This window comes from Accipiter gentilis, chromosome 11 (genome assembly GCF_929443795.1).
Source record: "Accipiter gentilis chromosome 11, bAccGen1.1, whole genome shotgun sequence".
Taxonomy (NCBI): Eukaryota; Metazoa; Chordata; class Aves; order Accipitriformes; family Accipitridae; genus Astur; species Astur gentilis.
Genome location: NC_064890.1, coordinates 34,605,302 through 34,893,659, shown reverse-complemented (window position 1 = coordinate 34,893,659; position 288,358 = coordinate 34,605,302). Strand labels below are relative to the sequence as shown.

The 288,358-nt window shown below is 43.9% G+C and overlaps 3 protein-coding genes and 2 long non-coding RNA genes across 9 annotated transcripts; 3 read left to right on the top strand and 2 right to left on the bottom strand.

The window, feature by feature from the left end:
* Positions 1–30,672: 30,672 nt before the first annotated feature.
* On the bottom strand, positions 30,673–42,652 carry LOC126044286 (uncharacterized). Its single transcript, XR_007507627.1, has 3 exons — positions 42,561–42,652; positions 40,525–40,784; positions 30,673–31,822 (listed from the first exon to the last, which is right to left on the bottom strand). It is a non-coding gene; the product is annotated as an uncharacterized LOC126044286 (long non-coding RNA).
* Positions 42,653–52,882: 10,230 nt separating this feature from the next.
* Positions 52,883–74,638, top strand: SLC38A4 (solute carrier family 38 member 4). Its single transcript, XM_049813634.1, has 16 exons — positions 52,883–52,991; positions 57,087–57,317; positions 58,200–58,290; positions 59,575–59,690; positions 62,754–62,827; positions 62,960–63,052; positions 64,686–64,767; positions 64,861–64,943; positions 65,042–65,100; positions 65,490–65,768; positions 65,887–65,966; positions 67,101–67,201; positions 68,185–68,309; positions 70,868–71,012; positions 71,823–71,920; positions 73,326–74,638. Exons 2-16 carry the CDS (start codon positions 57,199–57,201, stop codon positions 73,425–73,427), a joined length of 1,647 nt encoding a protein of 548 aa, XP_049669591.1. The 5' UTR covers positions 52,883–52,991; positions 57,087–57,198; the 3' UTR covers positions 73,428–74,638.
* Positions 74,639–152,855: 78,217 nt separating this feature from the next.
* Positions 152,856–162,052, bottom strand: LOC126044287 (uncharacterized). The gene is made up of 4 exons (XR_007507628.1): positions 161,936–162,052; positions 161,015–161,045; positions 155,993–156,099; positions 152,856–153,229 (listed from the first exon to the last, which is right to left on the bottom strand). It is a non-coding gene; the product is annotated as an uncharacterized LOC126044287 (long non-coding RNA).
* A 23,114-nt stretch (positions 162,053–185,166) lies between these two features.
* SLC38A2 (solute carrier family 38 member 2) lies at positions 185,167–201,930 on the top strand. The gene is made up of 16 exons (XM_049813637.1): positions 185,167–185,468; positions 186,070–186,278; positions 186,556–186,637; positions 186,773–186,888; positions 190,041–190,114; positions 190,212–190,304; positions 190,502–190,583; positions 193,676–193,758; positions 194,782–194,840; positions 194,970–195,119; positions 195,904–195,983; positions 196,086–196,186; positions 196,563–196,687; positions 197,433–197,577; positions 197,696–197,793; positions 198,540–201,930. The coding sequence occupies exons 2-16, from the start codon at positions 186,160–186,162 to the stop codon at positions 198,636–198,638; spliced, it is 1,506 nt and encodes a 501-aa protein (XP_049669594.1). The 5' UTR covers positions 185,167–185,468; positions 186,070–186,159; the 3' UTR covers positions 198,639–201,930.
* A 22,398-nt stretch (positions 201,931–224,328) lies between these two features.
* SLC38A1 (solute carrier family 38 member 1) lies at positions 224,329–266,073 on the top strand. 5 transcript variants are annotated; one of them, XR_007507623.1, is made up of 17 exons: positions 224,329–224,582; positions 233,019–233,231; positions 240,481–240,556; positions 241,133–241,248; positions 246,261–246,334; positions 247,954–248,046; positions 248,324–248,405; positions 249,608–249,690; positions 250,598–250,656; positions 250,789–250,914; positions 253,107–253,186; positions 254,390–254,490; positions 257,705–257,823; positions 258,369–258,510; positions 258,619–258,716; positions 259,715–259,902; positions 263,143–266,073. XR_007507623.1 is itself a non-coding variant. In XM_049813638.1 (16 exons), exons 2-16 carry the CDS (start codon positions 233,113–233,115, stop codon positions 259,814–259,816), a joined length of 1,470 nt encoding a protein of 489 aa, XP_049669595.1. In that variant the 5' UTR covers positions 224,330–224,582; positions 233,019–233,112; the 3' UTR covers positions 259,817–266,073. The 5 variants fall into 5 exon arrangements, 4 of the variants coding, with proteins under 4 accessions (XP_049669595.1, XP_049669597.1, XP_049669598.1 ...); XM_049813638.1 differs by having other exon boundaries at positions 224,330–224,582; positions 259,715–266,073; XM_049813640.1 differs by lacking the exon at positions 224,329–224,582 and adding an exon at positions 226,258–226,364 and having other exon boundaries at positions 259,715–266,073.
* Positions 266,074–288,358: the final 22,285 nt, after the last annotated feature.

The window sequence follows — 288,358 nt, the reverse complement described above, 5'->3', positions numbered from 1 at the left end:
TCTGTGATTTTGTGAAGACAGATGAAGAAAATCACTTTTTGTGTTTGTTTGTTTTGAGCCACACTATTATAAGGCATTGCATGAACCCTATTAAAAATGTCTTGCTGTATTCCACGATTGCATCTTTATATGCCTGCAGGTTTTCTCTGCACTTGTGGCACCCAGGTTAAACATTTCTATAATAAGCCCAAAGCAATGCATGAAAGCAAAGAACCAGAGCTATCAGTCCAGTACATCCAGAAATACAGCTAAGGTGGATCAGACCTTTTTAGTCAAAGGCTTGGGGATAGAAATTGTGGAAACCCATTTTGTAATGGTATTTGCTGTCCAGATACTTCCTGAGGTGAAGATTTTGTTTGACTCTTCTACAAACTTGAGCCAGTTAAACAAGCCTGGAAATTCATGCTTGTTTGGGGCCCTTCTGAGGGCAGGTGACTGGAAGGAGACCTCCAACACAGGTTGGAAGTTATTCCGTAAAATTATCACGCTCTGCACGGTGTGAAAGAAAACTGATACGATACTTAAACAATCGAAATCGTGTTAGAATGGCAAGAATCAGCTCTGGGGAACTGGGAGTAAGTAACTGCAATTGCTTTGTAAGACATTGTTATCTTGCAGAAAGAGGACTAGGTTCTCCGCCTTTCACTTTCTCCTGCCCTTCCTCGGCTCCAATTAGAGCAATGCTTTAAGTAGGTATTACCCAGCAGAAACATCTCCTTCTAATGTGGCTGGCAATTCAGTAAATCTGGATGTGGAGGGCAGAGAAGAAAAGAGACAGGAGTTCTGGGAGCTGCTGGATAATCAGTCTCTGCCACCTCTCAGATGCTGCATAAAGCTCCTGCCCTTTTCCCCTGCCAGAAAGATGAGCCAGGTGTGCGCGGGAAGGAGAAGAAACCTGAACCACGGCAGTCCACGGCCTGAGGTGTGGAAAGGAGCCCACACAGCAGCTCTGTTTTCCCTCCAGGAGCCTTGGAGAGCCCTGGACCTTGGCAGCCCCACGTCCTGGCATGACCCAGCCCAGGGCTCACAGCCATCCCACAGCCTGGTGCCCACCGAGCAAAGCAGGGCAAGCTTAGCACGTTATCTTCCATTTCCCCGCCCGGCTGACCAGACCCAGAGCCAAGCAGACTGGAGGGAACGTGTATCTGTACGTCCTGGCGTGAGCTGGACTGGGGGATGCGAGTCAGGCGTCCCCTTCTCCAGGCTGTGGCAAAGGGGCTCTAAACTCCCACGAGAGAGAAAAAACTTGGCCAACGGGTCAGTAGCTGCGTAAAGCTCCTTTGCCAGACCTGCCAGAGCCATCGGTATTATTTTATAACTAGCTTTCTTGTCTCCAGAAAACATGTTCAGTAGCCAAGGGTTGTGGGTATGTTCCAGCCGTGGCCTCGATCCCAGGTGTCATAGACCTCCTTGAGGTTTCCTTAGGTGAGGCATGACTAAAACTCTGGATGGGACAAACTACCCAGCTACTACAGGGCAAAGGACAGGACGAGGACAAAGGACAGAACAAAGGTCTCTCTGTTTCCTTTGGGCTTCTGGTGCAGAGAAGGTGCAAGGTCAATGTATTTTACCACCTTCCTCTAATATGTACTGAACGTACAAAAGAAAGGCCACAAAGAAAGGTGACTTCTTACAAATAGAGCTTAATGGTCTACATTTTGGTCATGGAGAGATTTTGCGATCGTAATAAATCTTGAAACACATTAATATATCTGCTGTTCAAGATGGAGCACAGTTGTAGAAAAAGGTACAAAATATTTTATTCATAAGTCTAGCAAGACTGGGAACTCAATCCAATTGACTGCACTGACCTACTTTTCCTGAATACCTGATCTCACATAGCCGGGCCGGTTGTCTCAAAACTGATAGTACAACAGGTGAACATGCCTTCCCGGCCACTTGGGAGTAGTGAGCTAAAGGATGATTTTAGCTGCAGTGTTTTCTTCTTTGTGCTTTATTTGAACTGATCGCAGTGATAGAATGATTTTTCCTTTATTTTTAGTATCTGGGTTTGGTCAGGCTTGCTGGCTTAGTACCTGCTGAATGTAGAAAACCTTTAGCATGAGCATTAAAATGATGTTGCTGTCTTTCCTGCAGCCTGGAGTTGTAGCTTGATTAGCATCACTACAAATAATTTACAAAATACATGTGCTTGTTCACTGTATTGTAAAACTGTGTCTTGTCCATGATGCACTCTTTCTGTGGCAGATTTCATCTATTGCAATTCAATATCCTGAAGTGGAAATTTCCAATCAGTCTTTTTAATATTAATTTATGGATACTCTAATTACTGCCACTTATTTGAAACGTCTTACAAAATAGACTTTGATATTCTACAGGCCTTTGTATAAAAGATGAAATGGAATTTGGCATTCCTCTCCATTTTTCTTTTCCTTCTTCTAAGTAATAGGTTTCTTCTGTATGTTTATTCCTCACTGAAACATAGCACTCTCCCTTTTTTTTTTAAGAGCAGCATGCTACGTGTTACTTGCGCTAATGAATTGGCATTTATAAAGCAGAATGTATACCGTATCTAAGACGACTGCTGTGAAAATGCCTGAGTTGCTGCACTCTCTAAATAGAGCACAATTATGGCATACGGTTGGAGTGCTTTTATCTGTACTGCCACTGCTGGAAATTTAACTGTGTATGTGACCTGAATATTTAGAGCTCAATGGAAAATTCCATAAATGTAGTGTAGCTTCAGAGAACCTAACAGCTGTTACAAATATTATACACATTATACAGCATTGCCAAATGATACATATGAAGCCCCTCTCCCATCCTGGGTGTATTCTGTCACTTGTACCGATGCAGTATTTTAAAAGTCCCTTTGAAGATTGCAATGATTCTAGGTGCTAAGTAGCTTGCATAATAATTCAGTGGTAGTTTTCCCTGTCTGTATATTCATACTCCTTCCTGGCTGTGCGCAGTTAATGTTCAAACCTGAAAAGGGAGGAAGAAACTATGTAATACGTAGACCACGCTTACTGTGTGCCTTTTTTTGCCTAGTTTAATATACATGCTAAAAGCCACGACCTAGCTGAGCAAATACAAAAAGAGAGGGAGCAGCTCTTCACGCTTTTAGAAGGTTTCTTATAGTGGGACGAAGCAGAGGTGCAATATATCCATAGATGCTCCCTCTCACTCTAACTTACTACCGGAGTGCACCAACACCCCAGAGCATCATTGTAGTAGGAACTGCAGAAACAACAAATAAGAGAGTTTATAAGACCAAAAGAGAGAGTTTGCAAAGCATTATGTTTTTAAAAAAAAGCACGGTAGTTTAACCAAGATTACACAAGCTGCAGGCTGGCTTCCTAACCAATAATTCTTCCTGTCTCCTACTTATCGTTTGGTTCCTCCTACTTTGATGCTGTGGGAACACGTTAGAAGACTCTTTGCTGGAGAGAGGAGAAAAGTGCTAAAGGTGGTGCACCCGGCTGCCCTCGACAACCTGCCGCTGTGGCACGGCACCGGCCGTGTAAAGGGTCGGGGAAGGAGAGGAGGTGTTGGCTGACATCCACCTGGGTGTTCATGAGTGCCTGTCCCAATCTCAGCAACACAGAGGTGTCAAAGTTCACATAGAAGTAACGGTAGTTTACCTACCTAAAACCAAGCTCTGTGTGGCAAAGTAATTTCTCTGTGGAGAGGACCCGGAAAGGTTACAAATTCCAACCCTTTGCCTACAGCTGAGCAGGACCAACACTGTCCACGTCAGTCCTGGCAGTGCTTGTCTTCCTTGGTTTCATGGTCTTCCATAGGCGCCACCATCTCTCAAGGCCATCCGTTTCAGCACTCCCCATCCTTGTCCTTATAAAGTGGTTTTTTTACTCCTAATGTCTAACTTGAATCTTTCTTGCTGCAGTACCTGCCCACCACCACTCCTTGTCCTAAAGCAGCAGAAACAGAGAACAGATTGTTCTCTTCCTCACTGCGATACTGCCTCTGCGTGTTGCTCCTCAGAGTAACTCCTCGTTAGTAAGAGTCATCTCCTCAATCTATGCAATGGCAAGAAAAGGAGATTTCATGTGAAGCTCTTTCAGGAAAAATGGGAGAAAGAGAGAAGACCTAACCAGCTGTCTAAATCAGGGTAATGGCAACCTGCCCCTGACAAATCAGTTGGCATACTGGGACATGTAGAAGTAGAGCTAAGCTTAATCCTTGTTCCCAGAAAGATGTTGCAAATCATGAGGATTCCCACAAGGAAACAGTCCTTGAGCACTCCTCAGCACCAGGAACACAATTATAGAGACCCTTCTGAAGCTCAGCCTTGAGGAAGGCATTTATGCAGGCCGGATTTGTTACAAGCACTTGAAAGTGAGCACTTTTAGGAAGATAGTTTTCAATCCAGTCCTGTTAAACTAATAGGAGTTTAAGGCAAACTAATGCTTAAAATAGGTGATGAAAATAATTTTATTTATTGGCTCACAGTTTAGTACTGTGGCCACCTCAGATTACAATACAATTGCATTGGGTAATCACACCTTTGAACCCTCCGCTCTATTTTCCCAATCCCTGGCTCCTTTTGAATAATACAAAGGCATCAGAGCAGGTCAACGTCATTGACTATCTCTGGTTTTGCAATACTTTGCATCTTCTCCAGGTGTCCACCAAATTGTCTAACTGACCACAAATGTCACGTCCCATTTCAAGGATCAGAGTCACAGCAAAGGTAGCACTTAGAGAGCACCATGCCCCACAGCCACGTCAAAATAATGCAGTCACATCCAAGTGCCTTGTGGAGAACTGGTAATTCAGCCAAAGATGAATTTGACTGAGTGCTAATTTTCTGAGTGCTAAATGAGAAAAATGTTTGGGGATATGGCAGGCATTGTTTAACCAAAATGATTTTGGAAAAAAAAAATAAATCACTGTTTTTTAATGTAGCAAAGATTCTCTGGCAGTGAAGGCCCAACGTATCCCTAACCCCCTAGGTACAACTTGTAACTGCCCTCATCCTCTCAGTAGCTTGCTCATTTTTGTGAAGTGAATTATTACACGATGTCATTAAAACTACAACAACTCGCGCAACTTGCTGAAGCTGCATGTAATTAAAATGCAATGGAAATGCCTTCATGCAGGAACTTACTTATTGACTTCCCCGCTTCGGGAGAGAACAGTGTGTTTGTGTACTGACAGAGAGAAGCCATCACCTCCTGCACACAGGGAGTGCTGCTGGTGGAGCGGGGACTTGGGAGCAAGGCAAGGATTTTGGTCTTCCCATTACTCACACCACTCCTGGGGTGCCATGGGAAAGGAGCCCCAGCGCACTGGCCATGCACACCCAGAAAAACCTTCTGTTGCATCAGCAAAGCTGGTAACTCTGTGCCCAGCAGCTCACCGGGTACCTACAAACCTCTCAAGGAGGTTGATGGGCAGCTGGAAATCTGTCCAACCCCACCACGGTCTCAGGGGTGTAGAGAGCCTGGGCCAGGTCCCAGCATGGGCCTGGGAAGGAGGCGGTGTGCCAGCCCCAGCTTCGGGTTAATGAAAACCTCAGTGACTTCTGAGAGATTATTTGTACTCACTGGGATTGTAATTTAAAGGCCCAGATCTCGTCCAGTCCAAAACAATTAGCATCATCTGTCACCAACTTATTTCTAATTTACAATAGTAAAGTTACCTCTCACAGGACTTAAGTGAGTTTTCTAGATTTCACTGTTACTACTTCTACAAAATAATAACAATTTTGACGCTGATTGCACTTGTTAATTCATACTCAAAAAAAGTTAAATATTTTCAGTGTTCAGGCATATTATTGTCTTTTTATCACACTAAGTTAATGGCTACGCTCTCCTGAGAAATTGAATACAAGTCCCGCTCTTATAGTGCAAAGCATGTTAGTATTCACAGGCTTCCCTGGGATTAATATCTCAGCTTTGCCTTGCGTTTATGATCTAAACTGTTTTCAACGTTGTACCCTCCTGATACCCTTTCTCCTGAGGGAACCCCACCGACTTCATCCAGAGTCAATGGAAGTTATTGAAGAATCATAGAATCATGGAGTGGTTTGGGTTGGAAGGGACCTTTAAAGATCATCTAATCCCCTGCCATGGGCAGGGACACCTTCCACTAGACCAGGTTGCTCCAAGCCCCATCCAGCCTGGCCTTGAACACTGCCAGGGATGGGGCATCCTGGGAAACCTCTCTGGGCAATCTGTTCCAGTGCCTCACCACCCTCATAGTAAATAATTCCTTCCTCATATGTAATATAAATCTACTCCCTTTTAGTTTAAAACCATTAATAGAATCAAAGCCAGAGACTCCAGAAACCTGACCTCAGCAACGACATCGTTAGTTAGCATTATCCTTCAGGAAGGCTGGAGCACTGTTTTGCCAATTCTGTAAGTTTAATTGCAAATCTCTTAAAAGCCCAGATCTTGGATTCATGGGACTGGGAATGAAGCATTTTACAAGGAAAAAAAAATTACAGGATTATGGGTTGTGGAGAAAAGTTTGGAAAAGGGAAACTACAGTGGACTGAAATACAGCAGCGCAGATAAAAATTATTCAAATGTTATTTTAAAGCCTTTCTGATTTTAAAAGCAACCTGAAAATTTTGCATCTCTCTGACTCGTGATACTTAACACAGGTAACAAATCCTAAAACCGTGAATATTTGTGTGCTTAATTCCAATGCCTGTTAAAAAGAATGCAATTGACAGCTGCCGTAGCTGTCTTTGGATCAGTATGTGTGGTCATTTTGTTTAAGCGAAGGATTTGCTTTCCTTTGAGAGAGGAAACATGTTGTCATGTGCTGCACTAATGAGATAAGTCTAGGATTTCCACAGAAGCTCCCATGCTTATCTTCTCCCTGATGTCTGTTATCATGATGACCTCGTCACAAAGAAAATCTTGTTATCTAAAACTGTTTTATCCCACACAATTGTTTGGGGTGAGGTTAAAAGGGAGGATGACTGGCAAGAGCAGGAAGAGTCCAGGCACCCTGTTTAAAAGGTTCAACCTGTTTAATAACCTATATTATAGGTTATTAAAATAACCAATAACCTACATGAAAGGAGCTGGTGCCTCCCAGCCGTTCCTTCTTACAGGTCCCAGTGACACCGAGTGGTGACACCTGCCCAGGTGACTCAGAGTGATCCCCATGCTTGTGGCCAGGCTGGCAGCCGAAATTCCTTGGACTGGTGCTGCTGGGTCCGACTGGGAGCAGGCAAGGCGGATGAAGACACGGTATTCCTGCAGTGTTGCCAGAACCCCGTCACCCTGCGGTAGCAGCCAGCTCTGCCTGCTGTGGATTAGGAACCAAGCATTTCAGGGACTCCTGTAGAAATGGATAACAGAAAAGTGATCCCTGTACTAAGGAGCTGCCAGGCTAAATACCCACCCTGTACGCAGACAGCTTCATTCCTTAGGCCACCTATCTCAAGCCCTTTTCTCACTGAAAAGCATCAACAGTCATTTAAAATGATAAAAATTCAGTTTCATTTTTGTTGTCAGCTCCTTACTTCATGTCTCTTAATCCCATAGGAATAGTTACTGACCCATGGAGGTTTTACTGTGTCTTGTGATTTCTATTAATGTTTCCTTGCATGAAATAAAACATGGAATTGAGACAGCAAAAAGCACACAGGCAGCAATTCCCTGCCCTGTGTTTCATGTATATGGTAAGAATAAACAGCAGATGTCAGCACTAATCCAGAACTTGAAATGTTCACATGGAATGTAATCAGAGCCCACTTTACTGTCCTCAAAATGCATATGCTCAGACTGTGAAGAAACTCATCAAAATCTCTGCTTGGAAACACAAATATATTTCTATTTAAAGAACCTCAGCAAATTTTAAGTATCACTTCTACATGAGTACTCCTAGCTAGCAAGGGAGCACATCTGTATGGATAGCTTTTTGCCTTATCCTTGCACTGAAAGGTCACGAGATCCCTGCACTTCCCTAAAAATGAAAATTATTTCTTAAAAGTGGCTTCAGAAGAGATAATAGTTTGGAAAAGGGCAAGAGCAAAGGTTCAAGAGAGACCTGATGAGCAACAAATAGGCCTGAAGCTGAAGGACAGAGGAGAACAAGAAGGCTCTTGGTGGAGTTGGCAGGTGGGGGCTGTGACTCAGCTTTGCTTTAGTGTAGAACAGGACGGGGCAAGTGAGTGAATCATAGAATCCTTTAGGTTGGAAAAGACCTTCAAGATCATCGAGGCCAACCATCAACCATGCCCACTAAATGGGTGTAAGAACATGGCTTCTGCAGCCAAGGGTAGAAGTGGCCTCCGTATTCTCTGAACAAGTTCTACAAACCACTGACAATTTTCCTGGAAATAAAGCATAATTTAGCAGTACAAGCACAAACCATGTGCACCTGCATGCTGAACTACATGAAGATGTGGGACTAGGAGAACAGCATCCTCCCTGCCTGGTCACCACCACTTTGAGGTCAATGGATGGTGGAGTCCTTCTGGAGGACGTGCAGCATACATTAAAACGCTGCTTCCCAAGCCCTGGAAACTTTTTCAGCTCTTGACAAAGATTAGGCCAAAAAGAAAATCTTGAAATGTGCCACGGATTGCATGGACATTTCCTGCCAGCACAAAGCACAGTGAAACTCCTCGGGATTTTGACCACTGTCCTGGCTACTAGAGATAAAAGAATGTGGTACCTATGATAGAACCCAACATTGCTCTTTCCAATTTTTGTGGTGGGATCTCTCAAATCCTGCAGCAATCTGATGTCTGCAGCAAATCATCCCTGATAAGACTGCTCCAAACAGGAATCTTTGAGCCAGGCTTTCTCCAAAAATAGGAACATTTTTTATACCAATACATAGGAATACGTGGGTTTATTCTGTTGGGATTTTTATCCCAGTTTTTTGAAGCATTTTCCATCAAAAACAAAAAATGGCAGGCTCAATGGCTTTATTATCTACAACCATAACTTGGTCTCCAAGGATCACATGTTCCTTAACTGACATTGATTCAAAAAGGACAAGAAGCAAGGGTCAATTATAAAAGTAAAAATAGCTTGGCTATTTAAAATCATATTAGTTCTGGTTACAAAACCAAACCGACATCCATTTACATTATGAACTTAAAAGACTCAGATAGTTCCTCCTGAGCTGAGAGCTAAGTCTCAGCCTGAACAAACTGGCAAAATGCCCAGAGCCACCTTCAGTTTTTTTAGCAAACACCACCACCAGACTACATCCAACTGCCTTCCCTGCCATTCCACAACCTTTGCTCCCTGAACGCCTTTCTCTATGCTATTTTTGCAAAAAATAAGTAGGCTGGTCTTATTAACTAGTAAAACAATTTGCTTTGATTCATCTTCTCTGACCAGAAGAACATAAGAGGTCATCAATCTTAACTTCTCTGTCAGCACAGAGATGTCAAACTAGAATTAAATGGTGGAAAAACTGTTGAGGGAGAAAGTGGAAAAAAAAAAGACAAACAGAATGAAAGGAAGTGAATACCCTTTCTCAAAAGAAGGGAAAAGATACTGTTGAGCTGCCTTGCTGCTACTGGCTGATGCTCTGTCAGGTTAGAAACTTCTTTTTCATGCAGAATCAGAGACATTATGATACCTGAGAAGAGCTGCAGGCTTTTCATGAATTCAGAGAAAAAACAGAAAAGTAAACAAGTTCTCCTGTGAATTAAGAGTGCTTTGATCTCCAGCTCTTAAAATAACAATGACAATTGCCCTTTACACCATACACCTGAAATTAGTTACATCATCTTTTCTTTGCAGGATGCACCGGTGCAGGATTACTGTCCTCTCCTGCCTTCACCTGTGAACTGCCCTCCCCAAGGTGTCTTCTCCCATCCTACGTGGTGACTGGCTTTTTTCCAAACAGAAGCACAGAAGACTGAATTTTCTACCCGTTTCAACACTTTCTTCACGCACACCAGATGCTCTTATGCATAACCCTGAGAGATAGGATGAGCTCTATATCACACTCTGAAGATGAGGAAATTCCGATGGCTCCACAAGTAAAGTGAAGTGACACAATCTGTCTACCATAAATATCCCACATCTAGACTTTAGATATAAAAAGTATTAACAAAACACTTAAGCTGTTCCGTATTACGGCTCCAGCAATGACAGAATGAGAGCTGCATTGAAGTATATTGGCTCTATAACCAGTGCAATTCTCTACTCTTCGAAATCTCTGCCAGCCAAAGAAACTTTCAATAGCTGATGAGTGACCTTTCATGTAGCTCAGTGGCAGGCAAGGTTAGCTCCAAACCAAACACAACGTAACCTGACCACACATACACAAAGGTGAGCTTTATGTCACATTGAAACTTTTGTAAATACTAACAGGTGAGTAAAAAAAAAAATATATTAGCCACTGAAGATGTCTAGGAATCTGGGAGCTGTTGAGAACAACAAAATAAATGCATAGAATGTAGAAGGTACCGTCTTGCAGCATATCTTGATATCCAAAGCCATTCCTTTTCCCCGTCCATCAGTATCTTTTCTACCCTATCGGCACCAGACTTCAGCCAGCCCTTTCTCATTGGAGATTTACCTCATTCAGACACCAGGGAACAAATAAACTGTATCATCTCTCAGTTGGGGGGGGGTGGGGGTGGGTGGGCATTAGAAAAAGGGCTGATGCCCCTTCCTCTGAGACCTCCCACGGAGGGGAGGACAGACATTCCTGGGCCACCAGTGGCCACAGGGAGCTTCAAAGGAAGGGACCCCAAAGCCCATCTGACAGGAGACGGCTGCTGACGGTTCTCAAAGGGTGAATAAAAATGAATATACATATGCTAGTGAAAACATTATTCTGATGAAATGTAACAGGGAATCACCTAATTTATTGAATACGAAATTTTGTTAGATCCCAGTTTAGTGCTTGCTTACTGAAATTGGTTTGGGCTACTAGAAAGTACTTACTGGTATACTGTAAATACAGATATACACAAGTGTGCTGGGTAACGTCTAAAGGGAACTTTCAAAAAAGAGAGTTCATGAATGTAGAGCTGTGATTTGTATGCAAACAAGTGAGACTGGTCAAAAATTTTCACTTCTATAAACAAGGTCATTCATGAAACGCTGACTAAATTAGAAGTGGGTGGTTACCTCAGCAATGCTGTCATACCCTTTCTTAAAAGGAGCTTCTGACCATTCAGTAGCTCCTTTGTGTGCCTTTTATTCTTATCTGTGATCCCATCTGTCACAAGACCCTCCACATCCTTAAATATTACCTCTTATCTGACCACTCTAGTCTAAAAGCAGATAAAATATTTATGTGTCACATAAATATATGCCACATGGCAGAGTGAGAGTGAATATGAGAATGCAGGCATGTGCAGTCACATAAAGACATGACTTCATACTGAAAAAGATGCAATCTTCATCCGTTTGTGGGGATACTATAATTTCCTGCTTGTCACTTTACATGAGCAGTTTATCAGAAAAACACATTGACAGGATTGTGCCAGCCAGCCTTTTTGGATATGAACATGGATGCATTTTTGAATTTTCAGGACATTTGTCTGGTTTTAAAAATCAATAGCGGAACATATTCTAACAGAGGAGTCCTTAAGCAGCCCTTTCAGAAAAGCAGAATTTAGCTCATTCATCCATTCGGAGATATGAAGTCCTAAAGAGAATAGTCTTTTCTGTCTAGTAAAGACTTTTATCATATCACACTCTTTGTCTGCAAAGCCATGAGCAGTTCTTTAATGTTTTGTTTTATCCTTCCTAGCTGCGCACTTATTCGGTGCCTTATCTAAAGAGAGATTGATTCATTTCCTCCCAACTACCGCTATGGAAAAATTCAGAATAGTACCTGAGAGCTTCATTCTCATTCAAGAATTTATTTTCACATCCTCGCTGTGAGAAGGCAGCTATTATTGTCCCTATCTTCGTACTTGGAGAATTAAGGCATTGAAGGGCTGAAATCAGATTTACTCTAAATGCCTATTTAGGTGCCTATTTTAAGAAAATGAAGGTGTGAACATTACAGCTCTTGCTCTCAGCGCTGCTTTTGCAATAATCCCAAGTCAAGCACTTGGGATACAGATTCCAGGTCCCTCTTGTGTCACCTCTATTTATTCCTCTCCTCCTGGGCCAGTGAAAAGCCATCGTTTGCTGCCGGATGTCGCTGCTTCAGCAAATTTTATAGAATCATGGACTGATAGAGTCATTTAGGTTGGAAAAGACCTTTAAGATCGATGATCTTGAAGATCTCAAAGATCTTGTTCAGATCCCCTCTGCCCTTCAACTCCTTTTGCAATGATTTATACCCAGTCATCAGAGTAGCCTTTGGGCAGTAGTGGATTGGGTTTGGGACTGATCACAGCTCAGTAGACAGCCAGCTAAGCAGGGATCTGAGCTCAAACTTCTCAGTCCTTGTAAAGTCATTATACCAAAAAAAAGCAATCATCGTGTCTGTCAATACTTGCATTTACTTAATTTTGAAAGAAGCTTGGTTTTGTCAGGCAGGGTAAGTTTGACAAGTTACTTAACAGAGGCTCACTGCATTTCTGGAGCCCAAATGCGCTCAGAAAAGGGGTAGGTGCTAAATTACTCAGCAGAGAAAATTATGGGCATGCCCCGAAAGAGGACTATGGACACCCAGAGATCCAAACCACACAGGAGACTTCTACTGAAGGTGAGTGGCCCTAAGGTTGGGTGAAGACCCTGAACCATGTTCTGCATGTAGACAGAGTCCCACTTTCCTCTCTTACATCCTTGATTCGACTTAATCATATATAGCATGAGGCATATTCACGGTGCTTTTAATCCTGTTGCCCCTAAATTTGGAAATGTTTATTTGTATATTTAAGATATCTGAAAGCATTTAAGGATATCCTTCTTGTCATTCTTTTATGAAGGAATACCTTGAACTTTAATATCATCTTCAATGCAAGTGTCACGTGAATGGAAACTACAGAATCTGTCTCATGGGAAATTCCAGAATTATTTTTGTTCCAAATGAAAATGAGCTGTTGAAGTATTAAAAATGAACATCGGTTCAGTATGGAAACAGAAAAAGTTTTGTTGAATTGACTCAGAAATTAATAATGAAACAAAAAAACCCAACAATCTTGGAAATTATAGTATGAAAACCTCATGTTCTCCTTTCCTGGCCAGTCCATATGTTTTGCGGTTCTCCTACAGCCATGTGATTCCTGCGATGCTCTGTGCAGCTTGGCCAGAGCAGAGCATCTCCTGCTCCTTTTGAAAAGGAGCTGAGCTTCAGATCAGGAGTTTGAGCTGCAGGAGTTTGAGCTGTAGCTGCCACACACCATTAAAAACGGTTGAAGAAAACTCCCAGCACTAGTATAACAACTAGAAATATTATGTCTCGGGTTCAGTGGAAACTCTTTAGGTTACTTTTCTCTTCAGTGAGGAAAAAAAATCAGTGGGAAAAGAACACATGGTTTGCTAAGGAATCATTTTGACAAAAAAAATTTATAGACACTTCTAATTATGAGCATCAGTGAACTCCACACAAGTAAAAAGTTTTGTGATCAGAAAAGACTATTATGGTCATTGTCTTGACCTCTGACAGTGAGAACAAATGTGCTGGTTTTGGCTGGGATAGAGTTAATTTTCTTCATGGTAGCCAGTATGGGGCTATGCTTTGGATTTGTGCTGAAAGCAGTGTCGATAACCCCGGGACGTTTCCGTCACGGCTGAGCAGCGCTCACCCAGAGCCAAGGGCTGTTCTGCTCCTCCCCCCACCCCACCAGCGAGGAGCCTGGGGGGGCACAAGGGGTTGGGGGGGGACACACAGCCGGGACAGCCGACCCCGACCGACCCAAGGGAGATCCCAGACCGTAGGACATCACGCTCCCCATCTCGAGCTGGGGGAAGGAGAAGGACGGGGGGACGTTGGGAGCGATGGCGTTTGTCTTCCCCAGTCCCCGTTGGGCGTGATGGAGCCCTGCTGTCCTGGGGGTGGCTGAGCACCCGCCTGCCCCTGGGGAGCGGGGAAGGGATTCCTCGGTTTGCTTTGCTTTCCCTATTAAGCTGTCTTTATCTCAACTCAGGAGTTTTCTCACTGTTACTCTTCTGATCCTCTCCCCCATCCCACCGGGGGGGAGTGAGCGAGCGGCTGCGTGGGGCTAACTTACTGTTTTCCGATTCTTTGAGATGTGATGGCCACAGAATTGGTCCATAGCCTCAGAAATGCTGTTAGATGTTACAACTTGGCTATCGTGTTACTTCTGATATGACTTCTGAGTCTTCTATCTCATTCTGCTGCAATAGGCAAAACCACCCTCCAGTTACTGCTGCAGCCGCAATCTATCCCATGCCAATAATGTAGCTAGACTTTAGTGCTTAGTTATAGAGGAAATGAAACATTATGAAAAGAAAAAATTATTTTAAGTACTCAGAGAAAACAAGAACGTTTAGCATATCTGCTTCGCAGAAATAACAGCAACATATATCTTTTAAATATAGTCGGGATATAAGCAAAATTTCAAGGGGACACTGTTTCCAGCTGTGCTCATGCTTTGCATGATTGATGATTTTAATGTTTCGATGCTTCTAATTTTTATATCCCTTTCTGTTTGTTTGGGGGCATTCAAGAAGGGGGATTTGTACCCATCTAAAGCACTTTGAAAAGCAAGAATACTGGCCTAGAAATTCTTGGAAAGAGCTCAGCTGTGCCATGTAGAAAGGAACAGCTTTGATGTATTCGAGGAAGTGTTCCTGCTGAGCTGGCATTTTACAGTTTGTTGCTGTCCAAACTGAACTGCTCAAGCTGATTCATTAGCAAAAGAAATATCTGTTCTCTGCCAGACCACACCTGCCTATGCCAAGCTAGTTTAGCCAGGCACCACCAGTTCTTGTATGTGGCATGTGCGTAACCTCTTCAACACGGTCATGAATTAAAACCAGTGGCAAAGAAACACTGGGAATGGTTTTGCCTTTAGAAAAGATGACTTGAATGTATGGAAACATTTGGCAGAGTTGTACCAAATTCCACAGATTTTCAGCAATGAAAACTGCAGTTTGCATGGTAAACACGCCAAAACCTATGTTTGATTAAGCGATGTAAAAGTATCTATTTCTGCATCGAACATGCAATGTGTGTTTTGGTCAGATGCAAAGCTGTATTTGTGCTAAATGAAGACTATTTCTGATGTGAAACTCCTGGCTCCTTTTCCATTGTTTTGTGACACCTCTGACTGCCATACTCCCTCTTCAGCATGTTCGCCAGCAGCACCTGCCTGCTGTTTACAAGAGCTTCTATTCCACTTAAAAGCTTCCATCTCTTCCCCCACCTTTGGGCAAGGGAGGGGATGTCTCTGGTACCATTATAACACAAATGAGATTTTCCTATTTTGTAAAAGGTTATGCTTGTCCTGTAGATCCAAAAAGTGATAAACAGTGTCTCCACCTAGCAACTGTTTCTTAACTTTAAAATTTACCATCAGGCTCCAAATTTCCTGCTAGCTGCCCTGCTGAGTGCATATGACATTTCCTTTATCTGAAACAATAGCTTATTTTCTAATTGTCTTACCACCCCAATAGTTTTAGTATTTTTTAAAAACTGGGATATAAGCATGTCTATAAAGGGAAGGGAACCTATTGTCTCTGAAAACATCACTGGTGGCACAGAAGAATTACAAAAGTCTTTAAAAGATGTGTCTTGCAGGAATTAAAATTGAGAGTAGGATCACCGATCGGCGCGATGGGGAACCTACAGAGAGACGCTGCATCCCGTCGGAGTGAGCCAGAGCCCCAGAGCTGCGCTGGGCAGCGGTCCCGGGGGGGCCGCTGTCCGCGGCGAGGGGCCGCCTTCCCACTGCCATAACCGTTCCCCAATATGAATCTGTCCTCTTTCTTGCCACCTTTGAGCTGTTTAAACTAACGCTTGTTCCCCCACTGTTGGAGTGGGATAACATTTTGGAGGAAAAATATTGAGTGCTGAATATTATCGGATAGTTTAAGCTAGGAAGTGTTGGAACCTCTTTGGTATAAAAACATGGTCGGAACACTGGACATCTGTGTTGACCTACACCATTTACACCAAACTGACTTTTGACTTTTTATATGGTTTACCCAGGAGGCTCTCATTAAATTATCTGAGTTCACTCCATGTCTTTTTAGCACCTCTAGAATCACAACTGTTCCTGCATAAGCAAGCTAGATGAGACTGCAGACGACAGGGCGCAGAAGTCCATGTTCGGTTTCTTCCTAGATCAAGGAAACAAGCCATTGGAATAAAGCAGACACATCTGAAATTAATTTTCTCTCTGATCTCCCAGGACTGAAGAGCTTTTCTTGGTGTAGTGTTTGTTTGCAAAATTATGTTAAATTACCCTCTTAAATGCGTGCATAAGAGAGATGCGTGCTTCACCATCTTGGTGATACAGGACTGCTTGACGTAGGGGCAAGGTGATATTTAGCCAAGCGCTAGAGACAGGTGAGGAGCTGATGCCTGCCTCTAAACCTATGATTTACCACAGCAAACATGGGGGAAAAAGGACACATGACTGTGTAGTTCAGCACTTGGTATGACGGGAACAGACTTTGAATTCCTGTTCTGACTCCCAGCACCATTTCCACATTCTGCATTAAACCGACCTCAGTTAAAATAAAGAAAGAAATCATAGGAAGGGAAGCTTGCGTCAAGGCAGGTCCTCTTTCCCCCAGGGCAGGGAAACTCTCCTGTGTGTCTTTGCTCTCCCCTCTGCTTTCTGGGACGCCTATGAGCCGAACCAGGGATACGGTTCCCTCAAAGAGACAAGTGAGAGACCAAGAAAAGGAGTAGCTGTCAACACTCAGCTGATGGTACCTAAAGGCCAAATAGGGTGACACAGACAGCCTCTACGCTTGATTTCTTTTGCAAATTTACAGATAGCTGAGGTTTTCCAAAAACTGCCATTTGCTTTAAACATTTCTAAGTAGACTTCCAGGCAAAGCAAACACCTTTCAGGACAATCCAGGTGTGACTCCCTCCCTCTCGGCATCTATTTATAGAGACTACAGTATTTCAAGACTGTCTGTACGTGGCAACACAGTACTGTACTATTTGTTGACTTAACTACTTAACACAGAGATAGACTCAAGATAATGTCCTCAGCAATACTTAAGGTCCTCTGGAGGCATACCTCAGTTTGCTCTTTGCGTGTTTTGAGTAAAAGGGAAGTTGTGTGGGTGCATTTAATGGACACATGGCTCAAGCTTGAGAGTTTATTAGCTGAGCCCACGCAGCTCCTGCTGGACTTATGGCATGAGCAGAGCAGGGGAACATCTGCCTGCAGAAGACCGTTTAGACGTATACTCACATTTATTGCTCTGACTGTGAAGAAGTGATTGGCTTCATAACTTACATTAATAGAAATTTGAAAAATGTATCCTCTATATGAACAAAGGAAGTTCTGTAAGTTCATCTGGCCAGAGGGCTAAACGTACTTACTGAATTACTATCTTCTCCATCAGGTTTTATGGTTTTTCTAAAAATAGGTCCGTTGCAAATTCTGGAAGTTTAAGAATTTATTTGAGCCGCAAAAGGTCGTGGATTTAACTAGCTAAAGATATAAGAAGCATAATGAAAGACAGCTTTGCCAAAGAGCAAGTCGCTTTTTAAGGAATACAAACAGAAAATTTGAAATAGCTGATATAATTTAAAACCAGATGGGACATGAAACTTTAAAATCATATTTTAGTCCTTCTACCTCATGACTCCAAGGTGCTGCCAAATTGAATAAGGAGATGGCAGCCAAAGTAATAACGGGCATTTTCACTTGCTGTCTCCTTTTATACGTATATACACAGATACAAACAGAGACAGAAAGAGGGGTGATCCATGAGAATGGAATTTGAATGAAAGAATTGCAGGGCATTTGCTTTTCTATTGTATCCTCTAAGATCCTCAATTCTTCTAAGAAGCAAGTCAGCCCTGTTTTGCTCCTTGACACATCAAGAAATTTTGATTAACCTTGAATTGAATAGAAATTAAGGATGAATGATGGGTTCTAATTGATGATTAAAAACTTACTTAGCTGTGGTTACAAAGCAAGATTTAGATGAAAGGTTAAGTAATTTCAAGTACTTAAGATGCAAACAACACACATAACCCCTCAATGGCAATATGTCTCTCCTTTTGCTAAATCTCCTTCTTTTTCTTGTGGGCATCCCAATGCCCTCACTCCTTACCTCAAGGCACAGGAGTCCAAAAGATAAAAGAAAAGGAAACTAACGCTCATCAATGTATATGTTAGTGAACATGGGGGGAGATTTCAAAACACCACACTTAACATTTCCTCAGCAGAAAATGTTTGGTACCTGGCACTTTCAAACCTGAAAGTATGAATCTATTATACAGGTACTGCAAGAAGTAAATTCCTCTTTTATATAATTTTGAAAAAGTGGCTTTATAACACACACCAACATTTTGCAGCAGTTAAGTCACAGCCATTAGTTCCCTGAGGAACTACGTTACCACGTCTCTATCTTGATTTTCAGGAGGCCTTCATATTTGAATTTTTCTGGCACTTCACAATATTGGGTCTTGAAATGCTGTCTATGCTGCCTTATCTGCTGTGAAGTTGATAGCTTGCATTTTTCTCACTCAGTTTTCTTTCCTTTTGCAACAAGATCAGATGGCTAAAGTTTAAGGTCCTTTAAAGGTGCCTTCCAACCATCCTATGATTCTATGATTTATTTATAGCAACAGGCACATGCAAAAAATTTTGGACATGTTTTAGCGTAAGGAATAAAGAAATAATTTTGTTTCTAGTGAAACAAAAAAAAATTGTTTTATGTGGAAACCCTTTATAAGTTTCCACTCTTTAATCAGTATTAGAAATCTGCTTATACCTAGTTGAAATCTCTCTGAGGTGATTGCAGTTGGTTTTTTTTCTTTGCAATTTCAGATGTCAACAAAAGGCAGGTTTTTGGGATCTTAAAAACAGTGGTGAGAAAATAATTTTTAAACAATAAATATAGTAACTTATAGAAAACTCATAAACTGCAGATAAACTAATTTCACCAAATACATTGCAAACAATAAAGAGTTTGAATAGCTCTACAAAGAAATAAATCAACCTTGGGTAAAATTTTGCACATGTAAAGTCAGGTTTTAGGTAACTTTTCTTTTTCTCGTGCAACTTATAATGTAACACCTTAGTATAATGAGAAATGGAACCTCCTTGAAACACCCTCAGTTTCTTTGATGTCAGCTTGCAATTTCCTTTACAAACAGAGCATATTCTTAATGCTATTTTAATATATTTTTAAAGTTGATGTTATTTGTACTGAACCATGTCCCTGATTCAAGATAGTGGTAATCAAGTATGTGTTTACATGCTTTCCCAAACAGAGAGGTATTTTTGAAATGCAAACAAAAATCTGAACTCCACATATAAATTGAATGCTTAATTTTTTTTTTCAGATTTAGTACCTGAATGGGCTTTTTCAGCTCCAAAATCTTGAAGGTTCCTTTAACTGCAGTAGTTAAGAATAATTATAATTTAACTCTGTTTTAAGTATTTTAATTTCTTCCCACTCTGAATATCATTATTTAAACACCAAGTAAAATGGGTCATCTCATGTTTCATGGTAAAATAAAGCCTGAATAACCATAGTCAAGGTAACTGTTGCTGCTTAATTTAACAGATGTGTCTCTGGATTTTGAAATTCAGTATCAGTCATTAATTGCAACAAAACTTTTATGATCCCTTTGGTCAACAACTCTGAGTTAATGACAACCACAAGGTAGGGCAGGTATTCAAGTTCATGGGGTCATGTCCTTTACTTCTGAACCTGTTTGCATTTTGTTCTTTAGCAAGCCAAGGCAGCCTGACTGCAATGAAGTGTTATACCAGGCTGAACTCAGAGAAAACATAACTAGAAACAGTGTTAAATTATCATTAAATAGGTTCTTTTTTTCCCATCCCTCGGAGATGTGAGACTCTGGCTTGTTAGTACTTTCCGCATATTGGCCCCGTGTAGTCTGTGGCTATTCAGCCAGACTAGATGTTGGAATTGTGTTATATCGTTTCATCCTGAGGTTATTTAACCCTTCCTTGACACTGCTGTAACACTTAGGTCAATTTTGAAACAAATTAATTGTTTCAAAATAAAAAGTTGCAATATTTTGCTTTTGAAATTTTCTAAATAAATACTGCAATATTTTACAAATTGTTAGGGTATTTTTAGGCTCAAAATGTTTGCCAAACTGAACCTCAACTAACGATTAGCTTCAGCGCATCTCATCTGTTTTTTTCTAATCTTGCTGGATCAAATACTGATTTGTCCGTGGGTTCAGAGAAGGACTACAAGCTCCTTAAGAGCTATAGGCTGCTTCCCAGAAGTGAAAATGGCTAAAAAGCCACTCCACTGGTTACACCTCACCTTTCCTTCCCCTGCGCTTTATCCCTTCTGTCATATTTCCAGAGCTGTCCATGGCAGGGAAGAACACGGACGTGCCACGCTGTTTAAAACTGAGTTTTGAAAAGAAAACAATGAAAAGCCTACCAAATGAATTTCTTATCTTCTTTATAGATTGCGTTTCAGGCAAAACTGGTCAGTCTCAGCCCCAACTAGCATCAGGCCATCCAATACTTCCCACTATCGACCCATGATGTAAGTGCCTTAAAACTTCGTCCAGTTTCAATTTGGGATGGATTTTTCCATGATGGATAACAAGCTAAGGCAAACTCTTTATATGCCTATATATAATTTTCGTGCTTCAACTGCTAGTGAGTGATCAACATTAAGCAAAAATATGACTTCTGGTAAATGGCCTCAGGTTTTGAAATAAAATCTTAAGCTTTGGCAGTGGCTGTCTTGAGGTGGAGGAACTACCTTCCAGAGCTGGCTAGACAAAAAACTCCAAAAAAATCCTAGTGGCTACAGCAACAAAGAACAGGGAAAGGTCATTAAAGATTATGCATACTTGTAAAAGGGACATGACCTGAGAATTCGCTGGCACTCTTGATTCTTGCATTTCTATATTCTTTGAGAGCTTGAACTCACAGCCTTGAACTTCTGTTACGGGAGGCCTGTGTGTGTAATTTGGCACACGTATTTCAGTATTAATTAGAAAATCAGCTTTAAAGAGAGATCAAGAATATAAGGCTGCAACGTGAACTCACAAAATACTAACAATAAGTGGGTTATATAAAAGTGGTATGAGCAAAACAAGCAAGGTGGTTCTGCTCATTTAACCACCTCAGTTTCAGAGAGGCTTAATTGTGAAACAGGTTGTGCAAAATAAGATTCTCTCTTCGCTTTGCAACTTTTTCACTAGAAATTAGTATTAAACATATAGAAAATAAAATAGCTTAGTAAAATATGGTACATCAAGTCCTTTCCTGGAAAAGAGCAGCTTATGTTGACTACAGCCATTAATTAGCCCAATAATATGCAAAACATGACAAATAATTTCATTTTTAATCATGAAGTCCCTCAGAGACTCCATTTTACTTCATGAAGAAATGCTTTTAACTTGAAGTGTTTAGTACTGCATTTACCCTAAATGTAACTCCACTCAAATTTAGTTCTTGCTTGGATTTTGAAATACTCTGTTTGAAATAGAGCTAGCTTATTAACAGTTAAAATATGAACTAGAGCAATATTACTATTGGCATTTGAAATTTTAGAATAACATTTTTATATATATATATATATGAAAAAGGATAATACTCTGATAATATTCTGAACTTCCTGCAGTTCATTCTGATTCTGTCTCTAATTGCCTCCAGTTTCTGCCAGCACCAGTATGCTGGTGATAACAGTGAATCTTTATTTAACCTGAAATAGGAATGCTACAGTCTAGATTTTACTTTGCAATTTCTTTCTGAGTTTCTACCTGTTTTCAAAGTTTAATTAGAATATATATACATGTAACAAGGCATTGTAGATGGCAGGATAAGTAGCTGAGGCAGATGAGAAAAGTAGACATATCCTCGTTATGTCTTTGGTACTCAATTCTTGCCAGAACATTTGCAATTTATTTGAAAAGTCTGCATAAATTTTAGGGGGCTGGGGTGATGGCTAACTGGTTGAGTTTGGGGGTTTAGCCATTATAAAATATTGGCCACCAGAATCTGAGATTTTTTTTTTTAGATAACATTGCCTAATTTTCCTCTAATTTATTTCCCATATTCATACAGAAAGTTAGAACTACTCCGTTCTCTTTAGATTAATACTTTCTGGAAGGTCACTATCATTGCCCTCCCTTGATTCGTAACACCAATAACCTTGTCATTTTTGTTATGATCTTCCACCTTCTGGTTCAAGCAAGTATTAGTGATAGAGATTTTAACAGAAACAGAGATTTTAACAGAGGCGGAGTAAACCTGCCCTCCCCACACCAGCAGCAGCACGCTGCTGGCTAGCACATCTCCCGTGAAGATGCCGACGTATTGCAAAGGCCACAAAACTTGCCTTTAAATGGCAAAAAACCTTCTCAAACCTCCAGCTCAGACCACTTTAGGTGCTTGACCCAGTCTTCTGGTAATACATGAGGGGAGTTTGCTGGCTACGGAGCTTTGGCGAGGGCTGCCTGAGACATTCAGGAGTCTGAGTGTTGACACAGGGCGGGGTTTTTGCTATCCTATTAGCATGTCTGTGCTTTAATAGCATTTTATATCACTTCTCAAATGAGTCTCAAGTTCAGGACAGGTCACATCTTGTTTAATACACACTGAAACTAGAATAAATTAACACAGATACTTCTTACTCCGTTCTAGACTAAGATTGAGATCTCCTGCTTTCAAAATACAGTCATCAGTCTTTTGATATGATATTGTTCCAGACCATTTAATCTGTATAGTTCCTTCAGAAAACAATATTTCTGAATGCTTAACAAAACATTCCTGGAACAAGAAGTCATTCCGCATTTCACCCTCCCAGCCTCAGAAATCAACTGTGCTTGTTGCATGTGTGTTTTATTTTGTTTGGCTCATTGTTTCCCTTAGTTTAGAGATCAAAAAGTGAATCCGTACTGTAAAAATAAGCCCTGTGTGTGTCAAAAGGAAGAAAAGGGGAGAGGATGGGGAACATTTCATCATATATGGGATGTATCTAACAGCTTTATTAACAGCACGCTTCAGATTCTTTGCATTAAAACTTAATATAAAGAATGCTGAATGAGTGCCAAAATCAACTGCATTGTTGGATAAATGGTATCACTGCGCCCAAGTTGCGATTTATTCTGGCATAAAATTGCTTGCCTGCAATTAAAGGTTCATTATTCTACCCTAAGACATAAGTAAACACTGATCATAAGAATTTAAATTATCATAATGGTTTGTATAAATTCTATGATCAATTTTTATTCTCCTAGTTTTATGCTTCTAACTGCCATTATATAGTCATATTAATATCGATAATTGCCACAGGCATACATTAAATACTCTTTTTTTGTCTCATCCCCGTATCAGCCTGAACTTACATACAGCGTGACCTCCTTCCACAATCTGTTCCACCATTTTCTTACTGCAGGTTTTTTCTTGTTGTGTCTACCCATCTCTCTTCCTTTGTCCACTAAGTCATGCTACCCTCTCACTAGTCCTGCAGCTAACGTATATTTTTACAGAGAAAACACAAGTGGGCTGAAAGGAAGGACTGAGGAAGGAAAGAAGAGGGAGCTAAGTGACTCCTGAAAAAAAAAGGCACACTGATTTTCCAAGTGCAGGCGTGATGATGTAGGTGCTGGAACACATTGGCTTAGAATACTGCAATGATTTCTCATTCAATTCTGCTGCATTACCACACATCAGCAACCTCGAAAATTTTTCCTTTTTCTAAAAATTTCCATTTGGGCTCCGACAGAAGGTGAAATGTCCTGGGAGGTTTGAGCAAAAGAAAGTGGTAGTTTTTATGCGCACTGAGTGTAAAGAAGCTACGCTTTCCCCAGAATAAATTCATTTTAAAGTGCCAAAAGACTTAAACTCTTCCTGATGACTTATTTCTCTGTGATTTTGTGATTTAAAGACAGAAATAAGTACAAAAGCAAACCTGGAAATACTACTTAATCAACTGAGCAAAGTGTAGTAGATATTTACCCAATTAAGAAATCAAGAGGCAGAAAATGCCAAAGGTTGCAAGCATAACCTTAATTCAATGAATCTTTATTCCAGCCATAGTTATTGCTTATTTGGTCAAAATAAACGACGCTGTTCCCTATCCCGTGTTTACTGAGCTAACCGCGCAGCTCAAGCAGAAGCCACGTGGGACGACTGTTCAGAGACGGTCCCCCCTCGCTGCACTGCCCAGAGCAATAGCCCAGCTTTGTCCATGGGACAGGTTAACATCTTATGTACTAACGTGCCAGGGTCTTGCAGAAGCAACAGAATATAGAACTTTATGGAATTTTATATATTTTTATATATATATATATAAACATTATGGAATTTATTTATATATATATATAAAATATAGAATTGAATATAGAATATAGGACTTACCCACTCTTTGTTAACTGTCAACCCTCACAATGTGATTATTAGGGATCGTCACGACATTCACATGTGCAGGTGCAATCCTTGCTAAAAACATTCTTCAGTGTGGAGACATCGCTCCACAAATCTCAGCATTTGTTTGATGCAGTTTTCTGTACGCAATGTGTATTCATACTGATTAAAACCACTTATCTCCTCTAGATTATAGCCATGAAATAAAAAGCGGTAATTGAGTGTGTATTGCCTGTCTTCCCAAAGTGCATTTCACCCGTGTGAAGGACGTAGTGTTTTAGTTGCCAACTCAAGAGCTAAAAAGTCGGGAAGTGCTGTAATCGGTTTGTCCATGTGTCCTTTAATCTGTTGTTCTGCATATTCTCAGGTATGCAATAGTATGCATTATTTAATTAAATGAGCACACACTCCTTTGTCCTCAGAAAAAGTGCATTTACATTTGCAAGTAATGAATGGAAAATATTTAATTCTTATGCATAATCCAATTAATTTCTGAATGCAATTTGTCTGCACGGTTGCTTTCTTTAAAGTTGGCCTAGTTAATTATGGTAATCCTGTAGTACTACTCTGTCTTCACTCTGATATTAAAAGCAATGAGCTCCTCATGTTAAAAGGAACTTCTTATTTTATTTTTCTCCTTGGCAGTGTATGTGGTTTGTACTAGACCATAACTGGATATTTTTGAGTCTCAAGTTAATTTATCTTGTCGGTGGCCTTGAGGAGAAAAAAGGGATTTGATCAAATGATTTAGCATTATCTAAGCAAGAATTAAGTAACCATGTTCATATTATTCTTATGAGCACTTCAGTTAACCCCAGCGAGACTACTCATCTGAATCAAATGAACAGGATTAAGCTTTCTGATTACTAACCAGTTTGTGTGATGTCAAAATGGATGTCTGCGTAGTCTGAATATTAAAAATTGAGCTAAGGACAGAATTTTGATTCTGAGGATCATTCTCCTAATTTAAATGACTGACAACTCATAAAATGCAAGGGTTGCTTCTGATAATGTAATCTAGCAGTTCATCCAATTCAAAAAGACATTTGTCTGTTAACTACTATGTGAATTTTGGCACTTTGACCCAAGGAATGTCCTTTGATTACACTGGTACAGCACCTAACACACAGGGTTGCAACCTCAAGGCGCTCAGTGGCAGTAGTTTTGCCATTAATCATAGAAAGAGATAATTTGCAATTGAACCAACTGGAGCACTAAGACCTGGGGCAGGGTTACAGCAGAATTCACTAAACCCTGAAAATTCAAAACTAAACTGAGACTTTGTCCTTTATCCATCTGATATCACAAGTTCTTGCAACAGATCTTACATAACCTGCAGCAGATGCTGTAATACATAAACAAATTGTATTGAGCTAAGAGGAAAAAAAAGAGTTGATGTCTTCACTGTCCAAGTCTTTACTTCCGTGCGTTTGGTTTTACTCCTAAAAAAAAATTGCCTTTTTGGTGGTGGCTGGTGGGAAAGCAGAGCTTTACTGGAGTTCAGTGTCACAGATACGTCTTCTACCATGTGCAGATGTTTACCCCTCAGGCAGAAACAAGTGCATATTCAAAGAGCTGTGATTATTAAAATGAAGTCTCAACCACATGTTTGCAGAAGTAGCCTACAAAATTGCATCTAAAAAAAAAAAAAGTGCATCATAGCAGCCAAAGCAAGCACAAGACTTCGTTCTTCTAGAAGAAATTCTGCGTAAAACTCCAGTTTGTTTGGAAGCTATTTTAATCTGCTTTTGTAATTATCTTCCTTTTCTCTTAGTCTACATGTCAGTGCATATCCAGTGGGCCGAATTGCATATAAGACCAAAAACTGGGTTCCACTAAATTTCTGTTTCCTTAAACACAAGGAGACAGTGCAGAGAATCACATTTTGCAGGGGACACGTCAGCAGAAGGCACTGTAAATACCAGCGCACATCGTCCGTGGCTCAGTGTTTCTTCTCCTGCTAAATCTGTCCTGTTAGAAAGTGCAAATAATTGTTCAGCTTTGTTTCTCGATGCTCGTCAGGCTCTCCAGAAGGATTGCTGCAGCACTGGACGATGAGCTCAGTGCTCTCAGAGGGGCTGGTGGCACGTGGGCTCGCAGGGGACAGCCACTGGGAGAGGAGGGCAGTGACAATCCAGGCATCGGCAGCTCACCGTGAACTTTACATCGTCTTTTTCCTGCCTTCTACGCATTTCCCTAAGAACCGACAGAACCGTAGCCAAATATTTCGCCGAGTTTGAATTTGGGATTTTGTGGTCCACCGCCTGAAAGAGCTCCGGGGACAGCAGGCTTTGTTATGCACCATTACCTTTTCTCTATCCTCTTTAATAAATGAGAAATAAACCACAGTGAATTACAGGATTAAGCAGCCAAATGTGGGTTCTGCCAAGGGTGCTGAGACCCACTGCAGCCCCGGAAGGGGCTTTCACATGTGCCTTTGGATACAATCCTGTCTTTGCCTGGCCTCATCCGCGACCATTTTCCGAAGAGAGTATCTCTCACCTACCGAGTGCCCCAGTCCTCCTGGTTGGCAGCAGGAATAATTGCAGCTTCTGCAAAGCGCTAAAGCAGCCCCTTTTTGCATCTTTTTTTGAACTGCTGTCAGGCACTGCGCTCGCTCTGCTCTGCCCACATTTCTCTGCTCTGTGTAAAGAAGGAGGAGCCCTTCTCCCACGGCAGGAGAGCACTAGATCCCCGTGTTTCAGAGCACCTGGGTGCCTGAGCCCCTCAGAGACACCCAGGTCCTGAAGGCAGCGGGGCACCCCACGGTTAAGTCTTCATGCTTTGTCCCAAAAAGGACTGTGTGTCCATCAGACTCTCACCACAAAGATATATTTGCCAACTATGATGTAGAAGCCCGACTTTCCAAAACACAGATTTTGGAAGGTTTTGGAGCTAAGAGCAAAGAACTGGCTAAGTGTTCCCCTTTGACCAGGACCGGGAAAAAATAATTAGGAGCTGCCTTCCCTAGATTTCATCTGATGCCCCGCAAATACAGAAGCAGAAGGGTGAGCGTATACGCCTGACGGCGCAACTGTTTGCAGCGCTGTGGTGGGACCTGGCTCCGAAGAGACGAGCCTGGGGTCGTCCACAAAAATCCGCTTCACCCAACGCACAGGGCAGCCCCAGTACCAACACAAGCACAGAGGTGCAAACAATTAGAAGAGGGCAGAAACACCCGAGCCGGGGAAAAAGGCCATGCAACCACAGCCGCAAGCACCTCACCTCGATTGATTTACAAGCTGAGCTGGAAAAACCAAGGGAAAAGTGAAAGAAGGTTGCGGAAGAACATCAAGCGATGAGATGTCCCACCTCAGCTCTGCTATGAGCATTTGTTTCAAACAGCTGTTTTCTATAAGGCTGACTTGAAAATTGGTATCTTCCTTCTTCTGAGAGAATTTGTTCACTTCATCTTTTTACTGGCAAAAGTACTGTTATTGCTTTTCATTCCTGCCAACCCTGCAGAGCCACCTCAGCACTGGGGAGGTGAACCGGAGTCTATTTTGGCATAAAGCAGAAAGAACACAGCTTGATCTCAGATCCCTGGGTGAATTTTCAGTGCTGGCAGTCAAGGAAGTCATGGTTTTATTTGTAAATTAAAAGAGAGGTCAACAGGAAAGTCATTGGGGAAAAAAAAAAAAAAAAAGAAAAGAAAAAAAACAAATATGGAACCCCACCGTGCCATTTATAGTGTCTTTATAGATGAGAGCACAGTTTCTGTAATGTAATTTCAGTTATAAATAATATTATTATTTGTTTCAGCCAAAAAGTTTAGCTCATTTAATTAAGAGAATGGATGTGTTTGTGTTGTGTTATTCATTACTTTATTGTAAAATATATCTGTAATGATAATCCATGGGAAAGTAATTGTAGTGGCAGGGAAAAGGATAGTAAAAGAACTTACACAAAGTATTACCAGTAAGAAAAACATCTGAGTATTATCTGAGTATTATCAAATAGCTGAAAAAAACCCCAAATTTTAAAGAAAAAGAATTGACAGAAGAAATGAGAATTGACAGATTTGACTTTGGAGAGCAATGTTAAAAAGGGACCATTTGTACCAATAAGTCTGGGAGAGAGGCTTTGTCATTTTTGAAATCTGTTCAGCACTCTGGGGTCCCGTTCCCTTGGCTAGTGTGTGATGCACACTCAGCAGTAAGCCATACAATATTATATCAATCTTTAATGCTCACTTATTTCAAGCACCATTGATGAGGAATTACTATGTGATGTCGAACAGAAATGTCCACCGCAAAAGAGAACGAAACTTTCTTTTTCAAATATTGTAAATGAAAACACCACACAAAAACACAGATATAGCAAAAAATATGTCACGCCGTCCAGAAATCTGAGACAGCAACAGTGGAAGATTTGTGGTACTTCTCTGAGCCACATAAATGCTGACATTTAAATTTTACAAAGCTGACGTGAACTTTTTTTTCTTTTTCCCAGAAAGAAAATAAGAAATGAGGTTTTAAGAAAAAACTATAAACCAATAATTTATAACGTCAGGTTGCCATACGCGGAACAGATCGTTTCCATCAGGAGTAAGGCAGGTGGAGGAAAAGTAAAGAAATACATTCTTGTGAGGCAAGGTTAATGAGGCAAGGGGATGTGATTTGATTTTTAATGAAGGGATCCACCCAGTGAATATCTACAGCAACACGTATAGCAGGATGTCATGAGCTGTTTCCATCGCTCCCTAACGAGGCTGCTGGTTTGTGCGGGGAAGACACAGGGGGTGGGAGACTGACAGGGCTGTCCCCCTCGGATCCAGGGACCAAAGTCCAAGCTCTGGTCTGTACTGGTGCCAAAAGCCATTTTCACTAAATCCAGTTATAAATAGAAACTCGTCTGTTGAAGCCAGGGACTGAAAGGCAGCTGAATGTGATGCTGGCCACATCACACCCCTGGCTGTCGCTAGTTACAGAAAATGGTATGCTTCAGTCGTGCTTGTTTGGAGAGCCACACAGGCAGACCTTTGACTCATTTCGATACAGGCTGTGGAGGGTTTAGTGACCTGGATTCGCATTATCAGGGACAAGCGATGTTACAGATACAGCCCGCTGATAGTTAATCACAAGGTTCTCAAGCTAATATAAGAAAATCACAGCCCAGGTGGCTGGGCTACTTCCATCGCTTAAACTAAAGTAAATGTATAAACCTAGGTCTTGAAAAGTAATCTAGATTGCTATTGGTTTATAATAAGTTTTGTCCATATTATTATTTCAGTCATCCGAGGACCACGACCAGCAATTCCTTGTCTTGGGAGCTGCCAGACTTGTGGTGGGTGTACGTTGGATCAATCAGCCAGGCAAAAACCAAGTCCGACTGGTACCGAAACTGAAAAGAAAACAAAGGGCACCCTCTCCACAAAAAAACCCACGGAACTACAGAGATATCTTTGCTTGGGAAGGAGGGCTAGGGATGTCAGGAAGTCACGGCACATCTCACCTACCCTACAACAAACTGCCGCCACAGTGTCACATCCCTTCTGTCGCCGTGCATCATCCCTTACCCCAAATATAAATAACCCTCCGTGAAAGCAAGGAAATAGAAAACGAGCGGGGAAACGGTGCTGTAATAAAAATAAATTGCATCTGAGGTAGATGCGCTTCATCAGTAGATTTCTACATCAGATTTTTAAACATCTTCAGCGAAGAAACACAGAAGTTTATAAGGAAAAAACCCACTTCTTTCCAATGAAATGGAGACATGCTGATTGACGATGAAGTTTTTCAGCTTATTAAAATACTTCAAGGCTTTAACTGAATCTCTGCCTCTGCTACCAAAAATACTCACAATATATTTGAGGGGTTTGCATTTCTGTACCACAGAGAGAAGACCTCCTTGAACCATCTAATTTTGGAATAGCATGAATTCTCAGGACCAATGCAGGGAGCATGCCAAGTAATAAATCGTTCACTGCTTAGCAAAGAGGAAGGATTTGGGGACGCCAGCATGGCAGCAGAGACTTTATAGAATACAGCAGGAGTTTTAACCTTTTAACTTGACTGGAGTTGGCAATTTCTGAGAGCCCGTGAGAGGTACCCAAGAAAAACAAAAAGCTTTTGTCAGTAGGATCAAATTCAGTGCAGAGAATCCTTACTTATTCAAAATTCATTAGAAGTCTGTAAATACAAAACAGTTGAAAGCTGTTGGTATAATAAACCAGTAATAAATGTGATCAAATAAGGTAAAGCAGAAGAAATAAGACACGTTAATGTAACCCCTAGAAGAAATAGTGCCATTTAAGACAAGTAAAATCAAAGCATAACATAAAGATTACAACAGTAGTAGGGATGGTCAACACATATTTATTTTTATTCTAAAAGTTGCTGATTTTTTCTGCTACAAAATATGCAATACCTCACTTGTCCTGAGTGATGAATGCAAAAATGGTGCATATGATATTGCTCTGGTCTGCGCTAATTCATCTTTTGTACTCAGCATCCCACTACCTTAGATTCCCACAATAATTCTAAACATAAACTTCTGTATTTTGGACAAGTCTTTAGGGTCTATATACACATTTTTAAATCGGTTCATTCAGCAAAATTGCTATGAAAACCTATAAGAACAATACGACAGGCCCCCAGATTGAGCAGTTTAATACTGAAGAAGACCTGTAAGGTATATCATTAATTAAGCAAGTTTAGAGCTTTAGTGAATGAATGTGCTGAACAACGCTGAATATATTCATCTGATCATATGTTTGGCGAGGTATATTGTGTTTATAGTGTAAGAAAACCCTTTGAAAGGTCTATACCCAAATCCTGTCGACTGGAGCCGCTCTAACATTTAAAGGCTGGGAAGGCAGTAGATGTGTCACCTGTGGCCTGAAACAGTGCGGCAGAATCTTTTCATGTCTTCTCTGCTTAGGAAGATCCTGATTTCTTCAAAGCACATCCATATATTTTGAAGATACTACAAAAAAGTAGGTTATACTGCTTACTTGGACTCATGCTAATAATTATTACAGAAGATAGAATTTTTGCATTTTAATGACTGTATTAATTTTTCTGATGTTTCTTTATTTGGGTGTATGCTATTGGAGGTGTTTCTGAGCACTACAATAGCTGCTTGATTTCACATTCTTTTTCTGGCAAAACCACAGGCACTTTCATAATTCTCAGTTGACATTTCAGCATATTAATTTGTTTTCATATAGCTCAGGATTTTTCACTCTTCATACCTGAGACGTATAATATTTCCAACAATAATTCAGAATACTGAATGGAAGGATATCAATCTAGAATACGTTGGATCTTCTAATTTCTCCTGCTCTGCTGGACTTCAGCATTTCAGAAGAATTTTATATATTGAAGATACTGGAATATTTTGCAGTAACATCTTCTTTTCTCTCCTTATTAGTCACAAGAACATGGATTTCATTCATTTATTGTTTTGTTCAGGTGGCTGCATTCTTCATGCAATTTATTCTGCTGAAGTTTTGAAGGCCTGAAATATGATTAAAATGCAAATTAGAGTGCTAGATGAACTCCTACAGTTCCTCTCAGATTAAAAATAATGCTTGTCGTTATTTTAGGGAAAAAGCAATATTAAATTATGTTATTTTAGCATAGTTGTGGACATAGGACTATTGGGCTAGGCCAAGATTCAGTGTCTATTCTCTCATAGAAACAGATGGGTGGTCGAGGATGGCAAAGTCTTCTTAAGGGAAGCACCTCTCTGTTGACCTGACATTGATGTTGCGGGAGAGGTGCAGCTGAGGTATAAAAGAACTACCGAGTGTCGCCCATCTTTTCCGCGAAGTGCAGAGCTTTCTGCTATGAAGTGTAGAAAGTAATTGCTATTGATGATTAAACTGGGAAACACTTCAGAGGTTTAGCAGGCAGCTGATTCTGTGGTGATCACATAATGATATTAAGTTTTGTTATTTTTGTGATATTCTGTATAAGAAATCTGTAGGTGTAAAGCCCCACTGTTTCCATAGACAGTGAGCATCCAGGTGCATTAAGGTTCATCTTAGTATACCAGATGTAGGCAATCAATCACATATGTATGTATCAGTTTGCATCCAGGTGAGCCACTATTTTGAACAACAGCTGGTGTAATCTCTTCCTTTCTTCAAAAAATAGTTGAGATCTTAAAATATCCAGTCCACTGACAAATCGGGTAGTTGCTCAGTCCAAGTAGGCTAAAGTAGACTCGGGAGAAGGAGCAAGAAAAGACAACCATATCCCATATTAGAAATTCTGTAGAACCAGCAGCCTTGTCTCCATCTCTTCCTCCTCCAGGTGGTCCCAATGGAGTAGACATGGAGAGGAGGGAAGTTTGTAGCCCTGGAGCTGTGCACAGTCCCCGAGTTACTCAGGTGATGCTCCTGTGCTCAAGCCACAGCACACAACCAACAGATTAAAGTCTTTGGCATGCATATCCCAAGAAAGTTGGTCAGCAGTGATGAAAGAATCTATGGAGACAACTTTATGTGGCAAAACAGAATGCTGGTTCCCTTCTTTATCAGTCTTCTCAGGTCATGTGAGGAAAAGTGTTCCCCCTCTACAAGTGAGAAGTGGGAAGAGGCAATACAGTCGCTTAATATCACAAAAAGACCAAAGCAGATGTGATCATTTACTTCTCCTTCCAGGAGTAAATTCTGCCATGAATTGTTGGGCAAATTATAAGAAAGGTCCGGCAGCAAAAGCTTGATTGCAGAAGGCATAGCAACCCACTGGATATCATCAGGAACTTGCTTTAGGCACTGCGTAAGTGATTAAAGTTGATGCATACGAACAGGCGACCTGCCAAGGATTTTGGTCAAGTTGGAGTCAATGCTACGTCAACCCAAAAGCTTTTTATTCAGATACAAGTAACACTGGATATAGTATGGATTAAGCCTCCAAAGGAAAAATGCTAAAATTAAATTCAGCACAGAAAATGCTTATATGAATCATAGGAGAAGGACTGAAAGGATGAAAACAAGCAGTAACTTTGTAAATACGATGACATTTTGTTCATGCAAAAGGAGGAAAGCCAGCCTGAATAAAGATAAATTGAGGGGACAGATATTAGCTGATAAAATTCAAGATGAAAACTAAGAGCAGAGGGATAATGAAGAGGAAACAGTCATACACCTAAAAGTGGGCTATAAGACTGTTCAGAAGAAAACCTACTTCCAACCTTAACTGTATTCACATAATTCTACTGAATATCTTATGGTGAACAGTAGTATTTTTGCAAGATCTCAGGCCATCAGCAGCAGGAGGCCCAAAAAGGACAGGTGGGTCTCCTGGATTAGTAGGGAGCGTAAGGATTCAGAGTGACATTTTGGAGGAGCTCAATAATGTGTTTGTCACTCTTTTTGCCATAGTGAGTTGGGAAGTTATCTGAACATACATTTTGAGGCAGTAATCATGAGACAATGAAAATAAAGTCCAGCAATAAATTAATAATTTACATAGCATCAAGTTATGCTGCTTTTTGTTATACTGTATAGCAAAGTCTATTTGAAACACAATTTGGAATTGATAGATGTTTACCTAATATTCATGTGTATTTCTTCAGAAACGTTTGCCGTATCTTAGAAGCAGCATATCTGCAATGTGATGCAGGGGTTGCTATGGTGAGTTCACATCTCTTATTTAATGCTGTACCTGAGTAAATACACATTGTAACAATCTCTGTTAGAGGTGCTATTAGTAAAGTTATGTCAGCATTTCTATCAAAAATACTTGTTTTCCTGTTGCAACTTGGCCAAAAGACAAAGAAAACAATTCCTAGACCAAATCCACAGAAGTCTTTGTGCTCTTCTAGTGTATTTTTTTCACAGCTTCAATCACTTTCTGAAGTCTTCTGTCATCAAAAATCAAATAAAAAATCAGTGGATTTGTTTCTGTTCTTTAGTAGATGGTGATTTTGACAACAGTTATGAGACTTTTCATCTAGAAATATCTTTAGAAAAATTTGGGGGTCAGTTTTCATTTCACTGTTCCAGTCAGTGCCAGTGGGCATTCAGTCAGACATTAATTGCATTACTTGTTTTACAGCCCTTCTGTACTGCCAGAGTGGCATAAAGACACTTTTGTGTACAGGAGAACCAGGTCCTTAGTTCTTGTATTTAATGACTCCATTTTACTAAACGGCACCAGAAATTTAACTTGTAGACTCCAGTGCATTCTTTTTGAGCAATTATTTGAGTCACCCTCCAGGATAACACATAAGAAAGGAGTGCATTGCTGGAAGTAATCGAATTCGTTTATCTTTTTGGCATCTATTTATTTTGCTAATCATTTACTTTGAAAAAGAGTAAGTAACTTTCTGAGACTGTTTTTCTCTATGAGCTCCCCTGTGTATGTCAGGATAACTCTTGCGTTATGCATTTATTTGTAGGTTGACCTGATAAAATGTTTTCATTTTGTGAAGGTTGGGGTTTTTTTAACTAAAATAACTTTTGTAGGAAATGTCTATATTTGGCAAAATCCCTTATACCAGCTAATGATATTTTTGAAATAAAACTGCTACAAAAGTATTTCTAAATACATATATTTTTACTCAAAATTGTGGGTTTTAAGGACCTGGGTGGAGAAGTCAAAATTTATAGTAAAAAAATAAACAACTTTTTTCAACTTGTCCATAAGGTCTGATTATTATACTGGGACTTGCATATGTGCTTGCATGTTGACCTTGTGAAGACTATACTTTTAAGTGGAACAGCTTCTTCTGTGCTTCATGTCAGCCAGTAAGAGTGGATACTCATTACTGAATTGGCTGAACAGTGCGGCTGAACAAACACATCTTTCCCGTAAGTCAGGAAGAACACGGTTGGATGGAGAAACTCAAACAGTTCATAAATGTACATCATTAGCTGGTAATGAGAAGGGAAGGCTATTTTTTGAGAATTTACTCCCATAGTCAGAAAAAGAGAGATGCGATGTGTTTCAGATGTTGCCCTGACATAAACTGTAGAAGCTGGGTTTTTACACATTTACACTTCATGTTAAAAGGAGTCATAGAGATCCTTGAAATAATTTTGACAGTGTTTTGGCAGGCGGCGGGGCTGTGACCCCAATTTTTAAGTGCTACAGTATTTGGATGTTACTGCCTAACTTGTTGCTCTGCAGCACCATATGATAGAATAGGTCTTAAGCTCCACAAAATCAAGTATTCCAGCACTAGAAGATGAGAAATAGATCATGCACTTTCAACCTTCTGCTATAAGGCCTTCCTTCCAAATGCAAGCCAGTATCTGGCATTGCAGTATTAGGGTCAAAAGCTGCAACACCAAAAATCTTAAAAAATACTGTCCAGTAATATAAACAAAGGAATAATAAAACATAATGAATTCTACATGTCTTGTGACACGTACCTATGAGTAGAATATGACTAAAGCACCAGCCTACCCACTTTTCAAAAGAATTATCACCATGAAGCACTAGCAAGTCATCTTTTTTTTTCCCATTAAGATCCTATATTCATATTTTCCATACCAGTTTTCTTCAGCTGTATTCATCAATGTGCAAAGAAATCCTTCTAAGACAGGGAGTCAGTGTATTCTTTCTTTCTCTTTCTGTCTCTTTCCTTCACATGTGCATAAAAAACTGGAGCAAGGAGGACTGGAAGGAGAGGGCTAAGTTCTGCATTTAAGGGTCTTCATTGGAAAACAGTATTCAGACTCCAAGGGTGAATACCCATGTAATATCAGCAAGGTAAAGCAAGGCAGGTCTGTCAGTCTCGTTCACGATAAGACACAAATGAGTTTTTCAAATAAGGGGATGCCAGAAAGTAACATCTGAGCTATCTTGAAAAGAGCAGCAGAAAAAGAGCAGCAGAAAATACTGTGATACACCACAGCAACGTGCTAAGGGCAACCTCCCACCATCCCTTAGGGCGTCAGTGTCTACATGTTGAAATAGTTGGCACTTCTCTGCTTTCCTTATGGACAGCACAAACCAGAATGCATTCAAAGCATAACCTTGAGATGACAAATGTATAGATTAAAAGACCTACAAGAGATGGAAAAAATCTTGGTCCATGCTTAAAAAGTTGTACCAGTGTGATACCATTTACTCTATGTACCGCTTTTGTGAGGCCAAGTGGATTGTTTTGAAGCTACACGTTTTCATTGCTTTAGTTTTGTGATAAATCTAGCAATTCTTAGTGAAACTAACTGGTGGCTAAGACTTCTTGTTGTTACCTACTTTATTCTTACGACAGAAAATTTATCAGGTATATCTGGAAATACAATCTTGTGTGTTACATCTTTACCAAAAGTCTTAAGGACCACCAGTGAGCCACAGATTCCAGATCTTGAAAGTTATGCAACAGACACCCTTGGTACATAATTTGGCATGATTTTGGTCTGTTGCTGTAAACTATTAGCACCAGAAAGCAAAAATTCAGAACCACAGTATGATAATTTTCATCACTAAAACACCCCGATAGTATTATCCAAGTGTGTAAAGTTCAGGGAAGGGGAAGATTCATCATCTTGTCAATATTTTGAATCTCACTTTCAAATCATGGAAGGCACAACCTTGTGTAAAATGTCAGATGCTACATCATATCATAGCTAAAGAGTTCAGAGTATAAAGGATATGGAGAAGGCTGAGGTACTTAACTTTTTTGCCTCAGTCTTCACTAGCAAGTGCTCCAGCCACACCGCCCAACTTGCAGAATGCAAAGGCAGGGACTGGGAGAATGAAGAACCACCCACTGTAGGAGAAGATCAGGTTCGAGAGCATCTAAGGAACCTGAAGGTGCACAGGTCCATGGGACCTGATGAAATACATCCACAGATCCTGAGGGAACTGGCAGATGAAGTGGCTAAGCCACTATCCATCATATTTGAGAAGTTGTGGCAGTCCGGTGAAGTTCCCACTGACTGGAAAAGGGGAAACATAACCCCCATTTCTAAAAGGGGAAAAAAGGAAGACCTGGGGAACTACAGGCCAGTCAGTCTCACCTCTGTACCTGGCAAGATCATGGAGCGGTCCCTCCTGGAAACTATGCTAAGGCACTTGGAAAATAAGGAGGTGATTGGTGACAGCCAACATGGCTTCACTAAGGGCAAATCATGGCTGACAAATTTGGTGGCCTTCCAAGATGGGGTTACTGCATTGGTGGATAAGGGGACAGCAACAGTCACCTACCTAGACTTGTGCACAACATCCTTGTCTCTAAATTGGAGAGACATGGATTTGACAGATGGACCATTTGGTGGATAAGGAATTGGCTGGATGGTCATACTCAAAGAGTTGTGGTCAATGGCTCGATGTCCAAGCGGAGACCAAGGACGAGTGGCATTCCGCAGGGGTCGCTATTGGGACCAGTGCTGTTCAACATCTTTGTTGGCAACATGGACAGTGGGATTGAGTGCACCCTCAGCTGTGTGGTGCAGTTGACACACTGGAGGGAAGGGATGCCATCCAGAGGGACCGTGACAGGCTTGGGAGGTGGGCCTGTGCAAACCTCAAGAAGTTAAACGAAGCCTAGTCCTGCACATGGGTTGGGGCAATCCCAAGTACAGATACAGGCTGGGTGGAGAATGGATTGAGAGCAGCCCGGAGGAGAAGGACTTGGGGCTGTTGGTTGATGAGAAGCATCAAAAGAAGCATGACCAGCAGGTCAAGGGAGGTGATTCTGCCCCTCTACTCTGCTCTGGTGAGACCCCACCTGCAGTTCTGCATCCAGATCTGGGGCCTCCAACATAAGAAGGACATGGACCTGTTGGAGCGAGTCCAGAGCAGGGACACGAAGATGATCAGAGGGCTGGAGCACCTCTCCTATGAGGACAGGCTGAGAGAGTTGGGGTTGTTCAGCCATAGAGAAGAGAAGGTTCCGGGGAGACCTTACAACAGCCTGCCAGTACCTAAAGGAGGCCTGCAGGAAAGATGGGGAGGGATTTTATTATCAGGGAGTGTAGGATAGGGAGGATAGGACAAGGAGTAATGGCTTTAAACTGAAAGAGGGTAGATTTAGATTAGATGTAAGGAAGAAGTTCTTCACTGTGAGGGCGGTGAGGCACTGGAAGAGGTTGCCCAGAGAGGTTGTGGCTGCCCCATCCCTGGCAGTGTTCAAGGCCAGGTTGGATGGGAATTTGAGCAACCTGGTCTAGTGGAAGGTGTCGCTGCCCATGGCAGGGGGGTTGGAACTAGATGATCTTCAAGGTCCCTTCCAATCCAAACCATTCCATGATTCTGTGATTCTATGAAATACATTAAGAATGTTTAAGAATATTACACTAAGGTCAAGCATCCAATTAAAAGATGAGCACTCGTGCAGCAGTTTAGCCAATCAAAACATTCTACAAGCACTAACTGATTTTCACAAAATCATTGTGAAACAGGGAGGAAATTATTATCACATTTTTCTTCTCATCAGAACTGAATATTAGGACTTGAAAAATGTCTCATATGTCACTACCACCGATGAGTTTTGCAAGTAGCAGTAGTCAAGATTACCATCTGGTCTTGATGATTCATTTATGATTTGGATTTCATAACCACTATGGACAGTTTCTCTATACACTATTAAAAATGGTAGAGTTAGCCCATTTTTCTTCAAGGTAAAGTTTGCTTCAAAGTAAAAAGAAAATTTCGTAACACTGCAACAAAAAGTATAACAACTTCCTGTTTTTCTAGAAATTCATTGCCTTAATTACAGAACACTCTTAATTCCTAATATTTCTCCTCTTTTCTTTAATTTATCCAGCAATTAGATCTGAAAAATTTAAAAGTCATATTTCAGAAATTATTGTTAAAGACATTGCAGAGGAAGAGAAAAGACAAGGCAAGTTAACAAGAATCAGAAAATTCCACTATGAAACCAAAGGTTGAAATTTAAGGAACGAATCTTTGCTCTCCATGCCCACCACGAGTGTTATTAGGAAGCATGGGTTTACCCTCCTGCTTTTAAACCAGATTAGTGGGTAATATTCTGATTATTGAAACTGAGAGGAACAAAATTGCTGGATGCTGCAGGAATACGATTTTTTAGTATTTTTCCTTTATACAGTGAAAAAATTAGGGGATGATAAGATTTCTCAGACAGATCTTCCTTTGCCAGTAATAAGAGTTTAGCTTGAATAAGTGTCTTAGGATTCAGTCCATGTTTCTACTTTATGGTTTATTGCCTACAGACACCAATACAAGCGAAGACACGGGGCGAACAAAAGAGTAAGTGGCTGGTGGACATTTTGAGTTTTGTTTGAAATAGTTGTCACAGAACTCTCACACATCTTAAAAGTGTGGCTCATCTTGTACTTTTTTGTTTCTACTTTACTATGGAAAACATCATTTCTGCTTTGAGAAAGTTTGTTTTTGTGGCACTTAGCATACTGTTAAATTACCTCAGCTCTTCCTCCATGCGAGAGTGAAGTTGGTCACATGCATAAACGCTGCCCACAGGAGCAGAAGGGACATTGGATCAAGTCCTTTCTGACCATTTACCTCATTGGCCAATGGTGGAGGAGAAGACACGTGACACCACCTCAGCCATGGTCCGTTGATGACCTGCCTTTTGTCACTCCTGATTCCATGGGTTTTTTGGAGCTAGAATGGTTGCAGAAACAGCTCCACGAGAGAAGGAGCACTTTGAGAAATTTCTTCAGCTAATTAAAGTTAGGTGTTGACAGGCTGAAGGGATTCCCATCCAGACATTGGCAGAAGAAAGGCTAAAAGAGAGCCCAGAAAGGAAGCGTAAAGTGTGACTGGCTCAGGAGGCGCAAACTTTCCCCTCTAGGTCAAAGCATCGAACTTAGCCCGGAACAAGGGTGATTGAAAAATCTGTTATCACTGTTGCTCTTCAGGATGCTGTGTGAAATTTAGTGATAGCTAGTCCAGCTGCACACATCATAAAACTCTTGTTATCATTCTCAGTTGTTTACTGTTTAACATAAAGCAGAACCGGTTCTAAAACAAGTCATATATCTTGAATTGGACTGATATTCTCTATACAGTAATTTTTGTTTCCCTCTTGCTAAAGTGGTGAAGCTAGAGTAGCCAGATCTTTAATATCAAACCAAATATGGACAAGAAGGAGCTCTATACACAAACACTTCTAGAAATAGAAGTATATTCATTTTCAAATAGAAATGTCACTATGTCAGAGCAGTACACACAGACATTGCATCTCTACAGGAATATGGAAGTTTCCTACACTCACATTTAAATAGGACTATAGAAAGTAAATTTCTCACTTACCACATAGCACTACTTGCAATAACAACACAAATTTTATCTTCTGAGTCTCCTTGTTTTGCTGGAATGGAGGTGGGGAGAAATCCAGCTCAGTTCATCAACATGTTTAAATAGTGCCTTTGAGAAAGGATTCAGAAGCAAATATGTACTGTTGCACTGGGCAGCTGCTCTTGCGGATTTCCAGTTAAACAAACATCTATTGCAAGGTATGTCTCGTAATGAGGTTGTTTTCTCTAGACTTTTTCTAGGGTCATGGTCATCACCTGGGAATTGTGGTTTTCAGATTTACAAAATTACTAATCGATATTTGTGCAAAATTACACAATAGTATAATAAACAATAGTGGTGTATGAATGTGCAGCACATAAAAGTAAAACATTAATTTCCTGGGAGAACTGTTGATTTCCAGGTTTTACTTCAAAATGTACTTAGCAGAGTCAAGTAGAGTTAAGTATGTGACAAAACTGGTAACATGTTAAATAATTTTTAACATTTGAGAAGAGAAAAAAAAAAGACATGGAAACTAATGGTGACAAAATATAAATACAAATACACTTCTGTTTTAGCAATGCTTGTATATGTGATCCCTGATGACTTTCAACAGGCAAGAGCAAAGTAAAGAAGCATGAGCCTTTGCAGGAATGGTGACTGCTCATTGCAGTGTACTCACAGTCTTCTCTGGCATGTTCTCTCAGTCTGCTGAGCCAGGAAAGAGCTTTTACTAATAGGATTTGATTAAAAGAAATACTAATTGCCTATTGGAAGTCAAGAACCACTTTTTCTTTAATACTTAAAAAATGTAACAGATTTTTTGCATTAAGCACCATTTTAACCAGCATGGTAAATACATTTGTTTTCAGCTTCAGAAAGACGAAACTCTCCAATCTGGACTTCTTTTCTAAGTGCTTTTACAACTGTATGGAGTTACAACAGGGTGTCAGCTACTGCCAAGACTGTACTCACTTCTGAGTTAGGTGCTCAAACTGCAGTGAAGTGTCTGGCTTCATTTGTCCCTGATTTTTAGCAGCTGTGTTTGAATTGAGAGCTTGATTGACAATTATCTCACCTTGACAGAAGCTTGATTACTTGGGCTATGAAAAGATCCTTTATGCTATTTTGTGATAAACAGTTACTTTTTTATCCTAGTTTTTGACATTAACTCGTACTTGTTCCTGAACAGCCACAGCTACAATTTTTAAAATTAAGCCAAAAACATTAGGCGGTTGCGGCTGGCATGGCGCTTCAGTGTCTAGTAATGTTACTTCTTGGATTTGCCTATGTCGATGAAGTTTTGCATGGATAAAATTCAAAATCAATTTTTCTCCAAGAGTTCTACTGAGCAAGGACTGTGATAAACTTTGTTAATATAGGATTAAAGAGAGAATGAGAAGGCAGCAATAAAGGCCCTTTGATAGCAGTGGGGGATGAGTAATGGAAAATGTTCTTGCTGCGGACTAATCAGAGTGTAATTGCTAAAGGAACCAATCTTTCATTAATTGGAAAGGCAGTAAACTCAATCAGTCACAGTGCCAAAATATTGCAGTTCAGTTGAAGAATTTTATTGAACTAATTGATTTAATTGTTTTAAGTAATGCTGTTTTAAGAGTCTATTAAGAAACATTATTCTCAATATAATTTTCTGAAAGATAAAAACTTTTTATGAGGCAAGTGATTTTCATCTCAAAAAAAAGATGAGACAACAGTTTTGATTTAAAAGAGCAACTTGACTAGGTTATGTTTCGTTAGAAATTATCAGTACTTGATTTTGGATGTCATCACGGATAACGTGAAGCGCTTTGTAACTGAAGGGTACTTTAGCTATGCTTAGACTAGCTTAAACATTTCTGATGGTATTTCCTCGGAGTCAGAAAATTGGTTTCATCTTATCTGCCTAATCTGGATATAATGGGAAGTCTGCCTCCGCTTTTGCACACCCAGCCTCCACTCCTCTTTAGCCCTGAGGGAACGCTGTACAAGTGCCGCAGGTTACTCACTAGCTCCGCAATCAGTTTAAACTGGAATAAGCAGTCCTGGCTTACCTTCCAGTCCTCTGCCTGATTATTGCCATTTGCATCTCTCTCCCTTCTGCCAGATGTTCGTGCAGCCGCATGGTGAGTGGGAACAGGGCAACGCTCTGGGTTAAAACTAGCCTCTTTTTTTTTTTTTTTTTTTTTTTTTTTTTTCCCTCCCATATGTATTTATGGCTATTTGCACTCACTGGGGAAGCAAGGAGAGTGAAAACAGTGATTGGGTCAGTGGGAAGTTGGCACTGCCTCTTTCAGCATCAGCATTTGCTTATGTTGACTTAAGGGAGTTGTAGGACTATAGCGTTAGCATCGCTCCTCCGGGGTTCAAACTCAGCCGGGGTCTGTGGAGCAAGAAGCAGGAGCCCCGATACGTCGGTCACTGGTTCCCTTCCTTTCCCAACAGTGTTTGGGCTGATTGAAAGACCTGTCTCATTGGCACCAGTGCTGACGCAATATCTCTGACATTCAAAAGCGGAGGGGGGGGTGCTGTATGTAACCCTATATGAACCGCAAGCGCAGCGTCCTGGCTACGTCTGTGTAATCTTTCTGGGTCTGTGACAGTGACAATAAATATTGACATCGCTGCAAAGCCAAGCAAGCTGTTTGGGAGGCTTTCATGGCACAATGAACCTTTAGTATGTTTCTAGCGACATCCCATTGGTTATCGAATCACAGACAAACCTGATGGTGCAAGATTTGTAGGGGAAGGTAATGTAATTCATTAGATCCAAAGGTAGAATTCAGGAGGGAACATTCCCCAGGTCCAAAAGGTAGAGCTCGTTAGTCTTTCAGATACGGTCCACAATCAAGGAGACATCAACGGTGACTGGGTTCCCGTAAGGTGACTTTCTTTGATCGCTATTTGTGTTCAGAAAGCTGCTTGGCAGACTTCTTGCCATCAAGCTGTGGAGTCAGTGTGGCTCAGGGGTCCAAAAGGCTCGGTGAAGTGCCTGGAAAGCCTTTTGGCCAAGGTTCTGCACTAATTCATTGCAGCTGCAATATGAAATTACGGTTGTCGTTACCGTTGCTTTATCACTGTTATTTTTAACTATTACATATGTCTCCCGTGGCTTCTCTTGATCAAATGCCATTACACTAACAACCCTACAGGCAGGCAGTACATGACCATTCCTAACTAGCATTTTTTTAGGAAAGAATATTGCTTAAAACTCAGGAAATCTCACGAATCAGGACTGGAATTCATGAAGGCATCTTCCCCACGGAGTGCCTCTCAGGATTAGCTGTGGTGCTGAGATGTGGAGGACAATCTGCTGGGTCAGATACTGGCTACCATCACGTGGGGCTGTTAAACTCGGTGGATCAATGGCTTGATCAGAGAGGGCAAAACCTTGCAGAATTTTCACAGTTTGTTCAGAGCAAAAGTATGTTTTGCACAAGGTAGCAGGAGGGATATAAAAACATGACAGTGTAATAAACATGTTTCAGCTAGTATAATAAACAGAATTTGGAGCCTTCAGAGCCGAGCCAGATTTCTCTTTTAAAAGAGGAAAAATGAACAACCAGGCATTGTCTCATATGACAAATGATAATAATGAGCAACAAAAATAACATGAATCATTGTTATAAGTCATCTGGTGATTTTTTAAAATTTTTTTTAGAAACTAACAAAGCATTACAAAAAGTCACTACCATGGGGTAAAGAACACTATCAAGAGAAGTATGTGGAAGTGACAGAGACAAAGCTTTTCTAGATATGAAAATTCAACAAAAAAAGAAGTGAGAACAAGAATGTTTCACATAGAGTATCTTTTTGATCTTTTTAACCCTTTTTGCATCTTATCTTTTTTTTGTGTGGCTTTTCTATATCGTTCACTCATTAAATAGCTGACAAATGACAGCCAGTTTTCCTTGAGGACCTGCATGCTCCTTTGCTGCTTCGCCTTGAATGTACTTATCGCTGTGATGTCCAAGTGAAATAGGGAGGTACTACATTCCCAGTTTTGCAGATGGAGACCTGGGGAGCAGAGTATGGTTTAGATCCGTTAAGGACATTGAGACATCTTCTTCTGAGCTGCAGTGAATTTGTCTACAAGGTGTGTTTTGGGCAGACATGCACTGACACTGCCCATGCTCAAAGTCGGTCCAACCCATGGAACCCTTAGGAGCTCAGCAGAGGAGAACCGAAGCTTGAGTGGTGCCTCATCCTGATTCCTTCTCAAGAGCTGACTCTGCTCTCAGGGTCGAAGTAATGTTGCTAAGTGCTGCAAAGTATTATACACTGCTCAGACAGCACAAATAACAGTATTGCTCTCCTGCAGAGTCTGCTAATGAAAGGGGAATCTGATTGTTTTCACAGGCTGATTTTAATCGCATCTAGTTTATATGAACACGTTATTATTTCTATAAACAGAAACGTAGTCACGGAACGCTGAGGATTACTGGTGAAACTAAGTTATCACTGGCTTTTTTCACGTTTTATAAAAACTTGTTGACTCCTAATGTAACAATGACTGAAATTCACATCGCCAAATCATGGTTAACTTAAACATGGCCAAGGACAGACTAGAAAAACGCCTGTTAGGAAGAGATTGCCCACTTTTCCCAGCTAGGTCAGTGGTCCGATAAAAGTGGTGCCCTATCCCCTTGCCTGCCTCTTCTCCTTAGCTCACCGTGGGAGCTACAGCTGCATTTGTGGTCTCAGTCAGGAAGGATCCAGGTGTTGCTAACCCTACTGTGGGTCAACTGTGTTCAGTGTGTCCTGGTTTCAGCTGGGATAGAGTTAACTCTCTTCCTAGTAGCTGGTCCAGTGCTGTGTTTTGAGTCCAGCATGCGAAGAATGTTGATAACACTGATGGTTTCAGTTGGTGCTCAGTAGTGTTTAGACTATAGTCAAGGATTTTCCAGCTTCTCATGCCCAGCCAGGGCACAAGAAGTTGGCACAGGACGCAACCAGGGCACCTGACCCAAACTGGCCAACGGTGTATTCCATACCATGGGACGTCCCATCCAGTATAGGAACTGGGAAGTGGGGGCAGGGAATCGCCGCTGGGGGTCTAGCTGGGTGTCGGTCGATGGGTGGTGAGCAATTGCCCTGCGCATCATTTGTACATTCCAATCCTTTTATTATTGCTGTTGTCATTTTATTAGTGTTATCATTATCATTATTAGTTTCTTCTTTTCTGTTCTATTAAACCGTTCTTAACTCAACCCAGGAGTTTTACTTCTTTTTTCCCGATTTTCTCCCCCATCCCACTGGATGGGGGGGAGTGAGTGAGCGGCTGCGTGGTGCTTAGTTGCTGGCCTGGGTTAAACCAGACAAGTGCCTCTCTGCCTCCAAGGAGAGCCTGGCTCTCTCTTCTCCATACCCCATTAGGTGGTTGTAGACAGCAATAGTATCTCTCCTTACCCTTCTTTTCTGCAGGCTGGCCAAGCCCAGCTCCCTCAATGTCTCTTTGTATGCCTTGCACCCCACCAGCGTCTTGCTGTACTCCTTCTTGGGGTGGGGGGAGCAAAACTCAAAAGTGCCTGATGAAGGGGAATAATCTCTTCCCGGCCTTTGACCTGCTGGCTGTACTCTAACTAATGCAATCCAGATAGTTTCATGACAGCTCTTCCAGGCCTTCGCTCTGTGACCCTGAGGTGAAGAGTAGTCATGGCCAGCTCATCCGTCCCAGCACGTCATGCCGGCACATCTGGAGGCATTTGAGAGCTGTACACTACTAAACAAACATAGGCTTCTCTGACATGAGCAAATATGTATGGATGTGTTCCCTATTAAATGATGAATGGTGAGATCTTCCCAGCCTGTGTGACTGGAAGTGTGTTTATCTCATGGTAGCCAACCGTGGACATATGCCATGGCAGACACACGACTGGTCATGCAATGGGACAGGCATTGGGCCCCAGGGAAGAGTGAGCCTCAAGCAGGCTAGTGTAGCGAGTAATAGTGCTGGCAACCTTTCCTCCTGCAATAGAAATTAGCCTCCTCAAGTGAGGATGGAGACCAAAATATCAAACGAGGTTTAACTCCCTTTCACCCAGCAGATCTGGACCTGTGAGTTTTCCAGATCTTAAAAGAAGCAGAGGTCCCAAAGACATGCCTGATGTGCAGCTCTGGCCGCTCCCAGGGCCCCTGAGACTCGGCACCATTCCCTGCCCAAGTCACAGGTGTCAAACCAGTAGCACATTTAAAAACCTGAAATCACTCGCCCACATTTGGGCAGAACATGGCAGCAGCTATGAGAAGTCAGAGGCACTCTGCTAGTCACCTGAAAGGGCAGTTCTCTACATTCAGCAAATGGCACATTGTAAAGAGATTGGATAAATTGCAACATATAGCTCCAAACAATCAGGGATGTTAAGACTTCTTATATATGTCGGTATAGAAGGGGACTAAGCTAAAGTGCTCTAACACAGCAATATTCCTCAGTGAGTTATTCTATTTAAAAACATATAAACCCATGGTATTATATTGCAAGTTATCCAGCAGTGGCTATTCACTACCTAGTGAATTCATCATTCCTCTGCCCTGCAGCTTTGTTTTCTCAGTCTCGTTCCATGTAGAGCATGGACAATATGTTCTTTCTAGCACACGTGGGCACTTTCAGAGCAAACAATAGACACAGGCTTGCACTGAAAAACTCCAGGTAGCCCCTGCCTTCACTCAGGCAAGGCTTGAAGCCAGCAATAATTATCCTGACAGTGCAAGATGTTCCCAAATGTGTTCTGAAAATAATGGAGGGGGGATTGGCACCACTGAAGTAATCTTTTTTATGTGAGGGTGTGGAACAACAGAAAGCCTGGGGTAAAAATCTAGAGAGGATGTTTTTGTCCCTTCCTGACATCATTCAAATAGAAAGAAGGCAAAACAAATTTTGTATTAGCGGTCCTTCTTCTAAATAGTATAAATAACACCTAGACCCTTCCCAACGCCCAGACTCACACCATCAGGCTTTAAGCACCTGACCAAAGTGTATTACAGAAGCTGGCTGGAGACCATCAGCCCCTTCTAGGTGGGCTGAATCACCTTCTGGGATGTTCTTTTCTCCCTCCATTGAGATTATACAGACCCTAAGGCAAATTGTCTCCTTTCTTAGTCATTGCAGTGAAGTGCCTTTTGTTAGGTGTTATGAACCTGAACTTGTCTGTCTTTCCTTTCTTCTTAAAAAATATTGGGCGATAAGAAATACTTACACTCTGCGCTGGCAGGAATCATTACAACAGGGAGATGTGGTAATGTCGCCAAGAAAATATCCTGTGCCATCTGTAGTCATACTTAATGTTATAAGCACACTAAGTCAAAAAGCACAGTAGTTAAGCAATCAATATATTGTGAATTATAGCCCTGATTCTGAAACTTGTGTTTACTATAAGGAATCTTATTTCTTAAAAATAGTCACCTGAGTTTTATTTAATATTCTGTTTTAGCTCTTCCTCAGTTCATTGTAGCCAATTGCAAATGCAGCTTTTCATACTTGCCCTGTGAAGCTTATTATTGCCAGGGAGAGTGGAATAAACTTGGGGATAAGAAGAAATTATGTTTTTGGAAAGGAAAAAGAGGATATTGGAGCCCTTTTTCAGAACATAGCAGTTATTCTGCTACAAAGAATTTAATACATTTACCAAGTATCTTCAGTTTTGTTTTGCAAAATTTGTGAATATGAATATTTTAAAAGAGCACTTTGAGCTCTTTTGTGGGTAGTTATTTATTTACAGTTTATGTGTGAAGACCAAAAGATTTCTTAAGCCAAAACCTGCCGCTTTTTCTCCAGTAAATCTCCTCAACAAATCAACGGACTATTGAATTCCTCACTAAGCCTTTTTTTTAACCTGCCTCTGACACACGGAGTGTTGTTTGCCTAACGTCTGGCCATGTCTCACCTAATCCCATTCCTGCCCTCAGTAGTTTTGAGGGCATCTTTAATATCTTTGTGCTCATGCTCGTGGCACTAAGCAGTTTCACAGACTCCTCAGAACACAGGTTGGAAGGGACCTGTGGAGGACAGCTGGTCCAAAGCGGGGCTGCCACAAACACCAGGTCAGCTCAGACATGGTTTTGCCTTGCAAAGTCTCTAAAACCTCCAAGGACAGTGACTCTGCAGCCTCTGCTCCCGAGCAACGTGTCCCTGAGTTGCACTACGGTTCTCCTAATGTCCAACCCGAATTTCCCACGTGCTGGTACGTGGCTTCTGCCCCGTGCCTGGGCTGTCTGGCAGTACTGAGAAGAGTCTGGCTCTGTTGTCTTTGCAGCTACCCTTCAAGTAGCTATAGCTTGCTTGCATGCCACCCCTTAGCTTCCCCTCTGCCAGCTTAAACGAGCCCTGCTTTCCCAACCTTTTCTATTCTGAAAAACCCAAATGTTTTAATCCAGCTGAACTCACGTGGTACCTTGGATTTGCAGGTTCCGAGTGAGAATTCAGGGTGTTTGAGATGCAGGAGATGACATTACCCCTCTTGGCCTTAGTTTAAAAAACTGTGAAACAAAACCTAATTTTTTTTCTATGTATTTCTAAGGAGGAAGCATAGCAAGAGTCAGCTAATACTGAAATGATCCCTGCAAAAGCATCCTAACCCTTTTGAAGTGTGGATTTGGAGCTGTGTGTAGATGTGTGTGTAGGGTCAGGTGCTTTGAATGCAGCTGGTTTATCATCACCAGGATTCCTTTGACTTCTAATGTACTGGTAAAGAGCTGACAGCCACAACAAAACAGCAAAATACACTTTGCTTTCCTCTGCAGACTGGCTGCCTCAATGACAACGACGAGTACAGAGTGAAAACTAAACTCAGAGCTCCAACAAGATCTCCTGCAATTTCAGAAGATACTATCTGAGCAAGAAGCAAACACACAGACATAAGGCTCTGGTCCCAAGAGGAAGGTAGTATGAGTCAGAGAGCAGCAGTTACTTCAAAACAGGCATATTGCCATTATTTTTTTTAGTTCGTAGGTGAGAGCGGGATTTCCTGTTTGTGGAAAACAGAAAAACATTAAAGAAGCATTTAACACAACCTCGCATTCTAAAAAGGAAGGCCAAAATCCAGAAAAACATGTGCTTAGTATTTCAGTAAAAACATCTCCGGCACCTTCAGTACCAACCTTATTTCACCCTATAAAGCCTTTTCACCAGCCTGGGTTCCAGCCACAGCAAAGTAAGCAGCTACATGGGCAGCAGCGCAGCCCTGACCGGTTTTGCCTAAACCCAAATTCTCGAAGCTGACCACTGCACCCCAAGCGTGTGGGACAGCAGCTGGGGCAGAAGCAGGCAGCAGAACGCGCTGGACTTCCCCCCACCTCTCCCCCAGCGCTCCTCACATTTGGGGGACCTGAGGTACCAAGCTCTGGGCCAGCACCTTCAGTTCACACAGCCAGAGCAGGTCTTGATTGCTCTTTGCCCCAGACAAGGGCTTTGAGCAAGAGCTGGTAGGTTTTACTCCCTAACGAGCACTTAACGGTGTTCCGAAAACGGGTCCTGCCGACGTGGTGAAGGCGGCAGGTTGTGCCTGGACTGCTGAGCCCTTACTAAGGGCACTGCCGCCACCGCTAGCTCCAGTCCCTGCTGAAAACCTCTGCTCTGGAAACACCCTGCTAGCTATGGAAGATTTTTTAGGGAAGGTCTTCTCTGTGTGGGAAACGTGCCCTCAGTCCCGCCACGTCTGGAAATTTCCTCTTTAAACGATGCTGCAACTCATGTTGTCTCTGTGAGATAGTACATAGCCAAAAGGCAGCAGAAGAGGGAAGTATAATATAACATCTACCAAACGTCATAGTTCTAGCTGCAGTTGACCTGGCATCCTCAAAGAAAGGGTAAACACAGGGGTGCAGGAGAAACACTCCCTGGTGAGCTGCAGGGTGCTCCATAGGCACTGAAGTGACTATCAGAGCTTGTAGTATGATCCCACAAATTAAGAGAGAGAGAAGAGATTTATTTAGCAGATTTTGCAGTGGTTGGTTGGTCAAAAGTAGTACACTTGGCCCTTCTTTGAATATCAGAGAAGTTACTCTGGCTGCAGAGTACCTGTGGCAGAGACGCGTCTCACAGGAAGGTAGTGCCAGCTACAAACAGGCACGGGTGTGACGAATATCACGAGGTTGTGCTTTCTTTTGTTCGCTGTTTCCAACATTAGAATCAAGAGTTTAATCCTATTCTTTGCCAGAAAACACGTAACTATATTTTCTTTAAACTCTTGCACGGTCTCAAGTAATCCCAGCAAATACAAAGTTTTCTTTAGAAATGGTGAAATCAAACACAGCCATGCTGTGGACAAGATAGAAAGGGCTCTGCAGTCCTACAGTTACGCTGTGTCTCCCTTCAGTCTGAAGACTGGACACCGACATCTGCTCTGCTGAGAGAAGTCTTTCCCGGTGAAAATTAAGCAGTGCTTTTCTAGTTAGGGATAGGCAGAAAGGACTGGCAGCATCAAGAAAGCCCATGTTAATACAGCTGGCTCCTCCTCTGCAGACAAAATTTCCTACAAGCGTGTGGATGGTTTCTGCCAGCCCCACCTGCCCGCATACTTTATGCTGCCTGGCATCTTTGGGGCATCAGGTGCTGGGTCAGGGGCATTGCTGAGCACCATCCGTCCTGACGACTCCATCCCTCCGGGCACTGAGGAAAGACCCACCCAAGTACCCTGATGCGGCTACGGAGAGATCTGTGCCACGCTGCTTAGGCTCGATGGGTATCGGACATAGGCGTCGATATCTGTGATATCTGTGGCATCTGAAAAGGAAATGAACTCTAATCTTGACTATTATCTTTTTAATCAGGTTCAAAAAATGTATCAGAAGTAATTTTCACAGCTGTTGCTGATTTGTTAGTACATCTGTCCCAGCATCTCCCTGCTGTTTGCTTTATGGTTTACAACCTTATTTTCGTTCGTTTAAAGAAATGTTTTTCTCTCCCCTGTCGTTACATGAGACATCCACATGAACAACAGCACGACGAGGACGCTGCCTGTACCCGCAGCCCTGTCAAGTGTGCAAAGCAAACAGGCACAAGCGGAGCAGGGCTGCCTTCCCCAGCCCCTCCCGCAGCTCTGGTCCTCTCTCCCTAGCAATGACATAGAAGAGTTTGGTGCCGAACCACAGCCGAGAACTGCTTTAATTCATTAAGGACACCTATTCTTTGTCGTGTGCTTTAGGGGGAGAGCCTGTCTCCCTCACGAAACCAGCTGATGCGGTGGAAAAGAGAGGCAGCTTTCAGTCTCAAAGTCCCTTCCACCAGTCTAAGCCCAAAAATTTGTTCATTTTTCCAACCACGTGATAGGTCTAAAGCAAGATAGGACCTCTAGCTCCGAACCTTGCACCTCTTCGTCTTTGGACTGTACTACTTTTGGCATCGTATGGCATGACGGGCCTTACGATCAGTTGCATTTTCACGGGAATGCAGAACCGAGGGAGACAGAGCTTATTTTTGTTGAACTATTTGTCTGAGTCTATATTGGAACTGGGATTTTTTTGGAGGGAGGGAACCGTGAAACGGCACACCACAGCCAGTGCCGGCAGCAAGCAGGCAGAAGCCCTGCTCGCGGCGGAGCCGGGTTGGGTTCCCGCAGGTTTTCACCCAGCCTGAGCTAAAGCAGTCTGAAGTGCTCCGCAGGAAACTCAAAGAATTAAAAATTACATCCCCTCGCTTGCCTTCCTGCCTTCGCAGTCAGGCCTGTCTGAGGGCTTTAATCACAAAGCCTACACGGGAGGGAGGGCTGGAGGGTTGTCTGTTTTTTTTTAATTATGGTGATTATGTCGTTGGATAAAAGGTTGTAAATTCTACAGTATTGCAGGCACATCACAGGTAATGAAACACTTCTCCCCGGGTCTATATTACCGTTAAATGAAAACCATTTGTCATTTGACATATAACTCCACAATTGCAATTACAGTAAATATTTCAACTGGGAAACTAAGGCACAGGTCAACCAGCCTATTTGAAAGCACACGCTTCCGACCAAGTCCCGCCACGCACACCTCTACTGCAGTTGGAAGGTGTAGCTCCGCAGTCGCACAAATAAGAGCAGTGTGGGAGCCCTTATTTATTTCTCCCAGATCCTATTTTCCAGGCTTATTACTACTGTGCTACTGCAAGTCGAATGCACACGCATTGTTCACAAATCAAGACTTATCAAATGAAAGCATGATCGAGCCTGGGTGAAGCGTTCTGCGGATATGCATTTTGTAATAGTGCTAAGCTCAGAGAGCAAATAGCTCTGGTAACTGAGATGTTTGCCCTCAGTGTGCTCCAATAAACTGATTTACCTTTCTTCTTTTTTTTTTGCCCTTTTTTTTAAAAAGAGCTGACGCAAGTTTGTCAAAGGGAGTTGTTGGGGTGTAGCAGCTGTTGATTGGTTCATCTGATACACTCCCATTTGTCTTTAAATCACTGTCCAACTGCTCTAGGTTGCACATGAGCAAACTTTTCATTACAGGTGCAATTCCTAAAAGATATAACCTGCTTAGCAAGCGAGCAACAAAACCTGCTTGACTCAGAGGTAAACCTTAAACTTTTTTTTCTTTACAATGCTTGATCAATGTATTTTAGACACTGGCCACATCTTTTAAAATGTAATTAATCGGTAAATATAAGTGCAATGTGAAGGATGGGCTCCTTAAGATTTACTGACATGGTAATTTATGTTGGCAAATGTCTTTGGTATTTCTTCAGGAATGAAATTTAGTTGTTGGGGTTTTTATATTTGTACAGCAAATCAAACCTTAAGCAAAAAAAGAAAGAGCAAAAGGTGTTTAAAATTGACCAGGCGATTAAGAAATGAATGCCTGCTTTCCTTTGCAGCCCTTGGCTAACTTCTGAGAATTTTTTCCAAGGTTCTTGATTTACTTGGCTAACACTTCTGTAAATAAATGAATTTGTGAAAACAGGCTTTGCATTTTAATTGTTTATTTCACAGTGACAACACTTATTTCTTTTTGAAATAGCTGTGCAGACAGTAATATTATAAACCCACTGTCATGCCGATGAAGAATCTGGCAAAATCTGCTAAACCAGATACCGTGGTGGAGCTTACAAATTTTGATACTGCAAAAGCCATGAAAATGTTAGTCATATCCGTGACTTGGCATTATTTGCCCGATGGTTGTCCATTCTCTTAATGTCCTAACTGCAGACTGAACAGAGATCAATAACGTTGTGAGATCAGATGCCAAAAATTTCATCATTTTCTGAATCATTGCCGAAAACCGTTACTTAATATATGAGGTAGAGCAGTACCCCATACTTGAAGAGAAAAACAGTTTTAGAGGGATAAATACCTTCCCTCTAATAATAGGTGAATCTCTTTTCAACCAGCATGTCCATTTTAATGCCATACTTCAAGAAAAATCTTCTGTTCAGCCAAATGCCACAGGAGGCAGCAAAACCATCACCGTATTGAAGCCACATTTAAGGAACTCTGTAGAGCTAATGGATTTTTCTTGTATGTAAACATAAGGGGAAAAAATTATTTATTTTAAATAAAGGGAAGGAAAAAGAAGTGGAGAGCTTTTTGGTTACTTCCAAACTTACCAAATTCCTCTCTAGGGAAAGGAAGCTGGGCGAGTCACGATGGGTTTGGGTGCTGAAAACAGGGTTTAGGCACACAATTCAGAACTCTGAAGCAGAAAGCATTCAATCCCAGGGAAGCTGAAGCAGATGAACTTTGGTTTTTCTATGTGCTGGCCTTCTAGCAGGGCCCAGGCCTGCCCGACCTTGGTGGCCGTCCTCTGTCACGTCACTGCTGTCCTGGCCATCACCCAGGAGCACGATCGGGGCTGCGACCCAGCGCCCGTCTACCAGCCCTGGCACCGGGCTTGGCCACCGTACGGCGCGCAGCCACAGCCACCATTTTGTTTTAAACAGTGCCAGCCAATGCGTCCCCCCCATTTTTTTGCTGAATAATATCTCGCAGGTGGAGCAGTGACCCAAGAGGTGCAGGGCTACGCCGTTTCTTCCCCAGGTGAAGGGATGGCAGCTCTGCCCCTTCTACGTTACTGGTGGGGAGCAGGCGCAACCGGTACCTCGACATCCCTCCAAACCCATCAGTACCGGCGGTGGTAGGAACCTGAAGATACGGATTTGCCACCAAGGACCAGCTCTGCCAAGTCCTACTGGAGTCCAAAGGCACCGTTGGTTGTAATCACAGTCGTTAGTGTTTGCGGGATTCAAATCTAACACCAAGCCTGTTTCGTGGGGCTCGTCCTGCCCGCATTTATGCCAATGACTTTCAGCTCATGGTTTGCAGACCCCTTGAGCTCTACCAACCGCTCCCCAAAAAAGTGACAACTGCAAGAAACCGGGTTCTCAGCAGATTTAATTTTGCCACCTGAGGCTTTGCACCTTCACCAGAAGACTTTTAGGAATTCACAGATTTAAAAAAAAAAAAAAAAAATTAAAAAAAAATTCGAAAATCACTGCTCTATTCAGGAATTCCACAGCCTCTTGAGATGACGCCCATAAATCAGATTACTTGTGTAAATGTTTGACAGGACAATGCCCAGATGATTCTTATGCTGTAACATGTATTTCCAGCCAATTTTTGCTCCCCTTTCCAAAGTGTGTTTGCTGTGCTGCACAGACTTTCCTCCTCAGCCTAATCTCTGTGTAACCTAACTCCTGGCAACTTTTTTGCTTACTTTTCCTCTGTTTCCCAACTCTTTGAAGATCTGTATTTTTTGGACGGCCACTTCTGGAAAAGACATTTCTCCGGCAAGCAGTTAGGCAGTGCGCACGGGGGAGATTTTACCCTCTACCAGAACAGGGCTAAGCGCAGTCAGATTTGTCTGCCTGACCTTTACACCACAGATTAAAAATAAGCAATAGGAATTGGAAGGACTTTGTTGCTCAGACAGGGCAGCGTCTGCGTTTGAAGACGGTTCTGTGAATGAAACCGCAGTTGGGAGGGCTCCGTTGGGGTTGGGGTTTTTTTATTATTATTTTTTTTTGTCTCCCGGAGTTATTCATAACCCGAGCGGGCAGAACCCCCCGGCCACTGGAATGCGTGTGCCGGCAGCTCTGCCCTGATGCCCGAATCACTCGTCCCCTCACGCACACTCCCTGTGCGGCAGCAGAAAGGAGTAAACCCAGCCGCTTTCTCTGGTAGGAAATCTCCTAATGCACTCTGATATTGTTCTTCCTTTTCAGTTGTCTGGTCTGGGTGAATGTTTTTAGTAAGAAGCGAGGAGGCTGACTTTGATTTCTGGCCCGGAGTCAGTTTTAGCCTCCAGGATTGGTATTTAAAGTTTGCATTTACGTTTTTAACACATGCGCTCTAACCTTTTGCCACTACAAATACATTTGTAGGCGTTCTTAAGAACTGCATGTGATCACTAGCAGAGGATAGTGAAGGTCTGGTCATCGAGCGAAGACCTACACATCCATAAATGCAAAACCAGGAAAAAGGCTATTAGATAATTGCGGGTTTAGTGTTACGAAGAGCCAGACATAGAAATTATTTGTTGCGGTGTTTTCTGATATTGTTATTACGCAGTGCTGGGCTGCATTTAGCGTGTGATATTTATGAAAAATGTAATGGATCCAGCCAGTCTGCCTGATTCCAAGGCAGGAGGAAGACTGCCCGAAGTCTGCAATTCTGGCCCCAGGTGTGCCAGCTGTGTGCTATCCGCTCTGTGCTCGCTCCCTTCACCCATGTGCCCCTTTGTCTCCTCAGCTCTGAAATGGAAATATAAAATGCGTCAAGGAATATCTTTGGGAAGTGAAAAGTCTTGTGAAACCGTAACATTTCTTGCACAGTGTTTTCCTCTTGAATGTGGGAATGAGCAAATGAATGTGTAAATGTGTATCTGCAGATGAGACTGTAACACACAGCTGCTGAAATCCCGCAGGTGAAGTCGTCTTTGTAACTTTGGTTTCTATAGTTTCCTTTGGTCCATATAGAAATGGAGAGCTGAGCATTTATTCAAATGATTTTTAAAAGGCAGGAATTTTTCTAACAAGGGTAAAGATAGTCAGTCTTATATCCATGTAATAATCCCACGTCCGACAGAGCTTCTCGTCAAGGGGCAAGTAAGAATGGAACACAGATATACTGAAACCCACAAACTGCTGTATCAGAATTGCACATCCTAATTATCAAAGAAGTGATCATACAGAGATGCTCACCTCCGTCAGACCCCAGTGAAAGGGAGAAATCTTCAAAACATTTAAATCTGTGACAACATTAATCTTACAACAAATGATTCGAAACACTGAGCATTTCCCTTAAGAGTATGTATGTTTCGAAGCAGTAGTAGGAAAACCCTGATACACTCCCTTCATTTCTAACAGCAAGCACTTCTGCATCACCACCCCTTAGAAATTCAAAGAAATTCTTTTCTGCCGGCTTTGTAATTTTGCCAGCTGCTGGACATCCACTGTGCATCCGTTGGCCCCTGCGCTCTTTACCATTTGACGGGAGACAGCAGGGCCAAGTGCTGGCATATAAAGGGACATTATGCTTGCCCAGAATTTTCCCAGTCTGCAACAGTTTCCCCTCTTAATGCTATTACAAAGAACAAACACAAACCCAACGATTCACACTGGTTTCTCTAATTTGAGGAAAACTCTAATGAGTCCTGTTGTGTTTTGTTTGCAGAACAGAGTGTTCTGGCAGTCCCCGCATGGTAGAGAGGACCCGCAAGCAGCCGGCGCGGTGCTGTTTACGCTGAAGAAACGAGCGTGTGTGCTGGAAAGCGCTGACCACTCTAATGGATCGCATGGAGCTGCAAAAAGTCAACATCGAACTTGATGATCAGAGCAACAGTGGGGAAAGCCTCGAAGACAACTACACGGAGCTGGTTGATTCAGAAAAGGCTGCAATTAGGAGGTAAGCATTTAAATGGGAAGGCTGGTCCGTTAAGGCTAGAAAGCAGTAATCAAAAAACAAGCTTCACTAATGGCATCTGGGACTCAAAACATTTCCGAGGTAATACAATGAAATTCGTGTGGTTGTTTAGCTAGCGTTTTCCCACAGCACCAACCCTCCCTGCTCTGTGCCCTGGAGAACGGTGTTCCCAGTTCAGCAGGTCCAGCCCAGGACCACCACCCCCCCCCCCCCCAAATTGCCGGCCACCCCCTGGAGTCACCTCTGCAGGCTTTCAGCCCCCGCTTGGCAATTTCCAACCCCTCCGGTCCAATAGTACGTGTGTAAATTAATACGTTCTCAGGGCAACGCGGGGGAACGCGTTCCAGGGTGAGGTACGGAGGGCAGCAGGTCGGTGCTCCCGTGGGGACAGCCCACCCTCAGGCATCTCCAGCAGGACCCACCATAGTCCCAGCACCTGGGTGGCCTGAGAAAGACATCTCAAAACCAGCCGTCTGCCTCCGGCTCTCAGCTCGCTGAACAACCCCCCAGCACGTATTTCCAACAGGGCAGTCGCAAAGCGCTTTGTTCCTCGGATGTGAATTACACGCTCGGCTTTAGCACGCTGCCGGCAGTAAGGAATTGCTGCTTTCCAACATCTGCAATCAGATACAATTCGAAGATTGCTGGGTTTAAAACTAAATTCCAAGGCAAAGCAAAGATCTATTAAGCATGCCATCGGACATGAGAATCTTACAGGATAAAAGAGGGTTTTTTTCTGAAGGGTGTTTAATTATTCATTGCAATGCCAAAGGAAAGTTTCCCACTGACGATAAAAGGCACTACCTGAACATAATGTGTGCCATAAGCCTTACCTAATATTTTCTTATTTTTCTTTGTGTTCAGTCCATTTGCTAGCGATGATGCAGAAAGTCAGAAGTTCCTTACAAATGGATATCTGGGTAAAAAGAAATTGGAAGAATTTAATGAAGAATATGTAAGTTTTATTCATTTTTAAGAGTAATTACAAAGCAAATCTTATTGACCCAAATCTTTTTCCAAAAGTCTCAGTAGACAAAGTTACTCTGGAGCTTGATCAGCATAATCTTGGCTGTGGAAGAGTAAACACATTTTTCTAAGAGTTAGCACAGCAAACCCTTTCTGTTGCCTTGCAAGTAAAACTGGGTCTTTCCTTCACAAGTCATCAGAAAAATTCCTCAGATCATAGCTGGACATCAGTAGCACCCATGTTATCTCACCCAAGATATTCAGCCATGGTGGGTCTGCACCCATTTTTCTGACAGCAGATTTGGTCCAGGAGAACTTTGTTGCTCCTATATCAAGGTAGAGCTGGGCCTTAGTGCATGCGTGCTTGTATTGTTTCCAGCATTGGCATAAATAAATCCCCATCCAGCCGCATCTCTTTAAAGAAAGAACATTCATGTGCGGCTTTACAGTGCTGAACATTACATGCTCAGCACACCTCCAACTTTTTAGACAACTCCACGTGCAAATGGAAGCACAGCACCGGTTCCTGGGGTGTGCGTGTTGGTACCTCTGCTCCAGATTTCAGTTTATTCAAAGTTTTCATGAGCTTAGTGCAAAGAAAGGCATTATTTTATTGCTCATGTTACAGGTTTTATTAGGATTGATCCAATACAAACAAAAACATATTATCTGTGGTTGCAAGCTAAAATTAAGAGCCATATTCCCCCCCTTTCTTTTCCACTTGGTGGCAGATGTGACTCCCTCACACACCATCCTCCCCTTTCCCAGATTTTTGTCCTCTTCCACTCTCCTGCCTCCAGCCCGAGCCGCACAACGCTTCATCTTCTTCCCCAGACACACTTTTAATGCTTCAAGGAAAGAAGCACGTCCTGCTCGGAGAAGAATTCAGTGATCGGTTAGATTAATTTTTTAAAATCACCTGATTTTTTTTAAAAAACAATAGTCGGGAAATCTGTTAGATAACAGCATGTATTCCTATAGAGGCTAGCCAGCCCAGCCAGTTGTGGCTATGTCACCTCAGTCGCCCGTAGCCCTCCTCCCCGCCGAGACACGGAGCGAGTGGGAAGAGGCAAACCCCTACCAGCACAGCTGGCTTTGGGGGAAAAAACTCTCTTTATGGCGGCAAGCGTCTGTGGGCTCAGGAACCTTGATGAAGCTCCACCTCTTAAGGATCAAGGGAGCAATACAGGGAAAACCAGCAACTAGGATAATTAGTCTGTTCTGCTCAGTAAAAGGCAAATTAATTGCCATTTTCTGTGCTTGCTCCCAACAGCACCGGGGCAGAGCTTCCTTTGGAATGTCATCGTTCAACCTCAGCAATGCCATTATGGGCAGCGGCATCTTAGGGCTTTCCTATGCCATGGCCAACACGGGAATTATCCTTTTCGTGTAAGTACATAGAAACAAAAGCAAATAGAATATAAGCAGCGAGCTGGAGCTAAAGTTTTTTGTGGTTAGAGAGGTACGGTAAGCTTGTTTTGTTAGCTGAAAAGTTTTGTAAGATCATCTGTAATGAAAACATTTTAGCTGCACCGCAAGGAACCTTCCGCTGCTGACAAACCATTTTATTTTTTTTTATTTTAGCCCTATTTTGTACAAGGAACACAACTGTGAATTGATACTGTACAGTCAAAAACCAGAGGGGAAGAACAGTATACGGGTCCTAAAATAACAACAGCAATCTTGGTGGTTCAGTATGGGAGTTCAACAAGGGAAATAAATCACCCTTAAAGTATATATTTACGTCATCCCAACTATCTAATCACTATGTAGAAATGGAAGAACAATATTCTCTATAAGTCTGAAATAGCAGCATGCTTTGAATGCAAAGGCATTCACAGATTTTTTTCAGATTTAATGTTGCACCCTTAAGTCTATTTGTACTCGATGTGCACAGATGACAGCAATGGTATGTGGCTGACATACAGTATGTATACAAAATGGGTTTTGATAGGCAGTAACAGATAGCCATGTGAGGGTTTTTAATCTATAGCTAACCTTGTAAAATGAGACAGACTGTACAAAAAAAAAAAGAAAAAAAAAAAAGAAAAAAAAGTTGGTTTTCTTTTTTTATTTTTTAATTTTAACTGAAGCCTTACATTTAATCCCTCATGACAGTGGAATAAAACACGACAGTACTGTATGACAATAGGCTGTTGTTTTACATTACTGAAATCTAACAAACCTTTAAATCAGGTTGCATGGCTATCTTTATATGGCTTCTTTCTTCTGGAGATTGTGTAACTACGACAGCAACAGCATTTGAAATGCTACATGTAGCTTCTAGTTGCTAAGAAACACCTCCTGTTTTGCCAGTAGAATTTTTAACTGAAAATTAATTGTAGATGCAAATGCTGTCCTGGATAAGTACTTCCCAGCACCTGCACTCAAATGGTTTAGACATAGTATTTGCAGAAACAGAAATGGAAGCTGGTTTTAAAATTGACTACATTCGAGTCTGAAAAATGTAGGATTTTTTTTTCTCCAACTTTCTCTGTGTACTTGCACTAACTAGTATGGCCATAAATTATCACTGGAAAGGAAATTGTGATACATCAAGCCTCACTTAGGGGGGGGGAAACCACAACCTTTGTAATATCTTTATTTTTAAAGTTCATTCACACAAGTGGCTAAAAAATTCTGATATAAGCCTAATGACATTAGCTCTGTTGGCAGTGCTAAAGCAGGGCATAATGCTAAGGCAACCCTATGGAGACTTAAGCAGCAAAAACAAAGGTTGTCTCCACCCACAGCTCATTTTCTTTTCTGTCCTACTTCCATACTTTCTGCATGAGAACATTCTCCCTTCTGGTAGAGGAAGGAGTTTTATTTAAAAGTATAAAACTGTGTGGGGATATTGTTACCCCCATGGCATGCATCCACTTGCTGGAGGTTCCTCTGTTTTCACAGGTCATGACGTTAGTGTTAGCAGGACAGAAAAATCCCATCTACTAAATGGAAACTGCTGGACATTAATTCTAATTTAGACGATGCTGGCAGCATCGTCTAAATTTTTGTAATTTACTGTTCTCATGTTGCCCAAGTGCTCTCATGCCGGTAGCTGTTCCACAGGGTGAAGGCAAAAGGAGGGTTCTGAAGTTCCCATTACAGCCTCCTCTCCCACGGGGGACGTTTGCAATGGCACGGGAGCATCACTTCTGCTGCCTGCCATGATATCGCAAGTGCAGCCAGGACGGCTTTGGTTTACCATACCTCACGTGTGAGGACACAGAGACCACGTCTCTGAACAGCAGCTGCATGGGTGCCCCTGATCAAGAAGGATGGCATCTTGGCAGGGTACACTGCGACCTCAGACACGATCCCCCCTTACCATACTGCATGAGACCACAGCATGAGAGACGACTCTGCTCTCATGAAGTCTGCAGCCCTGTCTGTCTCTCTTGGAGAAAGAAACGTCGGAGAAAATCGTGACGGCCTGGTGGCCATCACCTGGCCCCAGGACCTGCGTCTCCTCTTAGACCAGAACTCATTTATGAACTTGGCTGTTGGCGTCGCCGGTATCTGTACCAAACCGCGTTTTCAGTGGAGTGGATGGTGTGGGCGCAAGCCACGGAGTGAGGCACATGCCTGTTTCCTAGCTCTGTCATGTTATCATCGTATCCCCTTTGGCACCAACACTTTTGCAGGCTGATGACAAGACAGTTACGGTAATAAGATATGCTGCCCACAGTGTTGTGCCCTGAAAACGTCATACAAAGCTAGATTTTTCACCAGCAGTTCACAAGAGGCAGATAACTGAAATCACATGGGATGCAAATGTCACGTGGAAGCGACATGGCAGTAATCAGAATTAATGAATTCAGGCACCGGTACCTTCAAGCAGACTAGGCTAGAAGAGTATGCTGCAAGTGCTCCAAGAGCAGGTTTTTCCGGTGTCATGCCACGCATTAGCACCATGCAAAATTTCTAATGTACTTTGCAAAGCGTAGATCTCAAGGTAAACTCCACCACTTCACAATAGCATGGCAGAATTCGAAAGCAGTGACTAGCCCAGAGCTGGCAGTGAAGTTGTCGCAATCATGGTTTGGGGTTTGGGTTTTTTTTGATAGCTCTGAGTAAGGAGAGAGATTAAAATGAGAGGTCAGTGAGCAGCTAAGAGACCAAAGACCTGACTCTTGCACAGAAATCCGTTTACTTTATTAGGGTCTTGTTAAGATGTAAGATTCTGTCCTTGTGGAAAAACACAGAACTGGCATTTACACAGATTTAAACAAGCCTTGAGGGGCTTTGGGAGCGTATAAGATGCAACTGCACTCACAAGTAAGCTACAGTTGACACTTATCTCTGCATTTAGCACTGGGAATCCAAAGCACAAACTTGCTGAAAACTATTTACGCATTGAACTTCATGAGAGTGAGGAAGTGTGCGTTTAAATCAGCTGAGTGTCTCTGATGTCCTGCTTAGGATTCTGATTTCTGCTTTGTCTTGCAGAGTTTTGCTGCTCAGCGTAGCAATACTGTCGCTCTACTCAGTCCACCTCTTACTGAAGATATCAAAAGAAGGAGGTATGAGGATCAGGCTGTGACTGACTAATATTCCCTACTGCATGCTTGCATGTATTGTACCTTGGAATGCGATTCATCAAGAGTGTCCAATGTAGTGGCCCGTGTTTCTCTTTTGGTTTGGTTTTTTTTCAGGATCATTAATATATGAAAAGCTGGGAGAAAAGGCATTCGGCTGGCCTGGGAAGTGTGGTGTTTTCATTTCAGTTACAATGCAGAATATCGGAGGTAAGGGGCAAAAGTTTTCCAACTTCTGATGCTTTTCTACAGAACAAAAATGCTTTCTCTCCTCTGTCTGGCTAAATGGCATTAGAGATGAGCCAGGTACAGTATACACTATATTGTAATAAGGAAGGACAGGAGGAATTCATCTTGCCTAGTTTCAGCTACCTGACACTTCAGTGTTTGGTGAGAGCTAGTTGCCTGGGATCTCTCCATGACCAGTGCAGAGCCTTCAGTGATGGCTAAAATGGTTTGGCTGACTGTCCTCAAGGAGTTGGCTGTTTCTCTTCACTGAGTACAGCTCAGACTAGATACCATCTGCTTCAACTTAGAAAAGATTAATCTGACCTAACAGGAACAGCACATAGTTCTGATTTCTCCATAAAAGAATGGCTCTTCAGTAGTTCATTTTCCAGCTGAATCGTCTCCTTGAAACGACAGCTGGGTTGTCATCTCTCTAAGATGTTGAGTGTTGCAGAGTAATTGTTGAAAATATTCATCCACAAAGATACTTCCTGTGAAATATCTATCGAGTAACCTCCATCCCCTCGGAACAGGAGACTGTTTACTTACCGATGTAAGTAGTAAGGGTAGGACTGTGCATTCACGCAGCAAAGCTTATTTCCTTTTACTACCCTGGAAGAAGCCTTTTAGGAGACTGGAGAACACCAGATCTGAAAACTCAGGGGAGTTTGTAATTTTTTCCAGCTTTCTTAAGGAGAGGTAGTTGAAATATAAATTAAATGCATCACTGGTCCATTAAATGTATGTAGATCTTTTTGTGATCTCTCTTTTGGAACTTGGTACACTTTGTAAATCTCCATTGACAGATCGTTACTGCCCTTTTACAGCAACTTTGCTACCCAGACAGAGGTGGTTCACATCTCTCTACTGCAAGAGACTTTTGGATTTTGTTCATAAAAGGTCCTTTTCCATGGTCTTCCATTCCTTACTCAAGCCTGGATATCAAAAGTGGTTGAATTCAGGAAGGAAGCATGCTTCCTTGTTAGAGAAGATTAGCTGTTCCTCTAATCCTCTTGTCTAGGTCGATCCATAGGTCTCCAGAGACCTCTCTGTGGCCAGCGTAAAATAACTGTAAAAAGCGTGCCTTCTGGCAGTACATTTAAATGAGAAGTATAGAAGACCACTCTTCTATCAGGAATCTTGACAACTGGTTTGGTTTTTATATATGGACTTGAGCGTTGGAAGAAAGAAGCTTAAAATAGACAGGATAAGGTAGATGAAGAGATTTAGAAGCAGTAACAACTAAAGCTACTACAAAATGTTGATGGACACTATCCACTGGAAAAACAACATTTACAACCAAAAAGCAAAAGGAAAAGTTAAGAGTGTAAATTTCATCAGAACAGTGATTTGAGCATGTTGTTAATTCAGTAAGAACTGTATTGTATTCTAACACTGAATGCTAGATGTCATTCAGGACTTGCTCATAACAATATCAAGGGAACATACAATCTATTTAGTCACACTGTTATCCAAACAAAACTCATTTCTCTATTTTAGCAAAAACCGGTTTCCCAATACAATGTTTTTCATAAAGCATTAATGTTTTTTAAACCAAATTATTTTTGTTGGAACTACATTGTTTTATCTGAAGGTGTTTGTTTGTTTTTTTCAGCAATGTCAAGCTACCTCTTTATTATTAAATATGAACTTCCTGAAGTGATCAGAGCATTTATGAAACTTGAGGAGAGTTCTGGGTAGGTACCTTTGCCCAGCCCGAACCTCAGATGAAAATATTTCACTTTGATGTCAATGATAATGATTGTTATTTTTTTATTCCTTCTTTTTAGGGAGTGGTATGTAAATGGGAACTACCTCGTAATACTCGTAACAGTTGGGGTAATTCTTCCCCTCTCCCTTCTAAAAAGCTTAGGTAAGCTTAATGCCCCACTTAACCTCATTTCTTTTTTCTATTAGGATTGTGAATTTATATGTAGCTGAACTGTTGTGTTTTTTTTTCTTGCTGCACAGGTTATCTTGGTTATACGAGCGGTTTTTCGCTGACCTGTATGGTTTTCTTTGTCAGTGTGGTAGGTGACTGTTTGGGTATTGTCTCTAAGCAAATACAGAGCCTGTAAACTGCGCAACGCTGTTATATTTCTTACCATGACAATTTAACGTGGATGCTAGAATAACACCTGCAACTGAACCAAATCAAAAAGCCCATTGCCGAATGAAGCCAGAATAAAAAAGGTCACCCTAAAAAACAACACTTGAGAACAAAAAATAGAGCAGGACTAGAGCAGAGTGACAACAAATATTTGCAGGAGAAGCAGAAGTGGTAACACTTGGTTTCTTGCTCCCTCTCCTTCCCCTCTCTCTTCTGTGTGCCTGCTTATATTTCTGTTGCCATACCTGGGATGTAAGTGTAATCTCCTATGGTGGTACTCTTCTGATGACATTGTCTACTCTTTTGTAGGTAATCTTCAAGAAATTCCAAGTACCCTGTCCTCTCCCCGTCATGGACCACGGGGTTGAAAACTGGACCGCCACCAACAACACAGTGCCAATGCACCTGGTCATGTTACCGAACGAGTCTCTCGGTTCTGGTGTGAATTTCATGATGGACAACACAGCTGGGCACTTGCCGGGCCTTGAGGATCCAAGAGACACCTCACCCAAAAGTGGTGTAGAATATGAAGCACACAGTGACAGTAGTGACATGTGTCAGCCAAAATACTTTGTGTTCAACTCACGGGTAAGGGAGATTCTGTAGAATTTGTCTTTAGCCATTCGTACCACAGCTAAACTGCTGCCTGCCAAAAGTCAGAGGTACAGCAGTGACCGTTCTTACTAATGGGAGCTTTATTTTACAGACTGCCTATGCAATACCCATCCTGGCATTTGCATTCGTATGCCACCCTGAGGTGCTACCAATATACAGTGAACTGAAAGAGTAAGGTTCTTAAATTTTGTCCCATACTTCCAGTTAACCATAGCTAGAGATCACTTTCTACATGTTCTGCCTTGATTGCTGGTGTGTAGACTCCCACCTGCTAATGATTTATTGCTTTTCATAATAAGCAGATACTGGCTTTGCTTTGACGTAATAGTCAGGTATTGGTTGACAGAGAACCACTGTTCAGAAAGCCGCATTGATCCATATTCATTTAGGAAAGGAGAAATCTGGACAGTCCTTCAAATGATGTGAAATATACTGGGGAACTTGGTTGCACTGAAACAGATAATTCTGGTTTCTAATAATATCTTAATAAGTTCTGTGTCTGGGTCAGCTGCTGCTTACTCTTAAGGTTTCTTGGGATGCCATTGGTTTGGGTGTCTCACATAGGCTCTTCACCCAGCCCATTTTGCTTATCAAATATCAAAAATCAAATACATTTGCTTAAATCAGCACAGAGTCGACAGTTGGGAAGGGCTAAGAAAATGCGTTTGTTCAACAGCAAGAATTACATTACAGGAGGTTGTGCTGCAAAACTCAAGGAGGCCAAGACCCATCACCTCCTATTTCAGCAGGTTTAACCTCAGAAGAAATAAAAATTCTCAGATGACTTGGGAACTTGCTTCCAGGTCCTATAAGCTGAAGATTTTCTTACACCAAATCTTTAACCAAAGGATTTCTAAAGAAAGGATTTGACCTGCAGGACGTTCTTGAACCTGTAGAACAGCCCTTTTTAGATATAAGGGTGTATTCTAACAGACCTGACTGAAAGCTCTTGTCTATTATTATTACCTGCCCTGTAATTTTAGCCACTCCATTTTTTAGTTAAAATACACCATTTGAGATTGATAGTATATAAATAATGATAAACAAAATAAGATGGCACATGTATATGTTGTCATTAAGTAAGCAGTAGAAATGGAGTTTCGACACACTTTTATAAGTCTGTGGTGTCGGTCTGCACAGAGCTGCAAAGCTTCAAGTGAAGAGCTCTGTATAAGCATTATAGTTGCTCTGAACTTACTAGCCAGTGGGGGGATGTCAGTAGAGTTATGACTCTTCAGAGTACTTCTTGAACAAAAAGAGGCTTTACAAGAATAGCACTGTTACTCTCTTTCTCTCCTACTTCAGTCGCTCCCGAAAGCGGATGCAGAATGTCTCAAATATCTCCATCACTGGCATGCTTATCATGTATCTTCTGGCTGCCCTCTTTGGATACCTTACCTTCTACGGTAGGTCAAAGCCCTGTTCTCCGCAGAATTTTCCCTCTCATTTTAAAGCAGGGAAGGTGGTTCTATCACACTGAGGCACAAGCGCTCATGTATTTTCTGTGGGTCCAAATCCAGATGTAAGCATTACTCTAACATACTACCCAGTGTGTAACCTCCTGAATAAGCGGTGGGACTTATCCAGCTGTCAGGCCACAAGTTCCTCACCCGTGAGAGGCTCAGAGGCACCTACTAGGGGGACCACTTGTGTATCTCTTGGGTTTGTGAACTCGGACAACCAGCTGCTGTCAGCTTGGCTCTTGGCAAAGGCCAAGAGTGACCATGCTAAAAATACTCTGGCGTTCAACAGTTTTACATGACTCTATGAAGTGCTACCCACCCTGGCTCTGATGCCACTAATTCAGCTTCACCTGTGCTGAAAAACAGGTGCAAATCATTCTAGTGTAAAAAAAATATGGATGAGCTAGACTAACCGGTAGGTAAACAGAGCAGCCCCTGTATTAGCACACCGTTTTATGCAAACGCCACCTCTTCTTACCTTGTTAGTTCCTCCGTTACAGCAGAGAAGTGAATGGCACAGCACAATCTGCTCTCTATCCCTGGGGCAAGAGGGCTCTGTCTGAGAGCTGGGACACCTGGGTGGAGGTCGAAGGGACCTGTTCCCAGTTCAGGGAGTTGTTTCCTATTTCGTATCGCAGAAATTATTTTTACCTTAGGTTCCGCATCCACTTAATGACTTTGAGAAAGTCATTTGAAATACTGGAGTACAAAGCATCACCTCAGCTCTGTATTACCCTCATCACCTCTGAATGATGGAGTTGTACCGGTTGTGCTGGGGAAACTCCTCTTTCGTGCCTAGCCCACAACACGTATCTGATGACAGCAGCTGGGCCAAAGCTAATCTTATCTGGCTGCAGTATAAAGATCCTTTTGCATGTGCAGATATTGCCGATGCGACTTAACTCCTTTCTGTTTCTTTTTCGTAGGAGAAGTTGAAGATGAGCTACTTCATACGTACACCAGAGTGTACACCTTCGACACCCTCTTGCTGTCAGTTCGCCTGGCAGTGCTGGTGGCTGTAACCCTGACTGTGCCCCTTGTCCTTTTCCCCGTAAGTAACCCAGCTGCTGAAGCTGAAATCGGGGCTAGCCCGTATACACTGACTGGATGTGCTCAGCACAGACAGACTTTAACATCGAAGAAAAGTAAGCCTGAGTTTTTATTTGGGAGGGTCTGTTTTCTCATACGCAGTTTGACCAGAGCAAGGACCTTAGGCAGTTAGGGTTGCAAACTTTGAAAGACTGAAATAAATCAGTCTTTATAAATAAATCAGAAATAAATCAGGAACAACTGCCCTGTCTCTCTCTGTACTATATTTACCAGAGCAGCAGTGTAAGTATCAAAGACTCGGGGATATACTGAAACCACTTATGAGATTTCCTACTATAGGCACCTGCTATAGCATCCAAACTCAGGACAGACACGTGCAGCTCAGGCCACGTGCGGTGCAGGACGGCCAGACCTGGCTGCCAAGGTGGAGGGGCAGAGGCACATCTTACATGCTCGACTCTACGGACAGGGCACGAAGCTAAGTACCAGAAAACAGAGGCAGTCAGGACTCAGCCACGTCGTGTGAGCAAAGTTTGGAGCTTCTAGGTGCTGTTCACAGGGGAAAAAAAATGCAATATCCACAGTAGCGGGGGCAGAAAGACACGGCTAAACCTCCAGGCTCATGAACGCACAGGGCCGTCCCTCGTGCCTTCCCTGAGCTGCTGCGCAGCAGGGCAGGAAAGAGTTGATCCCGGTCATTAAGTTTGGGGAGGCCGGCATGCCGTTTGTAGGGCACGTGGAAGCCCAGCATCACTCTGCCGGTGGGCTCCCAGCAATCCGCGTCACGCCGTGGTGCTCCCATCCGAGGAGAGCGGTGACCCTGGGGTCCTGTTGCTCCGTTGTCCTGGATGCAAACACGAGCTCTGCGTAGGTACTGTTTCCAGGCTTGCTAACAAATACCTAAGAGAAGCGATCACCATTCAAGGTTGTCTACAAAAAAAAATAAAAGTTCTGGTATAAAGCACCCAGAGTGATCAGTCTGTCTAGCTTAGAGCTCTCCGGTGCTCTGCCTTAAATGTCATGTTTAAACCAGTGACTAAATGCTTAAGTGAGTCTTAGAACTGGTCACTCATCATGGGAAAACAAGCTAAGAGCATTGCAAAAGGCTCTTATCTGTCAGATGTAGCATTTTGCATTTTAACTTTCTGTATCATCATTTTTATATCTGAATAGTGTGCAAAGGCTTAGCAGTTACATACCACAGCGCTAACTGCTCTGTTAAAAGAACTCCTGAGAAAATATCATTTCCGTGTAAGCCAGCATATCAAACAATTTGACACGGCCTATGAGGACAGCCAGCTCAGCAGATCTAATTACTCAAAATTAGCAGCCTATTTGTATCAACTATTTTTTTTATGAACTACCACATATGTATTTTCTTAAAGTAGTTAGACTTTATACTTTTTTTAAAAAAAAAAGAAATCATTGCATTGCTGAAAAAAAAATATTGTATAGATCTATGTACCATTAGTCACTGTAAAACTTCAGTTTGATAGCTTCATTTTAAGGACTATGTCACGGCAGGAATAACGCACAAGATGCTGACAATAAGTGAACAAGAATGCAGGCAGCAGTTCTTTGGTGGAATAAAGCTGTTTTACATCAACTCAGGGGCTGGACAAAATTTTTGCAATCTGCCTCCTCTTCCTAATATTGGCTCACATCAACCTGAAAAGCATAAAATGCAAAAGTCATGCTGTGTTTTCAAATGATGGGCTCCAAGACTGACAGAACCCTAAACATTTATTGAATTGCCAAACTCATCCAGAAACAGTTGTCTGTTGTTTTAAAACAGCCAAACAGAAGTGGGGTTTGAGCTTTTTACAGTGTAAAAACATTTTTGTTCAACTTGTACTTTTCAAATCTTTTAAGTTAATCACGGTACTTCAGAGTAACACTGTCTCCAGCCACCAAAGGGATTTGCTCTTGACCTTTTTCCTACTTACCATCTTTGCTGATGAAAAAGCAAAAAAAACTCTTTCTGTGTTGTGGGCGAAAGTCAGCGGAGCAAAAAGGATCCTCTGCAATAGCTTTTAGGATCATAATTTCCAAGTGGCATTGAAAAATATGCTTTTATTTTGAGATATATATATATTTAATGAAAGTAAAACAACAGCTTGTTCTTTCTCTCACAAAAGTAAATGGCAGAACTCCTGTGGGATTTTTCGGAGAGATCAGGTTCAGGAATACAGCAACTCATATTTCACCAGTGCGTTTTTTGCCCGCTGATTAGTAGTCGTAGTGGGGGTTTCTTTGGGGTTTTTTTTGCTGATATAAGCATCTCTCAGTTGAACAGATTTCACGTCCCTGATTTTACACCCTATTTACTTGACTTTCTTCTACACTGCAAATATTTGAGTTTCTGCATTAAACTGTGAACCCAGTTCTCAAAAACCTACATCAGAGTGAGATTACATTAAGGGAATCAAAGACTGAAAACACATTTCTTCAGTCAGAATTTCTCACAGCAAAAGTAACTAGCATAGATCATTTAAAAAAGTGAAAAGCAAAGAGAAATTAATTGCTGTTTTACTTTCCCTGCTGGTTTTCATCTTACAGATCCGTTCATCTATCAGTGCGTTGCTGTTTCCCAAAAGGCCGTTCAGCTGGATAAGACATTTCCTGATTGCAGCAGTAATTCTTGCTTTTAATAACCTGCTTGTAATTTTTGTCCCGACTATTAAAGACATCTTTGGATTTATTGGTAGGTTTCATAAAGACTTTTTGTTTACTCTGTTAATCTTTCCCACAACATATTTACATTCATGGACTGAATGACAGTGGCAGTTTGGGTCCTACAGCGGAGTAATATAAACACAGATTAAAGTGAAAAGGGACACAAAAAACCCCGAAGAGCTGACAGACAAAGCTAAACGTTACCCAGCTTTGTTGCTACCTTGCATGAGGCACAAGGAATCGAATAATCCCAGTATAAAATCCGGTAAGGAATTCCCATTTTGACAGCAAGGGCATTCAGTGCATGTGGAGGAGAGGGAAATCACCTTTGGTTTTTGAGCACCTATAGCCTAGACAAAACGTATTGACTTCCAAATGGTGATGTTAGAAAATGGAGAAAAGCGATGCATTTCTTTTGACATTCACAGTTCCCCCCCTACCTCCTTCTTTTGGTCAGTTTTGCCCTCTGACCAAAGAGGACCATGAAGACCCTCCATGCTCTGAGCTGCCTGAGGACTCAGGGACGTGGATACCCTTAAGACACCTCCACGGGGGTTCTGCCTTTTTCAGATTTTATACTCCACGCAGGCAGCTGGTTTGCTCCTCCCTGCCTTTCACACCTGGGCCACCACGTTGGGCTCTCGGTAACGAGCGCCTCGGCGGGCCCCGAGCACTCACAGAAGTGTTCGGAGATCCGCACAAATGCTGTCGGCAGAGAAAACCCTTCGTGTATCTGGGCTTGGAAGAGCAGCCGCCTCCCCACACGCTCTCTTTTGTAGGTGCACGGCGTTGCTGATGCGTCAGACGGCACGGTACTCAGCTCTGCTCTCTCTTCCAGGCGCCTCTTCTGCTACGATGCTGATTTTCATCCTCCCCGCTGCCTTCTACCTGCGGCTCGTTGAGAAGGAGCCCCTGAGGTCTCCCCAGAAGATCGGGGTAAGGGAGGCGGCAGCAATTGCAGAAGGAAGGACGGGAGGGTGTGTGCTTTCCGCTGGTCACAAATACTCAGGCCTTTGACTTGCAACAGCCAACAGTTGCTTAGAAATGGTAGTATCTCACGCCAAACACAGGTCAGGCGGTGTAATTCACCTTAGCGTGAAGAGCCAGGCTTCACAAGTCAAAGCCTTTAGTGCCCTACTGCTACTGATACACAGCAGCAAGTGCCTTAGGTTAAAGTGTGTCTTAAATCACTAGCAAAAGGCATTTATTTAATCCAATCTAAGCTCTAGTTAACACCTGCACTTGCAAAACTAATTCCAAGACAGCGTGTAAGGAGCCGTTGGTTCATGCTAGAAGGCCAGCTGTGGATTAAGAGGAAGACGAGAGGTCGAGGTTAAGAAGGAAGTTGTGTTGCAGACATAATTAACTCATAGTGAGTTCCCCACCGAGACAGATCCATACACCTGCAGGAGACTTATATGAAGGTCTATCATCTGTACACAACGTGAATTTATACGTCATGCCAGACTGCCCCAGCAGTACCTTTCATCCTGAACATCAATAGCTATCTGCACATTTAACAATATCACCAAGGAGATGTCCTCTGCAAGTTTAATCAGAAAAGTTACTGAGGAAGGCACTTAATGTAAACAGCTGTACGTATATACATCTATACACAAGTTCACAAAAACCATGGAAGAGGAACTTTAACCGATACATACTGCAAGTATAAAAAAAAAAAAAAAAAAAAAGGTTATCATAAAAGGATTTCTGACGATTACTTTGGAGCTGTGATTATAGAGAGACTGTGAATATTTGTTCATGTCTCTTTGTTCATTCTTCATGTTGCTGTGTGTTAGGCACATCTAGAATTTCACACTCTGCACTGAGATCACATACAATATTCATCTTTGTGTTGCAAGGCAGAATATTGTTAAGTGTGGACAGATTACAGTAAACTAAAGCCCCGCTAAAGCAAAGGGTGACTATATGCATCTGAATCACTTGAATATATACAGAAATGCCTTCAGAGAAGAGAGATGGGCTTACCTCTTTGCCTAATAAGGATGAAAAGGATTAAATGAATCTGTTCTCGATATCAGAGAAAATGATTGCTCGCTGAAAATTGGTCAGATTTTATAGGAAAAAACCTGTTTCTCTGCCATGTTTTGTATTATTTTTCATAGTAACAAAGTGGTTTTTTTTCAGTTCTAGTCTTGTAAAGCCTGGCTTTCTTCAGCTGAAATTCACACAGGACTAACTTTGATTCGTTTAGCTCGTGGAGAATGACCCAAACTCAGGCCCTGGGTGTTAGATAAATGTGGTTCCAGTGGGACAGTCTGTGAACTCCACTCTGCTCAGTCACTTGCTTTATTAACAAAATCTCATTTTCCAATTGCAGGCTCTAATTTTTCTCATACTTGGCATAATCTTCATGATTGTGAGTATGACTCTTATTGTAATGGACTGGATTTACAATCCCCCAAGCTCCAGACATCACTAACCTGTGGAGACAAGCGAGTGCTTTTTATACCATAAACATTTGCATTTTGTGCTCTGAAGGACACCTAAACGGGACTGTTATTCCTAGCTAGTAACTGCAGTATTTTGAAGACAGTTTCTGGTAAGGTCACTAGAACTCAGTGGAGCCTACGTCATCCTTTTCACTAAGGATCATTATTTATCCATTAGGAACCTGAGCTTAGCATTTCTGGCCAGGTGAAATGAAATGTGTGGTGTGGATGCTTTCTATTTTCAAAACCAAAACAACCGTGTACATAGTCCTCAAAAATAGCTTGGCGTCACCCTTTTCAGACTCTCCCATTATACTAATAACCACAGTTCCCAGAGCCCTGGGAAGCTAATGGCCAGAAAACCAGCTAGCACCTTGTTTTCTATCTGAAGCTGATGGGAGTGGCTGCCCAGGTCCAAGAGAAAAGGTACAGTTTCTGTAGGGGATCTGAAAGGTGACTGCTCCCTACCAACCTGCCTCTCATCAGAAAGATGATGGCTTTGACAAGCCAGCGGACAAAGCCGAGCATCAGATTTGGTGCCCAAATTCATCGCCCTTGGCAGGTGACGGCTGTCAGACCGAATAAAGCTCTACTGGCGCAGACCCTGTGCCGGGGCGTGTGCTTGAAGAACAGTTGAGCATTCGCGCTTTGTTGTTAAAGATGCCTGTGCTGGAAACGTCAGGCACTTCTGCTGTGGGTTTTTTTGGTTTTCTTTACTTTTTTAATTCTCGTGTGAGCTTGCATCACTGAACAAGTTATATCCTCCATAGAAACTTGTCTTCCATTCTCATGGGAATTTAAGGAGACAACAAGGTGTGGCAAAGCACCCTGTCCAGTATTGTTCAGTACTTGTGTATTTGATAAATGTTCAGTGCAGGAAACTGTAATTTGCTATATATAAAAATATATGTATTTATGTACATAATTTTTTGTTTTCCTCTAGTTACAAAAATGTTACCCTGTGGTAAATGATTTTTGAAAATTTTTTTATGTGTCACTCTGTTTTCATAGCCACACACTTAATATTGTTTTGAAGAAAACTTACTGGATCGGTGGGTTTGTAAAAGGTTCATTTTTATTCAGCGATGTTTGAAATATACCTGTAGCAAGCCCTAACTGTTACCTGTGTAAAAACACATTCAGATGTTTACTACTTAGGTTACAATAAATTGCAAGATGTTTTCCTCTTGAGAATTTTTAATACATGCCTCAAAGTTCTGTATTACCATTGCACACCACAAATTTGGGTAGAACTTGCTCAATTGCTCTACCTTACCTTGTCTATGCAAATGCTAGCATTCAACATACCTAATTAAGGTATGCAAAGGAAAAAACATTACTGACTATCTCAAGCGTATCATGCTATGCAGCTGTGCAAGACAGAAAAAAAAAAGAAGGTTAAGTTCAGTGTTATATGGATGCTTAATTAACACCCAGTACCCTCCAGCTTGTGATTTTGGCTGTGCTGTGGAGTACCCACTACATATGCTCTCTGTACACACCAAGGAAAAACAGTCAGAGAAGTCACGTTAACTCCAAAGCAGAGGGAATGAGTGGGAAGGTGCAACTGTTGGTTTCAACACGCTTACACAAATCCAGGCTCATGTAATTGGAATCTTCATTTTCCAATTTAGAAATCTGTTGAGCACACGGCTGTGAACTCAGAAAGCCAGAAAGCACAGAAAAGTTGTCTCTGCTCAGTCCTCAGCTTCGCCCAAAATTCTCTGTGTGTGTGTGTGTGGATAAACGTGCGTATACTTACAGGTTAACTGGAAAAGCATATCAAATACATATTCCATGCCAACTGCTATCTTCCTGAGCAGTATTTTATGCTCACTTGAGTACTGTATCCTTAATATACTGGGCCACGCTTCCTCGCAAATGCTAATTCTGGCTTTGTAGTTTTTTAAGAAAAAGGTGCAAATAATCTTTTGCTCTATTTTAAGCAGACTAATACAAATAATGTTGCGTTATTACTGAAGAGGCCTTTAACATCGACTAGAGTTAATAGTAACGTACCCACACACCTCTTTTCCTGTTACCGTTACTGAGAGTTACATGTATGGAAGAACTGAACTGTAACCGCATCTTTGCTTCAGAGCAAAAGCACATATAGAGACTGCAGCTACATGTAGAGACTCAGGAATTCATGTAGCCCACCTAAAATATGGATGACCTCAAGGCAAGTAACAGAAAAACTATGGAACAATGGCATAACTCATTGCCTTTTCACAGCACAAAACTGTTGGTGTCCAAATAGAGGTAGAGAGTCTGTAAAATGTCAGTTTTTCAAGTTAAAATATGTTGGTCACAGCGATATGCAGCTGCTGCGCATACTGGGAGCAGGGGTAGAATTGCACACTAACTTATTGGCACTGCTGGGAATGGTGGATGTTGGAGTTTCTTGTTCGTTTTGTAACGTTGACAATAGGCCTTGTGAGGATTTTTATTACAAAACCATCCATGGATGTATAATAAATGAATTTTTCAAAGACCCTAGATCTTTTTCTCTTCTGTTTTAGGCTAGCAGGAGAAGGAACTTTTTGAAAATCAAGGAGAGTCAAACCAGTAGCCTTAGCGCAAGCATCACTAAAACTGCATTCCCTTTTAAAAGAGAAATTTGTGTATCCCTGTATCCGCAGAAGAGCAACATGGCAGCCCCTTCATATAACAACCCTTTTGCATACCCTGTTTTGTATCTATGCGTGGAGCTGCATAGACATCACCGGGTAGAGAACGGCTGGCGTTAAAAGTGGGGTTGTCTGCGAGATACTGAATGCGTCGTTCTTCGGAGCATGGGATTAGCCGGGATACACAGTACAGCAGCTAAGTATAGTCACTATTAGGAGCGTGTGCCAGATGGTACCGCTCTGTATAAATACTTCCTATCGTTGCAGCTGTAGGTTTTCCTGCTGTTACATATTTGTCTGGTGTATAATCGTAGCCCAAAATATACTGGTCTTCACAGCGCTCCAGCACCGATGAGCTCATGTGAGAACCACGCGCGCAGACCTGGCCAGCCAGCGTTTGCCACCTGCCCGCTAATTAGGGAGACACTGCAGACTGAGACCCTTGCTCAACACGAACATCCTCCCCGATTTTCTCCTTCCCTTCTGGTTAGGTATCCTTAATTCCCTGCAGCATCTCCTTTGCTCTGTCTCGATGGTTCTTGAGCTATAACTTTCTTGTGGCAGAAGCTTGTGTTAATTAAACAATTACAATTGTGGCAAGCGAATGAGGGGAGTTAAAGAAAAGGTATGTGTTCAAGGACAAAAAAAGAAAGCATTGAAAATGTGTTAGAAGTTTTAGCGCTCACAGAGGTGTGCCATTAATTGGATGTGACAAGAATGCCAGAAGTGATATAGAAAAATACAAAAGTAATGAATAAATATTTCAGCCTGGATTTGGAAGGAGGCAGAACAAGCGACACTCATTAGAGGGCAAAGTTCTCTCTAGTCCATAAATAATCAAAGATGATGTTAAACAACATCCATCTGAAAGAAGGGCAGCAGGCCTAGATAAGCCACAAAGCAGCTGGCTCCGGTGTTAATTTTCAGTAAACCCTGGCATGCTTGGCTAGTTCTCAATGGCTGACATAATAGTAATTAGAGCTAGTCAGCAATTACTCACTGAGAGGTCTAGTTGGCGCTATAGGTGGAAAATTTCCATTTATTGGACTTTAAATTTCAATGAAAGTTTTTCTGAAAACGTGCTATCGCAACAAAATTCTGGCAGAGCCCAGATAGACCCGAGTGGAAACCTGCCTGCTTTTCCATTAATGTGCCTGACAAGGTGCTGAGGGCTCCCGGGGGTTACAGCTCCTGGTTTCCACACCCCCCCCAGCAGCTTGGTCCCCAGGGAAGGGACCTGCTATAGGGCTGACACCCAGCCCGGGTATTTTGGCTGGGGGTCCAGGGTGAGCTCAGGGTCACGGTTTCCTCCCATGGAGCTTGGTCTCAGTGCTCTGGTAGCAATCCTGTCAATATTTCCATGGTATATTGTGCTGTGCAATAGCATCCTGAAAAAAAAAAAAAAAAAAAAAAAAAAAACAAAAAAAAAAAACCCACCTGGAGAATGGTTTTAGTTAATTAAATCATCACTGACTGCAAAAGCTTGAAAGCTTGTGCTGAACCTGGGTGATAAAGATGGTTTTCAGGAGAGCATGGGAGATATGAAGCTGGAAGGGATCTCAAGTAACCTCCTGTTCCACACCTGGGTTAGATAACAGTCTTAGGTGAGTGTTTGCAGGCAGCAACATTGACTCCAGCTGCTCATTTCAGACATTTAGTAAAATCCAGGAGAAAAAAAAATAATAAAATAATTTCTGTGCTAACTGCTCTCCCAACCACTAAAGCCTGTGAAGAGCTGCTGTTTCCAGCTACAGAGGAGACACCGCTGATACCTCCGTACTCTCTGGACACGGAGGTGCTGGGGGGAAATTCGCAGTGCTGCAGAGCTGCTGCCTTCATCAGCAAAGCAAAGCTGAAAGGGGTTATGTCATGTGGAGCCTAAATCCCCCTGCCTGCCTCGTGAGCCAAGTTCTAAAACCGATGCATCATCGTGTAACGATAAATAGCTTTGGAAATCAATACGCTGTCCTAATTTTGCTACGTAAAATGAGATGGAGACCTTGTTCCGTTACTAACAATGAAGCAGAAGGTGTTTATCACCCAGCAGAAGCAAAACTAAACATAAAAGGACACTCGCTTGGCCACAGCTCTCCGGGACACTTTGAAGTGGATGTTTCGAGTTCCACATGCTCAAATGGAAAGCGTCCACAGAATTTATTCATCTTTACATACAGCATGCGCCTCTCCTGGCACATTTATCTTAAAGCTTGGGAAAGTTAGACTGTCCTGAGTAACAGATTGACTCCCCATAAATTATTACCTAGCTCTTTATTCCCAAAAGGAGGGTCCATACCTCCTCTCGGGGGAAGCTCGCTGATGGTAGGAAGCGATGGCTGCGTGCCGTCAGCGTCAGCCTCCTTTTCCCTCTCTGATCGGGGTGAAATGTCTGCTTTTCCGACCCTTCCCACTATTTCTTTCCGAGATGACTGGATTCAGCTTTTACACAAGCAGCTCAAGCCATTGACCTAGTTCCCAGATTGCCGCGGTCAAACTAACCCGACAAACAGCTTCACGTGCATGAGTTAATACAAGTGCTCACGCTAAGACCGACATTCCTCCTTTGAATCCCCACCTTTAACTTGGTCCGTCCTGAGCAAACGTAGAGGGCTTAGCACAAAACATTTCTGAACTTCCCCTGGAAGAAGCAGCTGCTGAGGCAGACAGCTTTTCACATACCCCACGTTATTTACTGTTTCCTACAGGTCGCTTGCTGGTCTCCCCTTGGCTTGCAACAACACCTCCTCACCATTCAGAGGCACTTCAGCCTAAAATATCACTAGTGGACAGAGATAGGTGCCCTATTTATGTCCTCAAAGCCTTGTTGCAGGGGTTAGGAGCCACCTGTTTCCCTCCTTCAGCTACAGAGTGATATAAGTTACATATATCTGAAACCTGCAATGAACTGACATAAATCTTCCGATGGGGCCCGGGCTGTCTTAATATACCCCTTTGCTCTTAACAATGCTTTTGCACTCCACGGTTCATTTTATAAACCTGCTGCAAAATGCCATTCAGACCTTTTTTTAAAGAAAACAAACATTTGAACAGACATTTGAATTACCCCTGCTTTTACACCTGTGAGTAACTGGGCAGGTGCAAGCTGAATAGGAAATTATATTCCCCATTGTTTTCTCCAGAAAATCTTACGTCAACCCTTGGCTGTTGCAGGGAATGTGGTTCCTTATATTGCTCATTAAGAGTCTGCAAGACACTGAATACTGCTGCTATACCTCACCCGTAGTGAGCTGTGCAAACATCAGCACAACTTGTAGCTAAAGCAACAGTAGGCAATTAAAGCAACTATGTTCCCAGAAGCTATTGGGAAATCAACAAGATTACCCAGAAAGCAAGTTCCCTGAAATTGCCTCCAATGCCCAAGATCTCATAGTACTACGTGAAATACATCAAACTGCATTCAGTCCAACAGCAGTCATGGTGGGATGAGTCAGGCAACCTAGTCAGGAATAACTCATTTTCTTATGGACTCCTACACACTGCCAGATCCATGAATAGACATTTCGGTTAAATGGGAATATTTTACCTGGCTTCAGGTACAAAAGAAAAACAAGGACAAGCTCAATATTTCTGTAAAAATAGAGAGCACCACCAGCATCCTCCGGATGGGACCAAAACCGTTTCCCTCCCATAGACACCATGCCACCAGCAGCAAAGCGATCACATTCTTAACTTCAGAAGTTGGGACCATGCAATTAATACCAGCTCAATTTGTGCTGCAGCCGCTTTGAAGCCCAACAACTACCATGAGGGCCAGGTTACTCATTCAGCAGAGGGGACGTTTTGTTAAAACACTGGAGTCAACTAAGTGCCAAAGTCCTTAGCTAGCATCTTCCAGATTCAATGCCGAATCAGAGAAAGACCTCACAGCTCTGTGCACGTGTGAAGAAGTTTTTTACAATACTTAGTAAAGCCTGATAGAATATTTTGATTGGTTAACATGGTAAACACCAGGAAGCAAAGCAGTAGAATGAGAGTAAGAAAAGTGTCCTATAGTCAAACTGGATTGTTTCCATGCCGGAGATTTTTTTTTTTATTTTTTTTTCAGTTTCGCTTTCAGTTTTTCTATTCATTATATGCCCCACAATCAGTGAATAATACAAACTAAGCAGTGTGTGGGCACTAGCAATAAAATGTGAATCCCAGGAGAAGTGGGCGGGCAGGGCATGCTGAGCATTGCCTTCTGGCACCATGGAGCCAGACACAGCATTTTCTCTTCTTTAATCAGCAACCAGTGAGACAGGCACCGTTTTTTGCCCTGTTGGACGCAAAAACCAATGAGCAAGCATTTGAAACCAGTAGCAGGTCACCCCGAATGCCCAAGCCCACCCTGCCTGTGCCACGCGCTCCAGCCCCTGCAGCAGCTCCCAGGATCAGCTTTCTCTCTTTGGGAGCTCCAACTAAAAATTGCTCTTTGTAGTCCCAATTCCCTTCCCAAAAGCTAAAAATCGCTTTCCTGCAAACCTGCTTGGGGAGCAAAACAGCAAAGGACAGTGAAATGGAGAGAACTTCTGAGTTTTTCAAGATTATCACTGAGTGACTAGGGAGGAGAGGGAAGACAGGCACTTTTAGCCTCTGCAAGATAACATTCAGCTCATGTGAAGAAGACCTGTGGTGTTGGTGCTCCCCGCTTTCATGTGCTGAGATTTTACCTGTGTGCTAGAAACTATTCCATCATTTTTGATTCTTATATTCTGTCTGTCTTCATCCTTTGATATTTGCTAGTGTCCACACTGGAAGTCTATGCTGGTTGCTACAGCTATCTAAACGTTGTATTTTAGCATCTCTTATAAAAATCACCAGGGACTAGAAAAATCACTAGCTATATAGTCCCCTTAAGGAACAATGAAGGAAAACTTTTTCATTCGCTCTGGTAAATTTACCAGCACACTCACGTTGGTATATAGCCTTGTTGAAGGTGGTGAACAGAAGAGAAGGGAGAAAGGTTCACCAGAATGACAGGTTCCACCATCTGACCCTCACTTCGGATGGGAGATACAAAAACCTCTCTTTCAGCTGGAGTGCAGAAAGTGGGGAACTAGGAAAATACTAACTTTTCTCCAATATCTGCTTAAATATCACCCTTGTGCTTTGCTCTCCTCATTCCTGAACACAAAAATACTTTGCTCATGACGTTTCTCGTGCAAGGAGGTGACCTGGAGAGCACCAATGTGCAAATGAATTCACCAGAGTGAGTGCTGCTGCTTGGAGGAGACACGTAATCTGTGATGAATAATACACAAACACGCATCGCTATAGCAACACTCACACTAATATATGTTTGCACAAAGGTCCAAACCCTGAGGGACTCATTCGAGCCTGTGTGAAAAGTTTCAGCTCACCAATGAGAGAGCAGGCACAATCCCGTGAGATGGAGACAGCCAACGCACCATATATTGCATGAATTACTGGTCACTTGGGGCTGAAACAAGTGATGTGAAACAGTTTGTGAGAAATCCAGCATCTGACTAAAACCATCCAGAACTAACTAAATAACAAGCATATTCATAAAAATCCAGGTCTTCCTATGACAATGCACAGGAATCGGTACATAACTGCTTGCCCTGAAGTGTTAGATCATCTCTGCTAAGGTATGCAGACTTGATACACCGTATATCTAGTACCGGCTGGCATGAAGACACTCCAGTAAAAGCAAGTAGAAAAATTCACATGCATCCAAAGACAAGTGGCAACCAAATCACAAGAAGGAACATATTAAACATGTTCCTGAAAAAATTTCCCTTCTTCTGTTTTAAGGATCTCCATATATTATCTCTCAATGGAAGAAAACCATGCAAGCACTAGTACAGGTTAACTCTAAGCATGTGCTTTATTCCATCACCCTGTATAAAATATCAGTTACAGCATAATCCTCTGGGCTTTTTTCTGGGGCGTCATCATTATCTGGTATTCACTGAAATCAGGAACACAAAACATGACGTGTCAAGCACCTGACACACTGAACAAAACGTGCAATATTTCTAACTCCTGAGTTAAAATCACTTTATATTTACATTTATCCTGCACACAGAGAATTGAGTTGAATGCCAAATGACACATTTGGATTCAGTTTCCACTGACCTACTGATAATGTGTCCTCTGAAAGCATTCTGCTTAGTTAACATCCAAAGTTCAAACAGATTTTAACCTCAGCAAGGTAAAATCCCAATCAGAAACCAAAAATATAAAGAAGAAGAAGTAGTAGTAGTAGCAGCTGAAATTTTGTCCCATCTTCAGAAAGTGTGTTGGGCAGCTGCCCTCTGTCATAGCTGTCCATAGTTATATCCTTATCAAAGGATAGGCAGAAGGAAGGCAGGGCTGCAACCTGACAGCAGAAGGCTTATGTTTCCAGTCCTGAGATTTATGCAGTATAAGGAATTGTATTCTATGTTTTCTTTTTCAGTGTCTCTCATCACACTGATGAGCGTCAGTCTGGAACAATGCCATTTTTAAGACAACCAGCCTATGTGGGTGGCTATTTTAAACGTAGTTGGACAAAGCTACATATCATAGAGGTCACAGGGTTGGAGGAAGCTGTCGTCATGTGCACAGCGTGTTGTTGACACAAGGCAAGATGTCTTTGTTTATTAGGCACCGATTAGGTATTTTTTTGTGTTAAATGCCCTTTCCTAATTGGCACTGCTCACCGGCATGCCTCTGCGCAAACCGTTAGCCCCAGCAACAGAGCCTTTAGCTGAAAGAATCAGAAACAGCCAGACGCTCGCCCCGACCGGTGCCTGCGGACAATCCTGTTGGCACTTCTGCCCGGAAAAAGCATCCAGCCGCATATCTCTCAGAAGAGTTTTCAGCATTAGCAAAAAAAAAAAAAAAAATATAAACCGCTAACCATCAGGCATTAAATCTTTCCACGAGAGGGGAGAGAAGGGAACCTAGCCACAGCAGGCACGGCTGCTTGCCGGCCATCGGGATCACCCACCCCGGCGTTGGACCCAGCGGTGCCCGGCCATCCTTTCCAGAGCTGGCTGGAACCCAGCAGGCTGATTGCGATAAGCGTTCACATCTCCCTTCCAGAGGCTCTGCTGTGGGGACTGCGTTTCCAACAAGGCAGGAACGCTGCAGAGGGCAAGTGATATTTCAAATGCTGAAGCCCTTCCTACGGAGGGTCACTGAAGTCAGCCAGAGCCTGATACCCTTTAACTTTCAGGTTAGGAGTAAAGTCGTTGCTAAACCAAATCAACTGATACCTGTTCTCTGAGCTAATCTATTGTAACCAACAAAACTGCTTCCACTTGCATTCATTTCTACATATGAGCAAAGAAAATATCTCTCCGACATTTCTGGCAATGCCAAACAGCTCTGCGCTCAGTAGCACGTGATGTGCACAAAAGAACGGGAGCGTTTTGGAATCATCTCCACATTGCTTTTTCCTGATTGCTCAGGCCTGTATAAAGAGCGTAACAAGACTTCCACAACACACTAATCCTCACAGCTACCACAAACAAGCTGAGGAGGAATTTCTGCCGTACCCACTCCTGTCCCTTAAAGCATCATCTTCAAACTGATTGAATAAGCGGCTGGTAGGGTGACAGATCATACCCAGTCACTGCTGCTCTATGCCACCTTGCAGAGAGCAGCGGGCGCTGTCTGTCCGTCCCTTTGACTCATGTTTTGAGGAAGACGCCATAAGCTGCTGCATCCTGGATAATTTCACATAATTCCTGAGGCATCAGGCAGTCAGCAAAGGTGGGGTGACAGAAACAAAGCTGACTTTAAAATGACAAATTTCTCACAAGAGATGCTAGAAGGGAAAAAAAGAAAGAGGTTTCCCCAATTATAACTGAAGAAATGACAGACCAGTCCCTAGGCTAACGTACCATTGAACTGGGAGGGAGCAGGTGTGTCTATCTTGACTCTATAGGAAGAAGACAGCTTTTGTCTGACTGTTCTCAAGAAGAAAAAAAAGCCCCCAAAAACTTTAAGTGGGATACATAGGTAGAAAAAAAACCATAGAGAGGACGGTCCATAAGTTCAAAATTTCTATCATTATAGTTTTAATTACTGCTGCTGTGAGTAGCAAGAAAGATAACAGAGCATGAAGCAATCGCGTTCAAGTGCACTAAAATCCTGTCTTTGCCTTCGCTGGGAAAATGGCAGCGCTGAACTGGCTGGAAAAAAAGCATTGCCAACGGCACTGACGTGCTAAAGAGCCGAGGCTGAGCTCATCGCAGTAACCATAATACTGGGAGAAATTATTCAAAACCAAAGCAGGATCATCTCATTTGTCCCACAGGAGAGAGGATTCACCCAGGCGCTGCTGACACCTTCCATGAGCTGCATCCCAGGGTAAGTTTGGAGGGGATAGCCACTAATAGCCACGGGGATGGGGCAGCAGCAGAAGGGATCCCGGAGCGGTTCGCCCCCTGAATGCTCACCCAAGGTGCCAGGCCAGCGCTGCAGCCCATGCCGCTGGGGTTCACACGGGTACCAGCGCCCGAAAAGGTGAAGCCACGGAAGGTGCGGTCACGCTGTGGAGCAGAGCGGCTCTGCGACCAGGCTTACCCTCAGCAGCACCGTCCCTTCAGTCTGCTCTCCGTTACCAGCCAGCAGATGGTCTCCTCTGCAGATAACACTGCCCAGGACAGAAATGCCAAGGCTGGCTCTACTCAGGGCAGCGTGGCTGTGGCTACACTAGCACGGAAAATGCGCCTGAGTAGTACCACGTAGCTCGTGTCCACGTAAACAAACTTGTTTCCACCTCTGAGTGAGATGGCCGTGTCCGTGCTGCCTCCAGCCCGTGTCTCCAAACCGTCCCTGTCCACTTTGGCCTGAAGGAGACTTCATTGGCACAGGGGAAAATCATACCAAGGAGTGTGTCAATGGTAGAGGGCCACTGCCCGAGTATATATTCTGGCCCTGATATTGTTAATATGGCCGAAGTACCCAAATCCGGTTCGTTTGGGTTAGGCACTGCTCTTCTCCCATTGAGCCAGTTGGAAGCGGCATGTCCGCGGCCCCAGAGCACAACACTGGGAGCTGGTAAACCTGAGCTGGCTCCAGACCTCCGCAGCCTGCTCCTTCCTTCTCCCTGCTCCGGGAGCTCAGGACCGATGCTCTGATCCCACCCAAGCTGGCTTCCAGCACCCACACGATAGCACGCGTGAGCTGGGAAGCCCTCCCTGAACCAGTGCGCCTGGCAGCGGGATGCAGAAATGCAAGCTGGCTTTATGCGGAGCTGCCTTGGGAAGCCGTAGTACCTGGATTACTCAGGTCTTCCAGCCCCGCTTTCCCTCGGCTAACAGAAAGCTGACGGGATAAGCTGACGGGATACAACGGCAGTGAGGAAACAAGCAAAAGCTTAGGCTACAGCCTGGCATCCAGGAAAGCACTTACAACGGCACAAACAAATTTTAATTTGCACTTCTAGCTTCCATTGCAGGACTTCTGTTTGGTACGGTTCCTTTGTCCTTCACATGCGTATTAAATGATGTAGGGCCTGATCCTGAAGCTTTTATGCGTTCACTTATTTTGAGCGTCTGCTCCTGCAAGAAGGTGTGGAATACATGTACTAAGGTCTAAGTGACCGTTCCCACCTCCTTGTTTGTATAACATTGATCATCTCTTTGTATTTTTGCCTCATTTCCCTGGCAAAAACCTTTCAAAGCCAAAGGAAATGAAACAATACTTCCCTCTACTGGAAGACCCAGGAATTCTTGAAATTAACGTGAAGTGTTAAATTTTTTCTGAGCTACTTTTGCTAGGTCGAGGAGACAGACCACGGGAGCAGGGGATGAAGAAGACACAGAGGAGTTAGAATTTTTTTTGGTTGGTTCTTAGCCCTGGATTAAAGCATTTGGCAGCTCCTATATAACTCACTCTTTTTACTCCAAGTTTTAGACGGTGTGCCATGTTTATTATTTCAATTATCAATGCACCTCTGAAAACCCTCATGCCACTCAGGCTATATGCTGAGATTTTTAAAGTGTCACTGTGCATGTAATTTTCTGAGTCTGTTGCATGGTCATTAGGTAGATTTTCTCTGGGTGCAATTACATGGCTTTTTTCCAGGACTCCAATGAGAGTCTTGGAAAAAATATCAACCACCACCAATGAACATCTCTGAAACTCCCATTGGGGGTGTGAATCAATGGCTAGCCAGGGGCAGGCTCTAGGGGACATGGAAAATTTCACTGGTGGCTTATAGATCTTGTTGGGAAGGCTGTTCCACAGGACTGGAAAGGGTGATTCCCACCGGAGTCATGGGAGCCCTGAGATTTCCAGCTTTTTTTATAAATCATGATCATGTAAAGCAAGGTTAAGCACCAGCTGTCCCATTCCTGGTTTCCAGGCATCATCTACTGGCAGCTGTCCATAAGCTTTTCTATAGATAGATTTCTACTGGTGGTAGAGGCCACAGGGAAATTTGATAATAGGAGAAATTTATACCGAGTAATTCCCAGATACCTCTGTTCCCAGTTTTGTCTCTGTCAGGTTGTGTCCCAGTCTCTCACGGGGTTCTGCATAATAATTACATTACCTTCCGTACCTTCTGACCGTCCATAACTTACTTCTTTAATCAAATTAGGCCCACAAAAGTTAGTCTGATCAACAGGCTTAATGCCTACAAATATATCTTCATATGAAATCCAAAGTGTCCTGAATTGCCCTTTAGCTGATGAAGTATCATTATCTAACACCTCTTTAACTGATGAGGTAACAGATGAGGTATTTCAGCCATTAGTAAATGTTACCATTTCTGGGCTGAAGCACAGAACTACACAACAACGAAACTACAGGCAGGAAAACAGCCACAAAACAGATTTTGCAACTAAAACCAGAAAGAATTATAGGTAAGATCTCCATGGTCAGATCCTGAGACCATCTTTGGTATGGATCCAGCTCTTACTGAAGGAAAGCTTTTACCGATTCAGTAGTAGCTGCTCAAGGACAGCGGCTCTAATTCAGGGCTCACATTTTTCCAGGACTCTGGAATTAACACCTGCTACTTGGAAAAAAAAAGTGCCATGGCATCCCTCAGGGGCTAAAAGGGGTCAGGCTGCCCTCCGCTGCCTCCTCAGTTCCACTTGAATCACCGGGTTAGCAAGCTGGCTAAAAAAAAACCCAAAAGGTAATAACACAACTTGATTCATGGGTTTGACATGCTCAGCTGAGGACTCTTCCCCGCCTTTTTGTTGAGTTAGTCAGTTCCTCTGTTTCACAAGGGACCTCGGACACCGTGTTTCTTTCCTGCATCCAGGAACATGCTCACCCGAAGTCTGAAAAGGAAGGAAAATGTAGTGTTGCTAAAAATGAACGTATCGTCACTTCAAGGCAGGTCATGAGCTCTTTATGCTAGCAGCTAAGCAGTCATGCTCAGCTAGCTCCATTCAATGAAATCGGGTTGCATGTATGAGTAACTACTTATTCAGCGTCATACAGAATTCAGAATCTGGTCATTTAAAGTCAGAAAATCAGAAATGAGAAGACCATAGCGGATCACGAGGCCTAAGTCACATTGTAGGAAAGGACTTTGTGTTCTTAATTATTCAGAGCAGTGGGACCTCAAGACTTGGCATCTTGCATCGCACAGAAGAAAAAAAAAGCCTTTTTTTGTAGGAAAACAACACACCAACCTCCCAGAAACAACATAGCCGGAAAGAATAGAGCAGGAGAGATTTCCTTTTAGGGCAAATCTCTCAGCCATTCACTGATTTATTATTAACATTTGTACTGCTGCCTTGCTAAAAGGCTCTGGCTAGCTTGGACTCCATGAGGCTGAGTACCACACTGATGACTTTATCTGCAGCTTGAGGCTCAAGTTCAGCCTGTAGCCCAAAGCCCAAGATCACTGATACTTCACCCAGCCTAAATGTGACCCACTGGTCCTTTAAGCCAGGAAACTGAGGCAGAGAAGGAGAGGTACCCAGGAGAGGGCTGTCCCTACAGGTCGCATGGTCACTGCTAGCTCAACACCTTTCGTTCTGAAATTGGGACCAAATTTGAGAAGAATAAGTGAAAGCTTCGGTCTCTGCAGACTTTCACATCCAGTTCTTCAGAGCTGTATGCCTTCTGCTGAATACAGAGGTCCATCATTCCCCATGTAAAAATAGGCATTTGCAGAATGGGGAGAAATTTCAGCCACCTTTATGAGATACTCCTGAGTGCTGCAACAACGGCTTTTAAAAAGCCTGATAACAGCCCACTGTATCTGTGGCATTGGTCTCACACCGGCTTCGCTCATGAAGGGTAATAAAGTTGTAAATTCAACTATTGCAACACGTGTGTTTGGTTTTTTTTATTTGGTGACTGTTGCCCCCATATTGAACTTGTTCAGTCACGCTCCTCAGATGCTTGGACTGACACATCCCCAGTGTGACTGGAAAAAAGTTGTGCATCCTTTCCACAGTACCACCTATGAGTAGCCTGCCTGGTTTGGCCATATTTTACCCCCCAAAAGGCACAATCTGAGGCAATAAAGTCCTGGAGATGACTTTGCTTGGCCACTTGGTCCCTCTGACCGCAGATAACCTGGCAGAGTCCTGAGGCAAAGCAAGTTGTGCTGCACCTTGGCAGCAGCCAGCCTTGCAGAAAGCCACTGCTCCCCACTGCATTTGTATTTTTCTGGGCAGCCGGGGACTATTCTTTCAGGCTGGAGAGCAGTGGAAACCATGGCTTACGGCAGCTGGGAACTGCTAAAATAAGACTTTTGCTGTTTGTGTACTTGAAAGCAAAGATGCAGGGTCCCAGGACTTCAAGGAGAGGCTGCAGCACTTGGGGGCTAGTTAGCAGTATGTGTCAGGGGTGCTGAGCTTCAGCCTCACGGATGCTTCAGGGTAGCACAAAACAGTCACGGAGAGACTAATCCTAGATGGCTTCATTTTGTGGTTCTGCCTCTGGATAGCTACAACTGATGAGTTCACTGTAAGAACAGGATTTTGTGGATATATACAAACAATAAGTATGTTTAAAAAGGGGTCGAAGAAAGCAAAGATCAAATGAGTAGCATGTGGTATACTCATAACATCCATGAAATCATAAATTGAGTGCTTTAAGACCCATTGCCCTTTAGTGCCACCCATTTTTTCTGTTTCCTGGCTCCCAGGCCATGAAAGGTTGGCCACTCCAGAGCAGGCTATTGCTAAACAGTCTTCAAACAGCATGTAATTGCCAAGAGAGCCCCTTTAGATTTTACATGTCCTTGTGAATTATTAGACTTCACTGCACAAAGGAGCCTAAGAAAAGCCTTTGAAGATAATATCCCACGAGTTAGCCGTGGCCTCTGTTTGCCAAGTCTCTAAGGACACCACCTTGGGAGGAACCCCTTGCCAAAGACCCTCCACTTCCTGATGCAGCAATATGGCACGACACTAGGAAAACCATTTTTTCATTTCTTTGTCATGGGCACTAGATGCTACATGCTGCCAGGGGCCACAGGACCTGCCCTGCCTATTCCCACCCAAGGTCTGACACCCAGAACTCCAGAGCAGTTCTCTGGGAGCAAACACAGGGGTCATATCATCCACAGCAGCCGAGCTGTCCTCCTTCAAAGATTTTATTTCAAGGTGGCATGCCCTTCCGAAAGACATGCCCTAGGCAGGCATGTGGCATCAAACATGAAGCAGGTTTTGCAACAAGAAATTCTGAGGCATGTGCTAGCCAAGCTAAATATTCTGCGGAGCTCGTTAAAATGGCCACTCTCCGTGTTACTTTTTTTCTCTCTCAGCTGCCTTAACATTCAACTCAAAGAATCACATCTTCTCCTCAGCCTTTTTCACAGGGGCTGTTTTCTAAACCTTCAGGAGTTTCTCATTTGCCCACCTCTGTTCTCCATCTAATTTGTCTGCATTTTCCATTCCAGATCTTGCTCACATGCTCCAGAGTCACACGTGCAGCTTTTAAAATAGCAGAATAAGCTTTATGCAGCAAGTCCATAGATCAGGAGAACAGGTAAGCAGTCTATCTCAATGCCCAAGTTAGTACACAGCAAGCAGAGAAGAAGGGCAATGCCTCCCCATCCTTCCTACTCTGTCTCTGCACATGGCTGACTGCTGTTTGGCTTGTGCTCCATTATAACCCCCAGATCCCTTTTTTTGCTTTGCTGCTGCATAAATGCTCGCACCTTATTTGTAATTCTGCATTTGATTTTGCCTCAGTAGACACAGAATTTTTTACTTGTCATGAAATCAATCAGATGAAGTTTAAGAATGACATTTCCCCAATTGATTTAATTTGGAATTCTCTTGCTCTCACAGTAATCTCCATCCCTCTTAGATTGCTTAGGCCTTGCATTTCTCCACCACCTCACGATGAAGTTCATCAGCCCCTGTTAAGGCAACTAATTTACCAAAATATTTGCTGTTCTAAACCATGCTCTGAGCCCCTCATGGGTAAAATTGTGTCAGAACCAAAAGTCCACAAAAAAAACCAAACCAACATAACAACTATTTCAGCCTCTTCTTGTCCTTTACAGATTGGTCAAAGGAAAAAATTCAGGTGGTGTTTTGGCACATGGAAAGTATTTCATCCTAGTACAAGGAAAAGTTTTCAGACATGATAAAAAGATTTTAGATTTAGTTTAAAATCAAACCTGGATAATCCGGCCACGTAAGGGTGGATGAACTAGCAACACGGGTATTCTGTTGCATCTGTTACAGTTCACTAGTCTTCTCCACTAAGAAATTAATCTCCACGTTTCTTCCTGTACTTCACATGCGCTTCTAGAATTTTTATGTAATCTCTAAACTGTCGCTCATTTTCTCCTTAGGTTTTCCTTCCCCTCTTATTCCACCCTAACTGATATATTTGAAGGCTAGGGACCACTATCTACCCTCACCTCATGAGTGGCCAGACCAGAAGACTCCCTGAATTCTCATGGAGCAAAAAAAATCACGCCCTGAGGTAAAGATTTCTAATGCTGGAGTATCTGCCACTGCCACAAGCAAGCAATTCCAGTGCCTGCCTTATGGCAGATAAGTAAAAGGTACCTTGACGTGAGTGTCCCACAATCCGACAGCAGGACCAGGAGAAGAGCCCAGCCGCCTCGTGGCCACAGCGTCCACCTCTCTCTTCAATGCCACCACCTCTGGAAATCTAGTCCTTTCCACCGTGCTTCTCTGGCTGTACCTCTACGTTTGAAACTGGATGCAACCTACCAAACACTATTGATCGAAACATTATGTTATTGTATTATTTTCAATAGCACTCTACTCCAAACCAAAATAGCATTTGCCTTTGATCATCTGTACCAGATGTTTTCACTGAGCTATCCACAATGACATCTGATTTCCTGAGTGACTACAAATCATTTCCAACTCAAATTACTCTTTCCACATGCCTACGCCATATTTAATATTTAATATGCTATTGTATCACTGTGTTGGGTGGCTTAGTTTGTGACTAGAGACTCACACAGTATTTTTATTAACCTAGATAAACTGTTATCTGCAAGATTTAAGTCTGATCTTCTTCACTCCCTCTTCTACCAGCTTAAGACAATTTTTTAAAACACCAGTCAAGACAGATCCATGTGTTATCAAGTCAGCTCCTCTTGTTTTCTAACCAGCTACACGATCAGCCTGATCTTTACCCACTCGCTTACTGAATAGCTAATTTGGGGGACTTTTGTCAAAATCCCTATTCAAAGGAAGGCATATGTACTATCACTACATCACCTTGTCTCTTGGAAGAAAGGTGACGCCACACTAGTAGAATAGTGTAGAAACTTCCCATTTCTTCCTGGATATCAAATTGTCATTCATCTCCCTTACAGTACAGAAAAAAAAGAGGTGGTTGGAAGGATAAAATAAGAAAGGATTACTTGGGTTGTCTTACATAACTATTTAGAACACAAACACATAAACTTTTCAGTCTGGAGCGAAAGATCACATCAAATGAAAACTATGGTCCATCAGTACAGTTCATGGGAGGGTGCCTCAACTCAGTGAGAATTGACTATGTACCCCTAGGATGAGGGGTAATGGTTTTAAATGAAAAGAGGGTAGATTTAGATTAGATATTAGGAGGAAATTCTTCACTCTGAGGGTGGTGAGGCACTGGAAGAGGTTGCCCAGAGAGGTTGTGGCTGCCCCATCCCTGGCAGTGTTCAAGGCCAGGTTGGATGGGGCTTTCAGCAACCTGGTCTAGTGGAAGGTGTCCCTGCCCATGGCAGGGGGTTGGAACTAGGTGATCTTTAAGGTCCTTTCCAACCCAAACCATTCTATGATTCTGTGAATTTCTCACGTAGGATCCACTGGAAAGCTTCTCAGAAGCTTTGGTCTCATTTCAAGGCACTCCAGTCCGACGACAAAAGGATTTGGGTACATAAAAGTGGGATCTAGACACTTCAGTCTCATTTCTTCATGTGTCTCTTGAGTTTCCACCTATCCTGCCATACACAAGTGAGAGCAGGCCAGAGAACTGCTGCTCCACAGGCTGGTCCCCTCTGAGATCTGCAGGGACAGCTTTGCTGGCTTGGGGGCAAGGTCGTGTGGGCTGGTAACGAGCAGCAGATGGTGGAGAAGCGTGAGGGCATAGAGACATACTGGAAGTCACAGCCTGCAGTTCCACAAATCATATTATTTTTTATCTATTCTCACTACTCAGAGTGGACTGATAGGGTAAAGATCCTCATGTCAGCCTGGGTTCCCATGGAAATGAAGATCATGCAATTTCTCTCTCTTTCTGTCAGCTCTTCCTGCTGCTTTCTGGACCAATTTTTGGCCCATTTTGGTGCAGTCTGACAGAACCTCGCAGCCCTCAAGAAATTAATGTTTCTAAGAGTTGCGTGAAAATCGGCACCTCTGGAGAGAAGAGATCCAAATCAGAGCCTTCACCAGGGGAAAGCTTGCAAATTGAGCCTTCTGTCCTCTAGCCATAACTCCAGCCAGACACAAAATGCCTTGCCTCTCGCCCAGCCAGCAATTAGGGGAAAGTGCAGGGTGCTATAGACAGGTTTAAGGAACATGGTGGGAAAAAGGAAAGATTGTCAAGAGCTACAAGGAACATTATTTCAACAGACACAGAGGAGCAGCCCAGCTCAGTTAGGACAGAGGCAGCTGCTCCCATCTCTCCTGGGCTTCCATGTCCAGCAGGAACTAGGAGCATGGGAGGCAAAATACTTCCCATCAGGCAAAACCTCCAGCTTTGCCCCAAACTAACCTCCCTGCCTTCCCCCAGTGTGAGCCCTGCCTTTTCCACCCATTCCTTGAGCATGAGTAATGCGGCGGACGCCATCTGAACCAGCTCCAGGCTTTTAGCCACAAGGGCAGAGTTGGGTTTTGCCACGCTGTGTTTGAGAGGTTGGGAAGTGGCTGTTCCTGCCAGGGGAGGAAGAGGAAGGGATGGTGTGGGGCAGAAGAGACAGGCTATCCACTTCTACAGCCCACTGTGACAGGGCGGTGATGGGGTGACTGCTGCCACCGGCAATGGCCAGACGTGAGCTCAGCATCTACCCCACCGCATCCCAAAGCGGCAGAAAGCAGCAAACCTCACTTTCCAGGGCTGTGGCTTGGTCCAAGCAGCGGAGAAGACCAGAGGTGTTTTACCATCCTCGGGATCTGCTGTCCTCAGCCGGTGCCTTCCTCACCTGGGTGTAGAGCCAGGTCTGGGTTTTTCCCAGGAGACGGCAGTTGCTGCTTCCCTTCCAGCTGGATCCCAGGAGCAGCCTTTAACTTCGAAGTCCTTAAGGCTGTTTGCTGAAGTGGCTCCACTTCGCAAGGAAACTTCACTGAGACCGGAGAGGGAGGACGTCCCGGGTGAACTTTGTAGCTTCTCAACACTTAGCAAGGCAGGGGGAAGGTCTGGGCTCCTGTATGACTTCCAAGAACCAGCTCTGCATTTTAGCCAAACAGTTTGGATTGTTAAAGAAAAACAATCTGTTGGAGCTGTTCAAACCCAGTTTGTCTGATGCAAAAAGTTGTGCAAACAGAAGGAGAAATAAAGTCATTTCGCTGTCTCGATTTCTCCCAATGCAGTAGTGATTAAGCCAGCCACCCAGTGTCATCTGAAAAGCCTCAGACATTTTGAAGAGTTTTCCTTGTCCCCTTCAGGGACAGGAAAAGGGGAGAGGGGGGGAGATTTTCTACATCTTTTTCTACATCCGTTTAAGGAAAACTCTAGATAGATAATGCTTGATTTCACATTTGTGGGAGAATGATCACAGCCAAAGGTTTGTTATGTGTTTTTGCAACACAGAAAGATATTCGGGGCGGGGGGGAACACAGCCACTAAAATGATGTGTTTTGGTGTGGATAAACACTCCATTATCTGAGAAGCTGAATCATTATTCCTCAATGGTAGTGTTATGACATACATTTAATTGGGAGCTTATGTTGATAACAACTAAAAGTGCATCATCTTTTCCAGGAAGCTAGCCTAATGCAGGGATCCATTTGATCTTCTGATTTCTCTATTGACTTTGTGCTGCATGCCAAAATAACAAGTCATGCCTTCATGTCACCACTAGAAATGAGCTTAGCCAGAGTTCATCGCCAGACAGAAAACATACCCAGAGTCTGAAGGGATTTGAAATCACTAAATCACAGGTCAGGAAACAGTGTCCAACAGCAGAGTTCGGAAGAATTTGGGAGGATGGGAATAGAAGGGGTGGGGGGAAAGAGCAAGAAATTGCAACAACGTAGAAAAGGAGACCAACGAAACCACTTTAAATGCGGTTTCGTTACGATACTTTAAGTAACCAAAGGCTACTGATTGTGACAACAGTTTGTGCCGATACGCTGAAAACATCAAGGATGAGTGTGCTATTCCCAGCCCTCATGGGGGAGGGATTTTTGGGCTGCTCCGTTGGCGCTAACCTCCTGAGCACCGCTGCTGCTGCTGCTGCTGCTGCGCAATGCACCTGGCTCCCGGCCAGCTGCAGCGATGGAGAGGGCTCTGTCCCACTGTTTTGCCTGAGCTTTTTTATCTTTCACCCAAGCGAAGCTGGGTAAATTTTTACTCTTAAGAAAGTATCTCCGTCATTCGCAGTGGAGGACCCTGAAAAATTGTGGGCGGCTTGCTCACCTGTAAGAATATCCCGAAGTATGGCACTAGCAGCACTCTGCAGAAGCCTCTTTGGCACGTCTAACACCAAAGGTCGAAGCAGACGGCAGTGACGCTACAACTTGGCTAACACGTACAGGTGCTACACGTTATCCCCATGGCTTGGATGACACGTGTAATGGCCTTTCTCCCCCCAAGTTATTTACTCCAAGGTCCCATTCTGCTGGTTGTCCTGAAGCCAGGCAGCAAGGGGTGACCCCCTTCCCCACTGTTGCCCTGCCTGTACTGCAGCTTTGCCACTAGAGGACACTGAATCAACATGAGACCTTGCTGGAAGCTGGACTGGGGGGGTACTGCTGGGGGGAGTGGGCTCTGTGGGCCCACACCACTGCCTTCTCCCACTTAGGAAAAGCCTGGGAAAGCTGGAAACTGGATGGGGCGGGGAGGGGGGGGGGGGGGGGTGTCTTAGCTGCACCAGCAGTGGTTTGCCACTCCAGGCTACGACTCTTATAGACGTTTTCCATCCCTTTGGGATTCTTTCATTTTATATTTGGGGTGCATTTTTGATGCCGCAGGGGAGGAAAAGTGGGAAATCGATGTTATTTTGCATTGTGCAAAACTCGATGTGTTTGTTTATGATGGGCTCTTTACTAGGGAGCCCATTCAAAAGGAATTGTGAAAGAAACCAAACAGGAAAGGGTGGAACAATGATCTCGATAAGAAGCATCACAGGCAATGCTCAAACACAATAGTTAGATTTACAGCCTGGAAGATGTGAGGGCTCTGCCCCAACCCCAGTGAAACTGTTGTTTTTCTAAGGCTGTAGATCCGGAGATCAAAGGGTAAAGACCAAGCCTGCAGAAGGAGCAGGAGAGAAAGGGCTGCAAAAGCTCTTTTAGGCTTCTGAGGCTGACAGAGGCATGAAGTCTGCCCTAGGTAAGTTGTGACCTGGTCCCCAAGAGAACAAAGTCTCATCGACTTGTACAAAGTCTCACCTACTCATGGGCGTGAGGGGAGCGCCGAGTACAGGATGGCAGCGTGTAAATATGTTTCCGCTCTTTTAAATCAATGTCTCAGAAGTCCAAGTACTTCGGACACGTAAGTCATTCTTCATTACAAAGAAGCTCTTTAACTGTAGGCAGCAACCCCAAACTGTCCACGTGTGCTCCCAGGAGGGACTAGCTACCTGACCACGGCTGCTGGACTGTGATGGGCATCAGCCCTCATGAGAGAGGAGCTTGATGCAGGGAACTTCTTCAGGGGTGGGTAGCTGGAAGGGGCTGCAGCAAATGCCAGCACCAGCACTAGGCTGTGTCAGAAGCAGGGCTGGTAGAACATAAGTATAAGCAGAACAGGCAGCGGACCACCTGAGGAGAGACAAATGGACCAGGCTCCCTTGTTACTTGGCCACTCAGAGGATAGCTAGTGTAGTTGGTGATGCCAAGGGAAGGTAAGTCCGGCAGGTGAGTTAGTAGCTATCGCAATAAGCCATGACCCTCTGGCAGGAGAGACCCCCTGCTTTCCCCCACTGCACTTTTCACAAATCCCCTTGCAAGGGGGTTCTGCGGTTTTCCAAGATCCTCTACGTGAAATTGCCACCCTGCCACACCTTTTCGCCTGTACTTGGCACTGGTGAGGCTCCACCTCGAGTCCTGTGTTCAGTTTTGGGCCCCTCACGACAAGACAGAGGGGAGGTGCTGGAGCGCATCCAGAGAAGGGCAACCAAGTTGGTGAGGGGGCTGGAGCACAAGTCTGATGAGGAACGGCTGAGGGAGCTGGGGCTGTTTAGCCTAGAAAAGAGGAGGCTGAGGGGAGACCTGATCACCCTCTACAACTACCTGGAAGGGGGTTGTAGTGAGGTGGGTGCTGGTCTCTTCTGTCAGGTGGCTGGAGATAGGACGAGAGGAAATGGCCTCAAGTTGAGGCAAGGGAGATTTAGGTTTGATATTAGGAAAAAAATTTTTACTGTGAGGGTTGTCAGACAATGGAACAGGCTGCCCAGGGAAGTGGTTGGGTCACCATCCCTGGAGGTATTCAAAAAGCGAGTGGACAGGGTACTTCAGGGCATGGTTTAGTGGGCACGGTTGATGGTTGGACTCGATGATCTTGAAGGTCCTTTCCAACCTAAATGATTCCATGATTCTATGATTCCCAACGCAGGCACAGCCTAGCTCTGGTCTGCAAGGGATGGGTGCCCTCAAGGGTGCCCTGAAGCCAGCCAGCTCCAAGCAAAGCCTTGGCAAAGCACCTGAGGAGGAGCCCGCCGAGATCCATCCCCAAAATTAAATCACCGTGTGAATGACACCAAGACACCACTACCACCTCTGGAAGAGGAGAATAAAAAATTTCACCATCACAAGCATGACGTGGACCCTGTACCAGTGGAGAGGGACAAGTACACGTGCGCGTAGGAGGGGACGGCCACCGCACCACGGTGCAGCTCTGCCGGCGGTGCTACCGATGGCAGGGAGAATCGTCCCCTCGGCACCTTTCACGGCCCAGCGTTTGGAAAGCCACGCTGAGTTTGTGGGATGATTCAGAGCACTGTGGTGGGCACAGAGTGCCTCAGAGCTGATTTTGGAAATAGAAGGTCCTTTATGACACTTCTGTGCCTTTTCCTTTGAACAAATACATTAGGACAGAGCCGATCCCTGTTCTTCACCATTAAGCACAGTACAGCAGTCTTTGCACCAAATATTGCTACTGGTAAACATCTCCAGCTACTAAAACCCACAGTACGGAAGGGAAGGACAGTAGGAGCATGGGAATGGGACTGTTCTTCCCAGCAGTTACCCACAACCTCTCATGATGGGCAGGAGTTGACGTACACTGAGAACAGGAGAACAGAAGAAGAAATTAATTTAATTTTTTTTTTTTTAATTGCTGACAAACGTTAACCTGTATTCAGTTACTGTAGTTTCCATGCCACTAGACAACACGCTGTCTCTGCAGAAGCTGAAAGAGACCTTCGTCCAAATTCCTGATTTTCCGGCAGGCAGGACAAGCTTGTGGAGGGGGAACAGATCCAATTCAGAGGAGGATTGCAAACCACCATCTCAGGAAGCATCCCAGCCAGGAGACTATAGGATGTTTGATGGGAGAGGAAAGAAAAACAGTTGATTCTACCAGTTACCCCTAAGCCCTTGGCTTCTTTTTGAATCTTTCTATGTAGCAGATTTGATTTATTTCTGAAACATCAAACCAAACCATTCAGACAGTTCTGAGTTCTTCCCTGTTCTGTTCATCCGTACTGTTGCCAAGCTTGTCCCCGATCCATAGGTACCCACTGCTAAACTGAAATTGCATTTGCAGAGCACAAACTATTTGATAAGACCAAAAAAAAAAAAAAAAAAAAAAATTAAAAAAAAATCCAGACTGTTTTAATATCCAAATGGATTTTAAGACAAGCAACAGTGATTTATTTTTTCAAACACAGACAAAGAGGCAAACTTCAAGTTTCTGGAAAACTTGCCCATGTCAAAATCCTCACAGCCACCAAGAGGCAAGAATACAGCTCTAAATCACAGCATGAGACAGGAGGGGCTGCACATCCTTGTCACGCACAGCCAAAATCAAGAGCCTGGAAGGAGTCTAGATAAATCCCGTATTGACGTAACTCATACTTTCTTTCACCTCTCCAGCCCCAACCCTCGGGACTGTATCAAGATAGACTCCCGCTAGGTTATCCGAGCTCAGCATTACTCAATTCTACGTGGGCGCACCCCCCCGCCTCACCCACCCCTCACCTCTGCTCTCTGGCCCCGACGTCCAGGGGAGCTCAAGGTGGAGCCTCTCGCATACCTCCAGTCGCACTCCAGCGACGGTAATGACAACATCCAGTGCTTGTTTAACTTCTGGCATTGCCCAAAAGATCTATATTTAGGAGAAAAATGTAAAAAGTTGCCCCTTTGACTTGTGCTCTCAGGAAGTTCCTGGCTCCTGCAAGTCTCCTGTACCAAAGCTGACTATTAAGCTCTTGTTATTGCAGCCCATTTCAGTAACAGCAGTTGCCCAGTAAGCGTTACATTCAAACTGCACAAACCTTCTGGAATTCACATTAACATACAAAGGATATTTTGCTCACATCTTAATTTTCTGCTGTTATTCACCCACCTGATACAGGGGTAATTGGCAGCCAAAAATAAGTTTCACGACTTCTAAAAGGTAACAGTTGTATCAAATATATCAAATATCTTCCTAGAAGCACATGTGTACACATTTTTTAGTATTCATTTCTGGCTTATTTAAAAAAAAAAAAATGAATTGAAATTAGGACACCTGCTGGTATTCACCCTCTACCTAATTTCAATTATTGCAAGCACATAATAGAAAAGCAAATACAGGCAGTTTCAAATAGCACTAGCTTTTGCTATCATATTCCAACTCTTGTTTAAAAGTATGCTAGCTGGAATAGGCTATTTTGATGGAAAAAAAAAGTTAGTTTTATGTTCTGATTTCATTTTTGTTGTAGAAGGTAAAGATGTACAAGACTTCAAAGACCCCCAAATGGAACAGTTTTACAACGCTGCAGCACAATTACGATCTCAGTTACATGCATATTCAGAAGCAACGAGCAGCAGATTTTAAGAGATAGTCAGACGTATACAGTTATGGGATGAGCTTTTGTAATCAAAATCACCATCTTGAAATTATAGGATTATTTGTTCACTACTTGTCTCAGAATTCATGTTAATGAAAAGAGCTGTGAAAATCCCTGTCCCAGCTGATTTATAGTCAAGCTTGCAGACAGAAACATCAGTTGTATTGTTTGGGTATCTGTTAAAGATAGTATAAAAGTCTCAAATAATTAATTTTTGTTTAAATTACTCTTTGTGGAAGTATGTTGTGGACAGTAGACTTGAACGGTGGCTCTGGTTACAAATAAGTAATCCAGTTTTTAACTTCCAAACTCCTTGCAGTGGGCTACCTTTCTAAGTGGCTTGTACCATCAGGAAACACCGGTGGGCTGGAGCGTAACAGACTCCAGCTGAAGTTGCTTGTCATAGCTCCAAAAGCAAAGAACTAGAGAACAGCCTGAAAGAGCTGAGCTTTAGGTGTTTAATAACTTCTCAACTTGCCAAAAGATTTAAATGCACGAAATAAATATCCTGTTGTTTTGGGGTTTTTTTTTTATTCCAAGGGGAACTCGCATGTAGAAATAAAAGCTACCTATGGCTGTGCCATTGTACTACTGGCTGCATGATTAATTCGGCCACCAGCCATGCTTTCCTTCCCCGTTCTCAAATCATTTTGCAAATATTTTCTAGCAGGGATCGATGACTCCAAGGTTACAGCCCTTCTGACGCCCAGGGCAGCCTCGCGCATCTAGAGACGGGCTTAATCCTAGCAGTATCTATTATTAAGGGGGTCCACAGATGTGTACCAGCATAGCTTCGAGAGCACAAGACCGGAGCCCAACTCCCTGTGGAACAGCAGAGGGTGCCTGGTCTGATACCTAAAAATATCTGAGCAGATTATACACCTCCTAACCTTGTGCAAACCGATTTGCTCCAGTATTATGGTATGGACCACGTATATCCAAAATCCTGCCTTTGCACTCTCTGCCATGAGTCTTTTTTCCTTCGGGAAGTTCAGGGATGGCTGCAGAAAGCAGGACCTCCTGGTGCTGACCTTCTGCAGCAGGTCTCCAGCAGGACACAAGCCCACCCTCTGGCACCCAGGTGTAAAACTGGTGGGAGCTGTCTCGGGACACCCTGGACCAAAGGGAGCTGGGTCTGGCTGCAGGAGAGCAGCAGCAGCAAGGATCTGAGCAGGGGAAGGAGAAGGCGGTGGCTCGTTAGCTAACGAGCTAACAACAAATGAGCACAGAGGACAGGCTGGCAGCCTGTGCTGGGGCTGCTCAGCGTGCGGTTTGAACCAAAGGGCTCCGCAGAAAAAAAGCATCCAGAAGCAGAGGCGGATGGCTGGGAAATGATCCTGGCCACGTCCAAACCTAACGCTGTGGCTCACCAGCCTCACTTTTTTTTTTTTTTTTTTAAAAATCTCTTCACGTTGAATGTGGAACTTGATTGGAGGTGTTTCAAATCCATACATATATTTTCTCATTTAGCAGCTATTTTTGTTCCTGTCTGTGGCATGGCTGTTTAAGAGGGCATGTTAAATAAGCACAGCTTTAAGAGACTCTACCTTTAACTTTCTAACAGCACAGGTGTCTCCCGTTCTCAGACTGCAGCAAAATGTTATCTTTCACCAAGTGCTTAATAAAAATGTGCTTTATCTTGATGTCAACATTTGCAGTGTGAGCAAGTCCTCCATCCTGACATTAGTAAGTGACAGTGCAGCTACCAGACACGTCTAAGCTGAAGGATCTCTTCAAGATTTATTGCAGCCCCAGTGAGGTTTTGGGCTTGAAAGGGCTTAAACCCTCTGCAGCAGCCAGAAATCATAATTCAGAGGCAGGTAAAAACACAGCTTTCTAACTGCAGACTGTTTACATTTTCCCTAAACCAGCAAAACTAAGTTTTATAAGATGCAGTGGGAGGGGTCAGCTGCAGATCCACTTTGGAGATTCCAGGGTGAAGGTATGCAGCACCTCTCCAAATAAAACTGTGGGTCAAAGTCCATCTGCAGTGAGACAGGCAGTCTATCAAAAAACTGCCTGGGCCTTAAGCCTAAAAAGACAAGATGGGCAGTGAAATCCCTAGGGCCTTTTAAACTATTTTGGAAAATTACAGATTAAACAGAGGAAAGAATTTTAAGCAGGCTTTTAAACCATTTGCTAAAACAGTATAAACCTTCTGGATATAACTATCATCAAGGCACAGAGGCCTGCATGCAACTTAAAAGGTGATGGGGGAAAGCATTACTGTGGGGTGGGGTTTTTACCAGAAAGAGTAGAAGAAAGAAAAGGAAATAAAAACTCCTACTTAATGTCATAAAAGGTAATGGCAAATACGACCAACTTTCACCACGCTGATAAATCTCCCGCTGAGGATGGAAGGAGGTGAACCCGGAGTACCTCAACTCCTGGCTCACAGGGTCTCCGCTGACCGGAGGATGATCTAGTGAAACATCCCCTGGTCGGGCTCAGCAGCTTGACAGCAGCCAGACAGGACTGCCCTCTGCGTCCCACCTCTGCAGAAGTTTGCTGCTGCTCTTTGCTGGAGGTTCCCATCCCACACTTCACAGGCCGGTCACAACCTGCTGCGTAACTGTCCAGAGGGAAGGACTGCAGGAGACGTGATGGACATCCACGAGCACTAATTTCATGAGAAGTACAGCTGTATTTGGAAGAGGACATCTGCAAAGAAAGATGAGCAGGAGGGACAAACTTGTGTTGGGCACGTGGTAGCCACCAAAGCAAAATATCCAAAGAAGGACATAGGGAAAAATGCACTCAGTGTCTTCACGAGCAATGTTTTTAGCAATCCTTTCAACTTTAAGCATTCACTCCCTGCAGCTGGTAAAGGGGTTCTTGCAGAGCCTTTACAAGCAGTCCTTGGAGCTTGGTATCATTTCAGTGGCTCCTGATGAGGAATTCAGCAACCATCAGGTCACCAGTTAAGACCAGGAATCTAAGAGTGGCAGTATATTTTCGGAGGGCTTTACAAGTCACTGTCAACAGCACGTGGGGAGATCTGACAACATTCAAGAGAGGAGTCAGAGAAGAGACATCCTGCTTCATTACGTACAAAATATAACACCCCTAGCTCATGTCTCATCAGCAGACCTTCCTCCTGGGATGCCTAATCCCATGAGAACAACTGAAACCTTTGGTGAGGCTATCCAGTTTAAAACCACTAGGAAGGTGTTTTAAAATATTCTGCAGTGCCTATAAACCTTGTCACAAGATATGTTTGTCACAGGCTGACTCTCTGGGAGACCATCCAAAGATGACCTTTGTTCCTCACCATGTTACAGGTGTCCCTCCGTTGGTTTTTGGTTTCTTCTTTTCAGTTCCCATGCCAGCTAGCTTGCACCCTTCAGTTTTGTTTCCCCAGCCCTGGAAAGGGCTCAGCGTCCACACAAAGTTCTCGGATGTCTCATCCCTCTGTCTTGGTTAACAACCAAGAACGTGCTGCATTTATTCTCCCCATTTCAAACCGCTACAACAGAAACCCTGATACCACTTGCTTGGGCCAAACGGGTAATTTAAGGAAAGCAGCTTGTCTGGCCGTCTGAGAAAAACGCCACACAAATGCCACGGTTTTGGCAAACACAGGGCCCTTCTCAAAAGGGACATAGACGTTTTCCACGGGCCAAATGCCAGCATTGCGCCTCTTCTTGTTGCCACATGCAACAGGGCGGTTGTGATTTTGAATACAGAAAACACTGAGGAGCTGGCAGACATCCTTCTTTAAAGGAAGCTCTCCCCTTCCGCATGTTCACAAGCCGAAAGCACTTCCAGAAGCACCATGATGGATTTGGGGAAGCCAGGAACACATTCAATGATGTTGGTTACATGCAATTTTGGGATGGGGAGCCATGGGCTGTTCCTCTGCCTTCAGCTGCTCAGTGGGAGAGTCCTGTCAGAGTATCTGACACCCTCGCTGAATCTTGATGAAAAGTCTTGGGGAAAGTCTGGGGATCTTCATCTGCTTTGCCATATTCATAACCCCACATTGGTCTAAATATAGAGTTACCCTTTCTGAAAAAAAATCTGGCAACAGCAACAACCAGATGCTTTTCAATGGGACTGTGCACCCTTTCACCCAACCGAGCTCATGGGACCGGCATCCCTCACATCACATGGGCTTATCAACAGCTGTATAATCATTTACAAAATAGCATCACCCTTGAAACTCCTACCTAGGAGCCTGGAGTACCGCTGGCCTCCCTCAGGTCTGCACACCTCCAGAGCCAGTGCTGAGCAAGGCGACAAGTTCTGCTTAAGGCTTCACATCCTCCTCTGACCTTCATGCCCTCACCTGCGAATCCTGCATCCTCTTTTTCCTTTCCAATACCCGTTAGTGAATAATATTTGCATCACTGCTGTGTGTGCTATGAACTAAACATAGCTACTCTGGTCTCATAGTCTAAAGCACTTTTTCAGCCTTAAATTGTCCACTAGACATGTCACATTTATTCATGTATTCAGAAGCCATCGAGGCTTTTTTACAAAGAGAATCAACATCCATCATACAATAGTTGAGGAAATCGTTTCTATCCTGGGTCACTGGGGCTCAGTTACCTGAACACAGCACACATCACGACAGTAATCGTACACTTACACAGTCTTGGCTCAAAGAGGACTGTCACTGAAAATGCATCTTTTTCAATGCTGCGGTAGTTATACACAGCAGAATAAAAGGCATGTAATTCAGGGCACTGTGGATATTCTCAGTCAGTCAAATAAATTATTCTAAGGGACCCACCCAAAATATTTAATTTGCTAGAGCTGCACATTCCTCCTTATCAGCGCATACTGTCCCCATAGCAGCCTCCAAGCTCATTTCACTGTGGCTACAGTAATGTAGCTGACCTTTCCCTCGTCAAAAAACATCTTAATTTCTTTGCGACATCTCCCATCCTAGCTAGGAAGTCTTCAGGCACTTTTTCATTGGACTCCCACAAAAGCAAACTGATTGATCAGTTGTCACCCATACCATTAGATCACCACATGCAAAAGCTGTTTGTCTGTTCTTCATGAATGTAAATATATAATTCTCCTCACACAGTCTTAATGGCTATCAGCGATCACTCTTCTAAGATCGTGTTTGTTTTGCTCACAACAATTTCAGCTTCCCATTTTTAACCCTTAGGTTTTTAATCACTGCACACTTATTCCACAATTGTTTTTAAATCAGAGGTCTTGCCGCAGAGTTGTTCTACCGCTCTTCTGCATCTTAGAGTATGGGAATTCACTTCCCTTTATGATATTTCCTCTGAGCAGCTTTGACTCCCCAATATAAGCAATGTCTCTGTAGAGTTGCTGGCTTCCTGAAGACAGTTTTCCCAAGAACCACTTATGCAACCTGTATATCATGCAAACATTCCTGAAAGCCTAACCATTTTTAACAGCAGTACTAACACAACGTCTCATTGCCCCATCAGGCATACCAGGCATCTACTTTTTGCTGCAAGACTGGACTCTCCTCTCCTGTTATCTTTCCTTATCCTGATGCTTTGGAAGTGCAAATCGCTTTCTTGCAGGCTCCATCTTCTGAGACCATCCTGTCGTGTCGAACCCTGAAGAAACTGAGCCACCTTGGTTTTTAGGAAAGCAAATGCATTCAGTGTTTCCAGGCTCGATGGGTCCGAGGAGAAGTCACGCTCCCTCAGCCCTGGAAGCGCTGCCTGCGGACTCAGCAGCAGGAGCCCGGGTTTTGGCAGTCGTGGTGACAGCCCTGTGAAGCTGTGTCGAAGCCTTCAGAAGGACTCCTCTCCCTTAATTAAGAAAACAGAGTTGTTCTGGCTCAGTATCAAACATAACCTTCTAGATTTCATGAAGAGCTGAACTCGCACCAAAACATGATAAGATTTGCCTGGGTTTTGGTTTTGTGTTGTTTTTTTTTACCAGAAAGACTCTGCAAGTAATGAAGCCTGGCAAGGCACTGATGAACAGTCAGAATGTATGCTAGTTATTACCTACTATAATTGCAGTAATTATTAATTACCTGCCATTCTGCCATGCCAGAGAATTTCCTTTTTCTGACAGTCTCTTCCCCTTTGAGCTTATTAATGACTCCTGCCAATGAACCTCTCCTGTTTTGTTCCTACTATATATGAGATCCCCTTCATATCAAGTAGTCTTGTAAAATTTTTTAATAAATCCTATCATCACTCTGGAGAAAGGCTTCAGACCATGTAAAAAGCTTTCCAAAAACATGCTTCAATTAATAAACTCACAGTGAGCAGACTCACAGCTACAAAATCCCCGCTGATCCTAACCCAGGGGCTTCCTCCTCTCCCTGTCCCCAGCCCAGAAGGGAAACCTCTGTCTTACGTTGTGTGCGTGCATCAGCTGCACGCCACGGGCACCAAGCTCTAGACCCAGTGGGAAAACAAGGCAAATGGAGCAAGGGGGTCTCTCCATCCCGGTGTTATGCTCCCCGCAGGGTCCATACCCCTCACGCAGGCAGGATCGGGCCCCCCCCATGTCAGCAGGCAGGTCTGCGGGACGCTGCCCCGCTGCACCTCCCGCACCGGGTCCTCCGCTGTCAGGCAGACAGATTTTGGTAGTTGGAAAAATGGAGAAACGTCTAACACAGCCTTGCGGAGCTGCCTTCACCCCAAGCTGCATCTATCTAGAGCACGCACGCACCTATTTTACTCACACTCATGGCATTCACTTCTGAGATAAAGCCAATAATGAAGGGAATAAACCCAGCTTTTTAAAATGCACCGATGCAGTGCACACAAACAAACGAACGCACACTTTCCAAGCACGATTTAAAAAAAAAAAAATAATAATCTCTGTCATGAGATGAAGACATGCTAGGACGTGACTTTTTTTCTATTTTCACCCACTCATACTCAAAAGCTTTGGCTTAACTAACAATAATAATAGCAGTAATGAGCATTACTTCCTAACCACTAAGATTGCTACACTTACCTAAACAAAAACAGACATGTTTTAAAATAAGACTCTATAACTGTATTAAACAAATATGTGCTTAAAGTGAAATTTTACATTCATTTGACAAATGCCAGTGGGAAATCATCCCATCCTCAGTAGATGTATCAACCTGCAGTAGAAACAGGAGTTATTGCTTGGAAAATATCCTGGAAAAAAAAAAAACAACAAAAAAACAGAAAAAGCAGGGTATGTATGTAGAAGTGGGGTCATGAAAGAAGCACATATGTATTTTGCAGCCCATCAACAGTTCTGCCCAGGATACTGTTTGACGTAAATGCAAAAAGGGCAGCATTAATGCCAGCAGCTGTCTCAGTCGAAGCCATTCTGCATCCAGCCACTGCTTCAGTCAAGCTTCACCGTCTGTCCCGGACACGTTTTGAACATCTCGACTTTACCCGAGACACAACTGATTGGAGGCAATGACGCGCTCAGCCCTCCCCACGCACTGCTTCTCATCTATGAACTAAAGAGCCTATTTTAAGGGATTGGGCTTTTAATTTTTAATATTTTGATGGAAAAGAGCATCCGAAGGCCTTCTTACAGAGCCACATGATGGGCCCCCCCAGCACCCCAGGCCAGACCCACTTTCAGGGAATCAGGCCCTGGCCACACAGACTCACCTCAGTATCTGAATTTCAGATTTAAAAATAATTCTTCTGTTGTTGAAATATGCTAAAGTGGAGAAATACAGCCCGTACCACCATTTCTTTCACTGTCAGTATAGTAATCAACACTTTAAAAACACCTTGACACTCTACATACCCGAGCATTTTTTTTTTTTCCATGGCACATTTCTAGTGATTTTTAAGATTTGATGGGTACTGGTGCTGTCCAAAACTTGTCAAGTCAGAGCCAGGTATTCTTTAAGCAAGGTGTTGTTTTCTACTATAGCACAAGCAAGAGCTGCGTTTTTCACAACATCCATATTTACAGCTTCCCTGAAGTCAGGAAGGGCTCTTCAGTTCAGCCCAGTTGAGGCAGATGATAAATTAGCGCATCCCAGGTCAGGTTCAAGGAGTCCGGAGGCAGCACCATTATTCCCGGCCACGTGGCGGGGACAAGCTTTTATCTAGTTTTTGTTTAAAGTCTAAGAGGCTGCTTGGCTTTAACCAGCCTACTTAGTTGAGCCGGGTAGTTTCTTTTTGTAAAGTCTAAAGACTTTGCATCATGTTAAACCCTTTGGCAGACACTTCTGCTCCTTTGCTCCGTAACAGCCCTCTTTTCTTCAGGACACAATAGCAGAGCTCCCTCAAACTTAATTTATTTAATAGATGCATAAAGGGCACCTCTCTCCCTTCCCAAAAGGGTGAAGAAAAACCACCCTTTTCCTTCAGGCTCATGAAACCTTGAAACAACGACACAGCTTGTCACAAGCAGCTGTCCCTGGCTGAGGTTTTATTTGCCGTCAGCGGGATGGACTGTCCCCATGTCCCCCATGGGCACCGACCTCACCGCAGCACAACAGAGCTGTTGCCGGCAAGCCCACGGAGGGACCACGACATCTCCGGTCCCTCCAGCTAAATCCTGCAGGGACCCTGATGCAGGTTCCCATGGCCTCACCGGGATCTCGTGCCAGTGCAGCAGTCGCAGAAAAAGTCCAGGGAAGTAAAGAACAAGCTCACTCGATGAATGTGTTTATCGTATTACTGACTCCCTTTTTTAATTCTTGTAATGAAGCAGAAGCCAACTCTCTGCCATGGGTGAAAGCAGGGGATTTAGACGTGTTTTTCCCGGCTGCACAGCAAAAAGTGCTCTGTACCATGAGAAAGAAGCAGGTCCTATGGGGAAAAAAAAAATTAACTAATTCCCTCTCTGCTGAGAGTGTCATCATTCCTGAGGAATACTAATTTTAGCCCGTTCCCAAACATTACAGTTTGTTTCAGTTCTGTTTTCCCCGAACACTAATATGAGGGGGGAAAAAAAGAAAAAGAAAAGTTGGAGGCTGCTCTCGGTTTCCCCGTTGGGGACTGAAACCAAAAAAAATAATACAAAAAAAAATAGTACCAGGGCCCTGGGGAGAGGCGAAGGACAGGGCGATGTGCTCGGCAATGCCCTGCGTGGGGGCCTGTGTGCCCCCGGCGTATCCCACGTGCCGGCAGCCCCCGCGACGCCAGGGCTGCCACAGCCAGCGTGGGGAGGCAGCTCGCAGGAACACGGCATCTGTTTTCAGTTAGGGCCCTGAAATGCTTAAACTGCAATCTGGCATCTTACTGCAGGCTTTAGAAGTATCCTGGGGTAGCAGGGGGAGAGGGGAGGGATGTGATGAAAAGCATCGTGTTTATTAACATACATCTCCAACGCTCAAACGTGGTTTCAGTCACCCGGTTTGTTGCTTTTCCTCATCTCCACATTGTGTTTTCGTGTCGGTGCACAAGCCGAAGGCGGAGGCTGGGTCCTGGGAAGTGAGATGCCGCTCGCCACCAGCCCTGCCGCTGGCTGATGGAGGTAGACCGCAGCCACCTCCATCTGGGGAGCTCCCTCCCTGGTTCTGGACAGTGTGCCTCACATGGGAGGCAAAGGCCATCATCTGCAACCTACTAAGTAAAAGCATGATAAGGAAAACTTAAGGGTGAATATTATTATCCCGGTAAGATGCGGCTCGAGATATGACACTGCAAGTTACCGCTCTGCCAGCACACCCGAACATGCCAGGGAAGGCTGGGTCCCAGAGCCAAGGGAAGGCTGGGTCGCAGAGCCAAGGGAAGGCTGGGTCCCAGAGCCAAGCACCCCACTGCCTCGGGCGCATCGCCTGCATCCCCAGGCAGCCCCATCGGCAGCACGGCCAGATGCCACCAGCAGCAGGTATTTCACACGGAGACAAGAAACTGGGGAAGTCCAGCCACTGTCAACCACTTTTTCCAGTTCTAGCAGCAGCCAAGGTGATGTCTTTGGAGAAGCGAGCGGCTCGCAAGGTGGAACCCGCACGTGGCAGCAGCTCAGGGAGATGCCATGCATGGCCGGGCACTGCCTCAGGGCTCGGGGGGCTTCACCACGCAGCAGGGTGCCCAGCCCCAGGAGACAGATGCCCCATGGGTGCAGCGCAGGTATTCAGGGTACAGGAGTCATAGAAGCACTGGCCTAAGGAAAAATGCCTAAACCTGGAGCCTTTTAAAAAATCCCATATACATTGCAAGGCAAGAAGGCGTTGCTGTGAAACCTCTCCCGCAGCCAAAACTTCCTCCCTCAAAGGAAGGGGAGCAGGGCCCCACGCCTGTCAGTCCTTGGCAAATTAAAGGATTCACTTGGGATGGGGCAGATCGCTCCTCCTGTTGCAAAGGAGGCAGAGGGGTGCTCCAGCCCCTGCGGCACTCCCTCCTGCTGCCATGCCAAAAGCCCCTAGGTCCTGCAGATGCTGCCAGCACCTCTGGGGCCACGTTCGGCTGCCCATCACGAGCGGCCAGCCAAGGCACTGCCTTTGCGTCCAAAGGACGTGTCAACCACTCCTGCATCCAAACTTCAGGTTTACACATTCCTCCCAGCCTGCCCTGTCCCCCGGAGGCTTGGCTGTGCCACGCCATGCCGTGCCCGCCACGATTTGTCTCTTCCAAGTGCCTCTCCTAACAAACACACCACTGCACCGAGCAGCTCAGGTTTGACTCAGCTACTCAGGCACTTACCTCTCAATTAAAACGCAGGTGGAGGACGGAGCCACGCTCCAACCTTTCACATAATAGCACCGCTATTAGAGCACCGCTCTCCTCAGATGGTGGGAAACTTCTGCCTGAGGCCATGTCTTTCAGCTATAACCATTTTTCTTCAGAGATAAGTGCTGGCTGAGGAGAGGAACGTCACTCCTCCCATCGCTGCTTTTCAGTTTTGCATGAGTTTTGTAAAGGCAGCGGTCTTCTTGTCCACCCATTCTCTCGGGCGCAGTGAAGGATGATGCTTCCTCCTCTTGCTCCTGCCCCCACGGGGTGGTTTATAGCCCGGTGATTTGGGACTCATAGGAAGGAGTTGGCTTGAGGATCCTTTCAGACAGAGAGGAGACCCAAATCCCTGCCTTACACCCCCTGAGCAGGTCTCCAGGCATGGAGCTACTGCATAAGAATGATGGCAAAGAGCCATTTTAATATAAGACAAACCTCTTTCCACAAACACTCAACTCCCTTCCTGGCCTGGGAAGGGAGCCCAGGATGACTAGCCGAGATTTTGGTCACCCCCAGCTGGGAAGATAAGGCTCAGCATTTGACGCTGAACCATGCACAGTCTTGGTTGGGAGAAGGACCTTGCAGCAAGCCACTCAGCCAGCATGGCATCGCCGGCATGCGCTGTGCTGCCACCAAACTTAAAGCATCCCTAGGACATTGCTAGTAAAAACTAGAGCACCTCTAGACCCACGGGTATGGCGGCAGTTTTCAATGAAACATACTGCACAGGTAGGGTTTAGGTATCTTTGTGGCCCTGAGTGTCATTATCTAGAAGTTATAGCCTCAAAGTGCAGAAAGATGCGAGCTGCGTTAGCCTGATGATGTGCTTGAGGTCATAAGCCTTTCTGAGCAGTAGAACATGTCTGCCCCAGCACGGTACCATGCTAAAGCAGCTCCAGCACGAAGCCGGCTTGCAGCCAGTCATCCCGGGGAACGACATGTGTCCCGGCTCCCTGGCTGTTCACCCCTCCACCGGTGACACAGCAGCTACCCCTCACGTTCTCTCCTGTGGCTCTGCAGCTCTACACAACACCCAGGAGCACTCCCCATCCTCTTCGCACCCCGCAGAAACCTGATTCACAGCTTGTTGAAGGGGAACAGACCAGAGCATATGGGCAGACACAGTAATCGGTGTTCTTCTCATTTCAGATCATTCCCCAAGATGTGGCCAAGTCCAGTGTTTGTAACGTGGCTATGCCACCATCAACAAGGACCAGGCATAAGCTGAGGTGAAACGATGCTTTCGTCTGGGGAAGAAAAGCCTCGCTGCAACGCCAGCTACCCCGCGCAGCTACCAGCTCGCAGCAGAGACGCAGTCACTCCCTTCCCTGTCCAAACACAGATGATTTCATTGCATGACAGCACAGGCCACAAACACAAAACTCTCGCTACAATAGGTCACTCTTTCTCACGTACTGTGTCTGCACAGCCCTATCTACCCTGCCATTGCCAGAGGCAACCAGACTGGTACGGGGGGGCTCTACAGCAGTGAAAACAAGCCAAAACATCAAGGAGCAGATGAATGGCTACCGCCTACCACTGCTCAGGCTCCCATTTTCATTGGCTTGGCAATCTCTCTAATGTCATGTAAAGCTGAGTTAACTGAGGCATGAGGCTGCTGATACTATTCTGGCTGCTTTTGTAACGGTATGAGCCAAGAAAGCAACCTTCCCGGGGAAGAGCAGCAGGGTTGTCATGCTAGGAAACAAACTGATGCTTCTGAACCACAAAACCGCTTGGTTCCCACTTCATTTCTCCAGAAGGTCAATGAGCTAAAATAGTTGGCAGTGAAATCAACCGCTTGACTGCCGAAACCACTGTGACCCAGCCACTGGGCAGCAGCACTTAAGCCTGCTGTATTAGATACCCTAGGTATCTGTGGTTTGTAAGCAGCAAGCTTTTTCGCTTTAGCTCTGAGCGTTTGCTGAACGGCACACCTAGCTGATGCGGAGCTGGACCACCCTTCTGACTGCCAGTTCAAACGCAGGTCTCGCCCTCAGCCTCGGTCCCTCCACGCCACTCACCCTCATCGCCCTGCGTCTGATGGACCCAAATGGGGTCGGCTGCGCCTGGGTGCCGGCACGTGCTCCCAGCCGCTACAGCCAAAGGTCGGGGCAGCAAAGCTTTGCCAGGTGGCTATTTAAAAAAAAAACCCTGCTGCACACGCCTGTGTAAAAGCTTCATCGTAAATGGAGCCGTACCGATACGAGCAAGCCGTAGCATCCGGCTGCAGCAGGAGGGTTACGCTGCTCTGATTATGCTGACACAGTCAGAGCAACAAACTCCTCCGTGCACCAAGGGCTTATCTAGAAAAGGTGCTTACAGGGATTAGGACTTCATTCCTGTTGTTAAAGGCAGACAAGCTCTGCCCTTGACTTCAGGGGCTTGGGAGGTCACGCCGGGCCAAAGACAGGCTGGGAGGGTTTGGACCGTGACCCTCGATACAAAATCAATGGTGCTTACGTGGTTAGGGCCACTGTGTAAATCAGTGGCTTGTGAAACACAGAGACAGGTCTTCTAAAATTAAAAGACGTCATAACAAGAGATATAGACTCTGCCTTCCAGCATACCTTAAGTAATTCTGAAAAGCTAATCTGTTTTAAAAGAGGCACGGAATTTGTAGATTTGTAAGTACCTGTTAAAAGTGCACTAAGAATCATATATAAATACATTGATAGAAATATGACTGAGTCAAACGTGTCAAGGCGTGCAAAGATTTTCACTCCTGCTGCTGCTGCTACATTTGTAGTTGGCAACTGTTTTGGTTTTAGTAGCTGACAACCTTCCAGAGGAGCTGAATCAGGAAGGTAGCTTCACTACACGATTTTTGGGGAGAACTTGTGCAAGGAGCTGACTAAAAGGGCAACCAGAAAATATAGTCAGTGACAGACACAGATGAATTACCTGAAAGTATTTTTCACTCTGATGAGTGGCTATCAGATCTGACAGCAGCTATTTTTAATAGGTATGGGGCCATCAAAGACTCACGATGCCTTCACTTACCAATACTTTATATTCCCTGTATCAAATTCTGGGGTGAGGTAAACTTCTACAATTTGTGGAGACAAGCATCGTATGTAGACAACTCCTACAAGTTGGCTCTTTCACCAAAGCCAGAGGTCCCGGTTAATGTGTTTTGTGTAAAACTGGGAAGCAGCTGGTTTGGGTTTCATAAAGGTTACCACAACAAAGTTGCAATGGAAGGGGCAAGCAGAGACACACATCCAAGCTGCGAATCCTTTATCCGGATCACGGCACACACTGTTCCCAGGACAGGCCTGTCCAGAAACCAACTTTGGCAGCTGCTGTGTCAAGTGTCAAGGAAGGGATTGTGCACACGATGTAACCTAATCGGAGGCTTAAATAAGCTACATAACATTGAAGAACTCACATATGTTGCTGTTAATCTACCTGAAGCACAAAAATGAACTTGCAAAATTGCCAGCTAGATTTACATCAGCCTTTCCTGCCCCTTCTCGTCAATAAGGGGTTCGCATGTTCCTGGAGTCATGCAGCTGTGACTGCAATGGGGAGCTGGCCCAAGGCTGGCTGGAGGGCCATCCGCCTTCAAAGTCTTCCTCAGGCCAATGGCCAAGAAATTGTGCAGAATCGAGATGCCAAATTCTCCCTTTCTCCCTTTTCAGCTAGTTAGCAGTGCTGGTGGAGTGGAATTCCCTTTCCACGCCAACTGGGAATGTCATTATTGCAGCACAAGTGACCTGTCTGCAGGGACATACATCAGTGCCTTCTGTACCACCCTCCCTCCGAGCTTTGGGTGCCACAAGCTGGACAGGAGCCAAAGGGATGGAAGAAGATGTGGTCACATCACAGCAGTTTTTAACTGGTGTCCACATTGTCTAGACACTGCAAGTAAGGGGAGTATGCAGGGTGCTGTGTTATACTGAGTTATAAGCAGCTCTCCAAATATCTGTCAGCAAACAGACCTTGCCTACAGAAAAGAACTTGACCCCCCATGTGCATAAAAATGTGCATGGACTTGCAGAAGATGCGATTAGATTACAACCTTAAGTAACACAAATATTAGTCAAGGAGTCTTTCAGAGATAAAAAAGCCCATGAAGTTGCTACATCTAATTATGCATGTTGTCAGAAGTGGGGTACATCCAGAACAGACCTGGGTACAAGTACCACTAAAGAACCGGGAGTGCAAACTCTACTGGTTGGTCATCTCTGCAACTTGAACAACTGCTGGTTTTTCTGCTTAACCTTAAAAAGTCTCACTCTCATTGCCTAGAATTTCAGGTGGTTTTCTTGGATTACAGATGGAGGAATTGCCCTCATGGTGTTAGCTCATAGGCAATCTTTTGTCTGGAGAGCTCACCAGAAGGGATTATTTACACTAATCCCGCAGTGGAATGTTTGAATTGTTCTGTGTGGAAAAGAAAATGAGTATCTGTACTCTGTGGAGTGGAGAACAGACATGCAACCTTAAACGGTAGAAGTCTTCATAACTTAGCTAATTGCAAGGTAAGATTGAGCCCCCAGTTATTTGGAGAGGTGCCTCAGCCTCCCCTGTCTGTTTTAGGGGAGACCCAAGGAGCACACTGTCAGGTCTCCCACCCATTCAGCTTACATTTGATAAAAAAGTATTTCATCAGGCTGGGGCATGGCTCTCCGCTCTCAGGAGGGCTCCACACTCATTCCCAGCCACACTTAGGGGCACCACTGCAGCAGGGCCCTTCTTGGAAGAGCACAGCTGAGGTTCAAAATGTCCCCCCAAAAAATCCTGAATGCACTGATTGTTAGCACTCCAGACCTGATTCAAATCCGGCCAGAAAAAAAAAAAAATAGAAGAAAAAAAAAAAAAAAAAAAGACATAGTTCCATCTAAACAGACGTCCATGAGCAGGCAAAGCAGGCAGCAGGGAACGGTGCCTTGGAGAGGGCTGTGAGGAAGATTCAGGTTTTGGAGATCCCTGGACTTGTGCTTCCCTGGGCTGCCAGCGGGCAGGCTCACTCTCTGGGGTGACGGTATGGAGGATACAGACAGCCCATACTAAAGCGTTAGCGTGGTAATGGCTTTTGAAAACAGTGATTAGGCAAAATGACTTTTTTCCCTCCCTTTTTGACAGAAAATGGGATACTGGTGTTACAGCTTTCACAGCTGCTTTTCTTCCCCACAGTAGCAGTTCATCCTTAGAAAAATCCAAAAAATAAACATTCGGTAGCTTTGACCACAGAAAAAATTGTCAGTTGACAGAAGAAGGACAAAAAAATCCAAGTTTTTTCTTAACACGGCTTCCCTCCCCCTCTTCCCCACCACCTCTCCCACCGACAATGGAAACTACTGGCTAAGATTTGAACAGCTTATGAAAATCACACAGTCTGCGGCAACAAACACATCCTGAGGTTTGCATGGCTGCCTGCGCGAGGCCGGCACGGCTGAATCAGCTTTCCAGGGGATGGGGCCGCAGCCAGCCCCTGCGTGCACCCTTGGAAGAAGCGCAGCCCCAGCCTGGCTCCCCTCGCCTCTTCCCCGGGGCCAGTTGATGACAGCTCCCAACCTCCTCCAGCATATCCAGGAGTCTCCCAAGGGGTCCTTTCAGGCACAGGAATCCAAGCATGATTTAATTCAGTTATATGTTGGGAGAGTTAATTCCAGAGCTGGTCCCTGCACCCCTGTGATGCTACAGGTGCTTTTTTCTGGCTGAGGAGCCAGATTGTCCGTGCAGCTCCAGCTCCAACTTGGTCCTCTCCTCTCACCTGCAGAGTAAGCAGAAAACAGGAGTTTTTCAGAACAGAGGAACAGGACTTGACAAAAAAAAAAAGCCAAACCAAAAACCAAGGAAATGCAGGCCTACCCGCCTCCAAAGAGAAATAACATTAATGACTTGCTTAAACATTCTTCATGTCATAGTTTTGTTACTCTAACTTAGAACTAGCAAAATGAGAAAGCTAATGATTAATATAAAGCTTTGGCTTGCAAATCTATCATTTACCCATGCGATGGCTCTCTCCAAACTTCAGGATGCAGGAAAGCAGTTCAGCTTTTAAAGACGTACTGATATTATGCTGCAATGACACACATTAATTAAGGTGCCTTCCCCTCACTTGGCACAAATCAGTGAAATAATCTCTAAGACACATGAAAAATGTAATTACGCGCCTCTGTTTTTATCCTGATGTGCAAACACCCCTGTCTGGGAAGCCCCTGTGCCGGCTCCACCAGCGTTGGTTATTACCCGGGCATCTCCAAAGTCCTCTCAAGGCGCACGTGGCCGGCAGAGCATCCAAGCGCTGACAGTACCAAGAGCAAAGGACAAGGTGAAAGGACAAGACGGGCACTAACTGTTCCTGCCACAGAGGGCTTTTCACTCCAGCCACTTCACAGCCAGGCTTTTTAATCCACGATTTCAACAGAGTCTGAGCAAATGATCTTTTGCTCTTCGAGCAAGGCACTAAGCTTTGTATCAGCTGTTGAGGGAGGGCTTGGATCAGGGAGACCCAGCCTCGTCTAAGCTGGAGAAGAGGGAAGGGCTACGACAACCACAACCACATTACCTGGCACAGCAGGATACATCGCACCAGTCCACCCTCATGGGAGAGCAAATTCCCCACTAAATCCACACCTGTTCATAATATCCTTCCACACAAACCACGTCACGGCAGGAGACCCAGCCTCCGAAAGCCCCTACCCCAATCCGGGACACAAACCGTGTGAGCGGCAAGAGGCAACGTGGCTCACGGTTTCTTGTAGATGGTCCCTGCAAAGCACTTTTTTGGGGTCTCTCGTTACAAAACGAGTTGGCAGTAACCGTGTCTGACTTCCCTGAATCCGTCCGGTCAGCTGGGCTTCTCCTTGCGCAAGACACTGGATGTCAGAGACATCACCGACCGGTCGAGAGCATGAATTACATTTGCAGGGTAATGGCAAAAGGGGAGTTATGGGAAAAGCAAATTGGCGTAAGTATAAACACACCACTGGGAGAGTTTCCCCAGGGTCATAGATACATATTGCAATGGTTTGGGACATGTAATTTCCTTGCAACATAATATTTAATTGTAGCACATTAACATTCCTGTGCTGTAGTAAAATGTGCTATTGTAGCATGTTTTGACATGAGCTCTAGGTTTTGGCCAAGAGCCGGTTTTCACTGTTAGTGCCATGGTGTGGCTGCTTGCAGTAACTACATTTCATATACTCTGCTCGGGAAGAGGAATTCAACCCCTTTTGTCTTGAAATGAAAAGCTTCTGAAGCGCAGACTGCAGCCTGGGACCCAGAAAATCCACCTTCCCGACGGTATGAGGGAGCCCAAATTTTTCCCCTCCCTACCCCTACTGTCTACGGGGTTAAAGTGTTAAAATCTGAGCTAGCGAGGATGGTGGTGGCAGGAGGAAGGAGGGGGCCCAGGGCAGTGCCAGACCTGGGAAATCTTTCTGATGAACTACACAGCTGTTGCATTGATGCTGATTTTTCTTTTGTTGGGTTTTTTTTTTTTCCCCTGCTAGTTAAAACATCTCTTAAGAAAGTCATTGATGTAAAAACAAAAGAAATGAGAGTGCTAAGCGAAATGGCTGAGGCAGTGCTGCAGATTACTCCGCTTACACAGTCAGCTGGCTTCACAGGGCAGACCCGAGGGTCTTGGGGGGTTCTGGATGCTCTTGTAGAAGAGCAGCAGCAAGAAGAGCGGCCCATCTCTTAAGCGCATGGTGGAAGAGGGATCAGCTGGAGCAGGGAGTGCAGGTACATCCGCCCCTTCGCTCTCCTTGGCTTTAGGGCCATCTATCTACTCCTCGTCGGCCACCGCTACGATCTCATTTCTTTAGTTCAAGCTGTGCAATGCAGAGATCTGCCAGCCCCAGCCTGGCCAACCGTTCTAACAAAGGCCACGCCTGGAAGTGCTTTCCTTCAGCTTTGCAAGGCGCTGCTCTCCTTCAGGTATTCCTTACAAGGCACCGCTCTGAAACGCAGCAAGAACGGTGAAAGCGTGACCGGGCTCTGCTTTACCAGCATGTCCCTGCCGCGCTGCCTCTTGCATCCAGTCCCCAAAGCCTGGCAAACGCTGGGGAGCTCAGCCCGCAGAGGATGCTGGAGAAAGGAATCCCTGGCCCACTGCAAAGAAGGGGCAACCGAGCCACAGGAGCGAACTCCCCTCTGGCCACCCGTGGCTCATCTACGGTTGGAAACTTGCTGAGACGCCGTTCCACGCAGAACACGGGGCGGAAGTAGAAGAGCTCAAGCCCAAAATCTGGGCAGCGTCCAAGTTGAGGCGAGGACAAATGTCGATGACCTTTACAGTATTCCAAGAACTAAAATCCCTTGGCTCCCTTCCGCTCGCTGGAGAAATGGCTCAAAACCTGTTCTCTTTCCAGTCTCACCCCAGGGGAACAAGAGCATCAGTCTCTATGCAAGTGTATTTGTTCTGCGTGTTCCTTATTTTATATTTTATGAACCGATGCCAACTTTCAGTCATTGAATCCAGACACTCGTGTTAACAATGGATGATTACATTTACCATCCAAATGCTTTCCCACAAGCGCAAGGATTAAGTCAAAGTACTCTTTTTACAAGTCATAGTGTTGTAACATATAGTAAGATAACATAACTGGTGCAGATGAAACTGCTTCGCTGGAACCAACAGAGCCGCACCAGTTTACACCACCAGTGGCTTTGGTCCACAGCTGTCTCCCCACTCCTGGGCAGTCAGGATGCTGTGTTTGGGCCAATAGGATTTATGACCATTTTAAATAGAAGCAACTTTATCATGCGCATCGGTAAACTGCTGTGCTATTGGACTGCAGGCAGCTGAGTACTTTTCCACTCTTTTTAGCTATTGCTATCAGAAATCATGGGTTAGTCGATAACCACATTCCTCTGAGATGAGTTTGCCAGCGCACTGAAGGAGATCTGTTCACACTGGGAGGCATTGTTTCCCAGGCTATTCCAAACAATACAGAAAACACTGTGTTCTCATTTGAGTACTATGAAGAAAGAGCTCAGTGGATGGGGTTTTAAAGAACTAGCATATGCAATTCTATAAACTATATTCTTTAAATAAAGAAAACCCTCTATGTCATGCAGAACTAAATCATGATTCGCTCATGGACTGCATCCAGCACCAGAAATATGGATGAGCTTTGGCTGGGCTTTCTAAGCAACAGAAAGAAATACTTCATTCCCAGCAGAAAAGATAAAAAAAAAAAAAAAAAAAAAAAAAAAAAAAAAAAAAAAAGCAGAGATTACACTAGCATTTGAGGCCACTTCATTCTCATTAGCAGAATGTAGTGACAAATTCCTTGAAATTGAGCAGGATCAAGACATTTGGGATAAGATCTTGCCCTGAGTTAACTCTTGCCTCAGAGACTTTGCCCCTGAGTCAACACAGAGCAAGGCGATGTTAATCCGTCCATACTGCACCGGATCGGTTTTGCCAAGCAGGTCAGAGGTATTATGCCAGACACTAACTTGGTATTGATGCTTTAAATAGCAGCAGCGTGTATATGCCCCTACATAGTGCTTGCTGTGAGGAGCAACACAAATACACATTGGTTTTGAGGTGGCCCTGCAAACCAGGAGCATCCTGGTGGAAAGTGAGGCGGGCAGGCTCACCTGTTTGTCATTCCGAGCCAGACAGTAAGAAGTGGGCAGACTCCTCATTGCCCAAATTAGAAATGAATGGGCTACATTTTCGTGCTTTTTGCCCTCAATTATCACTGCTCTGACAAGGGACCTCAGTCTTTGGATCTCTTTCCTGTCATTCAGGGTGACTCAGAGCACACACTTGGTTTTGCATCGCTTGTTCTTACCTCCGCACTTACCTACTGAATCTAACAGGTTTCTTTTAGCTTTAAAGGCAGCTGGATCAGGCCAGAAAACAAAAAGCAGTAATTTTCCCACTAAAAGTTCAGCACAGTCCAACAATGAAACAAGCTTTTAATGAGGCACAGCCGAAAGAACATGTGAAACAGATAATCATTTTCCATAGTGGAAGCTTGAACTATTTCACCTACATGACTTAAATCCTTCAGCAACACGAGGATTTAAAACCACAGCTACATTTCTGTCCTCTGATCCCCTTCCCTCCCCCTTACATGCGAGCAGCCCCAGAGAAGTCCATAGGAGGTGAACGGACAGATTGTCTTCACTGGAGTGCAGTGGGCTTCGCTGCCTGGCATAAATTAGTTTATCACGTTCCTGTTATTCTTGCGGGAATCTGTGTCCGAAAGAGCAATTCCAAACTGAGATCTCTGCGTCATAGTCACTGCCAAGGAAAGTCTCCAGGCTGGATCGCAGCCAAACTTAATGCTGCAGCTTTAAAGGGGCAATTTTAGTTCAGGGGGGGGTTGTTTTGCTTTGTTTTTAAATCTAGTATATTCTGTATTGCACAGCTATATGAACCCACATTCATGCCACACTAAGAGGACGACGGAGAGGAGAGCAGCGGAGAAGAAAAAGAAATCTAGCAGTAAAATTGCGGGTCTGGTTTAACAGAGCTAAAAGTCCCTTGAACGTTCCTCCTTACATGTTTTTTGCAACAGAACCAGGTCTGACAACAGACTGTAGCTTTAATATCAACCAGCATGATAGCCGTTGGGGCCCAAATCACGAGCGGACACAGGCAGGAGCAAATACAGAGCGACAGTTACAGCACCGGCACTTTTCTTCCCAGACTCACAGTGCTGCGCCAGAGCTCAAGTGGGCAAAATGGCCTCGTGCAGTGTCATTCACAAGTGACAAAAGAAACAGCGAGGGAGACTGTATGTCATAAGGAAAGAAAAAAATGAGATACAGCAGTTACCCAGAGTAAGGATCATTCTAAGTTTTCATACAGAAGTTATTGCTCTAAACCCACCAAAGACTTCAATGGGCCTTTGGTTGGGCCCTATGCCAGGAATAAGCAGAAATACTCAATAAATTCCTACAACACGTCAGTCTAGGTTTTATGTAAAGCGTTGTGAGTATTCTTTAAAAGAAACACAGAAGAGCAGAAGAACGAGAAATATCCTGCCTAAAAAAAAAAAGATTTACATTTTTCCGTGAGGCTCATTCAAGGTGGAAAGACTAGAAACATGTTGGAAAAAGTTCAGAGAGATACTAGATTGATCAAAGCGCTCGGCTAGGATAAGAAAATAAAAGTTATTACTGCTTGGAGAAGAAGTGGCTGCTGGGGAGGAGATAGAATAGGCAAAAAAAAAAAAAAAGAAAAAAAAGGAGAAAGATCATTCTTGCATTGTGAGCCTGAAAGGGACGTGGTGCATCGTTTACAATCCATTCACATTACACTGCTGGGCAAAAACATTATACCTGATGAAACACAGCAGTTAACCACCTCTCCTCAAAGCCAGTGCAGGGTCCTTCCAACAGCGTTGGAGCTGCCATCAGGCAGCTGCCAGCAGCAAGGCTGGTGCTTTCAGCCCAGGCCACTCTCCCCAGCGCTCCACGCAGAGTCCCTGACCGCCGTTACGCAGGATGGGTTTTGGGAGATGAGCTCTCGCCAATCCGGCCGTGAGGCCGAGAGATGTTTCCCTCCAGCCCTCTGCTCCAACCCTGTTGCTGCAGGCTGTTGCCCAGGGGCAGAGCGGATCGGGTGCTGCAGCCGTGCCAGCCCAAAAAGCGGTGTCCTGACCCCAGCTGCAAAGGAGCTGATGTGTGCCTGAGGGAGAAGCATACTTTAACTCTTTTTAGCTGCTTGACAAGCAAACATGAGTCAGATCCCTAACATACCAACAGATATTAAATGGCAGCCAGAGACTCCTAGAGACTGGATTTCTGCTTCTCATCAGGCAAGCCAAGTAGAGCCGAGAGGTTGCCAAAAGTGAAAGCCCCTGTCCTACCTCTTACCCTGGCTCAGTTACTCATACAGCTTACAAATATGGGAGAGCTAAACCCTAAGAAAATTGAAATCGCTTAGGTTTTGTTGTTGTGGTTCTGCTAGTTTTCTGAGCATTCAGCTCCCTGAAGATGTCCAAATGAGCGAGGGAAGCAGTGGGAGCACGCAGCCAGGAGAAAAGCCTCCCGCTCACTGCAGTCTCATGATGGGTTTTCTGTCGGTTGGTTACCTAACTCTGCAAAAGGAAGGTTTGCCAATATAGCTGGCCACACAAGCACTAATGCCGGTACAGGGGAGACTGGGAAAGCTGCGAGTGGGAGCAGGGAACAGAACCACAGCCTTTGGGGAAAAATAGCACTTACACCAGAGCGGGAGGCTGCAGCCACATAGCCATCCCTAAGGTGACCTCGGTCAGTAGCTCAGGAGGTGAGGAAATCCAGGCATCTCCAGAAAGGCAGAAAACAAAACAAAAAACATGTTTACTCCTGCTTACACTGGGGAATTATTCCCTACAATACTTCCCTTAGGAACCCAGGAGCGGCCAGCACCTCCAACAACGCAGCTCTCCACGTGTCAGTGGCCACTGAAATGACAGAGGTGAACCAAGGCAAGGAAACACAAGGTTGAGCTGGGAGCCCCGCGGCCGAGCTCAAGGTGACGGCCATGCCCGTGGTCTGCACAGGGGCCAGGGGAGCACAACCCCACCAGGCACTCACGCACGCCAGTGCAGGTGGCACGCAAGCTTTGCAGCACGCAAGAGCAGGGTAAAATCACTGCAGCTCATTTTCACACAATCTCACGATAGCCTTGGAAGAGCAACACTGCGGCAGATAAAAAAAAAAGCTTTGAAATTTTTCATATTGAAGGTCATAGCAAAAGCTAATCTGAATCAACATCTTTAGGTGGCAAGGGACTCTGTTCAGAGGATCAAAGTCTCTTCATTTCCTCTTTGCACCGCTGACAGATTCAGCTGGTACTTTGCAGTCATGCAGGTGGCTTGACAACGATGAAGTGTTCATCCCAAGCTGACATACAGCTGGAATAAGAAAAATATACTGGCAATCACTGCACAATCTAGACTTATTTATAATGCAAACAAAGATCCTGTTTTCCTTCTTAATCTATACTAAAACTGTAGCTGAGACTAAGGAAGTCTAGCAACTAATGAATCTAAACCACAGGGGAGGGAAAAAGACTTTAAACAGAATTTGTATTTTGAAGTCCAACAGATATGATATGATATCTCTAAAACACAAACAGCTTCTTCTTTTCTTTTTTTTTTTTTTTTTTAAATTCTGCTTTGCTTTATGTCCAGCCAAACATATTAGGCCCAAGTTTTGGGCCTGGAGAACTTACAGGAGTCTGAACCAAGAAGCTGGAGCACCTCACCAATAGAGGAGCAGCTGAATTGCCCAGGCAGGTCTTGACAGCACCAGTCAAAGTGGAGGGGGGCAGGACATCCTTTATTAGCAACCTTGGAGGATGCTAACCGCATTAACCATCAGCATTGCACCAACTGAACCGCAAATGCACATTCCCTGCACACCCACGCGGGCTCTCAGAACTAGCACATGGCTGGGAGCTGGATTGCCATGAAACGCAGGCTGGACAGGTATGGCAGCGGGAGAGAAACCTTCCACCAAAGCACTGCCGCCCTCCAATAGACGTGGCTTCCCTCCAAATTTAAAAAGCAGTCTTTAAGTTCTCACAACTTATCAGGAAAAAGACCCCTTAAGGGCAAGGTAGGTGTTAATTTTAGCCAGAAAGCTTCCCCTTAATCTTGGCTGACATACACAGGGCCACGGTGGTGACTGGCACCTGCAGGGAACTTCTGCCCGGGAAGAAGGGAAAAGGTTGTTTTCATGGAGTAAATCCCACATCCCAGACTGATCTTGTCATTTAACTCATGGAACGGCTCGAGGGAGTCAGCTAGATTTTGGAACCAATTTTTTAAAGTGTAAATGTTTGACTGTTATTAAAGAAGAAGAGTTAAATATTTTCAACCACCTGTAATGGTTTGGTACCTCTCCAGGAACTTCCCCCTCATTCCTAGATTGAAAATAAAAAACAGACCCCAAAGCTAGCTTTTGCTGCAGTTGAGTATGTTGAGCTGAGTATGTTGAGCGCTTACTTTCCTAGCCCACATTAACCCCAGCCCAGGAGGGTGTTTTCTGATCCTCCCCTATATAAGGACTCAAAAAAAAGTCTCACGCATAGAGAAGAAGAAAGGCATTCTGGGCTCCCCAAACTATTGCACTATTTGCTATTTGAATGGTAGAAAGTACCCCTGGAGAGACTGGCACAAGGAAAAAAAATGTTTCTTACCGAGTTGACTGCAATCTTTTTGTATTAAATTAAAGTCGTCTCACTCATCAACTTTCAACTTGACCGAAAGCACAGTTTGGTTTTCAGTTTCTCCCTGCATCTTGCATCATCACGCCTCTGGTTACTCATACTGAATCCGCTCTTGCATGCAAGTAGGTTTGGGGTGTTGTTTTTGGTTTTGTTTTTTTTATTGATAGTTTGATATGCTGCATCGTGTGGGGCTGGAAGTGCCAAGCCAGCCTTCATACCTCCAGAGAAGACAGAGATGGAAAGGACTTACTGAGCCCCTGATTTTGGTCCTTTCTGCTTTGCAACTAACCACAGCACATGGATACAGACTGGGCCTTGGCAACTCTCCATTCGTTATTAACAAATTAACAGCTTCATAAGTCCCCTTTTTCTTTCGTTCTGTGTGCACAGACACTCTCACACGCATGCGCGCCTGGCAACTTGGTCTTTTTTCATCTTGACAAAATCCTTCCTCCTGCTCGCCCCAGTTTTCAACAGCACAACGGGGGGTCAACCAGGAAAGCTTTGCAAGGCCCTATCAAACAGATCTGTTTAACTCATTTCCAGTTCAGTCCGGGTCTTTGTGAGGAAATACAAAACAGCCGTGGAAAACAACATCTTTCTTCCTCAAGACCGCTATTGTCAAGCGAAAACGTGCCCAAAACGCCGGCATTTACAAGCACACGTGCGCAGCTGCTTTCCGGAAAGATCTCCGCACCGAAGTTGCGGCCATTTTCCCCCTTGCAGAACCGTCACCGAGCGCCCCGATACGCGGGATAAGACCCGGCCGGGCTCATCCCGGCCGCCCAGCGCCGTGCCGGCCGGTAATGCTGGCCCAGCTTTTCCTGCCGCTCGCCGGGCTGGCGCTGCTTCAGAGGCCGCCCGCCGCCATTGTGTGGTGCAGACGGAGCCCCAGCGAGAGTCCCCCTTGCAAGGCCGTCTGAGGGAAGGGATTGTTTTATTTATGAGGCGGGAGGAAAAAATAAAGCTCCCGTGTTGTTTTCTTTTCGCTCGGGATGAAGGGCAGGAAGAGGGTTCTCTCGTTTTCGGTGGCTAATGGGCGTTCGCCGCACGTCGCTTTCAAAGGGAGGAAAGGAAGCGTGGAGGCTGGGCGTCAGGTGCACCCAAATTTCAGGCAGGGCCCTCTCCCGGCGGTGGGCAAACCTCATCCAAAACAGCCCAGTGAAAGGCGGCAGCCGGAGCAGGGGGTCCCGCATCCCCCAGAGTCCCGTAACCTGCTGGGGCCGTCGGGTGAAGGAGGCAGGGTGGCGGGGTAGGCCCCGCGTCCTCCATCTTGTGAATCTGCCCGTCCTTCCTGTGAGGCCTCGTGCAATTCAATGAGGCGCTTTGTTTCAGGGGTACAACGAAATGTTTGCTTGACCCGCCACGAACTTCCAAGGTTTTAAATTCGCCAATAAGCCATGACAAAAAATGTTTTTTTGAGTTGATGCCTCCAATTTATTTTCACATTTATGTGTTGACAGCCAAACAAAAAAAATAAGGATTTGCACAATGAAGTTCTGTCTTCCACTTGTTTTTCACATGAATGAGATTACATATTTCTAGTTGCTGGTCCCGGGAAACTTTTCTACATTTTATTTTAAAATTAAATAGAAATGCATTGGAGAGAATTGGGAGAAGAGAAGAGTTAAGATTATACTAAGCGTGCATAAGTTTTACTTAGCAACTCTCTCCCTTGGAGAAGGCTTAATACTATTTATTTTATTTATCTGCTCCATTTAGCTGGACAGATTCCATATTCCATTACAGTTCAGAAGTGATATATTTCATCCTGTAATAATAATTCCCAGTTAATTACTACAATCAAACGTGTTTGTTTAAAGCCAAGCACATACATACCAAAAATCATGATGTAGAGCTCATTTCCTTAAGAATCAATGTCATTTTATTCCGAATTTCCATAAGAGAAAATACTATTCTAAAATGCAAACTTGTAGATACAATGGAAAATGAATTCCATTCAGATGATGCAATTAACCCCCAGTATAAATAATCTGTGGTGTATATTGTAATATGATAATGTGAAAGTCCAAAAGAACTCATTCCCAGACCACATCAGAAAATCTACTGAGTCAACAACTGCAGCAGACAATAACAGCATGTGTTAAAGGAGCAGAGCTTTAAAGCAGGTTAGTTCAAACTGTACGGCATTTAAAATGTCACTGACAAGATTAAATATGACCATTCACACTCAGGCGACATGTGAATTCACTCAGAAAATGTTTGGTACGTAAGATCTGCGTGTGAAGCGACAACTAGTTCAACTTGCTATGTCAAATTACTGCACGCGGAAGACTGTTCCTGCCTCTGTTTTGCATTATCACCACCGGGTTTTTTAAATCATTTGAAAGGAAAATGATTTGCTTAATCCTTTTGCTTAAAAATTGTTTAAATTACATTAAGCAAACACATCTGAAGCTTACTTTCTTGCCTAAAGATTCTCTGTGCACATAGGATGTGGCTACGGAACAGATGTAAGGAACTGAAATGAAAAAAGGGCATTATTATAGCAATAAACATGTTGTTTCAACTGTTCTCTCAGATCAAAAAAAACAGCATTTCAGTGGGATATAAGTGACTTAACTATATATGTAGAAACAGTGCAAGAACCATATGGTAATAATTACTAGAAGTGCATAGTTCACTTTTTCTTGACAAGAGCCACATGGCTTTTTTTAATCTATTGTATCACATATATGATGTAACAGTATATCAATGCAAATCAAACAAACGCAAAGCAGCTTTCCAGCTGAGGCTCCAGACACACAGAAGTCGGGCAGCTCCAACTTCTGGGTCCTATTCCCAGCTCAGCCCTCGACACTCGCATTTTCTCTTTCTAGCCGTGATGTTAAAAATGCATGGTTTAAATCACCAGAGAAAGGAGAGAAACCGCCACCACATTTATTATGAATTCCAACACCATAGCAAAACTGAACACAGGAAAAAACGATCTCCCTGCAGAAGCCGCCCAGGGTGATCATCTCGGGAAGGAGTCACTTATCGGACCTTAGCAAATGCAGGGACACCCCTCTTCCACAGCGACAACTTCACCATGCCGCCTATTTTAACACTAACCTGCCATGTGGCCCACAGCTTAAGGCCACAGCAGGGAAACAAAATGAAATTCAGCAGAAGTCCCAGCTACTAAGCAAGGGTATGTGGCACTACATGGAAAAAGCAGCCAAGATGAAGTGGTCAGTCCTGCTAATAATTTCCCAGGTGCTGTGCACTTAAAATGCAGTATCTTAATGTTTTAGAAACTCTTTACTTCAAAATTCTTGATTTCTTTTTGAGACATGTGATATCTAAAGGCTGTAAGAAAAGTGTGGCGGCCCCATGATGCAACACGGTCATCTGGTGTGAGTTCAGAGCGCTCGATCAAAACCACTCCAGAGAGGATCCTGGTGGGTTAACGATGTGCCACAAGTCAGGCTGGACCGCTGAGAAGGGTGCTGAGGGGATGATCCAAAACTTTGTACTGCGGCATTCCAAAGAGGAACGCGGCATCTGGGATACCCCGGTGACGATTGCCCTTTGCCCAAGGCCAGCGGTGGGTGGAAGGCCCTGCTCTGCTCCCACGACGATCTCAGCATCAGGCAATCAAGGAAAAATGCCCTCTTTGCAGACCATTTGCTACTTGTGGCATTCTCTGGTTTTGTTTTTCCTTCTGATATCTTATTTTCTGGGCACACAGCTGAACGCTGGGCCTGTGTCCAGCCCAACCACTCCCTGCTCCGCCGTCATTCTGCAACCCAAAACACGAGGTTTGTCCCATCTTGACAACTTGGACTACCAGGAGGCTTCACGCCACTCCTCGCAGCAGGAACCTGCCTCACCAGCCACCACCCCTGGCCCTGCCGCCTCCGCGCCCATCAGCTCCCGCTCCGCACCCGCCGCACGCTGCCGTACGTCGTCCGCCGCCAAGAGCAGAGCCCCCCTGCAGTGCTGAGCACCTCGGTATAACCACGCAGCCACCGACACGGGTGCGATTTAGAGCAGATTGAGGCCCTTGCTGGGCTCCTCAGGATGGAAGTGAAAAAGAGCCGGGCAAGATGTCTACTCTGAGACAGTTGGGAATACCTTCCAGAGGCTGTTGCACTGGGCCACAGCTGGCTCTGTAAGGAAGGGAACTACCAAAAAAACACCTCCATAGTGCAGTACTGCTCGTATCCCATGGTATCCAGGGCATGACGCAGCTGCCTTGGTGCCATGCAAGCCAGGAGACTTTGTGGCTCGCACCAGCCAGCGATGGCTGTCACATTAGCTTGCTGTCTTGGCAGTGGCCGTTCAAAATGCAGTTGCAGACTACACCTGCCTGACTCAAGCCTGTGCCACCAGTTCTATTGCATTGCACAGAACCTATTTTAATAATCCCAATTAATCCTAATTAATAGGGGAAGCTGTGGCAGCATCATAAAAAGTAAAAGGTATTCTTCAGATTTGAGGTTTGGATGTCACAGAATTCACAGATCTTAATTTTATAACTATACATTAAAGTCAAACCAGCAAAGGGATTACGTTAATCTAGCTTCTACTTCAGTGAACAGAAAAAAGGCTCCCAACATCGTCCCATCAAATCACTTGATTTTATAAATCACATGTAAGTAAGATGAACATTTATAGATCCAGAAAAATTAATCCAGCCTTTCTCATTCTGTTAAGCCTACAAAGTTTAGATGTGGCAGGAAAGTGAGCTAATTTAAAATTATCGTTTGGGTCAGCGTATCTATTTACAGTGTTCAATTACATGATCATATCATTTTGCACAGCCTTCTTTATATTGGCAAGCTATAAAAGAGCTTCTTCGAATGGAACTATTGTTCTGCTGCATGCTCTAAGAATAGCATAGACTATATATAAGGCCTCAGCTCCAGGGCTGTGCAGAGAACCTGCCTTGATAAATTCAGAAGTTTCCTATTGCATCAAAGTTCCTTCCTCCTTTCTCTTCCCAGACGCCCTTGCCCAAATATACCAGACTGTATTTGGGCCAAGCAGCTCCCCCTCCCCCTGCTCCCACATGGATTTGGTACTGATCTTCTGTCTTTGCTTTCCCAGGACAGACAACCGTATTTTATTATTTTCAAATTTGAAAGGCTGCTCCTTTTTTTAACCATATTTGGCTGAGCCTGTCACACAATAACATAACTAGGTGTTATTTACAGGTCAGTATTTTCACTTGCTTGCTAAGAGATGCTGAGAGAAACCTCCCTGGGGGCCCTACCCAGCTCTGGACCTCTCTTCTGTTTGTCACCGAGTGATGGTTTATCCATAACACAGCAGTGGCACTCCAGTCCTGAGTCTATCATCATAAAATCATTGGGCAGTCTACTAGAAAACTCAATTTACGATACTTTGTACTTTCTCACAGAAGTAAAAATATTGTGGTCAATAGTATAAAGGTCTTTAAAGCAGCTGCAAAGTTTCGTTTCTCTTTTAGCTGGTCAGAGGAGAGAAGAAAAAAAAAGAGGAACAGCTGCTTATTTTCCGGCTGGTTGAAGAAACTGTAAGAACATCAGTGTTGGTCATGTTTGGTAATGCAAATATAGAGGGTGGGTAACAAGAAATAGAACATGAACTGGCAGAAAAAAAGTCCTAGGTTTAAACCAAGGAGATAACAGAGGAAACAAAAAGCTATGAGAGGAGCAGCAGCTCCTTTTTACTCCTGTCAGAGATTTTCAGTATCCTCCCAAATCAGGGTTTCAGTGAAGGAAAAGGGAAAAGCATAGCTTATCCAGCTCAGGCAGGCTCCCAGGGACTCCCGGGGACACTCTGGCCTCCAGAGACAGGAGATGCTTTAGCAACTCTGCTTTGCTCTCTGCCTGCAAAGGCCTGTGCTTAAACCCTGAGCAAAGCAACTGTGGGATAAAAACTACTTGTGCAAAGCTTTTGGTATCTGTAAGGGATTGCTTGTGCTTCTCAAAAGCCTCCTACAGACATGCAATTTAAGAGGGAGGGCAGTGCAATTCCCAAATATTGCTGGAGGCAGCATCAGATAGGAACTTATCCCCACGGTCCAGAAGTGCCTGACAGACACCTTGGAAATCAATGCAGGGAGTCACCGAAAGGCTAGACTTCATCACAGTGAGTGACCAAAAGTTATGTGAGAGTATTTTTTCAGATTTGTAGATGCTTTCAAAACTATGCAGACTGTTTCCATGCAATTTCTTCTAATCTAACTCACTCTGCATCCCAAACACGCAGACCGGGAATGCAGCAGTCTGGTACGAGCTGCTCATGAGAGGGAAGAAGACCCAGCTGCTATTTATACATGTTTTACACTACTATCCACTTTCTCTTAGCAAGTGACTTCAGACTTTGGCATGGACAAATATTTGAGGGACAGACCCTCATTTTATTTCAGTTTTAGAAATCCCATCAGCATGCTCACTGAAGAAACAGCTCCTAGAAAAGCTGCGTGTAAGCTTATAGAGCTAGATTTTAAAACCGTGTTAGTTTTGGCCTCTCTCTGGTCCCTCTGGAGTTATTTCGGCCAGCACTCTCAGTTTCTGAGAATCTCACAGATAGTATTACAACAGGGAGATTTCTTCAAGCACACACTTTGATGCACTGTGGGGACATTTCTGGCATCTTTAAAGAACCTGACTTCTCTGGAACTGGAGAGACCATGAAAGTTATAGCAAAATTACAGGCAGTGTAGCCATATTTCAAAAGATCCCCCTTCAAATCCCACCAGGTTGTGTGAAAACTTTCCATTGGATCAAAGAGGATCTTCCGAATAAATAAATGGAGCAAACTTGGCTGATAGAGAAGAGACCATTTAAAACTATAAAGTAACACAAAATGCTTTCTCTAATAGTTAGAGTGCTTTTCACTTTATCTGGGCATTCCCCTTTCATATACTTGAAAATTCTACATTGATGAATAATATCAGAGCATTATTTAAACAAACATGCTGTCTCTGTCCTCAAGCAGTGCCAGTCTTCCGTGCAGCAGACAGTGGTAAGAAACAAGCTCCAAGAACATCTAAGAAAGCGGAAAGGAAAAGGGAAAAGAAAAGAGCACTCAAGATACTGCTTCAGCTGAGGTCTCTGAAGCAAGTGATGAAATGCCTAGAAAATGTAAAGAAGCAAAATCTGGCCTTCAGAAAGGAGGTCACCCTGGGTTTAGACTGCACTGAAGGAGTTGGGTTACTTCTCCGAAAAGTGTATTTTGGCTTTACTATTAGCAGCACCCCTGGATCATTTGGCCTTTCCATTGACTTCTGCCAGGATTTAATTAGAGTTGCTGTACTAGGCTGCATGCAAAATATAACATGCAGGCATGTTACCTGGCAAAGCTGAAGCATAGGTGAGTAGCATCTGTTCCACTTGGGTGAAAGAGTCACTGAGCAGAAGGAAGAAACAATTTGCTGAGATCTGCAAGCCAAATCTGTGGCAGAGCCAAGCTTAGAAGCCAGGCATTCATCATTTCTAAGGAAAAAAGCTTTGGGATAGTGGCTACCTGCTGAATTTGGGGAAAGAAGAGAGGGGCGAGAAAATCCTTTCCATTGCAACTAAGGGCAATGTGTGATTTGATTATCCAACTACAAAAGCATCACCAACGCAAAATGCATCAAGCAGCTTGGCACACTGAAAGGTAACGAGCAATAAACGGTGACGCGAGACATGATTACGCTAAGTCATCTGGATAATGTGATAGATCCCATAATTCATTATCATCCCCCAAATAAACTGCAGAGCTGACTTCATTACTTACACCTGTAATTCCATCAGTCTGTAAGTACTCCGCTGCTGGTAGAGGGCAGTGACCACTCACTATGAGCAAGGCAGCACAAGCCATCCTCCAGATACCCGTACCCTGAAACGGCCCCACTCTGCTCCAGTGAGCACCCTATAGAAATCCAGGAGGGATCCATTCGTATTCTTGACGTTTCTGACCAGTTTACCGCAGCTTAAGTAAATCTTTAACATGGATGGCTGAACAGTATAGTATCTGCATTTTCTTCACAATAAGAACCTATTTTATACCCTCACACAGAGGAGATAATTTTTTTTGATAGAACACTTTATGAAAATGGCTTATCATTTTATAGACATAAACAAGAAGTGAAATGACATTTAAAAAAATCACAATACTAAGAACAAGGCTGAATTTAAGAAAAAATAGGGGAAGAGACAAAAATAAATTTGAAGGATAAAGCCTTTACATGAAAGGCTAAAAAAAATACAGCATATAAATCATAAAAAAATGTCCAGAAGAGGCCTGAGAACTCAGGTAGTACATCCTTGTGCTTTAAGGACTGACTGCACATCATTTCTGACAGATGCTTCTCAAACTTGTTTTTAAAAGCTTCAGCATCAATCTTCACCATCTTCAGGCAACCGCTTTCCTCATTTCACCATCCTTTCCCTGAGAAAGTATTTCCTAATACCTTTTTCCGCTGAAACTTCTTGCCTAAACTTTTTTTTTTTTAACTGTAAACCCATTAATTCTTGTCCTAACAACAGCAGAGCAGATGTATAGCAATACCACATTGCCTTTGGTTCCGTAGTAACCTTTCGTTTGAACGTTATCACCACGTTTTCCTTCACTCCTCGGAGAAAAGCGAACAGCTTGCTTTCTGCCTCTTTCTTTCCTCATATTTTAAGTATACCTCTGATCATTCCTGTGGCCTAGGAAACAGTGATCTCCAGCTGATCTCTGCATGGCTTTATTTCAAGCGTTTAACATCGCACGCACTGCTCCAGCAGAGAGTTCAAGGGAAGGATCATCTCACCTCTGACATAGACCCCTCCTTGGCCCTGCTCCCCTTTCAATGCTGCTTTCCCCCCAGCAGCTGGGCACAGAGCTTTCAACTCATCCAATGGGAGAACCTTCCCAATGAAAAACACCGCCTCCCCCCGCTGCCCATTGCCGCTTCCAAGAAGGGATTAATGGTCGTGGCCATCCTGCGCTACAGCAGAAGCGGAGAGATTTGAAGGCTTTACCAGTGCAGTAGCTCCTTCGCCAAACCACTAACTCCCCACGCGCTACCGGTGTAGGAGACAGATTTTAAGCTTTGATCGGGGAATTTGCATGTGCCAGAGTTAGCGGGGATATCAACACAGTCAGAACTGGCTGATGGTCTTCTGCTTAAAAACGCTACGGGTGCAGCCTTTGCCTTGGAGCATGGGGCATTCTAGCTGAACTGCTCCATACTGCACATACGGAGCCCATGCTGAGCTGCCGGCAGTGCTGTGCAGCCCACGTTGCTCAGCCCTGCCCCACGAGTACATCTCCCACTTCTCCGGGTTTTGTCCGTGCGGTTCTCCCTTTTCTGCATCCTTCGTGGCTGCCCAGTTAACCAAGGGAAAGTATCGCTAACATGCACGCACGGTGTAAGGAGCATCTGTGTCACTGAAATTAAGTGACCGTCCACACACACGCACACAAAAAAATTGCGGCGGCGGGGGGGGGAAGGGAAAGGAAAAAAGGTCTTTCATAATCAAGGCAGATTGAGAAACTCTCCCTGAAGTTGTGGAGGAACAGCTTATCAGCACTTGGTGTATCACCTAGGTGCGGAGAGCTGATTCTCCTACGCACATTGAAGGTTTCCATTTAAAAAGTGGTTAATGACTCTTGACTACATCTCTCTACAAGTAGTTGAATTGTGTTTCTGCTTCTGTTAGAAGCAAAGGGACCAGTTCAGAAATACTTTCCGTATTAGATCTCTAGTGAAACCAGAAGAAAGAACCGCTCCTACTATTGTGCAAATTGGTAAACCTTGTCAGTCTTCAGACATGCAAAGCCTCCAAGGAGCCATCCTGCAGAGCTGGTTAAGGTCTGGGTCTCTGCTGCACCCATTATCTCAGCCACGGCAAGAAGGTAACCTCACCACCTAACACTTGAGAACCAAAAGCAAATATATTTCACTGACAGTATTCCCCCATCCTTTCGTCTAACAATCACTGTTAAAACGCTTAGCCACCGTCACGGAGTTTTTATTTCCAGAGCCCTTTACAGATATTAGCAGTGGTGGTGAAGACTGCGGTGAGGAAGAAACACAAAGCAGATCTGCAGAAGTGAGGAGAGCTCCCTCTCAGAAGCCTTTCATCTATCATATGATACTTTCTGGTTAAGTGATCACCTTTGATTTGTTGAATCAGAGTCTTAATCATGTACTTGGCATCAAGCAAAGGAACTACCAGCAATATTAACAGGGTTATCCAGGATTGGGGGTGGAAGTCCCTGTTGTTTAAAGTGAGAGTTAGACAGTATTACCACATGATCCCCTCACTCGGACTCTTTCAATTGTTATGAAAACATTTTTAAAGCAATATTTGCCACAGGGTAGTCACTCATGTTATATCTGCCTTACCCCTCCTCTTTTCATCTGTGAGCACCTCATTACCAGTGGATAATACTGATGCTGTAATACGACTTTCCCTTGGGAACAAAATAATAATCATCTGTGTCATTTGAGAAGGATCCTGCTTGGGCCTTTATGTGCAGGAATGCATAGCTATAAAGCATGCCTGACAAAAACATTTGATTTTGTTCTGTTCTCAGTTCAAGAAATACAGGTACAATATGTGTTCATTTGTTTCTAGTAGGGCATTTTGAATACTCTCTTGTTTGCACAAAGAGCAAATGCATCTGCCCATTAAGACAGAAATAAACTAAAGATGCCAGTAAATGCAACAGTGCTGTTGCTGTTAATGTATATCTATTTGTCTCTAGACTATGATAAGTATTTCTTTCATTAGATTCATGATTCGGCTCTGTATTTTCTTCTCCCTAGAACATAACTTACTAGGGCTCACAGTGTTATAGGTTTTATCAGAAAATGACCTGTTCAGCCCAGCTCAAGAAGTCAAGGACAGAGTGAAAAAGAGCACAGGAGGAAAGACTACAAGTGCCAGCAAATGTGCCGGAATCTTGGGTACTCAACATACTTGTCCGTATTTTAGGGGAATTTCTCAAAGAAATATTTCAGATTTGGGCTTGGCAGATGATACCATTGGTGGAAAGGAGGAGATAAAACATAGCTAAGATTTGCAGAGGTAAATTATGAGCCCCAATCCTGTTTAGGGAACTTTGATTCTGTTTCCTTTGCCTGAAACACAACTGTCCCTCAAACCCCCTAAAGCAGAAACACAACTGTCCCTCAAACCCCCTAAAGCAGACCCTTGTGTATCGCACTTTTCAACCGTGGGAGATTTAAGTTAAATTCTCCCCACTCTCCCAAGTTATTATCAAAACCTCCATCGAGAATACTCAGACAAAAGAATAATGCCTTTGCAGAAGCCCAGCCGCAGGGCTTCTTGCAGGTTGCAGGCTTCACAGCCACGCGGCAAGTTCCCCATCAGCAGGCCAAAAGCATCACTCAGCCCCAACTGCAACACTTCCATTGCTCCACTCCAAATCTTAAAATTGCTCTCGTTTTATTTTGCTTTGCTTTCGAGATCAGTGAACCTCCAAATACTAACACAGCCTAAGCTTATATTCAAAATGGGGGTGCTCTCCCACAAGAAAATGGGACGTTTTACGCTGTCCCCTGTCCTGGTTCCATTTCCCAAAACGCGCGCCAAACAGCCTCCAAAGGACAGTGTCCAGCACATCCAAGCCCTGCCTCCAGACAAAAGAGTGAAGGTCACCCCCCTGAGCCAGCTGAAGGATAATGGCAGAGTGGAACAATCTGAACCGAAGGTATTTTTAAACTTTATCATCAGGGGAGTTAAAACACTAATGTTAGCTGTTGTCAAGATTAACTGTAGTATCGTGGGAAAAAAGGGCTAAAAGTCACATAATAATTACATGCACTTTGATGTTTATTAAGAACAGCTACTCTTGTAAAATTATAATGCTGCATTCACAGATTAGAGCTTAAGTTCCGTCAGCACTTTTGTCATAATATTTAGTGAGATTAGTCATTTTGTTAATGAAACATACAATGGATTATGCTTTTTTAAAATGCTCTATGTACAGGCCTTTTAACTTACAAATATATGACTGAGTTGATGTTGCACGTAAGCGTTAAATCTATCCACAACGATGACCCTCACTCTTGTGTACAGAGGTGCATGTATACACGCATTTTAGCTTTCGACAGATAAGTGTACTTCTACTTTTGCGTAAGAGTCTATGTTTGCAGGAGGTGAAAACCCTACTTACTTGGAAATGACAGCAAGTATCAAAAAAGAATTTCGTCTACCATGGCTGGACTGGGCAAATGTGCAGAGAGTGGCTTATACTGTGCACATATGAGAGAGAAAACCAAGAGGGAGATGCATGAAGAAAAAGCATCCTTCCATAAATTCTCATCAATACAAAGATACATCTAGAGAAGGGGGCAGAAATAACTATTCCTTCAGTTTGCTTCTCCTGGATCAGAAGCTGCAGTGACTAGGTAACTTAGTTGTGCTCCACACATACTAACCCTGCTGTCATCACAGATGGGTGTTTTCCAAGCCTTTGAATATTCATTACACAACATCCTGGAGAGGCAGCAATTGTTTTTATTATTCTTTTCTGGATGGAGACTGAAGCAGAGCAAAAGAAAAGGCCTAATCTGAATGAATAAATAAATAAATAGGCACTTAGAGCAATTTAGGAGAAATTTGGGTATGCAAGTTCGAGCAAGTGATCCATAAGATCTCCACCCAGCTGCCTAAGCTGTGGGGTGTCCAAGTTCTCATCAGTCAAATGAGGTTCAGGCTCTTGCGCATTTTCTAAGTGCCTCCAAACTCTGCCTGCGTACTGGGTTAAGCCTAGCCCAAAACACAGCAATTGTGGGCCCAGAACGGGACACCAAGTTCAACCACCTTCCCCATTCTTGCCAGGTACAGACCCAGCCCTCTCACCTATCACCTCCTGCCTTCAAAATTGCACTACTGGGGAGAGAAAGCCGGAGATGAATTCTCACTCTAGAGTTCAGCTGGCATATGGAAAGGAGGAATACAACATTCAGAGCAAGCGTAAGGCCAAAGAAGAGAACTGCAGTCTGGTACTGAGTCCTGGGTTCACGCTTCTGCATCCTGTTCTGGTTAATACAAGATGTATAAATGATAAATTTAAGAAGTTGTATCTGAGATGAACAGGTAGCTACACTGCTCTGGTCTGTTCTCCAGAGCTGGCTTTTTTAAGCCGAGTGCAGGTATCTACACCAACTTCTGCTTGCGGCACAGCCATAACGTTTAGGAAAGGAACGATTAGGAGTGCGTGGCTAAGGGTGGCTCTGATGAAGCAGACGGAAGAAAACAGAAGGGTGGTTAACTTCGACACAATTCCCAGTCTGAAGTTCACAGCTGTTGAGAAAATCGTATTCTGCAAGGTAGCCAGAGATGCAGGGTAGTGCAGGATTACAAATAATTGTACTGTTTTGCAGACAATGCTGACAAGGAAAAGCAAATGTTTTCTAATCATTGCAGGCAAAACTTTTGAATCTTCTAAAAAATAGTACTAGAAACTGACAAAAAGGGGACTTTAGTTTTGGCTTTCACACTTGCTCGCTATGATAAATGGCATCTTTATTGGTCCCTTTAGTGGAGCAGGAACTCAGGCATCAAATCTGATTACATATCCAGCCTGGAAATAATTCCTTTGCAAGTCACAACAGACAGACCAAAGGGGCAACACAAAGCAAATTGTGTGTCATACCTCACCCATCACAGTGGAAATTTTATTGTTTAGAGCTGCCAGTTTGTAAGCACCACATTCAGGATACATCTTCATTTTAAAAAAATCCCAGTCCCAAAGGCCATCCAGCTGCAACAGCTATACTGACAGATGAGCACTGTTTACATTCCTCCAGCAGAATGAGATAATACAAGAATGTCAAAAATTCAGCCAAATCTGCTGAAGAAAATTCTCTCCTTTACAAAACATCTGAATTCTGAGCAATGGGATTTTCCACAACTGTAGAGTGTCATTTTCCAATTTCTGCACTTTCAAGTGATCTATTGGCAGATATTGCACAACTGTAAACACAGCGGTACGTTTTTTAAATGGCATCCTTTTAGCCGGATATTTTGTTAATCTTCTATTCAGTTTCCTGGGCAGCAACTCTGAAGAATAATAGTTGAGTTGGAAAAGCACTTTGTTTTGACATGAAAGACTTGTGAATCTTTTCCAGCTGAATGAAGAGAGTGAGTACAGTAGTTTTCTCACAATATAGTACCCTGCTTTAAAAAAAAAACCACACACACACACACACACCATTTTCCCCTTTACCCTCATCTCTTCAGCTTGTACGTCAAAAGAAAGTTCATATTATTATACAATGTGGTGATATTCTGGTTTAAATCATAAATGTTTGGGAACAAAGAGTCCCAGCGAGAATGATACTCCAAAAGGCAACACTTGATTTCAATTTGTGATACAGCTTCAATACAAGCATTTCTGTATGATGTATTTCTTTGTCTGTCTGTCTTTTTTGGGGTTTTTTTATGAGATAATATTAAAAGCTGGCAAAACAGAACAAGAATGAAAAATTATTTCTTTAGATTTATAAAATCTTACTTAAGAGGCAAATCCTGCCCTTGCTGCTTTGACTTCAATGGAAGTCAGAGCTAGCATTTGATGTACATCCTATGCTCTGAGCACAAGAGTGCAAAAATTGAAATACCCAATCCAAAACAATATTAAGGACTGCCTATCCCACATCACAGATGAGTATCTACCAGCCTACACAAGAACAATTAAATCAAAATTCCTAAATGGAGATCAGATGGCACAGGAGATTACAAACATAATATGGGTCATTTCATCTCTAGTTTACTGTTTTACATACAGTCCAAGTGATCATAGAACAAAAAAGTCATTAGCAGCAGACATCTGCTGGTAGACAAATGAGCTGATCTCAATCCAGCTTTTTCTGGACACACAGATAAATTGGGACAGAGGAGAGGTGAGGAAGAGAAGTGGCAGGGGAAGCACCAGAAAATATATAGAGCTAGAAACCTTCCAGCTTCTCTGAGAGAAGCCTAGCATTGCCCCATCTCTTGATCCTTAGTGGCCCCACCAGAAGTTGACAGGCAAAACACCACAGGAATGACAGCAGCACTTTACTGGGAATTCAGTCTCCCATGCTTTAAGTGTTTTTTACAGCAAATCTATCTTTAGAAAAGGATTTGAAAGTTACATAATAAATAGCTTTCCTATATTAGAAGGAAGCCAGAAATTATTCTATTTACGTGCACATGTTGTTTCACAAGAAGACAGGCTTTCAGACACTTCATCAGGACTGTCATCACATATCATGGCACTGATTTACATTTAAAGGGGGAAAGGAAGATTTTGCTCTCTAAATCTAGGCTCTACCATAAATAGGCACGACTTAGGTGAGAGCCAGGTTTCAACTTTCATTGCTAGGCCAGCGAGCTACAAGCAAGAACAAAACACAAGTGACATGCTGGGGAAGACAGATACTCCTCGAGCAAGTCAGAATTAATAAGTGCTTCTTAAGAGAGCCGCTTTCCTGGGAATGTGGACGAACACTTTCAGGCTTCCCTGACAATGAAGCAACGCACCCACATATATGAGGATATGGCGATACACAGCTAAAAGCAACGGATCTCACTGAGACCTAATGCCATGAATCCTACAAATGAGAAAAGTCTATGGAGGAATGAGATGCTCCATATTATAATCTCCTTTTCCTTTTTTCCACTTACATTTTTTTAAACATTCCTAAAAAGATCACTAGGTTGCTAGATTATCTTTAAATCTCAGAGATTAGGCAAAGAACACAATCTAATAATAGCATCCAGGTAATCGAAGCCAGACAGCATGCCTCTAAAGTCCAGGCAGCCCCAAACTTAGGAACAGCAAGAATAGTAAATAGTTAACACCAGCCAAGAGCAAGCCATTGTTTCCATTTTAGGAATGATTATTTGAACTTAATATTCAGGCGATTTCTGAAATGTGAAAAAGTCTGTTCAAGAACCTCAGTATAAATTAAGTCATCCCAATATATACAAGGAATGAATAAAATTACTCCGCAAATAAGCCAAATACTCTTTATTGGTTACAAATATTTAGTCAGTTCCATTCCAGTTCTTAAACAAGGAAAACGGATCCAGAGCTTGGAGGAGAAGTTACAAATATGTTTCAGGTTCCTTAAAATATTGCTGTTAAAGAGAGGATGCAGGAACAATATGACCAAAAAGTTGGAGTTTATTGTTCAGTTTTAATTAGAATTTAAGTTGAAGAAATGCATACAGTTAAGTAACATGTAAACTAAATGAGATAATCAGAAGTCACACACAACAGATTTTTATTGCTATATTCTTCATCCCTCCAGTTTAATGAACTGTTCCACAGAGGTATGGAGGTTCTTCAGGGACACAGCACAGAACACTGACACTTCTTATTAATAATGCCATCAGCTTCTGGGGATATTTTTGAAGTAATAAAAAACCACCATTATTTTTATACCTGGAACAAGTTAGAAGAATGAACTATTCCTCCATTCCAGCCCATTAGGAAAAGCATTAGACGTAATACATGTTGTGGTGGGTACTGTTACATTTTGTTACAAGCTAAATCAAGTTTAAAACCACTGTTCAAACAATAGCTCAGTTGTCTTAGTATTAATCAGGCTTTTTCCTTTTAAAACAGATCTTATTCCATTTTCTGTTTGTTTGTTCCTTTGCTATGATAGTAAACACATGAGTCTCAGTTCAGAGCGCTCCTCTTAGTAGTGTTATGAACTATAAACAAAGTTGATGTTATACAAAATTTGTCAGATAGGAAGACTCGGTTGTTACAACAGGCTTTGCCTACCTTATGTTTTGCTTGTTTGCATCAAAAGGAATCAGTTCTTTTTGGTTATTTTCTTTTTGCTGAACTGCAACATTCCTTAACACTTAGCATTGCAAGATTTTAAAGGGTGAAATAGCACAACATAGGGATTGATGGGAAGACTGGCTGTCCAATTCAAGTCCAATTTTCATTTCTTTCTCTAATCATCCACAGCTGAAATGCACCAGTCACTATTTTCAGCTGGTTTGGGCTGTCCTGTCAGCAGCTAATCTAGCAGAGAAAGAGCAGAAATGAGGAGCGTGAGGAGACCGGACCCGCCGCCTGCTCCGCAGGAAAGCACTTGCAAAGCCATTTCTGGATTTTAACCTTTATCCTGCCTTCTGAACAGCAGCTTTTTTCTGTGCAGACTATTGGTACGTTCCCTTTCTTGAAGACATCTGCAAGATATAGCCAGAAGGAGGGTTAGAGGGGCTGGGACACTGCCACCCCTGAAGGAGCAGTTTTGGGAGCAGCAGGAGTGAGTTTGGGGACACCCTTCCCCGTGCCTTTCTCCTGCCGTTCTCCCCGCTGCCTGCGTGGACCCATAAGCTCCCTTTTTGCCAGCACCAGTACCCGTGGTGGGCCAGACCTGGCCCGACAGAAGGAAAACCCAAGAGCCATAACTCTGGTCGGCACAGAAAGGCTGAAAACGAAGAGCGAGGGGGGAATGCGGGACCACGGCTCTCAGCGAGCACAGCCTTGATTCTGCCTTAAAACCTCATCCTCGGGTGGAAGAGCCCAAGAATGCGTCTGGGACATAACCACAAGCAGGAGAGAGCACAGCCTTGGCCGGGACGCAGCAGTCATTTTGCTGCGTGCCTCCGTAAGCGGGTTGCAGAGACCACGCCGGCTCCAGCTGCCAGACCATCGGCCCAGCCGGGTCCAGGGTGGGGAAAGTGGCCGGGCAATGGCCAGCAAGCCAGATACGCTGCCCGCATTCCCAGCTAAAAGCAGGCAGTCGATCTGACTAGAGTTTAAGTAAGTTATTTATACCAACAAAGAGTTCGTCTCATCGACGCTACGTTTTATAACCAGCTATGCCGCTTCTGTTGGCCAGTAACGTCTCGCACGGCGCTGGACCGGCGCTGCTCCCAGATGACTCCGGTTTCACATTCCTCGCCTCCGCGTTCGCGCTGCCCAGCAGTTTACTTTACAGATTCCCTGGCCTCAAGAGGCTGCTATCCTGTCCCTCCACCCCGGCCGCAGCCCTGCCTCCCCGTCCCCTCTTAATAGAGCTTTTGTCGGCTGCCGCGTGGGGGTCAGCGGTGGCACCGGCGAGCAGCTCTTGCCTGCGGACCCCCCTGCCTGCCTCCCCGGGGTCCTCCTCCGAGAGCCGTCAGCCCCGATCCGCTCCACACAGGGCCCTTGGCGATAGGAAAAGCAAAACGCGAGACGTCACGCAAGGCCAGCGAAGCAAAGCCCCGTCTCCTTTCTTCACCTACGGTGTGGTTTTGCTGCGGTCTTGCCCGTTCCCAGAAGGAAATTAATCCTCCAGAACAACGTGGCTCGTTCCTTCAGGCCGGTCCGGCTGGAGCAGAATTCCTGTTCTTCATTTTAATCCTAGACCATCTGTCCACTCCTGCTAAAAAAATATACCATTTCAGCTAATCTCACGAAACTGCAAATCCAAGATTACACCGAATTGATCCCATAAAACGGTTTTCCGCGATCAAACTACCATGACAGGCACAACGTGAAAGTGACAGTTATTTCTTAAGACCTCTCCCAGTTGTATCTTAATTACAGGGCAGGTAAATGAGAAAGGCAGCTCTGCCAACAGGCTGTTCCAGAAGATGACACTTTCTATCCAGCAATTACTGTAACGAGGCCCTAATCCTCCATTATCATTACCACCGGCTCCCGGGATGCGACTCAATAAGAAGAGCCCCGGGTTGATCCAGGGCTGAATTCTGAGCTGCCCCCAAAGCTGGAGACAATACCTGGGATTTTGCCAGCGCGGTGCGCACAACTTGCCATTGCCGCTCATTCAAAACGCCCGGTTGAGGGTGCACGGCCACCCGGTTCACTAATTACTGCTTGCGAATGCAGGTCACATGTCAGCACACAAATCTCTGGAGGAGTGAAAGCAACAGCCGAGTACAATAGGGTTGAACCCATCGTGAATAGAGACCTAATAGGTAAATATTTGTGTACCTGTACCTTTCTTAAAGGCTGTATTCAGCTCGCTCTTCAAAGAGCAGGTTGAAAGAGCACTGCCTACCCTCTATTTATTCCCGTTAGAGACTACCATTACCCCTTTGGGCCAGAGTCTTTAGCTAATGTTCAGATTGTTTTTGTTGAGGAAACTGAAGATTGAGTTGTGTATAAACAGGGCAGCAACCCTGTTTATTTACTGAAAATGGGCATTAAATTGTATTTCTCTTAATACAATCATCAAACAGTAAGAAGGAATTTCTTTGCTCTTTATTCCAAGCCTTTTATTCACCAGCCAGCACTTCACCCAAAAAGCATGACCTTTTTCTTGGGTTTTTTTTTTTTTTTCCCCTCTCAGGGCCCCATTACTGAAGCTCATTTGACCATTCTTGGCTTTCTCCAGTGGTCTCTGCCTGCTTTTGTGGTAACCCGGCTGCACTGCCTACACACTGTTTTATCCAGCCCACACCCAGACATACCCTATTCCTCACTTTCTATCCCCTTCTAAAACCCCTGCAGTGATACAGCTCGTGTCCCAGATGACCTTCCGTGTGTTGCGTGATGGCCATCGGCCTCTACCATTTCAGGTTTTTTACATTTGTTCTAAGGCAAAGGTGGCTTTTACAATCATCAGCTTCCAAGAGACTTCAGACAGGTTCCACCCCCATGATATGCTCATTTCTGCAAGGACTCTGGAGTACTCTGGACACCCCAGCTCACTGCAACAGTCCGACCGAGTCAGTCTGCCCGCACAGTGCAACTGGTAAGCCCCGTAGTCCCATACGGAAAACATCCGTTTCCACCATTTTTACTCTAAAGCCCAATTCCCAGGGGTGTAAATAAGGCACAGAAGGAGCAAAGGAAAAAGCTGTGCGGTTGCCCATTCCCTTCTGCCAGGCATCGCATCGCAGAGAGAAGCTCCCACCTAGTGCCCGCACGCGCTGCGTGACAGTCACACAGTACGAGTGGTGGCTGTGGCCAGCTGGAGCCGGGGACAGACAGTACGACTCCTCGTTTCTGTGCGTTTTCATCTTCCCTCCTGCTATGAGGGGAAAAGAGAAGCCGCAGAACTTGCGGAGCGTGCTGCTGCCCCTGCAGCACTGTGGAGGAAGGGGACTCATGGGTGCTTCGGTCCCTTGGCTTCCCAAAGGCCCCATGGCTGGAATGGCCTCTCCATGGCATCGTCAGCCAGCTACTGATATTAGACAACATCGATATCTTACTTTAAGACTGCTCCAAGGCTGCAAAGACTACATTATCAAGAAAATAAGGGATAAGAAACCAAATTCCTTTTAGAACAGCTAGACCGTGCTTTGAGGGGCTTTAATCAAACCCATATGGCATGCAGTTTAGTCGTAGATCTTTACTGCCGGTAAGAAAGCCTGAGAGGTGAGAGTTAATGCTGGTTTTCTTGCATCCTGAAGAGAGATATTCATTCAACTTCACCCCTCAGAAACTACAGCAATAAACTATGCTTCTTATGAAGCCTGCACAAAACCCTCCTCTCAGCAGAATCAAGCTGACACATTTTTGTAGATGCAAAGGAAAAGACAATGAAAAGAAAACACTGGATTTGTCAATACACAACCAGATCTCTACTCCAGCTAGTTCGTTATCCCCAAGTAGTACCACCAATAAATACGTTAAGGAAAAAAGATACACAAGACTGATGTAAAGATTCTGCTTCCCACTGAAGTTATTCTAACCATTAAGAACTGTAGGTTACTGCACAGTCTGAGAGGGTTTTAGCACTCGTTGCTACCATTTCTGAGGATACCGCTATATGGCAGCTGCCTACCTGAACTTTCACGTGAATTGTTGGATCTTGCCAGCCATTATTTTCTAAAGCACACAGTGGCAATGAGCTCCACTCTTTAATCACATATTGTAAGAAAAAGTTGCTGCTTGACTATCCATCCTGAATTCAGCTGCCTGGAAACTATATACTCACGATTAAAGGAAGGAAGGTATTCCTGCTCACCCTTGCTCGACATATTGCTTCTTTTAGGGCAACATACAGGCAGAATTCCATCAATTAAAGCTGTTCATTACAGATATATTTCACTGCTGTATTTCTTTCATTTTACACTTTGGTTGCTACTTTCTCAGGCTGTAACGTATCTGTTCAGACCCCGAAGCGTGCAGTGTGGAAAGTATATCTAATGAAGGCAGAATTTCAGGCATGTTCCTGAGAAACTGTGAAACAAAGCACAGTACCTTGATAGCTTCTGTTATTGTTTGGACTTGATCTGAAAATGAAGTTGGTAATCTTTTGATCATATACACTGTAGAACATTATTGTACAGCCATAAATACTATTTCCTGCCTTAAGAAAAATCACAGGCTATTTTCCAGATGCATTGTAGCACAATGGGCATGGCATCAAAAGACAAGATCAATGAGTACAGAAAAAACATATATTTCTTTTTTTTTTTTTTTTTTTTTTGATAAGTTAAATCACTTGACAAATTTAAATGGGAATCCTAGCACTTCTAAGGTAAGATTTTAATACAGAAGGACACACTGCACAGGAATTTGCCGCTTTAACAGATGCACTATCAAATATGTCAAATATCCCAATTTTGTCAGAAAAGAATGGGCTAAATCCTCATCTCAGTTACTGACTGGCTTCAGTTCCCATGGGATGGAATTCGGTGCGGTGAATTTAACAGGAAACAATAGACCAAACAATCTCATCGCCTGTAAAAATTAAGCACTGTATTTTCATAACTTGGGAGTTATGTAAGGAATATCTCAGAGGCACACAGTTATAAGAGCTCCACACTCAGCAAGCACACTTTGAAGGATAAGGCCAAATGATAATTGCCTCCAGAACTTGGGAAGTATAGAGATCTCAAATAATTATAATCCCCAGAGCACGTTAGTCAGTTTGGAAGCTGTTTAATGCACTTTTGGAGAGAAGATGGCGGGGGGGGGGGGGGGGGAAGGACCAGGGGAGGGAGGAGGCCTTTGCGCAGCCAAGTTTAATCATTCTTGCTTTATGTGCACATGCTTGTCCTTAACTAGCTAAGCACCTTGTTCCCCTGAAAGTCCTGAAGCATGTATGTAGGCAACATATACCCATACCACTCCCATGCACAAGGTTAAATACACCCCAGTGTTTTCAGGAGCAGAAACTGAGTCCCAACCACCTTCGACATCACTAGATTGGCTGCTTTTCCATCAGTAAAAATATGTACACTTTGGTCATGCAGGACAGTGGGAATCGCATACACACCCTTCTGTGTGTATATTGGCTAACAGAGACCTCAGCCCAGAATGCTGTATGCTATTTTTAAACTAACTCCTTTTAAATTTAATAAAATACACATATTTGAAACAAATTATGAAAACATCCATCCAGCTGAGAGAGCAGTCCTCATGGCTGGTGAGAACCGGGAACGGGAGATAGACAGGAAAATTCTTAAGAACCCAACCTTCATCTTTGTCTTGCTCGTTAATTCTTCCCAGACAACGCAGACACGAGGCCTGTGGCTTTTTGGCCACCCTGCGGTCTGCTTCATGTTTCCCCTACGTTCAGAGCTAGCCTGCTTATGACTGGAAAGTGATAGTGGAAGAAAACTGTAAAGAAGTTGGATTTTGAAGAAAGATTTGGAGAACGCAAGGAGCGAACTGGAATGACTGGAAGGGAGCTGCAGAAAGTGGGAAGAGAGACAACGGTGGGAAGATGTCTGCCTGCAAGCCCCGTGTCCCAACAGAGGCGGGTTTGTAGAGCGAAAGCGTCGCTGCTTGAGGACCCAGAGACCACACCACGTGCTCTTCAAGGTTTACTTTGGACGAGCTCTAGCCTGACCTCGTGTCCCATTAGGTGTGCTCCTGGAGAACATCGACAGGATTAACTTCACACAAAAGGAATTTAGTCAAGCTGTTTACTCCAAGACTTGCAGCTCAATTCAAAGCACAGCAAGCGGTGATGAGGGGAAGGTTTTCTTCAGAAAGCATTCCTGCTCCAAGCTGGGTGGACACACCTTGGGAGATGTGACATTACCGAGGCAGGGTAACCGAGCAAAAAGAGCTCTGCTGGAATTTTGAACAGGGAAGAGGGCTTTGAACTCCAAATGGGTATAAACGTGGAACTCGTGCAGACCATGCAATCAATTCAGAACAAATAGCAGTTTATTCTAAACAACCATGCTACACACCTGAGACCAGGGGAAGGGCAGGTTTCCATCCTCTCCTACCAACCAGCTGCAAAAGAACAACCCTGCCAGGCCATGTCCCACCATTAGGTATGCAGCCCATCCTCACTGTTCCTATACCCTCAGACTCTCTTGACATGAGGGAACTTCTGAAGGTTACCACGGCTCCATACATATGTTTTTGCTTTGGTCTCACAGACCTTCTATCACAGCTCTTTAGGTGCTCTTACAACCCAAATAAAGGTGCAAGTCTTCAGTGCAGGGACTACATAAGCTTCTAGGACTGAGTCTTAGCACCGAACAGCTTTTCTGTATGCTCACGAAATGCATTGGATACAGGCTCTGACCCAACTTGGGAGACATGTAGTTGTCACGTTTCCCCAGAAATACCCATTCAGGCAGGAGAAAAATCACTGAGCTGATTCTGTGTCTTGTCAGTTAAACTAATGCAAGAAGACACTTGAAATATTACCCAGAGAAGTAGTCCATCTTCTTATGCTGCTCTCTGCAGGGCTGGCACCGCAGTAAAATCAAGTTTCGCTGGAATGTTTCACCCATCTTTTGAAACATGGACTTTCTGTCCCCAGCCTTGGAGGCAGAAGCTTGCTGTTTCCAAGGCTTGCTCTGCTGTGGCCCTTTGTCACACACTGGGGAGAAGGAGTCGGGGTCCATCTCAGTGGCAGAACACCACTGCTGGATTTCTGCAAGATCAAGGGCAAGTGGGAATATCAGACAGTAAGGAGGGAGCTGCAAAATGGAAGATACGCCATCTGCTTCCTCCCTGCGTTCATTCTGTAATCAATGTGGGAAGTAGGACTGGCGAATATAGGTTGTCTTTGGAGGCCTTCATCAATGCCACCCTCATGGCCCACGTGAAGAGCGAAGCCCCAGCTCAGGAGCAGCCCGAGAGTGCCTGCTGGGGCTTGCAGGACCCCACGTGTCTGCCAGGCTCAAAGAGTCAGGCACAGGCAAATGCTCAAGAGAGACCAGAATGGCAGCAACTTATGTCCTCAAGGCCACTTCTGAAGAGCAACGTAGATAACTATGTAATATCTAATTAATATAATTAAGCTTTAAGAGTAAATTACTACATAATAATTCATTTCCTGAAAGGGATGTAGCCTCCGTTCCCCTTTCGCACTTAATTCGTCTATCTGCTTTTCTGCCTGCGCTTAGTGACAGTAGGTTAATACTCGACTCCACTATATCAATGGGTATTTCCCATTGGCTTTCATGGTACTTGTGATCTCCCTGTCTTTCTCAGTGGAAAGAAAGCATAAATTTTTAAGTAACGGGTAAAGATATGAATTAGTCATAAAGCCACACTATTTACTAATGTAAATAATTTGTTGTGCTGCAGATACAAATCCTTCCAGAATTATTCAGAGACGGCTTCTGAGAAACCCCACTCCATCAATGCCAATGGGCAGAGGTGCAGAAATTCAGTTCGTATTTGTGATCGCAAGCTCGAAACAAAAATAACACAAGCTGCAACACGCAAACAGGCATGTCCCACTCAAAGTATTGCATTACAGTGCTCGTCCCACATACACGGCAAAGTGACAGTCAGTTATCACCCTGCAGTGTCAACCCATGAAGCGTCTGAGGTGTGGCTCTTCCTGAACAAACACGAACAAAGTAGGGACCATATATAGTGGCAGGATCCTCCTTGGCTACCAAACACCGTTCTGTTCCAAAGCAGGTAATTTTTTTATAATTTTTTTTCCCCCCAACCTGCAGGCTCATTCATCACCGTATTATTCGAGTTTCGTGCTGTTATAATGCTGTTAACACCGGGTCCATAGAAACTCTGATTGCCTGCTGATGCTGAAAGAAAGCACACATCTTTCCAGTAACATAAAACCGAGTTTTGTTCTGTAGTTTCTTTCAAAACAAGCTGTTCCACTGCATTCAAGTGCATGAGAGCTCTGTAAATTAAGGGCCACTTGGCAGCACAGTTCTAGAAAAGTTAAATAAAATACATTATTAAAAGTCAAAACTTGCCTACATAGAGCAGCTTTTTTTTCTTTCATCCCTTCCTTCTACATTATTTAACTCCTGAGTTTTTGACAGATCTGTATTTGTTGTACGCTTCTTTTGCAACCACCGTAACAGGGAGAGAAAAAAACCCAAACCCCGGAACAACAACAACAAAAAAAAGTCAACGTCTTTATTAGACTATTTGTTTAACATTTTAATCCAGGATACCCTCCTACCACACTCAAGAAGAATACACAGTAATACCCATCAATTTTAAAATCGATTAAAAAGAGTTGTCTTGTGGGCTTGCATTTAGCCATTTCAGCTGAAAGCAACCAACCAATAGCTAAAAACAGCTGAATCCAGTAGAATGTAAATAAGAGATCATTGCCAAATCTTTCCTGGTTACCAAACACTCTACCAAGTTTAAAGATCCCATTGCGATACCTTTGTACTTTATTTATAAGGCTTTGAGTAAGCCACTCCCTTTCCATATTTGTTTGAATTTATGCCCGTATTCCCATGATTATTGCAGAACAAATCCAGGTGAAAGGTTGTTCTTGTTTCACACCAACATTCATCGGAATTTCTCCCCCTTTCCTGATGATATATTTTTAAACCATCAACTGAAATCTTAGAAGAATTCAACCAAAATATTTGAAGTTCAGTTGAAGGGGTTGTTGGGGTCTTTTTTCTTCAGAAACAAGGCACCTTTCACAAAGCACTTTAACAGCACAGTGGGTCTCAAAGACCTTGTTCTAAAGAGCTTTTGTGAAGTTTCCAAAGGAGGAAAAACTTTTCCTCCTTTTCTCCTTTCTCCAGTGGACTGAGAACTCTTTGAATCAGAGTAAAGAGACCAACTATTTGGCTATCTTTTCACTTCATCAGTGATATCTGTGCAGTACTGGACGCGCTCCCAAAGTCCTGCCTGAACATATTCCAGGCTGAGCTGTGCAGGACTTAGGAGGGGTTCTCTGAACACCGTCTCTCCTCTGCACCTCCGCTGGGAAAGCATAAACGCGTTCCCAGGGCGTTACACAACTTTGCCGCAGGTAAAGCACGAGATACCGAGTGGGAACGGTAATTAGAAAAAATTCGAAACTGAGTGACCTTCCCTCAGTGCTAACATGCCACATAGTACTAGCTTTGTCCTGACATGTGAGGCACTTCTCTTCTGTATCTAATCCAGGAATCACTTTACATTTCATGAATCTACACGCAACGTGAGTCAGATATAAACAGAGTTGCCCAACCCTTTAAAAAATTCCATTACACTTACTCTTCCTGCCAGTTCAAGTGAAAGTTTTAGGCAGATCAGGCGGTCCACAACTGGGTAACTTTTTTCCTCTGGCGTGAGAGGCTGGGATAAGACGGTGGGTGACGGCGTGGATCGCTATCTGCACGCAGACAGCACCAGACACCTTTTCTCAGCTCAGTCCTGCCGAGAGCTCTTTTCAGGTCTCTGGCACACTCCAGTCTCTGGTCAGCACGGTCCTTCCCAGGTGTGGGTCTCACCAAGGATGTTTTTCAGGTGTCACGCTGTGCATTGCGCTCACGGCACAGGGCTGAGCAGACAGCTCCAGAGCTCAGGAGCTTCCCTTGGTGGATTACACTTCTCCAACAAATACCCATGCCAGAGCCGTGCGGCTTACAAAATAATAGGAATTCCCTATAATCATCAAGTCTTCTTTCTTTTTTCCTTCTCTCTTGCCCCCCCCCCCTCGAGTTTCATGATATTTCCTGCCTGCCTCAGAGCTCCACTGAAATGGAATTAAGTTATTGATAGGCATCTCCTCTTTTACTACAAAATAAAAGGAGCTTGGGGGGGGATCTACAGATACAGCCTTGCAGGTGCCTCTCAGGTACAGAAAGCTGAGAGAAAACAAGAATGTTTTGTTTGCAAAAACAGGGGAGAAAATGCATTTTTTCAAGCGCTTGGTACTGAACAGTAGAAGTTGCTTATATTCACTTACCCTTTACTGCACAAAGAGTTAGCACAAAGGGTAACCATGAGTTTCTCCCCAGAACTTGGGAGAAGGCTGGCTGATATATATATCAGAGACTTAAAATTAAGTAAGTTCAGAAAAACTAAGCAAAAAAAGTTTAAATGCATTTAGAAAAATAGGCTGAGGGGGCTAGAAAAATACATCTTTGCCCTCCATCTAGTTCCTTCCTGAAACGCTTGCTGGCTGATTACTGCCCTCTTCTCCCAATATAAAACAAAATAAGAAATCTTTGTCTCCAACCTCACTTCAGTGACTCACACCAAAAACATACCCTTTTACTTCCCTGAACTTCTGAGGAATTTAGAAGTGCAATCCTCAAAGCCCCAAGGGAAGTTTGGCATTTCATAATAGCCCAGGAGCCCCACCTGAGGTATGAAGAATGCTTTGAAACATGCCTGTGATTAATTAATTAACATATTGGCACCTAACTAGCTTTTTAACACTCCGCCTAATGTTTTAGTTTAGAGCTGCCTGTGCCTGTCACCGAGACTGTGTGGACTGATGCCATTATCTTGTAAAGAATAATGCATTTTACATCTAAGTAAACATAACAATGTAACATAGATACAGCAACTTGAATTAAGGATTAATTACAATGATTCCTAGCGCTTAAAGAGCAGACAGTTTACAAAGGGAGGAAGCAATTACTTTTAAAGACAGGGGGTTTTTGCTTCAACATTTTTCAGCAGTTGCATCATTCTTACTCCTGACAACAAAGTCAAACTCTGCCCTTACATCTGCTCTCCCCTCTCCCCGCGTGAGGCTGGAGCCCTCCACGTCTGGGTGTGTGCCCTAACCTCCACCCAGGGCGAAGTCCCCAGTGGGCACCGACACGGCGAGGAGGTGATGGATAATTAACCCAGCAGCCCCACGCTCCACGCTTCCATGTGGTTCAGGCAGTCCTGAGATTTAGGCCCTGCGTTCTCTTTCCTATCAGCTGAGGACCTCAACTGGGTCATTTAATTTGTAGAAAAAGACATTTGCTCAAAAAGGTTAAGTTATATTAAACCTTCATTGAAGTGTTAACTAAATTACTTGGTTAACCAGGGTATTTGGGAATATTTTTGGCTGTTTAGGTAAGCATGAAACCCACACGACCATAATAACAAAGTACAACCAAAATACTTAAACAAACACAAATCCTCTCTCCCCTTCCAGCTACTAGAATAAATAACTTGTTTATTGCATAGGAGAGAGTCTTAGGCAAGGACTAAATCAAAGGAAGGCGTTTTGCTTTTAGCCCTGAGAGTAAGGAGGTTCACGGCCATCCGTGCGTCTTGCACCGCGCGGCTGTAACTCCGGGGAGAGCTGTCTCCCGTGCTCGTGGCTTCCCCGTGCCGGTTAACAGCTTTCTTCTTGCAGGGAGACTGGCAGCAGAGGAGTGCTTCATCGAAGGCAGTGCTGGCACAACTGCTAGCACGTATCCCAGATTTTGGGGCTGGTTTCCATCAGTTTGGAAGGGCAGGGTCAGTCTGGAGGTGGTGGCTCCGACTGCTAGCGGGGTCTGCCAACTCCGGCTCCTCAAAGAGGAGCCCGAGCAGAGTTGAGAGCGGTTGTCCCTTTTCTTTCTTTTCTAAGTTGTGTACTGGCCTTTGCTTTGGTTGGACCGCAGGCAGCAAACCTCCTGAAAGCCCAGGAAGCACTACGAAGTTGTATACCGAATTTGGAGGTGGTCTGTGAATGTCCCATGGATCAGTGGAAAGCTCATTTGTTTCCTAATGCATGGAAGAAAGTAGTAAGCAGCACAGGATTTCTCTTTGGAAAAGGTGCGAAGTCTAGATCTTGCAATCATGTTCATCAAAGGCAGCTGCTTTTCTAGTGAGACGCAAGATAAACATCAAAACTGGATCAGCGTTCACAGATAAAACCATGAGATAAAAAATTCTGATGGGAAACAAGTGAGAGTCAGTTTAGAAAAAAATGCATATAGGAAATAATAAGCTTAAAGCCTTTGGGAAAGAGCAGCCTTACTAGAAAAGACCGAGTTGATACCAAATGTCAAAATGTTTATACGCCTAAAAATTTATAATTCAGTACTGTTGGTACAGAACGAGGATATGCTGATCTTTCTTGTATGACTCTATATACAGATCTGGATACCTCAATACCGGAATGACAGCCACAAATTGGAAGGAATTCAGCAAAGAGCAACAGTGGAGATAAAAGCTACAGAGACTAACGTAGGTTGAGAGAGTAAAGAGGTTAGCGCATAGCCTGAGGGTAAAAGAAAAAAAATGGTAACTCTTACAAAATATTTGAAAAGTGTGAACAGCGAGGAATTAAACTGTTTAGATTGCTACACTAAGAAGTAAGAATAGTGGAAGTAAGAATGGTAACTTATCCTACCCATCGTATTACTAAAGAAATATAAACATCATGTACTGAGTAGTCTCATTTGGAGGTGGAAATTAGGAAATGAATTTGCTTCAAATCTGTTGTTGCTATGTTTGTTTTCCATTTTTTTTACACACCAGTGTAATTTTTTTCTCCAGAATAACGTCACCATAGTGTACTGAATTGCTTCCACAAAAAATTTTGCTCTCTCTCTGTAAATGTACATATAGGGTAGCCAAGAAACAAGAGTGGAATTTTTTTTACTGCTGATCGAGCATCTGTCATTTCCACTTTCCCCACGCTTCCAAACCGTGCGTTCTAGAAGTGACCGTGTTTCCTCTCAGCAACAAAAGCATTACAACCACAGCCAACGTCGTGGTGCTTAAGACACAGGCAAGTCCTGCCGAGATGAGCCTTGACCCAGCATTTCACCGTGGACCATGCCAACAACCCTACGCCATTGCAGGTGGCCAAGGTTTGCTGGGGATTACCTGGCTGTTGCTAGACTTGAAGGCACATTTGTAACCAGAGCCCCATTGCCTTGACAGGCTCATAATTCACAGGCTACTCAAAAATAGCCGATGACAGCATTTGTTGTTCAAGGGAAGGAAATAGCCTTTGAAGAGCATTCCCACCCATCAGATTTCATTATGCAACGCTGAAATACATCTTTCGGAGCATCTGGAGATTTCACATCCTGCACGTTTGTAAAGCACAAACTTCAGTCTTTCCCGGTGGGATGATGGGTGAGAAAAAGCTATCAGGTGCGAATTCCAGAACCTGCTTTTCTCCTCCTCCCTTAAAATTTTCACAGTCAATTGTACAGCCTGAGTCAACAAGACTCAGCTGGCTCAAGCTGTCCAGTATGATCATATTTTTATTAGACACTCTTCAGAACTTTTATTCTCACTACATGGTACAAACCACTGCATTTTCAACAAAAAAAAAATCACCTGCGTAAAATGTTACACGCATCATTTAGGATTCTCAGTTAGTTCTGAAAATGTTAGGGGGGAAATCTGATGAAAAATTATAATCACAGTTATGTGAAATCTATCGTATTCAAACCATGCCAATCACAAGCTGTGTATACCGATTATGTATTTGTACACAAATCTAGTCATAAAGGATCTTTGAAGCACAAATTCACACTGTATGCTACCAGTTTCCTCCTTAGAAAAAATTACTTACTTATCTAAAGAGCAATTTGTATTTTTGTCAAATTTTTGGATAACAAAAGCAGTGAGAAATTCCAAGCTCAATTACTCTTCTTCCCTTGACAAAAGTTAATCGAATACTATTGCACTACCTGTTAACTATAGTTTAAATCCTGCGTAAGCTTGGCTTTATAACCAGATTTTGTAGTTCTTAGCTGAAAAAAAAATTACTTTTGAAACCAAGAGGAACATTGACAAATCAGAACTGCAAACCGCAGTCCTGCACAGTTATAAGGTGTGCAGTTGTTTGTTTGTATATGAAAACAGCAGTATAAATTAGTTCAAAATCTAAATTAAGAGCACTGATTTACAAAGAAAATGTGTCCCAAAAGAGTCAAAGACTCAAAGACTTGCTCATTATTTTTAACCTCTCGGATTCTTCTCTAAATTCAGCTGTGGGTGACAACAGAGAAAAGCCGCTGCATTTTCTCAGGCGTTCGCTGGCTGTAGGTGATGCCGGTTGGTGGGCTCTGCTCGACAGCCGGCCACAACCAGAAACTGCCCCTGCACCTGGCAGCGATTTCTGCACTTCTTCAGGGACAGGGGGCATCTACAAAGTGACTTTGTTCTCCCCCAAGGCCTGGGTACACACCAGCGACCCTCCCGCTGCCTCTCCCGAGGCTCGGCTTCTCCCACAGCAAAACCTCAAGGGCATGAGCCAGAATTCCTGGAGGCTACGGCAAGGCTGGCACTGATTTCATACCCTGTGACTATGTCACGCCCTGGCTTCAGACACTAGAATTATCAACCCGATGTTTTCCGTCATATCATCAGCAATTAAAAAGGGAAGCAGGAGACTGAAAAAACCCCGAAGTGCCGTATGGAACAAAACGCCAGGCGGGGCGTGATCCTCCGTGCAACGCATCCTCCTCGGCATCCCATCCCTCCAGTGTTACGGGGAGACCCGGCACTTTGCACCTGAGAATATTTTGGCGGTATAAAAAGCCAGATTTGTACACAGCCAACTCTGATGGGATTGACCCGTCGAGTTGTCCATGTCTTACCAGTGGAAGTAGTAATCGCTTACCGGGAGGTGTTAAGCCCACAGCAAAGAAACACGGCTACGCCGTTACTCTATGCGCACCAAGGCAGGTAATACATTGCGCGAGACTGGATTCTGTTCCGTCCAATAATCTGACCTTCGTAAAAAAGAAAGAGCCCATTAGGAATTAATGTCCTGCACGTAGAAATGTCTGCTTGCATTCCTCTTTCGCAGACATGTGTTTGGCGCCTGGGGTATTAACTTTCAGACTTTGTTTCTTTTTACTGCATATTCGTCTGCAGTACTGTTGCCTGCAAATGGGGTGCAGTAGAAAAACAAGCTGTGTTGCCTTTGCCCTTTCCCAGTTCTCTCAGATGAAAAGGTAGTTCATTCATAAGATCATAAGTGATCTTAATTTCTTATACGAGACACCGTAATCTAATGAGAGTTTATTTTCAACTTTGGTCAGAACTGTAACCCACATTAAGTTTCTATTTATAAGTAACTGGGGGGGGGGGGGGGGGGGGGAAGGAGGTTAATGCTCCAGTAGCAAAAAAATAAACAGCATTGTAATGAAGTGTCTCTGGAAAACAAGATGAAAATAAGAAATGCTTAGACACAAAACTAAAGGCAAATCATTGTTGTTTAATAAACATACAATTGCTTCCAAAAATATTACATCCTTATCTGGTTCAGAGCTACATTATACACTATTTTGATTAGGCTTCTTGCATAAATAAAAAACAACTCTTATTTTGCAGACGCAAGAATGAAAAATATATTCAGCAGGATGTTACTCACAAACCATGCCAAAGATAGTTTTGACCATAATGCAAAGAAATCGATCTGACCAATGAACTGTACAATTTATGTTCTGAAAACTCTGTTCTATAAAACAGAATTTGCCACATTTCTTCAGAACTGTATTTCTCACTTCATATACAAGCATACCATTAAGTTCAATCCAGTAAAAAAAATTTTTTAATATAGCTGAGAATATGTTTTGATTATATATCTTTCCTTACGTTCCAATGCATTTTTGGTAGTTCTACTCCTTTACCCTTATTTTGCAAGAATAACCATGCAGGTTTCTATTTTGACACTATCAGGTTACAATGCTCAAGGCAGACATCAAGATTTATATAACTTGATAAGCCCCTATTCATTTTTTACTGTTTCTAAAACAGTAGCTAACAACAAGCATTAGTACCTATGTATAATGCATACTATATTCATGTGTATAATGGGTATTATATTCATTCAATATTAAGCAAAAAAATAATTTCAATAGCAGGATGTAACTGCTTATACATTACCAAATAAACAAAGCTGGAAAGAACATTTTATGTGAATACACTCCAGAAAAGAGTAAATGGCAGGAGAATAGTTGGGGCAGAAGTCATTTCACCTTCTTCTAACATGACAGCAACCGTGTGTTCACACATGCACAGCTACTCAGCTCCTAAAAGCTCCTGTGCATGAATACATGTGGACAACGATGTTAACACTAGTCACTCAAAAGGGGATAAAGAGGCAACGGGTCAAAAATAAAGGAAGTGATTTTTCTTAGCAGCATTACGCTCATGGATTCACTAGCACCAGAGCTTTTAAGGCTTTGAGAGCAGAATTCCTTATTCTGTATGCATGGCCAAAAAAAGGCTCGCACAGACCATAATAAACAAGAACTTTCACACAGTGAAGTGGTTACAGTATTTACCTTCCTGAAATGGATGTTACTGGAAATGAAGTGTCTTTGAAAAAACACTTATTTTCCCCTACATGAAATACAAACAGCTCTTTATTATTATCTTTTTTTGCTCATTGTTTAAAGCTATTTCTAGGTATCTCTGGATTTCTAGCTTAAGATCCCCTGTGGGGAATCCATTCTAGATGGAATTTCATAGTGATATTTCAAAAAAAGAAAATCTTTCCTTGGCATTTTCACAGCTTTATCTGGTGCTATAACCTATCGGTAGCCATTGATCAACTGGTTGCCACGAACCAGAGTAGCACCTGCTATTCTGCTCATAGAAAGGTATATTGATCTGGATGTTATGCAGTTAATTTAGCAATGCTTTTATTTCATTTCTCAACATCGGTTCTACTCATTTCAAACAGCTATACAGAACCGGGTGTTGTTATTGTACAGGGAATAGTGCAAGGTTGCAGAAGAGTCTTTCTTCATTTATAAAGAAAATCTCATCCGAACACTCTTGTTTACAACTCATTATGTTTCCAGACTGAAATAGGCAAATGCAGAGACAAACTCTCAGGCTCGCCCCTTCTTGGTTTACCCCAGTGAGAAATGAGCCCCTTCTTTTCTGTCTTGCCGGGACTTTTAGCCCCTATTCCTTTGCTTACACAGACGGGAGAGCTCCCATGTGGGATTATACGCCTTGAACTGTCCCCGTGCGGTCACCATTGCCACTCTCGCTCCTGATCCCAACTGGGCAGAGAAGTGACACACCAGTGAAGGGACACAGTATCCTTCCACACGTCCCGGAGCCTCCTCGGAGAAATTAGCAACATTACATTAATGTAATGCACTTGATTACGCAGAGCTAGAGATGGGTCCCATTCGAAATGGGCCCGTTGGATGGGTCCTTTGACAGCCACCACGTGGGACCTCAGTGGGCGAGGGGACCAAGACCCATGCAGCTCCAGCCTCTGGCTTGACCCTCCCAGCCAGGAGTCAAAGTGACTTGCTCTGGCTGGGACAGCTCTGGATCATGAAGCCATTTAATCATTAATCACATTAAACCATTACATCTCCGCTTCTGAAAAAGATGAAGGTGAATTCTCTCTCCGTCCCTTCCTTGCTTTTACCCACAACAGGTGAGCAAAGCCTCAGACCAAGAAAACCTGACACATCCTTTCACTAACATCACTTCAGTATGCTGTCTTACCCTAATTAGCTCATAGTTACAGTACTGATACTTGTCCAGAAACTCGTCTTGCCTCACTAGATAACAATGAGTAGAAATTTCATAACAAACACACAGCCGAATCTTCTGTTAGCTGTGGGTGTAAATCCCAACCTCAGTGCTCTGTTAATACATCTCTAAACTGGATATCTCTATTCCACTTAATTTCCAATTTTAATGATCTAGATTTTAAAGCAGCTGTGTCCAAGTAAGGATGTGAAAGCTGACTTACTTCCTCTTCAAATGAAAACCAGACTACCCTTTCTGGTCACAGAGAAATAACAAGTGACCCACTATTTTGTAAAACTACTCTATGGAAAGCAGGAAGATTTGGAGATGCTTAAAAGGAAAGAAAAGTCACTGAAAGAAAGATTATTCTCACTAGCTCCATGAACCATCAATACCTTCCTCTGGGTTCCCTAAAATGGATTTGTTTTGGTTTTTTTCTCAGGAGGCAAGTAGAAAGCATAAGAACAGGGATCACAACTTTTCCAAAAGATTTGAATAATGAAAAGAAAAAAAAAAAAGCTTTGGTGGCAAGTTATGATACTGGGATGCTAGACAACAGATGTCACTTCTGGGGTCTGTCAAAGACTTTGAGTGACCTTGGCTTAGATAAGCCAAAACCCCTCCGGGCCCCAAGTCCATACGTTACGCAGGGATAACAGTAACACCGCCTTTGTGAACCTGTAGAGATAGTTCCTTAGTGTAATAGCTGTCTCCTAGTAAGTCCACATCAGGCACCTAGGACATTATTGACCTCTTATCCAGGCTGACACTGCTGTATGATGTAGGCAACTATGATGATGCAATAGCTGCTCAACAACTTTCTGCGCGATATCATAACACCTGATGCAGATCCAGTTAGCCTTGTGCACTTATTCAGTCCCAAATAAAATAGTGTCTAGGCGCATCTAACCTGCCTGTGTTCATGTACCCACTTCAGGTGGGCAACTGCTTCTGGAAGAAAGAATACTGATGTATGAGGAGGCTAAGAAATAGTTTCTCATGAGATCTTAGGCATCTAAGTTAGATGTAAATGTTACTAAACACCTAAGCCCAAACTGCAAGTCTTGAAACACCATTAGTGGTGTCCCTGAGGGGTCTGTATTGGGACCAGTACTGTTTAAGATCTTCGTCAATGACAGACAGTGGGATCGAGTGCATCAGCAGCAAGTTCACAGATGACACCAAGTTGAGTGGTGCGGTTGACACACCTGAGGGACAAGACGCCATCCAGAGGGACCTGGACAAGCTCGAGAAGTGGGCCCATGTGAACCTCATGAGGTTCAACAAGGCCAAGTGCAAGGTCCTGCACCTGGATCGGGGCAACCCCTGCTATCAATACAGGCTGGGGGATGAAGGGATGGAGAAGAGCCCTGTGGAGGAGGACTTGGGGGTACTGGTGGATGAAAAGCTGGACACGAGATGACAATGTGCGCTCGCAGCCCAGAAGGCCACTGTATCCTGGGCTGCATCAAAAGCAGAGTGACCAGCAGATCGAGGGAGGGGATTCTGCTCCTCTGATCTGGTGAGACACCCCCCCCGCAGTACTGCGTTCAGCTCTGGGGTCCTCAGCACAGGGAAGACCTGGACCTGTTGGAGCGGGTCCAGAGGAGGCCACAAAAATGGTCAGAGGGCTGGAGCACCTCTCCCGTGAGGACAGGCTGCGAGAGTTGGGGTTGTTCAGCCTGGAGGAGAGAAGGCTCCGGGGAGACCTTATTGCAGCCTTTCAATACTTAGAGGGGATTTATAGGAAAGATGGGGATAGGCTTTTCAGTAGGGCCTGTTGCAATAGGACAAGGGGTAATGGTTTTAAACTGAAAGAGAGTAGATTCAGGTTAGATACAAGGAGAAATTTTTTACAATGAGGGTGGTGAAACACTGCCCGGAGAGCCTGTAGATGCCCCATCCCTGGAAACATCCAAGGTCAGGCTGGACGGGCTCTGAGCAACCTGATCGAGTTGAAGAAGTCCCTGCTCATTGCAGGGGGGTTGGATGAGATGACTGTCGTGATTTAAGCCTGACCAGCAACAAAGCACCACACAGCCACTCACTCACTCCTCCCCAGTAGCAGGATGAGGAGGAGAAAATATAACGAAAGGCTCATCTGTCGAGACAAGGACAGGGAGGGATCACTCACCACTTACGGTCACAGGAAAAACAGACTCAACCTGGGGAAAAACCAAAATCAATTTAATTTGTTACCAATCAAATCAAAACAGGATAATAAGAAATAAAACCAAATCTTAAAACACCTTCCCCCTACCCCTCCCTCCTTCCCAGGCTTAACTTTACTCTTGATTTTCTCTACCTTCTCCCCCTCAGCAGCGCAGAGTGATGGGGAATGGGGTTTGGGGTCAGCTGCCCACACGTCTCTGCCACTCCTTCTTCCTCAGGGGGAGGACTCCTCACTCCTCCTCTGCTCCAGCGTGGGGTCCCTCCCATGGGAGACAGTCCTCCACAAACTTCTCCAAGGCAAGTCCTTCCCACAGGCTGCAGTTCTTCACAAACTGCTCCAGTGTGGGTACTTTCCATAGGCTGCAGTCCTTCAGGCACAGACTGCTCCAACATGCGCTTTCCCATGGAGTCCCAGCTATCTTAGGGGGCATCCCCCTGCTCCAGGGTGGGCTCTTCTCTCCCCGGGCTGCAGCTGGGCATCTGCTCCCCCGCTCCCCTCCATGGGCTGGGGGGGACAGCCTGCCATCTCACCGCAGGCTGCAGGAGCATCCCCTCCTTCCTCACTGACCTCAGTATCTGCACAGGGGCTCCTCTCCCATTCCAATCTCCTCCCCTGCTGCAGGTTTCCCCTCTTAAATCTGTTCTCCCCCAGGTGTTACCACCATCACTGATGGGCTCGGCCTGGGCCAGCGGCGGGTCTGACTCGGAGCCGGGGGAGCTTCTCGCAGCTTCCCGCAGGAGCCGGCCCTGCGGCCCCTGTCCCACTACCAAAACCCTGCCACATAAACCCAACATGATGACCTCTAAATGTCCCTTCCAACCCAAACTATTCTGTGATGCTATGATTCTGTCCTTCCTGTTGCCTAATCCCATATGCACCTACGTCTTTGTCGGCAGAGTTCTTCAGGACACTCTGGTGTCTGCACATGACCCAGCGTCACCAGCAGCTGCTGTGTGCCCCATGCCCTCTGGTATCTCGGGTGCCACTGTGCATGCTTCCTAGTGCTGCGTGGCACATGAACGCACTCCTACACCTCTAGGAGCAAGTACTGGAGGAAGTATTGCAGCAGCTGTTGTTTTACTTAGAGGAGGAAGAGAAAAGTCCGGTTACACAATAGCTTGGCGATTACAGAAGATGAGGAAAACCTGCCCCTTGATCCCAGGTGAGTGCAAAGCCACCTCCGCCACCTCTCAGAGATGGCCTGAAGCGGGATCTGAGGCCACACCGTAGTAAGGGTGTCCCTGAAGCAGTCACACTGCACGTGGCATAAGTGATGATGCTATAATTTGAGTGCGAGAAAGACCCTGTGTGACTCTCCGGTCGAGGGGTCACATACTGGCCAGGAAGGCAGAACACCCGAGTTCCCAAACCTGCTCCAGGTACAATAACACATAAACAGCTTTGTGTCATCCGTGGTAGAAGAGCAGCTGAAGCAAATCTCAAGTACTCACACATATGTATGTATATAAATGTGTCCTAAGAGCAATGAGTCACTACACATCATTTTTTAGACTAATAGTGAAGGTATCTAAGGAAGACTCCTGACTGGAGGAAGGCTCCACCTACAACGTAGAGCTAGCTCCAAAGCTGAGTAAAGAAATGGGGCTCAGAACATACTTCATAATAAAGAAAAACTGGGAAAGAGCAAGGACAGATGGTCAGAGGTCTGCAATGTCTTCCATGTCAGGAGATGATCAAATAATTCAGGACACAATCAAATAATTCAGGACTGTACAGTCTGGGAAACAGATGACTGAGGGATGTGGCAGAAGCGTGTAAAATCCTAAGCATCGTGGAGAGGGTAGTCTGGCACCAATTTTGTACTGCAGCTACCAATTCAAGAGTGAGGGATATCAAATAAAGCTCCAAATAAGAATTCAAACTGAACTAAAAGGTGTAGTTCTCATGAAATGGGTGGAATTCCTCGCAAGGAACATCAGTCAATCAGATCACCTTTTCCTATGTTCTTCCCTAGGCATCTGCTTAAGTTTACTGGTAGTGTGGAGGCAGGAATATGTTTTAATTCAGGAAAAGGAAAAAAAAAACCAGTCTCCCACATCACAAACTTTACAGTCAAGTTCCCTGGATCTGGGGAAATTGCCTGAGTCAGCCTACCTGGCGTGCTAGTTATGAGGCTCGCTCTTGAAAACCACGTTCATGATCAGAACGCCTGCCTGTCAGATACGTCTCCTAGACAGCTGCTGGGCTGGCTGAATCCTTGTCCTGACCCAGCACAGCCATTCTTAGGTTCACCCAGCCCCACGGTATCTCTGTTGATTATCAGAATCTACTGACTGACTATTAGTATTAACTTGTTTCAGTATCTAACTCTGCGCGCACCCTTGCTTTGGCATCCCCTCGGTAGGTATTACTTACCTTGAAGATACATTGGCATTGCAGCTTTGAGTGGTGCGAGCCTTTGCTCCTATTTGGAGCTAACACTTAAAGCCAGCTTCACGTTGCTTAAAAGGCACTCCAACATCTGAAAAACGGACCCTGTTAGTCTGTCGAGATGGTAAGCTGGGAGCTTAGACATCATACAGAGTGGGGAATGGCGTTCCTGAGGAACAAGCTAAAAACCCCTGCGGAGTGGGGAGTTACCTAGAGGCAGCCAATAGGAAATATTTTCTTGTAAGGAATACACTAAAGGCCACCCTCTCTGGGGTCCAGACAAACTAAATACTTGCAACGGGTCAAGATGCAGATCTTAAAAGGTGAATGAGCCTATCTGGAACAAGGCATAGGTGCTGAAAAAAATCTTCATCATCATACTCAACTGCCTATGGTTTTGTAGATTTGGAAGTCACACAGGTTTTATAACCTAACCTCTCTCCTTACCTAACTTCTGTCTAGATTGCACGGGAAGTGTCAGCAGGGTATTTTGGATCTTGCCCTTAATACAAACATGTCTTGAGAGGAGAATCAGTTAGCTACATAGAAAGAGTCTGATGAAAACTTAATTAAAGTAGATGGAAGTAACTCCATTGTACATCCTACTCTGGGAATATATGAACCTTATGGAGTTTGAGTTTTTGTGAACCTAAGGGATTTTTAAACTCTCCGAGGGCTTGCAAAATGAATTTAGTCTCTTTTTACTCTGTCATTTAAACTCACAGTTTGTTTTATTTCATATAAGGATAATTCAATTTTTTAAAACCACAAAAAATGTTTTTCTAGCTACAGACAATCATGTGCAATGTATTAAGGACAGAACAGCCTCCAAGTCCAAGGTTTGGCACAGTCTCAGTCCTAAAGAGACATACTTACAAAAATTGGGATTTTTTTTTTTCCTTCTCTTTTCTCTGCTGCTTTCCCAGGGTGTCTCTTTCTTTTTTGCACAGTGCATGCTCTGCTTCTTTTCTCACCCTGTTTTTCACCATCTATACTTCTGTCTTCTCCCTTTCTCATAGTCACCCTTAAAGGGATAAGTAAGATGTGCTCCCAGTAACACTGGAGTCAACATCAAAATTTTTAATGAATAATATTTCAGCAGGTTTGAAATCTGTCAGAATGTTTTAGCCCACGTCTAATAAGAACAGGATGTCCATGGATTATTTCCAGCGCTCTCTCTTGTGAGTTTATCGCTTCTGATTCAGAAGCATGGCATTTTGAATTGCACCAGGCCAAACCTTCAAAAAGTATTCACTCACATTAAAATTTGAATTTGTTTGGGAGACTTCATGCTCCTTTTTGCACAGACTCATTATGATTATGTCAATACGTGAAATGATGACAGAACTGATCAGAGTAAGAAGTTAATTTTAACTAAACACATAAAAAATTCAACAGTTGGGAAGGACCCAGAGATCAGAAAGTTTTTTAACAGATTTTAATATCACTGTAAACAGTTAATGGAGATTTCTTTAAGAAAAAAAAAAAAATCTAAACATTTACACAGGTATGTATCAGTAAAATACTCAGCACAAATATTGAGCATTCTCTTTATCAGAGACAGAGTTGAATTAATGATTCAGTCAGCTACTTCAAAGCAACAGCCCAGTCTCCAGGGCCACCAACCACCGGCACCAGAAGGAACTTTAAAACTAAACCCAGCTTCTATTATTGTGGCACGTCATCATGCACATTATCAGTAGTGGCACACACCTCAAACCTTACCCGTCCTCCCGCAAAAGCATCTTAAAGTCTAGGAGGTTTATTTGATTTTATTCATCCTGGGACACTGGAGTAACATCGTAATATTTGTGGGAAGGATGGAGCAAGAGCCACTGGCTTCTAACCGGCTTCCTTCCTCGGATAATTCAAAAAGTCCAACAGCACCTTCCACGCTGAAGAAAGACAACTGGAACGTTTATAAAGCTTCCGAAGACTGGTAAATAATGTGCTATCAGAGGCACAAGTCACATTTTTTACGCAAAGGGTAAACAGAAGGTGCATTCTCATACCACCAACTGCTGTTGCTCCTGAGCCTGGTTTGCACAGAGGATGCAGTTTATTGGTTCTTTCTTGTGTCACAAAACGTGGAGTAGTTCACAGGCTACAGTGATTCAAATTTCCATATTTTGAAAGACTGCAACTGGTTCTCCAGTCTGTGAAATAAAATCCTTTTCTTGTGACCCAGTGCAGAGCCCTCATGCCTACCTGACGAGCAGAAGGTCAGAAGGGATGCAGTGCTGGTCGCTCTGCACTGGCTTAAATATCCAGGTAAAAAGGAGGTGTGCTTTGATTTGGGGCATTATTTCACACATGTATACGGTTAGAAACATCTGTTGCATCCAAGCTACTGTCAGAAACCAAGTAAGCAGATTTTGGATCCGAATTTATCTTTTTGTTGCATTTTTAAGGAAAAGTCCAACAACACAGGTCAATCTATTCTCAACTTACAGTCTTTTAAAGCACAGTGATAAACTCCCTATGACTGACAGCAGCGTTAGCATTAGCATTTGCTTATTACTGTGTTGCCTGAAAGTCCTTGGCAGAAATCATGATTCTGCCTGTCTAGATGCTGCAAACGGGAGGGACTTTGTGAAGAAGGTCAATATTAACTGTGATCATTAGAGTTAGCTGTAACCAGAACCACTGCTCAAAGGAAAATTTTGGAAAATCTTGGACGCACATTCAAACTAGCTGCTCTGGCCACTTCTGTGGTAATTGCTTAGTCTGCATTCTTGAAACCCTTAGTTGCTAACTCTGACTGGCTTTAAACCGGAGCCCCTTTTCCTGTCAAAATCCCAAGACACAGAATCAACAGAAACAATGAAGGAGAAGAGGATGTTATTCTACTTCACAAAGTATTAACTGAACACAGAATAAGGACAGAGCCTGCACCGAAATGTAAGGAAACTGCAGTTTTATATATTGCAGGCAGTAAACTGCCTACATCTGAAAGGTCCTTTCTTTTTCTCTAGAAGCAGAGGAGGCTGTAAGTGCAAACAAATGATAAAACTAGTATGAACAATACAGGAAGATCTAAAAAAAAAAGACATCATGGAGTTGTTAGACTCTGTCTCTTAAATAGTTAATGACCATCTTGCATTGGTGTACTTGCATAATCTCAAAACACTTTATTATTGAGAAATAACACAGATTATTTCCTCTACAAATATGACAGCCAGAGTACTTCTGTATTACTTCATACGAGGTTCCTTTCCTTTACAAAATGCCACAACTCCAGTCAGCAAACAATACCGTTTTATTAACTAGTTACCCAACCTCACATGCAAAGTAATAAACCTTGTGATACATTGCTCTTGCTCCATCAATTCTCCCACAAATAAATGTCTTTTGATGACAAAGAAGCAGTATCTCCCATCCCCCTTGAATGAATATGTGTTAGTTCTGCAGCATTTCTGTGCTACAATGAATCTACAGAAAAGACTTGAGGTGATGGCACAGATTTCACAAAATATATTAGAAGCTGCTTACATTGTAAATTCCTCTGTACCCACAGTTAAAAGGGACATGTAGCAGCTTGCAGCTTTGCTGTAGGAGAACCTGCAACACATATGCAAAATAATGAAAGAAAACAAACATTTTTAAGGACCTGATCTTGCAAGTTGTTGAGTCACCACCAATGATTTCCATGGGAATGTTTGTGCTTAAAGTTAAGAACGTGCTTAAGAGCTTTGCTGAGTCAAAGCCAGAGAACTGAACTTCCCGCAGCATTTGTATTTCTCCTCATTTGAAACTACGAAGATGATCCTGACACTTTCCTCAGCGGTTTTTATTAGTTGATGTATTCTAGGTGTAAGCAAGTTAGAACAACATGCTTTCCTTTTCACTTAAAACTGTGCAATTTTTCCTGTGTGACAAAATACTTTTAAGAAAACTCCTCCTCCCCCTAACCTGAAGAGAACTCATTGACACATTATTATATTTCATAACTAATTAAAGTGTATGTGATTTACCATGTGCTTTATCTGATTGCACTTGTTCTGCCTGACCTTTTAATCAAAAGGGGAAATAGATTTATCTGTGGTGAAAACATGACACAATTACCAACTCTGCCTAACTTTCTGGAATCTAGAAGAACTTTCTGTACTTAGGTTTTACAACTGTATTGTGAGTCATCTTCCTAGCACAGAGATGTCATCATGTTTATGACACCATGTTTTCTTTTTCTTTCCCCAGTTTCTTTTCTGGCTTTAACTGAATAGTTTAACCTTAGGCTTTCCCCATTGCTTCCTGTGTTAAATCTGTGCTGCTGAGAACTCTTTGCTAATCTATTAACCTCTTGCATTCATGTTTACTATGTATTGCATAGCCATTATTAAAATCAGTAGCATTTTCCTGGAAACATTTTTAAGGCCGTTGAAGTATTTTGGACTGTTGCCTGTTAGTAATCTCCCTACAAAGGTTACTATAAACCAATGTTCGGCCAGTTGAACTATGATTGTTGCTCATGTTATCGGTGTTCTCAGATGTTGTCATTCTCAAATGACTGGGATTCTGTTGCAACACAAGCTTCACAAATACAGGAAGAAACAGTACAAAAGAACTCACTGTTGCCCAGATGATACAGGTTTTAAAACTCTTGAACCAAAATGACACGTGACTTTCATCAACGAGCAAGGTCGTAATAGTTCTCACACTCTTGGCCAGGGTCAAAACAGCTGGTTTTTAAGAGCAGGTTTTTTACAGAAGCGAAAATGTTAAGTCAATGCTTTAGTCCTTATGCTTATAAGTAGAAAATTTCAAATGCAAGTGGCTACAATAATTAGATTCAATACAGCATAGTGCAAGGTGCTCTGGACCTTAAAGCCAAAGGCAAAATTTGGATGCTCTTCTTTTGTCCTGGTAAAAAGCCTAATAAATAGACATATTTTCAGACTCTTTGTCCTAAAAAGGTTGAACGTAAAGGCCTATCTGTGCCCAGTCACCTGCATAGTCTTCCAAATAATTTGTAGGACATTTTAACATATTTATCCTAGAATAATTTGAGAAATTATTGTCTCAGTGGTTGCTTCACATGTCACTGGCTTCAGCAGCAAAACCCGTTGAAGAAGCCTGGGCTTCTCCTCTCTCACCACACCAGTTTGCTGCCTCCCCAGCAATTCTCACGGAGCTGCTGGTGGGGCTCTACGAGAAGGTGGATTGCCGAAAGGATCTAGGTTACAAGCAACCCTGGAGAGGCTGATACATTGTGGGGTAGGGGTAGGAATGAGAGACCAGCAGAAGAGGCACGTGCGAGGAGGCAGGACTCCTTGAACTGACATTATCTTTGTAACACAGACTGACATCCTGAGAAATACCCTCCTGCGGCCGGGGAGCAGCTATGGGGAGGTGTGAAGAACTCTGCTGCAAGTTCCTAACACCTTCAGCGAAGGGGAGGAGGCACCGAGTCTTTAGCAGCAGCTGTGACTTCCAAAGGCGAGTTATTCACAGGCATTAAAGAGGTTACAAACTCATCCCCTTACCCCAAAGTCTACAAACGACAGCTAAAAAATTCCTCCCTTTCTTGGGATTGCTTGTTCCTTCAGATGCTGTGATGTTGCGACTTCACTGCCGCTGCCGTCACCTTACGCATTTTTCTTAACTGAAAAATGCACTGAAGGTGAGGCTAGGTTTAAAGAAAGCCCAGCCAGAAAAACTTCTCTGGTTGTGGCAGATCCAGTGTCAGTGGTTACCCACGCAGACTTCCCCAAGCTGCTTATTCAGGCCTCACCACCCATCCTGGGCGAGATGGATGCACCTTCCCATCTGCTGGCGTCACTGCGTGCACAGTCTCCTCTAACCCAGTTCTGTCAAAATTGATCCAGTTTTTTTGGTTTTTTTCTTAAATCCCTCACTATGAGGTACTTAAACTCACTCAAATCATTCTGACAGAATAATGTTAATGAGTAACCAGACATTCGATTCTGCTGGAGGCTGAGGGTAGGGAGGGGGACAAAAATTTCCAGCTGGAAAAAAGTGGCAGGCGGGTGACAACAGCCTGCGTAAGTCAGCCCCTTCACCCCGTTGGCAGCCGCCATACGCAAGCTAGTCTCATACTGACTAACAAAGCCAGACCTAGCCCTTCAGTTACTCCTAACTCTCTGATGCTTTTCAGTCAGTCGGCAGCATCTGTTAGTCAAGAACAAGCAGACAAGACAACTCAAGAGTGCCCCAGCCCAGACAGCATCTGGATTTGGGGGAAAAAGATGAAAAAGTAATAATAAATCCCCCCCCCAATTTAAAAAATACGAAGTTTGAGCTTTTGTTTACATATCATAAAGTATAAAAAATTGAAAATATCCATTTAAGTTTCAGCTTTTCATTTCAAGTAACAATACTCCTTTAAATGCAAAATACCAGCTTTGAATGAGAGTTGCAAAATTATGGGGCAAGTTAGTCTCTTAGGATGCGCGTTTCCAAACTTTAATAAACCATGGAGAGACTACTGCCTTATCTTATTGTCTTGGATTTCTCAAGTTCCTTTTTCCACCAAATATGTCTCAGTTGTGGTCATGTGTCATTAATTTGGTAACTACATTTGCTCTCTTTCAGACTAATCTCGTATTGAGCAAACCTTGAGTTAAATCCGGGTCAGCTCATTCAAAATTTGGTGGTGCCAGAACCGGACTTTTTCAATGGCAAAAATCACTTATCAATTATTCTAATATTTGAGATACTATGGATGTGATTCTGTTTTTATTATCATGAAACAATGCAGTGTCACCCAGTCGAGAGCAATACAAAGCAATATAGAGCAAAACATTGCTTTATATCAGGCTGTATTGTTGTTCACTGAGTAACACAGCAGCAAGAAGCAGCCTCTCTGAATCATTTATGTCTTAAGGGAAAATTACCTGTCTGACACACCATTCTTCAATGCAATTTTTGCATGTCTTACTCCTTTCAAAGGAAAAGCAGGGCTATACTTTAGAAACCATGTAATGCATAGCAGGTGTGGTATTCAGTAACTTTACTTGCATTAAATAAGCAAGTACTCCTGAAGAACCCTTACAAAAATGTACATTTTTTAAGTCAGAGCACTACAACAGCTCTAGCTGCTCAATGTTTGTTCCCTTCCAACAATACTTCTAGTTCCTGCTCATGTTCCTAACTCTTTCTTTCTCCCCCTACTTAAGAATGCCCTTTTTTTAGAGAAACTAGGCTAAACTCAATTTAATTTTTCACAACACAGTTTAAATTATGAAAATATTAAAACAAGGTTCTAGTACAATTATGTAGGGCTGATATTTACATCCACAAAAAACAAAGAATACCATAGAGGACCATAGCAAATCTAACTCCCCTGGTTGTGTGGAAGAGGCACTAGTGCTTCAGGCTATTGTCTTTTCAGCTTGAGACCTCATGAGGACCCTCATCAGCACTAAAGACGCTCAGCGCTTCCCAGGCCTGGACAGTTTGACGCAACTTTGCTTCAACTCTCTCAAGTCATGGCATGCCAGTAGAATAATTCTCTCTTCGCACCATGCCTGTCCTGTGAGCTTCGGTAATGAAGAGTCACTGACAAGGACATTGCATACCCATTACATTGTACAACAGTTATCCCAGATCTGACGCTTTTCAGTATTTTCATTAACGATTTGCACAATGAAATCAATAGCACTCGTATCAGCTGTGCAAAGGATGCAATCCTTGGAAAAGCTGTAAGCCCTATACAGACAGCAGGATTTGAATTCAGAAGGATGAACGGAGGAAATAGAGAGGATGCATTACCAAAATAAGATGCATGAGGTCATTAAACAAATGGAACACGTTTCACTAAGGACAAATCCAAAGCAGAGCACTTGGGAATAATCGACTGAACAAATATAAGATGGGGATGATCGGGCAGCAGGGCCACAAATGGGATCAGAGGTCGCAGCGGGTCACAGACTGAACATGCGTCAGCAATGGCACAAGGTCGCAAGAAAAGCAAATATCCTGGAAAAGCGTCAATAGGAAGGCTTCGTTCAGATGGAGTATTATCTTTGGTCTGAAGCGTCATTTCCAGGAATGCCAGGAATCAAAGTAGAGGGGAAAGTAGAGAGGAAAGCAGGTAGAGCCCTCTGAGCCCGGGAAACCTTGAAAGGACCAGGCTTTTCATCATCTACGAATGAGAAGACTGTGGGGAGACATGATAATGGTCTTCAGACTTATAAAAGGCTACTGCAGAGAGACCAGACGGTAGTGGACTTAATTCGCAACAAGGGAGAACTGGACAAATCTCTACCAAGAATGATGTAGGCATCCTTAGGTATGCCTTGAGAACAGAGGATGGACTAGCTGACTTTCAAGGGCTACTTTCTGCATCTGTTTTCTGTGACTTCTTCAATGCAACATTCAATAAAACCTTTGAATCTCTCCAAAAGCAAAATACAAACATATCAGCAGCTTTGGAGATTTCTTTTTCAGTGTATGTTTAAGTTAACGTAGTACTCCCCAACTAAAAATTACTACTTCTAAATTTAAGAAGAAGTCAAAGACCAACATCTCTACATCAACTGTGAGAAAAGGTACAAAGTAGAAAAATGGCTTCTTGGGAATGAATAGAAGTCTTTTCCAAAAAAGAAAACACAGCAACAAGAGGATTGCTGAAAACATTCATGACTGCTAGTGCCCAACGACTGTATATGAACGCTGAGGACTTTTATAAGAACTTGCTTCATGACAATATGAATCAACAAGCTTTAGCAAAATTACTATTTCTTGTGTAGACACAACATTTTAGAATAAAGTATTCACCTCATTCTTCAAAGTAATTTTTTTTCTTGGAATGGTTTTTCCCACAGGAGAATTTTAGCTACAGAGTTAGAACAGATTAATTATTGTAACCATTTTACCACCACCCACAAAAGGAAGGAGACTGGCTCCTTAGGCTTCCAATTAACCAGAACCTGCTCTTTGGACTCCAGGGTGGGCTCAGTGTTCTCTTTTCTTTTCTTTTTTTTTTTTTTTTTTTTTTAATCTAGATAAATTCTAACTGGGGTTTTAATTGAATTATCCCTTTGCTTGGAAACATATTTCCTGGTATCGTCTAAGTTGGCAGGAGAAAAGAAGGTAATGCTTTGTGTCAAATACTTCTCCTGTACGGAAAGGAGCATGTCTCTGTCATTGATTTTGTTCACAAGTGCATGTGCACAGAAAAGCATAACCTGGATTTTTAAATTTAGAGGGAGTATTGCACAGATAGTCTGGAATAAATTCTCTGATCAGCTACAGGCAATAATATTATATTAGCAGAGAATCTGCCTCAATATAGACTCTGCCTTGCACTGCTTGTACGGTAGTATTTGATGTTAGTCAACACCTGCACCTCTTTTATATGATTGTTATCTTACACCTACAAGAGTACAATACCAACAGAGTAATTTCATGCTCTACAGCTGCGAGAGGATATATTTTACAATATCATTTTGCTAAACATTCAAGTGTAGCTAACTTTGTGCCAAAGGAAGATCGCTGGGAATTGAAACAAAAGTCTGTAAGACATACAGTGAAGAATATTACATTTGAGAGACAGGCAGAATGACATAAAGATGTAAAGGAAGGAAGGAAGAAGGAAGGAAGGAAGGAAGGAAGGAAGGAAGGAAGGAAGGAAAGAAGGAAGGAAGAATGAACGAACAACCAAACCAGAGTTACCAATTAGAATTTCAGATTTTTCTTATACAGCAACCAAAAGTGAATATACAACTAATTGGTTGAACGAGCCTCTGTGCAATTTTAGGCATGTAAATAAATTTAAAATTTCACAGTAAGTATTTATTCCATCCAAAATATGGAATATCTTCCTCAATAATATATTACCATAAAGATCAGAAGCAGCACGGGAAGACCAAAGTTTAGTTATTTTGTGTTTCATTTCCATTGGAAATGAGACATTTATAAAAATAGAAAGGTGAGAATATCACTTACTACTCACATGATTTTTTATTTATAGACCTGGAGAATGGTGAAATACTAAAGAATACACATGTCATTATGACACTCTGTGTCAGCTCATCTCAGGAAATTTTGAGATTGTTTTGCCTGTATATTTAGGCATGATATTAAAGATATCTGGTTGCAGAAATGAATGAAAATGAGAAGTATAAACAAACATTTTTAAGTTTGATAGTTGTTTTCCTGTACCTCTTTAACTTATCTAGCATAAGCAGCACTTGTTCAAATATCAGAAGAAAGCTAAGAGGTTTATTAGCCTTCACTCTCTTGCAGTTTCACTAGTTTTAAAGGAGGTAAATTTGTATTTGAGTTTTTAAAGAGAAAGAAAAGTTTTAAATGTTCTACCCAGCGCTGGGCATGAGAGACTACAAACTTGGGTCCCAACCCTAATGCCTGCGTGCCTGAGGGACCTGCTGACTCCACTGACTTCCAGGACGTACATGCCTCGCCGAGTGAAGTAAAACCATTAACAGAAGTAGAGCAGATCACACCACCCTGTGTCTCTTCTCCTCTTCCCTTCCTTTGCACCCCAGAACACACCATGTATCTCAACTCAGCCCAGCTGCTAGAACAGTTACCAGTCACCAGATGTTTGCGATCACAAATTCGGTGAAAGATACTACGTCCAGAGCTGAGCTGATGAAAGACATGTGAGCTTTCTTTACGCATTTCATGCAAAATAGCTTGGGTTGTTTAAAATTATCCTGGAGAGCTATTGACTTTGCACTGAAACAGATGAGGAAACTTGACAGCTGGTTTGGCTGTGGCAGCAGTGACACCCCAATGCAGCACAACCTTTCTGCAGCAAGTTTCTTACCGTGGCATTAATGTGTGTTTGGAACCTGAGACCATGCTTGGCTCAGAAGGATTACAGCTTCAAAGGCAGCGGCTAGGAAGAACTGACTGAAGAAAATCCAACTGCCTACCCACTCAGATTTACACTACCAATTATATTATCTGTTTGGCATTCCTGCGTGCCTAGCTTCTACATGATTATCCACAGATAGATAAAAGGCTGAATTAGTCACACAAGTTCCGATAATGTTTAAAAGAATCACCGATTGGTTATTGCAGCTGCATACCTTTTACGGGCACATAACAACAAGAATATTTGTAACTTCTACCACTGGAATATTTTTAAAAATCATTATGCAGTCCTATACAGCAATGATCATCTATATACGGTAGTATGCATGCATGTATTTGTGTGTACAGCAGCATGGAACCTGATAAGACAATATTGTAAAGTTCTACGATCCTATGTGTTTAAAAATACAACTATTTGCATAGTCCTGTTGATTTATAGAAGTAAAATTCTCCTTGTTTAATTCGTCCAATAATAAGGAAGATAAAACCTTGAGAGAAGATGTTACAATAAACATACTGGCATGTTTTGCACTCTATAAACTAGTGTAAGACCTTACTGTTCTTCAGTACTTTTAGCTTGTGGATTTATATTGGTTAGGAAGGAAGGACAGCCATACTTTAAAATGCAAAGGCTATTCCCTGAATGCTGGGTTTAGATGCTCACATAGAAACCTATTAACTGAGGTAGGCATTCAAAAATAGATCATCATAATCTGTCTTCATCGTGATTTATAAGCAGCTGGAGCTTCGGACTTGAACTAAAATTTCTTTTAAAAGTGTAGCACTCGGTAAGAAAGTATTCTGTTTACCCACGAAAGCTTGTCGTGACTCTACGCAGAGAGACTCCCACTCCTCCCTTTTAATAACTGCAGGATTTGGGGCCAAATCCCTACTGAAGGTCTTCGACTACAAGCAACATAATGTTATGTAAATACACAATCTCTACAGTAGTAAAAGGTGTCTTGAAGTGCTGTAACATTTTGGAAAAACATTTATTTCTGCTGCATGTACTGAAAGTCGTCGAGAAAGGTACAGGTAGGTAGCATGAAGCTATACCATCTTTCCAGGTTATGAAGGTCTATACAGAAGCTGGGTCCATCGGAGGGTGTGCTTGTAGCAAGCTGTTCGGTGAAGTTAGGCGGCATCAAGAAAAGAGACAGATACATTTTGCCGCAAGGAAGGATGAGCTAGAAGCTTACAGGAACCCCAGGACAGGCAGGCAGAGACCACCAGCACCCCCAGCAACGGGGCAGACCCGCACCCACTTAGGGCCAGGGTGGTGGTAGGGTCACAGTCCACCAACGGTCCCAGACATGGGTACTGAACTAGGTCCACGGTCCATCCGGAAAGTGGAGGCAGGTGTTCCTGTGGGAGAGAGCCAGGGACAAGGCTGCCTATCGTGTGAGTTCAAGGTCCAGCCAGGAAAGAAGGCTGGAGACAAGGCTGCCTGTAACGTAGGTCCAAGGTCCAGCCAGGGAGGCAGTCCGCCAACCCGGACTGCAAGACGGACACGGCTATACCTACAACACCACGCAAGCGAGAACGGGATGTCCAGCCCTTTGCTTGAACGGGCAGGGTGCGGGTGGGGGTCCGGGGGGAGGCTGGTCAGGGCAGATAGAGCCTGTACGAAACAACGGAGGTTTCAGCGTTCACTGAACTGCAGAGGGAGGTTTCTTACAGGACCTGATCCTCAAGCGAAGGGCTGACATCCCGACTGTGGCACGGGCTCGTAGCCAGTCAGTACCCAGGTCCTACCCTGTGCTTCCTCCCATTGCTCGGGGGGGATTTTTTTACAACAGCAACGGGTTGCCAGGACAAGAGGGTTTGCAGAGGCACAGCCCGTCCTGGGTTGTCACAGACCTTCAGGGACATCGGGAATACGTGAAGAATGAGTTGCCAAAGGGGCTTTGTGCTAGTCGTAGACAGCCTCACACTCGGCGGTCCCTCAATATTTGGGAAGATGGGGTGTGACCATTTTGCGCCAGTGACTGGCAACAAAATTATACACATGCAGGTGAGAACTCAGCCTAGGGAGTACTGCGGTAAAAGGTCGTGACAAGACCTCAGTGGAAATTTAGTGAACAAAGTGACGATCTGCTCTCTTGATGACTTTCTTGCCTCTCCGTGACTCCTCTTAATGAGAGCTCCTCGGCCTCTAGCCTCATTTTTTTCTCATAAAGCCTTGCTATAGGTTCATTTCAAAACTTCGCATAAAAATAAAAAACCGCAGAGCAGTTTTTCTCTGTCATTAAGGTTTTACAAGGTGACAATCTGATCTGAAGAGCAAGGGTCTTGGGCCTGAGGTAGACAGTAAGAAGCGAAGCAGACAAAGATCAACGGGACAAAAGATTTCTTGCCTGCACTTAGGGGAACTAGAAGGGTAGGTGTGGAAAAGCAACACTGTTAGATTTGTTCCATTTTCTACATGTTTGTATCATTTTGTCTAGGTCAGATACTCTCTCTACTGTGATAGTGTCCCATGTATCTTCTGTAAGAGGAAAAAAACTTCTACATTTGTGTAACAGTATCTGTTACATACAATCCCAACAACAGTAAAATAGAAAACATTTGTAAAGTTTGGGGAAAAAAAATAAATGATGGGCATGTCTAGTACACCGGTATAATAATTAACCTACATTCCCTTCATCCTGTGGCAAAATTTTCATTTATACTATTATATCAACAGTTTTATTTCTCTGTGAGATTTTTCCATTTTGGACTGTTTACCAGAAAATTATATCAAATTAGATCATGACCTTGAGAAGTTCTGTAAACTAACATGATGTTAAAAATAACTTGGCAATCAGAACAGAAAGGAACAAATTGTGTTTAAGAATAGCATTCTCTAGCCATGATTAACTCTAAAGTCCTATTAAAACCATGTTTCTCTTTTTAAATATCTTACCGATTTTGACATCAGTTACTGAATCTAGTTAACAGTATCTTACAAGATCGTATTGTAAATTATGTCAAATTTCTCGTGAAGGGATTCCATTCCTTCCTGTAGCTTCCTTGTTCATTAACAGCGGCCAAGATCACCTGCTCCTAAGTATGTCTGTGTGTGCTTACCTGTGCACGCGGGTGTACTGTTTGTGGAATAAAAAGGAGAGTTTGTGACCTAGGCTTTCTGTGTTTCTTCATTTGAGGTGGTTGTGAGTTATGTAGATTGTTCCACATGTGTGCTGATCAAGAGTTAAATTACAAAACACCATTATGTATTCTATACACGTTAGTTATTTATGGAACTGTCTGCTATTTTAAAATTCTTCAGATAATTTGTATAATTTGTAGTTGCTTTTTCATGTCATACAATGAAAGCTTAAGATTTCTCAGTATGGCATGACAAAATCCCATATCAAATTCCAGTGCCATTATTCAATAAAGTATACTCTGTCACAAATACTGCAACATGAAATCCATCACGTCCAGTCCTGCAAGAGCTTTCAGTACATGCACAAAATCATGCACGTGAAGACAGTATGACTCTATTCAGATGTGTAACTTTCCCACACAGTGAAGTCTCGGTATCGTGGCAACTGAGGTACTCATGGGCTATAAGAAAATCCAAATGTCCTGAAGTTCATACCATAGCCTTTTTTCAATCCAAAGGAGGCCATCAGAAGAATGGTGTAATAAGCACTTCCACAGCAACAACCAAATAAATGGGCTCGCTCTTTCCCTGCTGAATGCACTGACAAACCTTTTTATGGAATACCACAGGAGTAGAATAAATCTCAAAAAGATGCGTGTTTACATGACAAACTACAGTAAAATCTTTAACGGTCAAAAGTAAATTTCTGTCTCTTTTAAAGGATTATACCTATACATTTAACAAAAAAAAAGCAAATGAAACGTGAAGTACTGTGCTGTTTATGGAATAATTATGCTTCTAGCAGCAACATAACCTAACTACTTAAAGGATTTTAAAGTAAGTAATAGCTGCAGATATTTCTGTAAAGGTAAACTGGATTCTGCTGTCACAATCCAAACGTGTACTTACACATTCAAGGAAAAGAGGATTTAAAACATCATATAGGAAGGGGAAATAAATGTATTGGACATATTTATGGTTCCGTAATAAAACCTTCCTACATTTATGAAGAGGAAGGCAATGTTTACAGCTTCTTGTAATTTATTTTGGCCTCACAAACTATTCAATATAGGTTATATATTGGTACCATAAAGTGTAGATTATCTAGGTTTAGACTTAACCGCTCTAGTTATGTACATATTTTTCTTTGTTCAGAAAACATTGCCAGCAGAGAGCACCATGTCTCTCTCAGATCTATTACTACTCATATATTCAGGCAAATTCCCTCTGAATAACTGCACTGCAAAACTGCTAGTTCAGCACGTTGAAATGAACACTATTATATTATTATTTTCTCTAATAACGAATCATTACTGCCAGTAAATAATTTAACGGGGATACATTCTGATTTGCTTTACATGGCTGCCTAAATACATTTCCATTCTCCTGCTCATAGCATTTTCAATGAAGTCAGCTATAACGCTGTGTCATGTTTTCATTTCCGAAGTAAGGGGCGTTAACACTGCTCGCCTGATAGACAGGAGAGAAAGTCTACCAATTCTTAGTAGAAACAAGGGTTGTCAGTCATTCAGTGAAAGCGTGACTCAGCAGCTGCTTATTCTGCAAAAGCACTCTGCACACAGGAGATAAACAGGAGGGGCAATGTCTTTACAGGCAAAGAAATTGGCTGGTACATATATAAACAAGAATGTCCTTCCCACCCTACTGAATTTCTGTAATAATTTTTTCACTAATTCATTTCAAATCTTCTCATTGCATATAAGGGAGACTGTATAAACTGGTTTATTTAACCATTCCTCATGTTTGCCAGACATTGATCCATGCAGATTTCTCTGACTAAATTAAAGATATCCATTTTGCTCACTGAAAAACCATACACACTCAGGTAGGAGAGTGATTTTTCTTCCCACAAGCAAAAAGCTTACAAATGTTGCTCATAATTATTTACAACTAAAAACCATCTGTCCGAAATAAAAAATAAATGGCTACAAGTTTTCTACACGTGGACACCGGCCAACTTAGAATATGCAGACCTACAGCAAACACTCAATCTAAAAAGCTGGGGGAAAGGTCCTTCCTCAGAACATGCAGATGCACATACATCAGCCTGAACACAGAGCAACGTAAAAAAACCTCACGGTAAAATCTGTTCACTGCCACTTTATAGGAGACTCCGGGTCTCCATTTTATTCTCTAACAAATGAGAAGACGCCTATGACATCTTGAACAATCTTCATTTTCCCCTAGTACCAGAATCCAGAGGAACAGTTTCTACCTATCAGATTGGCTAGGACTCCTCAGCTTCAAGAAAGATGACCATGCAAAGTATAATAAAGGTACATAAAACCTAATTCTTACTATGCAGAACATGGGGACCTCAATTGAACTGATCAGGAAGAAGTCTGGGGAAAAATATTAACAAATGGAAGAAGTTTTTGTAAATGCCTACATCAGCTTTCCCACCGCTCATGATAAATAACAAATTAAACACAGGTTCAAAAGTGATTCAACAATTTCATGCAGATGAGTACCAGAAACTATTAAATACAAACGTGTGGATACGACCTTTGGCTCAGTAAATCTAAATATCAGACTGCTAGAACATACAACTGCATGGTCCTACGCTCTTTCCCACCCTTTGTCACAGAGGAATCCTCTGCTGGCCACTGTCAGAGACAAAGCGTCAGGCTTTAGGGACCTTTTCTGATCCTGTAAACAGCTATTCTTGTGCTTTATGGACTAGAGATGAAAAGCAGAATTTTAAGGTCAGTAGATAATGGTTGTCGTCCACAAAGTATCCAAGGATCCAGTCCTCAAGTCATCTAGTCCTCAAAATATTTAGGAATACCTTACAAAAACCCAGGATAATGCATACATATTTACACACACACAAACTTACAGAATGGAGATCCAATTATAAAAGGTTTTTATTGCTACCTGATTTCACTGTGATTTTTGGCAAGAAATACAAAGTGAGGAGCTGACCTTACTGGTTCACTGAGGCTTTGTTTTTCATCAAAGTATAGTGCTTGCTGATCTCCTGCCCTAGTTTGCCCTTTTTTGCCCCATCAGTGCATCCATGCTTACTCTGACTGGTAAAGCACAGAAACGTCTTGGTAACTAAGCAATTATTCCAGTTTTCTTTCCTTCTGAATACTGCTCTTGCACAGAGCCTTGCCTGGAGAACTCTGTCTAATTTCTTAAACTTACACTATTTTTAAGGGAGCCACAAAAATGCAAGTGACTTTTCCAAGATGTGAAGCATTATTTAGTTGACGAACAATATCCTCAAAGATCTGCTGACATAATAAGTGATGCTGATGTACAGACTGCTGTAATTATGGCAATAACATCTCTGGGAATCCAAATGTATAGCTTAAATTGTACTCTGCCACCAGCAAATGGTAAAGGGACAAAAATAGTAGCTCTTATTCCCGTAAGGATCTAAACAAAAATATGTGGGATGGCTTATAGAAAATGACAGAGTTTCAGTTAATTAACAAATACCATTCCCAAAGCTTTTCCAGATTTGTACTACACAAAAAAAAAAAAAAAAAAAAAAAAAGATACTTAAAAACTTATGTTAATTTCACATAGGAAATTTAAAAAAAAATCAGTGTTCGCTGAGTGGAAAAGATGAATCAAGATTAATGGAGAAATGCTATTTTTGAAACCCCTCAAAATGTTACAGAGTTAAAAATATAAAGTAAAAATTATTTTTATAGCAGCTGGCAATGTCCATTTAAGGCTGACAATTTCTTGTGGATGACTAGTACTATGTATCTCATGCAGCACCCACTGTTTGGAGTTTATTGCAGTATAACAGCATAATCAGATGGCTTTAAAACTCAGACTCAGAATCCCTCTTTATTTTTGGCTTAAATCCAAGTTATAATTATAGTAAATGTACTATTTTTTAAAAGAATGCTGCTGCTTATATTCTTAACATAGTGATTTTGTTGTTTTCATATTGCAAAACTGAAACTAGACTAGGATAAACACAGAGGGAAAAAATTAAGGCTTAAACCGAGTTTAATATGTAACTCCAACTCACCATCACAAAGCCCAAGAGGCAGGATATGCAATCCTGCATTCCTTATGCACTCGTAATACCTCTTGGCTTCAGTGGAAGTTTTGTTTGAGAAAGCATATAATCAGAACCTATAATTTCATTAATTGCACGCCACAGGCAGTCCATGTGAGGTAAGAATAATGAACCAAACTGGTGGGAAGGACGGTGGAACCCTCAGCCCTGCCTGCATCTTTGTGGACCACTGAGTCCACGCAGCAAAACCATGAATCCTCGTTTTCCCCACTCACCCACAGTTCCAGCTCTTCCCCGTGACAGACCACGTCGGTCATGTAGAGGAGACAGATCGCCGTGCAGATGCTTCACTCGGGACGCAACGTAGCTCTCGGGTCTCTGTCACTACTCTGCATTACCATCTATCCCCAGGCTCTCGGCAGTACCGAGGGTTTCACCCGATGAAGATCCTCACTCTTTGGGGATTTTTATATTATTCATACTAGGCACGGGCAAAATGAACATTATGTAGCTATTAGTACAGATTGCTTTGACATAACATATTACATATTTCATTAGATATCCTTTGGGCAATTTAGGAAGTATCATCTGAAAACCATGTGGATGGACTTGACTTTTACAGTATTACTGTACACATAACTTTTCGATGCATGCCGTAAACATACTGGGCATGTGCTACAGATAGTTTTACAGTATTCCACAAGGTTTGTTTATATGTGTAGGAAGAAATAGCATGAAACAAGAACATCCCATATTATAAAGGCCTTTTAGTTGCTAAAACATGAGCCAAGAAAAAAACACAGGCACTTGCCAGCTACTTCTTCTTTTTCTAAACATAAAAACAACTAATCCCACTTTAAAAGAAACCGTTCGCAGGCTGAGAACTGGTAAGCCGTGTTACAGCAAGGGGTGAATCTACAGTGTAGTCTCAGCTGCAGACTGACATTTAGAAGGGCATAGCAGATAGCTCTTCAGCTACAAAAAAACCGTTACCTTCCTGCATAAGAAATGGAAAACTCTGGTTCTTTTCTACCTGTATAACTGATGACAACCCAATTTTTACAACTCCTAACTAATGACTAACTTACAGTTTCTTTCACAACATCCTTACAACAACAGATCTTATTTTTGTTTGTCTGGTTTTGCTTTGTTTTGGAAGCGTAAAGCATCACCCTCTAAATGATTTTAAGGTCTTTTGGCAAGGGAAACCTGACTAAGAACAAGACCTGTCACCCACAGTTCCACATTAAAGAAAATACAGAAACCTGCTTTTCAGTATTTTAAAAAAAAACCCTTTAGCAGGCTTTAGTCTCCAGAATTGTGCTGGGTTATCTTATGAATACATAAAGTAGAAACAGAATCTCCAGATTAAAAAAAAAAAAAAACAAAAAAAAAAAACTAAAGTTCATTCTTAACTATCCTAAAGGCTCAAAGTTTGCAAGGAAGCTTGCAACGAGTAGACACACACGAAAGAACAAAATAAAAGGAAATAAATGGAAGGTATAAAGATGAGGGTGACTGAGGGATAAGGAAGATGAAAAGAAAGGGAAGGAAAAAAGAACATAACACTAAAAAAGGGGAGAAAGAAAAGCAAGATAATGAAAACAAACGAATCGTTGAAACTATGGTGGGAGGAACTGATGAATATTAACTTTTATTATTCTGATTACAAAATACATTTCAAACTTGGATGAAACACGTTGTATGTATGTTTTGCCAAGGACATTCTTGGCAATTACAAAGTCAGGAAAATTATAATTCAATCAGCAAGGCATTACTTAAAACCACTTGAAAAAGCAGACCATTTGAACCATCAAACAGGCTGCATGGGGAAAGATTTTAAAAGACTCAGTATTCTGGAGCAGCGCAGACTGCACTCGCCTGTTGCACAGTGAACCTTCCAATAATGGGGCCATTAGATAAACAGCAATTTCTGTTCCTGGATGTATTTTACCGATTTTTCTTCTCATAAACGAGCAACGAAGCCCCATCATCTTTTTCCACATAAAATGAGGGCAGTTCTAGTAAAAAAAAAAAAAAATTCAAGCACTTGTAAGGTGCTTTTGGCACACCGAATCTGCGTGTGCTGGCCTTGAAAAGGACGCTGCCACCAGTGCCTCCTAACAGCTACGCTCCCAAAAACGTTAGGGCTACATCACGTTCGTTGCCACACTCGCAAAACCCACAATAAAACAGGTCACCTTGACCTCTCTGGCGCAAACAGTGATTTCACAGAACTCCTAACACCCGAAAAATGGGACTGACTGAAAAACGCGTTCGCTGTTCCTAACCAAAAAGGTGGATAACCTGCTTCCCACACACACACGCTAGCCCCGGTATCTCGGAACCGGCAGCGCCCACCCGGCCCCTCACAGAGGCGGGAAAACACCCTCAGCCGCCTCACCGACCACGGACCGGGCAGGGCCACACACCCCACGGCACCGACCCGCTGTGGAAGCAGGTGCGAGGCCGCGGCCACCACCGACCCGGTCCCCCCCCACACACCCCTTGCTCGCTCTCCGCAGCCCGGGCCGGCGTGTGAGGCGGCGGGACGCGCTGCGGCGCCTCAAGGCGCCGCAGCGCGTCCCGCCGCCTCACACGCCGGCCCGGGCTGCGGAGAACTAGGCGGGAAGGGGGGGGCGTGACGTCACCGCGGCGGTTGGGGGCGGGGGGGGGGGGGGAGAACTGCAGTGATGGAAAATTTTCGGCTCTGCATCTCCTGCGCGTGCCCTCGCCGGGCTCCGCCCCTTCTCCCTTCCCCCTCGCTCCCCCCCCCCCCTCCCCTTCCTCAACCCCGCAATGGCGGCGGCGGCGCTTCGAGAACGTTCTGCGGCGTTAACCGTTAAGGCTGCCGCCGCCTGCCCGCGCCGTCTTCGCCTCAGGGGAACCTCGCTGTGTGTCGTCCCCCCCTGTCCCGCCCCGCTTCAGCTGGGGTCCGGTGGAGGGTGAGGGGCTTCGCTGCCCCTCGAAGGGTGCCGAGTCGCTGCCGTCTCACCTCCGCCATACTCGAGGCTGCTGCCGCGGGGAGAAGCGCGGCCGGGGTCGAGCTTCGACCACCCCACCCACCCTCCCTCAAGAAACAGGGGGCAAACGGTGCCTCGCTGCCCGCAACCTCGCTGCGTGTGTGTGAGGGGCTTAGGGCGAACCCCAAAGCCCCGCTGCCCCCTTCCACAGGGGATCGAGCACCAAAGCCCTCAAAAAAGATTGAGGAAAAGGAAGCAGGTTGTTAATTCCACACACACCACACACACACCCCACCCACCCCCCTCCGCTCCCTCTTTTCCCTAAAGTGAGGTTTATCCTGCGTCGCATCACTAGGGGGAGGCCGTCATCCCGCATCGCTTCCCCGCAGGGAAGGCTCGGGGATCCTTTTCTCGTCTGCCCCCCCCGGGTCTTGCACGTGTTACCGCGGCTCGCTCCCGTATTAAAAACACCAAGTGACTCCAGCCCGGAGCTGTGGGTCGCCGGCACCTCACACGAACACCACACAAACACCCCGTCGTGCACCCAGCTACCGGGAAACGCCGGAGCGGGAGCCCCGGCACCGCGCCGCAGGCTGGCAAACGAGGCGGGAACTGGCAACCTCGCTGGGGTTGTACCCGCTGCTGCGGTCCGGGCTGCGGATGCTCGCACCTTCAGGGAGCGCTCCTGACAAGCCCCGGCAGCGAAACCCCGACTGACACCCCCCCACACACACACACTCACACCCGGCTCCTCCCGCCCCGGCGGCGGCAGGGGGTCAGCCGGGCAGGGCGGGGGGCGGCGCGGCGGCGGGCGAGCGCCGCGCCCCTCCGCGATGACGCGCCCGCATTCCTGCCTGAAGAGCGGCGGCGCCCCGAGGGGGCCGTCAGAGCGGGAGCGACCAGCGCCGAGGCGATATTTTCTTCCCCTTTTACACCGCTGGCTTTTCTTCAGTGATTTTTTTGTTTGTTTGTTTGTTTTTGTGTTTTGGTTTTTTGGGGTAGTTTTTTTTTTTCTACCTTTATTTATTCAGGGTGGTTGTTTTCCCCGGCGTTTTGTAGCTCAGGGTTTTATTCCCCTTGCGAGAAGCAGCAGCGGAGAGGAGCGTCTCCCCGTTCCGAGGCTTCGGGAGGACACCTCGCGTTCAGGCTCCCGCGGAGAAGGTACGGCTCGGCTCTTCACGCCACGGGGCGAGTTTTGGGGCGCAGCAGCGGGGCTCCGCTCCTCCGCGCCTTTGTCTGGCGACAGCCCCCCTCCCACCACCACCACCACCACCACCTCGGTTTGCCGGCGGGCGCTGCAGCATCCTAAAAAGGTGGAAAAAACCCAAAACAACCCAACCCCAAAACAAAAAAAAAAACCCGGTGCGGTCCCGCGACCGATTTCCATTTTCCCATTGGAAACGCCGCCGGGATGTCACCGGCGGGATTGGGGGGGGGGGGCAAGGTAAACAGAGAGGTGGCCAATGTGACAATCGCCCATCGGTGTTGCATCAGTCTCCGCTGTCGGCGTGGGGGGGGGGGGGGGGGGGCGGTGCCGTTACCTCAGCCCGGTGGCCGCCGCCGCCTCAGGTACCGTCGGCTCCCCCCCCCCCCCCCCCCCCGCCGCGAGGTCTCTCACCTTTGTCTGCCCGCGCGCCCCCCGCCCCGCCGCGCCTGGTACTTTTCCACTCGGGCGGGGGCCGCCGAGCCCCGCGGGCGGGTGGGCCACGTGACGGGCCGCGGCGCCCGCTGCGGCAACTGACGTCGCCTCCCACCTCCGCAGGCGCGGCCAGCCCCGCCGCCAAGGACAAAAGAGCGGGTCCGCCGAGCCCCCGGCTTCCTCCTCCTCCTCCTCCTCCTCCTCGTCGACACCATGAGCAGCGCCGAGATGGGCAAGTTCAACATCTCCCCCGACGAGGACAGCAGCAGCTACAGCTCCAACAGCAACGACTACAGCTACCCCTACCCCACCAAGCCGGCTGCCATGAAGAGGTGAGGCGGGGAGAGATTTGGGGAGGGGGGTGTCGAAAACGCCACCGCCGCCGCCTCGGGTCCGGTGTTGACAGGCGTCAAAGAGAAGCGCGGAGGTGACTGCGGGCGTCAGCTTTGTGCGCTGGGGAGGATGGCGGGGGCGCGGCGTCCTTCTTTTGGGGGGCACTCGGGTGGTTTTTCTCGTTTGCTTCCCGTCGAAGCGGGTTGGGAGGCGAATAGGCGAGCCGCCCGCGATAGTCGCTGATGATGCGATTTTTATTTTATTTATTTTTTCCAGCCACTATGCGGATATCGATCCAGAAAACCAAAATTTCTTGCTCGACTCCAATCTTGGAAAGAAGAAATATGAGACTCAGTATGTAAGTACATAGCAGTGACCTTTCAAAAACAAAAAAAAAACAAACAACAAAAAAAAATTGCCAAATTTATGTTTGCTTTAATTCTGAAATAAGTAATAACTTTCTATTAATTATTACCTATCTCCCTTTTCTCAGCATCCGGGTACTACTTCCTTTGGAATGTCAGTATTTAATCTGAGCAATGCTATTGTGGGTAGTGGCATCCTTGGTCTTTCTTATGCCATGGCTAACACTGGAATTGCTCTTTTTGTGTAAGTATCTTTTGGTTCATCAAAAAAACAACCTTTCTGCTCTGTAATTAATAATGGAAAAATACTTGATGTAAGAATATGACCTTTACAAAATACGTAGTCATTGCCGTAGGTGCAGAATTGCATTTTGGGATTCATGGCTTGTTTTGACTTAAGAGGTTGTGATACAGTCAGAAGGACTTGCAAACATTAAACAGATTCATTGCAAGTGCTGCAACACACAAAACATTTTACGGTGAATTTTCCTCTACTTAGCTGCAGCTTCTCCATGAATAACTGATAGACTTCCCATTTTCCAAGGGGAAGAGAGAGGTGCTACTGAACAGACTGAAGTCTGTATTAGCTTTTTCCTTCAGAGTGACAAGAGAAACTTTTCAATTAGTGGAAGTCCTAATTGCACAAAAAGTTACGGGATCAGGCTCTAGAGAGTTAGAAGAAAAACATAGGCAGAAGGGGATTGGCTTATTTGTCTCTTGCAAGTCTGGTCATGTCTACTCTTAAAAATTTCTGTGGCCCAGTCCTAACGATCAGGGACGCGGTCTCCTTTTCCTCAGCTGACATAGTTGTGCCTATAGAGGTGCGATGTACTTAAACCAAGAAAGAAATCATTTTTATTGCTATGCTTTTACTCAATTCAGGGAGCCAGTTTCAGCTACACCTATAAAAATCGGTGTCTCCCTGCAAGGGAGGGATGTGGAATAACTGGCATATCTTCATCGGTATGTCCATATTGGCAAAATCTTTCAGGTATAAGACAAGACTCCAGTAATGTAATTGGAAATGGCATGAGGAAACAATTGTGTACGGTGCTCCTAAGTGTCTTGGGAAAGTACATTTTTCATATATTGGAGGCAGTTCAGCTCACACGACATGTAGTATCAGTGACTGAGTGCCAATGGGAAGCCACAGACATGTTCAAAGGAACTTTGCATTTTTATCCCGGAAATGGATAAACATGCTGAATGTTCAAGAGCAAGTGGAGAGTAACGTTTAGTTCAAACTTTGCCTTGCTCTGTTGCCAGATTGCCAGAAGGTTGTAGGTCAGATTTACTTCCAGACACTTGACAGTATATCAAGGTGCTGTCCGTTTCCTGAAGAAACTACCAATGTGTAAAGTTTTGATCTACAGCATTTTATTTTAAATATATGGTGATTTGTTAATTTTTTGTTAAGACTTTCATTTACTTAGATGATGCTAAACTGAATGAACAACTTAGCAGCATGAATTCGGAAGAGAGAGAGATGCTTCATCTCTCTCTACACACCACTCATGCTCTAAAGATGTTCTGCAGCACTCATAAGATAATCAGCATCATGCACATTAGAACATCTCTGAGGAGAGGGGAAAAAAAGAATTTAAGGTTAGATATTTGAAGACATTTGCATATAATGGGGGTCCTTTTTTTCTGAAGAAAAAAATGTTCAAAACTGATGATTTAACAATTGGGTGCTGAGACCGTTTAGTCACCTTTCATTTCCAGATACTGCATTCAGATCTATTTGCCTTCATACTGATCCAAAGATAAACTAGCTTGCTACCTTTTGAAACTTAGTGTCGTTTGTATAGTTCCGAGGCAGGAAAGCAGTCAATCACTGATGATACTGAGGATTTATGATGACACTGAGGACATTACAGACATGCTTTAATAACTAGGTTCCAGATGCAGTCGATTAAGGCACTAAATTCTTGGAAGACTGTGTGGAGTCACTTGTGTCAGTGCTGTGACTTGTCACTTGTGTCAGCACTAAATAAATGAATGATACGGTCTGGAAGCCAGAAACTGAGCTTCGAGATGAGTTTGCTGACTGATCTTGTCAACACTGTAAGCAGCCACTCGAGGTTAGGACTGAGGGGTCCAGGATCTGTGCTGTTTTAGTGAAATGTAACCCTTGCACATCTCACTGTGCTGTTTCTAAGTTGATGGCTAAATTAAATCCTGGTTAATCCCTCTCTACCTGTCAGAAATACAGAGGTCTATTTGTGTGCATGTGTTGGTGTCGAATTGGCACCGTAACACAAGTTTCCTGCATTCCTTGTATGGATCTGCGAAGCTTTTCTCAGATGTTCTCGTTTCCAGTTCTTTGTGCTGTGTTTACCAATTTTGTCAACGTTAAAAATGGCACAAAAAGAATTGTAAAGAGTGCTCTGGGAACTCTAAATGGAGCTTGCCATTTTTGAGCAGATGTGCTGATTCTTAGCTTTCCTGTAAAGCAGAATGCTTGTATGGGTATAAGAAAGGACAGGGATTTTTTTTTTATTTTTTTTTTTTAATGTACTGTAATTTTCCACTGTGTTCTTCAGCAGTCTGGGAAGTCCCCCCTAGCGTGCCACCCCAGGAAGTGCATTTGCTGTGGGATAGAATTGCAGTTGAGAGATCCAAATTTCAGATGTTGCAAATGTGCTTCTGGAAATAACATATATATTGCGTGTAAAACCTGTGGGGAAGATAAACAAGCCACTAGTAATTCCTATGTAAGCACACATGAAGAGTAACTTTTGAACAAAGAAAGTTGTCTGCCTTTTTTTTTTTTTTTTTTAATGACAATAAATTCATATTTCCATTTGAAGACACAGCTCTCAATACACCTGAATTTTCAGTCAATTTTTTAAGGCTTTTGAGGTTTCATCTTCACATAAAAAAAGACATGACACAGGTTTAAGCTGAAAAGCTGATTTGTTTAAGGCCAAGAGATAATCTTCACTTTAGCTACAGTTAGTCACAACTGGATGTTCAATAGATGCATGACACACTGTTGAACAAGGATAGGAAGACAGGAGAAATACAGTTTCTTGCAAGGATACAAAACCATTCCTATTGATACTTTGTTAAGCTATTCATATCAAATGTAGCCAGTTATAATGGACTGACACTTGTCGGTGCTTACGCCACTTGCCAGTGAATAGAAGTGTTGTTTCATCCTACACTAGAATTTCTCTCTGTGCCTTTGAAATGCATTTTAGTATAAAATCCTTTCTAAACTAGGCATTAATTGGGTTTTCAGAATGCTTTTAGCTGGCCTTAGAATCTACAGGTTTTTCCCAGATAATGTTTTAATATGATTAATTTTTACGTTTGATCCGCCTTTGTTTAATAAGGTTACAATAAGTCCTTTATGGCTATTAAAAATTTGCATGTTTTTCCCCCCCCCAGGATACTTCTGCTGTTTGTCTCAATATTTTCTTTGTATTCAGTGCATCTGCTTTTGAAGACTGCCAATGAAGGAGGTATGGCAAATTACTATTTTACAAATATATGGTACTTGTTTCATATGGTATCTTTGTGAAACACACCCTTCCAATGGATTCTTTTTGGTTTTTTTAGGATCTTTATTGTATGAACAGTTAGGAATGAAGGCATTCGGTATGGCTGGAAAACTTGCTGCGTCTGGATCAATTACAATGCAGAACATTGGAGGTGAGGACAAGATCTTAAAATGTCTGCGTTGTCAATAGTAATTGTTCCCTACTTATTCTTGGAGACTTTTTTTTTTCACACAACATGTGTTCATTAACTGCTTGTGTTCAAGTGAAGTTATGAAACATGTTATGTGATTCTTGCATCTTGTGGCATATTCTATATTTGTAATGATCTATGATGTTATTCACCTACAGCTATGTCAAGCTACCTCTTCATAGTGAAATATGAGTTACCATTGGTCATCAAGACATTTATGAACATCGAAGAGACCACAGGGTAGGTGTTAGAACTCCTCATCAGAGAAACTATTAGGAGAAACAAATACGGAGACTGTATATATTTTTATATGAAGACCACGTTCGGTACACCATAGGGTAGCTTCTTACTCAGACAGAGATACAGTAAGTTTGCCCTTCCCCTGAGTGCTCCACTTCATTTAGATCCAGCCTGTCCTGGAAAAAGGGTAGAAAAATACAGGTATCGCATCATATTACAGAAAGCAGTTCTCTAAAGAACATCAGGTAAGTGTTAATGTATGTACCAGTCAGTACATACTCTCAATAAGGAAAGGTAAATGTGGTTATGGTTGGTTTGGTTTTGGTTTTTGGTTTTTTTTTCTTTCTTACTGCATTCCAACTGGTTTGGACTGAATATTTTGGTTTTCTAGTGTTAATATTGTGGGAAGTAATTAAATATAAGACTAAGGTGCAGTTATGTAATGAATGTCTTAAGGAACGGTTCTCAAAAAGACATGGATGGGGACTAAACATTGAGATAAGACAGAGTTTATATGCCCAAGACTAAAATGGTGGGCACATTGCCATTTAGCCCTGGAGACATCTTGACTCCATAGTGGCTTTCCTGCTTGGCTTTAAAAGTGGGTGCCTTCGGTAGGGTTCATTTTATCTAACCATAGCATCTGAAAGTTAGATTTTGAGCTTATCATTACTCTGGTCTTTGTATAAATCAGTGGAGAAAGGTGGTCCCCTGTAGTGGTCAGTTCAGTGCACCTGGCTTAGACACCTCTTTTGGGCATCTCCAAAGAACAACTTATCATATCACTCTATATTGAGAGGGTGTGTAAAAACAGCTATCTAAAACAAGATGCCTGACTTCAGATGGATAGAGTTAAGTGCTATAAATCTCACTCTTCAGAGTTGTACTTCTGTGCCTTGTCCTGAAGTGTCCCAGTCTTGAGAGGGCTGAGCAGCTCAAGACTCCAACTTGCACCTAAGCCTGAGTTCAGAAGGTAGGCATTTTTCTGCCTGTGTTCCCCAAGGGGTTCAAGCCATGTGGTGGTGTTCATACAGCTTGCTGATAGATATTGTCATGACAACAGTGCTAGCCATCTTTTTTTTTTCTTCTCTCTCTTTTAATGTACTCGAAGAATGTACCCACCCCATTTACTTACTAGTGTAATGTTTACAAATTCTTTGCTGGGAAGGTTAATTTCCCTCCTTTGGCTGAATTCAAGTCCCTATTTTCTACTTCTTAAGAAAGTACTGGCTGCTCCAGGGATTTACGAGGGGGCTTGGAGGCAAGTATTTTTAACTGTCCCATCTTCAGAAAAGAATTCAAAATCGGCTGCAGTTCAAGAGGGAAAGTTAAAGGCTGTGAATCTCACTGGATTCAGCTGCTGCTCTGCAAATCTAGCAGACAAAATTAAGAAATTGAGATTTGTATCTTAAATGTTTTCTTGTTGGCTGGTACTAGATTTAAAGTAAATCTTTTCTCGGTGCTCTGGCAATTGTGGACCCCATTTAACTGACTCTCTCCATGCATTGCTTAGGGGAGTCTGGGTGGCTACCATTGGCATGGATTCCACTCTGGCAGCCTGTTGTCTAAAATGTAAGCACTTACCTGTTTAAATGTCCCAAAATAATGCTTACTGTAGAAGATATTCTGGAATTCTGAGACAATATTACAAATACTAGCTCCATTATTAAAATTCATTTAGCAATTTTTAAAATACTCTGCTGTATTTTAAAGCTGTGCAATCCCATTCTTTACTCTTCAGCACAGAAAAACTTTTAAGTCCTTGGTCTGAAAGTCCTGATGGCCTCCATGTGGGGCATGCACAATAATGGTGCACGTTCTTATAACTGTATCAAATGCAAAGATTCCCTGTGCTGTGATTTGTTTTAAATATACCACAAGACTACTACATTTAAAAAAAAAAAAAAAAAAAAAAAACAAAAAAACAACAAAAGGTACATGACGTTAATGTTGTACACATCTGAACTTTCTGAAATATGTGTTTTTACATTTAGTTATCCCAGATAAAACTGGGGAAAGAGATGACCAAATTGTTTTTGCATTTACTACATAAATCCAGAGCAAGTCTGTTAAAGTTATTTCATATTTCCACTACCATATTAAGGCTTGCAATTCAGCAATTGAGTATGAATGCACAAATTTCCAATTAGGTCATTAGTTTTTCTTTGTTTACCTAAATAGTATACAGTCCATTTTAAAATAAATACTGTTAGATGATACCATAATGGGATATGAAGTATTAATATTTGTGAATAAATGCTCAGTGTTACTTTAATTGCTTAAAGCATATAGGATGATCCTGTAGGACAGATGAAGAAAGCAGTTACCCTGCCACGATTAAATACTCAAGGTCAGTTTTTCTATTAGTTCAGTGAAATTATGTTCTATTTACACAGACCTAACTTCGTTTTTCTGTGTTTCAAAGGAAGATGTTAATCTTCTAACACTCCAAAAGTTTTGTCAAAAAATAGCTGCTGCTTCTTATGGAAGAAATGGAAAAAATGATCTGAAGGAAAAAAATTCTAAGGTTCTTGTCATAGATTCCCTACTGAAAGGGACTAAACGTGCCTCCAAGAGACTCCCAGTGCTTGTTGGAGTTTTCTCAGCCAGTGGGCTTGAGCTACTGCCTTAACTCCAGCCCTCACCTGTTTTTCTTTAACTCCCACAGGACACCCAACAGAATTTTATTTCCATTAAAAGTGGATCACCACCCTGCTGGGGCCCTGCAATATTCTAATACATCTGGAGAGTTGGGAGCCAACATTTAAGCAAATTACTATTTTTTCCATGATTGATACCAGTTGACTTCTTTTCCGACCAGTCATTCACTTTCCTGTCTTCTGACTTCCAGATGCATATTAATTTTAGAAAAGGACACTAAAGGAAAGGCACAATGCAGGTTTGGGGTGAGATAAGAAGGTGTTGTAGGGCTTTAGGTCCATATAGTGAGTTGCTAATCCTTTGTGACATCAGGTACTACACTTTTTGAAGAAGCCATATGTTGTAGGAGAAGATAGAAGTGAAGGCTAAACTGCAAATGTCATAATTTTTAAATACTTTGATTACTTACAAATATTAATTTTTTTCTTCAGAGAATGGTATCTTAACGGCGACTATTTAGTGCTGCTGGTGTCTGTCATCCTCATTCTTCCCCTGTCCTTACTGAAAAATTTAGGTAAGCAATGGAGTACAATCAAAATAAAAATGCATTGAAAATATTGTGGGGAAATAGGTTGATACAACGTTTGAGTCTTGAAGTACTGTGTGGATTAACAACTGTCTCCAAACTTGTCTCTTGGGACTAATCAGTGTTTAGGTAATTGCTGTCAGTCTACTTAAAAAATATAAATAAAAATAAAAAAAAATTTAAAAGGACAAGAAAAAGATCCAGACATCCAAGCATCTGAAGTTACAGATGTGTTTGTGGGAAATGAAAGGACAATAGATAAGGTAGCTTTAGAACAAGGCTCAACGGTAACTTTCTGTTTGTGTTCTTATCACAAAGTTTGACCTACTTTGGTCAGTAGTGAAGTAGTATAATATTGTATAACAGTCTCAAAAGAATAGGGATGCTAGACCTGGGCAGTTAAATTGTCTTTGCAAAGTAAATAGAATTCACGTTTCTCGTGTTAGATCCCAAGCAGTAGCAGAATATTCATACCAGATGCTTTATCTGAAATGGCTATAATTCAGTGATATATGTCAACAATTCAGTCTGCACACTATTTGTTCCACTACAGGATTTGTAGTGGAACCTTACTAACTGAGAGTCTCAATGTGAATTACTTTCTCAAGTTACTACTTTCTACAAATTAAGTGAATCAGTAAAAACAGAAGTAAAAGGCTGTTATCTCATAGTGCATTCTATTAGAATTAATCCTAGAGTCGTTCTTAGTATATAATAAGCAATTCACATAGTTGTTGGTGGGTGTTTTTTGTTGTGGGTTGGGGTTTTTTTTGTAAGTTATAAAATTTAATGTTAGAGACTCACTGTACAGACCCTAATATGTGTTTGAGAACTTTCAGATCTGGGTTGAGATTAGCGGAAAGTCAATGAATAATTAACTTGTTCTATGTAACACTAAGAAAATGGCAATCTAAAGAGATCACTGACAGAATGTATTTTGTCATGATGTTATGACTTGAATGGTGTTTCTGTTTATTGTACCTTAGATTTTTTTGTCTTTCTTGAACACAGGATATTTGGGCTATACCAGTGGCTTTTCCTTACTTTGCATGGTCTTCTTTCTGATTGTTGTAAGTATAATCTTGTAGATTTCCATTGCTTGTAAAACTGCATTTCAAAGTGAAATTAAACACGGTTTCTGAAAAGTTTCGCATATTGCGCTAGTCAAAGTAACAATAAATACACGGCTTTATTTCTAGGTAATTTGGAAGATGTTTCAGATTCCTTGTCCTATGGACAGTGACATCATGAACGCAACATTAATAAATGTGACACTGGCATCTTTGGGAAAAGAAAACATAACAAGTGATGATGTGTGCAAGCCAAAATATTTCATCTTCAATTCACAGGTAACTGACTGAAAACCAGACTTGCTGTTGAAAATAACTAAGAGAGACTAAGTATGTAGCAGATAAATTAGGTCATTTTTCCTCCAAGTAATTGCCCAGTTGTAAACTTGGGATGTGCTAAGACTTTCTGTTCCAGGAGAGTTAGGCACTGTTTACCTCCTGTAGACTGCGTGTTTCCACACTCCGAATACACAGAAATTAGAGGAGCTTGAGGTGCCTGCCTGAGATGAGTGGCAATAAATGCATCTCTCATTCTTCAGCACAGCATTTCTCAAGCTTTCTCAAGTAAGTTAGTGAAGCATTTTAAAAAGTAGATTGCAGAAGAAGATGAAGGAAATAGTAAAAGCACATGAATGGGAAATGTATACTAGGGTTTGGCATAGACATTAAGTTCCCCATCACAAAGTCTTCACTCCCATGAATGCTCCCAATTACAGTGGTGAATGCCTGCTCGTGGGAAAGAAGTATGTAACAGCCAATACCAAGATCAGGCTATAATGGCTTTAAGCATATGAGATGCAGAACATAATTCTCAATGGAAATACATTCAGCTCAGCAAGGACTTCAGTGGGATTTGACAGTATTCTGGTACCTCAGGGACTGGGTTTAAGATAATACGAACTTGTTTTAATTTTTGCCAAAGTTCAGTTGTAAAGAATAGCTAGTCTTTATCAAAAACTAAACTGATAGCTAAGTCAAAACTCAAAAATCTCCTGATGAGTTTTTAAAAACTAAATTTCTAATGTCTGTTGAGATACTTAAGAAAGATACTTTTGTTTTTCAGACCGTCTATGCTGTCCCAATCTTAACATTTTCTTTTGTCTGCCATCCTGCAATTCTTCCTATCTATGAAGAACTGAAGAGGTAAATGTTAGATGTGTGTCTGTAATTTCACTAAAGAAACAGAAGTAGTATAAAACAGTAGGTTCTCATTGCTAAAAATGTTTCTTTTTCTCTTTCTTACAGCCGAAGCCGTAAAAGAATGATGAATGTGTCCTATGTATCTTTTTTTGCTATGTTCCTCATGTATTTATTGGCTGCTCTCTTTGGATACCTGACATTTTATGGTGAATGTTGCCTTCTCTGCTTTCTTTTAAATGAATTGTTCTGCAAAATTCAGGCTATTACTTTTAAGATAGAACAAGCAAGCATTTACTATGGGTTCTAAATATACACTGTTTGCTGGGGGGTTTGTTTATGCTTTTATAAGTGTACACCCAAAAGGAGATCAGTAGTAGAATTGGGCCCAAGGCACAGGATTAAAGCTGGATTAAAACAGATTCAGTGCCTTCAAGTTACCCCTGTGTAGATGTGCTTACAGGAGCTGTTGAGGCTTTCAATTCATATTGCTATAACAGTAAAATTCGTTAAGGATTTAGAGCAGAAGTGGTTGTTTGAGAAGTATGTCAACTACATCTAATTAAAATACTGTTTCCTTTATAGGAAGGGTCGAACCAGAACTACTTCATACCTACTCTGCTTATCTGGGTGCTGATGTTCTTCTTCTTATTGTGCGTCTCGCTGTACTTATGGCTGTAACCCTTACTGTACCTGTAGTTATTTTCCCAGTAAGTAATTAATGTTTTTAACCTTATTACCATTTTTTATTTTCATCACCTGCCCTGCTGCAGTCATTTACTGATTTGGCAACTCCCCTTTATTAGTTTATATAATTTTTCTCTTAACCAAAAAAGGATATTTGTTCTAATAAGCTTGATGAAATATCTCTATACTGTGAATTAAAATAAATTAAATAAATAGGCAACATTTATAAAGCAGTAGATACAAATATGTTCATTTATATTGTTTTGCTGGTATGGTTTGACTGGGGAGGTGGAACAGATTGCCCCTTTATAAAAGCACTTGCACTATTGTATTATAAGCTTACAAAACTCAGTGTGTTTTTGTAAGTACACTGTGAACACAAATTCTGGCCATTTAGGTGTACATTGTTCAGCAACATTCTTAGATGTTACAGAAACCCCTGGGATTTATTTTTCCTCAGTACAGATGTTTTTCCTTGTTTTTTCTCCACTACTGGCTGTGCTTTGAGAATATAAATCACTGAAAAGAGAAACAAACCAGAAACACAGAGCTGCCTCTCAAGTGTAGGAAGTAAATATATTAAAAAAACCCAAAAAGCAACTACTTTCATGCCTGTCTTCAACTTCTATTAAAATCTGAAGTGTTCAGGAAAATTAAGTTAAAATACTTTCAGAAGGAAGGTCTGATTCAGGTGACAGTCACCGACTTCCATAATGAAGACTAAACTGTCTTTTTGGTTTTGTTTTTTTTATTCCCACTCTTCAAAAGATCCGCAGTTCCATTACCCAGCTGTTGTGGGCAGGGAAGGAGTTTAGATGGTGGCGTCACTGTTCCATTACAGTTGCTCTTCTGGCATTTACCAATGTGCTTGTTATCTTTGTCCCTACTATTCGAGACATCTTTGGCTTCATTGGTAAGCATTTTCACGTCAGTTCAAGTAGTCTTTCAAATCTCAGAAAATGCAGTTCTGATCTGATTAAATTATGTTTACCTGTTTATGAATATTTATTTCTACGCCTTTTTCAATACAGGTGCATCTGCGGCTGCCATGCTGATCTTTATACTTCCTTCTGCCTTCTATATCAAATTAGTCAAGAAGGAGCCAATGAAGTCAGTGCAAAAGATTGGGGTATGTATAGACAGATATGTAATAGTTACGCTTGCTTACTAATTCAGAGCAAGAACTTTAGTTTCCTTCTTCACAATTTAGGAATTCCAAACGCCTGGGGAAGGTAGTCAGTGAACTGGCATTTATGTTGTGGGAGTTGCATAGGTACTCAAAACTGAGGAGATAACTATCACAAGGCTCAGTTCACTTCGATGGCTTCTCTCACCCACCCCCCCCAACCCCCAATCTCAACACTAGTTGGGTCATTCTGTTGCTGATAAGAAACAGATCTCAACAGATCACCCTTTAGAGCTATACTAAAAACGTCTTGTCCTTCTCCTTTAAATTTTCTTTCAAGACCTACTTACATAATTTAGCCCATAAAAGCTGACCTCCACCAATCATTTGGGACATCCCGACTGATGTTGGTGCTCTTACTGATCTTAGACGTACTGACCCTGAATCAAATCTTAGACATACTGAGTCAGAATCAAGTCAGTACAGTGGCAGAGCCCGACTGGTATCAGCCGCTACATTAACTTCCCTCAGGTGAGGGTGAGGCCTGCTATACTGAAAATAAATGTACTTTTTTATTTGAAAAGGGACCCCAGGTATGAGAAAGATGCCTAGCTCCTTAGTGTTTACTGTGATCTCTTGTCTCTTTTCCTTTGTCCTCCATGAGCAACGGCATTTGTGCCATAAGTGGGCATGACTATGGCTGTAATAGCAGAGTCTGAAATACTTCTTTTATGTTTTCTTTTTTTCAGGCTGCATTCTTCTTTCTAAGCGGTATACTTGTGATGACTGGGTGTATGACACTGATTATTCTAGACTGGACCCAGAATGTTGCATCTGATGGCCATTAACTGTCCTGGTTTAATCTCTAATACTCCACTTCAAATGCCAGTGTTCACTCAGATACCTACTGAGAACGAAAATGAGCTATTCAGCTTCCTTTAAAATGCAGATTCTTTGCTGATGGTTCTTCTGATTGTAGAATACCTGAACTCTGTCTTTAAGAAACTGTTCTGCATGATGGAAGTGGATATTAACATCAAACCACCTGAGTGTCTGGCTGAAGGAAGTGACAACTTTATTCCATTCCAGAGAATGGACAGAACTCTCTGTAGACTTTTATCAAGCCATGTTTGGCTTTCATCATTGTTACTTGGATATTTTGTTATTTTACTTGAATGTGCCTAATGGAACCATTTGATGTGAGAAATAACTCTTTAATTTACAGCAAAGTGTTTAAATAACCAATGAGAGAGAGAGAGAGAAACGCTATTATTTTTTGTACCAAAAATTCTTATGGACCTCAAAAGCACTATTTTGACTTTAAGAAACATTTTTCTAAAAAGAATGAAAGAATAATGTAGAAGAGCTCAAAAAAATATTTAATCAGTGTCCTAAATTAAATCTAATTTGCCTTTCAGTAGAGGCATAATTAGAAGAAATTTTATTTTAAAAAATACTTCTAATGACCAAAACAGAAAATGAACCAATTCAAGTCAAAATTCTCTAATTACAAATTCTTCCCATGAAATTCACTTAGTTTGAAGTAGAGTGAAAATAATCCTGAAAATCAGTTGTCAGCTTATTTAAGTAACTACAGTTACCTTAGTTCCCAAAAATGGTGTGGAAACCCAAAATTTCAAGCTTTAAAAAAACCACACCCTTTAGAACGGGTACGTTTGAGAAAAATGTAGTTAATATAGAAATCGTAAAGATGGCGTTGACATTTCCCTTCTTGAGGTACTCAATAGTGCAATTGAGTAAAACAGGGTTTGGGGGTTTTTGCTTTTTGTGTCTTTTCCTGTTGTAGATATAAACTGAATGGCACGGGAGCATATGAGGCCATTAATATAAAACTCCCTCCTGGAGTTCTCTTTATTAATAAGGTCCATTGTCAGTTGTAGCAATGTTTGTTGGGGGTTTTTTTTCTGTCCAATCTATCTTGAACCAGGCTGTAGGAAAACAAAAAGGTCCTAATGTAGTTTACTAGTTGTATAATATTCAAAAACTGTACAGTATTTCTCAAATTACTCATCCGTTATTGGATTTTGAATTACTTGACTATTCTGTTTCTGAGTCAAATCCACAAAATAACTGCACCAGTATTTCATGCTTGGTACAAACTCTCTTCGCATACGCAACTGGGATTCCTCTTCCAATTTATACTGTATAGTAGTATTAAAGATAACCTCATAGGCTGGATAGTCATCTCATACTTGTTTGCTTCAGAAATAGGTAAGTTTCTTACGAGCCCTAGCTAGCTAGCTATGAAACAGGTGCTGTATGGTTGTGATTAGCTGTTTTGTTTCTAGTGCATGTTTACTCTTTCATTCTTATCCCAGGTTGAAGAGAAATAACACTTGTATAACAGCGTACTTGGCTTATAAGAGGTTCTCAAACACCCCAATTATTGGGTACAAAAGCCTAGACAGAGATTATTAATGAAATAATCATGGCAATGTGGTCAATTGTCTTCATCTGACACGATGCGTTTTTAAAATCTGATTTACAAAGTTCCACTCAGTCGTTGTGTCAGAGGGAACAAGTAAGGGCCTGTAATCCATTGATTAAACAGTGCCTGAGACTTTTTTGCTCTTGTAGAATTAATCAGGAACAATTCTAAAGGATAGTCACTGTTTGGCAGATAATGTCAGTCTCTGCCCAGCCATTTAAAATCTATGAAAAAAATTGCAGGTATTTTGTATTGATACTTCTGCATGACTGTAAGTACTGGTCACTAAGTCTGTAGTGTAAAACTGTAATGAGAAGTTAGATTCCTCTTTTGTTGTTCGTATTATTAGTTCGGTGGTACTCAACTGGCAATTAACGATCCCAGAGTCAGCACTGATGAACGCTCCTTAGGTACTTCTCTGCCTCAGGTACTGTACATCCATGGCTAACTACCCCATGTTACCTGATCTCCACAGAAGTGCTGAGCGTGTGCCTCCTCAGTACTTTGGCAGCTTTTCTTCTTCCTCTCCGCAAACGCAGAAAGGTGGAAGAGGATTAAAATGTTGTCTACCTTTGAGCCATTTGTAGCACATAAGGGATGAAGCGCTTCCCTTGCCAGCATTTAAAAAGAGAGAAAGAATGTGAGAAATAGCCTCCTTTCTCTCAGTAACCGTAGAAGTGGAAGGAGGTGTCAATGAGAAGTGACTACCCAGTCCTTCTCAGCAGCCAGAGAGGAGGAAGGTTTTTGTGATGACACCTCATCATGTATCATACATGTCACTTAATTCTCTGAATGTAGCAGTTTCAAGATTTTACATTATGTGTTACATTATTTGGTGACTGGCTCTCCACCTGCAACAGTTGAGTTCCACTTGGCTGGGTTGATTTCCAACATACGATTTATTTAATTATGGGTTGTTTGTTTTTTTTAAAAACCTGTCTGCTTAAAGTTACCTACATGACAAACCACCCAAAAGAGCAGCTTCAGTATTAAACCACTGTTTTGTCACCTCAGTTAGACATTACTGTCTTCCATGATATTTCAGTCATAAATGTAACATGTTATTTATAAAACATTAATCCATTAAAACTAAACCTATTTTTCAATATTTATGATAGTCTATGTACATAAATTGTATGTGTGTATATACTGTAAGTATAATGTATATAATGTAGGTTTGGAAACCGGGACTTATGTATATATTCCTCTCTCATTACTGATTGTTACATCATTTCAAGGAGTTGTCCATGTTGTACATCTGTATTAACAACAGTCAAAGGAAAGATTCTTTTACAACAAAAGATAATGCTTACAAGAATGGAAGAAATGTGTCACACCTAAGATGTGTAAGAAAACACTAAGATTGTATTTATTACAAATGTATATGTTGCAGTAAACACAGGAGTCACTTGGGTCCATAAAAAGCATCGTTCAGGTTCATGTATACTTTTCCTCAAATTTACCATGGATGTTACAATTTCCTGAATGCAGCAACTTAACAACTTTTACGGTCTAACGTATTTGTTAGGCCACCACATTCAGGCATCCTACGGTACATCTGTGTACATATGTAAATATCCACTGTATGGTTAGAGGCCAACACTCTAGCTCCAGTTGTTGGCAGGGAGTGCAACACAGTTTCAATGAAACATTGTATGTTTTAACTGAAATAAATAAATAGATAATCCTAAGCAATGTTGTGGTTTTTTGGGAGGAAGCATTTGAAGGGCTTGCTTTAAAGACGATATTAAAAGTGTATCTTTAATTTCATGCATGTTTAACTTTCTTACGAGCACTTTTCAGGAAGGGGAGGAAAAAAAGGAAAAATGGCATACGACTAAGTCCACAATTTATGACACTACAAGAGTAAACAGAACAAGTCTGGACACTAAAGAAAATGAGAGATTAAATTCTGCGAGGAACCTTTATTATGTCATTTTTTTGCAGTACGGGCATACCTGGAGACAAGACTCAATGTGTTAGATCTTGTGTAAGTGTAATAAATGAGTGAGTCTTGCCAAAATCCTGTGCCGTTTTCCTGCAACTGAATCTCCAGAAGAATAACTGCTTCTTAAAAATTTTCAAAACCGGTGTGTGTTTCACCTGTATTTTAGCAATCGGATAGTGCAGCATATCTGTTCTTTGTGCTCCAGAAATCTGTATCAATTCATATGAGTCTGTGTCTTTCCCAAATACTAAGAACTGGGCGTGAGACACAGTGGAGGTGTAACTCTGTATGTGATGTATACAACAAAACACTATATGAAAGGAATATTAAAGAAGCATAGTTAAGTACCCTGAAATTAGGAAATGCCTCAATTAAGGTTGCTTTAATTACACAATCACATAGTATTTTTCATTGGAACCCCCACTGAGCAGCTATTTTTTTCATTGTTTTTTAATCGCATTTTCTGTGTGTTCACGGTGTTGATGTATTTGCTCAAAGTCCAAAGCCCATCCTGATGAGGGATGAATATCACCATTTCTCTCTGGTTCTCATTTTAACATCATCTTTGCGAAACACAAATGATTATTCAGTTGCACAATGTTGCAGGCCTGTACGAAGGTGTTAATCTGTCTATGCCTCTGGGGTCTTGAAGTGTGGAGAGGCAGCACTGTGAAGCAGCTGTACATTTGAGTCTGCAATTTAATGTCCTGCGCTTGCTTAATTTTGTATTTCACCATTTGCTTACGTGCATCTGAAGCATAACTGCAAACAGGTTTTGGGTGATCATCATTCTTGAACCAAGAACCCTAGGCATCAAGGTAGCCACTTGGAAAGGGTGAGCATGTCTGGAAATGCTCATTCTTACAACTTGCCTACCATCACACAGGAATTTCATAGCAATAGAGAAGCCCTTGACCTAGAACGCCGCTTGACTAGTTGAACAATTAAACCCACCTCTCTGCAATCAGGCATTGCCATCAACCTAAATAATATGCGAAGTAGTCTTTTCTACACACTACTGATTCTTCCCAAGAGCTGGCTCATCTGCTGTGATGAATGAGACTGTGCAATGATTAAAAAAAAAAAAAGAAACAGAAATCACGTTGTGAGACAGTGTCTAAAATCCCGTGCTTGGAACCTCTTCATCCACCCCAAGGCCTTTTCTCCAGAAAAGGGATCGGCTGTCACTTAGGGCTCTCTCACAATGCTGAGATTTGGGAATCTCGTGAGGCCTCTGCAAGGGAGAGATGGCATCTTTTTTTTTTTTTTTTTTTTCCTCTGGTTCTCCTGAAGTTTTTACCTCTTTCTTCCCTCCCGGCCTTGCCAAGTCTGCTGTGTCCCATGGTCGTGCCTAGGCACCTCACCCCCAAGTGTTCATGCAGCAGCTGGATCGCATCAGGTCGCAGCAGCTGGATCGCATCAGGCCATGCCCCCAAGGCTTAGCTCGTGTACCTGCTTGCGCGACAGCGCAGCTCCCGTTTGGTCTGTGTGCCCGGGTTTCCTTTCTTGCAGAAACAGAGCCTGGGGAGTGGGGGGGGGGGGGGGGGGGGGGTGTTGGCATATGCCCAAATTTCAGGGCCAGAAGGAGCTGAGATGCTGCGAGGAAGTCCCGGGTCCCATCCTTCTGGGAATGTGGGCATGCCACCCCATCTCCAGCGCAGATGTGCCCAGCACCCGCTTCCTCCGCCTTTCTGGTTTCAGTCCCGTGAGCGTGACGGTCTGAACCCCAACCTGCCTTCGCGCGCGTTTCCTTCTGTCTTCTCGCACAGCTGCTTTCAGTCACCATAAGGTGGCTCCTCGTCAGCTCCGCCGCTCTTGCTCTGACCCCGGTCCCAGTTTGCCAGCTCCCCAGCAACACCACCTCTCCCAGCTCCTCTTGCGAGCCACCTTCTCCCCTCATCTACTACCTTCGCAACCCCACGCCTGCCCGAGTCCAGCTCCCACCCTTCCACAGTCACTTCGCCCCGGCACAGCTAGAAACATCTTCCTTTGATTTCCCTAGTCTCTGCCTGGCCAGTCTCCTCACAGCCTTCCCTCTAACTACAAGCCGTTATTTTCTTGTTCTTTGGCCATCCTTCCAGTCCCAGCATTCCAGCAGTCCCACATGGACTCCTTCAGCAGCCCGGAGAAACCCGCTTCCACACTCAGGCACCTCTTGCCCTTCCAGCCTGTGGCCGAGTGGGAAGCTCTGCTGTAGAGAACCGGAGGGGCAACTTTTCCCAGGAAAAATGATTCATTATTTTACTACGGGAAAACGTCCTCTTTTCCCTGATTTTACTCTCAAATGGGCCAGATCATTTAGGCTGATTGTTTTTCCACAGGGATGCACAAAAAGACCACCCTGCTGCAATTACTCGTAATGGAAAATGTCAGGAGAAACATCTGAAGCTCGGTAATGTTTAAAAGAACAGAAACGTATGCCAGTAAGAGAACAATCAGGTGATCCCAGTAACAGGTGGCATCATCAACCATGTTTGAAAATGTTATACTAAATTAGAAAAAACTGCTATTTTTTATTTTTGTTATTATTTACATATATTAAAAGGGAAAAAAAATTCCAATTGGAGAACATAAATTGATAGGTAATATGTGTTGGACAGTTACTAACAATACTGTAGAAATTCAGTATGGGTCTTGGAAAGGAAGTGTAGCTTACATAACTAGCTTTTTGGTGATCTTTAAAAATCTTCTTCGCATCATCTCCAAACAGCTCAGATTGCAGCGAAATTAAATGGAGCCAAGTGAGGTGCTGGCGAGTATTCTCAAATGCTCAGGAGTTACTGGGCCGGGGCTAACAAGGTCAACCATGCGTCTACATTTTGTTAAAATAAATACCAGTTCGTGAACAGCCGATATTGCTCTTTCCTGCCCGCCTCGGCAAAATGATTTAACGTGCTGGTAGAGCGTTATCTCGGGGCTGGGGCCCAGGTCGCTACACAGGACGGACAAACAGACAAGTCTCACGTGGGCTGGGAGCTGGGGGCATCTTAACCTGCCTGCGGTGGGGTGACCTGGTGGCCCGGCTCGAATCCCTGCTGAGGACTTGGGTGATGGATAAAACCGGTGACGGGCAGGCGCTTCCACTGCGGGCAGGACATGGGGAGCACATCCCGGCGTAACAGCCGAGGAAAACGGAACCGAAGTCAAAAAGGGCCACGGCAGAGCCGCGACTTTGCGGAAACATGGAGAGCAGCCACGGAGCGTGAAGAGAGTTTTGTGCCGTGTCTGTCGGCAAAAGGCAGCCACCAGAAGAGAGACCTTCAGGTCTGAAAATAGCCGCTGCTAAAATATTTGCATGGTGCTTTTGCCACCATCAGGGAAGCATCAGTTGTGAAACCATCGCTCTGCAAGGGTTGCTGGACTCCAAATGAAAATGGCACATGGGGGGTTTCTGATGAGTTTTTCCGGGAGAGGAGTGAGGAAATCCCTAAGAATACTCAGCCGTGGGAAACGGAGCTGTCACGAGAAGCTGCCGAAGAGTCGCCAGAGACCGGCACCGGGTGCAGGTATTTCCTGCTGGGGAGCAGCACCAGAAGCAGCGAGGCTGCTGCTTGTGCCGGCCCACCGGCAGAGATCGAGACTGCAGGAAATGATGAAACCTGCACCAACACCCATCGACCGCCCGTGGGGGACCATCCGTAGCCTCCTGCTGTCGCCCAGCTTGGAGGGGCTTCCTGCTTGTGCGGGATTTTGGCTCTTGCCCTCTTCCCAAAGATCAGGCGGGTCTCTTGCCTCGCTGCAAAGATGATGTTTCCAAGCACAAATAAGACTTAAGTTCTTCTAATCAGGTTTTTAAAATCACAGGTGTCCCAGGAAGCCTTTTGAAGTAAATGAGTCATGGTTGGTGCCAGATCACGGTTTGGGGTGACTGTGTGTGTGGCGGGGGGACTGCGTATGTCTGTGTCTGTGTGCACACACTGGGAACTGTGGGTGCGGTGGGTTGACCCTGGTTGGACACCAGGTGCCCACCAAAGCCGCTCGATCACTCCCACTCCACAGCTGGACAGGGGAGAGAAAATATAACAAAAGGCTCGTGGGTCAAGATAAGGACAGGAGAGATCACTCAACCAATTACTGTCACAGGCAAAACAGACTCAACCTGGGGAAAATTAACTTAATTTATTGCCAATCAACCAGAGTAGTGTAATGAGAAATAAAACCAAATCTCAAAACATCTTCCCTCCACCTCTCCCTTCTTCCCAGGCACAACTTCACTCCCAGATTCTCTACCTAGCCCCCCCAGCAGCACAGGGGGACAGGGAATGGGGGTTGGGGTCAGCTCATCACATGTTGTCCCTGCTGCTCCTTCCTCCTCAGGGGCAGGACTCCTCACTCCTCCTCCCCTGCTCCACCGTGGGGTCCCTCCCACAGGAGACAGCCCTGCACAAACTTCTCCAACGTGGGTCCTTCCCACAGGCTGCGGTTCTTCCCGAACTGCTCCAGCGTGGGTCCCTTCCCCGGGCTGCAGTCCTTCAGGCACAGACTGCTCCAGCGTGGGTCCCCTGTAGGATCACAAGTCCTGCCAGAAAACCTGCTCCAGCGTGGGCTCCTCTCTCCACAGGTCCTGCCCGGAGCCTGCTCCAGCGTGGGCTTCCCACGGGGTCCCAGCCTCCTTCAGGCATCCCCCTGCTCCGGTGTGGGGTCCCCCCTGGGCTGCAGGGGGACAGCCTGCCTCACCATGGTCTTTCTCACGGGCTGCAGGGGAATCTCTGCTCCGACGCCTGGAGCACCTTGTCTCCCTCCTTCTGCACTGACCTGGGGGTCTGCGGGGCTGTTTCTCTTACATCTTCTCACTCCTCTCTCCAGCTGCAGTTTCTGTGCCTGCTGCAACTTTTTCCCCTTCTTAACTCTGTTCTCCCAGAGGCGCTACCACCATCGCTGATGGGCTCAGCCTTGGCCGGCAGTGGGTCCGTCTTGGAGCCGGCTGGCATTGGCTCTGTCAGACATGGGGAAGCTTCCAGCAGCTTCTCACAGAAGCCAACCCTGTAACCCCCCCACTACCAAAACTTTGCCATGCAAACCCAATACAGAGGGTACAAGGGCTCTTCAATCTACTTGGACTTACCTGGAAAGACAATAAAAGGTCAAATGGGGAAGTGAAACCCACAAGTCCCTCTTCCAGTAAAGCAGACAAGAACCAATATTGGCTCCCACACCTACTTTATTTTTCTTCATCCCAGAAAGGTCCAGGATTTTCCAAATTCCTCTTGCACATTGTACTTTTGAAGCCTATACTCACTCTGCTAGCTGCAGCAAGCTGGCCATTAATCTGTTTCTTCTGCAAAAGCATTCATTTCAGGTATGCCATATTTCACATACGTGGCTCCTTCAGACCTTAAACAGTCAACTTCAAACCCAAATGGATTATAAGGCATAAATGGAGCAGACTTTCCTTTCGTAGGACCAAGCCCCAAGCTCTGCAGTGAGCTCCCCTAAACTACCAAAGAAAACACAGGCCATGTCACCAATGGGGTCACACTAGCGTATGAGCTGTGTTTCAAAACCAAGTCAATAGTTTGACATAAAGCAAATGGTTTTGGTTTTTTGCTGCCACAGATTTCCAGCCATTGTGGAAGGTCAAACGCAGCACTTCACTACTCCTGCACTTAACAGAGCCAGTTTCCATCTTGTGGTTAAATTTCTCAAGCCATTTAGACAATCCATATCTTGGATCAACACACTGCTTATCTCTGAGTCTCAGTGGAGAAGTCCTATGACGGTTATTATGTCTGAGTGTGGCTAACTGCTAAAATATCCATCTGTCCTCCCCTGCAAATTTTAGTTTGGCAGGGCACAGCAGCCCTCTTCTGCATTTTGTAGCAGCAACTTGACCAAAACTAAACCTCTGAAGTATTTTCGTCCTTACTTGCATATGGATAAGTGTGGGAAAGAATCAGATCCTATCGCTGTCATCCAGAAACTTAGGAGAACCATGAAATCCTTCTGAAAAAGGCATCGGCAACTACTTGGAGTAACTACTTTGATTGGCTTCTTATTTTTATAAATACTGAGAAGATTTAAACACATGCAACCTAAAGTACTTTCACAGATTATTTTGTTTCTGTCAGTGCTGCTGTTATCTGAGTCGAGTTGCCCGTGATTCAGACTTTTGCCTTGCTGAAGTGACTAGACATGGTGCTTTCCCTGTCTGCGCACAGGGAAAATAGTCCACTAACACAGAACTGAAACTACAGAAGTTCCTATGCAAAATCTTTTCTGCTTTCACTTCTTTCGCTCTTCTTCAGACATTGCATTGTAGCTTTCCCTTCTCCCTCCTACCACAGGCACCCAGAAACATTCACTTTTCAAATTCTCACAGGGTTTTACAAACTTCTTAGCACTTAACTTTTCCCACAAAGAAATGTCTTTGCTTTTCATTTCCTTTGTAGAATTTCCCATATGATCTTCTCATAGACTGTAAAGATGAACTGATTCTAAAGAAGTACCCAGGTCCTTTTCACCCAGTCTAGCAAATTGACTACCATATTTTATGAAACTATAAAAGAGGGGGAATTTTTTAAAGACTCGGTGATAAAAAAACAGTGAGAAATATTACGATACCTTGGCAGTGAGTATGACAGCCAACTGATGCGTTAATGCTACTAAACTATGGTTCGCCTTCAACACTGGAGAGCGTAGCTGAAAATGTAACTGCACAAAGTTTTCTCTGCATCTTCCCGCTGCAGCTCGCCCATGCTTACCTGCTACCCTGCACACTGACCTGGCTTGCAAATCTTTGGGATTTGTGCTTTTTTCTTTTAGCCAATGTTATGTCCTTGAGCCCACTCACCCTGCCGCCTCGCAGGGAGATGGCGGCTGCAGAAAGATGCCGCAGAGGCGAAGGGGTGGGCAGGTCACTGAACTGGCTGAGCTGCCCCAAAAAGAAAGGTGTCCAAGACAAAAACTCGAGTGCGTGCTAACAAAAGGGATGCTTGATCAAAGGTGCCTGCCTGGTGGTACCTGAAGGGTGGGAGCGAGAGCTGCCGGCAGCCAGTTATCCTGCACAAGGAAAGGAGCCGTCGCGTGGCAATGGGGCTCGCTCAGGCCACAAGCCATGGGGGAGAAAAGCAAGCCAGAAAAGACACAGAAGGAAAAAAAGGCCAGGAGAGGAACAGAAAAAGAGAATGATTTCATGCTTGTGAAGAAGGGAAAAAGTAGACCCACTGATAAATGAGAAGGGAGATGAGAAGAACGTCTGTGCAAAACATCAGAAATCCCGAAGTGATTTCATCATTATTTGTTTGGCTCCTTGCTTTTCCCTGAACAGGAGGGGAGGAAGGAATTTGTGGAAATAATCCTGGACAAGGTACGTATAACTGAATGTGTGAAGAACTGAACACCAGCCAGCCCAGACCATAAAGCAGCTCAATTAATAAATATTCATAATAATTTGAAATTATTTTGAAATCATGTGAAAAAAAGGTTGGAGAAAACCGTACGTGTTGACAGTCTCCAAGGGAAACCTGAGTCATTACTTCAGTCTTGTTACTTAGTGCCCACAAAGCTATCCCACCGGCACATTAACATAAGGGATAAAATAAATCACTGTAAGCCAGAACCCTTTCCTGCTGACTGCGAGCAATTACTAGCATTTATATGCTCGGTGAAATCAAGGAGATAACTCGTCTGGGCAGTATGGAGGTCCAGATCACCATCTGAACACGGATTTTTAGAGTGAATAACCATTAGAAGTAAGCCAAAAAGGAACGAATAAGTTTTTTCAGACTCCGCTTGTTTCTGACTCTTAGCCAAAGGTACATAACCCTTTCCCTGTCCTTGTTTTCAAGCTGACAATGAGCAAACTCATCCTGAAAACAAAGGAGCACTGGCTTCTGGCATGGCAAAGCATCCCAGGAAAGCCGAGAAGTTGTGGGCAGCAACGGCTGGTGCAGCAGCCGTGGGCCATGCAGCAGCCGGCGCAGCCCTGCAACAGCCTTTACCAGCAAACGGCCGGCAGGACATTCCTCCTTCTTCTAAACAGTCACAGATCAAATACACAGGCATATGTGTGTGTGCTCCTCTCCAGAAAAACGTTCTTTCTTGTTACGGAAAGCTTTTGCAGTGACGAGTTTTGGTGCGACAAATATAAGACGTAAAACTTACTTATTCCCTAGGGAAGTGATCGACCTGGGCCATAGCCTTGAGGGACCCCAGGACTGTCACTCTGTACCAAACCATACCAGTGATGCTGTACACTTTTCTACTCGCAGTCAATTACAACATTCTGAATCACAAGGATCATGCAAAAATTGCAAAGTCACAAACAAGATTCTGACCTTGAGTTAGTAACTTCACTTCCTGAAAATAAATCAACAGAAAAAGGTAGGTTTGACGCAATTTTCCAGGAACCGGCCAGGAAGGAAAAGAGGGTAAGTATTTTCTTCTGGCCCAGAGATTGATGGTGATATTCACATATGAAGGGAGGAATTTGCCTTGACTCATAGGAAATATCTTTGTTCTCTGGGATTTAAAAACAGCCTTTGTGGAACAAAATAGATGGCCTGAACTATGCCTGTGTTTCGAGGAAGGATAACTTTGCCTATTGAGAAGAACAAGAAGGTGAAGAAGTATTTTAATGGAATGTGAGGGTGTTTTCATTTTTCTTTATAGCTGGCTGCACCAAAGGCAGGCGACAGTGGTGAATTATTTTAAAGAGCATAGCAACACAGAAATTGAAAGATGGTTAGATTTTGAATAATTAATTTGGGTTATGTTGCTGTTGTCAAGCTGTTTGCTTATCTAGAAGACACAAAAATGGATAAATTCTTTGCTCTGAAGAGATTTCAGTCTTAACAGTGGCGATCTCATGTAATGTTGGTACTAGCTGTCACACTTTTACCCTGGCTCACTTTTTTAAACCTACCACAAAGTTAACAAAGATTAATAGAGGCAATAACAGAAACAAGAGATGCAAATCCCCTCCAAAACCCAGTGAAGGTGCTCACTCATCATCTAATAAACTTTTCTACACAGAATAGTGGCTGGGGCTTGTTAAAAACATCTTCAAATCTGACAGCATCATTATTACAGTCCCAGGGTCGGGCTTTTTGCTGGAATTAAAGCATTTGTACTCCAAGCACAATGACGGAGCAAGGAGACTAGCAGCACTTGAGAGATGACCAGAACTTAAAGGCAAAGTTTGCATTCACTGCACTGTGCTTGGGGCTCTGGGAGGTCCAAACGAAGTATATGCTTGAAGCAGCTTGAATGGTCCCATTAACTTTAATGCTTTTTTAACGTAACTTTGGACTCGAGCCTAAAATAAGTTATTTTCGCACTCAAGTCCTCCTATACAGAATTAATTTGGTAACCAAAAAAAGAAAACGGAGCTCAAACTTTGCACCAAAACAAGCAAGTAACTCGGGCACGTGCTGAGAAAGATGACAGGGGAAAGCCCTGCGGCACGAGAAGAGTTACCCCAACTCCCGGGCCTGCTGCTGATACCTAATCCTATTACAGATCGTGCCTGGATCGTTACCAAAACTGTTCTCATGATATTTTCCATTTCAAGGCCGAAATGCCTGCGTGTGTTTCACGGCATTTGGCACCAGGACAAGAGGGCACGGAGTCGGTGCGGCCAGGTGGGCCAATGGTGGTGAAACAAGCTGTGCTTCTGGGATGCATTTACCAGGCCTTTGGCCTTTGAACGAATTGTCTTTTCAGTTTTATGGGCTCTTACAAATATTCCCAGACGTTGCTCCAGCTGTACCAGTCAAGGAATTTCTCACAGACGCCCTTTCACGTGTGTAAATGTTTCGAGGAACTTCTCAGATAACGGACCTGAAGGTATTTCAGGGAAGACACGGCCACTTTCGGAAGGAGGCTTCTCAGCGGGGGAATTTGGAGGAGGACCACCTCCATGTGGCTGCTGGGTGAATATCTTATTTAAACGCCGGTGCCACCCTGCCACCGCTGCTGTGCCGTGCGGGCGACCGCGCACAAAATGGCCGCCAAGGCGGAGGGCAGCCGCCATGCTGCGTGCGCCGGGCCTTCCCTGCACGGGTTGGCAAAGCCACCGTTATCCGTTGGGTGAGGTCATACGACGGCATGCAGAACAATATTGCTGTGTTTCCTTCCCGCTGACTAATTAGTAGCCAATCCGACACCTCAGAGAAAATTAGGACAATTCCTGCCTGCTGCTGTTAAATATTCAAGTTACGAAAAAGCAACCGTTTCCTTTAAATTCACTTTTCATTCTCCTCTTGTGGCAAACATTGTTTCATTCTGCTGTGATGTACGACCTTTTAACATTATTTTCTGTCTGTTAAGTTTCCTGTGTACGGAGCATCGTCCTGGCACATTGTATTAATCCTTACAGAGGATCAAACAAAAAAAGATAAAAATATTCAAATTTTGGAGTTATTAGGATCCTCTTGAGAATGATTTTCTTGTTTTCCATTTCCTGTCAGAATTTGATTTTGCAAATGAAGCTGACATATGCAAACCCTGATCACATCTTGCTATTAGCTTTATATTTAGACTTACGAGTGTGATTTAGAATCAGCTTGGGATTATCAGAACTTCAGGTGCTCATTTCTGTAACTCTGGGCCCTGAAAAAAGCTCTGCAAGGAAAGTGTATCTGAGGACACCACCACGATAGATCAATAAGAGCATTATGTGTCATAACACATTTCTATTAAAGATAAAGCACTTCCTGCTCGTCTGAAAGGTGTACACCTATCTCCCAGAACATCAAAAAGGGAAAGAGACAAAACTATATAGCCCAAACCAAATGCATATCAAAACTGATGTGGAAAACAGAAATAAACTAAAGAATTTTCAATTTGGACCTCAAAGGACTAACACTGAAATTTTCCTATACATCTTAAACAGGACTGCAGAAAAACTGCAGTGTAGCAGAGGAACTCATATTCTCAGGAAAGTCCATTATAAAACCTGGAGTGTCCCATAAGAATCATGATTTGATTTTGTTGCTTCCTTCCGTGAACTTTGTCGCGAGAACATACTATCTCCTTCACATGCTGTAAAATGAAAAATGAGAATATGCTATTATACATATCGAAGTAAGTTTTATTCAACGCATATTTGTATCAAAAGACGTAGCATTATTGTAGCCAAAAAGGCATAAAGACATAAACCAAAGACAAGTTTTGTAGGTAGAGATTATATCTTTTATTAGATGAACTGGTCTAATTTAAAAAAAAAAAAAAAAAAAAGAAAAGAAAAGAAAAGCTTGCAGGAGCACAAGCTCTTGTGCAGGCCTGAAATAGAAGCAGCAAACCTAAGTTTTGCTATGAAACCAAGTTTCATTGCACATCACAGTTTGCTCCTTTCCCACCCTCACGTCAGGCAAGTGCTGCATCACCCCTCCCCACACCTCAGGCGATAAATTTACCAAACCTCTCCACTTTGCTGTGCAAGTACCGGCTACTTTTTCTGTCGGGTGGCCTAACTTACACACCCCTGACCTGGCTTAGAGCAGCTTCCCTCCACTTCTGCCGAGCTTTGACATTTCCTTCTACGTCTTAACTGAAGAAGAAACCAGAGGGCAAGTGTTGCTGCAGCAGCGTAACGATATGAACAGTTCAAGCATTAGCTTCATGACGTTAATAGTCTCGTGTCACTGGCATAGGAGAAAATAAACACTTTTACTGTAAGAAATAATTTCTCAGGGAAGATGATAGGCTTGTGAATTAAATATGAGTGAATTCTGTATGGCACAGTATTTTTAAACTGGACAAATGCGGGGGGGGGGGGAGGGAGTTGGTTATTTTTGTTAGCAGCTGAATATTTTCCAAGAGCAAGCACTTCAACACTAGATTAAAAAGTTATTTTTAAAAGTTTTATTTCACTCTCCAAATATTCAGCACAGACTCTAAACCTCTAAGAGAACAAGCAAATAAATACTTGGGAGCACTCAAACAGCCCCAAACGGACCACCTAGGTTTTGCGTATCATCACCAAGATGAGGAAGGGCGCAGCGTGCGCTTGCTGTCCCTCCGTCCCGTCGGGCATACCGGGGTAAGGTCTGGATCAGCTCTGCGGACCCAGTGCACTGGGCCACGCAGGTGAACTGGCCGTGGGGTATTTTAATTAGCAAAGTGTTATGCCCTGAAGGTAGTGGAAAGAGGAAGTTTTGTCTGTCCTTAACTACTGACATTAGCGCTCCACCCTTTCCATGGTGTAACACAATATAATGTTATCTATGATACAACCTAGCCTTAATAAAGGGAAAAAAAGGTAAGGAAAAAGGCAGGGGAAAAACCATGAATTTTTCATCTGGAAATTTTCCAAACATGAGATTAAAATGATGAGGAAAAATCCCTCCATTTTTAGAAGTCCCAATGCAGCACCATTGCATGCAAAAGGCCTGAAGAAGGCAGCCTCTGGTTGCGTTTCTGTCCTCTTCGCATTACACACCTCATCAACTCTGTTGTCGAAGCATTTTCAGGCAATTGATTACCTGGTTAGGAAACACAACTTAATGAGTCATGAGTAGCAGTGTTTGTTGTGAGTGGCACGTGTTTGTTTAATCCACATGAGAAATTAAATGAAAAGCATCAGTAGCCATTTCAAACTAGCTGAACATCAGAGAAAAGCAAATAGCTTTATACATGTAATACTACACGCTGGCACCAAACCCTCCTCCTGCATGAAAACCAAAAGGCAAACAAGGAACAAGTGAATGTTTCTGCCCATAGAGGCTGCGTACGTCCCCGGCAACAGCTAGCCGTGAAGTTGAGAGCAAATATTTGCTCTGCTTAAAAAATGCTCAGATTGTAATAATTGCATAGTGCTGTAAACTTCGAGAGCTTCTTGATCGTTTAGGGACGCTGCCTCTCTTCTTGCTGAATATTTACGGAGTGGGCTGAGGTTCCCAGCAATTTACTATCAGTCACTCCCCTGGTTAAACCCAGAACATTTTCAAACAGAATTATACAAGTGAAGCAAGTTCTGATACACCATATTTTCAGTTTCCTAGTTCCCTGTAGCATAGGCTGCTGGTTTGGGTTGGGTTTTTCTCACTGCAGGCACTGGGCATGCCCCAAAGTCTGATTGCTCTTTCATTTAAGGTCCTGAGTTGGGTTTCTTAAAACCACAGTCAAAATCTTGACATTTCCTATGCCAGGCATTCTCCAAGCATTAGGTGGTTTGTGGGGAATTGTGGGGCTGGATTTGTCCCGTCTTAGCCAAAAAGACAGGAGGGGAGTCCGTGGCTGAGCTCGGCTACTTTTGGCTGTCGCCGCCGGCAGATCTGCCACTCAACACCCAGGTTTTTCACACTTCTCACCTTTGCGCTAAAACACAGACTTTAGTGCAAAAGCCAAAAAAAAAAAAAAAAAAAAAAGGCAAAACCCAAGGAAAACAGCAGAACTGTTCAATTTACCTGGGATGTAGGAATAAATGCAGTTTTGTAGCCCAGAGAGCTGTGCAGCTCCTGTAAGGCTGTGCTCCCTGCTGCGGGGAGCTGGAACGAGCTCCGGCGCTCCCTCCGGGCGGACATATGGAGCATCCTCTCTCAGTCTTACCGGAGGTTTGCATCACCAGCCCCTTCCCCCATATTTGCAGGCAGACCTCGCCAGGTCTGACAATTCTGTGACCCTGCTCTGGTCCCAATCTCCGGTCCTGTCCCTGCCCCCTCGTATCGGCGTGCCCCCACTGAGGCTGCCTGGATCCCAGTAAGGGACCTGCTCTGGTGAAGGGAGACGGCAGCACGGTGGGGACTCTTGAGCACCCAGTCTGGGAAGGGGACATGAAAGGGTGGGAGAAGAAGTTTCTTGTCCAGCAGTAGGAAGTCGGGTCCCAGACAATTTCTTGTGGACAACTCACATGGGTTAAAATTGCTAGCTCAGGCTTCAGAGAAGCAAAGCCCCCTGTGCACCACCTGCCTGTTTCTGCCCCTGCACTGGTCTTCCTGTGAACTGATCTGAGCTCAAGGCTTGGGAGGGTGTTGTTCCTAACCCGCATGTATGTCCCAGCCTGGCACAAAGCAAAAGAGATGCCTGTGCTCCTCCCCGGACTGCTCCTTTCCCCTGGACCCTTGTAACTTCTGAGTAATTATTTACAACATTACCTCCTGGACTCCCCGTTACTCCCAAGTTTGGGAAAGTGCTTCAGCACGAGCTATGTTTTATGTACCCGTCTGTCTTCATTGACTTCAACGATCTTCCAGTCAGCCCTGACGGTGCCTGAGATTGCCGAAGACACAACTTCCCGCGGCCCCCCGCGCATGGGGAGCGAAGCAGGGTGATGGACTCTGCAAAACCAGCACCATGACTGAAAAAAAGCATTTTTAGAAGACAATCTTTTAGAAAAGCATCCGCAACCTGAACCAGGTAGCATTTGCGATGAACATGAATATTCCAGAACACATTTACAAAATGCACTTACTCTTCCCTTTTACGACTGCATTAGGCCGTGATGGTAATAGTAGAAACCTATTGAGTCAGGCATCTTTGTGTACGCTAGTCCATAACAACATTTCCAATGCTACTTCAGTACTTGAGTGCACAAAATTTGCAGGATCAGGCTATGATTTGCTGCCAAGGCTAGGCTTTAGGAAGACAGCACTTTTTAATGGCCTTTTTGGACTAAGAATGCTCCAACAAACTACAGTCAAGTTCATGCATCAAATACAAGTTCTGAACCCATCTGCAGGGGTTTTTTACATTTATTTATTATAAGAGGTACAGTAGACATCTGCTAATATATAATATACGATACATATAACTGTAAATTTTAGCTATAAAATAGTAATATATGTAAATTTATATGTACTACATATTGTAAAATATCTTCTGCCTTCTGGTTACCCAGAGCTTTATACACCAGGTCTACTGATAAAGCATGTGTTGCTCTCTGATCTTGTAAGAATTTTTTCTACTATGCCTTATCTCAGGATAATTTCTTTTAAGCCAACTTTTAGACATTTACATGGGTCTTAGAAATGTTATTGCACTTTTCCTCTGACCCAGCTTTGTTAAAATGTTACCTGTCTTCTTCATCGTCTGACTAAGCAATGTGAAAGAGATGGAAAAACGGGATGGACTTGTAGATGAGATAAAGCAGTGGGAATCAAAACTACCTAATCCTTTTTCCAGTGTGAAGAGCCTCTACCAATGTTTGAGTTGTGTTTGTTCCACTGCTAATCATGATCTTGTTTGCTGTAAGAATGTACGCAATTAGTTGTATGCATTGCGAAGTGAACAGCATCTTCTGCTAACCGCCGTTTAGCAGAAGAGGCTGTAGGACAAGGCAGGTGATGATCACTGGGATGTTCAACTTCTGTTCACGCCGAGCGTCCCAGATAGGACACTAGAGGGATGTAAACCCAGATAGGAGAGGGATGGAAGCTCACAGCTCTGCAATGCATTTTAGGTAGGCAAATATACAGCTGCTGGAAGACAATAAAACAGGTGCTGGTAGGAAGCAGGTTCAGATTTCCATCTCCAAAGATGTCAGGAGCTGGCATGAAGGCAGGCTTGCCTCTGTAGAGGCATACGCCAATAATTAAGGCAGACACATAGTCTTTAAAGATGTCTCTTCTCTTGTAATACTATGCTCCTATCATTAATACAACCACACAGAACTTCCTGGTTACTGTACAAAGAGAGGGGAGCTGCTCTGGGAAAGAAAACTTGCAGATGCTGTATCCAACTGGAGGCTGCGACCCGTCTCATTTTGTACCCAAAATCTGTAGCCCCAGGACCTGCATGGAAAATTCCTCCATCCTAAAGAAATGCAACAAAAGGTCTTTTGCTTGTAGGATCCCCTCAAGGACATTAAATGAAAGGGTACCTAGTCTTGAACTAGCTAGTCTTGCTGCACCATTTGACAGGAATCCTAAATAAATAACGTGTTCTCTCATTTTTCCTCCAAGATTTTAATCTGCAATGGGACTAATAATACTTGTCCCTTGTAGCAAAATACTAGGAGATTCTGAGATGAAAAACACTGTGTAAGTTCAAAGTACTTACCATAATCAATAATTCTACAATATGATAGACTCCTCACTTCAATCAGGTGCACTTTAAAAAAAAAAAAAATAATTATGTGCTCTAAAGATAATTTCCCAAAGACTATCCTTGAAATCAGAGGATTCAGATATGGAGTACTTAACTAGATTGCAGGAATGCATGCCATTTCTAGTCCTGTAATTAGGCAACAGAGCAGATCTAATCACTTCATTACTGTAATGACAGCCGCTCTATGAAGTCCAAAACCAGAGAGAGAAGAGGTTACTGCACAGGTACCTCAGAAGGTTTTTAAGCACAACTTCTAGTAGAGCTGTATACTTTGACATTTTTTGTCTGCTATTTGCCTTTTTTCCTGATTTGCAGCTTGAGCTCAATAGCATGTCAGGGAGGTGTGACTGGCATTGACCAGCTCCCTGCTGCAAGGGAGGCTCGGGGCAAGCAGCCACACCAGCAGTGCTGGAGACTTCCCTGTCTCAAGCAGATCAGGAAGTTTTGCTATATTTATAACATGAAGTTCCAGTTAGCTTAATTTTATCGGTTTAATGTTTTTCCTACAGAACTTGACTCCTTCATAAACACATTATTAAATGCACGCACATTTAACAACCACCGAGCACGCACGCACAGAGCGCTGCTTTGCCCTACAGCACTGTCACGGCGTCTAGGGAAGGACTTTCACGGAATACACGATACCCAAAGCCTTGTAAATTATGGATTAAATTTTGCTTTTGACAATTTCATTTAGCTCTAACGATAACGGAATTTGTTTGCATTTTGAAGAATTGCAAAAACTAATGTAAATACCAGAGGAGCAACGGGATGGGTACCAGCCACCACATGAGGCACCTGCCCGGTCTTACAGATGTGTTAACAACCTCAGTTTTACATAAGTTTACTATTCCCACTGTATTTCAGCCCTTGAGCACGTCAATAGCTTTATTTTGGTTTATTCTTTTAAAAAATAATAGCCGTCAAGGTGTTCTTAAAGGATTTTAACCTAGTCCTCTACTTCTTGAGGATGAATTTCTTCTGTGTAAAGCTAATCTTTACTGGTTGGTTGTTTCCTGTGCTGATTTAAAGAGTTCATCATTTTACCACCCTCCTGAAAAGCTTATGTCATCTTACTAGATGGGAGTTGTCAAAAACAAGAATTCACTCCTTTTTTTTTTCTTTTTTTTTTTTTTTTTTTTAAATTCACTCATTTAATGGTGTTTCATGATCCCATAACTTCTCCAGGATACATTATTGTTGGATTACAATAAGGTCAGTATGTGCAACCTGGATGCTTACAGGTTAGCATCTCATTTCTTATATAGTCAGGTAAATGAGCACTTTGATTTCTGGAGATACTGAGTTCCCTTGACTGCCATGGATTTAAGCAGCAGTGAGAGACGCTCAGCAACTTTGAATGCTTCTAATTAATGATAAGGATTTAGATATAAAGTATTTGGCACCCAAACTCTGAACTAAACTTTCATTTTCTTTTATATATGTATCTTTTAATCTATCTTTTTTTAACAGAGGAAAATTCAATTAATGGGCTGTGCACTAGCAGGCCAGTCCCGGATTAAAGAAATTGTCTTTAGTATAATTTAATTCACAACAGTTATCAATTATTTCATGTTTCTAGACACATCCCATCTTCCACAGTCCCATGCCTTATGCTGGGACTAGGAGCTGCAAGTTGCCAGGACCATTTCTGGCAACCCAATATAGCAGTTACTATCCCTCAAATTCTGAGCAAGCCTTTAAAGTTACTCTATACAAATGGAATGGCAAAAAAATATCCTTTTCTGGGGGAAAGGAGAGAGGATCTCCTCTTTGTGTTGTAACACAACTTGGCATCGTGGTTACGTCAATGTCTGAATTTACTCATTTCAGAAAGATCAAAGTTTTCTCATCTACTCAGGCCACATAAATTGGTCTAGAGCGCTATAAATTGATGGTAAGAACCAACACCTTAAAAGCGATTAAACAAAACAGCATTTTGTTACACATACTTTCAAAGTGTGTTTAAATGAAGCTTTTACTATCACTACAGGCATCTATCACACTTGCAAATCTCTTTGTTTTAGTCACTGCTATTTCCTTAGCCTCGTACAAGAAGCTTGAAACCTTTGTAATCCAGTAAAACACTTGTTCTGACCAAAGAGAAGAGTTAGAGCAGATGATCAGAAGGTAAGGAGAAAAAGCACAGCTACCTGGTTCGTTGCGTGAATTCCTGAATCTAAAGACGAAGAGCAGAGGAGAAGTCGTCCTATTAAACCAGGATTAGTCATCCTAGTTGTACACCACACTTTGGCCAGGAAATGAACAAATGATAACATCCCATGATCACAGAGTCACAGACACGCATGCAAGATTTTGCAGCCCTCAAAACCCGATTGTCTCAACATGCAGAGTTGGAGGCGGCTGAACACATGTTTAGACACAGTTGATGCTATCAGTGTTCACGGAATCTGTGACAAGTGTGGGCAGTTCTTTTTAGAGTATCGTGCAAGACCAGTCATGTACAGATCGTACATTATGCTTCGTAGTCAATGATGTTTTTCCTTGCTCAGCTGCTAGGCAAAATATCCTTCTCAGCTAATGTCACAGAATCAACGTCAGGACCCTGCTAGCACCAGCAGGCTTTTAACACGGCAGTAGATTTCCAAGAAACCTTTATTTTTGTCTGATAGCAAAGCCTGGCATCGCAGACTAGAGAAACCATAGATATTAGCTGAACATTTTACTTTCTTTCCAAGAAGAAAGTTGCACTGGGCAGTGCAATTGCTTACTGTACCACCCTGGAAGAGTTCACCCACCTCAGTAGGGCTCACAGTAGGTTTGGACTTGAACCACCCTCAGCCCAAGTAGGTACCAGCTCTTTGTTGCTCCTTGCAGCACATCTGAGACACTTTTTGAGCCCACACTCTCTGTGAAGCCTTGGTGGGAAGAGGATCTCACTGCCTAATTCCTAAAAGAGGACCAGTACTGCCCCCTCCTGTGAGCAGCCCCATAGCTCAGATGCTGCCTTATCAAACCTAGGTTGTGGGCTCTCTGCAGCAAATGGACACAAAGTTTTCATTCCAAAAAAACCCAAAACCAAACAAAAAAAGCCCCAAAAGTCTATGTGCTTTTTATTTCACCTAGCACAAGACGTAGATGTAGCACTGAGGTGCAAAAAAGGCCATTACCGACATCCCGTGCTTCCTCATCACTCTTGGCCGTTCCTGAAGGCCAGTCAGAGCCTTCAGAGACCTTCAAGGTCACTCTCTGGCAGCAAGCAGCTTCTCTGCAAAACACAGGATTTTTCTCCTTCGGCTGGCTTTCTGCTTCTGATCTGTTCTCTTTCATTCCCCTCTCTTTCACACAAGCACTAACACGTAAGTCCAAACGTGCCAATGACGGATGTACTAAAATAGAGAGAACTCTGTAAGCACCTCCAGCTCCTCCTGCCAGGCTTGTCACGTCAGCCGTGAACCCCCCCGCCCCAGGCACTGCTACCCTCAACTCCAGCAACTGCTTTCCCCTGGGCTGTAGCCATATATTTGCCCAAGGGTAAAATGTTTGAACGGGTAATCATCCAAATTTAATGACCCTCTGTCATCAGCTTTGCGCCAGGTGCAAGAACTGTGCTTGGAATCTCTCGTAGGCTTCACTGCAATTTGGAAGCAAAAGACAGCAAAGAAGCCAACCAAGCCCCATTTTCAATAAAATACACCCCGAATCAAACAGCATTCAGAAACCGTGTGTGAAGAAGCTTGCCAAATGCTCACACGTGTGATAACGTAGTCAACTAAAGCAGTATCTAGTATCTTTTGATTTAAGTTCACTTTCATTATATAGGCATATTTTTTGTTGCATACCTGCAGTTTCCATTAGACAGTTTAAATTAGTCAATAAGCACAAATCTTTGAAGGACAGTTCAGAAGGAAATTTTCCAGACTCTGGAAGAACATTGCACTTCGGAGTGTAGTTCTGAAAATGAACATGGCTGTTGATGCATTTTAGGCAGCCAAAATATAATCTAAAGAAGATTTGGAAGTTGCAGGTCTGAACAAAAGAAAGATGGGAATGGTGTTATCGCAGACAGAGAAAGGCTCAGGGCTATTTCAGAGGAAAGAGAGGAGGATCCATTTTGACTAGATAAAAGTGTGCTGAAAGGCATCCAAGAAGAGAACTGGCAGTCCTAGACGGACAAGAGGAAGAAAAATAATGGGCCTGAAATATAAAAGCAAATTCCTGAATCTTCGGTATATCTGAAACCAGATATAGGAATAAGAATATGAGCTAAAAGGATAAAGAGAAAGGCCCAGGAGGAGTGAGTAAGGTCAATAAGGAGTGAATGCCATGAAAAGCTATTGAAAAAAGCTTACAAGAAATCATAAAAGCTAGAACTAGAAGAAGCTAGTCACAAGCATCAGGGTTTCACAGCAGATCAAGGCAAACAGAACCAACAGTGCTCAAAAATCAGAAAGATATTGAGAGGGAGAGTGGAGAAATTTGAAATACTAAAAGTGCAAAGTTTTCATTTCTGAGAAGTGCTCTTGATTTTGTGGAGCTCTGTTAAGATATGTTAAAAAGATTTTTTCCCAAATCCTATGAAAAATACTTACCTTGGTTCTAAGAATGTGCGTGACAAGGTAAGAATCAAATTATCTGTCAGGTAGAAAAGGCCTGCCTTTACAGGTACAAAAGGAAAGGTGGTAACAGAATGCATCGAATCAATGACCATTCACCTGATAGTCAGCCCGATACATCTTTTGTTTTAAAGAAACAGAGTAGAGTTTCTTCTTATTCCCTACAGCAATACCATCTGACCACATCCACTACATAATACACTTTTTTTTTTTTTTTAGTAATTTGGCGGGGGGTGGGGGGGGTGTTGATTGTCAGTTTAAGAGAAATAAGTCTAACCGAGTAAGAGTGAATTGCGAATACTTTCTTCTCTGCTTTTGGGCACAATGCCTTGCACATAGGGCTGGCTGGGGAGTCCAGGCCCTGACTTGGAATCCAACCCCACCTCCTTCATCCATCTGAAATGTCTGTGGGGCGGCGCAGGGTGCTGCTGCGAGCCCCAAAGAGGTTTATTCATTCACGTGAGGAAGTGTTGAAAGAGCAGCCCTTGGCTTAACGACCTTGGGTAGTTAGCTCTTCCTCTGGCTTCACTCTCATGACTGGGACACGGCTCTCAGGCTAGCGGGGTGTGATGGGTGTTAATTAAATTACTGTTTGCACAGCGCTCCACATTCAAAGAGCTACCCTAGTGGGGAAAAAAACCCACAAAACTGCACTACAAGCACCAAAACGGGAATCCAACTCGTCCACGCATAGATGGTTATTTGAAAACCACGCTTGTCATCCACCTTTCCGGCCTGACATTTAGAAGACCCAGTAGGGGAACTTCCAGAGCAAACACCTCCAGCCGCCGCTGGCAGAGCTACCACGAGAGCTTCCCAGCAGCCGGCCCCGCTCCGCAAACTGCTCCCAACGCCGGCACGCTCCAGCATCCTTTCGCTCCGTGCCTTGCTACGTCCCGTGCAAGTCACGCATTGCGTGGGGTGAAAGCAAGGCCTGCGGCCTCAAAATCGCCAGCCGCAACGCCGTCTCGCTTCAGGTTTGTTCTTAAAAAGTATTTTTTTTTCCCCCCCAAGCCGAAAAGCTTATACGACGCTTTCTAGAGATTAGTATGGAAATAACGAGCTACGGCAAATCATCGATGCATCAAACCCCCTCTGGATTGGAAGAGCGCGTCTTGCCCCAGCAGAAAGCGCTCTCACTTCTCACACAAATGGCAGCATTTAGAGCTTCGTGCGTGACGAAACAGGAAATCGGGTAACATGATGACGCCAGATCTCCCACGGCCGTTTTAGGCAAAAAGCCGCAAGAATTCCGCTCTGCCTGCCAGGAGGGGTTCTCCTGTGGGCAAGAAAACAAGAGAGAGAAAAATGGTTGTGGTGGTGGTGTAAAAAGAGTGAAAAATTGTGGGCTGATTTAAAAAAAAAATAAAAAAAAAAAAAAATAAAAAAAAGGAAGGCGCTGAACGTCCGCGCCGCCGGGGAGCGGGGGGGGTGCCGGGGGTCCCCAGCCCGGCCCCACGAGTGACCGCGGAGGTTCCGCGCCCCGCGGCCCCTGGCAGCGCGGCCCCGGAGCGGGGCGGGGGCGCGCCCGGCGCGCTCCCGCCTCCCGCCCACCTCCACATGCACACACCCGCGGCGGGAGGAGGAGGAGGAGGAGCGGCATCTTCCTCGCCGCCTTTATTTCGCCACTTTCATTTCCCCACACACACCCCCCCCCCCACCACACACACACATCCCGTTCTCGTCTTTTCTTCTCCATTTTTTTTTTTTTTAATTTTTTTTTTTTTTTTAAATTTTATTTTATTATTATCCCTGTAATTACCTGTCGGGGTGCTCTCCCGCCGGAGAGGGTGGATTATTCCTCGGGGGATCCCCGCGGCTCCTCGGGAAGGTAGGCAGCAGCTGATGCAATCGTGGGGGGGGGGGGGGGGGATGCCGGGGCCGCGGGTCCCCGCGCAGCCCTTTGTCTCCGCCGTGTGCGCAACACCCCCCCCCACCACCCCCCCCGGCCAAACGCCCTGCCGAGGAGGGATTTCAAACCTTAAAAATGGGTTTTAAGGTCAGCCAGTCGGGGAGGGGATGGGGGGAGCCCAGGAGGATCGGGTTTTGGGGTGGGTTTTTTTTTTGGGGTGGGGGGGGGGGGGGAAACGCGAGCCGGCCATGCGGCATCTCCCGGGGGGGGGGGGCTGGCCGCCGGGATGCTGCCGTAGCGAGCCGCTGCGGCGTGCCTTTAAACAAAAAGGGGGGAAAAAAAAAAGAAAAGAAAAAAAAACCACCCAGAAAAACCCGGCGGCCGGCAGCTACAAGCTTTCACTGGCACGCCAAAAAAAAAAAAAAAAAAAAAAAAAAAAATTTAAAAAAAAAAAAAAAAAAAAAAACCATAAATGAGTTTCACGCTGGCAAGCGTGATGGCCGGCTGGGCCGCGTGTGCCGCAGCCCCCGCAGGATGCGCGGCCGCGGGTTCAGCCCTGCCTGGCTAAATCCGACCTTTCCCTTAAATCCAGCGCTGCCATCGGGGCAGTGGAAGTTTTACGGTATTCGGAAAATGCAGGCTGGGCCCACGGCGCGGTGTGTGTGTGTGTTTGCCCGTAAAGGCATAGTAACAGCTAAGCTGCTGGCTTTTAATGAGCCGAAGGCGAGAACAAAAAAGGGCAGGTTTCCATGCCTGGGTATGCATTTGCTCACGTGTGTATACATCCAGCTCTCTCTTAGGACAGGGGGTTTGGTCCCTTGGTTTGCAGAGTTTGCAGTGCAACCTGTAGCTAGGACGTATCTCCTGGTGCAAGAGGAGACCAGGAGGTGTGTAACCCCGTGCTTTGTTCAGGTGACATTAGAGGGACGGACACGAACCCCATGTTTGGCAGCAGGTTTCATGGAAGGCGAAGCTACCGTCCGCTTGTGCCACCAGCTGAACCCACCGCGTATTCCTTAGGCTATTCTGCGTTTGGGGCATTTCTGCTAACCTCCCTTCCAAATGATAGTAACCTTGTGCTTTGTGAATGATAGTCACCTGTGCTTTGTGGCACTTCATCCACCTTTAGGTTTGTTTGGGTTTTACACGTGCTTGAAAGGCAACGTAACATGGACGGGCCATTGTTCTAAAAGTAAAGAATTGGAAAAAGATCCTTGATAATTGATAAAATACATTCTGGAAGAATAAAAAAAAAAAAAAAAGACATTCTGAGTCTAACCGTCTTAGATCAGAAGTAAAAACAGCTACAGGGTGAGTAAGAAAGAGCATCTTTCCACCTAACTTTTACATGATTTGCCACCAAAGTACCAACGTCCTTTAAAAAGCCTCTAAAAGGAGATTCCATCTGTTGCTGAAGGATACAGAGTATCGATAACTGCCCTTTTCAGGCTAGGAGCCCATGCCAAAATTGCACTGAAATCTACGGGCAAAACCTGCCTGAAATCTAGGCATGGCCATATTGCCGGTGAGCAGAGGCCTTCTGCTGTGGCTCGGTGGAAATTCACTGACTAAAATGGGATCTGCTTCACTGTCGTACTGAACGACTCCTATTTGACTTTGCCCTTTTTTTGGAAGGTTTTTTTTTCTTTTTAAGAGGCACCGTAGAGAGAGCACTTCACTGAAGCACACTGCAGCATCCTCTGGCTTGTCGCTTTGAGACCATTTACGCTGTAGTTGGACCAACTGGGCTCTCCAGCCCAGGTGAGGACGGGAGACGTGTTGGCAACGAGCGCCGCGCTCCGCGCGCCCCCGCGCAGAGGATTGTCCTCCGAGTCGTCCCGGGCTTTCCGCAGACTGCCATAGAACATGGAGGATCAATTTTCCTTCGCCTCCAAATCCTGCTTTTTAAAGGCTAGACGGGGAGGCAGGGCTCTCTCAGCTGGTCTGCATGTGGGCTGCTCATCCTGGGTCTCTGTCCTACAGTTCGTTGGGGTTTTCTGGATTTGGGGGTTTGTTCTGTACCGGGGGAAGAGTGGTGACTGAGCAGAAATGGGACTCTCCTTCCCCCCGTGCTCTCCCCTGTCTTTTTCTCAGCTTGCTCATTTCTGTAGAAACATGCTTAGCACATGGCATGACAATAACCACTGCTTTGAAAGTTTGTATTATGAAGGCAAACGAGATGGTGTGGGAATACTTAAATATTCTAAGCCTGAATTCAGTTTCCTTTCTGATAGGTACTTATTCCTGTGGCCTTAATCCAATACAAGAAGTTTCAGCGGCCACACTTGGGGGGAAAATGGCAGCTTTTTCGTGTTGAAAAGTGTTTTGCGGCCCTTTTGCGGTTAACTCCCATAATATTTGTGTGAGCTTATCAGGTAAATATCACTCTGAGTCTCTTACAGTCAAGAAAACTGAAGCAAACAAATTACTTGTAAACTGGAGCAGAAAGAAAAGTGAGTTACGTGTGATTTTATGCAAAGGGTTCTTCCTTCTGTAGCAAAAAAAATATTTTAAATAAGAATTTCAGAGCTGCTATTTAGCCCTTACAAACACATCTGGATAGTCTGTTTCATGGCTGTAACCCACAAAGCCCCACTCGTACAGCGCTTCCACTTTCTGTGGAAGACAACAGTTCGTTTATTCGTGGCGGTGCGTTCTGGGATCTCTGGAGCAAAAACGGGGACTGTTGAGAGAATTTCACAGAGAAATATAATTAGGAAAAAATGTGACTATATTCCTCTGCCAAATGCCTTCCCTAAATTGACTGGGAAGGGCTCAAAACAAAAATGTACTTAAAACCATTTTCCTTTATGGCTCATCTTTAAGTGTTTTGCCTAAAGTAATGAATCACTGGGTGAATCAGACTGGGTTTTTATGATTTCTTATTTGCCTGCCTTTGATCAGCTGAGTAGCCTGTCGAGGCTTAATTTGGGACTGTCTTCCCTTTCTTTATGGCAGCGTGGAGAGCGACGGGGCAGAGCAGGAACATTTTCCTGTTGCAGCACAAGGTCACGCAGTACCGAGAGATAGGTTGAGAAACCGTACTTGTGCTCGTCGCTTCTTTTTTAGAGCATCCTTTCCTGAGTTTGCTTCTCAAGCCTTCTGTCACTTGTTTGTCGTCCCCCCGCCGCCCCCAACCTTATTTTTTAACTCTTTCCATCCCTCGTGCCGTGGGGGCTGCGTGAGCAAGAAGGAGCCTGGAAATGAAAGGCGATGGCTCGCAGCTGCCAAGCAAACAGCTGCAGCAGCTGGAAGGCCTTCCAGCCTCGGCGTTGCCGGTGGGCAGGACGGGCGCTTGCCAGCACCTCGGTGGTTCTCCGTGAACCGGTGGGGCCGGGGTGAAGCCCCTTCGTCCTGCGGCTGCAGCCTGCTGCAGAGAGGCAGTACCGAGGAGCTGGAGGCAATGACATTTCAAGCACTGCAGATGTTTGCTCAGTGGATGTGAGTCAGTCTTTAATTTCCAAGCTCTTTGTTGTCTCGGTGGCTCTTCTCTAATCTCTCCATTTTGTCCTTCCTGTAGACGAGGAGTAAATCGGGAGCTTTATCTTCCACATGTCAGGTGTCACTGATGCCGAACAAAAAGGAGATCGTTGCCTCCCCGCCTCCCAACGTGATACTGTTACGTAGAAAGCCCGTTATTGCTTTTTGTCAGTTAAGTGAATAATCCGTACGCAGAGTTTCAGGCTCAGTGTTTCATTATTTATATCCGTGGTGTCTTACTGGTCGTATTCTTCTTCTTTGAAAGAACTTTCAAAAGTATGAGCCCAGAAAGACGTATCACATCTCAGACTTTGCAGGAATAAAACCAGCTTGTGTGAAACTCAAGCGCTGGATTCTGATGACTCGTAACGGACCAAGAGGAGTTTTTGGCAAAACTTCCTTTGAGAAAAAAGTTGAGTCATATTTCAGCTTTTAAGCATATTATCTTGAATTCCATAGTTAAAATTGCCTAGCGTGTCTTGGATATTTGTCATCCTCACAACCGTTTGATTGCGGGAAGCGGGCAGTGAATGAAGTGCCTGGTGAGTGTGCAAGGGCTCGTGACAAAAACCATACCCGGAGACCAGCGAGTTGGTGTCCAACCCGACCACTTACCCAAACGCCTCTCGCCTACTGGGTCAGCTTTTGGGCAGCCACGTGTCTTAAGGTGGCACATTTGGATGATGTCACTTACAGGATATGAAAAAGAAAAAAAAAAAAAAAAAAAGGCCTGTGAATTAAGACATCATCATTACCACCGGGGGTGATAATGTTACTGTTAAAAACACAACTTCTAGTGAAGTGTTTTCTGAGATTACACCTCTTCCAGGTACTGCCCAGAAAGGATTCATGCTTGAGCCAGCAGAATAAATGAAGTTAGATTGTCTGTATTACCATATTTTTTCAAATACAAACTTTTTGAGCCCATTACTGCTGTTGTGGAATTTTAACAGTCCAGAAAACTGGAGTTGCAGGGATTTTTTTTTTTTTTTTCTTTTTGATGTTTCAGAAGGCAACAGAGAAAATGACCCCAATTCTTGGAATGTGTTTTAATGGCTTGTGAAGGTCTCAATGTCCTTCAGAAAAATAAACTCATTTTATCTTCTTGTGTCATCTCACAGTCCTCCTTCTGAAGTCTCTGACCAGTTGTAATCTTTCCCATATTCTGCAAGGAACACACGATGAATAAATTATCCATAATGTTTTTTACAAGACATGTCATGGGATGTTTAAAGAGAAAGCCAAGCTCCTAGGCCAGAGCAGTGCTTTTTCTGCTAAACAGAAGGGCTAGATCAGCTACCAAACACAGACCTTTGAGGTTCCTTTAGAAGCGTCATTAGCTCTTTCCTGGTTTTCTCTTGGGATGATTCCTGCTTCAAGAAGGAGTGTTTGCCCATCTGAGTAGACAAGTTTGAAGTAAGAACAAAATTCTTATTTCTTCTTGTTGATTTACTGTGTGTGTGTCTGGAGAGAAGAGATTTGATGGCAGGTCTCTGGAAGTTTCCTTTTTGGGAGGTTGAAGGCTGGGCAGAGTAGTAGGCACAGTGACTGGAAGTGATTGGGGTTGCTAGAGTCACTCTTCAGATGATTATTTACTGCCTTTCGATGTGAGGTAGGAATAAAGCTCGGTCTAGGAACTTTTGCCAACGTAGCATTCTTATTTGCATTTATTTCATGACATTTCTTGAATGAAAAGGCCTTAAAAGTACAAACACTACCGTGCTGCTTCCAAGATAGCTCAGCATCAACATATGGTGAATTCTTATCAGTTGAAGCAAAATTTTTTTTTTTTTCTTCCCACGGCGTTAGTGGCACCTACACCTGAGGTGTAGCGACTTAGCTCGGCTAACCCCAGTGTCGAAGCTCCCTTTGGGAGCAAAGCTATTGCATTTCCAGAGAGCAGCTCAGCATGGCTGCAAAACCCTCCTGTAGGCCAGGGCAGATTGTCCTTTGGCAGCGCCAAGAGGCCAAGTGATGCTCGACTTGTAGGGAATAAAGTTGGTTGACTTGAACCCTACCCTTCGGCACCATAGATTTTATTTAGATGCCGCGATTTGTTGCATCCATGAACGTGAAATTTAAAGTAGGTGATTTGGGGTGAAATTCATGCGACCACCTGTGTTCCGCTGACTGTGGAGGGTGCCTGGAGTGATGTGCAGCAACAAAGGGCTTGCTCTGTATATGCCTAAGGTAAAGTTATCTTGGCAAAAAATTTGCAGTTTGAATAGTGGTTTTTTTCCAGGTATCACGCTTCCATCACCCTTTCCCTCTGAATCTGCAAGCGCTTCACAAACTGAGTGTTATTGTCGCTATTACCATCCTAATTTTACAGCTGGAGGTGCTAAGGATGGGGTAGTTATCCTGTGCCAAAGATTTGCGATGAGTTCATGCTGTGACAGTCAAAGTTTTGGTCCCCAGCCCCAACCGCTCTCTCTTCACCCTCCTTCTGTTTTGGTGACGAGATCAGGTTTTCTCATACTTGGAGGTGCAGCGCGTTATTTCACTCAACAATTTTTGGGGGTTTCAGGGGTTTGTTTGGTGTTTGGTTTGGGTTTTTTTAGTAAATCACTTAACCTAGCAAGAATCTGAGGCAGATTCAGAGGTGTGCCTGGTGTCACGTTGCTTCAGGAGCAGCTCGTCTGCCCGAAACCTGGAATCTGCTGAAATGATTGTGGTGGTGCTTCAGCTGGCGCTCCTTGCACTGAGGCTTCCCTGCGTCTTCATTCAATCCGTTTTCTGTAGAATCAGAGTTTTGGTTAAGACAAAAAAAAAGGGTGTCGCTTTCACACCGCAAAGATTCCTTGCGGATAAACCAAGCGAGCCGTTCTCCTGCTGGTCCGGCCTTGCAGCATTTCAGCTACAGAGGGGCGAAGCGGGAGCTGCATGTCAGTGAGCCGCGAAGTCTGCTCCCCAGCACGCCGTTTACCTCACGGGAGTGCTAATTTCAGCACCTGCTTTTGCAACACTTAACGGGGAATTTTCTTGAGCACAGGCAGTGTCATTTTCTTGAGCACAGGCGATGTCATTTTCTGAAAATCCTCCTGGGGGACCATGACGCAAAATGGCGCCCAAAGGGAAAGCTTCTCTGCTTGAATCTTACATGCGCTTTTTTACACAGGTTTTTAAATGTCAGGGGATACAGATCTCGGTACAGAGGTTGTCAGGTCTATTAAGGAATTATTTATTTTAGGAACTCATGGTCACAAGAAGCTTCGGGATTCAGCGGGCTCGGTCCTTGCCACCTCAGCAGTCGCCGTCTCCTGTGGCTTTATCCTTTTATAAAAAGATCGTGCTTCTCTTCCAAAATAGGTAGACTATTTTATCCCCGCAGCCTCTGGGAAGACTGTTCCAGAATGTCACTGCTAAAACCACTCTCTGCTTGCCAGTCTGCATTTATTTATCAGCAGCCTAAATCCATTTTTTTTTTTTTTTTAATTGTGCCAACATTTTAACACCCGAGCGGTCGCTCTCCTGGTATCTGTAGTGGAAATCTCTTCCACAGAGGAGGTAAAAAGGACCCAGCTCACATCCCCGCCGACACCATCCTCGCACCAGGCTGTACCAGGCCTCGTCTGCCACCATAACCACGTGCTTAGTTGCTCCTTCAGTAGAAAAGAGCAGTTCCAGCCCTACTGTAAGCCTCGAGGCGAGCCTTTAAACTTTGCCTCTGAAATTTGGATGGTTTGGGCTCTGGAGGAAACGTTAAGGGCACACGTAAACCTTAAAACTACGTTTCTGAGGAAGTATTTACAGGGGAAGAAAAATTGCTCATTTGCAAAGGCCTTTTCTGCGTGGTGGGGATGGTGGTATAAACCAGAAGTATTGGATCCTGTAAACTTAATGTGAAACAGGCAGATGTCTGTCTGAACGAGTGAACTACATCCTCCTGCCTCGACGTAGTGCCCTGCAAAAGCCAGGGATGCTCCTGCTTCTTTGGTTGCACGCGAGCAGTTGGATGGGTTTGAGGTAGCCCTGGGAGTTTAAAAATATCCCCAAATTAATCTGGCATCTGAGCATTCACCACGTACCCCTGGGTGAAGAGTCGTTTGGCAATACTGCAGGAGATTCATTCACGAAATGGGAATTGAGAGAGTTGTGGTGCAGGAGCTTGTTTGTGAGTAACATCCTGTTGCCTCAGCACCACGCTGGAGTTGTAGCTCAGCCGAAGAGTGATTGGACTCTGGAAAATATTGGTCTTTCGGTTGATTTGCATTGCTGATGAGGAAATATGTCACTGTAGCAGACTTGGCTGATCTGCCTTTGGTGTTATTCTTGGTGCTCTTATGCAACACACCTATCAGAGGAGAGATCACCCGATCTCTAGATAATAACTGCTTGACACAAGATATACATTACTCTTTCTTCCTATGATACATGAGCTTAGGGATTTGTTTTTGTCTGTTTCTGTCCTCGTTCAGAGTAAGTTTAACCACACACAAAGCATCCTCTGTACATCCTCTTTACCAAAAAACTTGAACATATTCAAACACCTGGACTACGGCTATTAGTAGAACAGAGCACTGGGATAACACTATCCCTCTGTTCCATCCACTCAGCAACACCACGGGCACAATATATTTTATACTTGTAAGTAGGAACGGAGAACATACAGAAGACAAACACTGAGTATCAAAAAGGGACTTGGACAAGCAAATCAGATTGGTTTGCGCACTAGTTTATAAATACAGATACTGTCTTCAGCAGTTGGTTGCGGAACCAGGTATATTTATAAGGTTAGTGAAGTTGATCTCATTAAGGCGTATAAGGTTACTACCGTTGTGCAACGCATTTAGCTTATAACCTGAGGTCCTTCTAACAAAACAAAATTGGTTGCTAAGGACAGTCTCTCTCATCCAGGTTTCACTCGTTTCTTCCGGTGATATTGCCTGCTATTGGTGGTATACATCTTGGGGTTTTTTCTTGTGTTTTATTTAGGTTGCTGACAGTCTGGCTGCAGTTTACTCACGAGATACCAACCAAACACTAATATTTGGAGAAACACTTGGATAGGTACAGTTCCTCACCCAGGATGCCTTTCAAAGCCGGATTAGAACTGACTGAATTGCAGAATATGACTGTCCCTGAAGATGATAACATCAGCAATGATTCAAATGATTTCACAGAGGTGGAAAATGGCCAGATAAATAGGTGAGTATTTTTCCACTGACGCTGCCTGTGCTAAGAAACACTCTGTTTAAAAACAGCATTCTAATTTTCAGTATATGTCTTGAATTATTCATTACCAAGTCATGCTCCATTTGAAGATGTAATTTGAATTTCATATGTGACATCTGTTGGGCATAGGCTGCAACAGCAGATAAAGCAAACAGAATGGCAATTTATTCATCATTTTGAATCTTTCAAATTAGTCTAATAAAATGCACAAACATATAATGTAGTAAAAAGCCAACATTCTGAAATGTCTTCTTGGATACAGCAAAGAAGCAATAATAATTAATACAATTAGGCCAATGGCATAATTTGGGGCAAATCTCTTTGTTGACCTTTGATCTCTGATATGACAATTTTAACCTGCCGGGCCACCTCCGTGCACCCAAGCTCCTGGGGATTTACAGCTGGTGTGGTTGGCAGCAAACGTGGTCCCGGACCACGTTCGCAATTCGGCAAGACAAACCAGGCAGCGGCTGTCGCTCCCTGAGGCAGGGGTGGCAAGAAGATGGTAAAACAGAGACTTATACCTAACTGATGTCAAGTTTAAAAAAATGCATCTATTTATCAGTATGGGTGAGAATCATCAGGTTTGCTTAAATTATTAGGCTGTCGGCTTTTTCTACGAGCTGTACAGTCATTTCCAAAGAGCAGCCTGTTCCACTAGCCCCCAACAGGTGCTGAGCTGTCCTGTTCACAGCAGAGACCCGCTGACGGACCCCGTCTGGGTTTTGTGAGCTGTAAAACAAGAAGCTGTTTTTCGATCAAACTTCCTGTTCAAATATTGCAAACCAAGGTGGAGCGCACTGGTCGGCTGGTGCTTGTGTGGGGATCCAGTCCTGCCCGGCACTGGTGCTGCTGGGAAGCTTCTGCCGGCATACCATCCTGTTCCTTTACTGCTGGGCTGCCATCGCCTGTGTTTATGGTCTTCAAAAACCTCTTCTCTTGCCTTTTTGTCTTCCTTTTGGCACCAGCTTCTCCGCCTACCTGGAGAAACTCACTTTCTAGTGTAAAAACAGAAGTAAGAGCTGGTTTTTCCCATGTGAGGGTAAAGTCGTGTGGCTCTCGCGGCCGTGCGGGTGGACAGGGAGCTCGGTGGCACGTCGTGCAGGAATCGGCACCCAAGGTTGGCCATACCGTGCACATAGCAAAAGCAGCCAGCCAAACCCTGGGACGGAGCAGGGGCCTTCCCCCCCCCGGGGGAAGTCCTGGGGCGGTCACCAGCTGCACCGTGTAGCGGTGCGACCGCAGTACAGCTGCACTGTTGAAGATTAGAGCTGGTCAGGAATTTTCTGATGCAACTGCTTTGATGGAAAGTGCCAAAACAAAACGCAAACCACTTCTGTGTTAAAAAAAAAAAAAAAAAAAAAAAAAAAAAAAGAAGAAAAGGCAAGAGCAAGAAAAAAAAAAAAAAACAAACCTCCAACTTTGCCAAAACAAAACAGTTCCAGTATGAACCTGCTTGCTTTCCTGCTGGCTCACTTCATAAGGCGAGGAGCTCAGGGGCTGACAGTGGTAAATTTGCTTCCCGGAGCCTGCCGAGCATTTATGTCCTTGAGGGAAGGAGTGGCTGTACTGGGCTGGTGGTGCCTCCCCAGTGCTTTGGCTGGTGCCACCAGTAACTGTTATGGGGAAGAAACCCTGTTAGCGCTTTATCTTTCAGTGAATGTTGACAGAGGGTGGGGAAGAAGTGTGCCGTATATGCCTGATCCTCTGTGGTCACAATGTGCTTTGTGGAGTTAGGGCATCGTAAGCGTGGCAAGGTGTGGGTCAGATGCAGACTGCTTGCAAAGGGAAGAAGAAAAGTGGGGTGAGGAAAGAGTGTCAGAAACTCAGAGGCAGAATTTCTGATTACTGTTCTGGCTCTTAGGGCAGGTGAACATATTCCACAATTCTCCATTCCGTTCTGGAGAACTTTTTTTCCTCTACAGAGCATCATTTGGTTGTAGGATGCAGCCCATTACAGTTGTCCATTATCCCTCTGCTGAGGCGCTCACGGGACAGCCGCTTTTTCATCCATCCTGTGCAAGAGTATTTTTCCCCCTCTACATCCCGGTGTGTTCGTGTTCCCGTCCATGTCTAAAACAAAGAGTTCCAAGGCAGCTCGTGCTGACCACAGCTTCCAGCGCAGCAGCACGTTGGCATCCCCTGGGGCTGAGCCACCCGAGGCCACTGCCCGGTGCAAGCACCTCCACGCCGGCATGGGGGATGAGCAGGCGGGGAGATCCTGCCAAACGCATCCTGAAAGGATGTGGTTATTCCCTTCCTGTAGCTATTTTGGCAAACGCCCTGTCTCCATGGAATAAGAGGTTAATAGGCGTACAGAAGAACACATATTGTGCTGCCTGGCACATGGTGCGAGGCCTTGTGAAACTCCAAAGTCCTTCAAAATCAGTGCGACTTTTTCTGTTGATTTCACTTGAGCTTTAGATTAGATCTGCAATTTTCAACTAACTTTTTTGTTGTTGTTTCCACCTGTTTGATTTTGCACTCTCTGTTTCATTTTAAACATTTTTTTCTCCCAGTGCGTAATTTTTCAAGCTCAGCTAGAGCAGAGTTTTCAAGGGTCTTTTGGAGAAGGTACACCAGGGAGAGGCTGATTCCAGGTCTGGTTGTAAACTCCAAGTATTTTTTCATCTTGGAAAAGAATTCTCTAGTTTCGTTTGGACTTTCAGCCTTTTCTGGGCCTAAATATGCGTTTATATATGCAGTTGTAGGGAGGGAGGGCATGTTGTTTGGAAGGGGCTGTATTGGGAGGGGTTTTTCTTTAATGCAGATGTTGAATTTCTTCTGGGAATATCAATAAAGAGACTTGCACCAAATCCGGACATGGATTTGGTGACTTTTAACCATCTATCCTGGCTATAAAACTTTGCCACCTCTGCACATAACTGTAAACCAGTTTTCAGATGACTTACTCCTTATCTGTAACTATGACAATGCTCTTGGGAAGCTGCTGCTGAATGCCTGTCTTGGTTTACAGCTACCAGTAAGTTATCAGCACCCCTTGTTCGGTTAACAAAGGTTGTTAGTAGGTATGCCCAGATCTGGTCCAAGTTCACAGTGTAAGTCAGACCAAGGTTTCTTCTGCATGTCTTGTTCCTGCCTGCCCTGGAAATCTTTGCCATTGCTCAAGTTAGCGCTCCGTTTCAGAAGCTGCCTAAGGATAAAGTTCTGTCATCTTGGCAAAACTAGCTTTCCCTAACAAATGTTTAAGGCATTGTCAAATATTACTTTAATTGAGTTATGTTTAAACGTATCTGTGAGATGGCTAAATGGTTTTTGGCTAACTCTGCCTAGCCAAAATGGTTAGCTCAGGGATATCGCCTTAATCAAACATTTCTCATTTAAGTCCTTTAATAAATTAGATTTAGAAACCAGAGTTAAATGTGGTCCTTTTAAAACCACTTTATCAATAAGACTAAGTTTCTGCTTTGCACTAAATCAAACCAGGAAAAGAATTAGATGAAGAAATTCTTTCCAAGCCAACCGTGAGGCTTCACGCATCGCAAGGGTGAGCTGATTATTTTTTGGCCAGGGTATTTTATTAGTGTATCTGAAAAGTTGTGTATAAGCTGTTCATACTCAGCTGTGATATAGGAAACACAGCAGGAAAGCAGAAACATATAAGAACAGGTTATGTCTTTTAACGATGAGTAAAGCATTTGAAATGAAGACAACAAACAGCGCAAATGGATTTCATGCTTGTCAGGGAGTCAGAAGGCTTTGATGGCACAGACGGTCCGACTGCGCATTTCCACAGCACCTGTCACAGTGGCCTCTAGTCCTTGGGAGGGCTGGGAGAGGCTGGAGTAAACAGTCGTTTCGCTTCGTTCGTGTCATATTTATAGAGGTCAAACATACAACATTCTGTGACAATGAATAGCTCATTTTCTAAGCACTTCTATTAAGCAGAGCAGATGCATGCCATGGTTTAACTAGAAATTCCAGTATTCCAACATATGTTTCCCTTCATATGCTATAGGGGGAAAAAAACCACCCTTAAACAAAAAAAATGTTATAAAAAGCAAATTCTTGGGAAAATTTGTTTCTGCTGAATCCATTGGTTTACCTTCTCCCTACTTTTTTTTTTTTTTTTTAATTTCAGTTCAGTAATACATTCCATTTATGGAAAACTTAGGCTGTCATACGGTACGTCTGTACCACCTACCGAGCGTGGTCCCGAGGCAACCTTCTTGTCTGGACTTGCAGGTTAAGTTGCCTGCAATAGCAAATGCAGCACAGCCTCCGGATCAGGCAGACCCCCCCCATCTCCCACCACCGCATCGCTGCGGAGCTTTCTGGGCAAGCTGTCCTGGGGTTGGGAGGCAGGTACTGGGAAGCACCCCGTAAAAAAGCTGGGCTCAGTGCAACGTACCCCATGATTTGGGAGCCCTGTGTGTGACTTTGCCCTCCCGTACGCATCACGCAGCATAAATGGAGAAAAATGCGCAGTGTGAGGTAAATGTGGGGAGAATGAGGAGCCGAGCGTGTAATAGGAGGTGAGAGGCTGGACAACAATCCCAGCCCATTTTAATGTAGGACTAACTCAAAAGAAAGTAGTTTGGATCAATTTATCAAATCAGACTAGTTTTCTTAAGTCCCATCCAGAAGGAAATAATGTGTTTGTTGGCCACAGAAGGTGCCAGGTCTGCAGAAGCTGTTTCCTATGTCAAAAGTATTCTAATGGAAAGTCCCACGGTCACTTTATAGTCAAGCAATATTACTCAAGTATTGTCTTTATCGTGCGTTGGTTCTTTCACAATAATTTTCATCAAACTTTTAATACCAGGTGGCAATAATAACAGTATCTACAGATTTGTTATTTTTGTAATTATTAAGGGGGGACTGGCTGCAGAGGGATGAGGAGAAGTGGGGGGAGCAGACTAGTTACTTCTATCATAACTCTGACAAAATCTAAAATGACACATGATCTCCATAAATGACAGAAGAAGGCAAAGTCCACAGATGTTCCCAGCAGCACTTACAAATCCAAAAGAGACAAAACTCTTCTCTGTGCTCCTGCCCGTACAAATTGCCTGCGGGGTGTTTCGAGAGAGAGCTGGAATGTCTTTTTCAAACCGTTCACACTCTGTTGCCTGCGTTCAAGAGATGGGCTTTAAACAGACATGAAAAAAAAAAAGCACATGCTCTGAATCAGGTTGAGATTTTATTCTGTGAGGATGAAATACGTACACAGTGAGCTTTGGAAAGTTAATTTTGGATCAGTCTATCTTAGAAGTGATTGCTTTTCACTTCCTAAAACAGTGGGAGAGGTTCAGCCACCTATTCCAACTGCGTTAGGGCTGGTAAACCTGGCACGGTGTCTATATTTTGCAGCAAATTAGTTGCTGAAGTTAGTAGTTTAAAAAGTATAAGAGAAGCCTGTAGTTGGTTTTTATTGTTATAAAGGAAGTCAAAGCAGACCAAAGGTAGGAGTCAAAGTTGCAACAAAACCATCAAAAGTACTACATACTTTTTGCCAGCTATGCCCAGATTTAAGGGATAAACTCAGAACGTGTATGTAGTACACAAAATGTTAAAGACACAGGGCCCAGAGCGCCAGCTGTGGAAGCCAAGTCAGCAGCGTTACAATTGCGTGATTTTGGCATACGCTTAGAAGCTGTGCTAGCATATATCGCTAGTAATTAGGCCACAACCAGGGTAGCAGGGAAGTTTGATTGAGCTCTGCCTTTATGAGTTCACGGTTATATTACCAGCCTGAATACCGCTGGATGTACCTAAGCGATGCACAGTCTTGAGTCACGGTTTGAGCTACTCGTCCCCGGCCAGTAGACGTTCCCAGCTGTGGGGAAAGGCCAGCGGCGCTGCTCTTTGTGTTCAGCATATTGTTTGTCTGAGTTTAAGAAGGGCCACCTGAATTTACCTACAGCAAAAAGGGTCTCTGACACTTGGTGACAGCCCCTGGTTAGGTACGTAACACGTGCGATGGCTGATGCATTAGCCAGTGCAGCCTAAGAACCATCTGTGGATTAACGAAGATGCCAGGGATGTAACTGTGCGTAAACCATCAAAAGATGAAAAGCTGAAAGAATGCTTTATACAAACTAAAATGTTTGCTGAAGAGAGGATCTGGGAGAAGATAACAGCTCATCCAAATCAGAAGTGTCGTAAATCCCAAGGATACCGACGCAGCCAGGGGAGGCAAATCTTGTTCTGGTGACGGAAAGTTCCTAAATGTGGCTATATCAAGGACACAGAACAAGTAAAGGATGCAGGGAAAGAAAAGCTGTTTACTCCATGTTTCCTTGCACAGAAGTGTTTAATTTTGCAGTATGGTGAATTCAGCATTGAGTTTTGAAGACACTTGTATGAAAATCCGGTAGCGCAGAACGATGCACCAACAGAGCAGGTCGCCCAGTTCGTGATGGTCGGGGCAGTGCTGGCTGCGTGCAGCTCCTCTCCCTCCTCTGAACTCCAGCCGTACCCACCCCACGGTGGCAATTTAGGGTTTTGTAGGGTGCCGCACTGTCACCCGGCACTGAGGGGGACAGAGAGGTTCTTTTAGGGATCCTTGGCAGAATAGTGACGGCACTAAATTGTAGTTACAACTAAAGCTTTATTTTCTTACTAGGATATTAACGATTAGTGTGGCACAGAATCAGCGGGTGGGCAGGGTACCTGGGACCTTCCAGGCTGGCACGGAGGAGAGTAATTGGGCTGGCACCCAGGAGTCTTGGGGCCGATAGGGAGGGGAAGGAGAAATCTGTTTGGTTTGTCTGCTTGGTTCACAGGACCTTCAGGGACTGATAACGAGGGAAAGGGAATGGGTGCATGGCCCGCTCAGTCACAAAGAGCTTGCCTGATAAAATGGCGTTAGTTATGCTAAGCATGTGTGCCGGGGTCGGGAGCAGGGGGTACTGGTCACTTCTTGCAGGACGCCTAGAGAAGTATCTCCTCTTAGTGTCTGTGCAAACAAATTACTTTCCCGTCCACAAAATTGGTGCTGCTGCTTTACTAAATCTCCTAAAAGACCATTCTGTATATATACATTTATTCTGATCTTGTGCTCGTGTTACCTTTATTGATGCCCAATGCACGCTGGTATCAGTGAAGCATAGCCTGGCTCATTAAAGTTACAAGTTTGACCTCTTTTTGCATACAGCTTTTATACGATGCGTATTTTGTAATCACATGCTGCTCATGGAATTAATGTGTTCGCATTTTCTAAACACTTGCTGGAAATAAATCCTCTGACTTCTTTCAGCAAGTTTATTTCGGATCGAGAAAGCAGAAGAAGTCTTACAAACAGCCACCTGGAGAAGAAGAAATGCGATGAATATGTAAGTCTCTTGCTGTTCTTTTCCCTGTCAAAATGAACTGTATGTTATGTATATGAAGGGCCTTAGACATGGTCTTCAAAAGCGGTGGGCACACGCAATTATAACTGAAATTCAGGTTCTAGTAGGAACTGCCTGTGCTCAGCACTTTAAAAAAAAAAAAAACCAAAACCAAAAAACCCAAGCATTTTGGTCGAGTTGAGGCAAGGGAATCCCTTTGGCCTGTGCTAGGCAGGAGGTCCTGGTGGTTCCTTATGGCCTTACAATATATAAATCATGGGCCTAAGATGTTTCGTGGGTGGCGTGAAAGATGGGGTTTAATACTGAAAGTGTAGTATGAGATGTGTGTTTCCTATACCATTTACATCAGTTTACAAAATCTACAGGACAGCAGTCAGAGTGTAGCTGTGACAGGGTTCAGCGACACTTTTTCGTCTTTCAAACCAGTTTTTATTAAGTGGTTTCTATAGCAGTAGTTACTTATATCTGATATATCGCAAAACGTGGATTTTGAAGCACAGATGCATTTCCCTGCTCCGTTCCAAGCTGTTGCTGATGCATCTGCCTTTACTTCTCCAGATCCCAGGAACTACTTCACTGGGGATGTCTGTCTTCAACCTCAGCAATGCTATTATGGGCAGTGGGATTTTGGGTCTTGCTTTTGCCTTGGCCAACACGGGAATTCTTCTTTTTCTGTAAGTATTCGCGTGGTGAGTAGCTGATCTCTGTGCAGTTTCACTGCATTTAAAGAATGTGTGCGCTGCCAGCAAAAGGAGGGATTTATAGTCCATCTGTAATCAAGTGCAGCATTCAAGCCTGAAAATGTTAGCTACAAGTTTCAGACATTTTTTTCAGTCAGATTTTTTTTGGGGGGAAAAGCCACTACTTGTAATGCTAGAGCAAATTAAGTCCCTGTTACTTACTACAGACCTGAGCCTCGCCAGGGACTTTTCCTATGGTCCACAAGCTACACATACATCGGAAATATCCAGTAGTAATAGTTGCAGTGGGATAGTACCTCGTTCTTATTTGTGTCATAGGATCTCCAGAGTTTTCATCAAAGCATGGTGCAATAACTATTTTTTATTTTTTTTTTAACCAAGAAAAAGAATATTTATATTCCTTTATATGTTACATATAATATTTTCATCTCACTCCCACAGTTTCTTCAGTTTCTTATGTGAGTCCTTCAGAGCCAACATAAATATAGCCAAGATTTTAGTATAAAAAAAGAATTGAGGTAGAGTGCTTAGCTCCAGCAAAAAAAAGAGGCATTTTGTAAAGGAGAATTTTATAGTTTAAAAATGAAATGGTGCCAGTGAATGAGCAAGACACAGTGTTATTCTGTGTTATTCTGGATCGCAGTATGAGACATTTCATTGTGAAAAGTGATTGTTAAGATTTCAGTGATAAATGTTCATTGAGGGAAGAAATACAATAATTTACAGTCTTTGAGAACTGTTCAACACGGTTATTGAGTTTACAGATTAAAGAGGTGTCATTTCTTGAATGTCAAATCTAAAAATCTAGAAATTTTGTGATTTCTTAGGTTTTTGGGAAATATATAATATAAGCCCTGTATGTTGCAGAGTAGATGGCCAAAGCGGTACACATAGAGCCATCTGCTCTGGGGTTTTGTGCCAGGATAGCTACATCCATGCTGCCAGCTTACAATTTGCTGTGGTTGGGTAAAATCTAGGAATAATCCAAGGAGTCGATCCATTTACATTAAGAATGTACAAAGTCTCATAATTGTGTTGTCACTAAGCTAGGCTATAAAGTAGCTGGACTCTAATTTAACTCTTTCTTTTGCAGAGCAACTGAGTTTATTTTATTTTTACTGCTTTTTTTACCTAGTACTCTAACCTGTATGAGATACTCTACCCATGCTCTGACAAGCACACCTCTGAGGATACAGACTGGTGGTTGCAAAAACTGCTGTAACTAGAAAAAAAAAAAAAAATGTTACCTCTCTTCAGCCTTTTTACCTCTTCTGTGATAATAGTGTCTCAGCTAAGGAGCACCCTCAATTTCTCCTTAATGCTTTAGTTTTCTCTAATCTCATCCTCATCTCATTCTTTCAGCAGGTTTTCGTGAGAGTTAAGTGAAATGTGAAATGTGTTTGCTCTAAAGGATGTAAAAAGGCACTTTCTTTTAAGTGAAGTAGATCAGACCAGTGATGTGAACACCAGAGAAACTTCTAACAACATCTGATGGTGACTGGGCTCGTCTTGGCCAGGGTAGTGAGTGTGTAGAGTAGCGAGTGTGTAGATCTGTATCACCACATTGTACAAAAAACTGCCAAACCGGAACTGAATGTAGAGATTTTGTGAAGTAAATAACAGCATTATTCTCTACAGAATTAACCGTGTGTATTGAAAAGTGGATAATTGGTTTTGTTAGCTTTATAATACCTTTAGATCTGTTGGCCTGGAGATAGACCAGCCCGCTGAGATCAGAGGTAAGGAAGATAGCAGGACCTACCTGACCAGGCTAGCAGAGCTTTCCCCTTTGAAGCTTGGAGATACAGGATCTTAATGTGGTGTCTGTAGTTACGCCTGAGAGTTGAACTGCTTTAAATGTTCTTTTATCATGCAATAATCTTAGAGTTAAACCTAGTCCAATAGATTTTTTTCTCACACTCTCATTCAGTGCATTTTTCCCATAAATGTATAGTTCTGCTGTTGCTATCACAGGTAGATATCTTAGAACCATTTCTGCTTTACAAGTGATTAAAGGTAGAGTCCTAGCGATACTTTCATTCCTTTTTGCACATGAGGAAGCACTTAAATTCATTGCTCTTGAGTAGCACAGTCCTGAAATGTTTCTAGGTTGCTTTGTCCAGTATTGGCACACACCACCCCTGAAAAGTAGAAAGCAGAGGCTGAAAAATTAAAGGAGCACTTTCTGCACTAACAAAGCAGACCCAGCCTGATTTCCACTCTCACAGCCTTCAGGCTCGTGAAGTGTGCGCTGCCATGCACACCTGGATCAGTTCAGATCCTATATTCTTGGCGTAAGACTTGCAAAATAAACGTGGCACTGAGTATATACTCTCACATCCTATTTGCCTAACTTAGTGCCATAGCACAGTGTCATGCTTTCTAGGCAGAACGACTGAGGTAGGAACTCAGAGGAACTCAATCCCAGTATTGTTGATAACTACAGCCTAGACCAAAGAAGAGCATCCTTTCCTGTATGCAAAAGGGGAGAAAACCTTGCTGCAGAAAGACGGCACAAAAAGGTTGGGAAGTTAGAGACGGGCCAGGCCACCGAGGGATGGCAGGAGCGCGCATCGCTGCCTGTGGTTTCACCGCGGACAGCCAGGACCAGAGCGATGATCGCGTTCCACAGACATAGAGGCCGGCCAAGCGCAAGGTGCCTTCAGCCTGCATTTAGCCCGGCACTGCACGTGATCTGAAAAACCCTGCTGAGGCACAGGGGCTTGTTAGATGAGGTATAGTATGAGACTACAGCTGAAGTTTCGCACCGCTTTCTGCAGCCACTCCTTCTAGGCTTGGCTGGAAGCAGTCACGAAGCCGCAGCCTAACTCCGCCACAGGTTTAGGGCAGGCTCCTCTGGGAGCCCATAGGGTGGTAAACGCCGCGCTCTGCCGTGCTTTTCTGCACCCGATACCTTGTGAGGGTTCAGAGCTATTCTGTGCAATAAGGCAGGTGACTGCACGAGCCTCACAGGTTCTTCTGGCCCCCCCAGAGGGGGCTGGGGACAGCACAGGGTTCAGCTGACCTGGCAATGTGGCAGCTGGGAGCAAACAGCAGTGGCATTGCAGGAGCAGTTTGTTCTTCCCAGCACTGTATCAGTCCCCTGCCCTAAACTGTTTATTCTGGATTTGTTGGGGGGGAGGTGACTTGTGCATGTGCCGGTTGCTTGCATAGCTGCCAGCACTTCTTTAAAAGCGGGCAAAATAAAAAGTAGGGGAGTGCATTTGGGACTGCAGTGCAAGCTCCCCTGCTTCTGTTTTGAATTTGTGCAGAGCGAGTGGCACGGACATTTTCATTCCTTTCCAAGGGGTGGTTCTGGCGCAAATATCCCTGTCCATACCACAGTCCTGACACAAACAAGTTTTTCATACAGCGCTAATGAAAATGCCAAGCGTCTCTGTAAGAACCCTATGGGGAGCTAAGGACAACAGATCAGATAAATACCTGGCTGCTTGGGAGTGTTATTTTTACCGCTGCAAAGGCTCCATGAGCTCAGTGCCTGAAAAACGGGAGCTTTTAATATTAAAATAGACTTGATGCTGGCATGCGGAGCCAGAGCCATTTGGGGCTGGAAGTGAGTCAGCCCAGCAGCCCAGCACCAGGGGCTGGGAGCACCGTGCCTGCAGGCAGGCAGGGGCGTAACAGCTCTGCAGGGAACACGGGCAGGAGCAGGGCTTAGCAAATCTCTAAAAAATGGAGCAGAGTGACCTCAGCCAGCACAATCTCCCTTCCCTTCCCCACCTTCTCGAGGAGGAACACCCTTCGGGCCGTACAAAGAGCGTGTGTTGTTGTCGACCACCATTCTTCCTTGGCAAAAGGACAGTTCCTCCTATCACCTCTTTATGTTTCTCCCTGCTGCTCCGGCCCCGAGAAACTTGTGGGTCGTTATTCGGTGCTCAAGAATTTCTAGTCTAAAATAACAAAAAAGTGGAGGGAGGAGGCTTCTCATCCCGTTTTTTCTATGTATTCCTATGAAGAAGATGTGTTGCTGCCTATCTATGGCAGCAGCTTGTTTTCTGTTAAACTCTAGGCTTGTTTTTCTCGGTGTCCTGAGGGTAGTTGTCATAATAAAGAGAGGAATTGCCAGCAGATTGTCTGAATGCTCTTCACACACATCATGAAAACATCATCAGGTCTTTGTGTGTCAGAGTGTTGGAGAGGAAGGCGCACATGGTGCTTGGCTTAAAGACACAGAGCAATGAGCAAATGTGTTTTTATGCACTTAGCCCCCAGCACTGACTAATTATCATTTGTGCCAGCAAGTTTCCTACACAAACAGTTTGGTCATTACTTCCTGCAATTCTTCTACGTGAAGTCAAATTATGGATCACGGCAGACCAGGAGTGACACCAGTAAGGGAACACCAGTTCCCACCTGGACAAAGTATAAACCTTTGGTTTCTGCCTTTATTCCCAAGGGAAGCCAGTCAAGCCTTAACTTCCCTCCTCTTCCCTGTGCCCTCCCCCTTGGGCACTGGGAGGCACATAAAAAGCCATCTGGGCACCCCTTTGGTAGCATATGAAACATGTCCTGGGAAAAGATGCTTCCATTTGTTATGGAAGTCCTTAAATAGAGGACTTCCCTTTGACATTTTTACGCCGCTTCCAGAAAAAAACCTTTAGAGTGGGTGGCGAGGGACATACCTGGCTCATCCTTGCTCTGATTAAATCATAATTCCTATCTGATAAGACATCTTTATTCTTGCTTCTTTCAATATGGGGAGGTGTAACTCACTAACAGGCTGTGCTCTGCAGCTCTGCTGAGTTTTACTTGGTTGAATCCCTCTACACGCAGGGCTTTCTACCTCCATGGTGGTGTGATGGAACTGCAAACAGCATGTGAATTACATGCATTTTCAGGGCTTTTTGCGTTGCCAGAAGAGTATAAAAATTATCTCGGAATCAACCGGAATATGACCTGACATGAAATACTGCAATGTTAGAGCTCAGCTCTTACAGTAAGCTTTATTTTCCATTCTTTTGTAGGCTGCTTTTGGTTTCAGTGACGCTGCTGTCTATTTATTCAATATATCTCCTGTTGGTGTGTTCAAAGGAAACAGGTAATTTAAGATGTTGTTATACCATTTCAGTAGAATTGTAAAGAACAAGAAGTGAAAAGTGCTCAAATAAGGCCAAGTGCTTTGTGTAAAATGGAGTTGCTGTCACTTTGCTGACACAAGAGAAAGGCCTAAGACATTTTGGGTCAGAAGCCCAGAATTAACAAGAATTTATGACATGGCAATGGAGAACAGCATCTGACAATCACTATAAAGAAAAAAAATAATATGACAAAGACTGAATTCTGCTGCCGTGAAACGTTGTCTTCAGTGAGCTAGAAGGAACAGCTCATATAGTTTCTTTGCACTACAAAACTAATTGCAAATGAAATATAATGAATCTTTGCCTGTGGTGAAGCTGACCTGGAAACACAGTTTGGCGTAAATGGTTAGTGTGAAATTCCTGATAGCCTTTGTGGTGTAGTAGGAGGTTTCCTAGAAGAAAATAAAACAGAGAGAAGTGTAACTGTAAGCAAAATAAATTCTAACCACAGAAATTAGAAGTTACCTACAGTGTTAAATGTCACTGTGCTCTGAAGTCCCAAGAGTCTCTTTCCTTGGGTAACAGTCTCTGAAGGCAGATTTTTAAAACTATCTGTGCACAAGAACATTGTAATATTTTAATATGTAATTTGGACACACATGAGTTACTGTTATAGGATGTATAATGGCAGCAACTGCCTATTTAAATTAGGCACCTATGCCTAATTGTGGACACATTTGTGCCCTGTTAGTTCCCAAAATCTAAGTCCTGGTTTCTATGCTGCTGGTACATTTAAGCTCAAACTTACTGTTTATACAAGCTTTACAGCAGAAATGTCAGCTATAAGGAAATATAGAGAAAACCAAACAACGGGATGCATTTAAAAAATCATCTGTACATCTTCTCTTTCTGTTCTCATGTATCTCACCATCTTTAGAATGTCCAGTCTTTTTCACGACCTAAATCACAGCCAAGGAAAAAAACATTTAACAGAAACATGGACCAATTAACAGAGGAGTTTCTCAAGCTTGACAGATATTTAAAAGAAGTTTTAGTTATAATTTACATCTTTCCCTGCTTTTACCAAAACCATACCAGCTGGAGAATTCAGAAGTTAAGGCTTCATCATTAGAAATTGTAAATCATCCTGTAAGTCAATGGCTGCCCTCATTTGGATCGTTTAGTTAAAGCAAGTGAAATTGCAGGATCGCGGTACTCTGTCTGCTGTGGCCAGGCTGCCAGTGCTCCTTGTGGATCCTGCTGCACCGAGTTTCGTCTGGGGACGAGGCTCTCTACGTCACTCTCATTGCGGGCGCACACCTAATGTGCCAGGATGGGGATACCAGAACTTAAGGTGTCACTAGGGGTATAGACAGACTCATTAGAGGGATGTAATAGCCTCATTAGGAGCTTCAATTTCAAAAGTGTCTGGTAGCCAACGATAACATTTATAGACGTCAAGCAAACATTCCTACATAAGTTTCAGCTCTAGTAATTACAAGAGAGCTCTCTGTTTACTTGCAAAGGGCAGATATGGCTGCACGGATGGGTGGTTAGCTGAAAAGGAATCGTAAGTGTTTTGACTCAACGGCTTTCGCTGGTGTATTTGTTACCTTTCTCCTTGTTTCTTTTCATGCAGGCTGCATGGTGTATGAAAAGCTGGGTGAGCAGGTCTTTGGTACCCCAGGGAAAATGATAGTCTTCGGATCCACATCTCTCCAGAACGTTGGAGGTAAAGGAGATGAGGGGTATTGAAAAATAAAACCCAGGAACATCTCTCTCGGTGACATCTTGGGATCTTCATGCTCCTCAATGTAGCTGTGGCTAACGCTTCGCATGCAGCCCTTTAAAAATGCTGTATTACTGAATGATCAGCAGCTTAGAGTCAATTATAGTTCGGGATCTTCTATCATCAGATGCTGATCTGGGAAAAGGTTCAGGATGCTTCTCTGTACTTGTTCCGCAAAACATCTTGCCCATTTTCTAAACTGATCTTCTTCTTCCTCCAGCAATGTTGAGCTATCTCTTCATAGTCAAAAATGAGCTGCCTTCTGCCATAAAGTTTCTAATGGGAAAAGAAGAATCCTTTTCGTAAGTTGAATTAATTTTGGTGATTAGGTTATAGAATTTAACGTTGTGTAGATAAGTTTAAGTCTATGTTTATAAAAGCTTTTAAGTATTGGATACTCTTCAGGTTTGTCAAAGTACATTTTCACAGGAATATCTCAGGTGGTTAATAAAAACCAAGACAACTTTGGGGAGGAAAAGAGGATGGATGTGAAATGAAAGGTTAAGCCATCGGTAGTTAGTCTCTTCGCACGCCAGATTTTCATGAAGAATTGTCATTTATACAAACCTCTTATCATAGCATGCAGTCTTTTACAGCGTCAGGCAACACTTGAAGATACTGGGAACAGTGCAAGTTTAAGATATGATGTATTTCCCTGCGTTCTTAGCATCTTACAGGATTTTGGTCCTAAAGCACTGTCCATAGTATGAAGTTCTTTGATACTAGCTTATGACAACAGCAGAGTATTATACTCAGATTTCTGCCACTTATCACTCCTTGACATTTAACCAGCTTCTTTAATAGAGGGGTGGTATTTCTTTATAGTGGTAAATGTCCTTTACACTGGGTTATATGGTGCGCTGTAGTGCACGAGAAGAATGTAGAGATCCCCTTCCTCAGTCTTTCATACTAAATTGGACCAAGCAGTGGAAATAGGTCCTACAGAACATCACTAATGCTGTCCCTTCTCCCCTTTCTTGCTTTCCAGCAGGATTCAAAGCACCTTGCTAGAAGGAGATACAGCCCTGGGCTGGCTAGTGCGTGCCAGCCCGCAGGAGCCTGGTTTGCCGCTCCAGGCACGTGCCCGGGTGTTTTAGCAAACAAATCGTGGTGCACCCCCCCCGCCCCGCTGTGCTGCATGTGTGGCCCTTTGCATGATCTTTCCTTGTCCTGGCAGGGTGGTTATATCAGGTTATGGAGGGTGTTGCTCTGCCTCTCTGTCCCACTCACTGATCTCAGCAGTAGGGTGATATTTTGTCTAGTGACTATGAAAATGTGCCGTATCTGAGTCAGAGCAGTGCCGTGTTTTAAGGGCTGGATATTCAAGAGTCTACAGAGTTTAGATGTGGCCCCCATCTCTCCCTTTGTAGAAGCTTGTAGGGTAAGGAGACCAAATATAGTTCTGTAACTGCAGCAATCGAAGAGGATGGCTGAGTGTGAGGAAAACCAGAAAGGGTTTAAGGTGTGCTCATGCTGGTTTGGTTTTTTTTAATGTTTTACACAGGGCATGGTACGTGGATGGGCGGATTCTTGTTGTCACAGTGACGTTTGGTATAATCCTCCCTTTATGTCTCCTTAAGAACTTAGGTAAGATGCAAATGCCATTGTGGGAACAAAATAAAGGGGCCCAGACATCATGCCACTGACAGCCACCCTGGCAACTCAACTATAACAAAAAAAAAATGTGCTGTCATTGTAATCTAAGCAGCCTCCCTGGTCCAGGACTAAGCTGTGTTTTGAGCATCTTGGAACAAGCAGGCCTAAATTGTCACAGCAGTTGAACTCAGTATGAATCAGCTTCATCCAAACAATTGTGGCAATTGATTTAAAAAATTATAGTTAAGAGGGATTGCACTTCATAAGGCAATTCTGTCTTATGTGTAGCCTGTAAAAATAAGTTCACAAATTGTGAGATTACAAAAAATAACTTATTTTTCTATCAGCATCAAAATTTTTAGTGATGAGGTTAATTGGAGGTATTGGACTTCAAAGTAAGGCGTGTATAGAGGATTGCATTTTCAAATGTGTTTGAGTCCCCAGAGATGCCAGTAGGTACACAATGTATTTTTTAAAACCATAGTACAAGTTTGGGCACTGAAGTCCTGTTGGGATCTTCCTTTTGAGAAAATAACCCATACTCAGCTGAAGTGTATCAGGGAATCTGGGTCATGTTCTGATTGTAACTGCACATTTTCAGGTTTGCTTCAGTTATCACAGCCTCCTTCAAAAGTTAAAATTAGTTAAACTGCCGTAAAGGTGACCCTCGGGAAGAGAAACTGGTCAGGGCAAAGCTCAGGACTGTCTGAAAGCCAGGAGGCTTGCGACGTGGGAGACTCCCACACCAACAGGACAGGCTTTTGTCCTGCCCAGAAGCTCATGATACAGATTAAATGTAGAATACATTCAAACTTTTCATGAAGCAGCAAAAAGAAGTAAAAACCAAGATATGGCAATAAAATAATTTTGTATGAGATTTCTGTTTAATTTCTTTCAGGGTATCTTGGCTATACCAGTGGATTCTCATTAAGCTGCATGGTATTTTTCCTGGTAGTGGTAAGTTCAGCTTGTTTGTTTTGTTGGATGAGAGTCACTTGATAGGATATTCACCATTTCTCTGATGTTTTAATTTTAATTTGCTTTTTATTATTATTGTTAGCAATTAGCTGTCTTCCACTCTTATTCTAGGTTATTTACAAGAAGTTTCAAATTCCCTGTGGCGGACCGGAGCTAAATACAACATCACCTATCCTATCAAATAGCTCAGCACATGAACATATGTGTAAGCCAAAGTATGTTATCTTTAATTCCAAGGTATGTTTCTTTTTATAATACTTATTTTTAATTCACATAATATATGCACCTACACCCCGTGTTCTTAATCCGATCAGCACCACGTAGGCCCTGGTTCTCCATGCTTCCACTCGTGCTCCGATGGTGAACGCACAGCGGGTCTCCTTGCCCAGTCTTACAGAGATGCCGTGCTGAACGTACCTCCTTGCGGTCTTGCTCTGCCCCGGTAGTAGATGTGCTAAGGCTGTGAGCCCGAGCTACTACCAGACAACTAAAGCTTTCTTTGGGAGAGTTTTCCTTTCCACTGCTTCTTACTATCCGTGCTGCAACTGCGCCTTTAGGCTGTAGTTCCCGAGTAAGCCGTTCCTGCATCCAAAGCCCAGAAGTAATCCCTCTGTCCTGCACACAAACCACCTCTTTGTGACAGGGTACGCGTTTCTGCAGCCATATGGTGAACTGGATTGTGAAAAGGATACAGTTGAAAGCTAATCCAGCAAAAAAGTTTGATTGCCTTTCAGCTGGATGCTTTCCTCCATCGCCACACAGCTGCAGGGAAAGTTGTGCCAAGAGAATGCGAAAGAGCAACTGGCTGTCGCTGTGGAGCAGGATTGCTCCCATCAGCTGTGCTGGAGTGCAGTGCTCGTTAAACAGCACCTTATCCAGCAGGGCAGGGTCCGCAGGGTGTCGCCGTCGCGTTCATAGGGAATGCGCGTGTATAGCACATGTGTGCGAAAATTAATTTTTTTTTAAATTCACCCTACCAGCTTCAGTTGAAGAAGCCAGTCTGGGCACTTGTCTTTAGTTGGGGGTAGCCATCAGCCCAGATCTGGTGTGACGCACCAAGAATTAGTTAACTTGGTGTGCAATAGCAGCTTAGGTGTAGGTGTATGTTAGATAGCGCTGAAGGGCAGTCGTCTTCTCCTACAGTAAACGTCAGCATTTGCCTCAGAGTCGATGGAGGCACATCGGAAGGATCAGTCCATCCGAACTAGGCTTGCTGGAGCTGAACTCTAGCGATTTGCCCCCAGGGCCAACAGTTTGCCAATCATTTTAGCAACTTCGGTATGCAAGCGGAGAGACAGTTTCACAGAACCGGAGGATGGCTGAGGTTGGCAGGGTCCTCTGAAGGTCATCTGGTCCAACCCTCATGCTCAAGCAGGGCCACCCTGGGCTGGTTGCCCACCACCATGTCTGGGCAATTTCCTAATATATCTCCACGGATGAAGACTCCACAACAGTAGCATGCTGTGAGTGAGGGAGAAGAGGCGGCACAGGCCTGGGTGAGGAAGGACCGCTGGAGAGCAACCAGTCTATTTACCGAACCTGTTGGGCCGGGGGCGTACCCCAGGACAGCTTCTGTGGGAAGGGGATGCCTGTGGCCAGAGCGAGCATCTCTCAGCGGGCCGGGGAGAGCTGCATGTAGGGACAGACTCGTTTTGTCCTCGCAGGAGGACCTGTGGTTTTTTGTGCGATCACTGCTCGTACCCGTTTCCTGGGGAGAACGGAAGTGCTTGGGCGATGAGGTCATTTGTGAAGATTGGCTGTACGCTGAGGACTGAAACCCACTCAGGGTTTTGGTGGAGAAGGGGGTGAGGTCCCCCCCGGAGGCCTCCTGCGCTTCCTGGTGACGTAACGGTCTCTCTCTTTCCCCAAGGAAAAGCATGCTCCCTCCACAGCCCTCCTAGCCCTTTTGTTGGCCTGGGAAATGAAGGGACTCAGTCTGGTACCTTGAAATATCCATTTATTTGTAAGTTCTGCATTCCTCTTCTCTTTTCTTACAGTCTGGATATGGGCTTCCTCTTCAGGACTTCAGCCTTAGCACCCGTGGGTGCGCACCCCTCTCCATGCTGAGGCAGGGTAGCGTAGCGGTGACCCACCACCCGTCCCTTTTACGCGTGACGGTGTGCAGTAGCTGGGCAGGGAATCCCATCCCAGGGAGCAAAACCAGCAGCTGCGCTCTGCGAGCAGAGTCAGGGCTGTGCTCTCGCGTGACCAACGCGAAGACCTTGTCCTCCTGTTGAAAGAGCGCCGCTCTCCATCTTTCATTAAGAACGCGCTAATTGACAGGTCGTCTGCCTTCTCTGAAGGCTCTCAACGTTCGGTTGAAAAGTCCAGAGAGTTGGGAGCTGAGGTAGTTGAACACGGATCATTTCTTCATGCCGCTGGGGGAAATATTTCTTCTTAACTTCTTTCCTGAAATTCTCTCCGAACAGACCGTGTACGCTTTGCCCACCATTGCTTTTGCGTTTGTGTGCCACCCGTCAGTCCTCCCGATTTACAGCGAACTTAAAGAGTAAGCCTTTCTCTTTTTTTTTTCTTTTTTTTTTTTTTTTTTCTTTCCCAGTCGATTGTTTTGAACGGCCTTACATGGAAAATGTTAGTGCAGAGGTGCTCTGAGTCATTCGTGCCATTCAGAGGAGATGTGCTTTAATAACACCCAACAAGCCAACGAGCGTGGCTGTCAGCTAGGAAATCTGGCCTCCCGGGCATGCCGCTGGGGCGGGGGTGAGGGAGGTTGAGGATAATGCAATACTTGGGGAGTTTTCTCTGGAAGTACACGGCAGCCTAGGGAGAGCCAAACTGTGCCGTTCGTTATTTGGCATGGGAGAGGGGCGTGTGTTCAGCTAACGGCGTCTGTTCCAGCGCAACTAAAAATCTGTTGCGGTACCAGGAAAAAAAGTACTTTCAGCCTCGCCTCTACTAAAAGACCTTTGCTGTCTTGCTGACGCCTCCGGCTGGGCAAGGCTGTGGGGAGCTGGAGACCGGCCCTGCTGCCACATGGCTGGTGGCCCCCGGGGGCCACAATGGGGTCCTGGGCCATGGGGGGAGCCCTGGGGGAGAGTTCGGGGTCCGTCAGACCCACGGGTGCCCTCAGGTCCCGGCCACTTGCTGGGTGCTTTGAGTTTTAAGCGACTTCAGCAGGTTCCCAGGTGCCTATTTAGGGCATCCCTGTGTGGATTTACAAAGTCTTAAGTTTAGGTACTGGAGTGTGAGTATTTCAGAACAAATATCTAAAAATGAAATGTTTACGCTGAACCTATTTTACAGGTCTATAGTGGTCTGCATACATTCATTATTTTCCACCCACGGGGACACAAATGTTTCTCTGCAAACGTTCAGAACGTTTGGGGTTTTTTTTCCCTTTGTGTAATTTCACTCTTCCTTTATTTTGACCTTTTAATTAAATTACCGAAGTGTTTAAGGGCCACCCCTCTCCACTCGGCTTCACCCTTCACTCTGCTTACGCGGGTATGGCCGGGGAGCAGAGCCACGGGGCAGACCCACCACTTCTTGACCTGAGCCCCAAGTAGGGTCTGTTTCCCCGGTCCTTCTCTTCTTTGTGCAGCTGTCAATGAATTCCTGTTCTAAATGAAAATGCATTCATGAGTCTCCCCAGAATTACTATGTTTATGCAAAGCCTTAATAAATTTTTAAACAGCTATTGAAAAATCCAGCCCAACCGTTTTTATGTGTTCTTTTTTTCTTCTTTCTCCAGCCGTTCACAGAAAAAAATGCAGTTGGTTTCAAATATCTCATTTTTTGCCATGTTTGTGATGTACTTTATGACTGCCATATTTGGCTATTTGACTTTCTACGGTAAGTATGCAGTTCTTTACTGATCAAAGTAGAAAGAGAATACATGTGAAATCAATAGCGTATCCCAGCTGGAAAGGAAAGTCCCATCCACTTGTATTAAAATAGTTTTTCAAGTAATTTTCCTTAATGTTTTCATATGGAAGGTACAAATCCTTTCCTCCTTTTCCCCTGTGGATGAAAAGCACAAGTGAAAGTATTATTTGCAAAAGGCATATTCAAAATATGAGGGAGATATTTGTTTAACTGAATTGGGGATTAGCTAGGCCCCACTAAGATTTGCATTCCAAGGTCCTCACCTGAATGTTGTGTACACTAGTAATGACTGAGGCGTGCATATCTGCATAAAATGAGACATATTTGAGAGCAGGTCCTAGGAAATGAGAATCAAATCAGCCAGTGCAGCTTATTCATTTTCTTATTTCATCATCGAGGCGAAGGACCAAATGTTTTCCTTGTGTCCCTAGAGCTGACCCCTTCAGGTCTCGGTTAAGTAAACTGGCAGTGAAGGTGGGGAAGCTTCGAGTGTTGTCCCAGCTCAGCCGCCAAAGGATGGTTATTTCAGTGCGTGAGACTTGCGCCCTGTCTCTTTTCACGCCCAACAATTCACTTAAAGAAACAAACAAACTATGCTGTATCGCTAAAGGATACAACACGTGTGCCCTAAAGGCACAATTATTCAATAAAGTAGGATAAAATATGAATGTTGCCCAGGAAGCTACTCCCATGTTCCGGTATAACGGGAATGCTGAAAAGTAGTGTCTTTTTCCATGGACCATTAAGGGGTTACAAGACAGATGACAAAACTGATGTTTGCCTTTTACCTCAGTCACCAAAAGGTCATCGGTCTTCTCCACCCTATCCCAAATGACCTTTTTGTTACAAGTCTCCTCGTTCATGATACCATCCCCTGTATGCCACGTGTTGCAAGAGAAAGAAAATAAGTAAATATGAAATGTGGCAAATTTTTTATTTTTTTTTTTTCCAAAGGTGCACCTATCTCGTATTTGTTTTCTCAGGCTCTCATTCAGATTATGAGGCCTTGAGTCTGCATGCGTTGAAGTAACTTGAGGTCACCTGTTCCAATTTTTCCCAATAAAACCGCCAATACGCTGCAAGTGACAACAGCCACAGCCGTTCTCATCCAACTGCTCCCGTCTAACACGTTTTCGTAGAAATGCATCAAACTAGCAGCCCCGGGGAGCAAGTGGGTGTAAATCAGCACGGACCCCTTCGCTTTGGCAGGGAGGAGATTCTGATGTGATTGCCCCAGGGATCTGAGGAGGCAGATCCGTGGCGCTCCTCTCTGGGAATCTCCCACACCCCTCAAGGACGAGGGTCTGGAGTCCATGGAGGAGGTAGGGGCTGCGTCCTTCTGGCCCTCCCGAGGGGGAATGGCGGAGGAATCCCTGGGGTGTCTCGTGTGCCTTCTCCCCACGTCAGGCGTCCCTGCTCCCCGGCGCTGAGCGCCCGCGGCTGGAAGCTGTGTGGCTCTGCCGGGGCTCCTGCAAGGGTCAGCGCCGTGACAGGCAGCAAAAGGGACACCGAGAGAATACAGAAGTCCTCCACTTTGATCCTTCTTCCCCTTGAGACTGACGAAACCTTACCTTTCCCGTGCTCGCTTAGAGTTTTCTAACCCTCTTCGCTACCCTTACCAGGGTAAGAACAGCGTTTGTATTGTGGCCATTTCTTCTTTACACCAATAGTGCTTGTCTGTTTGCTGTGTTCTCGAAAGTGTTGCAGTGATGACTATATTTACATTGCAGAATTACAGAAAAGAGGTGTTTTTCTTCCCCTAAAAGGTCACACTGTGGTTGGGCTCTGTGGTGTATCTAGCTGAAAGGAAAACAGACCTTCAACTGTAAGCCTTGCCCTTCACTTCCTACCTGGCTGCAGTCCGTGAGCGGTACAGAAGTTGCAGTCTGTGCTTGCAGGAGCAGAGTAAGCTCTGTGTCGCAGAAGCTGTGCATGTGCCCGGCTTGAAAACCCCACTCCTAATCTGCAGGGAGGTGGGAGAGCGTTTTCTTTCTCCTGGTGGGGATTCAAGCACTGCGGAGGTGGTGTTGACCCGTGGTCTCCCCAGAAGGGTGTCCTGGGGGGAGCGCAGGCATTTCGCCGCAAGACGGATCCCTCTGCCTCCAGGAATACGCGAGGTTTTACAGAGTGCCAAAGATTTTAAATTAGATGTGGCTGCAGAGTTCCCTTTAAGGACTTTGGTTTAGGAGCTGTTAACGTTTTACCACCAGCTTTCTAAGATTAGCAGGCAGAAACAAAACATGAGCCTAAAAAGGGGCAGCGAGTACGTTTTGTGGCGCGCTTAACCAGCCGCCCCCTTAGGTTATTGCTCCCAGATATTTGAAAGTTGCAAAGCAAACACGTAGGTCCCTCGGCAACTTGGTTTTCCTGTTGGTTAGCACAGGCAGACCCGCTCTGCGCTATTTATCGCAGCTTCAAGGAAACGCTTTTTGCAGGAGGGCGTCTTAAAATATGGCCAGCGCCTGCCTCCCCGTTAGGCACCCCCCAGTGATTTGTCTTGGCTGCCAGGGCCGCCGGCCGGCGTGGGGCCAAGCTGCAGGCACTGCCTGGGGGGTGGCAGGTTCAGGAGAAAAAAACCATCAGGGCAGCCCTCGGAGGAGCTGCCGAGGGATTTGAGCGCAAATGTCAGAGCGTCCCACTGAGAGCTGACCCGAGATAGGCTTTGTTCTTGGTTGAGAACAGGGGCACTGCTTTTCGCTGGAAGTTTATTTGCTCTTTAGACCAATTTACCTCAAAACCTTGTCGTTTATATTAAGTTCAGCCGTTGCAGTGCATGTGGTTATTTTTATATCATTTGAAACTTTAAAAAAAAAAAGAAAAAGTCCGTGGAACCAATTAGAAATAGCTTATTTCACTTTACTTATTTTTTTATATATATGTAAGCAAGCTTTCATGTATGTCTCACTGTTGTCTTTCCTACAGTGAAAATTACCTTAGACTTAGGCATGTGCTCTCTTGAATTAGGATGCATTCCTAAATCAGTCCTCCAAAGGATTAATCTGGAATAATGGGATCATTAGGATTTGGTTCAAAGCGCTGTTTTAACTCAAGAATGTTTCATTCCATACTCTTTTGTTTGCAGATAAATCACTTGTTGTTCAAGAAGGCTGTTGTTAAGCAATGATTTTTGTGAACGAATTGCCTGTTTGCCAGAACACTTATCTCACTGTCTTTTCCATAGACAATGTGCAGTCGGATCTGCTTCACAAGTACCAGAGCAAAGATGACATCCTCATCCTGACTGTGCGCTTGGCTGTGATCGTTGCAGTGATACTCACGGTGCCGGTGCTGTTTTTCACCGTAAGTAAAGAGCTCCCCACGGTTTGGAAGTCGGTAACAGCTGGACGTGGTGCGTTTCTCCAAAACACAGTCCAGCAGTCGCCGAGACAGTGATGTTGCAGCTAAAAAGCGCTTGAGCTTGGATCGGTCTTTTCCCATACCAGACTCCCACTAACTTCTGGAGAAGTTCTCCCTGCAGGAAATAAATTAATCGCTTTTGGTCTTAAATCTGTTTTAAATTGAATCCACAAGGGCCCTCTCTTTCTTCACACTACTTCACTGGAGCAGGCTCAGAGGTGAAGTTCATTTTTAAGTGCAGAAGGATCCCAAAAGGCATGTTAGAAAGCCAGGGATATCCTACTGCAGATGCGTGTATACCTACAGTTTTGAAATATCAAAATCAGTTTGAAGGATTATTTCAAAGGGCATTACATCAGAGACCCCAACATTTCTGACAGATCTATACAGCGCTTGTTGTCACATAAAGAGCCAGTTAAAATAAACATGGGAAGCTTTGAATTGGCTTAGAGACTGTTCCTGACAGAGAACTCTCTCTTTTCCTACAGGTGCGTTCATCGTTATTTGAGCTGGCTAGAAAAACAAAATTTGACTTATGCCGTCATGTTTTGGTTACTTTTGTTCTTTTGGTAATCATCAACCTGTTAGTCATTTTTATCCCGTCCATGAAGGATATTTTCGGAGTTGTAGGTACAGTATCCTGGTTTTGTACTGCTAACAAAAGACTATTGCTAATCAGCAACACAATAATTAGCTGTTGCTGACAGCTAACAAAACTCATTTTTTTGAATTTTGCAGGGGTCACTTCTGCCAACATGCTGATTTTCATTCTTCCTTCATCGCTGTATTTAAAAATTACACAGCAGGATGGATCAAAGTTGACTCAGAGGATTTGGGTATGCATTCCTTTCCCACCCATGGAACGCTTTCGTCTTGTCATTCCTTGCAATGCGCTAGATGCGAAGTGTACCCGATCTGAACGCGTGTGTGAGCTTCTTTACGTTGCTTTCCCTCTCTGCTTCAGTTAGTCAGCAGCCGTGCTTGCCCTTCTCTTTTGCTTACCCTGGGGGTCTCGGGGTGGAGGGGCCGTACCACGCAGGGCACCTTGTGTTCGGGGGGGGGCCCTTCTCTGCGGGGCGAGGGGCTCTTCCCCTGGCTGGCTTCAGCAAAACTTTCAGCCCAGCAAGCTTTCTCCGTTTCAGCGCGTTGATCCAGAAAGCGTGCAAAGCGCCCCGTTTGCAGTATTCCTCGTGGTTTTAATGGGCCCGAGTCAGACTTAGGGTGCTTCTATCGGAAGCGGCCAGCTGAAATTTTAGCCCTTTGGCACGTGCGAGCAGATGGGAATGGGCTTTGGAAAGATTTTCTACGAGCCCCAGAAAGAGCTGCAGCTGAAAAGATGCAACGCTCCCGTGTATTCCCAGTCTGACGGGGTGAGCGCTGGAAGCGTTTTAAGGTCAGACCTTCCCGCTCCAAGCAGAGAGGCAGGGAACCCGTGTTTCACTTGTGGCTCCATCCACAGGCCCTGAGACGAATGGGCTGAACTTCGATGGACACGTATCCGATGGGAAGAATATACTTATTTCCGTGAGGCTTTGAAAAGAGCAAACCCGATCGGTCCTAAAAACACACTCACTTAATCCTCTTTAGGGATGATCAGTGTTTAAGAAGTGAATTGAAAGGAGAAAAAAATCGGTTTTGGTGTTCAGCGCGTAATTATTAATGACGCTAATCTGTTTAATTATCTATGGGTCTTATCTTTACCAGAAGTGCTATCCCATTTTAGCTGATAACTTTGATACATCACCTTGTAAATCTCCTTAAGAGGAGAAGTTAGCATACTTGAATTAATAGTGTTTTCTTCTTATTCATTAATTTTCTCTCCTTTTTGTTCCAGGCTTCTCTTTTCTTGGCACTGGGGATAATGTTTTCCCTAGTGAGCATTCCCTTGGTCATCTATGACTGGGTACAATCAGGAGGCAGTGCCGAAGGCCACTGAAGTTCACCTCCTTCTGAAAAGAAGACACCCCTGTTTGCTACACACCAAAATCGCAACCATCCGTTCTGTTATCTATTCCATCTTTTGTGAGTTTACTCAAATCAAATCCAAATAATGATTATCCAGTACTGAAAATACTGTTATTGGGTGTATTTTCTTGCAGAAAACAGACTCATTTTTCCAACAGGAAATCACTCTGTCCCCCGATACTGAGTTATCAGATCAGCGCTAAGTCTGCGTTAATTGTCTGTGAGACTATATAGAGCGTTGCTCATAGGAATTCATCACAATTAATTTGTTTCCCCTCTTCCACCCATGAATTGCATTGTTCCGTTATTATCCTTAGCCCTTCAACCGTAAGCTCTGCTCCTTTAGGGCAGAAGCGCCTGTTGTTATCAACCCCAACTGGAGTGATGTCAGTCCACACCCTTCCTCCTCCCCATCTTTTAGCCAAAACTCCATTCTCCAGTTGTATGCATCCAGCTTGATGTTCCGTTTGTTTGTTCTGTTGCTGTTTTATGCACCATTTGCCTCACTGGTTTAAGTGTAGCATTCTGGATACGGGCACGAAAAGCACCACGAGGGCTTAAATGAGTGTTGTAGAAGCGTAGGTCCTAAATGTGGTGCTTCTCTCTGATGTTCTGGTGGAGAAGCCAGCCCCAGAGGGCAGGAGAAGGACGGCCACCACCAGCAGCCGCCGCTCCCCTGGCACACTTAAGTTGGTGCCCGACCAGAACTAGACTTGACCCCAAACCATGAGTACTTGAACCTGAAGAGAAGCAGACGCTTGGGGATTTCCGTAGGAAGTCTGCGTTTTCTTCAGCGTTAAACTGTTTACTAATGCCCCACTTCTCTCATAACAAAAAAAAAAAACCAAAAAAAACCCAAAAAAACAAGCTCCAGTTTTATCAAAACCTAAGCATTTAATCATACCTCATGCCTTTTCCATTCTGGGGTTTATTTGTACGTACCTTGTAGAGACTGGCTCCTCTCTTGTGTCTTATCCTCCTCCCACTGAAGTCAGTGGGGTTTTGGACAGCAGTGGGAGCAGGATTTGACTCACCCTGCCAAACTACTGGATTTCTAATAGAAATCGAAATCTGTAACATGTCTTTAAACAAACAGAAACACTTTTGATATTTAACATGTTTCATTTACATTTCCCATCGATTCTCCATGACAGTGAAAGAAAAGACATTCAATTACTACTAGCAGAAACACTGTAACTTGCATCTGTTGTCCACAAAACAAGCATTTGCCTAATGCCTTATAGCTGGTGTAGAGAACTACTTGTAGAGACTCAAAACGCTAAGCAGGTGATCGTTAACCATCCTGAGCAGACATCTTCTATTAGTGCACTGCCAGCAGCATAAACATGTTCACTTTGTGTCATTCACCGTGCGAGCCAAAAAGCGTCTCAAAACACGAGCCCGGCTCCCACCGAAAGAACCGATGGCTAAAGGGAGCCCCGCTTCACGGCCAAGGGCTGAGCGATGCCCTCGGTATGCTCGAGCCATACCTGTCAGTAAGCAGCGACCCTCTTGTTCCCAGTAGCCGGTTCATTGCCGACTCCCCGTTGTAACTGTGGAAGGAGACCGTCATCAGCGGTGGGGAACCTGCCACTGCAGCTTGCTCTTTTTAAGCTTAGGGATGGAGAATTCGGGATCTTGGGATTTCTGTGAGCTACGGAATGGCCTCAGTTGCCATTGCCTTGTCCCACATGGCTTGAAGTCACTGAGAGTGGAGACCCCAAAGCACTTCTCAGGACCTGGAGTTGGTTTCTAAGGGTAACATCCAGAGAGGTTAGTTTGGGGCCTTCCCCGGAATTTGGGCATCGAGGTGCAGAGCATTCATGCTGCAGAAACCAAGCCTACTAAACCCAGACTTCTGGACCTGTGCCTCAGCCTAGGCAGCGAGGTACCCGGCTCTGCCGATACCCCACTGTGATCCAGAACCATGCGCCGCCTGCCCAAGTCCTCGGAGCAGCCCAGCAGCAAGAACAAAACGGGAAGCCTCTTCCCACCGGGCAACGCGACCTGCTAGGCTGCAGAGCGGGGTTCCCTTATTCTATCTTCCTCCTGACCCCTCAGACCCTCACTCGCAGGCTCCCAGCAAGGTCTCTTGTGCAGCCTCCTTCCTCCCCAGTACCCCCCAGCCCAGCATTTAACACAAGAACCGCTGAGCGACCTGGGACCCCCGGCTTGAGCTCACTCACGCTGTCCTGCGGGTGGTCTCGCGCCTTTTCCCGTGATGGCACAGGTCACCGGTTCTCTCCGCGCCGTCTCTTCGTGAGACTGATCCCTGCCCTTGCTCACGGAGAAGTCCATACCGTAGCCTACAAGCCTAGGTGTTAGTCAAGCTCTAACTGGAGAAGAACCTATGCTTGGTTCCCAACTCCTCGCAGCTCATTCCAGGCATCTTCCCAGCTCGGGGTGTAAGTTCGTGGCTCGCCTTTTGCAGGCACCCAACCCTCCCTGGTCACTGCAGCAGGAGCCCAGCATCTCACTCCGTTCTCTGACTCGGCTTGCTGGGATGGCATTTCAGGTTTTGAGGTGCCTTATAATCTCTCTGGATCTTATCCTAAAAAACCTACCTCGGACCTGAGAATGCTGTACAGTGTTATTCTCAAGATGCTCCAGGGCTCTCCTGCCTTCCTCCCCGCTTTATCCTTCTACTACCGATTTCTGAGCAGTGCGGCGCTGTGCATCGGGGGGGCGTGAGAGAGGAGATCCTGGGAGCCACTTTAAGTACCCGGGTACGAGCTGGAGGTCTGATCTGCTGCACAGGGTCCCAGCAAGGTCACAACTGCGACACCTCCCTCCCACCAACCCCCCAAATAGTCTGTAGTCTCGTGTTTAAAATACCAACCGTTGAGTTTTGGCACCCAGCTTCCTTCGACTTGAAGGGCTGTTGGGTGACTGATTGCTCCTTGCATCTTCCCAGATCTCCTCCATCACTACCCCTCTCTCCCCTCTTTGCTATTCTGCCGCCTTCTTTTTCCCAGTTTGTTTGTATACTGGAGTTTTACTGGATAAATAGGGAGAAGAATGAGCTGGGTGTGTGCACAGAGTGAAATTACCCGAGGTACTGGACCATCAAAGCACATCTTAGATAATGAAAAATAGATACCCAAAATATTGAGTCTTTAATCAGACTTTGTTTCTGGGTCTCTGGAAAAAAAAAAAAAAAGAAAAAAAAAAAGAGGGAATTTTGCTTAGACTGATTTACTGGCATCATATTTATAGATATTTATGGAAAGGAATCATGTGTTTATTGATGTCTGTGGTAATGAACGTGAAATAACGTGCTTTTTGTTTTCTCATCAGGTTTATACATTCTTAACAGAATGCAATAGACCCTGCTGTAACTGTCAACATCAGTGATGGATGACAATATTTGTATGAGGTTATCTGTAAAATGTACTGCTGTTATTCAGTTCATTTGGAATAGTGAACTTGTAGCCAACGATGTACGAGTCCCACATTTTAGCTAGGATTTTAAGAGCACAGTGAAATGCTGTAGGAGTTTCTCTGTTGTTAAATTAATAGGATCCAGAGTACCGTATCTACTTAGTAGGTGGTAGCATGCTTTCTTTTCATAGAGAGTTTATCACTATTGTGAGCACTGCAAATGTCATAGACTGGATGCAAAATCGCTCCTAATACCTACAACAAAATACTTTAAAATTCTCTTTTGTGTAATAGCAACAATTGAGTGATGAGGGACAAGGAAGGACTAATTAGAAGCAGAAGCTCCTAATAACATCGTAGGAGTTAATCCTACACTTAAAAGATGGCCTTGCTGCCTCTCCTGGTCCACAGCACATTGCAAAGAAAACAGTCATGAGCTTAAAGCACCCTTACAGTTGCAGAATACAGCTGCCCTTCTCTGTCCGACGGCAAACACGCCTCATAAGTAAAACACAGTAAATTGTTATTCGGGAACAGTGGCTCGGGAGCAGTGACCTCTCTGGGTGATGCCTGCTCCTGGTCAGAGGGCTGATGCCAAATCCGCGCACCAGCACGGACCTTTTGTAGGGCTGATACTGACCGAGTGGTGCCCTGCCCGTGTACCGGCCCACGGCAGAACGGCTGGTCTCATCCTGCGAGGTCAGGGATGGGGATGCCCATCCGCTCCCGAGGGCTGCTTTTTCCTGAGCCACACACCGACCGAGCCTGTGCTCCACTTGCAATAGGTCACGCGTGCAAATGCAGGTTGGATGATATATGGGTCGTGTCTGTACCTCTGCCTTACAATGCATAAGCACCAGAGCGCTCTCTGATATTGAGTATTAACAGTAACAATTAACAGTATCTCTAGCTTACCTTTAAATGAATGCATTTCTTTGCTTGAACCTTACATTAAGGCTAAAGAGCATCTTGGTCAAAACAAAACTCTTTCCACGTGGTGGTGTCCCACCTCCAGTCCTACCGTCCCACCCCAGTGCCTGTAGGAAAAAGGCACAGCAGAATGTACTCGGCTCCATCAGCAGCTCCACGAGATGGCTTTATTGCCTGGCACCAGGGTCCTTTCTTAAACAATTCCCCAGAGCCCTCGGTGTCAGGAAAATCCTTATTTCCTATAACTTACACAAAGAATGTTTTATTTGTATCTAATGTAAGGATTTCTGTAACAAACTGTGAAAAAAAAAAAAAAGATAATGAATTAATAAAAAGTACAGGGCTGGAAAGGTCTAGAATTCACAAATTGTACACATGCCTATGTTTCTGAAGACAAATCTATGCAGTTGTGTTGTATTGTAGGAAATTTCATTTTTATGTACATATATATATTGTAAATAAATAGGATGCTGTATATTTTTGCAGTTGTTTATCCCCTATGATATAGAAGTGTTGAGATAGGCTCTGCATATTAAGAATAATTTTAATAGAAATACAAATACTGTAGCTTCTGACTTAGCAAAATGTATATCCTTTCCTTTCTCCCAAGAGTTCAACAGTTAAATCCTAAACTCAAAATTATAATTACATCGCTAATGTAACAAGAAAAAGAGAAACAAAAGGTCCGGTGAAATCGCTAGGACTAATTCCATTGCGTGACTCCCCGTTTTCTCAACAGCAAGCTAGCCAGTCTGCCTGCTGGGTAAAACATCTCCCTCGTAAAGGGTCCCTTTGGTACCCAGACACCTCTCACCTCCTCAGCCGAGGTCGGGCGGTAGTAAAATGCTGCAAAGGCTTTATGCAGAAACCAGAGCAAACTGCAGCCAGCAATCTGACCCAGCATTATGCCCTGTTGTGTCCAGGCGCCTATTTACCCAACCGGTACAAACAGAAGTCGAGGCAGGACTTCTGCATTTCCATTTGCAGCCACCAGAAATGCCTGTAGTTCAGAAAAAAAAGCGCTACAAGCCAGGGGCGGGCAGCAACCAGAGCAATTCGTGCCATTTCTAGCCCGCTCCCTTCCTGCAGAGTCCTGCGGCTGCTCCTCCGACGCAGATCCCGGCACGCCGCTATCCTACGACCAAAACGCGAGCACCCGAGGCTGGTGAGAGCATCCCCGGCCGGGGACTGCGTGCGCATCCCACCCTCCGAACGGGCAGAGGCCACTCGTTTTTGTCGTGGGATAGCTGCGTGGCCAGCGGTGCGGACGACGGGAGGGGAGTGTTGTATACGTCCCCAGAGTGCCTCCAGCAAGAGCCTTGCCTAGACTTTCTCGCTGAGTAAAGCCCGAAAATGTGGTTTTTCAGGATTGTTGAAAAACGGAGGTTGAGAAATGGATCTAAAAATAATTGGGCTTTTTTTCCATGTATACTTCATGGTCTTGGATGAAAATGAAACTTGAAATAACATTTGCTTTCACCATGAGCACAAATTTGAGGGAAAAAACCCTACACGCAGTCACTTCTACGGAGTTTTTCAAATTAATACAAGTGTACATTTTGTTTTCAGTGTTATAGCCAACAAAATATAAACTGTAAAGGTATTTTTCCACAAGACTTGAACTTTAACTTCTTTATAGAAACCTGTTTTTAGTGTCCCAAGGTATGTTAAGGCTCACCCCGATCTAAGTATAAACAATACTGTTTGAACGATGTATGCTTGATACGAGCTCGTCTCTAATAGATTGTCGAAGTGAGTCATTGGTAATATTTTGCTCCTGCTAACATCACCATACTTTGTGCTGCTCATATCCAAATAAACGATGCAGTTTTTCAGTTTCTGTGTGTAAATAAAAGAAAAAAAAATGTATTAAGTTCTATAATCTCTCTGTTACCTCTATAGTTTTTAAACATTAAAATTGTGATCTAAACTAATGTTGGGGCCATACTCATTCTTTCAAAGGGATGACTATATACCATTATAATGCCTTAAACAGCACGTACTCCCTGCTCTTGTGCAAGTATTTTCACAGAACTCGGGGCGTGCAGCTCTTGCAAAGCCAACTATACTAGACTCGGTGCAGTATATAGAGCAAAACATCAATAAATGGCTAAGGAGCATTAATGTTAAAGTTTCTGATACAGTTTTAGAGGGACCTGAAGCCAGGGCGTATGGTCACCACAGACTGGGCTTGCTGAAGATGACAGCGTTTCTCAAGCCCAGTGCTTGTTTCTGGCTGCTCCTTGAAGAGCATCCCAGTGCCTGCCAGTCTGTTTCAGGGTCAGGTCAGGCAGTTCAGCTTTAAGGGCTGCTGTTAAGAGCTGGGTTTGAGTTCGGACGCCAAACTGGTGCCTGGAGTGGCTAAACTCCTGCCGGACCTTCTCTGCTATGGGAGCAGAAGCCATTAGCAGATGGATAAGGAGGACACCCAAAGACAGTAACGTCTTAAGCATTCCCAGCTCGATCTGCCAAAGTGCCTCTGTCAAAGCCTTAGAGGGCTTCGAGGAAAATGCGGATTTTTTTGCCTTTGACCGCTGATTTTACCAGTGCTCAGGTTGTAGTAACCCCTTACCAAAAGACCTCTTGGCTAGAGTCCCAGGCATATGACCGAAGAACTCACCTGATGAACAGGATGAGTACAGCCAACACCTCGGTGGCACAGCTCCCTGGGCCCCCCTGCAGGAGAAGTGATGGGCAGGATTTATGTACCAGAGGGTCCTTGGCAAGCCTTTGTCCGGCCCCCAAGCCCAGGGACGTGTCTCAAAGCCATAATCCTGGGAGCACAGAGGTAGAAGCTTCTGCATTGACGTGGTCTAACAGTCTCTCCTGTTTGGCATACCATTTGCACCCACTTCTCTACCCAGCCAAGTTTAATCATCTCATAGCCGTACCTTAAGACATAGAAACATGGGTTGTGGAGTGGGGGAAAAAAGAGGAGAAGCTATAGTTCTTTTTTTTCCTCCACAACAAACATCTGTCGCCTTCTGCAGTGCAGTTTGACAGCTTCCCCCTAAAACCAAAGCTCACCTAAAACCACACAGCCAAAGGGAAAACCACCAACCTCCTTCCCAGCTACACGCTTCTACCTTTGGCTTGGCATGGCCTTCTTGTATCCCCAAAGTCAGCCAGATCTCTGAGTTCATCTGACCAGTCCCTACCCTGGGGGAGAAAGAAAAGGAAAATGACTACTTCCCAGGGCAAGGGATGCAGCACTGTCTGAAGGAAAAGATTCCCCCTTATGGTTCAAGCGGGGTCTTGGCTTGACTTAAGTTCATGTGAAATAGCAGTTAGTCTTCAGGCTGAAGCCCAAATTCAGGTCACTGTTAAGACGTCTCATTCCCCACTACACCACGAGCTGGAAGTAAGGACTCACGACAACTTTAAGAAGTGCGGAGTAAGTGGAGATGGTAGGAGCAGGGAGAAATGGTAAGTCCATTTCCAAGCCTTTCTAACCACAAACCCAGGCTAAACTGAACGTGGGCTTCGCTTCTTACACCCTGTTCTCCTCCGACCCATGCAGGGCAGCAGCACCATTTGCTTTGCAGTCGGTTGCGTTCGCAATTTCTCGCTGAAATACCGCTTAACACAGATCCCAGTGCGGTTAGACAGAAGATTTCAGGCAGCTGGGCATCTGTTTTGCAAATATTAAGTGCCATGCATTTCTCTTTCAGCTTACAGAAAATGGAGACTCTTAAAGCTGTTGGTGTTGCGCTGCCGAACGCCACAGTGCTGGCAAGGGACGGTGCTGCCGGCTTAGCGTGCTTCAGCCTTGCCTTGGCTCACTGCTTGAAAAACATGAGGTTATTGGGATTCTTGGAGAAAGCTGTAGTTCGGCCGAGGCTTAGACAATAGGGCTAGGAAAGTAAACTGTCCTCTTGCCGGTTACGAAAAGCTGGTGAAGTTCACCTCGTTTTTTGGTGGCCATCGTCACTTCAGACTACACCCTTTGAATGTACCAGGCCTTGACGGTGCCCATGACACGCTCCCACGATCTTCCTTCCCGGATACCTTTTGGGACCCGTGCTCAGCTAAGTGCCCCAAAGCGATTCTTTCCAAACCCCGTTGTTTTCCCAGCAGTGCTCACTTCACGTAAGCTTTGCAACAGCTGGAGCATCCCCGTTATCGCCTGTTACAAAAACCTGCCTGCCCCACAGCCCAGGCAAAGCTGCCGGCTCCCCTCGCCTCGCTCAGGAGGGGGTTTGCTCAACCATTCCCCTTGCACAGCACCGGACGGCAACAACCCTTGCGTAGAGGTGTCTGACAGAGATTATTAGAGAGGTGAAAACCAAGTCTCGGATGCAGGACCATCCGTGGCTGCCGTTTCCCTTCTCCAGGCTCGGAGCTTGTGGTGGCGAGCAGCCGATGAGGAGGAGAGGGTCTGTTGGCCAGATGTCTTCTCGGCGCCCAGGACCAGCCCTCGGGAGCTCCTGGATGCGCAGTCCGCCGCAGAGATGCGGCGAGCGCGGGGCTCGGCAGCACCGCCGCAGGAGCCGAGCACGTCGAGGATAAAAAAGCAGTTGTTCTACCCCGGGTAATTATAAGGGAGCGTAGCGGAGTTAGGCGCCAAGGTATTGGAAAGTGTTATGATAACAAAGAAACTCATGAAGAGGGTGGAGAAATTTTTACGACGTGAGATCAGATTAATGACCTGTACAACGGCTGCAGTAAAAACAGCAGCATACAGATGCTACAACATTTGTAGAACACATTTCTTCAAACCATAACCAAAGCCTGTAATTTACTAGGATGTTAAAAAAAAAAAAAAAAAAAAAAAAAAAGAAAATAAAGAAAATTATACGTTCACTGACAAAGCCAGTTCCTGCAGACTCTGAAGTCTCCTCGGGCTTGGTGCAGGCAACGGTTCCCACTTGTATTTCTTACATGAAAGCTGGACCTCCTATTAATTTTCAGATACCGTTTGTAGATAATCAGAGAAGTACCAGATGCTGGAGAAACAACTTCCCTGACATAACGAGGAATTATATATCTCTTGCAATTAGATCATCATAAAATGAAAGGAAAACAGGCATCAGTCTGCCATTCTCGCATCCAGTGGCATTTAAACAATGAGTGCAGTCTCTGTTACTACCGCTGGCAGGCCTCCAGCAGCACTTCTGAAAAGGCAGCGTGGCCTCCCTGTAAATTGATAAACAATCTTGTTGAGCAACAGGCACAGGAACATTCAAGCCTTTGTTAAATTTTGACTCGAGTGGAGAACTAATTGGCATCTTTCCGGGCAGAACAAACAGGGTCAACTTCTCCGCTTTTCAGAGGCAGATTATTTTAACCAGAATCCGCAGTCCCTGCAGTTAATGGAATAAAAGCCAGGAATGCGGCCACTAAGAGACGCAGGAATTGTTTGTTTTCTTCAAGAGTTCTGGTAGTGAAAACAATAAAACCCGGTTGACAAAAAAGCCCGAATAACTGACTCCTAGCTATGCTGATGGCTTCAACACACACTCAGTATCACTACAAAAGCAGATGTGTCATCTTCACGCGGGATGCTGATTTCCTAGCGTAAGATGTGACTGTACTGCTTAGGACCAACCTAACCCAGACAGGGGATGACATTCTCGCCTCTGCTCTGGGTCGAGGAGTAAAGAATGGCCTGAAATCTTTCGTACGGGGCTGCCAGTGCCCACCAAGAAGCAGAGTACTCTCTCGGGAGTGGAAAGTGTGCTCAGACGCACGTGTGCCATCTAATTATCTTCCTTTGCCCAGCGTGCCGGCACGTCCCTGCCTGCTCCAGATTACACGGCGGCAAACTCAGCTCTTGGTGGGAAGAGGCAGCTCCTCCTGACGGCTGACCAGAGCGTGAGTCCCGCCAAGCACAAGATTGCACCCCACGCAGTTTGCAAACCCCACGCAGGCAGCTAAAGCACAGAGCAAGTGGGGTGACGCTACGACACCCCAGGCAAACACATCACCGACGCCTCGACTTCCCTGGGGACCATCTCACTATCCTAAAAGAGAGGACAATTATAAATCAAGTCGTTCAAGTAAGAACATGTCTATATTTACATTACAACTATCGAGCACAGAGACCACAGTCCTGTTTGCTGCAGAAATAACCCATACTTCCTCTGAGGGCATCTGAGCACCCCTCTAAGGGCTCAGGACAGTTGTCTAAAATTAGAAAGCTTTTTTTTATTTTGGTAGTTACAAACAGTCCAGATGCCGGTAAACAAAATAGGTCAAAACTAATAGCTAGAAAACAACTCTTGCGACACGATCTTTACCTACCCACCTACCTCTGAGGAAACATCATGGTTAGCACAGCTGAGCAATGAAAACAGCACTCACAAAGAGCAGGATTCATCGAAGCTGGCTCTGAGAGGTGTACTTTTCACAAGGTCACAGACAGGCCGAGGGCATTTTTACCCACGAGAAGAACATGCAGTGTTTCCAGCCCCACTACTTTAAAGGTGCTGGCTCAGTGGACCTCCCCCAGTGCTCCACCAAAGGCAGTATTGTCCCAGCACACAGCTGGTGACGCCTCTGCTACCTTCCTGGGGAAGTGCGAACTTTGGGAAGTCCTACGGCTCAAAGCTGCAAAAGAGATTTCGTGTGTCCTTGCCATGGATCTCCCCAGCAAATTTTCAATCCCAGGGACCTTCCAGAGAGATCTGGATGAGCCCAAGGCAGAAAACCCACAGTCCAGTTACAGCAGACCAGATTAGTTAGACAGCACCCATATACAAATGCTGTGCATTTTCGAAGAATTAAGAGCTAATTAACGACTCACAAGGATGCCATTTAGAGTGCCAAGTTTTAGAAGCAAAGAAATTCGGGCACAAAGATCTTGGGTTGGTACAGAGCTTATTTCAACAAAGGTCACTAGCAGCCACCACTAAGTGGTGGGAACACTACTGAAAAGGACCAGACTAATTTACTAATTAGATACACAGAGCTATTCCCAGGCATTACTTCCACAGACTTTCCAAGGTTCACAGCCTGCTGTGAAGTGGTTGAGGTCCGCTGTGGTCAATGGAATTAGCCTTAGATTTATATAATCTGATAAAATGTCTTTTTTTGACTTTCACAAGCTGAAGAACTGCCTTATACTAAGATACTAAGTTATTCGTGAATTGCTTTGGGGGGATGAAGGGGACAAGAGAAATGCTAGGTAGGCTTGAAGTCTCTGTGTCTTTTATTGCTGATATAGGATTTATATTTTATTGGTTCCAACCTTGGTAAGAAATGAAAAATTATCTAAACAAACTCCGTAAAAGATGTGGAGAAACAATAAAACCCCAGGAAAATAAACAGCAAAGGATGCCAGTGTCGCACTGCCGAGGAAAACATATTAAGGAATGAAAACTACTGCGTTGGAGTTGCAGGAGCTCCAGGTTTTTAGGGCAACATTATTGTAAATCTCAGCTGAGAATAAAAAAAATGAAAGGCAAGTGCAAGTGTGGGTGTAAGGCTCAGTGAAACCCTATCTAACGGGGGAGGCCCACGCTGTGAGGAGCTAGCCGAGATGGCGAGTGATGGCTATTGGGAACGGCACAGCTGGGCACCAGAGTCTTCTCTGTTCCTCTGGCAACATTACTTTGCATAGGCATTCGTATTTCTAAGTGTGTCTTTAGCTGTTGCTGCTCTTTTTCCTCATCTCCATAGTCAGTTGAGCAATAACATCATTAGCTATATGATTTCTCTTTGTGGGCTGCACGTGCAGACTAATTCCTGATACAAATTTATCATTCTTATCCAAGTCAAGAGGTAAATCAGCACCGACACCAGCCGTTTAGCACTAAACCAAGAGGCTCTGCAGCAGAACTGCATGCTCTAGAAAATACATCTGCTCTCAACTCTGGTGAAACTGGGTCACCAAAAGTATTTCCTCCTGCGCTGTTGTTTTATATCTGAACACACAAGAAACTGAAGTGTTACTCCAGTGTACAAGTTCTTGATGACCCGTGGAACGAATCCACCTCACCCGGCAAGGAAACGAACGGCAACCACAAGCCTTACTGGGACTCACAGCATTTTTCACAGGGTTAGGTCTGGGATAAAGACGGATACCTCACGTTTTGCTTCAACACCTGAAAAAACCCAGTCATACCACGATGCCAACGCGTACGTGTCATTCAGCAGCCCAGCTCACGTTGCTTGTGACAGCCTTAACCTATCTGCAAGACACTGGGTGCCTGCTGCTTTTTCTGTTTCAAGTCAGCAGATGGTGCTTTGGGAAGGACCGTCTTCCATCTTGGCTGATTTAAAGCCAAGGGAGTTGGGTAGGGCCCATAAAGCGACGCTCCAGCAAACTGCACGGCGCCTGGGAAGCCTCGAAGGGGAGTAAAAGGAAAAGGTTGCACACATAACCTCAATACCGGTCGAAGGAAAGACTGACAGAGGGTCAGAAAGCTTTGTGTGAAAACATAGGTCCCTTGATGAGCCATGCCTTCATTTTTAGTAATGTGCTACTCTCTCACCTCAGCATTTTATCCCGCTGTCTCTCAGGAGAGAGTCTCAAACCGCCCCCAGCACACAACCAGTCGAGATGGCGACGTCTCCGTGCAGTCTATTCTGCGGAAAGGCACAAAACAAGCTGCAAGGGAAGAAAGTGCACACAAGAGACCCAACACCCCCGCAGAGCTGGCCCCGCGAGGAGACGTTGGCCAGAAGGTCTGTTCGCTGCTGTCCTGCATTTGAGGGGCTCCAGGAGGACAGGGCAGCTCAGTTATTTTAACTCCCTTTTTGCCGCTTCTCTCCTTTTCTGTCTGATTCAGCCTCTGCCCTGTGGTTGGAATTTCAGTGTCAAAACATGAGCAATTTGAATGCATTTTAATAATATTAGTAGGAGTACTATTCAAAATATTGTTACATTATTATAATAATTACAATAATTCAGAAAGTGCGCGGTTTATATCCTTAAAACGTGCGTTCCCTCTGCCTTTTTATTGAAAATTATCTTTTCCTTGAGTTCTTACAAAGCCTCCCCTCTGCCCCTCGCCCAGGCGGTGTAGCCACAGCTGGATTTTCGCGCGGGGGCGGCTCAGACCCGAGGGTCCCCTTCCCCACGCACCGGGCGACCCGGGGACCCTCACTCTCTGCCTGCCTGCTCTTAGGGGCCGGGCAGGAAGGGCAGAGCCGGCTTCTTGGCCCCCGGCCGAATTCCCAAACCACGGGAGAGCAAAAGTAACTTACCGCGTGCGCCGGACAGGCTCGCTGAACCATTCCCAAACTCATGGGGTTGCTGCTAGGACTGGCCGTCCCACCTCTCATCCAGCCCATTCTTTTCTTGCCATAATAAATCCGTAATTTTTTTCAGTCATTGCCTTTTGTGCTTTCGAGGGACTGCCGGCAGCCTGGCCCCTGTAACGCTGAACGGAGCAAAGCACGGGGACAACGTGCTCGCACCCATAACCACCTACGCTGCCCTTTTGCCGGTACGGAGCAACCCTCTCCCCGCGGAGCCAGCGACCCGTTCCAGGGTTCGCACCGCTGTGCCGTGACCCAACGATGCTTCTGCTTGCCACCCGTACTTACGGCATCCTGATATTACAACAACAATAATAAAAACCAGATTTCTGCAGTTTTCACAGCTCCTTTGTAGTAACTGAGAACTAACACAAACGTTATTCTAACATCATCCAAGCAAATTTGTAATAAGTTTTGGTCCTGTATGGAAAAAATTTCAATAAATGAGAAGTTCTACATCAGTTTTCTTGCTGTTTTACAAAACGAACGTCAGAAGCATTTTAACTTTAGCCCCGTTGACTGGTGATACTCAATGTGTTTCACAAACCTAGCAAAACTCAAAGCGATTGAAATCAAGTTAAGGGGTGTTCACTGGATAGTGATATGCAGGGGAAACCACAGAGGGCTGTTAGTCCCAAGCATGTGGAAGTCAGTTAGCTAATATGGCTTTCCTGGTATATTGCTGCAGCAGACGACAACACCGAATTGATACTAGAAGACCAGCAGAAGATCTGCAAACACCAGGAAGGAGCTGGCTCTCTACAGTTGACTTAGCTGTGCCTCCTGCAGTTTGTTATAACATCACTCGCACATGGAAGCAGATGGTATGCTACGTATCAATTTACTATGCCTCCCTTTCACAGATTTTTTTCCAGCTCCGTCTGTGCATTTTTATTCAAAAGGGGACCATATGGTCCCTGTGAGGTAGTTTATAAATAATTGTATATTTACAGTAGCAATCGAAACCAGAGTCACACACTTACCTTCAGGAAGGCAGCTGAAAGTAGCTGGGTACTATAGGGTTTGGAATGATTTCCTCAGTACAGGGTACAGATACGCAATGAATAATTAAACAGAAATTGATTTCACGTGGCCTTCCTGATTGCATGTGTTCTGCTACCGCTGCAAAACACAAGGTTCCTAACCAGAGCTGGTCGAAGAGAGACGGGGCCGTGCGCGCTCTGACAGCATCGCCTCCATCCGTCATTTGCGGGCTGGAGCAACGATCCCGTGTCCCCGCTCTGCCGGGGGCTGGATTAAGCTCTCGATGAAGGATGGCTTAGGAAAGATGGTGCCGTCTCACCAGGAGACCCTCCTTTACTTCATCCTCGAAGCCTGCAGGGGCTGGTTTGAACACCGAGCTCGGCCCTTCCCCCTGAAGAATTCCAGGCGCAGACGGTTGGAGGACAGCAGATATCTAGCTAGCACCCCTTCCCCAAACACTCGGAGGAATAAAGACCCCTGCGAACGACTGCCGCGCTAATGCCTCCTTCTGCTCCCCCTTCCCCTTCCTCCCCGTGTGCCCGTTGACCGTACCTTCTTATTTCAGGCTCAGCAAAGAGCAAATTTACCTTAAGAAAAAACCAGGACCCAAGTTACTCATGTAAAACCCCAACCTTTTTCAAGGTGGCAGTGACTGAATTAGGGGTCCCCCTTGCCCTCCCCGAATACTTTCAGCACTGCCCTCAGTTTTGCACATGAAGAACGAAAGACAAAACTACACACCCCCCCCCGGTACCAAGGGAGGGTTTGCAAGGTCAGATGTCCCAGACGCTCAGTCTCCCCACTGGGGATAAGTTGCCAAAATTGTTCAGCTCCTGCTTAGGTCAACAAATAAGAGCATGTTTTTAAGAAGTGCCTCACATTGCTATTACTGGCCAGGATATCTCGGCGAGAGCGCTCTTCCGGAGAGTTCAGTATCTCGTTGTAAATCCTGGCTACTCATTTGAGGGCTTAACTGGGGATGCTGGACTAAGCATGGTCCCTGATTCCCTAATCCCACACCTTCAGCATGAGATCCAGACTCCTCTGGTCACGGACAATCCTGTAGTCCAATTCCTACTTCATTCCCCAACCCCCTAGCACAACAGGTTTTGTGTGTCTAAGAATTAATACTGGATAAAAATGAAGATAAAACTGATTCAATCTAGGTGGCAACATTATAATTCTCTTTGCTTTCCATTCTCTATGGCTTGCACAGCTGAGGGGTAACGAGATTTGCTTTTCATCAAGATCCTCCGGGTTGATGCCTAAGAAGAGGGCAGAGGGCTGCAATTTACCAAGCTGAGAGGCAGGATTAGGTGGGTTATGTAAGCAAGACAGCAAAATCAATCACGAACGAAATTTAGACTCATTCCAGCATTGCGTTGAACCCTGCCCCCTCCCCTTGAGCTTGAGGAGAAAAATTGCAGAGATGCGTACAAAGATTTGAGAAGTGGCTTTCAGGCACTGTCCCTCCTACTCCTTTCCAGCTCGGCTGTCCACGCCGCCAGATGCCGCCGGCGACTTTTGCTTCGGTTATCCCGCACGTTCATCGGTACCACATGCAGCAAGGCGTGCCGATGTGTTTCTCTCATGCAAGTATGAAAGAAAAGTAGTATAATGTACACTTGCAGCCCCAGCCGATTAAGTCCGCTCCCGTGATGAGGAAATCTGGACTCGGGCAAGGCGATGGTTTGCCCACGGAGCACGTGGTGACCACGGGGACGAGCTCAGCCAGCCCTAAAATCTCCGGGGGTGCCCATGGGGGTGGCACATGGTGGGAAGCGGAGCAGGCTGGGCTTGCAGCGTTGCAGAGACGTCTCCTTCAGCGACGCCGGTCCTCTGCGGTACTCCGGTTGTTTGCCTTAAGAAAGGCAGAATAGGCATTGCCTGGAATCGCAGTCCCGTATGGCCGCGGCGTGACCGTGGGTACAGCTCGCTCCTCTCACCGAGAGGCGAGGAGGGCTGCTGCCGTGCGGAAAGCCGCCCACCCGGGACACAGCCGGCATCTCCCCCGCTGCTGGATGCAGGCTTTCTGCCCGCTTTCCTTACTTAAAGAGGGAGAAAGAAGTTTTGTTTCTCATTGTTTTTCTTTCCGAGCTCGACAACCAGACTGTTCACAGTAACAGGGTTAGGTACAGATTAATGTGTTTCCGTTATCAGGACTAATGTCTGACTCCACAAAGTTATTTAGGCTCCTGATAATAAACACGGGCGCCAGGCTTGCCCTAGATTTCCAAACTGAAATGCCTCTGAAGATCTGGGTCTAAGTGGCCATATCAGTAAAAGCACGAAACTAATTATGCACAGAGGGCTATCCAATGCATAGACTAATCAGCTAAAAAATCAGAGATTGCTTTTTGCAAATTGCTTTCATTAATGATTATTTTGCTGTAATTGGTGACAGTAGTTCAAACTATTTTTCTCCTGATGGGATCCCCTTAAAAGTTCCAACGCAATGCTCGACACAAATATAGCGCACTGGTTCTGTGCTTCTGCAAAAGCTCCAGGTGGTAAAACTAACATAAAAACGAGAAATATAATTTTTTGTCTGAACTAGTTCACTGTGATAAAACGAGCAAGCAGAATAGCTAAAAATACTGAATTTTTAAAAGTGTTATTGCTTCATATAATCTACAATATTCTTGGTTTAGCAATCCTACCTTTAAAGTTATAGATCCATTTTTAAATATACAACGATCAGATGGTACACTGATGCAAATAATAATTTCACTGATTTCATCAAAGCGGCTTTAATTTTTGTTAAGTGACAAACAAACAGACCCAATAGTATCGGTCCTCCGGTTTTAGCTTTACTCCAGAGCTCCACATTGTCCCTGGCACAGTAAAATGACACCTTCCACAAAGACAAGAAATTCATTGACTTCATATTCTAAACAAGCCATTGTTAAAATAAATGGAAGTCTCTTAACTCTTAACAATAGTGAGTCAGATGGATCTGACCTCTGCGGGTGGGACTTTAATTACGCCCGCTATGTTTAAGAAAGTACAGTATTGTAATAATATTATTCATTGCATACCAAGAGTTCCATCAAAGGCTTGACAATCCCAGGAAACGATGCACATCCTCACTTACAGTACTGCTAAAATGCTAAATATGTCCGGTCATATAAAGCCTGATCCTGTGAAGTTCTGGCATCGCCGCTTAATAGGAACTAACATCTCTGGCCATCCCGTTCCCTAAGGGACGGTCATTGTGCTCAATCACAGCTTGCCGCCTTTAGCCCTCTCTAAAAAGGCTAACTGGGATAAAATTACAGCCAAACCAAATGCTGCTGCTGCCGTTAAATGAAGCGGTTGCAAGGGGTGGGAAGGAAGGGGGTGAATAAGCGGTTATCTGGCGGCGAAAGCCAGGGACAGGTAATTTATAGCCCGTAGAGGACAGGACTGCTGGAGGGAGGGAGGTCGCAACGTGACATAAAAGCGGCGTCTCTGCAGAGCCTGTGGTCTCTCCCAACCAGCTCGGTTATGAAATGGAGTTCCCTGCCACCAAACCGTCCTCTCAAGGGGTGACGTGCTGCAACCTACTGCTTTGGGGTCTGGCGGGGAGCGGCTCGCCGGGTTCTCCTGCCCGGCTGGCGGGAAGACCCATTGGGAGCGATAAATCCCAGCATCTCCTTCAAATGATGTGGCTAATCAATACTTGCTTGATAATTAATTTTGAACCAGTTTCATCGCAGTGAGCAGGAAAGTTGTCTGAAAGGAGTTATTGCAGCAATCCTTTTTTTTTTTCTGCTGGAAATACAGGATGCCGCTGCTCAGTTACACTTCCCATTTGCAGCTAGTAGTGTCCACAGAAATAATCACAGCCTTATTCCAAGTCACAAGCTGGGTTTGAGATCCTGATGAAATACATTTTCAGGTGGAAATTAGCCACAATGTTCAAGCATCTAGAAAATTAAACTTTTCCCCTAATCTTATGTTTTCATTGCAGCAGTTGGGTCTGTAGCTGGGGTCCTGTGCCTGCTGGCATTCAATCCCGCTATTTAGCTTTGCTGAACAGCTTGCTAAATCTCTTCCCTGTTGAGAATTGCTTTTTTGTGTGTGTGTGTTTGCTCTCTGTTTGAAGGCCTACTGATCACTTATGTCTGCAAGATACCAAGCAGGAAACCTGCCAGCGGTTTGGGAGGCAGCATCTCTTCTCCCAAAGCCAGGAGGAGCATCTCTCGGGATGCTTCGATTTTCTTCTCCTCAAACCTAGCTCCACCATGTGGCTACTTGAGTTATTTTGCATCTTCTGCAACTCCAGTCGTGTAACAGCTGCTTCAGGGGCTGCTTTGCAGGAGCTGCCCCAGGAAGGTTGTCTGAAGGGGCTTCCCAACCGCTCATCCTAACTCTTCTCGTTTGCAGAAGAGACCCTGTTCAAAGAGGATTTTGCATCGTTCCCCACAATTACCTAAGTAATTAAAGCTCGAGAAAATATGGGCGCTTGTAGCTAGCATATGCCCAGGTTTTGTTTCCGTTCAAAATTTGCAAGGGTTATTAGCCAGTCCAGAATCAATTGAAAATCCACATTTTTCCCCCTAAAAAATTATAAATCTGCTTTACTAAAACTAGCACAGAAATCACCACAAACTACTGCCCCAGGAAGCATTCCCAGGAGCTGGGGGGGCCCACGTACAAGCTGGCGGACAGCACGTTGTCCACCTGCAAAATGCAAGCCCATAGCTCCGGCTCGCTCCAGGGCCACGTCGAGGACAAGCCTCTCCGGGGAGCAAGCTGCACGGCTTCGAGGAGCAGCACGGGAGGGCTGTCCACCTCTCCCACCACAAAAAAAAAAAGGGAGCATCCAGAAGCCGGCAGCTGCCTTTGCAAGGCTAGAAAATGTTCAACCTATCCAACATATTCCGGAGGGACTGGCTGAACACGGAGCATCCATCACATCTCTGCTGGAGAGGTGCGGTCTCAGTGCTGGATCTCATTTTTTGTTGAAAAGGTACAAAATTTTATTTGGAGTCTCTTTAGCACTTCTACTATAGACTTTAAAGCAGCTGGAAGAGGTAGGCAAAAACAAACACCCTTTTACTATGTGCTTAAAATGTTCCTTTTGAGCAGTGTACCCCAATACTTGAAATGTAAAGTTTGTCACACTTCAGGTATAGAATCAGCCACATTTTCAATGTCAAACTGAGCAGGTCACTACTGACTCCCCATAACAGCGTTGTGTTATTAATAGCTACGAAATATATAAAGTGCTCCCTCAGCAGAAATGTGGCTTTCTGTTTTATTAAAACTTTATAACATTTCTCACTAACCTGGGAGGATGGCATTTATATGATCTACTTAGCTCTCTAGCCTACCAATTCAGAAGTTTATAAAACAGCTCATCTAATTTGATAGCATTTTCTTTTCTTTTTCCCCATACTCACTCAAAAGCAGCTTGGCAGAAAAGGCCCTGGAGGTCCTGACGGAAAACCAGTTGAACAGGAGGCAGTAAAGTGCCCTTGCCGCAAAGAAGGCGAATGGTATCCTGGGCTGCGTTAGGCAGCAAGTCGAGGGAGGGGATCCTTCACCTCTGCTCACCACTGGGGAGGCTACACCTGGAGTGATGGGTCCAGTTCGGGGGTCCCCAGTACGAGAGAGCTACTGGAGAGAGTCCAGCAAAGGGCCACAGGGATGATGAAGGGACTGGAGCACCTCACATAGAAGGAGAGGCTGAGAGAGCTGGGACTGGAGAAGAGAAGGCTCGGGGGGGTCTCATCCGTGTATACAAATATTTGAAGGGAGGGTGCAAAGAGGAGAGAGCCAGGGTCTTTTCAGTGGTGCCCAGAGACAGGACCCGAGGCAACGGGCACAACCTGAAACAGGAGGTTCCCTCTGAATATCCAGAAACACTTCTTCACTGTCAGCGGTGACTGAGCACTTACTTGCCCAGGGAGGTTGTGGTCTCCATCCTTGGAAATATTCAAAAGCCATCTAGACATGGTCCTGGGCAAGCGGCTTTAAGTGGCCCTGCCAGGGTTGGAGCAGATGACCTCCAGAGGTGCCTCCCAACCTCAACCGCTCTGTGATTCTGTGAATCCTGTCTGATAAACAGATACACAACCATCCTGAACGGGTCACAAGGATACAGCCAGTGCGAAAAGCACACACGGACCGTGGAGGGCAATGGCCCACTAAGGAGCTGCTGTGGGCAAGGAGGGCAGTTACCTGCAGGCACTTCCACCTAAACAGGTCTGCAGTAACTGCAAGGTGTTGGGGGAAGAAGATAAATAAGACAGTATTGGTTCCTTTGATAGCTGGCTAATTGGTTCGATAGCTCAGATCCCTTATGATTTCTGACATTACATGTCAGTTGCAACCCAGTCACTCTTTTTATCTCCTGGGTCCAATGAAGAGATGATGGCTCTTCCTTTCAGACACCACTGCAAAATTTGTCTTTCACCTCTGCGTCCCGTGAGCCTTGCTTGGGTGACAGGTTCACATCGTGGCAGTCCCGCTGTTCCCCCACGCAGAGCTGAGAGCAGCAGGGATGGAGACCCCACAGCACACGGAGTGCCCCACGGCTCGGGGGCCCCGAGACTGCAGCAGAGGGGGCATCGGAAGGTGCCCAACTCACTGAATTCCTATTGGGAAGGTTACTTCACTATCTTCAGTTATTTTTCACAGGTGTGAAGGTGCTTACAGCTTTGGTTAGATTTTCTTTTAGCATTTTAAATTCAAAGGACCGAGAAACTTCAGGTACAAAAAGAGCCACTGGAAAAAAATCCTAGCTTAACTGCTGAAAATCTTTTTTTAATGTAACCACAGGAGAACAAAATAAACCAAAACAACCTAGAAAAACCCCGAGGCAAGTGATGATGGACCTAGGAAATAATTACATTTGTGCTTAATTTTATATCCCGTGGGTAATCTCGGCGATTCGACAAAACTCTTTAAAGTGCATAAAGCTAAGCACCTCCTCCAGTCCAGCCCGAAGGATGGCTGCATTAGCTTGAGCACCGTTAACATTAACAACTCCTCCACCTAGCTGCCTTTTTCCATAACGTCAAACCAAGCAGCTGCAGACAAGCAGAGGCTGGTTGAAGTGTTATTTTGGGGGGAAGAGCCAGAAATTATTTATTTCAACAGACTTTTGAACATACTGTACTATTATTCTTAGAGTGTATTAAGTGAGGTGTACTTTTAGTAGAGTGGATGCTTAATTCCTGTTTTGGGTAAAAAGATTGTTTATTATGCACTAAAAATACATCCACTGTATTATATATGATTAAGGGATGTTCTTTTTAGTGGTGCCCTTATTAGCGAGTCTGCTATGAAAAATGTGTTTATTAGATAGCTAACAGCACTTCAGTTTGTATTGGACCATTAGCTAGCAACCTCATGGGTGACTCCACTGCTGTTTCTGGGTGATCAGCTGGGGATTACTGCCCAGAGACTGTAATAACATAGCCCAGTTTGGGTGCAGTAAATCACTAATGTCTAAATTATGTTATCAACATAAAGTATTTGATAATAATACAAAGCTAAATGACTGTTTGGAAAAGCTGATGATGGCGGTGTTGGCATTGATGTAATTCATGTGAGCTATACCGCAAATAACCTGAAGTCCAAAATGATTTTTTTTAAAAGTTACGGCCAAGTTTTGTTCTTATTTCAGTCACTTGGATTACTGCCTGTTGTGCTTAGGACTTGACATTTGCTGAATGCACTTAAAGAAACATACACAGCTCTAAAACTAGTTAATAGAAGTTACTAGAAGAAATGGTCTGCAAGTCCCCTGAGAAGGTGCCTGGCCCCTGAGAGCCACTGCCTCAGAGCAAATCCTCTTTCCACTCGTGTGACACGGAACCACGTTTCTGTTTTCTGCATTCTCTGAAGAAGACCCATGCAACCAACACAGGGGATCAACAGATTGACTCGGCAGACTCAGGCTTACCAAAAGGATGAAAGGAGCTCTCTCAAATGCAAAACAATCGAGTAGAATCATCTTTCCTTGTCACCACCTCACCAACTCTTACCAGCACTAAAAAAAGTGAACGTGGATTGTCTCCTGCCCTCTCTGGGTATTTCCAGACAAGCTTGCTCCACTCACGTGGAGCAATCAAAGAGGATATTACCATCTCTCGTTATCTGCTTTTCCCTTTTGTTAATGGTTACCACCTCGTCACAGGCAGCAGAATCAATATTTCAAACTGCACAGCATATTAATGTAAGGAACCATCAGTTTAGGATTTATTTGTTCATTTGTTCTGGGGTGTTTTTTTCCTGATATGGAAACCTTCAGGAGAGGGGCAGCTTAGACAGGAGGGGAAGGTAATGTCTCTTGGTATGAACAGGCGGACATATTCTAGAGACGCTGTTCTACATAACATTATTTAACTTCTCTTGGATCACGACTAGATGGCACAGTAAGTTGGATTTCAGAGACTCCTGTTCATCCTCCAGTTACTGCCATTGCTAAACCAGAGATTTACAGATACAGAATTCCTCATCCAGGGGAACAGCAACTGCAGGAAATTTTTGAGAAGTCTGGTGTGTTCAAAACCTCAAGGAAGGGCAAATGACACTGCAAAACTCAAAATGGTGGGCAACTGAGGAAGAAGATTTCAAGACAGATTTTATTATTTTTTTCTGAGCACCTTTGAACTGTAGTAGTTAATCAATACCTTGGAGAAAGTAAGTCTGTGCTAATAATTCAGCATTTTAAACGAAATATATTGGGCTCTTCTATAGTAGAACCAGGAAAGGCCAAAGAGCGTTCCTAACGTCTCGAGGTTAAATAAAGAAGATCAGACAAATCAATCCGCCCTTATTTGTCATGTAAAAAAATCAACTAATGGACCTTTTGTATTTGTTTAAAAATCAAAATCTTTTAGATATTCATATGAGTACAAAAATATTGATCCATGTGAAACAAAGCTATCAGACTGCAGTGTTATAGTATTCTCCAGTATAGTTGAGACTGCATAAGCTATTGATAGATGAGATCTTTTCATCCCTTAGGGTAAACAAAAAGAAGAAAAAAAGACAGGGAAAGAACACTGTTTTGTAAGTTTATTGATGCAAGAGAGTGCTGGTATACAATAGAAGCAGTACCTCCATCTATGGCATCCAGCTATATGGTACAAATTAGGAGTCAACATGCAAATAACAAAACACCAATCAATGCTCCTATGTGACAGGGCTCAGAAAGGTTTCATTTCATAGGGTTCCTTCGGTTCCTCAGTAGCACCTAGGTGTGCCTTATTTATTACCTGTTTGTAATAAGGACATGAGCTACAGAAGTCAAACTGATGAATTTGCAGTTAACAATTGCTTTAGCTGAAGTATTTAAAATAACCAGAAAGGTGCAGTTTACCCATTCCCTCATTAAACAAGAACATTAATGGATTTATTCCTATGTCAAAAGGAAAGAAAAGATGAGACCTTACATCAAGTACATTAAGAACCAGTCATTTAAAGATTCAGCATATAATTTTATATGTTTTTCCTTCTACTCCCACATGGGAAAAGTATACATTATTTTCATTGATATGCTTTCTATATGATGAGGATTACAGTAAAGAGTTTCCCAAATAGATGGCTGAGTCAACAGCAGGCAAAGGCTGAGACTGAGAACCAGAAACATTTTCAGTGTTCGCTGAGAAGAAGGTGTCAAAAGTTGAGTCTTGCCAAGCTGCCTACTTAGATAATGTTAAATGATAAAGGTAAGGGCACTGATCCATCTTGAAAACACTAATCAGCCACTATTTAACTAAATAATATGCAGAGATTAATGCAAAAAAATCAAGAAATGAGAAATATAAAACATAAACTAGTACTTTTAGAAAGGAGGGTATGAAAAAGCAGAAATGGATACCATTTTTTTTGCCATTCCCTGGTCTTTTGAGACTGCAAGGTTTTGGAAGGAATGATCTGTGCAGCTGCAATCATGTAGCACATCCTTGGGCAATATCTGAAAGTAATCATAACTACAGCTACAGCCTGAACCACAAAATCCCCAGCTGTAGCTCGTAGTGCCACCAGCTCCTAATACACACTGTACCTTCACAATCTACAGCTTGCGCGTGCGTTTCATGCCAGGTTTGTCCCAGGCATTCATGAAGCACGTGTGTGTGGTTGACTCACATACGTTATGCACCATTATACCACTTGATGGAAGCGGGTGGCTAGCAGTGGGAGATCCTACAGCTCGGTGTGAGAAGAGGTTGATAGAGGAGTAAGGAATCTTTCATTGTATTTTTGCTTATTCTGGTTATTTGCACAAATGCAAAAGACTTGGCTTCCCTAAATATTTCAGCTGTGCTCTCAGTTTTTTCTTGGTGTTACCGGTTAACTCCACTCCCTCTCATCCTCCTCTTGCTCTGTCACACATGCAGTCCCACAGCAAAACCTCTCCACCCAAAGAGTTCAAGCCTGCATGTGCCTTTGAGCTTAACTTGGCTTTTACTTAGCTATCTCCTATAGTTCTTCTAAGATAAACGGTGGTAGTTACACCCAACACTTTCAATATTTATCACAACCTGTTACAGCAAGTCCGAGTGAAACCAGTAAGCCTGTTCGGGGTGGCGGAGAGGACCATTGCATAATGCGGTTCAGCTTAAGTCCAATGTGCTAAATTGGTTAGACAGGTCACCATCTCACAAATTAGAACACATAATTTGAAACAAGAAAAGAATGCGGGCTATTTTTGCTAAGGAGTGCACCGTTGGGTTTTTGTTAGAAATTGAAAGGTATGCACATACTATATGCTGGCGTTAAAAGCTCCAACCATTTTTTGTCTTAAGACTGTGAATAAATGTGGTTGGTCACAGCTCACTGCTAGAATATTTGCAAAACGCTCATGGGAACTCTTCAAATAATCAAAGAATGGTGTCTCCATGACAGGATAACACCCATCCCATTTCTTGCCGAGGAAACAATATGGTTATATATTATAAATTATGGCTTATTATTTCACATCCTGTTTCCTCATAGCCCTAAACACAGGAAGCCTTTTCTTCTTCATGATATTCAATCTTGCTGTTAATAACATCTTTCATTTCTACAGTGGGACATATTCCAGAGGATTCCTGTCTATCTCCACGGAGCCCGGTCAAAGTGTGACCACGACCTGGCATGGCAAGAGGAAAATTCCGGCCAAGACCATTACAGAATTCCTCTGATCCTATATAAAAGGGTTGCTGCTATCCACAAAGAACTGAGAAAGTCTGATTTCCTAGGGTTTTGTCCAAGCTCTTCAACTTCAGAGCCAGAACACACTTTAATTGAACAGGAAGCTCGCAGGATCTGACGCATGGTTCCTGGATATGGAAATACTGTGAATATGAAATGTGTGCTGCCAAATTTTATCTGATCTGATCCCACCCATCAGATTCTTTTGAAGCTCAGCTTTGCCAAAGATTAAGCCAACGGGGTTTTTTGTATTTAGTTTACTAAATGGTAAACATAGCTGGTTCAAACACCAATAGTAGAACCAATAGTAGCTGATTAATCTCTTCTAATGAGTTGGAAGACCAAAAAACCCCCAACAAAATAAACACACAAACAAAAATCCAAAGTGGAGGTTTGATAACTTTGTTTGCAACATGGCCACTAGCATTTATTAAAACAAATACAAAAAAAAAAGAGGGGGGGTGTGAAAGAAGGGGGGGCAGAAGAAGGAGGGGGCAGAAGAAGGGGGGGGGCAGAAGAAGGGGGGGAAAAGAAGGGGGGAAAAGAAGGGGGGGGAAAGAAGGGGGGAAAAGAAGGGGGGAAAAGAAGGGGGAAAAGAAGGGGGGAAAAGAAGGGGGGAAAAGAAGGGGGAAAAGAAGGGGGAAAAGAAGGGGGAAAAGAAGGGGGAAAAGAAGGGGGAAAAGAAGGGGGAAAAGAAGGGGGAAAGAAGAAAGAAGACAGAAGAAAAAAGAAGAAGAAAAGAAGAAAGAAGAAGAAAGAAGAAAGCAGAAAGAAGAAAGAAGAAAAGAAGAAAAAAGAAAAAGGAAGAAAAAAGGAAGAAAAAAGAAAAAAGAACAAGAAAAAAGAAGAAAAAAGGAAAAAAGAAGGAAAAAAAAAAGAAAAAAAGAAGGAAAAAAAAGAAGAAAAAAGAAGGAAAAAAGAAGAAAAAAAGAAGGAAAAAAAAGAAGGAAAAAAAAAGAAGGAAAAAAAAAGAAGAAAAAAAAAGAAGGAAAAAAAAAGAAGGAAAAAAAAAGAAGAAAAAAACCCCAACACCCACAACAGTTGTCTATACTCTGACTGACCATACTCTCAAAAAAGACTTTTTTAAGTGTTAGACCAACCTTTTGCATTCCCTTTGGTTAAAAAGCAGAAGTCTTTAATTCTTCATTAGTGTGTGTTAACCCATCCCACTTACTTTTATTCATAGCAGATCATGTTATATTTCCAAACAATGAAGCTTGCAAAGACATACTGCATGTAAATAAAAAACCATAATATCTCAATCAAACAATTTTTTAAACCAAGGAAAGAACGAAAAACTCTAACACTGAAATAATGTTCTCAGTTCAGCCAAGCATCTGAGGCTTCTTGACATACAAAACACACAACCTACTTACTTAGATAGATATACATATGGCAGAGCTTCAAAATTAAAAATCCCCTAAAAAGCAATGAGAATGCAAGTACCAAAGACAGAGACTTCAGCACTCTACATTATTAGAACAATCAGCTAATCTACCTCGTTTATTTCCAGTTAATTTAATTTTTTGCATAATATATAAACAAAAGCCAAAGTTGAATTTGAAATGAGCGCAATAATCAAAATTCATTGCTGGAAAAAGGGATAGAGAGATCCCCAGAAAACTTCTGGAAAAAAATAATCAAGCAACCGATTTGTAAGTACTTCAGAGATAAGAAGGTAAGGACCAACACTAAATTTTCAAGAACAGCTGGTGCCAAACCAATCTCATTTCCCTCTATAGCAGAGTAACAGGCCCCTTGGATAGTACAGACAGAGCACTTACTGTACATTTGATTTTAGTAGGCCTTTCAATGCTGTTTAACATAAAAAGGAGATTGAGAAGGAATTCAAAAAGTTAAAAGCAGATAAAAATCTGTTGCAAAGAGAAAGGGGACAATCTGATCCAGGTGCTCATGGTGGACAGGACCAAACGTACGGGCTTCTGATGCAGTAGGAAGGGTCATGGTTACGGATCAGAACAGCTTTCCAAAAGCGTAAGTTTTAAACCAGAGAAAGAGCCTGCTTGAGGAGGCTTCGGAAAAGAGAGTTCACCACCAGAGATGCTGAAGAACAGACTGAATGAAGGAGCAACATATGCATGGCTGACCCTCCATGGGAGCAGAGAGGGTGAACGAACTCTGAATAAACTCTCAGAGCCCACTTCAGACTTTTTTTATGCCATTTTAATAGATCTACATTCTTCAAAAGCTCAGAATCCAAGAGGCAAATAGATGAATCATTCATTGCTCAAATGAGCATCTGAAACCAGACAGCAAAAACATTATATTATCAATGGTTCTTTTGTTCCCTGGGCATAGGATATTTTAGTGGCTTTAACCAATCACTCCCAACAGTGTCACAATAGGAAGAAAAACGCCCTATGCTAAAATTTTTTCACCTTATCTCTTCCAGAGACAGAACGTAGTACTGGCAGCTTCAAGACTCCAAAAATACCACTTTGGGCTCATTCAAGCTTATTACATTGAGAAAGTAATAATAATAGTCACTTACCTGTGCCTTTGTCGCAATGTTGTGTAGATGGTAAATGGCCTAGGACAGCACAGCATACTTCCAAGTTAAGAATTCAAATTTACAGCACAAATACACAAGTATCTCCATCTCCCACTCTGTGATCTATGCCAATCCTAATTTCTGCATTCACGGATAACTACCGTTTTGTCCTTCGGGAGTCCCACTCTTTACCGTGTCCTCACTCATCCCTGCCCTCTTCACCCACCACCTTCCTTCCTACGCTCTACCATATTACGATCAAAATCTCTCAAGTCTGTTCTGCCATCATTTCTCTCTCTCCCTCCCCCTAACACCACTCTTATTTCGTCTCACACTCCCTGTTGCTCCCCATTCCAGATGACATGC

Coding starts and splice junctions, on each gene's coding strand:
- SLC38A4 (XM_049813634.1), top strand. CDS start 57,199: ATGGATCGCATGGAGCTGCAAAAAGTCAACATCGAACTTGATGATCAG. Junction 65,101..65,489: donor TGGTTTTCTTTGTCAGTGTG/GTAGGTGACTGT, acceptor ACTCTTTTGTAG/GTAATCTTCAAGAAATTCCA. Junction 71,013..71,822: donor AGACATCTTTGGATTTATTG/GTAGGTTTCATA, acceptor TCTCTCTTCCAG/GCGCCTCTTCTGCTACGATG.
- SLC38A2 (XM_049813637.1), top strand. CDS start 186,160: ATGAGCAGCGCCGAGATGGGCAAGTTCAACATCTCCCCCGACGAGGAC. Junction 186,279..186,555: donor AAGCCGGCTGCCATGAAGAG/GTGAGGCGGGGA, acceptor TATTTTTTCCAG/CCACTATGCGGATATCGATC. Junction 197,794..198,539: donor AGTCAGTGCAAAAGATTGGG/GTATGTATAGAC, acceptor TCTTTTTTTCAG/GCTGCATTCTTCTTTCTAAG.
- SLC38A1 (XM_049813638.1), top strand. CDS start 233,113: ATGCCTTTCAAAGCCGGATTAGAACTGACTGAATTGCAGAATATGACT. Junction 241,249..246,260: donor ACGGGAATTCTTCTTTTTCT/GTAAGTATTCGC, acceptor ATTCTTTTGTAG/GCTGCTTTTGGTTTCAGTGA. Junction 258,717..259,714: donor AGTTGACTCAGAGGATTTGG/GTATGCATTCCT, acceptor TTTTTGTTCCAG/GCTTCTCTTTTCTTGGCACT.